The following is a 217963-nucleotide window of genomic DNA, read 5'->3' as shown; positions in this document are numbered from 1 at the left end:
GAAAATAAAAACAATTTAAAAACTCCTAAAGAGCGTTTGAATCTGATCTATCCATAAGATTTAATTGGGCATTTAACATCTTTCTCGTAATTATGCATGCCATACCTGCTAGGTAAATACTGTGCTGGGACTCAAAATAGGTTCCTGATCATTAGAAAGATTAGGGAAATCCTAGTAGTAGCCACAGGATTCTTTCTGTGTCAATCTTGGAGATTGACTAGTCCAGTGATTTCGAATGATGAGTCACAACCCATTGGTGGGTCATCTAATTTAGTGTGTCATGACTGGCATTTTTAAATGAAATACAGTAGAAAATACTGGCATGCTTGTTTCCTGAATTTTTTTTACTTCAGTATGCATACACTGGGTAGGAATATGAAATACATTTCTTGGTATGGATAACAATCCAAAAATTTAGAAGCCATAGTCTGGCCCACTCCACCTACTTAATGCAGAAATCTCCTGTACAGTATCCCCAGTAGTCAGCCATTAGTTTTTGTGAAAAAGCTCTTGGAATTGAGATGTCCCACCATGTGAACTAGACTTACTTCATCTTGGACAAATCAACCCTGATGACCACTCTGTGACCTGAAGCCCTCTTGAGCATATTCTCCACACATACATTCTTTCTTTTTGTTTAATCATGCTATACTCTCCGGAATCCAGGTTTATAAAAGCAGGTCTTACAGGAGGTGGGGTCTTGTAGCCACACAAGACATACTTCTGTCAGTAAATCTGTTAATAAACCATTTCTCATCAAGCTGGGCTTGTGGCCTTTTTCTTCAGTCTTAATGCTCCTTCAGACTTTAGAGGTCATTTGTCTATGCCTCCCTTTCACAGAACACCCACCTTCCCAATGGTAGCCAAAATTGTATGGAATTTACTCTGAAATGTATCCAAAATATTAGATGAATTTATGGATGGGTAGAGGAATGGGTAGATGGATAAATATGTGATAATACAAGTAAGTACAGCAAAATGTTAATAATAGAATCTAGGTGGTGAGTGTATAGGCATTCACTGTAAGATTCTTTCAATTTTGCTATATGTTTGAAAATTTTTCTAATAAAATGTGGGGAAGAACCCACATAGGAAGAAAGAAGAGAACCAAATAGGAAGAAAGTTATTACATTGAGCTGAAATTCAGCTTCTGGTAACTTTTAAGTATTGACCCTGTTTTCTTCTTTTCTCCCCTTGTCCTTTCCCAACCTTGTGCCTACAAACTGCAATAGAAATATCTAACCCCTGCTCTAATAGCACTTCAGATATTAAAAGATAGCTCTCATGCTCCATAACTCACCTAAGCTAACAACTGTCGATTCTTTCAGCCATTATTCACATGACATACCACTCTTCTGGATCTGGTCCAGTTGTCACTGTCCCTATTAAATAGTTGTACTCTTTCCCATCTCATGGTTATTCTCCTTGAGCAAAAATTTGGAAATAAGAGGAATTCTATATTTGCTCCCTGTCATTTCCATTGGTTAACATTATGTCTTGTCTCTCAGTCAATGGCACTGTATCTTTCAAAATTTTGTTCTATGAAGAAACTTTTAAAGAGCTCTTTTTGACTGACCTTACCATTTCCCCCAAACCTCAACTCATTCTGGATGATTCTCAAGCAGCTGTTTCGAATTGTGTCAACTTGTTTATAAAGTCCTCCAAAATTATTGATTGAAAGGAGAGATTCCAGTGAAGTCTCTGTTAATAACATGTTTTCTTTTCTTCTCACTATAATAGTCTGCACATGTAAAGTCTGGTTTTTATTTTTGTATGCCTCATAACTTGTAAGATTCAAAGCCATGGGATCACAAATTTCTTTGCTCTAAGTTTACTTAAATTTGCTTTCCTAAACTCTAAGTTGTCTCTACTATCCCCATGAACTCTAACATGCCATTTCTGGCTCAGAGGTCTCATTTACTCTCTTTTGTCTTCAACCTGCTAGTTTCAGAGGATGAATTAGTTAAGCCAAATTTAGTTCTTCTACTTCAGCTCTAGCTCCTCTGACTGTGCCCCAACCAATTGACCTGCTTCCCCAATTTCCCTCACTTCTGGTTTCTTTCTTCAGTCTATAGCCATGTTCAAATGTGCTCTCCTCCTATTAAAATCCTTCATCGCTTTTTACTTAAACAATTAAGACAGCCTCCCTAACTGGTCTCCCTGATTCCAGCCTTGCTCCATCTGTATTTGCCTTTGATTTCAACCAGAGTAGATTATAGTCATCCCCACTTATCCACAGGGAATACGTTCCAAGACCCACTCCTCCCACAGATACCTGAAACCACAGATAGTACTAAGTCTCATATATATTATGTTTTTTCCTATACATACATACCTATGATAAAGTCTCACTTATAAATTAGGCACAGTAAGAGATTAATAACAATAACTAATAATAAAATTGAACAATTATAACATACTGTAATAAAAGTTACGTGAATGTGGTCTCTCTCAACATAAAGTAGTGCACTCACCCTTCTCATAATGATGACAAATGAAATGACAAAATGCCTACGTGACAAGACGAAGTGAGGTGAATGACACAGGCATTGTGATGTAATATTAGGCCTATGCTCACCTTCTTCTGACAATATGTCAGAAGGAGAATCATCTGCTTCCCGACCTCAACTGACCGCTGGTAACCAAAACTGAAAATTGAAACTGCGGATAAAGGAGCACTACCATATACTATTATGCACTCTAACCACGTCACTCTAATACTTAAACATTTTAACGATACCTTCTGGGCGAATTCCTGGTTTCTTAGTGTGATCAGTTGGTTCCTTCCTTCCTTTCCCAGTACTCCCTGTCTTGCACTTCAAACTTTAATAGTATCAAACATTTTGCAGTTCTGTGCACTCAGGCTATGTCATGCTTCTGTGTCATTGATCCCTTTGTCCTGCTGCCTGAAACGATATCCTCCACCAGACCCTTCTTCCCTAAAATTCTATCCCCCAGATCCCTTCTCCCCTATTTACCATACACTACTCATTCCCCAACATTCTGTTCAGGTGTTAGAAAGTTTCCTGATCGGTGGGGGAGTTGGAGGCGCACCTGGGTGGCTCAGTCAATTAAGTATCTGACTTGATTTGATCTCACGTTTCTTGAGCTCGAGCCTTGTATTGGGCTCTGTGCTGGCAGTGCACTACTTGGGATTCTCTCTCTCTCCCTCTCTCTCCTCTCTCCCTTTCTGCCCCTCCTCCCACCCCGGTCTCAAAAATAACTAAATAAACATTAAAAGAAGAGAAAGTTTTCCTGGGTCCACCCAATCTGGGTTAGATGCTCTTCATACTTTCCTCAATGTTTTCGTGCATCCTTAATGACAGCATGATGTCTGGCATTCAATAAATGTTTGTTGAAATAAACTAAGCTGAACATGGGTTTTCTTCCATGATTCCCATCACTGTCACCTGAGGAACTAAATTCTTCCTCATAGCTTAGAGTTTAAGTAGAGAGAAGTGGTTTCCTTTATTACTTTACCAATTTCAAAATTATTAGCAAGGAAAGTTGAAAGTGATGAAGGCACCCTGCTGTCAGCAGATTGGGTGTCCCCCAGTCACCAGGCAGTAAGGATCTCCACCACTGCCATATCCTGTCTCTGTGCCAGTTTTCTGATCTGTGTGGGGAATGTGTCATTGCTTCCTCCATCTGACTACGCACTCTCTAGTGTATTCCCAGAACACAACCATATTTCTGTTCTTCTGTTTTTATCCTTACTCAAATAACTCCTCTCAAATGATTCTAGAATGGAAACTCCTAGAAAGCAGGGATGAGCTCCTGTATGTGAAGGACTACAAACCAGAGTTCCAGAGGCTGGAACTGGATCACTGGTTTGATGCTAGAATGTACTCTCACCTTAGCATACATACTGTGACGAGATGCATGTGCTAGGTTAAGTTTCAATTCTAATTGCCCAAACTGAGAATTCCATGCTCCGGAGGTGGTCAGGTACCAACATGGGAAAGACCACACTCCAGAAGCAAGTATCGCAAGGATGTCTGTTGTCACTATGTTGATCAACATCTCATGGTTTGCTAGCATAGTGAATGTCAGAGTTGGGTTTTTATTTCTGGCTCGTTCAAAGGTATGATAAATGTCAGAAATGGGATCTTTATGAAATTAGCAGTACTTAAGATATGTAGATGGACTAAAATATTTTAGAGATTCTTACCACTCTTGGATGAACAGACTGTAGAAATCCATGAAGCCTAAAGCTTGATCCATAAATTTTCTTATGTCTTCTATAAAAGTTATAGAATTCAACCTCAGGAATGGTGTTATACCTGCCTTAAGAGAACCTTTCTTGCAAGGAGATATGAGAGCATCTTTAAAGGGCAGAGAGTTGGGATCTCATCAACCTTATAGAGCAGGTTATAGGTACTATTTTGTTTAATAAATGTCTGCATGAACAAAGGAACTTGGTCTAAGACTGGCTTACATTATAATATCACATCCAGATTCTGGGAAAGTAATTAATCCTTATCCGCCTCAGCTTCTCTGGTGGCTACGGTTATCTAGGGAAAAGAACCTAAGAGTTACACATGATCAAATTAGTCGTTGTCAGTTAGCCATAGTGGCAGATACATTCTCTTTGTCCCTTAAAATGTTTTTAAAACCCTAAAAAAATTTAATGATAACAGTTTTTACCAAACAATTTGGCCTTCTGGCTTATGCTGGCACCTGACAATTGTGGGCCCACATTGACACACGGCAACCATGAGCTGGAGTGGAGCAGTAGCTGGCCCCTTTTGGGCTGGGCATGCCCTCCCCACGTCGCCATTGTCTCCACACTCTCACCTGTGTGGACATCAGATTACCTACCCGGACACTGGAAGCACTGGAGCTTATCCTCCTGTATAGCTCGTCATATTTCTAAGGCACTGCCTACCTCAAGTTTTGCATATAGATATTAATGTTGCTGAATAAAAAATTAAATAACCAGTACAAAATATGTTACACTGAAGAATTTAACATACATTTAATTGTGATTATGATCATATTTATGGCTTTAAGATTTTACTTTTAATCAATTCTAAAGATACGTTTGAAAGTTGGGAGATATACATATGTCTTATCTTATGAAGTGAGAAAGCATTTGGAGGATCCAAATATTTCAAGACCTGCAGTGTTCAACAATCCTGGGAATTCCATTTGTATCTATTTCACTGGCATTCTAAAATCTATCCAGGAGCTGGATACATAGACTCATTTTGCTCCAACAATAGCCTTTCATGCACTGTGTCAAGTCTTCATTCATTCAACTATTTCATGAGGCTACATTGTCATGTGCATGGTAAAATAATTTAAAAAAAAACTCTTGAACAACATTACCGGGACCCCCAAATTTAAATACATTCATGAGAATCTATTTTAAAATCACAGTTTGGGACAGTTTTCTTATGACTACCATGTGAACTATAACTACTGTGTGTAATTCTATCACCGCTATGGATAAAATGAAGATTTCTATTGAAAATATTGTGTTATAAGACTGTATGATTCCAGTTACTCAGAACTCTCTATCTACTTGTCTACACAGATGAGTTCTGCAGGAGTGAATTAAAGCAATATGCCAAATATTCTTTGTAGAATATATACATATTTATACTCATAATTCATACATATCTTTGTTCTAATTTTTCATCCTGTAAACTAATATTATTCTAAAACAATCTTTAAATTAGATTATTTGGCTGTTCCCATATGAATATTTTTCCATAAAAAGCTCTTATTAATAACTCAGACAAGTAAATCAGTTTTTAAAATACGATTTTTCAATGAGTACAGAAGGAAAAGTAGTCTGGGAAGTGTATAACTTATGAGGAAGTAAAAAAACAAAAAACAAAAAACAAAAAAACCCACACACAGCCTGATTCTTGAAACAGCAAAATAAATCCTTGCAATAACATGTTGCTGTCACCAGGTGTCACAATCAACCTGACATGAAGCTCAGAGCTCCTTAGCCAGTGGGGCCAGTCAAGGGCACCCTCAATGATGTTACAGTGTTTCCCAATAGGAAACCTCTGGTTAGCTCAAGAGATCTTGTGAAAACTTGCAAATCTTTTTAGATTCTCACAACAAAATTATTTTCATTAGGAAAAAAACCCACTTTCTAAACCTTGTCAGTACTAAACAAAATCTCTTTCAAGTCTATTTCCTCTCCTTCACATTCTATTTGTTCTTAGATCATAAACTAGTGTAGAAGAGCAGTCAGAGACATGAGCTCTTAAATCCCACATCGTATTGCTATTGCCCGTGTGGTCAGAGACAAAATGATTTAACCAGGATTAGTTACATAATTTGCAATGTCCAGTGCAAGATCAAAATGAGGCCCCCTTGTTTAAAAAAAGAATTACAAGATGGCGACAGCAGATGGTTAAACCAAGAGATGGGCAGTTGAAGAGGTCACATGCCCAAGAACCTGGCTCTTATGTAACTTCTCCAAGCTTCCACTTCTCCGTTTTCCTTGCGGTGAAATGAGGAAAATGATAGCACCTGCCTCAGAGATTCATTGTGAAGATTAAGTAGGAAGATGCACATAAAACATTTACTACAGTGCTTGGCACATAGTGAGCTCTCAACATATGGGAGCTGTTGTTTTTATGTCCTTCGTCGGACATACCATTCCTCCTTGCCAACCCATTTTACAATCTGCTTCCAGAGCTGTCTTCTTTAGCACAGTTCTAATTATGCCTCTGTCCTGTTTTTACAAAAACCAAATCCTTGCTGCCAACAGATTTAAATCCAAATTTCTCGGTCTAACCCTAATCCAGCTTTCCAGCTTCATTACCCATCACCTGTCTGGCTGGTCTCTCTCTGACCTTCCTGTGCCTTTGGTTACCCAACTTTAAAGAGCAGGTAATATATCTTTTTTAATTACTTAACTTTATTTTTTAGAGGAGTTTTAGGTTCACAGCAAAATTGAACAGGAAGTCCAGAGAATATATATATATACATATATATACATCCATCCCTTGTCTACACACACACACACACACACACACACACACATACACACACACACACAGTCTCTTCCTTATTGGCAGATAGCCTATACTGCAATGATACATTTGTTATAATTGATGAACATATATTAACACTCCATTGTCACCTAAAGTCCATAGTTTACATTATGGTTCACTTTTGGCGTTGTATATCCCATAGTTTTGGCCAAATTTATGACATGTATCCACCATTACAGTATCATACAGAGTAGTTTTACTGCCCTAAAAATCCTCTGTGCTCCACCTTTTCATCCCTGTTTCCTCCCAACCCCTGGCAACCACTGATCCTTTTGTCTCAATATTTTTTTCTTTTCCAGGATGTTATATAGTTGAAATCATAAAGCATGTAGACTTTTCAGATTGGCTTCTTTCACTTAGTAATAGGCAGTTAAGTTTCCTTCAAGTCTTTTCAGGTGCAATGTTTTAAAATAAAAATTTTTAATGTTAAGCATAAGTGCGATTTAACTACACAGAGCAGAATATTAAGATGATTTCGCTTTTTTGCTTTAAAATGTAAGTAGAATTTAATACAGATGTATCAACAACTATTGTGCTGGGACCTTTCTGTGGGATAATTTGCCCACATACATTAATTGTCAGAATTGCCATCCCAGAAATAGTATGTTTCTAAAGGCCCTCTGAATTTTAGGGACAAGCAGTATGGTTTAAACCACCTAATTTTTTTTTTAATTAAAGTATTCAGGTTTACCTCAAAAAAAAAAGTTTGTTGTGGCTTAAGTGCTGAATTTTTTACAAGTCCACTTTATAATCATTACCTTTTGGCATTCACCTCCAGATATGATGGCACAGCCAGCCCACACCTTCCTCCTTTATCTTTCTCCATTATCTTTCTCCTCTGGCCTTCTCACTACCAGACACAAGCCATGATTTACTTTTCATGTTTCTCTAAACGCTACAACGGAAACATTCTCTACCCATCACTGTGTTTCTAAGATCCATCTATTACCTTGGGCTTTAAAAAACTGGCATGGCTTAAGAGCCTGAAAGAGAAGGAAAAGGCATAGATATTTCAGGAAAGGAATAAAAGAATGATCAAAAGCAGGGACAAACTAATCATGTCACGCTGGGGTGTCGTGAGTGTGTTTTATTCTGCAAATGTAAGATATTATATGTCAGAAAGCTGGAAACATCATCATGTATCCATTATTTGTCTGGTTAGTTAGTTGACAGGACTGAGCATACTATGAGCTGGGCACAATTCTGTAACATTTTTCCACTATTCTAACCAGGGTCTCAAGGCTCATACAGTTTGGGAAGTCCTCTTTAGAAAGCACACATGCTCATAAATAATTTACAAAAACAAAATTGAATGGCCTCAGAAAGGGCTCATGCAAGTGTAGGGCTCTGAAAGTTTAGCTTCCCTGTGAATCCTTTCTTTAACCATTCAGAGACTGAAGTTAAGAAGTAGCCTTCAGGAAGTTTGATACTTCACCTGTCTCAGGTATCCAAGACTGCTTCTGGCCCATGATCTAAACTTCTCCTTAGAAAAACTGTTCATCTTTGTTGGATTGCCATTAGAGCAAAGAGCAAAGTTAAACAGCAATCTTTCACTTGCCTGCCCCACATTTCCATGCACTTTTTTATGCATCTTTATTCTATTCACTGCCTTCTTCTAGGCAGATTTTCTAACATTCTTTTCATCCACTAACCGTAACATGAAATTTTTGTATTCCTGAAAGATAGATTCAAATAAAGTATCATTTTCTCTCCCCCCCGCCCAACGCTTTCCCAGCAATTTATAAAATGATGAGTGTTTCTCATAGAACAATGTGTTCATTCATTTAGGGTAGGCTTTCCTGTGCGCAGCTATGCAAGGTACTCAGGATACTAAGACGCACCAGAAATAATTTCTTCCCTCAAAGAACTCTCATTCCAGTGTGGCAGAGAACTGATAAGTAAACAAATCACTGCAACAGTCCCTAACAGGCTGTAATAGAACTATTTACACCCATCATGGGAACCTAGCTTCAAGAACAAACCAGTAGCAACGTATAAAAGAAGTCTTGCAGGATAGATAGGATACAGCAGGTAGACAAGGAAGCAAAGGACTTTTAAGCCAGGGGCTCTTAACCAAGAAGTCTGTGGTTCAAATTCAGGGGGTTGAAGAATTTGTATAGGAAGATCATTACATCTTTATTTTCACTAACCTCCTCCCTTTGAAATTTAGAATTTCCTTCAATCATAAATACAGGCCACAAACTGAAGTAATATTAGCGATACTTGTAACTTGCCACTGATTGAAACATAGATGCAGTCAACTTGACATTGCAGTTGACTCATAGTCTCGAAATATTATTTACATGTATCATTACTTTGAAATTAGAGTAGGTTTTAGACCCCACCGTGAGACCTTCTTATTTCTTGCCTTAATAAACATACTATAACACAAACTTGTTTTTTTTGTATATTTGGATAATTTTACATGAATATAATTGGGTCTCTTTATAATAATATGTATGTTTCTGCATTTAAATATATTTTTCTGAGAAAGGCCCCATAGACTTCACTGGACTAAGGGATCCACCGCCAAAATAAGAATAAATAAATAAGGTTAAGAACCCACGTTCTCGGCAAAGGAAACAGAAGATGCTGCAAGTGTGAATGATGAGGCTTGTTCAAGAATTCTGTCACAAGTGCACTCTAGTTCTCTTCTCAACTCTAAATTCTTTCCACTTCCGTCCTCTTCCTCTCTTACTGACACTACCCTGGCTTGGGGCCCCTGTCCACCTGGCCCTTTTCCAATCCATTCCCCATACTTCCTCCAGAATGTTCTATATCAAATGCTATATGAAGGAAAAATTCTTCTTCTACCCTTCCAGATCTACTAGCTGGACTAAAATTTACTTGAGGAAGATGGACAGGAAAAAAAAAAAAAAAAACAGCCCTATTATGTGTGCATGGAAGCTCAGTAATGAAATTGAGGCCTAAGGAAATGACCAAACAGGTGGTATTTATGCTTTTTAGACAAAGAGACAATATATTCACGAGGAAGTGACAGAAAAAAGAAAACAGGGGTTTAGGAGTTTCAATTAGTAAGACTTCTAACTAGAGTTTGGGCTGAGGTTGTAGAGTAGCAAAAAAGTAACAAATTTTTTTTTTTTTTTTTTTTTTTGTAGTTTTCTTGGCTTCAAAGCTCCTATCTGGTGCTTTTACTTCTTAGTACAGGGAGGATGTGCTTTATATGGAAGATTTCTGCTTTGCGGGGGGGGGGGGGGGGGGGGGGGGGGGGCGTGGGGAGGGAGTTCCGTAGAGGAGGGGCTGAAGGTCCTTGCCCTGGTTGCCTCCTAAGTAACTTCAATCAAAATCATCAATGAGCTCTTGTGGTACGTCTTGGCTGGCCTGCATTGGCCCCTACAATATTAATATTGTGCCACTGCTATTCAAGTTGAAGGGGGTAAGGAGAGCCCAACCTGCTTGGCCTTTATCTTGTGTCTTCCTGCAGTCCCCAAGGCATCTCTGAGACATCTGGAAAACCCTGACCTGAAAGAGTGGCTTTCAACAGCATCTGTGGGTCATTTGCTGCCTTTCCATCTTCATCTCCTACCATGGGCTCTGCCCGGCAGCCTCACTGAGGCACTTTTCACTCTTCAAAAACGTCCTACCCTCTTTCATCTCTGGGGCTACAGGCAAGCTATTTCCTCTGCCTGGGACACTACTTCTCACTGCTCCCTTTTCCTGGCTAATTCTGACTTAATTTGTTAGGTGTCTTTTCTTCTGGGAAGTGCTCTCTACATCCCCAAGAACGGCCTAAGAACACTTCCTATGTGCTGCCCAAACATTCATTTTATCATTGAATGTTAATAGGCTTTTCACTGCTCTGTGTTTCACAAAATACTCTCTTCTCTGGTTGGCACTGAGCCTTTATTCACTGTTTAATTCCCCATATAGTGCCTGACAGGTAGTGGGCATTCGGAGGCTATTTACTGGTGAGATGAATAAATGAATGAAGCCAAAATTGTTGTTGCGGGGCCACCTGGGTGGCTCAGTCGGTTGAGCTTCTGACTTCGGCTCAGGTCATGATCTTGTGGTTCATGAGTTCGAGCCCCACATCTGGCTCCCTGCTGTCAGCCTGTCAGCACTGAGCCTGTCCACTTCAGATCCTCTGTCCCCCTCTGTCTGTCTCTCCCTCCTGCTTGCGCTCTCCCAAAAATGAGTAAATATTTTTTAAAAATTGTTGTGGGGGGTTTTATCAGGACAAGGCTTGAAACCAAGATAAGGAATTTGGATTTTATCCTCTGGACCAGGATTTTTCAAATTGTAAGTTATGATCTATTAGTAGATAATGAGGTCAATTTAGTGGTTTGCAATGCTTGTTTTTGTGTGAAATACATTTTTATAAAGAATACAGTAGCATAAAATAGAAGATATCACAGTGCATCACAAGTAGCAAGGGTAAATTTTTCTCATAAAACTTCTACTTCAGGTATATTATGCACATACATGCATATCCTATATAAGTATGTGTGCATTGTGCTGTGATGTAGAATTTCTTTCTTCCAGTGGGTCACCTCCGGAAGGTTCTAAAGCTGCCGCTGTAACCACAGAGATGTATTGAAGGGTCTCAATTAAGGGCGTGATATGATCAGAGTTGTGGTTTTAGAAGCTTCCTCAGACCACAACACCAAGGGTGTTTTGACAGAGATGCCTCTGGGGGCAGTGGGAACACCTGAAAAGCTACTACAGTCAACTGAAAAATGACAAGAAAGGTAGTGGGGGTGGGATGGGAAGGAGAAATAGTTACTGATTAGATGGAGAGTGTGTATGAGGGGGGCTGGGGTTTCAGTTATGGTTCATGCCAAGACAGCATACAAAATGGAGCTTGCCTGTGAAGAATCCTTGTGTAAATTTTTGGTAACATCTAAAGACATCTAGATTTTGAGAGCTAAGTCCAGACTGAAGACATTTTCTTAGGAAATCATTTATCACTTGTGTTAGTCTGGTCCTCCCAGAGGCAGATACCAAAAGAGTATGAAAGGATATCAAATTTGCAAAGGTTTTATTAGGAGAAATCCTTGCGATAGAAAATTGGGGAGGGGGCACAGGAAGGGGCCTGGAAAGCCATCAGTCAGCTATTGCAGCCTAAGGAAGGCATAGCAAGGAATGTTGAAGAATCCTCAAGCCAAAGTCGTCAATCAAGGGAGAGGGTGTCTCCTAGGATTAGGACTGCCTTAGAGTCTGGGCCACATTCATTCATTGGCCTTGGCCATGAGCAGCATGTGGGAAACGTGGATTTCAGAGTTCACCTTGGGCCCTTGGTCAACCACTTTCACTCACACCTAGAGGTCTGTGAGGGGTATTCTCTTGGTCACAACTACACTTTAGTGAGCACATACTATCGTTTAGTGCATACACATCAGTGTAAGTACAAGTCCAATTCTGTAAACTACCCTTCTCAATCAAGAAGCTCTGCAGGGCAGTCTATAACTTTGCCTCTCCTAGTGACGATTTCAGACCATTCCTCCTCCTTTTCAGATTTCTCTTGTTCCTGGCACTCATTTACTCATGTTTAGGAATTAACAGTTAATTCTGTTCATCACGAATTGCTCCTGCCTTTCTTTTTGTTGCCTACATATCATAATCTGAGACTCATTTAGAAAGCAGGATGTTGTTTTGTGAACTAATGCTTTCTCCTCTACTTCTTTTTGGGCAACTCTCTTCTGCTACTAATCTTTGCCCACTTATTCCTGGACTGAGTCAAATTCCCATCCTGTCCCTTTATATTTGGGCATAATCTTCTTATCTGGCTATGGAGTTGTGGGAAGAAGGGAAGATTAAGGAGAGACACAGCATGATGTTAAGAATCCCAGGCCAGGCGAAGCCCTAACCCCCAGCACCTGAGGATGTGACACACTATTTGGGGATTAAGTTAACATGAGTTCTTTAGGGTGGGCCTTAATCCACTACGACTGGTATCCTCATTAGTAGAGAATATTAGGACACAAACACACAGATGACATGTGAGGACACAATGAGAAGGAAGCCATGAGAGGTCTCAGATGGAACCAACCTCCTGACAAACAAACAAACAAACAAACAAAACAAAAAACCAGAATCTCAGCCCTACCACCAATTAGCTGTGTAACCGAAGGCAAATTATTTAAATTTTCCAAGCTTCATTCCTCTTACCTGTAAAATAGGGATAACTCTAGTGCTACCCCATAGGACTGCTGAAAGTAATAAGTGAGATATAGATACCATACATGTAACACGTAACACAGTGCCTGGCATATGGTAACCACTCAATAAAGATTAACTATAATAATAATTATTAATAATATCATTGCATTTACCTCCCTGCTATTAGATTCTCTCACCTGTTTTTCCTTTTTAATTTTTTAAGTAATCTCTGCACTCATCATGGGGCTCAAACTCACAACCTTGAGATCAAGAGTCACATGCTCTACCGGCTGAGCCAGCCAGCCTCCCCTCTCTCATGTGTTTTCATATCAATTTATTAATTAATTAAAGCTTTCCTAAAATGTTTCCTATTCACCAAATCTCACAGAGAACAGCTACCATTTTTTGGTCAACCAGTTAGGGCACTTTTATAGCCTGTGTAATTTGTTGTTGTTTTTTTTTCAATATATGAAATTTATTGTCAAATTGGTTTCCATACAGCACCCAGTGCTCATCCCAAAAGGTGCCCTCCTCAGTACACATCACCCACCCTCCCCTCCCTCCCACCCCCCATCCACCCTCAATTTGTTCTCAGTTTTTAAGAGTCTCTTATGCTTTTAGCCTGTGTAATTTGAAGATGGCAGAAAACTCAACCAAAATAGAAATGTATTATTTCTCACATTAGAAACCTAGAGGTAAATAACTAGGGCTGGGGAAATGGCTCCATGATGGCATCATTGTCGCAGGATACTTCTGTCTTCCCGCCCCACCATCTCTTGGGTCATAAGATGGATTTATAAGATGCTTCTTTGGCATAACATTCATATCCCAGGAGGGAAGAAGACAAGAAAATGAAAAGGATGCAGGCCAGAGACTTTTTCCTCTTAAAGGTTTACTACTTTATTTAGGAAGGCAAACCCAGCCCAGGGGCATCCATCTTATCTCTTAGGCCAAATGGTGTCAAATGGACACTCCCATCTGGAAGAGAGACTGGAATATCAAGTATTTTTAGGTGGGTACATTTCTCATCTCAGATATAATCAGGGTAATGTTTTAAAGAAGGACACATGGATATTGGGCTACATGACCATGTCTACTACATGACCTCACTTAATTCTACTTTTTTTAAAATGTTTATTTATTTTTGAAAGAGAGAGACAGAGCACCAGTGGGGGAAGGACAGAGAGAGAGGGAGACCCAGAATCTGAAGCAGGTCCCAGGCTTTGAGCTGTCAACACAGAGACTGACACGGAGCTAGAACCCACGAACCGTGAGATCATGACCCGAGCCAAAGTTGGACACTTAACTGACTCAGCCACCCAGGTGCCCTTTAATTCTACTTTTTAAAATGACAATCTGGGGCACCTGGCTAGCTCAGTCAGAGGAGCGTGTGACTCTTGATCTCAGAATAGTGAGTTTGAGCCCAACAATGGGGGCAGCGATTACTTAAAAATAAAATCTTAGGGTGTCTAGGTGTCTCAGGTCATGATCTCCTTGTTCGTGAGTTCGAGCACCACGTCAGGCTCTGTGCTGACAGCTCAGAGCCTGGAGCCTGTTTCTGATTCTGTATCTTCCTCTCTCTCTGCCCCTCCCCAGCTCAAACTGTATCTCTCTCTCTCTCTCTCTCTCTCTCTCTCAAAAATCAATAAACATTTAAAAAAATTTAAAACCTTTAAAAAAATAATACAACAAAATGACAACCTGTTTCAGATCTGATATAATGGGCATGAATCCAGAGTCCAATAATTTAGGTAATTGGTACATCATAGCCAATGTCAATTCAGTAGGAGGAAAATCAATTACACTAACTTTTGCTTTGAATTGCCTGGTCCTTTTAGTCAGAACAATCAGCCCACATTGATATGGATTGTTCTGGACATGAAATTATAGAAACTCCTGGATTAACTTCACTCATGTATATTACCCACAACTATCAAGGTAAGCAGTGTTTGAAGGTGGTTGCTTAAACATTTAAACCACTTTTATTATGTTATTACTACAGGGTATAAAATTATATTCTAAGTTCTGAGTACAGAAACCAACCTACACAGCCCATTGCTTATGTATTATCTACACTTCACTCACCTGTCTCAAATCCTTTTTCAGAAAATGGCAAATATGAATTAAAAAATCCAGGAATATGTAGTTCATACAAGTTAGTAAACAATACAAATGAGAAGTATTAATTTCATTTCATTTCTTCATACAATAATTATGTCCTCTCTTGCAAAATCCTCACTCATATGGAATAATTACATAATGTTCTCAGTTTACTATGGAAGGGCAATGCTTAACCTATGTGGTATGTAAATCTATCATGTGTTAGTTAGTTGCAGGATAGGCCTCGTCCAAACAATTTGAATGTTTCAGTAAATAAGGTATGGGTGTTGTCCTGACTAGCTATTTAGGCCATGAAAGGAAGAGAGAAGGAGTAATAGTAGATTAAGGTCCACCCAAGGAATAGAAAAAAAATGAAATTTATTAGTTTTATTCATTCAATTAGTAAGCTAATGATAAAATAATAATTAAAAACTCACATCAAAGCAACAACTTCTTTATTTTGTCATCAAATCATTTCATATTTACTAGTCCTATGTTAAACTAGATGTTAAATTCCTAAAAGATACTTTGGGTCCCACATAGCACTTAATGGTGCCCTGAACCATGCTTATTGATTGACTAAGGATGCATATATTAAAAATTCCAGGGTTAACTCCCAGGTTCCCAATTCTCTTTACAGACAAAATTAGTTTCTTGAATTAAGGCCATTAGCTTAAAGGTATAACTATAGGGGCACTTGGGTGGCTCAGTCAGTTAAGTCCAACCTTTAATTTCAACTCAAGTCATGATCTCATGGTTCGTGAGATCAAGCCCCGCATTGGGCTCTATGCTGACAGCATGGAGCCTGCTTGGGATTATCTCTCTCCCTCTCTCTCTGCCGCCCCCCCCCCCACTCAAAATAAATAAACTTAAAAAAAAGGTATAATTATAAAGTTGGGTGATCTTTTCAAGCAAACATAACAATACAAAATATGCTGTCCTTTCGCAAAGTTGAAACTCCAGAAGACAACTTACTTGTTGAACAATAATGAAATTTCTAAGAGCATCAACAAAACTCTTTTGCAATTGCCTTTAAACCTAGTTAAAGAAATGCACAAGGAAAACAATTCACATTACTTTATAAACATAGCTAATTTTTATACTCTCCCCCCAGAAAAAAAAAAAAAAAACAAGTAACTTATTTGGATCATCTACTTTATTAACTATTTTTGGCTTTAGATACCTCTACTCTATGTTAAAAAAAATTATCCTTGAAAAATAAATTTGCTGTCATTAAATGTACTGAAATAAACATGATGTATGATCATTCTATTACATTAAATCTCCATATCTAAATCATGTACTCAGGCTTTATTCATGTAGTGAGGATTGTCTATAATTAACTAATGAACCACTCTCTCTAGGCATTCTTAAATTTATTCTAGCATTAATATTCATAATATACCAATGAAGAGGATAATCTTCAGCAGGCGTCTCCTAGGACTCAAAGTCGGTTAATGGCAATGATGTTTGTAATAACAGCATCACCAGACACCGCAGAGGTTTGATTGAATGTAGAATAGATTGGAGCATAACAAAATTTTGTGACTATAAGCAAACATCTAGGTACAAACATATGTGCTGAATATGGATACATAATTAGCTCAAGGCAACATATTTGACATTAGATCGTGCAATGGAAATATTGGTCTACTTCTAGCGTTAAAAGCTTTCTTGATAAAATATAAAAGGCTTAAAGGCAATTGCAAAAGAGTTTTGTTGATGCTCTGAGTGATTACATTGTTGCTCAACAAGTGTGTGGCCTTCTGGAGTTTCAACTTTGAGGAGGGACAACATATTTTATATTCCATGTTTTAAGGATTATTAGCTTATGTATTTCTAAAACAGACCAGGTTTTAGCCGTGAACTACTTAGTTGTTTCCTACAGCTTGAGGCTGACTTCATGCAAGCGTGTGATAAAGGTGGCTCTGACCTTCTGGTTGACCTCTGGCTTCCGCTGCTTTTTCACTTTTGCCACTGTTGGTAGAGAGGGTTTTGGAAATCAGGGAGGCCAGAGCAGAGCCAGGATCTAGCTATAACTACCATCATGTCAGAATGCTGAATAAAGTCATAAGGCAGATAATCATTTTATCTGTGAAACTTGACGGTAAGCTGCATGAGGACAGGAACTATCTGGGTCCGACATGTCAGGCAGTCACCAAACCCCAAATTTTATCCTAGCGCATTTCTAGATGCAAGGGACTCATGGAGTCCTCAATTGTGAAGTGAATTGTGAAAATTCAAACTAAACAAGTGTTTACTACCATATTAATGAGCTAAAAATTTACTTGCTTTAATCTTGTGTAAAGAGAAAGTATACAGGGGCGCTTGGAGGGCTTAGTCAGTTGAGCATCCTCCTTCAGCTGAGGTCTTGATCTCAGGATTTGTGGATTCGAGCCCTGCTTCTGGCTTTGTGCTGACAGCACGGAACCTTTCCTGAATTCTGTCTCCCTTTCTCTCTGCCCCTCCCCCGGTTGTATGTGTGCTCTCCCTCTCTCTAAAAATAAACATTAAAAAAATTTTTTTTTAAAAAGATAGTGTGTATCTCTAATTTGACATAATATTCATCTTGTAATTCATTTACTGTATCCTTTGCATGTTTTAAAGGATCACTTTAATTTCCTCTTGTTGCCACAGGCCTATGGTCATTCCATTGTATAACAAAATGGGAAATTCAACGCTGGACAAATGGAATACCACAGGTTAATAATGGGACCCCAACTACTTGAATCCTGAGATTCAGAGTCAAACAGACTTTGTGTGGTGTCCAAGCCCTGCCACCTACTATGTATCCTACATAAGTTACTCACTTGCATTTAGCCTTAGTTTTTCTTCCTCCCAGAATAAGAATGGTGAATATAAATACCTGAAAAAAGTAGTTAGGAGGATTAAATAACATGTGTAAAAGGGACATAAGAGGTGATGATTATGATGATAGTTACACAACTTTGTGAGGTTGTTAAAATTCACACAAGTATACACAAAAAAACTATGAATTTTACTGAATGTCAAGGATACTTCAATAAATCTGACTTTAAAAAACAAAACAATAAAATTTGAAAATGCATGTAAAGTATTTAGCACAGTGTTTGACACTTAGGAAATGCATAGTAAATAATTTTTCTAGAGGGCTGTATCAAAATTATGAAAAAAATTTTCTTCCTTTGCCACAGAAATAAGTTCTCTCCATAGTTAACTAGATTCTTACATTTTGGTGTACTGATTTGGAGATCAAATCCAATATTCCCTATATTCCTTTTCTGCTCTCTAAATGTTGAAGGAAAGTACAAAAGGAACAGTGAAATTGAACAGTTGAGTATTTTCTGTTAACAAGGACCTTTTACATTCCCACAGAGGGCCCCTTCTATGGCATGCAGAGAAACATAAAAGAAATAGAGGTATTTCCACAACTTAAACACTTCATTCATTCATTCATTCCCAAAATATTTATTGAACACCTATTATGTGACAAACACTTGCTAAATTCTGGGAATACATTTGAGGTTAGAGGGAAACAATCTCTACCCTGTGAAACATTCTCATGGGAGAAGTGGACTGTAACCCAAGAAATACCCAAATAAATATTAAGTCACAGAAATAAGTGCAAATGGACACCTGACTTGGAAACATTCACACAAAAGAATAGCTGAAATTCGGTAGAGATGAGAGTAAACCAAGTTTTGTTTTTGTGGTGCCAGAGAGGTGACAGGAACATGAAAGATATAATCCTAGTGCTGGGGAACTTCCTTCTGGGAGGGATTCTCAATTTTGGATTCAAAACATGTGGTCTATGGACAGTTGGGAATATGTAATATGAACTTATATTAGATGACAGTATTATAATGATGTTATATTTTCTGAGTGTGGTAATTGTATCATGGTTATGTGGAAGATTATCCGTGTACTTAAGAGACACACGTTGAAGTATTTATGGGTGAAGTATCTTCATGTCAGCATACTATCTTCAAATAATTCAACGAAAATTTGCTGAATTAACACATGAGAGAGAGAGAGAAAATAAAAGTGGCAAATTTTGAACAATTGATGAGCCAGAGTGAAAAGTATATGGGGGTTCATTGTACTTTTCTCTCTCTCTCTTCCTCCCTTCCTCCTCCCCCCATGCCTCCATTTCCCACCTCTGCTCCTTTGTGCTATTTTTGTCCTAACTTTACTTTTAAGTATGTCATAAACTTCTCAGTACATTGCTATTATTTTTACTCTAGTCAGCTCTCTTGTACAAATTTTTAAATGAGAAAAAAATGTCTTTTGTAGTTACCCATATAGTTATCATTTCTAATATGCTTTCATTCTTTCATATAGATCTATGTTCTCTCTGATAATAACAGATCTACGTTCTGTCTGATAATCATTTTCCTTCAGCTGAAGAACTTCCTTTAATATTTTATTTATTTATTATTTTTAATATTTTTATTTTTTTATAGTGCAGGTCTACTGGTGATACATTCTCTCAGATTTTGTTTCTCTAAGTGTATCTTAATTTTTGTCTTCATTTTCAAAGAATATTTTCACTGGATAAAAAATCCTAGGTGAATCATTTCTTTTCTGCACTTAAATTTTATTTTAATGTTTATTTATTTTTGAGAGAGAGAGAGAGACAGAAACAGAGTGCAAGCAGGGGAAGGGCAGAGAGAGAGGGAGACACAGAATCTGAAGCAGGCTCCAGGCTCTGAGCTGTCAGCACAGAGCCCAATGCCGGGCTCGAACTCACCAACTGAGATCATGACCTGAGCCGAAGTTGGACACTCAACCAACTGAGCTATCCAGGCGCCCCTGTTTTTTCATTTTAGATATGACATTTTTTTTTCACCTTTAGACATTTCATTTGATTCTTTTCTCTATTTTTCCTTTCTTTCGTTATGTTCATGTTTTCCTTTAAATGCTTGGGAATATTTACAATAATGGTTTTAAGCTTTGTATATTATTTCCATCGTCTTTGTCATTTCTGGATGAGTTTCTACTGACTGAATTTTCCCCTGCTTATGAATCTTATTTACCTACCTCTTTATCTGTCTAGTAATTTTTACTGGATATAGAACATTGTAAACTGTATTTTGTTGAGTGCTAAGTTTTTTTTGTTTTACTGAAGTATAGTTGACATACAATATTATTTATGTTTCAGGTGTACAACATAGTGAGATGACAATTATATTACAAAATGCATCACGGTAAGTGTAGTTACTATCTCACTATGCACAATTATTACAATATTATTGTATTCCCTATGCTTTCCTTTCATCCCCATAACTTATTTATTTTATGACTGGAAGTTTGTGCCTGTTAATCCCTTTACCTACTTTGTCTATCCTCCTCACCCCTTTCCCTCTGGCAACCATCAGTTTGCTCTCTGTATTTATGAATTTGTTTCTGTTTTGGTTTTTTGTTTACTTGCTCATTTGTTCTGTTTTTTAAATTCTACATATAAGTGAAATCATCTTGTAGTTGTTTCTCTGAATTATTTCACTCAGCATAATACCTTCTAGGTCCAGCCAGGTTGTCATGAATGGCAAGATCTCATTCCTTTTTACGGCTAAGTAATATTCCAGTGTGTATACATACCACATATTCTTTATCCATTCAACTATTTATGGACACTTACCTGGTGTGAACTTGATCTCACCACCATGAGATCATGACCTGAGTCAAAATCAAGAATCAGATGCTTAACCAATTAACCCACCCAGGCGCCCCAAGTCAACACTACTACTAAGAGAATTATGTTCTATGGCTTTGTATTAAAATAAGGTATTTGGGCTCCATCATATGTTAAATTGACTCCTGTGGGCTAGGGTATGAAGTGGACCTCTAAATAAATCTGTTTCCATGAGGCAATGTATTCCAAATTTCAAATAACTGACTTACAAAGTACAGCTAATTTGTACGTTGGAGACTTCAAGAATATGACCTCACCTAAATAGTAGTTGAAGGGAACAGATTTTAATCTGCTAGTATCTGATTAGTTTTCTAATACCTATTGCTGCATAACAAACTACCTCAAAATTTAGTGACTTAATTGAACACTATCTTTCTAATATAGTACAAGTGTACTGTAAAAATGGTGGTGATATTAAGGCCAGTTTGAGGATTCCCAGTTCCACCTCTTTAAATGATTTTTAAGTAGATTTTAATCGGTCCAATTCAAGTAAACACTTTGTGACTGCTTTGGGCTGAGATGCATTTTCTTATTAAGTAGTTTGAATATAATTGAATCTTTATGTGAGAGCTCAGGATTTTCCACAGCTTCCATTCATTTTATATCTCTGACATTAAAATACAAATGGTGTTTGCAACTGAGTTGGCTCTTTATTGACCTTATGCCAGGTCACTATTTTTTTTTTTCTGCAACAAATATTTTTAGACAAACAACAACAACACCTAGTGGCTTAAAACAACCATTTGGTTAGCTCATGATTCTGCTGGGCAGTTCTGATCTGGGACAGCTTCCACTAATCTCTAATAGTCTCTTCCATGTGTCAATGACCAGTTGGTGATTTAAATGGGACTGGCTGATCCCAAATGGTCTCACTCACATTTGTGACAGGTGGCTCTCTGTTAGAAGGGAGTGATGGGGGTGACTTGGCCACGCATCTCTTATCATCTAGCAGGCTAATCTAGGCATGTTCATATAGCAGTAAGATTCCAAGAGAAGCAAGGAGGTAAGCCCAGTGTGCAAGATCTTTTCATGTACTCCTTGCATTACTTGTGCTAACGTTTCATTTACCAAAATAAGGCACAGCCAACCCAGATTTAAGGAGTGAGAAAAGAGACCCTGCTTCTTTATGGAAAGAGTGGAGAATTGTGGGCATTTTTACAATCTACCATAATGTCAACTTAAATTCAGATAGAAAGTGTAACAGAAGTCTAGAGAAAGAAAAAAATAATCGCTGTAGGTTAGAGGGAGTTGGCCTCTTGGAGCATGAGAGGAGATTAGAGATGGACCTCCAATTGCTGGATAGAGGGAGAGGAGTGTGAAGGGCATGATAAGATAGATAAGAGGACCCCACCTCTACCTATTCAGTAAAATCCTAAAGACAGAAACAACATGACCTTGCCAAAGGGATACACTCTGTGCCAGATATCCTCCTACGTCTTAATGTTAGTGTGAGTTAAATGTTAGCATTATTCAGAGTTTTTACCTTGTTCCTCCTTATTCTACACATTTGCCCTGGGTGATCTTATTCAATTTCATGGCATCAACTCCCACCTATTCAATGACACGTAGCTTCGACCTGTGACCTCCAGAACCATCTTTTTCAATGAGTTCTTAGAAATCTCTGCTCATATAGCCACCAAGCACTTCAGCCTTAATATGTTCAAAACCAAATTTATTTTCATGACCTACTCTTTCTCCTGTTTTACTGTTTTTTAGTTAATGGTTTCACCTCCGTCCGTTTACCTAACCTGGAAACCTAATTTCATAGTCATCCATGACTGCTTCTCCTTCTTTGTTCGTCACAATTCCTAGTGATTCCATCTCCTACATGTACCCTCCTCTCGATTCCCACCCGACTGCTTTGGCGTGGGCTCCTATCGCCCTCACCTGACTTCTTGTAGCAACTTCCTACCTGGTCTTCCTCAGTTAGTTTCACCCTGCTCCACTCCATTCAGGGTACACTTTATAAAACCCAAATTTGTTTATGTCACTCCTCGACTTAAAAATGTATCCTCAGTCCCTATTGCCTGAAAGCTAATTCCTTAAAAGCATATGGCTTAACGAGTGCTTAGCCATCTGGCCCCACCTAATTCCACCATCGTCATCTCCTGCCACTCTGCCCCACCCCATCCTCCTTCTCCCCAACCTCACTAAGCTTCTCACCACTCGCCACCAACAACGCACACCCTTTCACAATCCTGGGACTTGGCCCATGTTGTTTACTCTTCCTGGATTGCCGGCCCTTCCTTCTCCATCTGGTAAATTCTTATTCATCAGCACAGCTCATAAACCAGTCACCTCCTTGCTAATGACTTCCCTGAGCCATACAGAGTTAGTCACTTCTGTGTTCCCATAGCCTTTTGCCCTTTCCTCTGGCAGTGACCATCTTTCATGCTTTTTGGGGCCTAGACTGTGTTATGTGCTATGGGATGTGCTACGTTTGGCAAATTTTCAGCCACATGAATTTCATCTCTCTGAAGTAAAATCCAGAAAACTTTAATTTCCCTTGCAGCTAGGAAGCTGTTAAATGACCCAGACTCCCCCACATCAGATATGCCTTCATAAAACTCTTCTTTTAGAAACTCTTACTCCTTTTACAGTACATGTGTAAGTGGGGTGAGGGGGGGAGGCTGATCGTCTATCGAGAGTGACTGGAACAGGCCTTTGATTCTTGGGGTGATAGGAACAGCACTGCCTGTGTGAAGCTCCTTGTGCTGAGAGGGGAGAGCAGTGTTGCTAGACCGGCTCTCTGTGGTGGCTGGACATAGATGGGTTTCAGGGTCTGGCTCTCTGGCTCTGTGGGATATCCCGTGAGCCACCTAAATGCTGGGATAAATTAATTCGTCGCCCAAACAAGCCTAAGTAGATCTGTTTCTCAAGGACTGAAAAGCAGTGAAGCACTTTGGTTAGAACACTTAGCGTGTTTTATTGTGCAAGTTGTAATTTATTTAATCAAGTTGTATAGTATGAAGGTGCTTGCTTCCCTCATTAGATTCATCATGAGTACTGTATGTTATGCTTCTATGCATAGACCTGATTTCTTAATGATTCAACTAAAATTGTACATTGAGTGCCTACTCTGTGCCATGCACTGTGCTGGTCATTGCAGAGATTACAGTGAAAAAGACACACGGGATCTTTGCTTTTTCAAAGTGTACAGTCTAGGGGCGCCTGGGTGGCTCAGTCAGTTAAGCGTCCAATTCTTGATTTCAGCTCAAGTCATCTCACGGTTCATGAGTTCAAGCCTCTCATGGAGCCTGCTTGGGATTCTCTCGCTCTCCCTCTCTCTCTGCCCCTTCCCCCACTCTATCTCCTGGAGAAAAAAAAGAAAAGAAAACAACAAAGTGTACAATCTAAAAGATCTGTGCCTGAAACTTTCTAAGTATCCAATTAAGTTAGTGTACCAATTTATTTGAGTAATTATTTCAATTAATGAGCATTTATGTCCTGAAAATATAAAAATTAATGAGAAATGTCCTTAAGTTTCTCTCAGGCTACTATGAGACACAGATATATAAATAAATAATGTGCATGCATTGTGCACAGTGTGTTAACCAAAATATGTTCCAGATTTGGTAGAACAAATCTGGAACTGGTGGCTCAAAGGGGGAGTGGCTTGAAGAATGCTGTTTGGGGGAATCAGGAATAAAAGATGGAATCTCTGAACTTGAAAATATTTGAGCAAGTGTGCATGAGATTTCCTCTTTTTCCCTCTTCCCTTCTCCCCCTTTGCTTCCCTTTCCCTTTCTTCCTTCTTCCCTTCTCTTCCCCTTTCCTTGCTGTTCCCTTTGCCCTTTAAGTATCAATTCAAGGACCATTTTTATAATAAATCTTGGCAGACCACTCCTCTTCCTCCCTCCCAGACTCCCAGGCTGTGTTAGTAATGTTTCCAAACTCCCGTAACGCTTTGTACATTCCTCTGCTAATTCTCTTTCCTTTTGATGTATGTCATCTGTGTACCTGTCAGTCTCACTCACCTCATGCCAAGTCAGGGCTGGGCATTTAATCAGCATGAAATAAACTCAATAAATGTTTTTTGAGGAAACATAAATTTAAATTGCAATGAGAAACCACTACGCCCTCATCAGAATGGCCAAAATAAAAAGGATTGATAATATTAGGTGTTAATGAAAATGTGGAAAAACTGTAAATTTCAAACATTGCTGAAAGGAATATAAACTGACAACCTTTTTGGAAAATTACTTGGCAAACTTTAGTAATGTTGAGCATTAGCAAAAAAATTTACACATGTTCACATTTGTATACCCTGTAACACAGAGATTGAACTCTTAGGTATATATCCCCCCCAAAAGTGCTTATGTTATATCAGCTTTATTCATAATAGTCCCAAAAAACCTAAATGCCCAACCACAGATTGGATACATTAATTGTGGTCTATTCATATCACAGAAGAGTGCACAATATTTCTTATTCAAAATGAAAAACTACGTGCAACAATATGGATGATTCTAATAGACTAATACTGAGCAAAAGAAATTGGACACAAGAAAAGTACATATTGTGATGCCACTTACATGAACTTCCAGAAGAGGCAAAATTAACCTCTGGTGATGAAGCTTAGAATGATGGTTATCTTTTGCAGAAGTAAGACAGACACTAAGGCACTAGAAGGTGACAGAAGAGACTTCTGAAGTTTTGGAAATACTCTATATTTTTATAATGGCATATTTAAAAGCCACACACAGAAGGATTTTCTGAGACAAGGTTAACTGTCCTTCACTAAAACCATTTTACACCCCAACCACATAATATGTAAACATTTGAGCTATATACTTATGATCTGTGCATTTGCTTTACTGTATGTAGGTTGTTTCTGGATAAGAATGTATTTAAAACCTAAATAAAAATAAATGTTCCTTGAATGAATGAGTGAATGAATGAGTGAAGGAGTGAGTGAATGAGTTGGGTCCGTAAAGAGAAAAGAAGGTATTGAAGTATAAGAGGGACTGACTGGAACTGTATTTAATTTTTAAGCAGCAATGCTTGGTTCTTGAGCTCTTTATACTCTAATAATGCCCCCTAATAATTGCTCATGCGCTTCCTTTGCTTAAATATCAGTTCTTTGCTATTTAATCACAATTGTGAGGTTAAGAAAAGAAAAGCCATTAACAGTAAAGCAGATAATGACAACCTCATGGGACTGGCATTTAATTCACCGTGAGGGAGCCCTTTGGGAACTGGGGAATATACCCAATTCCCTTCTGTTTTTTATCCTTTTGCGATTTATGAGATGCAAATACAAATTAATTACTTAGACTCTTGAAGGGAGAGGAGAGGAGTTGGCACGCGTGTTTACAAAAAAAGAACGGAAGCCAGCCAACATGTGACATTGCCCAAGCCACCCAAAGGTCAGAGTGGAACAGTCCTAATTGCCGGGTGGCCCGGCCACGGGATGCGCCTCTCCCATCCTTCTTCAGGCGGGGCTCCTGGGTAAGCCACTCATCCCGCCAGCCTGACACAGGCCGCAAGTGGCCAACAATTCCGCAGGCGACGGATGGCCCATGTACCAGGGGCGCCGTCGAAATCCGACCCAGCTCTGGCTCCCAGCCCAGAGCCGGCGATGCCGTGTCAGGAGAGGTAGTTCCCAGGAGTCCAGCAGGTGTCGCTGCTCCACGGCTGCCGGGCGTCCCCAGGGTGGGAACCGGGGGCGTGTCGACTCCACCTGTGGCTCCTACCGCGCGCGCCGCACCTGGGTTCGCGCCGGGTGCCGCCCTCGCCGCGTGGGGGCGCTGTGCCGCGGCCGAGCAGTCGCCTGAGCCCGAAGGGCTCGGGTTGCCGGGCTGCTCGCGCGCTGCTCGGTCCTCGTCCTCTAACCCTCTGCCGTCCCCCGCACCGGCGACGAGGGGGCGGGGTCCGACGGCGCGCTGAGAAAGGCGGGAGAGCTGGCGCCCAGGTATGTTCTTCCACAAGGGCCGGGCGGCGGAGGAGGCGGACAAGAAGATGCCACTGTCGCCGCCACCTCAGGGCGACCACGCGGAGTCCGGTCCGTCCAGGACCCCCAAGAAGCACACCCCTTTCCATATCTGGCGCTCCAAGAAGAAGCAGCAGCCTCCGCCGTCGGACTGTGGGGTGTTCGTTCCACACCCGCCCCCGGCGCCTCTCTGCGAAGCCAGGTAAGCTCCTCTCCCGCGCCCTAGAGTCGCACGACCTTTCCCCCAAGCTACTCCGGGCTATGATGACCCATGACACGAGTCGTCTCCACCGGCAGCCGCGCTCTTCCCCACCCGGAGCGGGGGAAAGGCCCAGAGTCCGTTTCACCCGGCAGGGGTGTAACGGGGTCCAGAGGGGCACAGACGCGGCCTCTGCGGGGTCCTCGTGGCCTCCGGTTCCTCGAGGCTTCCGGCTCAGACCAAGCACCAGCGAGAGGAACTTGTGCCCACCCATGTACCTTTTGTTTTGACTGGCAAAGACTTTATGCAAGAAAAGACTTTATTAACCTGCTAAGAAGGGGTGCGGTAGTGAAGGATTATTGCCACCTGAGTGAATAGGAACCTTGATAATGGTGCCTTTATTAATAGTGAAGATCTCCACTCTTACAGACGTCCATTGGCCTCATAGGATCCGAAAGGAGGAGGAAGTGGCAGTGATATTATCCCCATTTTTATGAGTGGAGAACCTGAAACCAAAAGGTGAATGGCTTGTCCCCATTGGAATCAGTGTCAGAACTAGGCAGCACTAGGCAGCACCTAGTTATTTAAAATATAACTGCCACTATGCTCTTTAAATATTTATCAACACTTTGTATGATTACTGTTACACTATTTGAATTGATACATTCGTTGAACAATAATCTGTTTGAAGTACCAATATGTTTCTGTGGTTTGGGGGTATAAAATAGTTTTAATGAAGGACAGTTGGCAATATCCAGTAAATCCTGCTGTGCGTATTTTTTAAGTACACCCTTAGGAACTATGAGGGCCAGAATAAAATAGTGCAAAATTCGCATTTTAGATATATTTTCCTTTCATTTCTAAAAGAGTCTTAACTTTGCAATGTATTTTTATTGGCTTAGTAAAACTGTGTTGGGCGCCTTAACTAAGTGCTGGGATATAAAAAGCAATGAGAGTGATCTCTGTAATCAAAGGATTCTTAGTCTCTTGTGGAGACGACAAGTAAACAGTGGGATGAATCCTATGATAGATGTTAGCACAGAAGAGGGGACCCAGGAAGGCTTCCTGGAGGAGGAAGGCTGAATAGTTTAATCAGACAGAAAAGGGGAGGAGCCACGACTTCCAGGCTGAGGATGCACTATAAGCATCACCAACACTGGGAAGACCATGGCACTTGCTGAGAAGTCCAAGTGGTTCAGGATGTTCTGAGTATGTGTGAGGGAGGGGATGGGAGAGGAGTGCTGAGAGAGAAGGCATTTTATTTTTGCTCATATTTTTGTCATCCATGGTGACAATTCGTTGTCATAGGACATATTTTTCTTTATTCAAAGACTTCCTGTGCTCACTTACGAATTGAAATTTCTTTAGAAAAAATGTTACTTAATAACGATGTACCCATCATTGAAGTGTTTTTCCAATTACCTCCATAGATACTTCAAACATTTCCTTGATGGTTTTTTCCCTCTGACATGCTCCCATCATTTCCTGTCTATCAAAATGGAATCATACACAGCCATAGACAATATTTTCAAATGCAAATCCATTTTAGACTAAAACTTAAAATAGGAGCTTTTGCTTCTCTTCTCAAGTAGCTTGTATTTTCATTCAGTCTTGAAGCACTTTATTCTTTCCCTCAGAGCTGTGATGAACTTTGTACTAACAAATGTTCCCCAAACTAAACATACTGGTCTGTCTTTGGGATGTTTTCCTAGTTAGATCATCTCCATAAATATTGTATTTACTTCTGAGAGAGTGTACCTGTTTCTAGTCTAAGGCACACTTAGGTTTCTGGTCAGTCTTGGCCAGCGTGGCTCTCTTGAGGGGTCTGGACCACATCCATTTACTTCTGTCCAGGACTTGAGGTGGTAGAACTCAGCGAATCGTGCAGCGCTCACTGTGGCCTTTGTCTCTATATGGGGATGGGACAGTCAGGTGGCCGCGTGTTTTTGCTGGACATGTATGATTACTATTATGGGCTTTTAGAGCAAACAAGAATGAATTTGTATCCTGGCTGTGTGACTTTGTGCAAGTTGCTTCACCTTTCTGAGTCTCAGTTTCTTCATTCAGAAAATGGAAAAATAGTAATAGTGATTATGGAGAGCTGTTGTATCAGATGAGTTTATGTTTTATTTATTTATTTATTTTTTTTAAATTTTTTTTAACGTTTATTTATTTTTGAGACAGAGAGAGACAGAGCATGAACGGGGGAGGGGCAGAGAGAGAGGGAGACACAGAACCGGAAGCAGGCTCCAGGCTCTGAGCCATCAGCCCAGAGCCCGACGCGGGGCTCGAACCCGCGGACCGCGAGATCGTGACCTGAGCTGAAGTCGGACGCTTAACCGACTGAGCCACCCAGGCGCCCCCAGATGAGTTTATGTTTTAAATGTGAAACTCTTATCACACTTCTGGATACAAAGTAGAAACTCAGTAAATGTAAAATCATCATCGTCATCATCATCATCATTATAAATGCCAAGATCTTAGTGGAAGAAATAGAAAAAAATAAGATTCGGTGGGGGAAAAAAATGCTTCCCTTCCTGGAAGAGCTTACCACTCCAAAGAAGGTTTAAAGTCTATTGTGGTCAGATTTCTGTATTCTGCCAATATTTTCAGCTTTTAGTGTAGATGTTCTAAAAACCAATGATGGTCATTTTCTTTCATGTCAAATAATTTGAACATTGCTGCCTCTTTTCCTAAAATTCACCCTTTTTTTTCAGCTCGTTTTTGGTAAAACATGTTAATATGTTCTTTTTTTTTTAACGTTTATTTATTTTTGAGACAGAGAGAGACAGAGCATGAACGGGGGAGGGTCAGAGAGAGGAAGACACAGAATCTGAAACAGGCTTCAGGCTCCGAGCTGTCAGCACAGAGCCCAATGCCGGGCTCGAACTCACGGACCGTGAGATCATGACCTGAGCCGAAGTCGGCCGCTTAACGGACTGAGCCACCCAGGCGCCCCTGTTAATATGTTCTTTTTCATAGAAATAGAGCTGTTGCTCTCCTGCTCCTGGGCAGCCCATCCCCTGTCTAGTCCATTATTGTCTTGCCTTAAAAGGTCCAGTGGACAGGATATGGATAGGGTATGGCGACCTGTGGCAGGACTTACCTTAGCAGCCATTAGTGGCACGTGTTTATCAAGCTTGGAATTATACTCCATTTTTTAAACAGTTTGTTCAGCGTGTGGATTCTCTACCTGAGTTTAAATCCCTGTTCATCTACTTAGTGTAACAGCCATGTCATCCTGGGCAAGTTGTGCCTTGGTTTTGTCATCCATAAAAGGGGCATAATGAGAGTTGTTATAAAAATGAACAAGTTGATACATGTCAAGTGCTCAGAACAGTGAGTGGCACATCTTCAGCACTCAGTAAATGGAAGGTTGTTTCTCTTTTTTCTAACTACTATCTTGCCTATACTTCCTTGTCTGTAGTAATTTTATGTGTTTATTTTCTGCTATATGATGGAAATGGTGCTTCCTTCTATAATTTCCTTTATTTAGCTCTTAGCTAAAGGTCAATGCAGTGAAGTGAAAATGATTACCCTTAAACTAAATTGAACCCCAAACCTAGAAGCAAGCATTAATGCTGTCTGCCAAAGAGCCAAACTCAAGTGGTGGGGAGCCTCGTAATCCTCTGAAAATCTGCAGACCTCATTTCCTTTGGAGGAAAAATGCAGCCAGTGCCTGAGGGCAGAGCATCCTCACTGGGTGGGCACAGACCTACCTCCAAGTCAGGGTTTGCGGGCTCAAGTTTCTGGATAGTACACAGTCCCATTTTTCTGTACTTCAACGGACCTTTCCCTTCTCTGGAGAGAAAACAACTTATTTCCTGATATATCACTAGAATGTTGTGAGGATAAAGTAATGTTTGATTCCTTCAGAAAAGCAACAATTATTTAAAACATTATTTGAAAGCACTCTGGAACTGTAGAGTGTTAGTCTTCATGACTTAAAGTGGATTCCAGTTTTCAGTCTTTTATGGCTGGGTTGGTGTTTAGGACTCTAAACAGGTTTAATTATTTTCTAACATAAAGGACATGGCTAGTTTTGTTCGGTTTTATCCAATGTTATATCTAAACCGGTTAATACTGGGTTACTTTTCTTATTTAGCTTATGCCAAAGGCAAGAATTTGAAATTATAGGTTTTATTTCACCACTGATGAGCCGGGGATTTAAATTTGAGCTCCGTCATTTACTAGCTGTGAGCTTCTTGGGAAGTTACTTCCCTGGTCTAACTTCAGTGTCATGATCTGCAACCTGCCTCTGAGCATTGTTTTTGAGACTTAATATATTTTCAGCAACTGGAATGGCGCCTGGAAGAGAACAGATGCCCAATAAATAGTAGCTCTGAGGGGCGCCTGGGTGGCTCAGTCGATTGAGTATCCCACTGTTGATTTCGGCTCAGGTCATGATGCCAGGATTGTGGGATCGAGCCCTGTGTAGGGCTCCACACTCAGCATGGAGCCTGCTTGAGATTTTCTCTCCCTCTGCTCCTTTCCCCTGCCCCACTCTCTCTAAAAAATAAAAGTAATTTTTTTTTAAATATATATCTTAAAAATAGTAGCTCTGCAGTGGAAAAGGCAGAGACTGTGGTGTTGGACAGACTCTGTTTCAAGTCTGCCTCTGCCATTTGGATCCAAGTTTCCTGAAGCCTCAGCTTCCTCACCTGTGAAATGGAGATGCCAGCACTTCCCTTATGGGGCTTTCAGAGGATTAGATATCATACATGTAAAACAGGGCACAGGGCCTAGCCCAAGGCAGGTGCTGGACAAATGAAAGGTGGTAGAAGCTAGAGCGACAGGGGCCGTGACGGCTGTGATTCTTGTCTTCAGAGCAATGGAGGCAGCATTAACAGATCTGTTTTCACACTGTAAGTAGAGTCAAGCAACTTAAGAGGCCCAGGAGTTGTAACTAGGTCTGTCAAGCCCTGAAGTGCCTTTGGATATCTGGATGTGCCTGTTAGTCTATAAAAGAGTGGCCCTTTATGCATTCGGTGACTTAAAAGTCTTAATACCTCTGAGTGAGGAAGGAAAAGGTAAACTTTATACTTGAAGTTAGAGGAGTTTCTCCTGAAGTGATTTTGGCATCAGAGTTCAGTATAGACTAACTCTTTCCCCCTTCTCTTTGTTGTTGTAGTACTTTATCCATTTCTATACTTTCAGTCATGATCTTCTTAGTCCATATGTAAGTGATGTACATGCTCTTGGAGACCTTTAGAACTGCTGGGCTTGGGTTCACTTCCTTTTTCTTTTTTAGCTTTTAGTTATAAATCTTATTTGGAAGGACAAGACAGTAAATCACTGCTTTACTATTCGTCCATGATTAAAGCAATGCAGCAAACATACTAGATATTGAAATTCGTTTTCTAACTCCAAATATTCATTCAAAATGCCCATCTTACTATGAATATGAAAAACACATGTCTGTCTTAAAGTTGAGTTCACCTAAGGGGTCAGTGTGTTTCAGGGATGTCCATGAAGAAAAAATTGATCTATTTATTTAAAACAATGATTTCTGGTAAGACAATTTGAATCTTGAATTGCATGTATTTCTGTTTACCTTGAAATTTTTATCAAATAATGCTTAATCTCCATTTCATGTTGTACTTACTGTACAAAAGATTTACAGATTCTGTTCATGAAATCATTTTTCTAGGATTAATGACAGATTATTCTATGGCACAAATTCCCTTCTGCATCTTCTTTTTTTTTTTTTTAATCAAATGATAAGTTTTAAAATTTTTATTTATTTAGAGAAAGAGTGCAAGAGTGTGTGTGCACATGCTGGGAAGGGGCAGAGAGAGAGGTAGAGAGAGAATCCCCAGCAGGCTCCATGCTGTCAGCACAGAGCCTGACATGGGCTCAATCCCATGAACCGTGAGACCATGGCCTGAGCCTCGATCAAGAGTCTACCGCTTAACCAACTGAGCCACCCAGGTGCCCCTTTTTGTATCTTCTTATTGAAATGTTTACCAATCAAATTCTAGAGAAGTTTCTTATGACCAACAAACACTTACAGAGCACTTATTCTATATCAGGTACTGCGAAACAGAACAATGAAATCAGAAGTGGTCATAGTTCCTAAGAAACTTGCACACTAGTGGAGAATGGAGCATACAGATGAAAATGAATAAAGTAGCATATGGTGATGCATGAAGGGCAGAAATGGAAGATTTAGGGGCAAGTGGGTGGCTCAGTTGGTTGAGTGTCCAACTCGATTTCAGCTCAGGTCATGATCTCATAGTTTTGAGATTGAGCCCCATGTTGGGCTCTTTGCTGACAGCACAGAGCCTGCTTAGGATTCTCTCCCCCTCTCTCTCTGCCCCTTCCCAGCTTTCTCTCTCTGTCAAAAATAAGTTTTAAAATAAGATTTAATCAAATGTCCTGAGGTCAGAAGAAGGACCAGAAATTTGAAGAAGCAGAAATTTTTTTCTCTGATGAAGATGTTTTACTCATATTGAATAATTAATGACAATTTTTTCCCTCTGATATGAAGATCATCAGAGGCTCCAAATCTTCTTGAGGTTATAATCATCTTAAACTATACCCAGTGCTCATGGAAACTTTTATCTTCATAGTAGCATTTAAGACAAAGAGAATCATGTATTCCGGATTATGCTTAAATAATTTTCTCCAGTTCCTTAAAATATCTAGAGCCTGAGACTGTATTATTCAGCTCTTCTGTCATATTTTGACATCTAGGAAGAAAGATTGGGCTTGAAATGTGACATACTCATTTGAAACCTTGGCTGAAATTATAAGTAAACATGATGTTGACATTCTAAAATTATAGACTGGGGGCGCCTGGGTGGCACAGTCGGTTAAGCGTCCGACTTCAGCCAGGTCACGATCTCGCGGTCCGTGAGTTCGAGCCCCGCGTCAGGCTCTGGGCTGATGGCTCGGAGCCTGGAGCCTGTTTCCGATTCTGTGTCTCCCTCTCTCTCTGCCCCTCCCCCGTTCATGCTCTGTCTCTCTCTGTCCCAAAAATAAATAAAAAACGTTGAAAAAAAATTTTTTTAAATTATAGACTGAAAATAAGTGGTTCTTAACATTCTTTAGATAGACTTACAGATCCAAAGAGCTAACCTGGTGTCTACTCAATCTTTGTCAAGAGATTCTGGAGTCTCTTTCAAGGAGAGTCCAGCATTGCCTATTTTCTCAAAGCAGGTGTTCTTCCTTAAAACACACACACACACACACACACACACACACACACACACACACACTATCTTTATTTTCATACTAAATTGCCTGGCACATCCAACAGCTGTCTTTCCACATATTCACTTCAGAAAAATGAATTCTCAGCTTTTTCCGAAGATGGAATTGAAATGTGAATTCAATATCTTATCCCAAAGTAAGTTTTCAAGATAAAGTGTATATGAATGTCTGACACGTGTGGGGGGTGGTAAGAAAAGCCATTTGTAGCTCCCTTAGAATACAGCTGCATTGGGCTGACTCAAATGCCTCATCATAATACCTCCAAGGATTCAGATTTATGAAAGTCTTATTCTAGAGAATGAGTACTTGCTTAGTGCTGTCTTTATGGCACTGCACATCTCCTGGATGGGCCTGTTCAGTGGAAATGAAGCAATACCAGAGATGCTTCATAACAAGGGAACATTTTGACAAAGTGCCAGGAGACCCCAAGGATGTACAAGTGACTCAGAGAATCCAAAGTCCATTGTGGTGTCCCCAGCTCCTCTCACCAACAAGTTATAGACAAGACGAGTACAGGCTGAACCTGTAGCTAACTCAGAAAAATGAAACACAGAATTAACAAGTGCCTTTTGTTTTTTGCCTTCCCATAGATGGCAACTAAACAAGTAGAAGTAAGTTGCTGTTAAGCTTGGCAAAATATTCTGTGGTGAAGAAAGTGGGTGTTGGCTGTATTTAGTATTGTTGTGTGCCATTTCAAACCAGCAACCCTAACTGAATCTCATTTATTAGAAATTAGGGTTATGGCATTCTGAAGTTAGTATCAACAGCTTGTACAAGAGATTTGGCCAATAGTTATATAAAGACACCATACATAATACACCTTCTCATCTTTTTCAAATTAGTGAATGAGTGGCATAAGCTCCTGATAGTTCTTTGGATTCTCTAGTTGGATGTTCTTTAATCTTGTGACTGGAGTCAAGAGACAAAATAACATATGCCAAATAAAATAAGAAATGAGAGGGAGCATTTGGTTTATAATAACAACTTCAGACCATGTCTGTGAAAACATTGTCTTCCATCAAGATTTGGCTAAAAGATGCAGTTTATTTAACATACATGGTATATATTAGACCCTGTTCTAAGCGCTTTACAAATATGAACTCACTGCAATTAATTAATAACACCCCTGGGAGGTAGGTACTATTACTGTCCCCATTTTGAGGAAAAATGAGGCACACAAGGGTATGGTAATTTAGTCAGCATCACAGAGCTCATAAGATCTGGGGCTGGGATTCTTCACCTGGTGGTCTTGAGTCCTGAGGTTAATCACTGCAAATTGAAATCACTGTGGTTGATGCTGCCTCCTTTATATTCCCACAATGAGTATATTTAGGCCTTTGGTTTCACAAGAAGAAATCATAATATATATTGGAAATCAAGTTAATTTTGGTACTAGATAATTTTTATGTTAAGTAGTAGAGAGAGAAATATGTAAATTCATAGAAATATAAGTACATTAAAATCTTGGAAGAAAAAACAATTTTTAAGCTTATTTATTTATTTTGAGAGAGACAAAGATAGCACGAGCAGGGCAGGGGCAGAGAGAGAGAGGGAGAGAGAGAATCACAAGCAGACTCTGCACTGTCAGCACTGAGCCTGATGCAGGGCTTGAACTCATGAACTGTGAGATCATGACCTGAGCCAAAACCAAGAGTTGGATGCTTAACTGACTGAGCCACCCAGGTGCCCCAGAAAAAAAACAATTTTAAAGCAGAAATTTTAAAGTGTATGTAATACAAAAGTAATGTGTCTAGATCCTGCGTTTGGGGCTTCTGCCCAGCCTTTGTCAGGAAACAACATAACCAAGATGTAGGCCTAGTTTGTATACCCTCCTTCATCTCCCAAAGTCTTGGCACAAGCAGTACAAGGCAAGGCAGGCGACCCTCAAAATTTACAGTTGCTGCCCAGGCCAAGGGGGTATATCAGAATTCCTCAAGCTGAGCTGCAAGGAGCACTTCTAACTTTCAGGTCTCCAGAAGTCCTGCTGCTTGAATCCTTTGGTTTTACTTCCTGATTTATCACTGAGGGGTCCCTGACAACAAATTCAAGTTTTACCTTATCTTGGCTCTACACTTGAAGGGTTATAAACCATTAGGGGTATTTTATCCCACCTGAAGCTCATAATGGCTCTGTGCAGTAGGCCCATGCCCACATTTTAAACATGAGGAGACTGAAGTTCAAAACATGCAATGCTGGTGAAGGGGGTGGGCCTGAAACAGATTTTCTGATTTCTGGGCAGCTGTTGTTTTTGGTTCTCTTGGATTGTAGACTGTGCCTCCCTGTTCCTGGCCTGTAACCACCTTTGATAGGAGCCCAGCTGATTCATCTAACTTCGTGATGACTATTCCCCTGGAAATCTTCCCCTTGTTTCATAAGCCAACAACCATGAGATGGATTGCAAGATTGAGTTACGAGTTATTCAGCTGGTGTATATACACTATAGTGTGGTTATTGACATATCAATTACTTTCAGAGTTTCTGCTAGAATTAGTATTTCACCGACTACCAAAACACCCCACTAAAAAGAACTGAATTCCTGTTCTCACAAAAATATTTTTAACTTGCACAGCCATATTTTATAACAACAAAATGTCAATTTGAAATTATAGGGTCTATTCGTATTATACCCAAGCAAGGACTCCCTTAATGGGGCTTGAAGTAATGCTGGTACTATGACATGTAATATACTTTATTCATCATTTGTCATTTAAATGTTTTGATAATACCGGTAGATTTATAAATATCTTATGAAAGCATAGTTTGATTGTATTTGCATCTGCTATTTGAAAAAGACATAACAGTTGAAACAAACTGTTGACATTTGTGTTGAAATACAGTGCCTCCTTTATCTTGAATGCCATGTGCAAACCTAAGAACTGGTCCTTTTCAAGCCTGTGCAGTGGAGGCTCCCCAGGCATTGCCAGCCTTTCTTGGCTCTACAGCCTTGCAAATGTTGGCTTTCTTCCCCACTGTTTAGCTCCCAGGAACTAAGAGGTTGTTGTTGTCTGCACAACAAGAAAATGTAGTTGTTCCTAGGTGGGATTGCAGAACTAGTCTCTCCTAGTACTAACTACCCAAAACAATTTTGTCTGAAAGAGATTCACTCATTGGTCCTGAGTCCTTCACTGGAGCATACTTTAGATTGAAACAACAGCATTTGTATTCCTGTATGTGTCAGTAAACATGTTTAAACAAGCTAGCCTAAAACTAGATTTTGGATTTTTTTCAAGATAAAAATAAAGTATGACTGAATTTCTGGCACTTGCTCAAGTTTTGACTTTTACCAATTTGATTTTGTGATTGTCCTAATATCATCCTATAAGAAGTTTTAAGAACTTTGACCCAGAAATCTTAGTAGCCAGTACATTGCTGGCAGTGAATTGTACCCTTACTTGTTATTTCACTTCTATTAAAAGCTTTTTTTATACCCATAAGGGGACAACCAGCCCTAGATCTAGGTGATAACTGCTGAAGATGCATTGAGGCTTTGGGTCCTTCATCATCAAGCAGTTTCTTCCTACAGAGAAGCCCCTCAGGAATTTATGCATCAACTTCCTTGCTCACAAGGTTGCTTTCCTCAGTGTGTAATTATACCCTGTTTACATATCCATAAATGTACACAGCCAGCAGATGTTAAACAAGGAGGAACACCAATTTTTATCTTAATGTCACTCAATAATTGATCAACAGACAACAAAAGTAACAGCCAGTTGGGTTTGGGCGTGTTTCATTTTTTTGTGTGGGGGTGAAAAGGGGGTATGTTTTCTGAGGAAAATGGGTGTGGCATGGGGATATGGGCGAGGGGAATTCTTTTTAGTCACCTAATTTCTAACCTCTCCTGTGGGTTAAGTAAACACGAGAAAACCTTTTTCAAGAATAACTAAGACAAAGGAACTAATGAATTGAGTACCTATTATGTGACAGTTGCTTTCATATTCAGTGTATCTCATTTAACCTTCATAAAAGCTCTGCTAAGTAAGTCATTTTACCCCCCATATTTACAGTCGAGAAAATAGAATCTGACAGTGTCAGTAAGTGATAGAGAAGTATTTGAATCCAGGTCTTTCTAACTCCAAAGCTCATAATATTTTCACCAAACCATGAGAAAACTAAAGCTTTGAATGAGTAGTTGATAGAATGTGTGTATCTGTGTGTGGTAGGTAGTCAGTTGCAGAATGGAAGTATCCAACACAAATGTAATTATCCACTTGCTTTCAGAGCTATCATCCTTTCAAAAACCAAAATAGAATCATGCTCCTTAAAATGTCTCATTGTGAGAAGGGGAATATCTAAGAATGAAGAGTTCATATGTGTTGGGAAGTCAGTGGGGCACTCTTGTTTTCCTGGGAACCCTTGACTTGAGATAATTCTGCCAAAAATCAGTGACTCAGTCCTTGAAGTGTTAACTAAACTTGTTGCTCCTGATTTCCAAACTACTCTAAAAGCTGGAGTCTTACTGCCTGTTGCTGGCATGATTCACAGAGTATGTAAAAGAATCTAAGGTGAAAATGTTGAGGCTTCACTCTTCATAAAAGTTAATCACAGCTCTAAAAGAGGAAAGAAATTGCTGGTGACCCAAACTCCAAATTTATAGGAGATACTGTTGGCTTGAAAGACACAGCTCCAGAGAGTTTGATGTAAAAAGATTATGAAAATCCTTTAAATTATCTTTATAGGAAATAGTAAGTTTGTCTTTAGTGCCCATTTCTCTGAAAATAGAATTTTATTTTAACTTTTATATATTTGAGGAATTAAAAAAAATTATATTTAAGGGGTGCCTGGATGGCTCACTTGGTTAAGCGTCCGACTCTTGGTTTTGGCTCAGGTCAAGATCTCGCCATTTGTGGGATTGAGCCCCGAGTTGGGGACTGATAGCACAGAATCTGCTTGAGATTCTCTCTCCCTCCTCTTTGCCCCTCCCCTCCAAATAAACTTAAAAAATTATATTTAAGAAAGCTCATTAATTTCTATGAGTTTTATTAAATGCACAGAACTAATTCACAGTAGGTCATAGAAGAGAGTACATTTCTTTTTCCATTATGCTAGACTAAAAACATGCTCTGGCATAAATTACTTATAGTCATTAGTACTGCTCAATTTCTAGAGTACAATTGAAAATTTGCCACTTTATCTTAAACCACAGTTCTGCTTGTTGTAGACTTTCTCTAATATTAAAAACAATTATTCAGTGAGCATGTAATTGAAGCCTCAGGTTTGCTTCTTCCATTTGTGCTTCAGCCAACTGAGCAGATGTTACCTCTCTCAAAAGCAGTCTTGATGAATGGTTGTTAGTGACTGTGTCACACTCAGGAAGGTAAGTAAATGTGAGTGTCACCACATTTACAATAAACTGCACCGGTGTAACTCATTTATTTAAAAAAACACTCATGGACACCTGCTGTGTGGGAGGCTGGTGGTGCGTGGGCTGGCAAACCAGTTCAGGCTCTATCTCTGGGAAATGAGTTTCACTTTCCTGTCTTTTGGTGAAGCTGAAATATTCATCATTAAAATAATAGAAAAGTTTCCACACTTGCTGTTATTAATAAGGAAGAAAATATTCAAACAGGTACAAGAAAGAGGCTGAGAGATACAGTGGGTTAAACCTCCAAGGAGATGGAGAATTTATAATCCCTGAGAGCTCTCCACCCCATCACTGATCATGGAATTCCAAAGAACACCTGCTAACATTTGTGGTATGTGTGTATACTCACGATCCAGTTAAGGTATATAAAATCTCCAAATTGATGGTTATATTTATATTTGTATGCACACATGCATTCCAACACTGAAGTATTTTACTTATATAGGTGGTCCTCAGTTTACAACGAATGGTTCAGTTTATGATTTTTCTGACTTATGATTTCTCAGTTTTACGATGGTGTGAAAGTGATCTGCATTTAGTAGAAACTGTATATCAGATTTTGAATTTGGATCTTTTCTGGACTAGCAGTACAGGGTGTGATACTCTCTGGTGACCCCAGGCAGCTACAGCCTCCGGTCAGCCATGTGATCACAAGGGTAAACAGCCCATGTGCCTACAACCACTCTGCACCCATAGTCATTCTGGTTTTCACTCTCAGTACAGTATTCTATAAATTACATGACACATTCAATACTTTATTATGAAACAGGCTTTATGTTATTAGATGATTTTGCCTGTCAGTTAACGTAAGTGTTCTGAGCATGTTTAAGGTAGGCTAGGCTAAGCTATGATGTTTGGTAGATTAGGTTTATTAAATGCATTTCTGAGACACCTGAATGGCTCAGTCTGTTGAGTGTCAGACTCTTGATTTCAGCTCAGGTCATGATCCCAGGGTCATGAGAGAGAGCCCCGTGTTGGACTCCCTGCTGAGCATGAAGGGTGCTTAAGATTCTCTCTTTCTCCCTCTTCCCCTCTCCCCCACTACATGCTCTCTCTCTCTCTCTAACAATGACAACAAAAATGCAATTCTGACATATTTTCAACTTAAGATAGGCTTATTGAGATGTGACCCCATCATAAGGTGAGGAAGATCCGAATATGTATTCTGTGCTAGATTACCCACTTGTTAAATTAAGCATGTTTTTATAACATTAGCAAAGCAGGGATGAGAGAGAGAGGGAAAAAAAATCAGAATATGCCTGGAGATTAATGCTATTTCAAGGTATTTAAATTTTGTTTTAAGATTTAGAATTTATTTATTTTATTTAAGTTTATTTACTTATTTTGAGAGAGACAGAAAGAGCATGAGCTGGGGAGGTGGGGGGGGATCCCAAGCAGGCTCTGCAGAGTCGGCACAGAGCCAGATGTGGGACTTGAACCCATGAAGTTGTGAGGCCATGACCTGAGCTGAAATCAAGAGTTGGACGCTTAACCAACTGAGCCACTCAAGTGCCCCAGGTTGATGCCACTTTTATAGAGGTGGTCAGACCAGTGAACATTCTGAGGGATTGTTCTTTTATAATTGAGATTCTCATTTTATTGATAGATGTAGTTTACCGTTGTCTTAGCTATTTCGGCAGTTTACCATATAGTTGTAATAATCCATAATCTCACTATCTGTGAATAACACTATTAACATTCTGTTCTTTTTCTGTGTGTATTTTCATATAAGTTAGCACTAAAGATGACATCACAAAGGCAGCAATTTAGATGCCTTTTGTATCTGCTTTCTTTTTCTTTTTTAGATTTTTTTAATGTTTATTTATGTTTGAGAGAGAGACAGAGAGAGAGACAGAGAGAGACTGTGCAAGAGGAACAGAGAGAGAGAGGGAGACATAGAATCTGAAGCAGGCTCCAGGCTCTGAGCTGTCAGCACAGAGCCCGATGTGGGGCTCGAACACACGAAGCATAGGAAAATGACCTGGGCCAAAGTCAGCCGCCCAACTGACTCAGTCACCCAGGTACCCCCTGCTTTATTTTTCATTTAGTATTATATCATTAGCATTTTCTCACCTCATTAAAATATGTAAAATATTTTTTTTACTCATGCCCTGCTTGATGGACATTTGGGTTCTTCCTAATTTTTCACCATCATAAATAATACTTCAGTGAACAGCACTGTGGGCAACCTCAGTCTCTGGATATTTTCTATCTGCCCTTCCAGGTCCACTCTTCACCCTTCTCTGTGCTCCCGAGAACAGTATTTAGAGACTGCATGGGCGAAGCTCGCTTGCCCTCTGATTTCTAGTTTGGTTTAGGCAATGGGAGGCTCTAGAGGAGAGGACAGGAGCAGGAGTTTATGTGGAGCATGGTGGAGGTTTCAGTCTGACACTCAAGGCTACAGCCTCTGATGGGTGGACCTCTTCTACAGCTGCGATCTCACTAGTTTGCAGCACCTTCTCCCCGCCTAGCCTCCTCATTCAGGGGTGGTAGGCTTCCTGCTGTGGAGGGCCCTGGCTGCTCCACTATTCCTACTGATATCCCCTCACCTGCCCACATCTCGTAAACTGTCAGTTCTTTAAACATTTCTCAATCATCTCTGTTGTACGTGCCATCTGTTCCCTGCTGGGATTCTGGCTGACAGACATCATCTAAATCTAAGTGGTATGCTCTTTTTATTTCATTTTGTGCTTGAGTCTTTGTACTGCAGAAGGGTAAAAGACCACTCAGAGTTGGGCAGGGGCATTAAGTTATGTCAGGCCTGAGCTGGTCTTAGCAAAGAATGGGCATAGGTTGAATTAAAGTACTCTCATGGAGGTATCAACAAGTTGCCGTTGGAACAGAAAGAAGGGAGCAATAAACTCTTCCCCGCACCTTGCTGGACTCCTGTGCTTCATAGATAAGGATACCTCAGCTGCCACATGTTCCCAGTTTTGTTTCATTTAGATATTCTTGGTTCGATTGTTTCATTTCTTTTCATTGTGGCTAACCCCTAATGTTTTTCCTTCTGTTCTTGGCAGTTTGCATATTCATATATACATATATTCCTTCTTATATATTCCTTCTTTATCTATACGTTTGCTTACAACCTCTTCCTCATAGAATGCACACTCGGGATTTTGTGAGCTGAATGGATACTACCATGTTTTTGGCACTCCTCCATATGTGAATGATAACTTTCTCTTAATCTTTAAATGAAGAGTAAAAAGCATGTAGCAGTTAACTTCATTTGCGTTTGCTTCAATTCTAGATATCAAAGTCTATAATTTTCCAGAATAAATGACAAAGCGGTCAAAGCAATCAGGGGTTGGTTGTTAATATTTCACAGATTACTTAAATCGAATGATACTGTTTTTTACACTTACTGGGTCATCACTGACAGGATCCCTGACTGATAGAATATTGAGGCTTATCCAAGGACTCACTGGGCTGCTCAAAAGGCCCAGTCCTTGTTTTGTGTCATTTTAAAATAAATTTTATCTATTTTAGGAAATGTTCTTGTTGATCTGATAGGTTATATTTCAAGCTCTTAAAAATGTGAATTACTATGAGTATATTCTACTGCAAGTATAAGATGAGGATAATTCACTTAAAATTCAATATATAACATTCTCACCATTTGCCAATGACCATTGAGAGCAGAAAAGAAAAAAAAATGAAAACAAAAATCCACTGGTAAATAGAAATGAGAGGGCCTGGGTTTTAATCCTGGATTTGTCAGTTACAAATTAGGTGACTTGGGGCAAATTATCTAAGCTCTTTGTGCCTCATGGTACTTATGAACAAGATGGGGATGCTGCCAACCTGCCTGCCCCTCCCTCTAACCAAACTGTTGAGAGGCTCCTTTGAAACAATCTGAGTGACCAGTGAGAACTGTGAAGCCATGAGGTCGAGGGAGCTCCATCACCCCTTGACTCATCTCTGGCTCTCACCACTACTTTTCTGGAAGCCTTGTACATTCTTTTCTTTCTTCCTGTGGTCTTTTCAGAAGTGAGTGGATACCTGGCAATATTTGCTTTTCCCAGTCTTTTCTCCACCTTCATCTCCTCTCTGTGCATTCCTCCTTATCTCTGGAATTCTGGTTGACAGCTGGTCTGGGGCCCTCCCATCATGTCCCTGCACAAAGCAATGGGTTGAAAGAGGGGGGCTCTGTGGACCCTGTTGCTGCTGCTCTGCATGGCCCCCTCTTTCTCTGCTTTCTTCCCCACTTGCCTGAGTCTTCTACTACCTTTTATGTCTCTGGGAATTGTTTAGCTGGATGGACATGCCCATATTTCCTCCCCAGCCACTGCCACCAGGTTGCCTTTCTCTTACAGATGCAATTTATTGCACAGAGGAAGCTCATATGGGCTTCCCAGAGAATTCAGGGAGGTAGTCGGGTTTGATTGTCTCTGTTTTGCAGATTAAGTAATTGAGACATGAAGTTGTTTAATGAGAGTCAGGACTATATTCCAGGACTCTTGAATTTTAGCCAATCCTCTTTCCTTTATAACACCCACAAATATACCACCAGAATAGACAGAAATTGAAAAAAAAATCTTTTGTAGCTTTACTGATTTATTGCAATGTCCTTTATTCTTCTTCCCTTTTTTAAATTTAACACTCTATTATATGTTAATGGAGTAAAATGACATTGAAGTAGAAGAGGAAATTGAAAATATTTATTTGATTAGTAGAGTAAGATACTGATCTTTACATTCTAAAGATCACACTACTGGGGCACCTGGGTGGCTTAGTCAATTAAGCGTCCAACTCTTGATTTCAGCTCAGGTCATGAGCTCGTGGTTTCTGGGATAAAGTCCTGAGTCAGGTTCTGCACTGACCACACAGAGTCTGCTTGGACTTCTCTCTCTCTCTCTCTCTCTCTCTCTCTCTCTCTCTCTCTCTGCCTCTCCCCCATTTGCACAACATTACTATGACTATTAAAATTTTAATACATTTCTAAGAAAATTCTGTATCTAGAAAATAATGGATTTTTGTTAGTGACAAATGGCCGACTATTGAATTCTCAACTTTGACTCTTACCTATTTTATGTTCTTTTGAAAGACAGTTGTCTCTAGGGCATTTCAATATTTGGAGTTTGATAACCACAGACACTGTCCTGACTTGTGCGACTTTGGTGGAGCAAAACCCCAGCAATTGTTACCCCACGAGACACTTTTTCCATCAGAGCTATTCATGTTCAGGTCCTAACATGCACGCACCTTCCCTTTTATTTCTTTTAATTTTTTTAACATTTTATTTATTTTTGAGACAGAGAGAGACAGAGCATGAACGGGGGAGGGGCAGAGAGAGAGGGAGTCACAGCATCTGAAGCAGGCTCCAGGCTCTAAGCCATCAGCCCAGAGCCCGAGGCGGGGCTCGAACTCACGGACCGCGAGATCGTGACCTGAGCCGAAGTCGGACGCCCAACCGACTGAGCCACCCAGGCGCCCCCCCTTTTATTTCTTAAGTGGAAATTTGAGTAACGTTGAACACAATGTATTTAAGAAATTTAAATATTGAACAATTCAAAAATATCCCTAGGGTAATTTCCTTTTGGCCCTTGTGATTTGAAAAGGTCTCTGATTAAATTATCAAGAGATTCTGGTGCCCCAAAGCCAAGGCTTGGGCTTGGGGCAGGAACCCACAGTAGCTACAATCCAAGTTCCCTGAGGCATCAAAGCTTGGTGATGGGTCAGAGGGCTTGTTGGTGGTTTATTAGCACAGAGAGGGGAGTGTGAGTAGGTGATATAGCTATTCCTATCATAGCCCCATAACCTTTGGGACTTTTGTAGATGACTTCAGAAAAAAAAAAGATTGATAATAACAATTTGGGGAGAGAAGTAAACCAGAAATCTGAAGAACTGGATCTCTACTTACTAGCAATGTTAACCCAGTAAAATCACTTGACTTCCTTGGGGCTTAGATTCTTCAATTATAGTAGGAGGGGCGAGATTTGTTCTTGTCAAAGTCCACCGAATCACAAATTTGAGTTTATAACTTTTCCAGCAAAGTTGGTCAGGGTGTAAGTACAATAAATAGTGATGTCTAATGCATTTGGAAACTGAACTAGTTCTAATGTGAAGTAGTTGTTTCCACCCTTTTTACTGGGAATGTCTGTTGGTGAAACGTTAAAGCCATCAAAGTCATGAAGTAGGTTGGCAAAGTTAGGGTTTTTAAACTTCCCTCCCAGTAGAAACCTTGCACCACTTGGACAATTGCAAAAGAGAAAAGGAGAAAACTATAAAAGTTAGTTCACACATATAATGTGAAGACATAGACATATAAATGCTGTTTTGAGGACTTTTTTAAGATATATACATCTATGTCTTTATGTTCAATCATCGTTTTACTAATTCAGCATAGGATCATAAAATTTAAATTAAGATATGTGCACATACTATTTTGCAGCTTAGAAGGTCTTACTAATGAGGAAAATTTAGGGGAAAGCAAAGATTTAGAGAAAGATGTCTGGCTTCTAGAGTCATGATATATCTTTGATTTAATAAAAGAGCATATTGGTTTCTTTACCGGCTTGAAGCATAGTCTCTTCAGCCCTGAGCTTGTGGCCAAAATATCTAAATTCTGCTCCTGGTTCAGCCACTTTCTGATTGTGTTACCTTAGGTAAATCACTTCACCTCTTTGGAAGTGAATCATTTCCCTAAAATATGAAAAATGAACCAGTGAAAGGATGAAGTGATATTTATCAATGTCTTTCCAGATTTTATATTCTATTTGTCTAGAGATTCTAACTGGCTCCTGGGGAGGTTGAAGGGCATTAGCAAAGACAAATGTTATGTCCAACAGTTACATACCATCCAATCCTAAATTTTAAAAACCACATTCAGTGTGGGGCACCTGGCTAGCTCAGTTGGTAGAGTATGTAACTCTCGATCTTGAAGTTTTGAGTTCAAGCCCTATGTTGCTCACAGAGATTACTTTAAAAGAAATACATGCCCAGTGAAAGATTGTTTTAATGAGGATGATGACAGCCTACAAGATGGTGTCTTAGATGGGTTCTCCCAGAAGCAGAATCTATGACAAGGATTTAAGTACAGACGGAATTTAGGAAATACTCATAGGAAGTGAGGAAGTGAGAAGAAAAGATAAGCCAGCCTATAAAGGGGGAATTATCATGCCAGTTTCCACTGTGGTTAAATGGAGGTGAGTCCCATGGGAAATTCTGAATGTCATTGTAGAAGTTAGAGCTATGCCATCCGTTGGAGAGAGGAATAGGGGTATTGTATTAGAACTTTTAGTACTGCCAGTCATGGGTTGAGGGCTGCTCCTATAGGCACTGTTTCCCTGGTATTTCCTGCCTCCCACAGTATGGGCCCCTGCTGGCCAGGAAGCCCGCATGTGGTTGGAAGTTCAGCAGTCCCAGGCTACAATGTCCTGAGTGGATATGGACAGTTACAGTGCTCGTATAATCTGGTTACAGCGGTATAGCCAGAGCAGTACATCCAAACTACTGCACTGTGGGGACCAACTAAAGGTAGTTATGCATTCACACTTAGAAGGAAATACCACTAAGGGACACGGAAGCAGTACCCCAGGAAGCAATGAGCAGTCCTCAGCTGCAGCAACTTCCTGTCTATCTCTAAACACAATGGCATGTAGCAGCCAGGGAGGGGCAGGCTCCCGTGCCTATTAGCCTTAGCTCTGGGAGGCAAGCTATGGACGTTGCAAAAAGTCATGTTGACAGTACATGTGCAGTCAGTGGAGTCAAAATTGCAGGCTTAATTGCTGGCCACGTCTAGAGAGTAGCATCCATGAGGACTTCGTGTTTGTGATGCAAAGGGTGACACTCTATGAGGAACATGATTATATTTTGTAGAAACTCTTCTTTTTATAAAGAAAATTCTCTGATGTGTTGTAAAAGCATGTTAGTAGATACAGAATTTTCTATCAATTCCTCTGTAGGATCAGACTAGCTGTCAGTAACATCCTTGACAGATTTTGAAATGTCTGAGATTTGAAATAGAAAGTGGAAAATATGTGTTAGAAATATAACTTTGTTTAATATTTTTAAATAATTTAGACTTTATTATTAATATTTATGCCACAATTAAAAGCTAAGTGTTTAGAAATGGTTTCTGTACTACTGATATGCAGAAGCTAGCAGAAAACCTTTGATAATCTGTGCACTTGTGATTATTATTTTTTTAAAGATATTATTAACAATAATATAGGGGTGCCTGGGTGGCTCGGGCAGTTAAGCATCCAACTTCGGCTCAGGTCATGATCTCGTGGTTGGCGAGTTTGAGCCTTGCATCAGGCTCTGTGCTGACAGCTCAGAGCCTGGAGCCTGCTTCAGATTCTGTGTCTCCCTCTCTCTCTACCTCTCCCCCACTCATGCTCTGTCTCTCTCTCAAAAATAAACATTAAAAAAATAATAATATGACCTGGTGAATCATTGTCCTTGAATTAGCCATATTGCAAAAGAAAATTATAGTTAAGGCACAATGATTATATTGCTATTAAGTAACCCAGTTACTCTACAAAATTATTGATATCCAGGAAAGCTAATCAGAAATCCTGCAATCATTTTCTTTTGTCTCCATGTCCATGAAAGGTAGGTGGACTCTTTAGGTAGCTTTTTGGGGAAAGGATGTTGAAAATTCAACTTGACCTAATCATGGAATAAAAATTTTATGGGCCTTTAAAAGAAGAGGTCTATGGTTTCTCAAAATGTGTTGCTTAAATATCCAAATCAAAATCACCTGGAGAAAAAAACAGATTCCTTTCCCCACCTCCAGAAATGGAAATTTGGTAGGTTTTGAGTAGGGCCTAGGAGTTTGCATTTTAGTCAACCTCTTTTTAAAGTAATTAAAGTTTGAGAACCATGGCTCTAGCCCAGTGGAGATTAAGATACAGAAATCTCATGAGGATCTTCCCAAAAGCATCCAGATGTCTGGTGACAGATCTGGGCCAAACCCAGGTCTCCCAAGTTTTAAGTTCATTTCTTTACATTATGTTTATAATTTTTATAAATATTTGAATCTATATCCCAAACTTATATCTTGCATAAGTAATGATAAGTAATCACTTACTACAGTACCAAATATAGAAGATGTATAAAGTCTCAAACCTTTTATATATGTAAATATGTAAAATGTATGCAGACTAGCATAAGAATCTTTTTGCAAGGCTGGGCTTTATGTCCTAAAAACAAAACAAAACAAAACAAACAAAACCACACAACACAGCAAATGAAAAGTTCTGGTATGAATGGATTTCTAACAAGTCTCTGATATAAATGTATCATATAGTTTGTCATACATATTTTTTCTCTGATCACTTCTTCATTTCCACATCTATTGTTTCATATTTGGCAAGTTTGCCACAGATAAGTTCCTAAGTTCCTCCTGTAGTTCTTCATATTCAGTCTCCTACATGTTCCAACCAGTGAATACACTGCTTAGAGCCAAATAGTTGATGATTGTCTGAGCTGGTGAGTTTTCATGATTAGTACTTAGGACTAATGAAGCCATCCATGATTGTGGTTCTCATTTCTGTTTGTGGTCAGTCAATTTTGCACAAAGCAAAAAAGGTACTTCCTTGTTCATAAACAGCCCTTCTCACAAAGCAGGTTTTCCTGAAGACGTGCAGTATTGGCCATGAAGGAAGCAGGTGAGAGCCAGTGTGTTGCTCAGCTTAGCACACACATCACCTCTAAGAGGAGGCAACCTGCAGGGCACTCCCTGCGGATGGTGGGAGGTTAGTGTCACCTTTATTTAGGATGGGAAACCGCAGGAGTTTAAACTCTGACCCAGAACAAGTCTACAGAGATTCCTCGGTGACCCACTGGCCCTTCAGGAGTTGCCACAGGGCACCCAGGCCCTCTTTGGAAAAGGCAGTTGGGACAGGGTTGATTTTGACCTTGATTAAAGTAAAAATAGAACTTGGAAACAGTAGCTCTACTTTGTCTCCTCTCTTCCTTTCCCTTCTTATTCTTATAACTGTGTCTTAATCCAGCAAGGATTGCAGGGGGCTTTCCAGGGGACATAAAATATGCCAAAGTAGTATAGTGTGATTTGCAAATAGAGAAAACAACAAAGAAAAAATAAAGTTGGAACCCAAGTTAATAAGCGATAAGGCTAAACCTGCTGGTCGTAATGACTGTATCTCGAATCTGGCACTAACTTTTCTAATGCTCTCAGTAAAACAAGAAATGGTCTAAGTTACTCAGTTCAGTCTTTAAGATAAGCACAGACCCATCAGGAGGGTTACAACGCTTCTTTGCACTCACATCAGAATTTTCCCTCAGGCACCTTTATAAAGAGAATTCTATGATCTAAGGAATAATGTTTTGAGAATTTCTTAAAATAGACTAACAAATTTCTTGGGGGTGCTTTTTATAGCTCCTAATATTAACTTGGAATATAATTTAGTTAAGGCCGGTCTGCAGGGGGCCAATGTGATGCCATCTAGGAATTGATATGCAAGTTAATAAAATAGCAACATGAAGTTGTAGGGATTTAAAGAGTTGGTTGAACTTTCAAATTTTCCACAACAGTGAGATTAATTATCATTGGAATTGCAAAATGCCTTGAACTCTAGATGGAAAGAAACGTTTTGATGTAAATACCTAGGAGAGGTGAGGAAGGGAAAAGGCTGAGGAAGATAAACTCGTAACCTTTTTCTGGTGTACTGGAGAGATGGAAGAGGTCTCACTTTCATCTTGGGGCATGGAGCAAAGGTCTACGGTACCATCCCCTACAGTCACAGCTGACCCCTGCACCCTCCCTCCCCTCCTACCTGGCACTCATTACTAGCATCCTCTTTTACTCTGAATAGATCCTTGTTTGGACAACAAATTATAAGGTCACCCCACCATGAACCTGACCGTTCACTGTGACTGCTTTTTCTGAGTTTAAACTCAAGCCCCTGCTGCCATGTTGGTAGAGTGTTAAATTACATGCACTTCTTTCCTGCATATATTGAAAAACTTAAAAGTCTGAAAATCACTTTGTGGATATTCTTGATATCTCTGTCTTTGCACCTCCAAATATTTCTGGGTCCTGAACAATCTTGGGGCTAATGCAAGATCATTGTGTGTTTCTGCATTGCACTTAAAATGTGAAGAAAGGAGGAGAGATTTGATCCCTTTTCCCATCTGCCCCTTCCCTCCAGCCCAGCCTAGGACCTAAGTATTCTTCATGAATTGTTGGGAGATTATTTCATTGAATTACTTCCCTCTAATTCTGTTACTAGCAATTAGAGAGCAAAGGCTCTTATGGCTTAAAAATGTGTTGAATCTAGAATTTTATACATATTAAAAAGTTTCATTTTAAGCAGTATCCTCTTAAAAAGGGGGAACAATTCTACTTCATTTCTATAGTAGAATAGTCATTTCTGGCATCAACCATCAGTGTGCAGAGAAAAGTACCATCTGATATATGGTCATGTAAATTACACTTTTCACTTTGTAGTTCAGACTGGCAAATTTATTTCTCAAGTCACTTCTTTTTATGTATTCTCCTGACAATCAGAATAACATGCCACCACATAAGCAACAGTATTTGGGTTGTAGCCATCTTGTAAAAGTACTAGCTGTATACCACAGAGGTGGCTAGATAAGAGAAAAACCAGTGTTTTTGACAGTTCTAGCCATTTTGAAACAAACACAGAATTCCTTATCATGATAATTAGGAATAGTTAGTACTTCTAAACTTAACAAAAATTTTCTCTTCTGTTTATTTATTTTTGAGAGAGAGAGAGAGAAAGACAGAGTGCGAGTGGGGGAAAGACAGAGAACAGAGAGAGAGGGAGACACAGAATCCAAAGCTGGCTCCCAGCTCTCATCTGTCAGCACAGAGCCCAACACCGGGCTCGAGCTCTCGAACCACGAGATCATGACCTGAGGTGAAGTTGGACACTTCACCAACTGAGCCACCCAGGCGCTGTAGTGCATCTAAACTTTTAAAAAAGAGAATACCTAAGCAGAAAAGTAAACACTGGCATAAAACTGGTACCAATTTTATCAATTTCTAAATTGCCAGAGTTTAGTTGGAGTTTATGCTTACCTTTTATCCCCGGCTCAGTCCTGAGGTTACACTTGGAATTGAAATTCCTTTCCCCAAGTCTCCCTTCATAGTTGCATCTGTAACTTTGATAATTTTAAAAATCTCTCCCACTTTTTTAGGTAAAAATTTGCTTTTTGCTGTATGATTTATATTTGTTTGATTACTAGGGAAGTAGATATTGCCTATTGGCTATGTATTTGTGTTTCTTCCTTTGTCGAATGCCCCTTGCTCATTTTAATATTAGAGTGTTTGTGTTTTCTTATTGATTTGTTAGCACTCTGGAATGAAATTAAAGTGGGTAGAGGGTATTAATTGGCAATATGCTTTTTCTTAAGATAGTAAGTAGAACTACTTTTTTTTTTTTTTACAAAATCCAATTGTATATGCCTGATAAAAAATTTATCAACCGTAGTAATGTTCCAAATTTTGTCAAAGTTAATTTATTCTTTAAAAATATACTATGAAATAAAGTGATCAGTTGTTTCAAAATTCAAAGAATTCTGGTAAAACAGAGATCTCATTTTTTTTTAGTTTGTCTTCTTAAGTCATATTTCAGAACATAATAATTATTTACCTGTTTCAGAAGTGTGAGTTTTCTTTCTTGAGCAGGAATTTGAAGTAACTTACACAACGTATGTTAGCTGGATATTTTTGTCTGTGATAGAGACGGTTGAGTCTTTTCTGACATTTCCTTTTATGAATATGTACAACATAAAAGCATATTTTATCACTTTTATGTTTTTACATAATTTTCTAGTCTAATTGAGTCCTATAATGAGAGGTAAGTTTCTGTTGGATTGTGATATTTTGGCTTTTTTCAGCTGCTATAACTTGTCATTAATGACTATTTTATAATAGCTATGAAAATAATTTAGGTGCCTATTCTTTTGGCAGAGGATACATTTTTGAGCCAAACTTTGTATGTCTGCAGTTTATTTTAATTGAAAATAATCCCTAGGTCTAGGTAAATAGTTTAATTAATTTTATCCATAAAGGCAGTTATTGTTCAAGGACAAATAGCATTAAAATGAATCACCTGTAGGATGGACCTGTAAAGAAAACTGTGTTCTGCTCAGATCTACCAAAGAAAAAATGTTCTACTGTTTGGAAATGCTGGGTGTTGGAGACTTGTTAACAAAGCTGAAAATATTATGATATTATTTTAGGTTCTTTGGTGCTTCCTTATGAAATCACAGTGTCTAAAGCAGTGGCATGATATAATAGGTCTGATCTCTCCTCTCTCCTCCCTTACCTCCATTGCTCCTCTTTCACTTCCGTCTCCTCTTCCTTCCTTTCCTTTCTTTTTTCTTTTTTTTTTTTTTAATGTTTATTTACCTTTGAGAGAGAGAGAGAAGCAGAGACAGAGCTCAAGACACAGAATCCAAAGGAGGCTTCAGGCTCCAAGCTGTCAGCACAGAGCCCGACACAGGGCTTGAACCCACGTACCAGAAGATCATGACCTGAGCTGAAGTTGGATGCTTAACCGACTGAGCCACCCAAGTGCCCCCTTCCTTTCATTTCTAATTGTGGTATAGCTTACACAGAGCAAAGTGCAAAGATATTAATTGCACAACTCAATTAATTTTTATATATGTATATACCCATGTGACCACAACCCGGATAATACAGAATACCATCACTCCAGACAGCTTTCTTTTTTTTAAGGTTTTTTTTTTTAAGTTTATTTATTTATTTTTGAGAGAGAGAGACAGAGACAGAGACATAATCCAAAGCAGGCTCCAGGCTCTCAGCTGTGAGCACAGAGCCCGACATGGGACTCCAACTCACAAACCACGAGATCATGACCTGAGCCGAAGTTGGATGCTTAACACACTGAGCCACCCAGGCGCCCCCAGACAGCGTTCTTGTGCACTGTCCTTGCCCCCTCCATCATAAAAGTAACTACTCTTCTGACCTATGTTTATTATGGCTTAATTTTGCCATCTTTATCTTCAAATCATCAGAATCATATGGAATATATCTGGCTTCTTTCACACAGTATTGCATCTATGAGAGTTATCCATATTTTGCAAAATAGTTTATTGCTGTGTAATATTCTGTTATGCAACTGTGTCATAATTTATACATTCTATTGTAATTGGACCTTTGGATTGTTTCCGGTTTCATACTATTATGAATGAAGTTTTTATGAACATTCTTATATATGTCTTTGGGGAACACAAATATGTATTCATTTTTGTTGGGTATACACAGAATTTAAATTTCTGGGACATATGGCAAACATATGCTTCATTTAGTGGATACTTCCAAACTATTTTCCAGAGTGGCCATACCCATTTACACTCCTATCAGCAGTGTATTAGATTCCAGTTGCTCATCAGTCCTTCTAATTTTAGCCATTCTGGTGTGCACTGATGGTTGATGATGTATCTCATCATGGTTCATCTTTTTAAAATAAGTTTATTTATTTATTTTGAGAGAGAGAGAAAGATTGAGCAGGGAAGGGGCAGAGACAGAGTGGGACAGAGGATCCAAAGCAGGCTGTGTGCTGACAGCAGAGAGCCCGATACAGGGCTCGAACCCACAAATTGTGAGATCATGACCTGAGCCGAAGTCAGACTCTTAACCAACAGTCCCCCAGGCGCCCTGGTTTATCTTTCCCTAATGATGTTTATCTTTAACTAATGATGTTGAACACCTTTTCATAAACTTATTGACTATTTGATATCCTTTTTTGGTGAAGTGATTGTTTAAATATTTTACCTATTTTAGAAAAGAAACTTTCTTCTTTACAAATTATTGATTATACACATTAATATTTCTAAAATTATACCCTTTTGTAATATAAATGATACATATGCATAAAGAAAGCATGTGCAAAAATATGCCGTGGCTGTATATGCGCTTTCCCAGTTTATAGCTTCTCTACTCTCTGGATAGTGTCCCTTGATGGTGCTCATCACAGCAAGCACATTCCAGAATCCCCACCATCGGTTTCACTCTCCCCCTGCCTACCTCCCTGTATAACCAGCAGTTTGTTCTCAATAGTTAAGAGTCTGTTTTTTGGTTGTCTCTCTCATTTTTTCTTTTGCTCATTTGTTTTGTTTCTTAAATTCCACATATGAGTGAAATCATGTATTTGTCTTGGACTGACTTATTTCGCTTAGCATTATACTCTTTAGCTCTGTCCATGTTGTTGCACATGGCAAGATTTCATTCTTTTTTATGACTAATATCCCATTGTGTGTGTGTGTGTGTGTGTGTGTGTGTGTGTGTGTACTACATCTTCTTTATCTATTCATCAGTCAATGGACTTGGGCTGTTTCCATAATTTGGCTATTATAGATAATGCTGCTATAAACATAGGAGTACATGTATCCCTTTGAATTAGTATTTTTGTGTTCTTTGGGTAAATGCCTAGTAGTACAACTGCTGGATCCTACGGTAGTTCTATTTTTAACTTTTTGAGGAAACTCCATACTGTTTTCCAGAGTGGAGGCAAGAGTCTGCATTCCTGCCAACAGTGCAAGAGGGTTCCTTCCCCTTTCTCCACATCCTTGCCAACGCATGTTGTTTCCTGTGTTGTTGATTTTAGCCATTCTGACAGGGTAATAGCCTGTTTTTTTTTTTTAATTTAATTTAATTTAATTTTGTTTTGAGAGAGAGAAGGTGCAAGTGAGTGAGGGTGGAGACAGAGAGGGAGAGAGAGAATCCTATGAGGGGCAGAGAGAGAGAGAGCATGAGAGAGAGAGAAGAGGGGCTCACCTGAAATGAGGCTCGTGCTCACCCAAAGTAGGGCTCGTGTTCACCCGATGCAGGACTCAAACTCGTAAATGGTGAGATCATGACCTGAACCAAAGTCAGATGCTAAACAGACTGATCCACCCAGGTGCCCAATTGCCTGTTTTTTTTTAAATCTGTTTTAAGTTGCGCCTGGGTGGCTCAGTGGGTTAAGCATCTAACTTCGTCTCAGGTCATGATCTCACAGGTTTGTGGGTTTGAGCCCCTGTGCTGACAGCTCAGAGCCTGGAGCCTGCTTTAGATTCTGTGTCTCCCTCTTCTCTGCCCCTCCCCCACTTGTGCTTGTGGTCTCTCTCTCAAAAATAAACATTAAAAAAATTTTTTTTAAATCTGTTTTAAAAACACCTATGCAGAATAATTCTAGCCCTGCAAACTGATTAGGTGAGGTTACTATACTATTTTTGTCAAATGAATATTATAATTGTCATTCTTTTGTATGCTGAACATTAGTGGACAGTAGGTACCTCCTCCATTCATTTTCTTTACCATTGACTAGCTTGCTTATGTTTACTGCTAAGACTTCTGTAGTGCTATATAGTAATTTAATGACTGAATTTTTTGTTTAAACCACATTGACAATTTTTAGGTTTCAGAGTAGCAAAGTCTCTATACCAGAATCTGGTTTGTTCACAGGTATTGCTCTAGTTCTAGAATGTGCCAAAAGTTTCTAAATTGTAGACATTGGTCCAGCTCCTCAGAATTCTGAGAGGGAGACCAGCAGAGCTGTGGTCCTTTGTCTAGAAAGTAAGGCCTGGTGACACAGAATGATGCTGCCTGGGAAGTGCAGGAAGAAGTACTCTCTAAAGCCCCTTTAGTTAGGGCAGGTAGCACCCACCTGTGTGCACCTGTGCAGCCTCACTGTTAAGATACTGTCACACTACCACACCCCTGAGCAAGCAGATGCTGTCCAGAGCCCTCTGGGGGCTCCTTCTGCACCCCATTTCCTTGACCTTCCCTGCACTGGCACTGCAAGGGTCCCTGCAGCGCCTGAGCCCTGCAAGGATTGGCAGGGATTGCATGGTGCTGAATCCTTACCCGGGCTAAGTGTTTTCACTATCACCACTGCTCTCAGGCCTAAAGATTTATTGCTCTTTGTTGATTACCTCCTCATTCCATTTGTGTATAATAAAGCTGTACCTCCTTATGTTGCTGCTCCTTTTCCTCTTCCTTTTTGTCTTTTCCTGCCTGTAAGATATTTGATTACCGGGCACCTGGGTGGCTCAGTTGGTTGAGCGTCCAACTTCAGCTCAGGTCATGGTCTCCAGGTTCATGGGTTCAAGCCCCATGTCAGGTTCTGTGCTGACAGCTCAGAGCCTGAAGCCTGCTTTGGATTCTCTCTCTCTCTCTCTCTCTCTCTCTCTCTCTCTCTTTCTCTCTCTCTCTCTCTCTCTCAAAAATAAACACTAAAATTTTTTTTAAAAATTAAAAACAAGATATTTGATTACCGATCTATAGCACTTTTATCAGAAATTCAGTACAAGGGTATCTGGCCAATATTGGGTTGTAGAACTGCCTGCAATAGTCTCTAACACATACAAATTAAAATTCATCCAGGCCACAAAGCCTTAGGTACACTTGATTCAGCTTCTCTGACACTATATATTGTTGGCATCTCTGAACATAGCTTGTTAATAAGTGTCTCTCACATTGTTTAACCTTCTCCTTATCCTCTTACTGTCATGTTCTGCAGGTTCTGAAGGAGCGTTTTCCATTTTTTTCTACCTTTCTTACACATACAAAACAGTGTCTTACTCTCATGGGGTTTTGTTACCCATTAAGCATTTACTAAATATCATTGTTTTCTGTACCATGTCCATTTACATTTATCACAGGTAATTAAAAACATATTGGTAAACATTTTTTTCTTTTTTTTAAAAGTTTACTTATTTATTTTACAGAGGGAGAAAGGGAGAGAATTCCAAGCAGGCTCTCCACTGTCAGTGCAGAGCCCAATGTGGGGTTTGAATTCACGAACCACGACATTGTGACCTGAGCTGAAACCAAGAACCGGTCGCTTAAGCGACTGAGCCACCTAGGCTCTGCAACATTTTTTCTTTCAACATCCAAGCTTCCCCTATGTTTTTGTAAGATTATCTTAAAGTTGTTATTAAGGGATTTTTTTTTTAGAGGCTAAATCTAGGGAAACTGGACATCACGACACCTTGATTTTCATTCCTGACTTTGTTAAGCATTCTGTCTAGCAAAAATGAACAAAGTGATTATGAATTATTTCCAAAATATAAGCTTGTTTTTGAAAGCAAACCAGTTTCTAAACAAGTTAAGTTTGTTTCATGATAGGGCATTCAAGTTAAATGAACCATGTAATTTCTGCTTATGGATGTTACATTTAAAAGCAAGAATTGTTTAAAAAAAAAAACTTGGCAGGCTTTATCTTTCAAAGAAGAAAAAAACACAAAGAATATCTCCCAATTGGAAGTGCAATGCCTTAGGGAATTTATAGCAATCGTGTGTTAAATACACACAACAATAATTGATACTCATCATATTTTGACATGCTCCTTCTGAAAATATTTATACTCCAAAGGAAAAGTGCAGAAGCACTTGAGATCTGACTAAAACCTTAAATGTAGGTCAGTGTATACCTGATGATTTATAAAGAACAATTTAGGAAAAAAGAATTCCCTGTATCAACTTCTGAAAGAGTAAACCTAAAAAGTTTTATTTCCTTGAGCTGTTCTTGCTAGAGATGTGAAAAATTATTACTTATTACTATTATATTATTGTTTTAGGAGAGCTTTAAATATGGGATCTCCTTTGAAATTATGGATATGCTGTTAAGTTCCAAAGAGTGCTAATATACATCCATGTCTTTCTTTAAAATTCTTTTCTTGGGGTGCCTGGGTGGCTCAGTAGGTTAAGCATCTGACTTTGGCTCAGGTCATGATCTCACGGCTTGTGAGTTCGAGCCCCATGTCGGGTTCTGTGCTGACAGCTCAGAGCCTGGAGCCTGCTTCGGATTCTGTGTCTCCCTCTCTCTCTGGCCCTCCCCCACTCACACTCTGTCTCTGTCTCTCAAAAATAAATAAACATTAAAAATAAAATAAAATAAAATAAAATAAAATAAAATAAAATAAAATAAAATAAAATTCTTTTAGGAGTGTCTGGCTGGTTCATTTGGTTAGGCATCCAATTTTTTTATTTCGGCTCAAGTCATAATCCCAGGGTCAGGGGGTAGGGCCCCACATTGGGCTCTGCGCTGAGTGTGGAGCCTGCTTAAGATTCTCTCTCTCTCTCTCTCTCTCTCTCTCTCTCTCTCTCTTTTTCTCTCTCTCTTCCTCTCTATGCCCCTCTCCCCCACTCACACTCAATCTCTCTCTCCCCCTCTAAAATAAAAAAATTAGGAGTGCCTGGGTGACTCAGTTGGTTAAGCATCCACCTTTGGCTCAGGTCATGGTCTCCCGGCTTGTGAGTTCAAGCCCTGCATCAGGCTCTATGCTGACAGCTCAGAGCCTGGAGCCTGCTTCAGAGTCTGTGTCTCCCTCTCTCTCTGCCCTTACCCCACTCATGCTCTCTCTCTGTCTCAAAAATAAATAGAAACAAAAATTTTTTTTAAATTTCTTAATGAAATAAAATAATTAAAAATTTTTTCTTTTAAATTATTCATTATGCATTTCACACACAAAAAATAGTTTGTTAATTTTCCATATCTGTCTCCTTTTTTTTAAGAAAAAAATTAATAGAGAATTGTTTTTTTTTTTTTTTTTTTTTCTAACGTTTATTTATTTTTGAGACAGAGAGACAGAGCATGAACGGGGGAGGGTCAGAGAGAGGGAGACACAGAATCTGAAACAGGCTCCAGGCTCTGAGCTGTGAGCAAAGAGCCTGACGCAGGGCTCGAACTCACGGACCGCGAGATCATGACCTGAGCCGAAGTCGGCCGCTTAACCAACTGAGCCACCCAGGCACCCCAATACAGAATTGTTTTAAGAGTGCCCTCATCTAGTCCATTCCCTTTCCTCTCTTTCTAGCTGCTACTATTAAACTGAAATCATTGTGTATCCTTTCCACTCATGTTTTAATGTTTTTATTGCATGTGTATGTTCCCATAAATGATATATATTATTGTTTAAAAGTTTTTTAAGTTTACATAAATAGTATCATATTGCTTTTGTCCATCTTTTACAATCTGCTTTTTAAAATTCTTAATGTTATGGGTTTTGAGATTTATCTATGATGATATAAGCATGTCTAGTCTATTTAACTACTATAGAGATTTACATTTTATGCAAGCCATACTTTATTTATCCAATCCCTAATTGATAGATATACAGTTTTTTCTGTTTTTGTAATTTTTCACTATATGAAAATACTACTCTATTTGAGTGTGAACACTGAATGAATTCATAAATTCAGTGTGAAGTAAAGAACACATCACAATCCTTCCACATTTAAACATCAAGTAATTTTGGTATTATCATCTGTATGTGTTTGACTTGACCAATTTCTAGCAAAGGAGAATTCTACAATTTTGCCAGAATATCTAATTTCAGTTCCAGCATTTCAGAAAGGATTCATTTATCCTCTTTGACAACTTTAGCTCCAAAGTGAGGGAAAAAAGCACCTAAAATCTCTGAATGCCACTCGTTAGTGTGGGTCATTGGAGAGGTCAAGTTTAAGGGACTGCCTTTTGACCAAATGTGCAAACAGTGTGGCAGTGAGCACCCTTGTCTGTCTCTCCTTACAGTATAAAAGTTTCTCAAGGGTTTTTACCTAGAAGTAGACTTGCTAGGTAAAGAATATGTGAATTTTTAACCTTATTAGAAAGTATGAAATTCTTCTCCAATGTAAATTTATCAAAAGGTCCGAGTTCCCACCTTTTGCATCCTCACCAACATTTGGTATTATCCAACTCTTAAATTTTTGCCAACATGATGCATGAAAAATGTTATCAGAGTATAGTTGTTGGATTTTTATTTAAACTTTTTATGTGTGAATATTTTCAAATTTGTGGAAAAGTTGGAAAAATAGTACAAAGAACTTTCAGATACTCTTTATCCAGATCCATCAATTATTAACATTTTGCCTCATTTTTTAAAAAATTTTTTTTAACGTTTATTTATTTTTGAGACAGAGAGAGACATTGCCTCATTTTTTAAAAATGTTTATTTTTGAAACAGAGTGCAAGCGGGGGAGGGGTAGAGAGAGAGGGAGACACTGAATCTGCAGCGGGCTTCAGGCTCTGAGCTGTCAGCACAGAGCCCTACGTGGGACTTGAACTGATGAACTGTGAGATCATGACTTGAGCTGAAGTCGATGCTCAACCGGCTGAGCCACTAAGGGGCCCCTTGCCTCATTTTATTTATGTTTCTATATATACATATTTTTCTGAATCACTTCAGGTTAAGCTGTGTGCATTCTGCCCCCTTATACCTGAATATTTCAATGTGTATGTTCTATGAATAAAAACATCTCTTATATTATCCAAGTACAATGTCCACTTCAGGACAATTAATTGGACATACAATACTTTTATCTAATCTACCACCCACAATTTTGTCCATTGACTAATCATGTCCTTTATATCATTCTTCTCCCCAGTCCAGGATCCAATTCAAGACCATGTGTAGCATTTGATTGCTGCACGTCTTTAGTCTCCTTTCACTCAGTCTTTCTTTTGGAGAATACAATCCTCATGTTTTCATGGAATGTTCTTCATTTTGAATTTTATTTTTTTTTTTTAAATTTTTTTTTTCAACGTTTTTTATTTATTTTTGGGACAGAGAGAGACAGAGCATGAACGGGGGAGGGGCAGAGAGAGAGGGAGACACAGAATCGGAAACAGGCTCCAGGCTCCGAGCCATCAGCCCAGAGCCTGACGCGGGGCTCGAACTCACGGACCGGACCGCGAGATCGTGACCTGGCTGAAGTCGGACGCTTAACCGACTGCACCACCCAGGCGCCCCTCATTTTGAATTTTAATGTAGTTTAATCTACATGTTGTAACGTTGAAATCTTTTACTATGTGTATTAGTTATAGAAACATCCTCTTCTGTGAATTAATTATCCTTTGCCCATTTTTCTACTGAGTTGTCCTTATTAAGTTATTCCTATATTCTAACACTAATCCTTTACTTGTTATATGTACTGTAAATAGCTCCTCTCTATAGCATTTTTGTTGTTATTGTTTAACTTTTTTAAGTATTTTTTTGTTTAACTTTTTAGTGATTCCTTATGTAATGTAGAAGTTTGCAATTTTTTGTTAAAGTATAATTAACATACAGTGTTATATTAATTTCTGGGGTATAATATGATTCAACAATTCTATACATTGCTCAGTGTTCACTGAAATTTGCATTTTTTACCTTTAATTAATTAATTAATTAATTAATTTTTAAATTTACATCCAAGTTAGTTAGCATATAGTGCAACAATGATTTCAGGAGTAGATTGCTTAATGCCTCTTACCCATTTAGCTCATCTACCCTCCCACAACCCCTCCAACAACCCTCTGTTTCTTCTTCATATTTAAGAGTCTCTTACGTTTTGTCCACCTCCCTGTTTTTATATTATTTTTGTTTCCTTCCCTTATGTTCATCTATTTTGTCTCTTAAAGTCCTCATATGAGTGAAGTCATACGATATGTATCTTTCCCTGATGGACTAATTTCACTTAGCGTAATACCCTCCAGTTCCATCCATGTAGTTAAAAATGGCAAGACTTCATTCTTTTTGATTGCCGAGTAATACTCCCTCGTATATATACATACCACATCTTCTTTATCCATTCATCCATCAATGGACATTTGGGCTCTTTCCATACTTTGGCTATTGTTGATAGCGCTGCTATACACATTGGGGTGCATGTGCCCCTTTGAAACAGTACACTTGTATCCCTTGGACAAATACCTAGTTGTGCAATTGTTGGGTTGTAGGGTAGTTCTATTTTTAATTTTTTGAGGAACCTCCATACTGTTTTCCAGAGTGGCTGCACCAGTTTGCATTCCCACCAGCAGTGCAAAAGAGATCCTCTTTCTCTGCATCCTCGCCAACATCTGTTGTTGTCTGAGTTGTTCATGTTAGGCATTCTGACAGGTGTGAGGTGGTATCTCATTGTGGTTTTGATTTGTAGTTCCCTGATGGTGAGTGATGTTGAGCATGTTTTCATGTGTCTGTTAGCCATCTGGATGTCTTCTTTGGAGAAGTGTCTATTCATGTCTTTTGCCCATTTCTTCACTGGATTATTTGTTTTTTGGGTGTTGAGTTCGATAAGTTCTTTATAGATTTTGGATACTAATCCTTTATCTGATATGTCATTTGCAAATATCTTCTCCCAGTCTGTAGGTTGCCTTTTAGTTTTGCTGATTGTTTCCTTCATGGTGCAGAAGCTTTTTATCTTCATGAGGTCCCAATAGTTCATTTTTGCTTTTGTTTCCCTTGCTTCCAGAGATGTGTTGAGTAAGAAGTTGCTGTGGCTGAGGTCAAAGAGGTTTTTACCTGCTCTCTCCTCTAGGATTTTGATGGCTTCCTGTCTTACATTTAGGTCTTTCATCCATTTTGAGTTTATTTATGTGTATGAAGTTTACATTTTTAAATGTAATAACATTTATCAATATCTCCCTGTGAGATTTCTTTTTAGTCTTCCCCATATTGCCTGTGCTATTTGTGGCCTTTGGCTCTTCCAGTATAAATTTAGGGTAAGCCTTATAAGTTTATTGAAAAGATCTAATGGTATCTCTATTAGAAAGCAGTGGATTTATAGACTAATTTGGAGGAAAATTGACCTCTTTATGATGTGAATTATTCTTATCCATAATTATATCTCTTTATTGTTTTAGGCCTTGACTCATGTCCTTTAGGAAAGAGTATAATTTTATTCTTGAAGACCTTAACTATCTGTTCTTTAAATATCCTGGTACCTTTAGATTTTTTTTGTTGTTGTGAATAGGATTTACCTTTTTTTACATTCTCTAATTATAGTTTTTGGTATATAGAAGCACTACTGATTTTCTACATTGATCTTTACTATAGTGACCTTGATAGGTTCTCTTACTTTTAATAGTTTGTAGATTGCCTTGAATTCTCTTAGGTAATCATTTAATCTATGAATAAGGACAATTTTATTTCTTTCATTCTAATCTTTATACTACATTTCTTGTTTTTATCTTTTGCAGTAGCTAGAAACTCCAGTTCATTGATAAATAGGTAACAGTGATAGAAGGTATGATTGCTTTATTCTTAGCTTTAAAGAGTCTGTTCCTAACATTTCACTATTGTATCATGCTCACTGTGTGCTTTTTTGTGATATGTTTTTCCCGAGAAGAACTCCAACCTTACTGAGAATTACAAAAACCAATAAGACTCCAAAAGAGACAGACACATGCCAGCAGATTGTCTTGCCATAATGCTATAGATGCTAGAAGGAGATAATGGATCAGAGGAAGACAGTTTTTTATTCTCACCAGAGAAAACAGCATGGGCATAAGCATGGTAACAGTAGTTCTATTTACCCCAAGTCCCATGGTGTGATGTGATGGCCCAGTGTGCCACAGCTAGGGAATCCAAAGCTAGGGGCTCAGCACCTTTTATACCAAGCAATGAGCAAGGCAATCCTCCTTCCCTGTAGAGTGGTTACAGTGTAGTCATGTTATCATTGCATTTACCTATGTCATTGCCTATGTAGCTAGCTACAGAAATGGCTCAAGGACACGCTGGTTAAAGCCTTCAGGTTTGACACACTCACTCAGAAAGGGCGTGTAAGGATGTTTGGAACCCATGGCAGACTGCCTCTCCCAATAAGAATTTCTTTATTTGGTTTGCTAGAGGATTTTGACATGAATGGCTATTGAACTTTATCAAGATATTTTTCTGTGTATATTGAGGAAACCATACAGTTTTTCTCCTTCAATCTGTTACTCTCCTGTGTTATATTAATAGTATGTCTAATGTTAAACCAGGGTGGAATTCCTGGGATAAATTCTTCTTGGTGAAGATATATTTTTTACACATTGAACAATTCATTTTGCTACTATTTTATTTAGCATTTTTATAACTATGCCTATAATTGAGATTGGCCCATAGTTCTTTACTTTATAACCCATTTCTGCTTTGGATATCAAAGATATATGAGACTCATAAAGTTAATTGGTGAGCTTTCCTTCTTTCTCCATTTCTAAAACAGTTTATATTAGAGGGGATATAAAAGTTACCTGAAATTTTTATGAAGGTTAATGTAAAAATATCAGGGCCCAGTAACTTCTGAGTAATCTTTAGAATACTATTTAAATTTCCTTAACTTAGTAGGACTTTAATCAGGGTGTCTGTTTCATCTTGAGTCAGTTTTGAAACTTTATATATTTTTAGAAAAATTTCCATTCTCTTGAAATTTCCAAATGTATTGGTGTAATATCTTCATGGTTTAAAAAAACATCTCTGTTGCTGTAGGTAGGTTTTTGTCTTTATTCCTAATGTTTTTAGTTTTCTTTTTCCTCTCAATTATTTCTCTGTTTTTTACCTCATTAACTTCTGATCTATATAGTCATTTTCTTCTCATTTGTTTGGGTGTATGCTATTTTTTTTTTTTTTTTACTTCTTGAATGAATGCTTGGTTCATTGATTTTTGCTCTTCCATTTTTTCTCGACACACACACACACACACACACACACACACACAGACACACTCACACACACATATATATGTCAAAGCTATAAATTATCTTTAGCTGTATACCTTTAACTTGTTATATAGTATTTTTTATTGTTGTTCAGCTGTGTTTTACAATTTCAGTTGTGATATCTTCTGGGACCCATGAGTAATTTAGAGGTGAGATTATAAATTTTCAAAGGTATAACATTTTTTGTTTGTTTTCTTTAGGTAGTGATTTTGCTTTTGCCCTCCCTGCAGGAGGCTTTTCCATTCAAGAATAAGTTTTATATTAATTCCTCAGCTTATGATTATTGTATTACAATAATTAAATTACTGTAATTTCAGACCCCATATCTGTACCAAAGCCATCACAGGCTTTGGTATTTTGTTTTTCATAGGAGACTTTTGTCCCCATCCTGAGTCCTGGACACATGGCAAGCTTCCTTGTTACTTCCCTAGGCCACTGGAGACTGTTTTGGCTTCCGTTTTCATGGAGGAAGTATCCTATCTATGAATCCAGCTTTGTGACAGAGTCTCATTTCTAGCTCTCTGACTTGCATGGTCTCACAGCTATGTCTCTTGCCTCCTCAGAGTCATTAAAGCCCTAGTCTCCAGATATTAGAGCTTATTTCTGGACCTGCTATCCACTAGGATGCCAGGGTGCCATCTTGTGCACTTATTGGTTTTGGTTTGAATTCTTTCTTTGTTTCTGATGTCAAGACACTTCTTTTTCTTTCTTTTTCACTCTTTGAACTTTAATTAATTTTTAGCTCACATTTCTGAGTGTATAGTGAAAAGGTGTCAATCTTTGATTAGCCACCCCACATCCTTTCTAAACAGAATTTTGACCTCTGCTTCAGTGTGAACATTGAATAAAGTCCTAACTTAAGTGGAAAGCAAAGAGCACATCACAGTTCTTCCATATTTAAACATCAAGTTAGTTAAAGTATTATCATCTATGTGTATGACTTCACCAATTTATAGTAAAGGAGAATTCTATAACTTCTGTGGGAATATATAATTTCATTTCTAGCATTTCTACTGGAACATTTATTCTCTTTGACAACTTTAGCACCAGAGTTCGAAAAACCAGCACCTAAAATCTCTGATATGCAACTCTTAGCATGGGTAACTGGAAAGGTCAAGTTTAATGGCATTGCCTCTTGACCAAATGTGCAGATTGTGGATTTACTAATACCCTGTTCTGCCAGAAAAACAAGACCTCAGACAACCACCCACTATTTGAACACTGACATTTTTGATTGATTGCATCATGGTATGCAAAGACATCCACACTAAAGTTGCTGTGGTATTACATGAAGTCATAGTATTTAAAAGCTATGTTTTTCCAAATGACTTTTATCTTGATTCATTCTAATATGCATGTGATTATAGATTCAAGGAAGGCTTGGAATCATTGGTCCAGAAATTGCCTCAAATAAGACAAACATCAAGTTAGTTTCAGGAACTTTAAGCATTAGGTACTTTTAATGAGCTCAATTCAATTATGCAACATAATCCTTTTATAATATTCAACTTTAGGTCCTTCATCTCTGATAAAGAAGAGGGTGTGACCAAGGAACACAGAGTTCAGGAGTTAGGGCATTATGCCCAGACTGAGATGGTTTGGGGTCAGTGGAAGGCTACAGGCATTCCTGCCTCTATGAAATCAGTGGGGCATATTGCCACTAATTCCTTGACCACTGAGCAATAATCTCTATAACTGGAACATTTCTAACAAAGCATTAACTAGAGATAAATTGTAATAGTCACCTAGTCCCTGTATAATTCCAGGAAACCCTATGTTTCTTACCCTTTCTGTCATAAACATAGGAATTTGAGTTGCTATATCTCTGTGTCAGTCTCTGGAGCCTTTAGGTATCGACCATCTTTATATCAATTTATATGGCCCCACATTCCCTAGCATTTGGTATCATCAGAGGTATTCCTCTGGCAGTTTATCAATAAGTGCCAAAATACTAAGTCTCACTGAGCTATTCTACACAATTGTTTCTCATTTTTTTCTCCAGGAAGTTTTTTGTGTTTGTTTGTTTGTTTGTTTTAACATTTATTTATTTTTGAGAGACAGAGTATAAACAGGGGAGGTGCAGAGAGAAAAGGAGACAGAATCTAAAGCAGGCTCTGGGCTCTGAGCTGTCAGCACAGAGCCCAATGCGGGGCTCAAATCCATGAACCATGAGATCATAACCTGAGCCAAAGTCAGATGTTTAACCAACTGAGCCACTCAGGCCCCCCTCTCCAGGAAGTTTTGAAGTACAGTATGTAGATTGAGCCTTTGCCCATCCTCCCTACTTTTACAGGATGTCAGGCCTGTGTCAGGCATGTAAAACTGAGAGAACAGTGTAACAACAACCAATGAATTCAGAAAAGCCATTTCAGCAATTGATGGCAAAAATCTATTTCCGATCAAATATACTGAAATGTCTAAACATTCAAAAACTCTGTTGGGTGACTTTTTTCTGGCCTCTAAGCCATCCTGAACTCTTATTCACTCATTTTCCTATCCTACCTCTCAAATGCTGGAATGTTATGTCAGAATGCCACCTTTTTAATGAAATCTTTCTGGTTTCCTCCAGGCAAAACTGACCCTCTTTCTTCTTATTTCATATTTTCTGAATCCTTCTGTCACAAATCCTATAATGCTTGTTTGCATTTGTTTTCACACCTATTTCTCTCTGTAAGAGTATAAACGCCTCAAAGACTAGTGCCATCTTTCCCCTAGTGCCTAGCATGATATGTGGCACGGCACATAGGATGTGCCACAAAGATTTGTGCATATGGCACATAGGATATGCCATAAAGATTTACTAAGTGAATAAATAAAGAATAGGAGTTCATTTTTGTTTCTTACCTAGGTTCTATTATGAACTGTAATTCACCTTTATTTTCTTTTTAATTTTTTTAATGTTTATTTATTTTTGAGAGAGAGAGACAGAGAATGCACAGGGGAGGGGCAGAGAGAGAGAGGGAGACACAGAATCTGAAGCAGGCTCCAGGCTCTGAGCTGTCAGCACAGAGCCTGAAGTTGGTCTTGAACCCACGGACTGGGAGATCATGACCTGAGCCTAAGTCAGATGCTTAACCAACTGAGCCACCCGGAACCCCTGTAATTTACCTTTCATTAAACCTTCTCAGTGAGGAAGTTTGCCTAGAGAGGTAGTTTATTCTGCATAGTAGAAGCATCCAATAAGTATATATGAATACTTAAAAATCCCAACTCTATTCCAGATGGAGTCTCTGCCTTTAAAAAATAACCAAAGAAGCCTGATGAATCACCTTACCACTTCCTGTCAAAATCTCTTTGCCTCAGAAAAACCTTTTGGTCAGCATTTCGATAATATTGTTAAGTAGAAAATCCTGACATGATTTCAGTTTTTCACCCTTTTTCACCAAGTTACAATTTGTCACATGCTTTAGTTTGTCCTTCTAGTTTTCTAGACCAAAAAACAACTCATTGCTATCTTACAACTTGTTTGGTGCCCTTTTTGCATATCAATTTTTAAATAGCAATAACTTAAAAAGTTAAGTTCATGTCTTTGTTAGACAGTTTTGAACTTGCTGAGGGTACCCATTTGAATAACTTTTTGGATGTAAAATATAGACATGGTAAAATTTTTAAAGACCATCTGGGCCCAAGGAAGTAAGCTTTAAGTATTCTCTTACGGTTTAGAAGGAATTTTCTGTGTGATAAATTCAGCTTGGGTTTTCCAGATCTGTTCTTTAAGGTGCATTACTAATTAAATATGTACCTGTACAATACAACAGCAGACATTACCAGATCTTACTTAGGGCAATGCCCTTTTTCTTTTGTTTTTTATTTTAGTGTAACTGTACTTGTGTTTTCTCCATCTCTTACTTTATTGAGTCCTAGCAATGGATGGGGGAAATATTCCAGAATAAGAATAGAAACAGGTGCAGCAGGAGAAGATCACAAGCGAGGGCAGAATATTTTTAGGTAGTCATGGAAAGATTTGCCTTGGAATGGGAAGAAACTGACTTAGTAGAGCCCTTTCAAAGTAGTCTCTATAAATATGCAATAAATATATAACACAGAATAAACCCTGATAAGTGCCAGGCACTGTGCAAAGAATGAGAAGTGGAAATAGAAAAATGAATATGCCACAATTCCTGCCTCCATGGCCCACGTAATCTAGTGGGATAAGACAGGCCCTGACCAACTAGCTATAATGCCATGTGAAAATTACAATACCTTCAGTATTTATGAGGACACAGGGAGACATGATCAGTTTTTTGAGGGAAAGTCAAGGGTTTCACAAAGGAGTCATGCAAACGAAATCTCAAAGGGAAACAGATTTTACCAGATAAAGAAGAGTGAGGGGAAGACCATTTTAATCAAGGAAAACAATGCGACCAGAGTAAATGCATCGTGTTTTGGGAGCTACCTTTCTTGCTCGCTAGTTGAGATACGGGTCATTGTCTGCCTCTCTGTCAGTGCCTGCCTTTCCTCTTCCTAGCTCCTACATCGTTTAATGACTTTCCAGTCATAATTGAGTTTTCAGGTAAGGGGGTAAAGAGGTAAAAAGGATCATTTTTTTCTTTATATTAAATGTAAAACTGTGAAGATTCTCTTAACCTCTTTTCAACGTGCAGAGAATAGAGAGCTGGACTCATTTGTAACAAGTGACTCTTAAGTAAGAACTGGTGAATCCTTTGGATTTTACTTGTATTTTCTATGTGTTATTTACTATGAAGAGAGTTTAGTCTCCAGTTTGCTTCCCTTTAATGAGAAATTAGATTCTGAGGATTTTTCAGTCATATTTTCTATCATCAATGATATCATTATTCTCTTATCTTCTGAATAAGTCTTTGAAACTCAGGATCTTTCAGTGAATGATGGGGACATGCTAGGGAAGGTAACTCTGATGCCTTTGGTCTGGGGCCTGAGGAAGAAGTGATCGTTAGATCATTAGCTCTACAGTATGTGGGATGGCAGTGGGGGAAGGGGGTGAAGATTGTGAGCAGTGTGATGACCACGCCCACTGGTGGCAAGGAGCAGTGTCACTGAAGTCCTGGCATGTAAGCTCTGTGAGGGTGGGAAACTGCTCTTTACTCTCTGTTGTGCCTAGAACATTGTCTTACATGTGACAAAACTGTTAAAGGAGGAATAGAAAAGATCCCATTGTTGCTGGGGCGTAGAGAGCAGGGGATTGCATGGAATAAAGTGATTCTGAGAAATGTTAGGACCTGTAGTTCACGTTAAAGATAGTGGGCTTTGTCCCTGGCAGTGAGACACCATTAAAGGATTTTAAGCAAGGGGATAACGTGATGGTATTTGCTTTACTGTGTAGAGCGGTGTTTTCTAGCTCTTTGATCATGACTGACAGTGAGAAACATATTTCACATTGTAGCCTAATAAAAAACACATATACACACACGTGTATAAATAATTTTTTTTGAACAATGCTTAACTTTACCAAGTGTAATGCATTCCATTATTTTCTGTTCTGTTTGGTATTTTTAAACAGTAGTGGTCAAAATCAGTGTAACTCGTGGGTTATAAGTACAGTCTGAAAAAGAGTCCTATGGGGAATGGATACTCTAATGATGGATACTCTAATAATGTATGCATAAAATTACAGAAACAAACAACTTTAGGTGATCTAAGAAAGGCTAAGATATGCTAGCTTAAAAACAACATGCAAAACAGAAATCTAGAGAGAAGCTAGTTCCAGGGGAACTCATAACAGAGTGTCGAGTGTGGGAAGGATTTTGGGAGTTACAGATTCCCAGATGAAAAGCATCAAAGTAGAGTCAACTTGCTTAAGGGCACATGAGGTATTATTGGAAGAGGACTAAGTGACCGGATTTCTCCCACATCTGTGATCTCCCATGATTCCCTTCAGCCTCCCCATCAGTACTTTCCACAAGTGTGAGGCATGGAAGCTTGGTGATATTATCACCTGTTTATAAATATGGAAGCTGAAGCCTAAGGACGTTATATGACTTACCGCGAGGTTAGATGCCTGTTGGAAGGACAGCACAGGGCTGGACTCCAGGCCTCCTTATCTCTGGTCTGGCGATCTTTCCATCAAACCACTGTGTCGTACATACACAGGAAGAAGGAAGCCAGCTTATAAAGTGACAGGCAGTATTTTGACAGGTATACGTCTCGGTGCTGTAACTATAAGAGTTCTGCTGTTAATACTCTCTAATCAGTTTGGTATTAAAATTTTAAGTTGAGGGGTACCTGGGTGGCTGAGTCCATTAAGTATCTGACTCTTGGTTTCCGCTCAGGTCACGAACTCATGATTTGTAAGTTCAAGCCCTGCATCGGACTCTGCGCTGACAGCGTGGAGCCTGCTTGGGATTCTCTCTCTCTTCCCCTCCCCCGCTTGCTCTCTCTCTCAAAATAAATAAACTTTAAAAAATGTTAAATTGAGGTATATGAACTGCTTCTTCAGGAATGTAGGAGCATAATAATAGTTCATCTATTTCAGAAAAAGAATGATTACATCTGAATATCCAAATCCCAGTCACTTAATGTCTTCATTGGTATCTTGGCTCAAAGAGTGAGAAAGCAAATCAGGAAATGTATTCATCATAAAAATGCTTTTTGTAGAAACGAAAGCCCCTGGGAGGTTGATTTTAATCTTAAGAACCAGGAAGATGAAAGATAAAATGTGGTTAATAAGTAATATGTATCTATTTATAAATTAGAAAGCATTTGTGTATGTTGATGTGAAATAATAAAATCAGTTGGAAGTACATTTCTTTTACTATACACTGCTGTGTTTCTAGAGGAAATCAGCTTTTTGAACTGTCATGTGGCGCTTTGGGCCATAACAAAATGTTCAACTACTGTTGGTCTATGTTGACTGGGGAATTATTTCTGAAATGAGTTTGTCTGGAGCAGGGGTTGATTTCCATGGGAGTCTTATGTGTGCCCTGGCCTATGGAGGTGAACCCAAGAGGCAGCTTACCATTTGCCTACGGGTTTCATTAGGATTCAATATCTTTGATGTTAATGTCGTTTCCTCATGCAAAGCTTCTGCCACCACAGATCTGTATCTACACAGACTGAGGTTCTTTGGGAGTAAATTATTTTTGAATGATTTTTTTCACCCTAAGTTTTCTTCACATCTTGTCACCAGGCCTGCTGGTAGAATCTTCTAGTCCTTGTTTGCAGATAGGACAGTTTTCAGCACTCATACCTGGGTGGGAAGCCCAGCTTCACCTTCCCCACTGTGAGCACAGGACCCATCATGCCCATCCTGGTGCCGGCATTAAAGATTCAGTTGTAAGGAGACTATTTTGGCCCTAAATCTTTCCCTTTCCCCACACCAGGCAGCTTCACACTGCTTACGCTGATGGTTTGAGTTTCTTCTTCCTTTTTGGCACCTTCAAATTCTCTTTATGTTGAGTATAATTATGTATTTTAAGTAATTTATTCAGATTCTCTATGTATTTGGATGGGAGGAGAGTAGCTTCTTAATCATCTCAACTAAAGTCCTGTTACTTTAAAATTTGATTTTGTTAGGGAGAAAAAACTTATGTTACTAGATTACTGTTTTATCCCACAAATTGGTGGATTGTTGTAGGCCGTAACCAAAGTGTAAGGTGTCCTTTTTTGCTAGACTATCATGTCTACTGACAGGAACCCAGGAACTTATGTCCTGTTCTTATGATTAGGGATATCTGTCTTTGTTTACGTTGGCATAACGTAAGTTGGGAAATGTGAAAGCAAAGAAAATAAACAAACATTATTATCCCTTATTTTTACCTTCAACTCTGAACCTGATAAAGCTCCAGATTTCCGTGCTTCTTGTGTGTGGCAAAATTCTTCCCAGTGGACACATGAAGCCAGCAAAGCTAAAGAAGCTGCCTTATATCTGTCTGTCTAAGAGTGAATTGGACTTTTTGTGTCACTCATGACTTTTTCAGTTTCAAGTGCAGAAATCCAGCTCAAATTCTGAAACAAACAAACAAACAAACAAACAAACAAACAAAAAATGCAAACAGACAAAATAAAAAGCAAAAAAAGAACTTTATTAATTCACACACTTGAAAAGCCCAAGGCGGTCCTGGTCAGAAGAGTGGCTGGGTCCAGAGGCAAAGTCCTATCACCCTCACCTGTCTCTGTTGTCCTCTGTGAGGGCAACATTCTCAAGTAACTATGTTCCCACCCCCTGCCACAAAGTGGTCCCCCTTGACCTTCGACTTATATTACCTCCCAGCAAAAAGAGAACTCCTCTTTCCTACTTGTTCCAACAAAAGATTCAGGCTTCTATCTCGTTGGCCTAATTTGGGTTACACATCCATGCTTGTGAAGTCAGTCCGTCCTCATGGCCACAGCAGTCACGCCTGTGCCTAGGGCTAGTCCCAGCAGAGACTGTCAAAGTGGGGTAGGTGTGCCCCCAAGAGTAATCAATGTGCTGTAACTGAAAAAAAAAAAAAACAAACAAACAGATGAAATTTTGGGCCAGCAAAAATAAACAGATGCCACTATAGACTGAGAAGATCTTGTTCATGAAAAGAAAATGAATTTTTAAAGGATTTAACTTCATCAAAATTTGGCTTCACTCCATCACAAAAGCCCTGTCTTTAACCATTGTGAAAGTTCATACAGCACTGTAGGGTAAAAGAAGCCACATTCAGAGAGACCTTGGTGATGCTGTGCAGTCATAAGATTTATAGTCTGCTTTGGAGTTCATTGCAGAGAAAGAAAACTATATCAGAATCTCTGTCATATTGTATTAACTCCAGAGTTGCTGATATTTCTTCCAATTTTTAAAAGCAGATTTTGGAGACATTGGCAATGATCTCATTTCTTTTAGCATCTAACTGAATGAAATTATTGATATCTCTTAGCACAACCAGCTCCTGGTTTTCCTCTATGCTGTGTGTGTTCTTTCATCTGATGAAATTTGCTGAGTGAGCCCCTTTTGGATACTTCAAAGACTTACAGTGTCTTTGAAATAGTGAAATGTTACTTTTCTGTACAACACTTCAGATGGAAGTGAATCTTGACCTTCTGTACGCCCGTGGAACTCCTTGGATACTTAGCAACATATATGGTTTTTGCTCCTTTGTTGACGAAGAACCCCTGCAACCTCACTGGCTCCCTGACATCTGTCCTGGCATGGATTGCCTCCATGCGCCTGGCCAAAGAGAGGCATGTTGCTATTACTGTCTACTGTTCCAGAGCCAGAGTCAGAATTGTCTCCTCTTTGAGAAGGTTTTCCAAGAACTGAGAGCAGAATATAAGTCTTTCTCTACTACACAGAGGGCCACTGGTACTGAAAGTTGCTTGAAGTGCTTAATTGACTTTCTTCAAAGTTTCACTTTCTCTTGAGAGAGAGAGAAGGAAAGTCCGCTCTCAGAGCGGTTGACTGGGAGCAGTAAATCTTTAGTGTGGCTTAACTTGGTGTATATTTTTCGTTTATCAATCATGTGAACTTTGTTATTCAAAATCCTGCAGGCGGGCATCTGGGCGGCTTCGTTGGTTAAGTGTCAACTCATGATCTCACAGTTGAGTTTGTGAGACTGAGCCTCCCCCCAACCCCCTCACCTCCTGCTAACAGCATGGAGCCTGCTTGGGATTCTCTCTCTGCCCCTCTCCCCCAATTGCACACATCCTCCCCCCTGCCCCCCCCCCCCCGTCTCTCTCTCTCAAAATGAATAAATAAACTTAAAAAAAAAAAACAAAAAAAAACCCTGCAGGCAATGTTCAGGATGCTGCTGCTGGAGCAGAGACAGATGAGATTAGCCACCAGTTCCAAGCCGCTTCTCCAGAAGAAGAACTTGGAGGCATGCAACTGTATGTACTTTACAGGAATGGACATGGAGTTGAGGCAGGCTTTCACTTTTCTCTGCAGGCAGAGATCACCTTGAAACACTACTGAATTCTTGAAGGGTACTTTTCAACCAACGTGATTTAAAAATTGAACACCGATTTATAATCCCTTCCTTTCTGATAGAAGGAACATCAATGACACAGACCTTGCCGAAGATAGCCTCATCGAGTTGAAGACAACAGAAAGAATGCAAATGCATTTTGAATTTTGAATAAATCTTGATCTTTTCCCGTGTAAGTTTGCCTTTTATCTAGCAAAGTGAGAGATGAGAGCTCTGATTCTACCTCTTCCTCCAACCTGCATGAATAACCCAAGTTTTCTGCTGTGGTTACCATTAATATGCAAAGTCAAAATTGACAGAAGGTCTAAGACCATCTCATGATTTCAACTTCTTATTCAAGTTAAATAACATCAAGCTTCTCATTAATACATTTTAGATATAATTGTTTTCAGGAAATAGCCATTACTTTTTTGCATTAAAAAAAAAAAAAGATGACATTGGGACTCCCAGGTGGCTCAGTTGGTTAAGTGTCCAATTCTTGATTGCCACTCAGGTCACAATCTCACAGTTCATGGGATTTAGCCCCAAATTGGGCTCTGCACAGAGTGTAGAGACTGCTTGGGATTCTCTCCCTCTCTCTCTGCCCCTCCCTGACCCACACTTGTGCACATTCTCTCTCTCTCTCTCAAAAATAAACATTAAAAAAAAAATAGATGACATAATTCTGCATTTAAAAAGCTTTTAAAAAATCTGTTTATATAAAACTAATCTCCAGGGCTCTTTCCGCAGCTCTGCCCACAAGGTTGGGTTGGGGAGGGAGGGAGGGAGGGAGGGTTGAAGGAAGAGGGGCAAAAATCTTTCTATTTGGCTTTCAATTTGTCTTCTCTTGGCCTTTGTATATGGCAGGCATTCAGATGCTGGCTGTTTCTCTCTTGGGGTCCTTTTGTGGATTCCTTGGGGACCCTGAAAGGTATTTTGACTCTGCAACATTCCCTGATGTAGACAATGGTGTGGTTGCCCTCTTAGGATCCCCTTCTCTGAACTGTGCCCAGAATTTACCCCACAGCCTTTTATTGCCGAGTTCCCCTTCCCAGAATAGGCAGGCCTCCAATACCCCCTTCCTTGGCCTTGCTATTAGACGGACTCCAGACTCAGTTTTCAGAGTTCTCCCAGAAAGAAGCCAACAGTGCCCTCTGGGTCCATGTACATCCCCAAACTCCAGGGCATACTGGCCAGACCCTCCTAAGAATGCTTCTACCATAGACCCATGGTAGCTCCAGGGCCCAAATTCCATGGCGTGATGAACAGTTATCAGAGGAGGAAGTACTGTCTTTCCATCTTGCAAGACACTCCTAATTTCTATTTTTTAGTGTTCTTGGGGCATCCCTCACTTGGTTTGCTGCAGTAGGGGGAGAAACACTCTTCCCCCCATGAAGGACTAGAAGGACACCCAAGCATAAGCTTTACTTTGATGGCATCTTTAGTCTCTACTCAGATTTCTAGTCTTATTTTATTTTATTTTTTACTTGTTTAACATTTGTTCATTTCTGAGAGATAGAGAAAGACAGAGCGTGAGCAGGGGAGGAGCAGAGAGAGAGGGACACATGGAATCTGAGGCAGGCTCCAGGCTCTGAGCTGTCAGCACGGAGCCCCACCTGGGGCTCAAATGCATGAGCCACGAGATCATGACCTGAGCCGAAGTCGATGCTTAACCGACTGAGCCACCCAGGTGCCCCTCTAGTCTTGTTTTATGTAAGCCTGAGGTAGAAGACAGGGGTTGATAGACTGGTTCTGCCGTATCTTACTAAGCCTGACTCAGGTTCTTCTGATACCTTTCTGCAGAATGTGTTGCCTGCTGTTCTCAAATGTGGGACTTCAGCTGAAATTTTGAGAAAAGGAGGAAATTTATAAATATTTGAATAAATGAGTGTTTATCTCAGAGTGATTTAGAAAGGTAAACAACTCGGGCAACAAGGGGCACCTCAGTGGCTCAGTTGGTTAAGCGTCTGACTCTGGTTTGTGGCTCAGGTCATGATCTCTCTGTTCCTGTGTTAGAGCCCCGAGTCGGGTTCTGTGCTAATAGTGCTGACATTGCAGAGCCTGCTTGGGATTCTCTCTCTCTCCCTCTCTCTGCCCCTCCTGTGCTCTCTCTCTCTCTCTCTCTCAAAATAAATAAATAAGCTTTAAAGAAAAAGTCACTGGACTGAATCGATAGCTAGATAAGGCAGTGATAATACTATCAAGCATGGAGATTAGGTGCGTAAAACTAACATGATTCACTGCATTCCTGTTTTCAGGAGCTTCATTTAGAAAAGTGGTGTTGCAGTGGAAGGTAGGTAAAGAGTGGGTATTTTGAAAGGCCTTCAAAAGTGGGTGTGACTCACATACCTTAAAGTGCCTGTAGGTATGATCTATCATCAGGAAAATGCCCCAAGCTCTCTCTGGGGGGCCCTCAGAGCAAATCCTGGATCTCCCCCAAGGACATGACCTTTCCCGCATCCCTCTGGGATATTGGATGTCTGTTCTCTCTCAGTTCCCCTGCTCAATGGGGGAGGAAGTGTTTTCCTGCTCCTCTTCTTGATTTCCACACCATCATTCTGCCTGCCTCCTCAGCCCTGTGGAAGTATTTGTCTTTCTCTGTCTGACTTATTTCACTGAGTACAATGCCTTCAAGGTCTATCCATGTTGTTGCAAAAGACGGGAGTCCCTTTCTTTTTATGGTTGAATTACACACACACACACACACACACACACACACACACACACACGTGTTCAGGTTCAAATCCTATGTGTGTGTGTGTGTGTGTGTGTGTGTGTGTGTGTGTGCGTGGGTGAGTGGGTGAGTGTGGGTGGATGATATGTATATCACATTTTCTTTTTTCATTCATCTGGTGGATGCATACTTAGGTTGTTTCCTTGTCTTGGCTATTGTGAATAATGCTACAATGAAAACGGGGTGCAGCTATCTCTTGAAGACAGTGATTTTATTTTCTTCAATGGTACCCCAGAGTGGGATTGCTGTACACAATTCTACACCCAATTCCAATGTGGGGGGTTGGGGTGGTTCCCACATCAGCAAGCAATTCTCCAATACCAGCTGAATGTCCTATAATTCAACTCAGTTCTGACGCTATCTGCCTGAAGAAGGTGTCAGATTCCACAGGTTAAGGGCCGCATCCTACAAGACTGCTCCCACCCACCCCACTTCAGAGCCAGTCAGAAGCCAGAATGTTATTGTGTTTTTGGCCAACCAGCTATAGATTGGAGTTTTCAGTGACTTCCTCCTTGGGTTCAAATAATGTATTAGAGCAGCTCACAGAACTCAGAAAAACATTTATTTTTCAGAGATTTTGTTGTTTGTGTATCGAAACAACAGATTTTCATATGTTGACTTTGTATCCTGGAACTTTACTGAATTCATTTATTGGTTTTAGTAGTTTTTGATAGTCTTTAGGATTTTGTATATAAAGATATCATCTGCAAACCGACAGCTTTACTTCTTCCTTTCCAATTTGGACGACTTTTATTTCTTTTTCTTGCCTAATTGCTCCAGCTGGGACATCCAATGTTATGTTGGATAGGAGCAATGAAAGTAGACACCTTTGTCTTGTTCCTGATCTTGTCAGGGAAGCTCTCAACCTTTCACTGTTGAATGTGATGTTGGCTGTGAGTTTGTTATATATGACCATTATTATGTTGAGATATGTTCTTTTTATACCCAATTTGTCGAGAGTTTTTATCATGAAAGGATATTAAATTTTACCAAATGCCTTTTCTGCATTGAGATGATCGTATGACTTTTATCTTTCATTCTATTAGCGTGTGGTATCTTGTATTTATGTTAATTTGTGTATGTTGAACGATCCTTGCATCCCAGGGATAAATCTCACTTGATCATGATATATGATCCTTTTAAGGTTGCTGTTGAATTCAGTTTTTTAATATTTTGTTGACAGTTTTTACATCAATATTCATCAGGGATATTGGCCTGTAATTTTCTTTTTTTGAGAGACAGAGATTGGGCTCATGCGTGCACAAGCTGGGAAGGGGTGTTGGGGAGGGGCAGAGGAAGAGGGAGAGAGAGAGAATCGGAAGCAGGCTCCACACCCAGCTCGAAGCCTGATGCAGGGCTTGATCTCACAACCGTGAAATCATGACCAGAGCCAAAATCAAGAGTCAGATGTTTAACCGACTTAACCACCCAGGGTTAAAACCCTGTAATTTTCTTTCCTTGTAGTGTCCTTATCTGGCTTTGGTATTAGGGTAATGCTGGCTTTGTAAAGTAAGTTTGAGACTGTTCCCTCCTCTTCTATTTTTTGAAAGAGTTTGAGAAGGATTGGTGTTAATTCTTCTTTTAACGTTTGGTAGAATTCACCACTGAAACCATCTGGTCCTGGGCTTTTCTTTGTTGAGAGGTTTTTGATTACTATTTTAATCTTGTAGGAAATATAAGATAAACTAACAAAAGGACAGATGCACATACTGTGTATGAGAAATTTTCCTATATCCTCCCAGAATTATATAGCGTGAATCTGACCAAATCCCCTAGCCGTAATGCAAAAGGATGCTAAATTGCATGCAAAATACTTTGGTCACTTAAGACCAAAATATGGCTTTTATTTTTAGTTGTTATTACTGTGAGACACTCTCCTCTGTGAACCTAAAAGTATCTGAATAATGAAACTATTTTTCTATTAAAGGTGGAAGCTATTTAGTACATTAAGCAGTTAAATAACTTTCGAGTCAGGCTGGCTAGGTTCAAATCCCACCCTCACAACTTCCTAGCTGTGTAACTTTCAGCAAATTGCTTAAGCTCTTTGAGACTTAGTTTCCTCATCTGTATAAAATGCAGCAATAACACCTATCTCACAGGTGTGTTGTAAGGATTAAATGAGAAAATAGATGTAAAGCACTTAGCACAGTGTTTGGAATATAGCAATCACCTAATAAAAAGTATTCATTACTATTAAATTACAATTATCTTAAGTGCTTAGTACTACTGGGTTGCTTTTTTATTTGTCTTCCCCTAATGCTCCATTCATTTAAAATAAGATTAAAATTGTTTATACATATATATATATATAAACAATTTTTATTATATATTATTTTTTATATATAAATAACTTTATATATTTATATATTCTGTGACATATATTACTGTTTTTAAAAATCCTCCCTGAATCTTTCTATCCTTTCTAAAGTATATCTGTTCAAATTTCAAATTTCAGACTCCACCTAATAAATTCTTAGAAAAACTGAGTTTTCTGTGGATGATTTCTGTATGAAATGACAAACCATAACATTTTTTAAAAAATGATTTAAAAATATTTTTTCTTTGGGGCGCCTGGGTGGCTCAGTCGGTTGGGCGTCCGACTTCGGCTCAGGTCACGATCTCACGGTCCGTGGGTTCGAGCCCCGCGTCGGGCTCTGGGCTGATGGCTCAGAGCCTGGAGCCTGCTTCCGATTCTGTGTCTCCCTCTCTCTCTGCCCCTCCCCCGTTCATGCTCTGTCTCTCTCTGTCTCAAAAATAAATAAAAACATTAAAAAAAAATTTAAAAAAATCTGTTTAAAAATATTTTTTCTTTAACATTTATTTATTTTTGAGAAACAGAGACAAAGTGAAAGAGGGGAAGGGGCAGAGAGAGTGGAGGACACAGAATCCAAAGCAGGTTCCTGGCTATCAGCACAGAGCCTGATGTGGGGCTCGAACCCACAAACTGAGAGATCATGACCTGAGCCGAAGTCGGACACTTAACCGACTGAGCCACCCAGGTGCCCCTAAAAATAGATTTTAGCAGAAGGCTATGTGACTTTATCCTGTTTCGGTTATCAATCACTGCATACCAGCTATCCTGACCTAAACTAACAATCATTTTCTTTGTTCTGATGTTTGGAATTTGGACAGGGCGTGTGGGATCAGCTTGTGCCTGCTCTATGGGCTCTATGGGTCCCACTGAGGCTGGGACTTCTGAGGTGACTTCTTCAGTCACATGCCCGACAGCTCACTAAAACATCTGGGCGCTGGTGAGAACAGTTTTACTGGGGCCTATAGCCAGGAACTCAGTTCTTGCTGTTGATTATGCTCCAAGGTCCTACCCCACATCCCCTCCCCATGTGGCCTCTCCCCCAGGACAGCTGCACCTCTTATGAGGCAGCTCAAAAGGGGAAAAGAATTGCAAGCGTGCACGTGAGAAGCAGCATGCAGTATCCCGAGAAGGGCATTTGCTGGGGCCGCCTTTGGAGACCAGTTCCCTCAGCCTCCAATGAATATGTTCATCCAGCCTCCTGCCAGTTAGTCTCCTAATCTCGGCTTTGGAACAAACCTCTCTCTAAATAGTCTGCAACCTTCCACAGTGACACGTACACACATTCTTAGGTGAACATGTTAGTTTTTCATTTAATCCAGATACTTACTCCACACAGTCTTTCTAAACTGGAAACATACAGATTCCAAATCATCTTGGAAATTATATCTGAGACATCTCTGAAAGTTGTGGATTATAGGAGCACCTGGATGGCTCAGTCAGATGGGGAGATGGCTCAGATGGGGAGAGGATAACAGAAAACATCTTGGAGAACATTCTATTTGTCCTTGCCTACTGTTCTATTCCTTTAAAATAAGATTAAAAATATATACATATATGTGTGTGTGTGTGTGTGTGTGTGTGTGTGTGTGTGTATTTTTTCCTAATTAAAATTAAATAAATCAAAGAGATTTTCAGATTTAGGCCTATATATAAGATTGTGGGTGAATTTTTCCTGTCTTTAAATTTATCTAGGCCTGGGTAAACCTGAGCTTGTGTTATATTATAATTGTCTGATAATATATATTAGAGTTTTGGGAGTATTATTCCTCTTCAATGATGGTTATAAAAGTACAGAAAGAAGACATTCTGCCAAACAAGCTTGTAGGAATTTATAATCCAAACTAGGGGTCAGCAGATTTTGTCTGTAAAGGGCCAGATAGTAAATATTTTAGGAACCATCAACCATCCAGTCTCTGTTGCAGCTGTTTAGTTCTGCCCCTGTAGCACAAAAGCAGCCATAGGGACTTCTGTATTAGGGTCACTATGTGGTTATTCCAATAAAACTTTATTTACAAAAACAACTGGTGGGCCAGAGTTGGCCTGTAGGCCATAGCTTGCTAACCCTTGATCTAAAAGAAAACTATAGAATACTAAATCAGAAGCTTTTATCTAGAATCACAGTGAAAGATAAAAGGTTTACTTTTCTCTCCCAGTTTCATTTTATGGGTTTACTGATCTGTTCTATAAAACGTGTGTAGATAATAAAAAGGAGCCACAGGAAGTATAAAAAGATACAGAACACTGAAGAATGAAGCAGTGAATGGCATCAGGATACCCTTTGGATATTTACACCCTAGCCCCTGTTGAAGTGGAATAAGTGATTTTGAAATTATGCACAGTAGGAAACAAGATAAAATCATTCTCTTGTTAACTTCTGTACTCTCTCTGCCCCCATCCCAATCTAGCTACCACTCCTGCAAAATTACCTTTCAATGATTACTTTTTAATTCTCTGACGAACGTCAAAATAGATGTTGATTGCTTTAAACAGGGTGAAGTTCCCTGTTAGTATTTTTTTTCCCTGCAAATTTTTAAAACAAGTGATATCTTGGAAAATATCCAAGAAAAACTTTGTGCCCCTCATGAGATAATTGACAATAACATGAGGTGTTCCAAAATCTAGGTTGGGAATTATTGTCCTAAGGAATTGGGAAAAAGAAATTGAGACTGGCAGGTAAAATCTGTACATTAATATTTTATTTGATTATGTTAAAAGATCTGTTCCGTCATCTGGGTTTTACCTTCTGCTACTGCCATTCAAAATCCTTATTATTTAGACTTCCCCAAGGAGCCCATTGGGAGTTTTACAACTTTTGTTAATTTTTTTTCATTATAAGACAATATATAACAGTTGTGGAAAATACAGAAAAGAATGTACTCATAATTCAACTAGCCAGAAATGACCAATATTAAGATTTTAATGTATTTCCTTTCCATACGTTCTTGGATATTTAACATAGTTGATATACAATTTTTTATCCTACTTTTCAACTTGCCATTATATCACAAGCTTTACCCAATGATGTAGAGGATAAATGGCATTCTTATAATATGGATGTTCCATAACTTAGTAAATCCTTACCTGAATTAGTTGTTTGCACATTTTGTTGTCATAAATAGCACTGGCATACACATCTTTGTAAATAACTCATTGAAGACTTATTTGATTATTTCCTTATAAACATTTCCTAGAAGTAGAATCACAGGTTATAGATATATTTACATTTTTAAGTCTCTTGATAAGTACTAATAAATAGCTTACTGAAAGACTAAAGCAGTTGATATATCCCCCAGTAGTATGTAAAAGCATTGAGCATTATTAATTTAAAATTGTACCTTTTGGGGGCACCTGGGTGGCTCAGTCAGTTAAGCATCCAACTTCAGCTCAGGTGATGATCTCATGGCTTGTGGGTTCGAGCCCCGCATCAAGCTCAGTGCTGACAGCTCAGAGCCTGTAGCCTGCTTCAGATTCTGTGTCTCCCTCTCTCTCTGCCTCTCCCCAACTCATTCTGCCTCTCTCTCTCTCTCTCTCTCAAAACCAGATAAACATTTTAAAAAATTAAAATTGTGCCTTTTGTTACTTTAATTTGCATATTTTGGTTACTAGTGAGGTTGGGAAAATATATTCATTAACATTTTCTTCCTTTAAAATTTTTTTTTTTTTAACGTTTATTTATTTTTGGGACAGAGAGAGACAGAGCATGAATGGGGGAGGGGCAGAGAGAGAGAGGAAGACACAGAATCGGAAGCAGGCTCAAAGCTCTGAGACATCAGCCCAGAGCCTGACGCGGGGCTCGAACTCACGGACTGCGAGATCATGACCTGAGCCGAAGTCGGACGCTTAACCAACTGAGCCACCCAGGCGCCCCAACCTTTTCTTCCTTTAAAAATTATTTATTTTCCTTTCCCATTTTACTGGGTTTGCTAATATTTTTCTTATATGATTGTATGGTTTCTTTATCCAGTATGACCCTTATGCAATTGTTGGATGTTTTTGTTGAAAATATTTTCTTGGCTTGTTATTGCCTTTCATTTAAAAAAAAAAAAGTATGAAAAATTAAAATTTTTACTTAGTAACACTATTACCAGTATTTTTCTTTTTTATTTCTTCCATTGCTTTTAATCTTAAGAAGTTGTTTCTTAACCTATGTTATCTTCTAACATGCCATATTAGGCCTTCTAACTTCTTGGTGACTTGATGTTTTTACATTTAATTCTTTCAGCTACCTGGAATTAACTTTGATATAGAGTGTAACTTTGCCAGGATCTAGGCCAATGCATGGTATAGACACATACGGTCCTCTCTAACTCAGGGATTCCTCCTTAAGTCTCCTGTTGTTCTTGCCTTTACTTCAGGGTTTCTTCCTCCATGAAGCAGCATTTTTCATCTTAGGACTTTTGGTGTCATCTTAGGACTTTGGAGTGTTCTGTGTGGCAAAGTGCATGCATTCTTTTCATTTCTCTTTCTTTCCTCCACAAGGCTTAATAAATCACTCTACTCAGACCAGCCCAGTCCCATATGTCTTTACAGGAGGCTGGCACCTATTATGTTTCATTTAAAAGCTACTCAAAGGAGGGGTGCCTGGGTGGCTCAGTCGGTTAAGCCTCTGATTTCTGCTCAGGTCATGATCTCACGGCTCTTGAGTTCAAGCCCTACAGCAGGCTCTGTGCTGACAGCTTGGAGCCCAGAGCCTGCTTCAGGTTCTGTTGCCTACTCTCTCTGCTCCTCCTCCCCCCGCAAAATAAATAAACTTTAAAAAGAAATTTTAGGGGCGCCTGGGTGGCTCAGTTGGTTAAGCATCCGACTTCGGCTCAGGTCATGATCTCACGGTCCATGAGTTTGAGCCCTGTGTCGGGCTCTGTGCTGACAGTGCAGAGCCTGGAGCCTGCTTCAGATTCTGTGTCTCCCTCTCTCTCTGACCCTTCCCCATCCATGCTCTGTCTGTCTCTGTCTCAAAAATGAATAAACATTAAAAAAATTTTTTTTTAAGAAATTTTAAAAAATGAAATAAATAAAACTTACTCAAAGACTCAGTTCCCTAGAAATTTCTTCTCTGAGTTTTTATTGATGTCAGATATACCTGTTATTTCTTCTCTTTGCATTAAACACCCTCTCCCAAAAGCCTTGCTAAAAAACGCACATTCACCTCAGCAGAGTAGCGTACCGTATTAGTGTCCTGTGGCTGCCGTACCAAATTACCACCAAGTTGGTGGCTTGAAACAACACAAATGTATTCTCTCGCCGTTCTGGAGGCTTGAAGTCCATCCTTCCTCTGATGGCTCCAGGGAAGGTCTTTCCTTGCCTCTTCTGTGCTTCTAATTGCTGCCAGCAACCCTTGTGTTTGTTGGTTGGCAGCTACATCTCTCCAGGCCCTGCCTCTGCTGTCGCATAGCCCTCTTCCCTCTGTATCTGCGTGTGTCTGAGTCCTTGTGTCCAGATTTCTCTCTTTTAATAAGGACACCAGTCATTGGATTAGGGCCTACCACAATCCAGTACGACTTCACCTGAATTGAACTAATTACATCTGCAAAGACTCTATTTCAAATACGGTCACATTCTGAGGTTCTAGGGGCACAGGAATTTTCAGAGAACATTATTCATCCCAGTACAGATAGTAAGCGAATAGTTCTTTCCTGTTATTTAGCTTTATTAGATCACTTTTTCTGTTTAACAGTTGATATGGAACCACTAGAAAATCCTGGGATCTGTAGTGAGGAGGCAAAGGGAGAAACCAGCAGAGAGAGCCAAGGGAGGGGTGGCAAATGTCCGATCCTACCCCTTTGCCTATGGCTGGTCCTGTAACCAGGTAAATAGTAAATCCACACGTGTTTTGCTTTCACAGTAACTTGCTTGTGGTTGAAGTGGCGAATCCAAGTGTTTAGTTAGGTTGATCAATATCTTCTTTTTCTATTAGTAACACATAAACTACTGGATGGTTAAGTGAAAGGACAAAATGAGTAATCCATTAGAATGATTCAGGTAATGGTTTGATATCAAATCTTTTTGATTTTCAAAAAAACGTATTATATAAATTAATAGTAATTGCAATTATATGATTTTCTCATTTTTGAAGTCCAGTGAATGAGTTGTAACTGCTAAATTTTAGAGGGAGAGAATATACTTCATTTTGATTATTTCTGAAATATGGAGAAACCCTAAGATTCTATTATCTTAACGAGAAGAGAGGATGACAGATTGGGGAATTAATTTTGCTAATAACATCATTTTGATTCTCTTTAGTAAAATGCAATTGCAGAAGCTGGGAAAATGCCAATAGCCTTTTTCTTCCATTATAAATATGGCAAATAAAAATTTTAATGAAATTTATATATCTACTGTTTAATTTTATGAATTGCTCATTTTTGAGAAACGTGTGATATGTCCCACTATTATCTGGCTTATAAAACACAAGTTTAATTCCTTTTGGAAATATTGGCAATATTTAAAAATTTTTATTAAAAGCAGTATGAAGATATATTTAAGTGAAGAAAATGAATATAGTTGTTCTTTTTTTTCTGTTGGCTTGTGCCTGATATCCACAAGTACTGTGAAGGTTGCTACCTTCATCTTGAGGGCAGAAATAAAGATCTCCTGTGTACACACAGAGCTCATTCACTCCCAAGTCCTCATTCTACCTGATGAGATGACACTCCCTAATTTAAAATTCTATTAAACAGGGGCGCCTGGGTGGCTCAGTCAGTTGGGCAACCGACTTCGGATCAGGTCATGATCTCTCAGTCCGTGAGTTCGAGCCCCGCATCAGGCTCTGTGCTGACAGCTCAGAGCCTGGAGCCTGTTTCAGATTCTGTGTCTCCCTCTCTCTCTGACCCTCCCCCGTTCATGCTCTGTCTCTCTCTGTCTCAAAAATAAATAAACGTAAAAAAACTTTTTTTTTAAATTCTATTAAACAAAATAAATAGTTTCTTGGAGTAGACTGTGTTGTGGTTTAGTGACTCAGCTCTCTGTCAGTGCTAGAAGCCTGGATTCTGAATCAGACAGTGCCACATGAAAAAACTTGTTTTATATCATCCCTGATCAAAAAAAAAATCATTTATTTTTATACCCACTGAGTTCAGATTATAGGGATAGAAGACAATATGGTTTTTCACTCCTAAAAAGCCCCAAACTGAATTGAGGAAAAGATATATGTTCACCTAATATGAACACTTAACAAATAATGCTAGGTTGAACCTTATTTGACTGGTTTTGACCTATAAAAATGTTACTTCCTAACATTCAGCCTGAAAGTTCACAACCAGTTACTGTCACTCACCTGATTTTTGCATGTCCTTTAGTCCTTTATGTATTGAGAGCAGTTGTGCACAAAGGCCTGTCCGGCACCTCGGCACTCAGCCTAGGGAAGTGTGGGGCCAGTGTTGTTTCCCTTCGAGAACTCTGCATATTTTACATATGCTGTGCTGCCTCTTCTGCCTTCTCTTGTTTCTTTTCAGCTACATTACTTCCACATGTGGGAATTTCCTTTCCTCCTAAGCATATTATCCTCACCTTATTTGTAATACTTTCCTCTCTTCCTCTTTCTTTCCACTCTTAGCCAAAGAAAATCTCTCCCTTCTCCTTCACTTCCTTTCCTTCCTTTTTTTCTTTCTATTCTTTGTGTCACTTTCCATTCTGTTGTGAATCATGATCATGTAGTTGGTGGATGTAAGGCCCTAGAGCAAAAGCTAGTGATACATTTGTAGAGAAGAGAAAACCTTAAGTGTTGCTGTGAAACAACAGTAATCTAGATCTGGTAACAATAAAAGGCCTATAAAGTCACTTTATAATCTCTGAAAAATGATCTGACCATTATCTCTTCTTAATTGAATATGCTTTTTCTCAGTAATCCCTATTCCAAAAAGAAAATAATCTGTCGTTGAGAAAAAGAAATACTATTTCTAAGGCTGTTTTATTACTTTCTTGGTTTTGTTTTTGTTTTTTTGGGTTTGTTTTGTTTTATTTTTTTTGCTATAGTGTACTATTTTAGCCACATGAAATCAGGTTTTCATGTAGCTTATCCGGAAATCTTACCATCATTTATAATATTGTACTTACTGGATAAAAGGCAGTTACCTTAAAAAAAATTTTTGGAACACAGCTCTTTGGTTAGTTGGGATTTCCTTTAGTATAAAGTGGATACCTAAGGGGGAAAGAAACACAAGATTCATTACAATCAGTGGTATTGTGGAATAAATGAATTTTGAAATTAGACTTAATAGAATTTGATAGCCAGAGATTGCAAGGAAGTCAGGGGAAAGAATTAATAGGAAAACCAAGCAAAGAATAAATCATGAAGCAAGTTGTGCCTAAGGGAAGAGCAGACAAATCTCTCTGACCACAACTGAGGGAAGAAAGGGCTTGGAGTGGCAGTGGAGTACCCTTCGTGGGGAATTTGGAGTTTGTTGCTAGCATCTCTGTAAGGATTACTTTATCAAACTAGATGGAGAGTAGTGATGACCTCTTTTTGCCTCATACACTTTAGAGGATTTCAGTTCATGGGAGCCAAGAGTAGAAATATAAGTCTATTCTCAGATTCGGCTTGTCATTGTCTTCAGTCAGCAAATCTATATTCCTGATGTGTCTGTAATATGTTTTGCATTATTACTTCTTGTTAGAAATGATTTTTGGGGGGAGACGCAGAGAGAGAATATTGAGCAGGCCTCATGCCCAGTGTGGAGCCTGATGTAAGGCTCGAACTTACGAGTGTGAAATCAAGACCTGAGCCACCCAGATGCCCCAGCTTAACCTGCTGAGCCACCCAGATGCCCCAGAAATGATTTTTTAAGTTTACGTATTTATTTTGAGAGAGAGAGAGCGAGTAGGGGAGGTGCAGAGAGAGAAGGAGAGGAGAGAGAGTCCTAAGCAGGCTCTGCACCACCAGCACAGAGCCCAACATGGGGCTCCAACTCACGAACTATGAGATCATGACCTGAGCCAAAGTCAAAAGACAGATGCCTAACCAACTGAGCCACACAGGCACCCCAGAAATGATTTTTAGTTAGAGTTTTCTTTTGTAACATTAGCACGAGTTAAAGACACTGATTGAACTCATCATTAAATAAATGATGACAATTCTAGTCACTACCAAAGGACGGATTTAGGAGGCCCTTGAGCAACTTTGGTCTCTTATAGAGTTTACATGACTGGTGCAGATGGATGGGGGAAGCCAAAGATGTGATTCAGACAATTATGTACTAATTACCAATCATTTTGCATTAATCATTGAATAACTGCCAGGTATTTGGAAATTGAATAAATCAAACATGATGAAATTGACAGTTGAAATTGGAAACTAATGTAAAAACTAACATCCATAAGAATTATCTTGAAAAAGTGAAAGAAAAATAAAGAAAAAAAGAAAGAAAGAAAGGAAGGAAGGAAGAAACTCATTCTCATATTTTAAAATAATCTCTTTAGGGGCGTCTGGGTGGCTCAGTCGGTTGAGCGTCTGACTTCGGCTCAGGCCATGATCTCGCAGTCCGTGAGTTCGAGCCCTGCGTTGGGCTCTGTGCTGACAGCTCAGAGCCTGGAACCTGCTTTGGATTCTGTGTCTCCCTCTGTCTCTGCCCCTCCCCACTCATGCTTTGTCTCTCTCTCTCTGTCAAAAATAAACATTAAAAAATTTTTTTAATAAAATAATCTCTTTAGTTTCATATTATCATCAAAGGGCTTTTACTAGAAGCACCATATTGTGTGTGAGAATGTTTAATATGTCTCATAAGTAATATTCAAAGACTAAATCCTTACTTCTAGGTTTATAAGATGTATAGAACAGTGTATAGTAAGAATCTATTGAGTAGAGCCTTTAAATCTTGGAATTATGGCTGTGAGAACTTTGAGAGTACTTGATTTGTAGGAAAAGGAGATTATTTGTGAGTTCAGGAAATACAGTAAATGGTAAAAACTTTTGATACAAGGAACAATTACACAATTATTTTGAAACTTTTTGCTTCTAAAGTTGCTATAAAGTAATAATGCTTGTAGCAATGTAAGCATTATCAAAGCTCAAGCTTGGTAAAGATAATTTTCTCTGAGTGCCTGGAAGGACTAACAAAATCAGACAAGTTTGGTGCCAGGTTCTTTAGGGACCCTAGAGTTTCCTAGACTCTTACTAATCATAGTTGGCACCAGAGTCATTTTTAGACTATTGAGCTAGGTGGGGCGAAGGTAAATAAAGGAAGCAGATGATACATATAAAGGTGCTATAAAGTCAACTTCAAAGTGTGTGACATCACCATAGACTTCTGGAAAATAACAACAGATGGACCAGCCTAACTGCAACTATTGTGGTTAGGAAGAGGTGCTTTTGAACCAAAGCTTTATACAGACATTATTTGAAATAGTCACGACAGCACAGGCTCTGCAAGCAGCTGCTGTAGTTATGAGTCAAACCATCTTTGCAGAAGGGGCTTCATATTGACTCACCCAGTAAACCCTAGCTGAACATCTGTGATGTGACAGATGTGGTTATATGCCATGGCAGAAACAGAGAGAACCAGACACTTGAACTCCATGAGGAACTTACTCTCTGAGATAAAAGAACTTACTCTGTGAGAGAGGCATCGATGATTATAATGAAACTACAAGATAGCAAAGCTGCCTATAATGTAGGGTGTGTAAGGGAGCTATGTTTGGAAAGATGGACTGCATCCAGAAGATGGAAGAGCTTGAATATGGGGCTATTGTGAACATAGTGCTGACCCATCTAATAGTTTTGAAATAAGAGAATACATCGGAAAGATCAATCTATAGTATTAGAGCAGGTTAGGGGATACAGGAGAGAAGGTAGCAGAAGATAACTAGAAAACTTTCTAAATTGAAGAGATAATGAAGTTGGGGACTAGGATAATGAATGGTCAATTGAATGGACAAAGGTAGATGGCTGTCATTCTGGTGACGTGGAAGCAACACGTTTCATATATTTATACCCCACCACTTCCTCCTCCAAGGGATTTGTGGTAGTTTCTATCCAATTAGCGATGTAAGTAGGTGAGGATGAGAAAACTAAAGGAATAATAATGTGATAAGACCTGAGAGATCATTACTTTACAGAAGTGTACATTCATGAAGTTCTATATCATTACTAAAATTGACTCATGATCAGGTGCACAGTCTACATTGTCTGAAAGGCAGCAAGCAAGGAAAAGAAAAGGTATTTTGGCATTTAAGAATAAGAGAAATTTCTCCCTTCAGGCCCCATAGAGAAACTATTAAGTAGGATGTTGGCTAACACCCTTCTCAGCTTCCCTGCAGTGCATCCAACAGAGGCTCTTACGTGCTTGTGTCTTTAGTGTCTCTCAAAGCAAGTCAGGTGTGGTGACAAAGGGCCCCTTGACCAGTAATCAGAGATGGGGTGATGGGAGAGGAGAGCCCAGGGATGACTCCCCAGTGTTGCCTCTGATGATTTAGGGTTGTTTTTCTACACTTGTAACATATAATCATATTCTGCCAGGCTTCCTGCTCCTTGCCTTCCCCGTGGTAATATAATCACCACTAGCTTTGTTTTGTGTTGCAAAGGATAGCAATTTTAAAAACTCTCTCTTGCATTATTCATTTGTTATTTATAAGCTTAGGAAGGTCATTAGACAGTCTTTCTTTGGGGATTATATATGCCCTCAAAAGAAAAGCTACATTTGCTCTTCTCTGCCATTAGATTATAGGAACTCAGGTAGCCTTAGGAGGAAAATGCCAGCAATCAAGACAACTTCTTTCATATTTTAACAACTAAACTTGTCCAACTTGAATGTTATAAAGAGAAGTTGAAAAAAATACCATGATCTTCAGCTCCTCTAAATGAGAGCATGTGCAATCATGCATGAAACATGAGTCTCCTAATGAGCCTGAGCCCTTCCTTGAGACACAGACCTCAGTTCCTCAGTTCTCCTGGGGTTTGGGACAGTTGTTCCCCCAGGTTTTTTTGGTCCCCTGTCCTCTTGGCTCTTGCCCAGAATGAGATATTTCCTTCCTCTGGGAACATCAACAATAAAGCTAAACCTTGCTGAGCCCAGCCTGGTTCTGGGTGGCTTCATAGTTTATTAATCATGGAGAGTGATTCCAAATGACCAAAATGTACATATTATTAGTTCTGAGATAGCTTGGTTAAATTTCACATACCCTGTAGTATCCAAAGTCTAGATTTCACAAAATGAAATTATTATGGCAAAGGTCCCCAGCCTTTGTTGGAGAGATGATCTGCATTCCAGTCGTCAGATAGGAGGGGAACTTGGACATTCTGCCCCACACAGCATATTGGTAGATGGCCCCAAGCTTTCAAGCTGCCATTTAAAACATTGAGGGGCCCAGGGGGGTAAAGGCTGATTGGACTAAAATGTTACTTTTTATTAAAGAGAGAGAGAGAGAGAGAGAGAGAGAGAGAGAGAGAGAGAGAGAGAGAGAGAGAAGACTGCTCTTGTGCAACCAGTAGATGGCAGAGTTTCTGCATTAAAAGCTATTAACCATTTGCTGAGCTCAATACCTACATTAATGTTGGAGTATTCTTTGTATTGCTAACACTCTGAGGATGTTTTGGATTTTTAAAACTTGAATGAACATAGAAAATTGTATTTATTTCTCCATCCAGCTGGGGATTTTGTGATCATGAAACTCATCTGCAGAGAATTTGAGATTAGTCTCTGAACTGGGAGTCAAGTGGGTTATGTACTCCCATTTTTGCCATTCTTGTTTCTATATCATTACACAGTTGAGACTGATAAATATGCTAGCTCCAGCGTAACATCCATATGATACCCAGTGAGGTATTATGCAGGAAATGTTAACTGGCATTCATATGCATGATTAAAATAACTGGTACTTACTGAGCACCTAGTATGTGCCAGTACTAAGCTAATGAGCAGTAGCTAATTTTTATGAGCATTAGCTGATTTAATTCTCATGACAGTCTGGTTATTATGCCCATTTTGCAGATGAGGAAGCAGAGGCTTAGAGAAGTCAAGTAACTAGCCAAGGTCACATAACCAATTGCTAGCCTGGTATGACTTGAAATCTGAGTGTATGCCATAGCTATATTTCATCTCCTCTTCAGCTGAGAAAAATAGAAGTCTGCATACAGCATTGCTTCCGAAAGAAAAACCCATTCTGTAAATTTAAAACACTCTGTTTCCAAGGTAAATATATACGTTTGTCTGTTTGTTTTGAAGATAGGACAGATTTACATAGCCTTATGCTGACACTGTCATTTGTCTCTTTGTGAGCCTTGGCATAGAAGTCAGACTTCCGGTTCCATGCACATGGGTAATCAGCAGGCCCACTGTTCTGTCAGCCTCATGGTTTCTCAGAGCCATTGTCTCTTCAAATCTGCAATGCGGGACTGCACCGGGTAATCTTTAGGGCCTTTTCAAGTCTAGAATGATCTGGTGGTATGTGTCCATAATCTGAGTTGCTCAGGAAATGGTAGCTCTCTACCATTTAGCAATTGCAGCAAAAAAAAACCAAAACCAAAACAAAACAACAACAACAAAAAAACCCAAAAGCTACACATACTATTAGCTTGTTCATGAATTAAAAGTTTTCTCTCTTTGTTCATGGCCAGAAAACTTATGTAGCCATACAACCACAGCCTTGATTCAGAAGAATGATTCTAATATCTGGTGTTTTAAACTCTCATGAGGAAATAATTCAGTGCAGCTGGAAATCCCTTCAGTAACTTTGAAATCATGGCTCCAAGGCCTAGCAGAACACAGTAAGAATTCTTTGAGTAGACAATAGATGGCAGTACAGCATCAACTTATACCCTGTAGTTAAACCTAAACCTTTAGTTTTGTGTCACATTTTATTATTTTTCATGTACATTATCTTTGAAGCAAGAATTATTAGATAAAGAAACTCATTTAACTTGCTTTTTATTGGGATACATGTATTAAAATGCTTGAGCAACAACTTGATGGAGTAGACGAAATTAGGAAAACATGAAGCAGAGTTCTAGGAAGCAAATGAGACTTACACTTCATGGGCCACTCCCAAGGCTTCAGGAGAGGCCCTAATGTTATAAATTTTGAAAAAGTAAGATGCCTTGTTACCTTTCTCTTAAAGAGGGTCTCTCAAATTATATAAGCTTCAAGCCTCACAAAGCTTGGATTTGTCTGGAAATAGCCATGTGGTTTTTAACATAGGAAAGGGTAGACAGTCTTGCCATTATTAATTTTATACCAACTTAATCTCCAGGGAAAAGGGCACTCTGGTTTCTAAAACCAAGCCAAATAAAAAGGAAACAGAGAGAGTAACTGGATGAGCTGGCACGTATTCCACCTATTTATGAGTCTCAGTAAAATGAAAGACTTAACACTGAAACTCTTTAATTTCTGGCAACATATCTTAGCTAAAATAAGGAAAGTACAGATTATAATTAGCAAAGTAATAAATTATTTTCTGCTAAACCTCCAGACCGGTATGACAGTGTTTAGGGGATTTTATTTTATTTTGTCTTATTTTTTTTTTTTAACCCAAGAGATGTTGTCCTTAATAAGAGACCAGTAGTGACTATTCACAAAGAAAATTGTACTTCATTTACAAATCTTAAATTTCTCACCAAAGAGCCAAGCTTAGCCTTTCCTATGACTAGCCATAGCCTACTCAGGAGTTAAACTAAAATTTACCCTTTAGGAAAGAAAAAAAATAACCTTTCCGATTGACCTTTTGTGTTGCAAACACTTACTAAGGTTGGCTTTTAGGTTAGGGAGATTTATCTGCATCTAGCTCCGTATGCAACTATTATTTAGAATTAATAGCGCCCCTTTAATGAGCATCTTGTCTACCAGGTCTTAATATCCTTGAGGGCAGAATGTCACTTTGTTCATCTTATGCACTTTGACACGTGACACAAAGCAAAAGATGTACAAATGCTTGCTGAAAGAATGAATGCTAGATGCTGTTAAGAAGTTACCATAGGAGGGCACCTGTCAGTTAAGCATCAGACTTCAGCTCAGGTCGTGATCTCACAGTTTGTGGGTTCGAGCCCCGCATCAGGCTCTGTGCTGACCGCTCAGAGCCTAGAGCCTGCTTCGGATTCTGTGTCTCCCTTGCTCCCTGCCCCTCCCCCACTTGTGCGTGCCACACATGCTCTCTCTCTCAAAGCATAAATAAAAACATTAAAAAAAATAAAAATGAAAAAAGGTCTTAGGAACCTTCTGGCATGATTCTAAGTCTACTATTTCTGTGTACTATATCGTGAAGATTGGTTTCAGCAGACACACTTGTACAATAAATTTCCTATGAGTACAAGGTCTGTGTCTGACACTCTTGAGAGGAACTAGAAATGCTTGTGGGGTAGCCTGAGCATCTGGGGTTAGGTGAGAAGCTGTCCTGAAGTTGAGCTCTGCTTGTGAAGCCCTCCCAGCCCACACATCCTGTGGCCTTCTTTATCTCCCAACCAAGTCCTTTAGCCAAGTTTGAAATAATGGCACCTGTGATCAGGTGCACAGCCATACTGCCTGTATCTGGGTCAGGAGGAAAGAGAAGTCAGCCAATACATCCTCATCCTCCTCCCCTCAAAGGAAGGTTGGGGGTTATTGGCTGTGCTACAAACACTCAGCATTTCCTGTTTCAGAAATACAGGTGAAGCAACCACCTTCCCTGGACTATCTGTAATAGCCTCCCCTTCTTCCAGCGGTTGAGAAACTAGACCTACCTTCGATTTCTCCTGTGAATTATTAAAGCCTTGGATTTCCCTTCATTAGCATTCTTCATGCAAGGCCCTTATCCTGCTCCAGGATCTTTATCTAGTCTTAATAATACGGTTAAGAAATATATCAACCCTTGTATCACTTAGGATGCTCAATTGCAGATAATAGAGAGCACCTAACTCAAAATGGCTTAAACGATAGAGATTTTATTATGTACCATAACAAGAACTCTAGAGCCAGGACAGGTCTAAGATTGGTTAATTCAATTGCTCAGCAATATATTTGAAGACTCAAGCTCTTATATTTTTGTCCCGCTTTCTCCTCCATCTATTCTCCATAGGCTAATGCCACTCATGGTCCTAAAGTGGCTGTCACATTCATCATGTGCAGGCATGACACTGGTCTGCAGGGAAGAAGAGCTATTTTTTTCTGTAAACCTTCTTTTCAGAGAAAGACCTTCGACTGATTCTTTCAGCAGACTCCCTTACATCTCATTGGCCAGACTTGAACCAGATAAGTCAGGCAAAGTGCAATCTGTTTAGAGGGTCAGAGAGACATAAATCAATGGGGTAATATCAGCAACAGAGATATGTGTGGGTATATACCTAAAACAGTTACTGGTGAGGGGAATGGGACACCAGGATCAGACCAATCATATTTGACTACTGAGCCAGAAGCGGCTTTCTTTGAGGCACATGGAGGATGGATATCTGAACAAAATCAGGGTTATTAGCAAAGAAAAAGTACATGTGTGTGTGTTGGTGGGAGGTTGTCTGGGTGTTTGGATAAAGGAAATGGTTTGGGTAGGCAACCACCAGAGTTTTCCAGAACACTCTGCCTTCATTTGTTTCCATTTCTTTTAAGTCTAATAAAATCCTGGGAATGATTCCCTTTCCTTGGCATTGTCTAGATCCCTCTCCTAACGGATTCAGTTCCTACTTTCTTTCCAATGTTCAGGAAATTTAAAAATTTCTTGCTTTCTTTTCTTAAAAGCATTGATAGTAGAGCACCAAGAAATCATAAAGTGAAATTGGGTTGCTTTTATGCCTAAACCTGTCTATAACTACTATTTACCTACCATCTAGCTCTAAGTTGTTTCTGCATAGGGTTTACAAGAGTTCTGTTGGCCACATGGTGAAGTCATCAAGGTTTATTGCTGAATGTGTATGAGAGTACCAATTATCTACAATCTTGTGTAGGTTTTGAAGAATAATTCCTTATTTTGGCTAATTGGAAATGTAGAGAGAGAGATGTGCCTTTGGGTTTCTTGAGTTTCCAGAGTTCTTGATAGGTTATTGACATAACTATGTATTCATTCTTTCCAGAGCTTTGGAGGTAGTGGACAGAGGCCATGTGGCTCCAGAGTGCCAGAGAGTTGCATTGCACCGTGGAGAATCCCATTTCCTTCACATCACGAGTGAGGTGCCTGGTCCTTTACCTATGGAACCTGGAATGTTTAAAAAGGTAATGCTTCATTTCCAATATTTGGCTCCCACCAACAAACACTTCCATGAGTTAAAACATGGTAAAATAGGGGTGCCTGGGTGGCTCAGTTGGTTAAGCATCCAACTCTTGATTTTGGTTCAGATCATGAACTCACAGTTCATGAGACAGCCCTGCATCGGGCTTTGTGCTGAGAGCGTGGAGCCTACTTGGGATTCTCTCTCTCTCTTTTTCTCTCTGCCCCTCCCCTGTTCTCTGTCTCTCAGAATAAATAAACATTTTTTTTTTAATTTTTTTTTCAACGTTTTTTATTTATTTTTTTGGGACAGAGAGAGACAGAGCATGAACGGGGGAGGGGCAGAGAGAGAGGGAGACACAGAATCGGAAACAGGCTCCAGGCTCCGAGCCATCAGTCCAGAGCCTGACGTGGGGCTCGAACTCACAGACCGCGAGATCGTGACCTGGCTGAAGTCGGACGCTTAACCGACTGCGCCACCCAGGCGCCCCAATAAACATTTTTAAAAATGGTAAAATAGCCCCTGTCTGATTGAAAACCACATACTTAAAAGGAATATGAATTATAGAAAGGGCATTACATATCAAAGCACCATGATAATAAATAATGAGTCTCAAGGGATGAGCGTGCTCTGTGCTAGCTTCAGATGTCCTTCCTCATTGCCATAGGTCCCTTTCACCTGCTTTTTTTCTTTTTACACAGATTGATTTAACTCAAAGGTATACAAAGAAGTAGAACATCAATATTTGGAATTCCCATAAAAAGCATTTATTCTACTTCCTACTGCAACAATATTAGAGTTGTTATCATTAAATCAGCAATCACTTCTTAATATCTAAATGTTTGCACAGAAAGTTCTGACTCAATTGCATTGCCTTAGAAAAAGAGCTTTCCCCAAAGTGGGAGACAGAGAAGCATATGCATGTTAAACACATTCATTCACTCATAAAATTATATTACTCACGCACCTGTCTGCAGTAGGAAAGTTCAATAATGTCTTTACTCATAGTGTGAGAGCTGGTTTAGCTGCCATGCTTTGAAGGTTGGAAAGTACACTTCTTGTTACAACCTACTACTATGAGATCAGTGAGGGTTGCCATATTGTGTCATGAAAGAAACCCCCCCCCACACCAAAAAGAAATTTGCTTTAGTAATGTTATGTCCTAAAAATTAATAATTAGTGCAAGATGAAAAGTCTTAGAGATTGGGTGTACAACAATAAGAATATATATAACGCTACTGAACTGTGTACTTAAAATGATTAAAACAGTAAATGTTATTTTATGTGTATTTTACCACAGTTTGGAATAAAAAATTTAGGGGTGCCTGGGTGGCTCTGTTGGTTGAGTGTCCAACTCTTGGCTTCAGCTCAGGTCAGGATCTCACTGTTTGTGGGTTCAAGCCCTGTGTCGGCCTCCATGCTGACCATGTGGGCCTGCTTGGGATTGTCTCTCTCTCTCTGTCTCTCTTTCTCTGCTCCTCCCTTGTGTGCTCTCTATCTCCCTCTCAAAATAAATAAATAAACTTAAAAAATGTATTTAGAATGCAATTTTTTAATTACTTAGTAATGGAAAGCACTAAAAAAAGGGGGGAGGGACATAAGATTATTAGTTCTGAGGCGCCTGGGTGGCTCAGTCAGTTGAGCATCCAACTTCGGCTCAGGTCATGATCTCACAATTCGTGAGTTCGAGCCCTGCGTCGGGCTCTGTGCTGACAGCTCAGAGCCTGGAGCCTGCTTCAGATTCTGTGTCTTCTCTTTCTCTGCCCCTTCCCTGCTCATGCTCTGTCTCTCTCTGTCTCTCAAAAATGAATAAACGTTAAAAAAATAAAAAAAAATCAATCAGAGTACCAGAAATATAAAATTAATTTTGATAAAATGTTAAAATAAAAAATCAAATTTAAATTAAAAAATTAAAAAACCTAGTTCACATAATTTATACTTATATTCAAATTGGTTTTACATTTAGTTTTTCTTTATGAAAAATAGTGTATAACTGTAAACAAAACCTGATAAATCTAGTCACTAGGTCCTAGCTAGAGGACTAGAGCTAGCTAGAGTTTCAAGTTGTTTCCTACATTTGTCCTTTAATAACTTAAAATAAAAGTGGGGCGCCTGGGTGGCTCAGTCGGTTGAGCGTCTGACTTCGGCTCAGGTCGTGATCTCACAGTTTGTGAGTTTGAGCCCCACGTCGGGCTCTGTGCTGACAGCTTGGAACCTGGAGCCTGCTTTGGATTCTGTGTCTCCTCCTCTCTCTGCCCCTCCCCTGCTCATGCTCTGTCTCTCTGTCTCTCAATAATAAATAAATGTTAAAACAATTTTTTTTTAATAACTTAGAATAAAAGTAACTCTGTAGGTTTACTCAAGTCCAGGAAACAATTGGTGGCAGCATTCAGAGCTGGGGCACAAAACAAATCCTCCAAGAGGAATGGCCAAGGAGGGTATGTGGGGAGTGCCCTTCTCCCTTGGTTTGCAGCCCAACAGCAGTCCTGTCTGCTTCCCAGCACTGATATGCCATCTGGACATGGTTTCTCAAGCCTTGCTTGCTCTCCCAGGCTGCAGTCAAGGAGCTCTGAGTACTGGGCAGCCCTCACAGAGAGGCCCCAAGGCCAACCCAAGAGAGTTCAGTACTGCGACGGCAGGCAGGGGGTAGGAGACACATCGGCAGGGAGGCTTGCAGCCAGAAACAGGTGAACTAGGAACCCAGTGTAGGAGGGAACCAGAACAGATAGAAGAAGGGCAAGAAGCTGGAGAGGCAAGCAAGTGGCAGCAGACTGTCATTCTGGCTGTACTGTCTCCTAGCATCACCTGGGATGGAGTCAGCCAGGCACCACCTGTACTCTCCACTTGTACCACACCTTCCCCCTCAGAGATGGCCAAATACCCATAGTAGGAAGGACTGCCTCTGAGGTCTGCTTCTGGGTCTTTCTATTGTCTCTGTCTCTCTGCCCCTTTCCTTTCTTCTCCCCATCCACCATCCCTCTTTTCTTATTCTTTGCTCTTTCTGAGCTCTGGCTATCTTGATCTTTCTCATCTGCGTATTCTACCAGCCCCGGAGAAAGAGAAAAGCAGTGGAGCAGACTTTATTTTTCCTGCTAATGTGTTCTCAACTTTGTCTCTTGAGATCCTGGCTGAGAGGAGTAAGTGGACCATTCTCAAAAGGGCAAGACATCTCCCCACAGTGGCCTGGCGAGTATCATTGGGAAACGAAGTTAACTCAACTTGGATTCTGGGTAGTTTATACCTACTGTGAGTGCCTGTGTGCTAGGGCACTTCCCATGCTTTCCAAAGTACCCTTCTCTTAGTCTGCTCTGCAGTGAGCCTTGTTACTTCCTTCGAGGATCAGCAGATTTACTAGGCTGGTGCATCAGGACCACCCTCGGCATCTTTCCCAAGCAGAAAGCCATAAATTCTTGTTAAGATTCCTGGGTTGATCCAACCCTCTTGGTTATATCTATTTATTCAGATGAGTGTTTACATTTTTATTTGCACTAAAGTTAAGCAATTTTCCTTTCCCCACTCAACCAGAATTTATTCATTCTCTATATTTGTTCTGTACATTTTGTTATTGTATTTATTTATTTAAAATGCTATTAAAATTCCTAAGACATTCCTTAAAGCTGACAATGCTATATTGAATCCTTCAATTAAAATAAGAAGACATTTACTGTACCTGCTTATGTAAACAGAAATACGGATTTATAATTACAAGGATGGTATTGCCTCTCAAATGCATATATACATTAAGTAGGGGGAAAAGCGCAACAAAAATCAAGATAGAATGTTACCAGAATTTAAATCTGAGATGAGAAAAATCACCAGGGATTTTATATTTATTTGTACAAAACTATCTTTCCTTTAAATGGCTGCATAAAATCTTTAGTCCATTTCAAAGCAGAAGATATGTCTATGTAAAATGTTTATATTTCTAGCAGACCATTTTTTCATATTAGAGAAAAGCATAAGGAAGTGGCATCACTAAATGAAAACATATACACTACATGGAGGTATTTCTAGGACATGAAGGAACACCCTTTCTTAATGAAAATATTTCTTTAAAAAAGAATAGAACAAAAAGACTGAGCAATGCATTGTTTAATTAAAATCAGCCTCATCAGGGGCACCTGGGTGGCTCAGTCGGTTGAGCATCCGAATCTTGATTTCAGCTCAGGTCATGATCTCACGGCTCATAGGATCAAGGCCCACGAAGGGCTCTGTACTGACAGTACACAGAGCCTGCTTCTGATTCTCTCTCTCTCTCTCTCTGCCCCCCACCCCCGGCTCATGCTTACTCTCTCTCTCAAAATAAATAAATAAACTTAAAAAAATTTTTAAATCAGCATCTTCAAAGAAGGCAATTACCTTAATGAGAATTTCTATGATTTCTAGTATAAAAATTATTTGTCTTCAATTATAGTCACTTATTTTGATCTAGAAGATTGTATGTGACTATAGTGATTATGAGTAAAATTTTAATCATTCTAGAGCCTAGTTCAAACAAGCAAAATGGAATAAACAGGTATAGCAATTATTTGATTAATTCATGCAAAAAACTCTTTTGCTTTAACCATTTGGATTCTTTCATTCTTGGTGACCTGGATAAAGCCACTGTGCATACCATACTGTCCATAAGTATGTGTACACGTATATTTTTTAAAAGAAAAAATAAGCCCCTGCCCCCTTCCAAAATAAAAGGTAACTATGATCTATAGAGGAGAAAAAATTTTGCCACATCAGTGTTGTGCCTTCAGAAGTCACATATACAGATTTTGCTTCCTGTCAGTGTTTCTCTGCCCCACCATTCAGGAAATATCTGTGACTCTCTAATCTCACTCTTGAGATTGGGATGCTCTCAAGTCATTAAAACAGACAGGTGTCTGCTCTAGTCTCGACTATCTCAGAAATGGTTCTACCATAATCACTTTTGACAGCTTTTTTATTGCCTAATTCATCTTCTAATTAAAGGTGGAACAGGGGCCCCTGGGTGGCTCAGTCGGTTGAGCATCCGACTGCCGCTCAGGTCATGATCTCTCAGTCTGTGAGTTCGAGCCCCATGTCGGGCTCTGTGCTGACAGCTCAGAGCCTGGAGCCTGCTTCAGATTCTGTCTCCCTCTCTCTCTTTCCCTCCCCCACTCATGCTCTGTCTCTCTCTCTCTCTCTGTCAAAAATAAATAAACATTAATAAATTAAAAAAAAAATAAAGGTGGAACATTTTCCAGTTTCCAGCCTGGTTATTCTAGTTTAGTCAAGAAGTATAGCAGTCCAGTTCAACAAGCATTTATGGAGGTAGCAAAGAAGAAAAAAACATTTTCTAACACTTTCATTTTCCATGGTGGTTGCGCACTTGGAGAGGTGATGCCCCATTTCTCTGCCCACCCCATTATTTCTCCTTTCTCTCTCTCTCCAGCTGTTCCACATGGGTCCACTAATTTTTCTCTGGAAAAATTTCTCTGCTCAATCCTAGCCTTGCCTCATTTCTTAGACTAGACCAGGTTCAAAATATGAAGTACTTAAGAGGCTTCAGACTTATTCACTCCACCCCCACCATGCTCCATCCCAGGGAACATCATATTGTATCTTGTCCACTGTTGGGTTGGCCTAGGACACATTACATGAACATTGATCACTGGGCTCCCTCATTTTGTCTCAAGATGCCCAGGCTGCTAATCTTACCAAGGACTGTTCTAAAATCATTGTACAAAAAGTAGGACTTTCCAACTCCTGAAGTCTAACCTCCAACCCTCACCCTGAGACTGAGGTATTTACTAAGGTTAGACCTTCCCAATAGTGACTTTCTTAATAGACTTGTGAGTATCATTCATCCATTCCAATGCTACATTTCACCTTCCGATTGGCACTGCACCTCCAATCGCCTGTGCCATCTGGTGTTGTGATTAGAGACTGCTGAGCCCTTGGATCTTCCTTGTCCCAAATGTCTGCTTTCATCACCAGCCAGATCTCACCACTATTCCACCCCACCTCACCCAGGACCTGCCCTATCCACACAGGTAGGTCTACTACCCAACTTCAATCTCTCACCTTTCTCAGACCATCTGCATGGCAGGAGTCCCTCTGTGTTCTATCAGTACTGATCTAAAAGTCTGGATATACTGTTAGAAAAAAAAATAAAGATAGAGAACAATGTGTGTAGCATGTTACATTTTGTGCAAAAGGTAGAGGATTGGAATAAGTGTATTCGCTTGTAGATGCATTAGGAAACTATGGAAGGGTACATGGAAAACCAATAATTACCTGTGATGGGGTAGAGGACAATGAGCAGATAGGAGACACGGGCAGGAGAGAGACTTTTTGCTGTATACTTTTTTATATTTTGAATTTGAATGTGAAGATACTGCATATTCAGGAAACTTTCGAAGATGGAGGAATGAATAAATATGATTTAAGTTACAGTGTGATTAAAGTTCAGTTGAAATGGTTGAGGTATGCATGTGTACTTTTTTATGATTCTTCGATTTGCTGTAATCTGTACCAGTCCTGACGTTATCTGAGGGGGCCGCTACTATTCCCAAGCATGCATAGTGGGCCACTCTACTGCCTTTGCAAACATTCCTCCCCACGCCTGCAAAGTCTGTCCATGTTTTGTCTACTCATCCTTTAAGATCCTGCTCAAACAGCTCTTCCTTTGTGATGTCTGCCCCAGAAAAGTTGCTTATTTTCCTCTTTGTGCTGCCATTTACCTTGGACGTACTCCAAACTCAGCACTTACCATATTGATTTACAAGTCTCCTTCCTTACTGAACTAGGAGGCCCCAGGGTCAGACTGCATTCGTGTGGCTGGAACATTAGCTATACATTTTGCATGAATGAAACGCTGTATACTCACAGTAAAAAAAAAAAAAAAAGAAAGAAAGAAAAATAAAGAGAAAACAACGTTGTTGCAAATGTGCAGTGTTTCAGCTCTAGTACAAATTTCATTTTTATTTGGGCTTTTAAAAGTAGAGCAGGAAAGCTCACCAAATATATGTATGCATATATACATAAATAAGCCATGTGTGGGCAGCAGAAAGAGAATGTGGCTGTTTCGAGAGCACGCCTCCACCTTCTCTACATTTGTGCTGTGGAATTACAGAGATCAAGGTAGAGCTTGGTGGCATAGGGAGCACTTCTTTGTCTCTGAAAAAGCCTGGAATTATTGGGTGCAGCCAGAGCTGCCTTTGCTATATAGGTTTCACAGCTGGGGCATTATATAGCTTGGAGGATGTTGCTTTAATATCCTAGGTATAGCATTATAAACAGGATATGATATACTCGTTTTCCCACCAAAGCTAAATATCTGGATCTATAAGAAAAAGATTGATTTCCTATGTACAACCAGCCTTGGAAAAATCCAGTCTATCTGTATCAATCTGTGGTACCATGCATTTGAAGGTACTGTGGTCACTAGGATGTAGCAGGAAATGTGAGTGGCTTGTTTTTCTTTCCACTCTAAGTATATGTGTTGTCTTCCTTTGAGGTAATGACTGTGGGTGCTGTTATTTACATATGTATAAATAAACATATAAATATATATTAGCCGGTCCATTTCCTGTATTAATCCAAATTAGAAGGTTTTGACTGTGGCAGGGTTTTCAGGGTTTTTTTTTTAAAGCGTAATAATGCATTTATTATTTTTCTTCTATATATTATATTTGCTTGTCGCAAAAATTTCCAACTCTGAAACATACAAAATAAAGACTTAAATTCTCGCATCACCTTTGAAGATAACGAGTTTGGTGTGTATCTTTTCATAATTTTCTTATGCATTTATATAAACAGAGTTAGTCCATTTGTACTCTTCCTACCAAAAGGGATCATATGCTGCATATGGTTCTCTGACTTTTTTTTGTTTATCAATCTCTATGATCATCTTCCCAAGTCACTATAAATATGCCTCTTCTGAATCGCTACAGAGTATTTCATATATATAATATAATGAATGGGTGTAGTGTTCTATAGTTTACCAATCTCTATTTATGGACATTTAAGTTATTTACACTTTTTTTTTAAAGTAAACTCTACCCCCAATGTGGGGCTCAAACTCATGACCCTGAGATCAAGAGTTGCATGCTAGGGGTGCCTGGGTGGCTCAGTCGGTTAAGCGTCTGACTTTGGCTCAGGTCATGATCTCACGGTTCAGTTCGTGAGTTCAAGCCCCCTGTCAGGCTCTCTGTTGTCAGCACAGAGCCTGCTCCAAATCCTGGTTCCTCTCTCTCTCTGTCCCTCCCCTGCTCGTGCTCTCTCTCTCTCTCTGTCAAAAATCAATAAACATTAAAAGAAAAAAAGAGTTGCATGCTTTACCAACTAAGCCAGCCAGGTACCCCTATTTCCACTTTTTTTCTTCAATCAACAATGCTGTCTCTATGGGGGGGGGGGTTTGACAGTATTTCTGTGGGACAAATTCCCTAGAAACAGAATTACTGATTCGAAAACACACTTATTTTTAAATGTTATAGATACTGTAACATATAACTATGACTTGATAAAAGATTTTATCAACCCAAGCTCCCAACCAAAGTGAATGAATGTGCCTATTTTTCTACCACCCTGTAAATGTTATATATAGTCAATCTTTTTCTCTTGCCAGTCTGTTGTCATCGTTGTTTAGATTTGCAGTTCATAAGTTACATTACGTTAAGTTAAGCTCTTGTTTGTTGTTGTTTTTTGGCCACTTATATTCTTTCAGTGAATTGTCTTTTCATGTTCTTTGCTCATTTTTGTATTGGATTGTTTATCTTGCTGAAGATACCGTGATAAATTAATTATCATTGGTATTCATAATTGATAAAAACCGTGTTCTTGTATGAGACATTTTAATCTTTTTGTGTGCTTCTTCTTCTGTTTAAATAACTTTGTTCTGTTATCCAACTAGGGTTTAAGTTTGTTATATTTGTGGGGATGTAAATGGTGGGGGTTTTGCGTGGGAGGAGCTATTAAGTAGTGAAAACCCTGAATGCTTCTCTGCCATTACTGGAGAGAGGATATCAAGAGGGGGACTCCTGAATTGTTTTCTGGTCCTGCATGCAATGGAATTAAATGAAGGTCTCAGAAGAGTAATTGAAACGCTCTTTCCTCTCATTCATTCCTGTTCTGCTCCTGCATATCTTTCAGTCCCTTTCTTCAAATAAGTTTCTTGCACTTGCTATTAAAAATATTTACAACAATCTTAGACTCAAAGCATCAAACATTTAAACTGAAAACATTTAAATTAAAGTCCTTTGGGATTCTGTTTTCAACTCTAGTCAAGACAGATCCATTTCCTTCCAGAATCCTGGGTGGTGATCATCCTGACCAACATGCCTGGCTTGCTATAAGGAATCACTAATGATTGGAAAGCCTGGGGCATATACAAAGCTCTCTATAAGTAATAATTACTGTTATTGTTCTCTGACATCCTTAAATTTCAAACTGAATTCCTACAGCTAATGCAGTACAAGGGGAAATTAAAGCTCTTGTGACATCATACCCATAATAAAGAGGAGTCACTGGCCAGTGATGCTCATTTGTTTTCGTGAGGAGTTTGAGAGAGGATCATATCATCATTTTGGATGGAGAGGTGAAAAATCGGGGGTTTGTCACTTTGGAATTGATGAAGAGTTTTTCATGTCATAGTAGGTCAGAAATCCCTCACTGGGGATCCCTTCTTTTGTTGAGAACAAAGGCCTCTGGTTGCACTCTGACAGCAGTTGGGCCATAAGTTCTAGAGGTAGTTCTGGACTCCACTTCTCCACTCCACTTCTTATTCTCTCTTGAGAAAAATCTGAAGACTGGTCCCATCCAGAACCTCGATGGGGGCTCGAACCTGCTGTGGTTGTGGCTGTGGCAGGTGCAATGGGTGTGCTAATAATCGCAGCAGGAGCATTGAGTATCGGAATAGGTATCCTGACTCCCGGAATAGATGTGAAAATACCAGAAACAGGGACTATGACCGGGATCTTGAGGTAAGTCCTTGCTGAGGGAATCCTTCTGGGTCACTGACTTGTCCAATGTGTCTTTTATAATGTTTGAGAATGAGGTTGTGATTGTGAATCAGTATCTATTACTATCATGCAGGGCTAAGGCCATTCTAGTTTCATATATTTGCAGGTATCCTGGGTGCTATTTATTAACATATTCACTTAGATACCTTTTATTTTTTTCTGGGTGTCAAATGGTGATCTTGCAATTGGTTAGAGCTTAACCAGCAAAGTAAATGCCTGTGAAGGTAGCTCCTGCTGGGGACTGTTCTCTGAGACTTAGTTGTCTCTTCTCTAGGCTTTTCAGAACTTCAATGATGGGAAAGAACCAAGCTACTTTATTCTCTCTCAAAAGCTGCTTTGCTTTGGGCTGGGTTTCTTTGCAGTATGCCAAGTTCTTATTTGAATCGGATATTAATAAATCACATAAAGGTGCTTTAAGAAGTAGAATGATTAGCTTAAGATTCCAGATCAACAGCTCAGAATTGCCTTTTGTGTACCTGCTTTGACAGATGATGTTGCCATAAGATTGAGAGGTGAATCAAGGCCAACCCTGATGGTTACTTGTTATCCCCAGTCCCTGTTTCTAAAAGTCAGTGTGCTGTTTTAGTATTAAATCTGTTGTGTTACTTTGTAAAATGTGGGGTGGCCATCCCTACCAACCCGTGCTCACCTTTGATGCTTATTTATCCCTCTCTTGTTCACCTATGATATATATTTGTTTTGTTTTCACATGATGGCTTTGAAGCTTTTGGAATGGAATGTGCAGAATGTATATGTCAGACGAGTTTTGTAATGTGCTCTAAGAAAAGCATGCCCCGCACACTTCTAATCTATTGTTTTTCTCCAGGGTACTGATTACACTAAAACCCATAATTTAATGAAATAGGTATTAGATTTAAATATATATGTGTGTGTGTTTGTGTGAGATATATATATATATGAGAGAGGGAGAGAGAGAGACAGGTACATAGATAGATATGTTTGTGTGTTACACACATATACTTTTGAAGAATATTTAAATGCTGAAGTGACAGTCCAAAGTAGAGTAAAACAGGGGCACCTGGGTGTCTCATTTTGTTAACTGTCTGACTTCAACTCAGGTCATGATCTCGTAGTTCGTGAGTTCGAGCCCCATGTCGGGCTCTGTGCTGACAGCTCAGAGCCTGGAGCCTGCTTCATATTCTGTGTCTCCCTCTCTCTCTGCCCCTCCCCTGCTCACACACACACACACACACACACACACACACACATTCTCTCTCTCTCTCCCTCTCTCTCTCTCTCTCTCTCTCTCAAAAATAAATAAAAATTTAAAAAATAATAATAAAAAGAAAGTAGAGTAAAACATTTGAAGTTGGCAGTTTGCTGACCACATCACTCAGATGGACCCTCATAGCTGTTTCTTATTTCAAGACTAGAGGGAAGGGACTAGTATATTAATTATTCTGTGTTTATTCCCATGTCTGTTGATTTTACTGTTATTTCTTCTTTGCAAAGCTTTGGTATCTCTCTGCTATTGCACCTGATGACTTTCTCTTTTGGAAGCTTTAGTCAAAAACCATGTGTAGAAAGGTAAAAAATTCACTGTGCATAGATTTATGTCCTTTGATAATTACTAATCAGTAATGATCAGCTACCAGGGAATATTTTTAATGACTTCTAACCGGCATCATGGAAGAACGTAGGGAAAAACAAAGAGTTGTGAGTGGAGGACAAACAGATAATGCTACCTTATATGCTTAGAGTACTTAGGTACCATGTGATTCTGAGAGATCTCTGTGATTATGACAAATATGGCAAAAAAAAAAAAAAGGAATCTCTCCAAGGCAACTGGCATCATCATGTTGTATCATCGAACCTAATTGCCTGCTGACTTAGGATGAGGGTCTTAGAAACCTGAACATACAATTCACCATGATGGTCCAAATAAGAACCCTAAATAATGAGGACATTTTCACCATTTGATTTTGTTTTATTAGAATCTTAAAATGAAGAATGGCTAACTTAGAGAATGAGGGAAGTAGGGGCCGTTTTTGGCATTGATGCTAAAACTCATTTAAAGCATCCCCCTGTTCGTGGTGGTATCATTCAAACCAGCACAGGGGACTTTGCCCTGTGAGTTCTCTCATAACCTTTGCCTAAAATGACTAGACAGAATATCAGAATACTTCTAGGATATATTAACTTCTATGAGTTTAGCAACTAAGTGAAGTTCCACCAAAAGATACATGTTAATTCAAAATATTCAATTTTTTCCTGGTATTTTATAAAATGATAAATGTTATATGTTATAACAATGATAAATGCCTTTAAAAAACCCCTCTTTGATTTTCTGTTTTATTTTTTTTAAATGTTTATTTTTGAGAGAAAAAGAGAGAGACAGACAGACAGTGTGAGCAGGGGAGGGGCAGAGAGAGAAGGAGACACACACTCCAAAGCAAGCTCCGGGCTCTGAGCTGTCAGTACAGAGCCCAATGCAGGACTTGAACTCACAGACTGTGAGATCGTGACCTGAGCCAAACTTGGACACTTAACCAACTGAGCTACCCAGGTGCCCCTGATTTTTTATTTTAAAACTGTAATAGTCTGAACTGGCTCTGGTAATCTATTAAGTATCTGTGAATGTAAAAAATTATGCCTGATCAACATCCATCCATCTCTAAAACTGATTAAATAGTATCTTATTTGTGAAGTTTCCCTGAATTCTCAGCTGATGTTGTCTGACATCTCTCATGTCCTCATCGAATTTTGTAATATCCCAAGTAATTTTCAGAAACATATCTCCTCTTCACTAGCCCTCCTGGGCAGGGCATTCCCCTCTCATTTACACCTAATGCGGTGTCTGGCATATAAAAGACACTCAATACATGGAAATGCAATGACCAGGAAAGTGAATTAGACAGCCCTGAATGTAGCCAAAAGACCAGAGCTCTGACTCCAGCCCTTCTTTAGGCCAGCTGCATTAGCCTCGGTAGGTTATTATGCTTCCTGGGCACCAGCTTTTATATTTGTAAATTAGGTGATGGGTGCTGGATTAGATAGTGCTCTGCACAACCCTAGGGATCCTCTGAGGTGCCTCAGGGGGTACAACAGGGAGAAAGGATGGATGGAGAGGTAGATGGGAGATGAACTCAGGCTTGCAAGATTCATGCCATGTCCTCACTCAGGGAAGTTCCCTTATATCTGTTTTCTATATATGGCTGAATCTCTGTACAATTTCTTTTGAATAAAATGTTTTACCCCTGGAAAAATCATAACAATTTGACTAGATTACATATCATGTTCTTCCGCCTCTAGTATCTGTCATTTTATGTAACAATTTTATTAACTCATCTCATCATACTGCCTTTTATTTATTTTTTAAGTTTATTTATTTTGAGAGAGAAAGAGAGAGAGCATGCTCCCATGAGGGAGGGACAGAGAGAGAGGGAGAAAAAGAATCCCAAGCAGGTTCCATGCTGTCAGCACAGAGCCCAGTGCAAAACTCTATGTGGGGCACCATGTGGAGCTCAAACCAATGAACCGTGAGATCATGACCTGAGCAGAAACCAAGAGTCAAAAGCTTAACTGACTGAGCCACCCAAGTGGCCCTCATATTGCCTTTTAAAACAACTTTACATCACATTGATCTCATTAACTCCTTATTTATATGCTCCTTATTTATATGTCCCCCATACAGATCTTTTCTGCTCTGTATTTTACCTAGCCCAACTGTATCTTGTAGTTACTTTTTAAAACAGAATAAGCTGCTTGCCGATACTGTTGTTTTCTGTAGTTTATAGAATCACTCTTTTTTTAAGTTTTTTTTTTTTAATTTAAGTAACCTCTGTGCCCAACATGGGGCTCAAACTCATGACCCCAAATTCAAGAGTCACATGATCTTCCAACTGAGCCAGCTAGGTCCCTTGTACTTAAAATTTTTTTTAATGATATTTGAGATAGCAAATATTTTCAAGTTTGTGAGTAAATATTCACTGACTGTTACCCCAAGTACTAAATGGAACAGCTATTTTCACAGCATAATTAGTAATGAAAGAATTAGTAGGTAGATTACAGGAGGAAACAAGCACTAGAAGGTCAAAGTATACAAAATCAAGAAAGAGATTCAATACCCATGTACTCAGCATTCATTCAGAGCTCACTAAATTCCCTAGTACTTCTGCAATTTTAATGTTAACATTCTGCCAGTGGCTTAAGCTTTGTTCCTTATGTTTGATACATGTGCTATTTACTTATTCATTTCATGCTTGTTAATGAGGTACCTTGGGAGTTTCTCCTTACAGTGAAAATGGAAGGGAATGAAAAAGGAATTGTTGGGAGTGCCCAACTAACTCAGTCACAAACTGCCAACAACTTACCCTAAAACAAGCCTAAAAGGAATGACAAATTTTATTTAAGACAAAAAAATAAAATGCAGTATGTCAGTTACATTTGATATCAAGTTGTTCTATCTTACAATTAGGAAAGGCATCAGAATTAAGGTGGTAGTTGATCTCATAAGAAGATAAATCAAAGTACCATGTGTTTGGTTAGAATGGTACAGAAAGGAACCTTAGGAAGTAGAACTTTATTCAGGAATAAATGTGGAGTGGGGCCCAATCTTTTCCTTTTCAAAGTTTATTTATTTATTTATTTTGAGGAGGGGAGGGTGCAGAGAGAGAGAATCCCAAGTAGGCTCCACACTGTCATAGTGTGGAGTGACAGTGTGGAGCCCCATATGGGGCTTGAACTCACAAACTGTGAGATCATGACCTGAGCTAAAACCAAGAGTCAGACGCTTAACTGATGGAGCCACCCAGGTGCCCTGGGGCCAATCTTTAAATATAGACAGAGAAAGTGCTATAAGTTCTTGAGCAAAGAAGCATTCATGATGAATGAAATATTTCAGAGGTAGGGTCATTGATATTCCTGGTGCGATGGAAAGGTGGGGTTTAAGGATCACAGATGGAGACTAGAATCTCAGAAACTGCCCAAAAGACTGTTAAACCAGCATAGGCTTGTATTAAGATAGAGGCTGTTGAATGGGCTGAGGTCAAGAGATTTGATGACAGATAATATATAGGAGAAAAAGTGGATGGAACAAAAAGAATCTAAGGTTTTTAGTTTAGGAGGCTTTAAGAAATGATGTTTCTAGTAGAAAGTGAAATTCTTCAGAAAGGAAAACAGCTAGTAAGAAAAATGGATTGTTTCTTTTTAGAAAATGTTGACTTTGAAGTAGTAACTTGGAAACCAGTTAGAAAGTTTTAAAGTAACAGAAAAAACAGTATAGAGAAAATAGACCTGAGATAGTCTCAGAACAAATTAGAAACTCAAAACCTTCCACATTTTCTTCTAGTCTCTTTCTTTTCTTTTCTTTTCTTTTCTTTTCTTTTCTTTTCTTTTCTTTTCTTTCTTTCTTTCTTTCTTTCTTTCTTTCTTTCTTTCTTTCTTTCTTTCTTTCCTTATCCCTTCCTCCCTTCCTCCCTTCCCTCCTTCCTTCCGTCCTTCCTTCCTTCCTTCCTTCCTTCCTTTTGTATATTGATATCTAAACTCATTTGTCAGCAAAATCTGACCTAAACTCTTTTTTTTTTAAATTTATTTATTTATTTATTTATTTTTATTTTTTAATATATGAAATTTACTGTCAAATTGGTTTCCATGACCTAAACTCTTATGAGGCAATTCATTGTCTTTAATTATCCCACTTGGCGTGAATTGTCATACAGTTTTGCTGCACATATTAATGCATTATGGTATATATTTACTTTTCCAAAATCTGAAGATTTTTACTTTTAAAATATTTCTAGCCCCGATAGGGGCTTTGCATAAGGGACTGTGGACCTGTAGTAAGTTTAGAGACAGAATGCCAGTGAGGGACTTTACAGAATCCTACATAACTGGGAGTCATCTGTAAGTGTTGAATAAATGATGAGAGATTTAATGAATGTTTAAACTTAAAAAGGGGGTGGGGAAGGTGGTAGAGCCTGGGTGGCTCAGTTGGTTAAGTGTCCAACTTCAGCTCAGGTCATGATCTCAGGGTTTGTGAGTTCAAGCACCACATCAGGCTCTGTGCTGACAGCTCAGAGCCTGGAGCCTGCTTCAGATTCTGTGTCTCCCTCTTTCTCTGTCCCTCCCCTGCTCATGCTCTGTCTCTCTCGCTGTCTCTCTGTCTCTCTCTCTCTCTCCAAAATCAATAAACATCAAAAAAAATAAACTTAAAAAGAGAAACATAAAGTTTGCACAAAGAGAAACTAAAGGAGGGAAATCAAGAAATAGGTAAGTTGAAGCAGATAAAGGATTTGGCAAAAAGAAAGATATGGTTGAATCCATACAGTTCTTGAAGGTTATGGGAATAGAGCGGTGTGGGCACTGGGAACTGGAGAGGGAGGCTGATGTTTGTTTACAAGTTGGAGGAGAGGCAGAGACCAGAAAGGGGAATGTTGCAGACTCACAAAAGGATAGCAGCACAGAGGGCAGGACTGCCCATCAAGATAAGACAAACTAGGCAGTTTTAGAAGCAGAGAAAAGAACAAAGGAGAAGAGATAATACTAAAAATGCTTCAGAATGAGGCAATCATTTCAGAGGGGCAAACTGGTTGACAAGCAGATTTTCAGACAAGTGGAGGGGAGAAGCTTTGGAAGGGAGCGGAGACACATCTTCCCAAACTAAGGAAGTATCCGAATGTGAAATTGACACAAGAAAAAACTCACACTGAGGAGTTTTACTTTTTTTTGTAGAGAACAAAATAGTTACTACCTCCAGAAATGGGTCTGGGGAAAAAGTGATGATTGAGAAGAGGGTGGTTTGGGAGTGTGGGGAAGAGTTTGGAGTAGCCACTGACAAAGTGTGACAGGAAATCAACAGGGAAATGATGACTGTCAAAAGGGCCAGGATGACTTAAACATCATAACTCTACAGTCCACATGTGCATAAAGAAGTGTTTGGCCATGGCTCTTTTGCTGTTCAATGCAGTCTGAAATTTCCTAATCCACAAAAAAAAGAATATTTTGATTCTCCCAGCAGACTTATAGATGCATACAACATGATCCTTTGTCATTAGCTTTCCCAAATAACAAGCAAGTAGTAACTCTCGCAGGGCTGTCTAACATCATAACTGCAAGTCTCCTCACTGGTCCCCTGGATCCGTCTCCTGTACTCTAATACCTACAGATCTCTCCGTACAGAGCACCAGAGTCATCTAAAAGGCATGAATCAGATACTACTATGTCTTTGCTTGCAAATCTCCAATGACTTCCCATCACACTTGGAAGAGAGCTCTCCAGTGGTCAAGCGGGCTTACAGGCCTTTCGTGAACCGTCTCCTGCCCCTGAGTAACTTAAATTCACCCCCTTGTTGTGCTCCAGCCACACTGGAGCAGCTACTTGGCTTGCAGGACTCTATCTTGCCTTGAGATTTTTTCTTTTAAGTTTATTTATTTTGAGAGAGACACAGCGCGAGCTGGGGAGGGGCAGAGAGAGGGAGAGACAATCGCCAGCCGGCTCTGTGCTGACAGCTCAGAGCCTGATGTGGGGCTTGAATCCATGAAGCCTTGAGATCATGAGTTGAGCCAAAATCAGGAGTTGGACGTTTAACCAACTGAGCAGCCCAGGCGCCCCTTGCCTTGAGCTTTTGACTCTCCCTGCTTATTTGTCCTGGAACACACTTCCCCCTGTACTCACGGGACGGTTCCATCTTGTCCTTCATAACTTAGCTTAAATGTCATCTCTGAAGAAAAGACGTTCAGTTATGATCACCTCATCCTACATGAGTTATCTGCATAGTTCATATTACTATATTTTCCTGCTCCTCTCTTTGCTCATTTATTGTCTTTCTCCCTCACGATGTAAACAGAGATTTTTGTTTCTTGTTCACCACTGTATCCCCATTCCTAGCACAATGGCTGATATATACTAGGTGATCAATAAATGTTGAATGAATAAATAAATTTTTCTCTGTACCGTTTTCAACTTAATTTCCTTAGTTATTTTATTTCACAATGTCTGCTTAATGCTTAGTAGGTATTCTGCAGCTCAATTTCCTTAATTTGATTTGATTTATTAATTTTAATTTGACACAGTAAGTACAGCACATTGTGTCTCTTTCCTACAATTTGTAACTGTTGGGATTAATATCCCTGTGATGTTTCCTAGGCAGCTGAGTCCAAAACCTGTTTTGTTCCCTTGTTATACAGCCTTCTCATCCACTGCCCCAATTAATGGCATTAAAAGAAAAAAAAAAATAACCCAATCTTTCTTTATAGCTATTTCATGTACAGAAAGTCAATACTTTTGGTCAGGAACCAGTTTGGTAGCAAACAGCTTTGGCAACTCTGCCTCACAGCCCCCAGAGTCTACCCATGCGGGGGCAGCAAGCCCTCGCTTGTGCTGACAGGGGAGGACACAGCCCCTCTGTGGAGCATTTAGGCTGCCAGGCCACTCCTGGACTTCTCCTCGGTGACAGGGAGCTTCAGTCTGTCCATCAACAGCCTGGTAAACACAACTCTCTGTAACACACCCGGAGAAATTGAACTGATTGCTAGCCAGCCACAGGTAAGGAGTTAAATAAGAAATAGAAATAAAATAATTCTGCACTATTACAAAGATGAATCTAGGAGCAGAAAACCAAAAATCAAGGATATCGTCATGAAATGAAATAGGGTGGATCTACATAGACCACCTTTCTTAAAGTAATTGATGGCAGCTTTGCTGGGCTCTCACACAGTATAATTAACATGTGTCACTCCTAAAAGAACATATTACCTGCCTATACTATGAAGCCTCCTTCTATTTAGCACTGTGCAATCATTAATTAGCTCATGCACGAGTCCCTGAGTTGGTGTCATTATCTCTGCTTTGCAAACAAGGAAAAGCAAGGGTGTTGGTGCTTAGACTCCAAAGAGTGTGTTGCTGGGCTCAATAAAGAACCTTGGGGGACAACTGGGTGGCTCAGTTGGTTAAGCATCCAACTTCAGCTCAAGTCAGGATCTCGCAGTTTGCTGGTTTGAGCCTTGAGTTGGGGTCTGCACTGACAGCTCAGAGCCTGGAGCCTTCTTTGGATTCTGTATCTCCCTCTCTCTATGCCCCTCCCCCACTCATGCTCTGTCTCTCTCTCTCAAAAATAAATAAAACATTTAAAATTTTAAAATTTTTAAAATGTTTAAATTTTTAAAAAATTTTTAAAAAAAAAGAATCTTGTAATTCCTCGTTCTCAGACTGAACTTGGGTTTCTGCGTGGTGGAATCAATATGCTGTACTACTGAAGACAGCCAAATGGAAATGCCCCAAATACATGTTGTTCTTGCAGTATTTTGGTTCCATCATTGTGGTTTTTCACATGAAAGGACACTACTCTCTCCTGGCATGGTTGAAGGCTGGATGAGAGGGACTAGCAAGAAAGGGGGGGTATGGCATGGTGACGTGGAAGGAAAATGCATCATGTGATTTCTGGTCTTTAGAGAGAAGTTACCTGAATCTTTCCTTCTTAAGGAAGTCTATGAAGTCTGAAAGATTCATTGGTAGTCAGGGAGCAGGGCTAATCCTGCAACTTGGCCTCCCCTTCCTAAGTTTCTGGTAAATCCTATAAACAAAGAGCAGACAAATCTTGTCCTTAAAGGAAGTATCATCCTAACACCAGGAATGACAGAACATCAGTGTGTGGGTCTTCTTTGCAGGCATTTTATAGGTACCTGCCTTGTCTGCTGATAGGTAATGCTAGCCTGGTTTCTTTCTTGTTGTTGTTGTTTAATGTTTATTTGCTTATTCATTCTGAGAGAGAGAGAGAGAGAGAGCACAGGGGAGGGACAGAGAGATGGAGAGAGAGAATCCCAAGCAGACTCTGCACTATCAGCACGGAACTCAACTTGGGGTTCCATCCCATGAGCTGTGAGATCATGACCTGAGCTGAAATAAAGAGTTGGACACTTAACCAACTGAGCCACCCAGGTGGACCCTGGTTTCTGCTTTCATACTTCTACAGGATCATATCTATTTTAGTCTTCTGTAGAAATTATTCAAAGGAACCAAGAAGCTTTTGTGCACCAGATCAGTAAAGAAGTATGGGGTTAATTTCAGGAATATCACACCCCAACAAGAGTCATCTTGGGGAAGTGCTTGGCACAATCTCTTGAATGCAAATTATTATCCCAAGAAGTCTACAGCACTAATAGCCAGGTGACGTGTGGGGTATGTGGGGTGTCTCAGCAGGAAGTGAGGAGGCAGCCTCTGGGTGATTTCAGTTTTCCAAGCTTCTCCTCTTCCCAAAGCATGTTTTATCCCTAGAGTGCCCTGCTTATGCCAGGCACTAAAAATAGAAAGAGAGTCCTGTTGATTTGCAGACATTAGGCAAAAAGGATAGAAATACAAAATACATAATGGACAATAGAATAGATAAAAAGGAATCTTTCACCCCCTGTCTCTGATCTTTGGTCAAATTTAGGGAGAGAAGTTTAATAGTAAGTGTCAAAACATTTTTTTTTTAATTCAGTAAGCTTTGTGCCTAATGTGGGGCTTGAACTCACAACCCGAAGATCAAGAATCCCATGCTCTACTGACTGAGCCAGCCAGGCATCCCAAACATTTCTTTCAACAGATTGAGCTGACCAATAAAAAATTCACTGATTCAGGATATTTTAAAGCAAACATATTTACTCTGAACCTAGGCATATCGACATAGCTTAGCTTCTCTTTTGTAGGGGGAGAAAAATAGCATAGTACTCTATGAAAATTTTTGTGGACGTAAGCTGATACCTGCTTTACATTTTTAATCAGAAATGGAATTTGAAGAAAAAAATTCTTTCATGTAATATTTTCCTTCACTGAATTACTAGGGTAAGAATAGGTTTTGTTGAATTTCTGTTTAAGTTAAATCAGACTCTCATGAACACAAAATGTATGTTTTGTGAAAATATAAATTACTTAGATATTTTGGGGAACTGGATGTCTAGAGCTGAGTTGCAATAATAGGATGTCTGGATCCTTGGGGAATAAGTTGTTCTAGACAACTGACTATTATAGATAACTTAGTGTCTACCTTTGTAGGTTAGAAACTTAAAATTTTTTACTGCTTTGAATAAAAACTAAAGCTACATTTATTTTTGGTTTTTTTCTTAAACAGAATATACTAAACATTACTTAGACTTTTCTTGATAAAGAATGATTATTATAGGGGCGCCTGGGTGGCTCAGTCGGTTAAGTGTCTGACTTCGGCTCAGGTCATGATCTCGCGGTTTGTGAGTTCGAGCCCTGCATCGGGCTCTGTGCTGACAGCTTGGAGCCTGGAGCCTGCTTCAGATTCTGTGTCTCCCTCTCTCTCTGCCCCTCCCGTGCTCATGCTCTGTCTCTCTCTGTCTCAAAAATAAATAAACATTAAAAAAACTTTTTTAAAGAATGATTATGGATAACAGCTTTTTTATGGATATACAGTAATGTTCTCAGAACTTATTGAAGTGTATGTTCTATCTGCAATTGCAGTAAATTTTCATTTCTGTGTTATTTTAAATAGTTTTGTCTAGATGTTTCCTTCTTGTTATAATTTCTTTTGTCGCTGTGTACTTTAAAAAAAAAGTCCTTGGGGCGCCTGGGTGGCTCAGTCGGTTAAGCGTCCGACTTCAGCTCAGGTCATGATCTCGCGGTCTGTGGGTTCAAGCCCCGCGTCAGGCTCTGTGCTGACAACTCAGAGCCTGGAACCTGCTTCAGATTCTGTGTCTCCCTCTCTCTCTTCCCCTCCCCTGTTCATGCTCTGTCTCTCTCTGTCTAAAAAATAAACATTAAAAAAAATAAAAAAAATAAAATTAAATTTAAAAAAAGTCCTTTAAAATGTTTTAACTGTGAGGTGCCTTGTGGTTCAGTTGGTTAAGTGTCCAACTCTTGATTTCGGCTCAGGTCATGATCTCACAATTTGTGAGTTTGAGCTCCGCATTAGGCTCTGTCTGTGCTGACATCGTGGAGCCTACTTGGAATTCTCTCTCTTTCTCTCTCTCTCTCTCTCTCTCTCTCTCTCTCTCCCTCTCTCTGCCCCTCCCCTATTCTCACTCTCTCTCTCTCAAATAAATAAACATTTATTAAAAAATAAAATGCTCATAGTGTTTCAATTAGATATGTGTTTGGAAATTAACTAGCAATGCTCACAATGTTGTGTAAGGGAAGACTAAATGGGCTTGAAGTGAGGCCAAAAGTGCCTTCTCCAACGTTAACTGTTGTATTAATAAAAGTTTTTCTTGTTATATGAATTTAAAAACATATTCAAAAGTAGAGAGAATATCATAATGGATCACCACACCATTCCACTTCTATGTATACATCATCCAGTTTCAACATTTACCATTCTCTGGGCCACCTTGTTCCCTTTATACCTCCCCTACCATCCCACAACTGGATTAAAAGCCAATCCCAACATCAGTATGAATCCCAACATCATGTTTAGTTTAAAATAGATACAAATGGTTACATATAGAAATATTTAGATATATCTGTATATATACCGGTTAGTATACATATTTATTTCCTGCTCTGTCATCTCAGAGGGCCTAGAATCAATGATACCCCAGTAGTAACAAACACACCTAGAACCCAGATCTTGGTTTCTAATGCCATTCTCCAATAAAATGTACCAGGGCTCCTTAGAAAAATTGCTGATTGTACAACTGGAGCCCAAAATATACAAGATGAGCCTGGAGTGTCTTGTAGTGCCAGAATGTAAAAAGTGCCAAACACACACACACACACACACACACACACACACACACACACACACTGATAGAGATATGTGAAACGGACATAGGAGCCAGCTGAAAGAGCTCCCAGTAGCTCAAACTGGAACAATTTGAGCAAGAAAATAAATAAGTATTGTATCAGAACTCAAAGTATAGAGTAAATATTTTTGAGTCCACATTCAAGGGTATTGGATAGAAATAAATAATTGAATGAATGAATGAATGAATGAATAAATAAATAAATAAAGGAGAAGAGATGAATCTCCCATGCAGAAGACTGGTTTTATTCTCATGGTGTCACTTAACACTTTCCTCCATCCCTACTACTTCACAGTAAATAATAATTCAGTAATTAAAACTTGATTAGATTAATTTTGCAGAAATATTTCACAGGTGATGTTTTGTGTATACTATTGAATTATAGCACAGGTGATATTTCTTTTTCCATGATGTACAGATTGGTGTCATCAACCTGATCCATCTTTTGCAAAGCCTTTTGCCAAACAGCCATTAGCAGCCATTGATGACTATTGCCTAGATCTATTAATTCATTTCATCCACATTTATTGGCTGGGATTTTTCTTTCTTTTTTTTTTAATGTTTTTATTTATTTTTGAGACAGAGAGACAGCATGAGCGGGGGAGAGGCAGAGAGAGAGGGAGACACAGAATCTGAAGCAGGCTCCAGGCTCTGAGCTGTCAGCACAGAGCCCGACACAGGGCTTGAACTCACGGACTGTGAGATCATGACCTGAGCCGAAATCGGACACTTAACCGACTGAGCCACCCAGGTGCCCCTTGCTGGGATTTTTCTAAAACAACTTTCCCACATCAACTATTTTGTTATTCTGAGAAACAGTTCATAAGAAAGGCAGGATAGGGGCACCTGGGTGGCTCAGCCAGTTAAGTGTCTGACTTGGTTTCAGTGTAGGTCATGATCTCACTGTTCATGAGATCGAGACCTGCATTGGGGCTGACAGTGGGGAGCCTGCTTGAGATTCTGTTTCTTCCTCTCTTTCTGCCCCTCCCCTGTTCACTCTGTCTGTCTCTCTCTCAAAATAAATAAACTTAATTTAGAAAAGGCAGAATAAATGCTTGATTTTTCCTCTTTATTTACCAGTTTTCAGACAATGATTTGTTGCTTTTAGAAACTTCCAAATGTGGCCTGTTAGTTTTCTGCTGTCTGTGCTGTGATTTCAACTATATAGTAATTATTAAGGGAAAAGAAAAAGTTAAAAGCACTGACTTATTAGGCTTATAAGACACTGGTGGACTTTTTATCATTGAAAGTGTAGATTTGTAATATGGTTAAGCAAGTCAATTCCAGAAGAGGGAAGTAGCAGGAAGAGAATTCCATTTCCAGCAAGGGTGATTGTCACTGGCAGATTTAAAGCACAAGCAAGAGAGAAGAAAGAAAGAGAAAACCAGGTGATATATACAGCAGAAGTGAATAAAAGAGGAAAAAACAGAAAGGGGGAGGAGATGAACACTGGAGAGAATGTCCTTAGCAAATATTCTGTGCTCCAGTAATGCTTAATTGCTGACCTAGACAATCTCTGGTTTGCCATCTCTTTCTTGAATTCCTTATGTAATCTGAAAGCTAACTATAAATTAGCAGAATAAGATTGAACCCTCTTTCTTGACTTGTTCCCTTTACTTATCTAGTATATAAGATGATCTTTTGGACATATAATTTCAAAACACGTGTTGGTCTGTTGTAATCTTATGCACCAAGCAGGAAATAGACCTGTCCAAATAAACTGAGATAAACATGTATTTGCTTTTTCACTGAGGAATCCGATTCATGAGAAGTTTACACATGATTCTATCTTGATAAGAAGAGCTTAGAAAAGATACACAATGTGGTTTACATTTGCCAAACTACACCATGACTCAGAAACTAATTTGGAGGGTTGAAAAACACAGAAGAAACTATCTTGCTGCTCATTAAGTAATATATCTGTGGTAATTTTTTAAAAAGGATATGTTCATATATTATCAACTGTGGCTGTTATACCTTTGCCAATGAGTTTTAGTATAAACTATCTTGCTATTAAACTATTGGTATGTTACTAGGAATAATTAATACTGTATAGTAATATGCAGATTTTTATAATTGTACTGTGATTCTCTTTTTATGTGCTTTTACATTTAAGAAGATAAAACTTTAAAAATTTTTGACTGATTTTTTTAAGTCATGAGGGTTTTTACTTTTTATCTGGTATTTTGAATGAAGCTAAAAAATTCTGAATGATTTATGTTAAGAAGTAAAAAAAAAAAAGAGTAGATTTAGAATCTCCCCTTGGGCCTTTATTTTTTTTTTTAACATTTATTTATTTTTTGAGAGACAGAGAGAACCGAGTATGAGTTGGGGAGGGGCAGAGAGAGAGAGGGAGACACAGAATCAGAAGTAGGCTCCAGGCTCTGAGAGCCCAACGGGGTGGGGGAGGGGTTGAACTCACAAACAGTGAGATCATGACCTTAGCTGAAATTGGACGCTTAACTCATAGACCCACTGAGCCACCCTGGCGCCCCAAGAGGACCCTCTTTAAAAAGGACCTGTTCTTTGCTCTTTGCCTATCCTGGAGGGCAGGACCTGCTGCCAGGGTGTGTATTTCCAGGCCCAACAGGTGTCAGGGAGTATGTGCAGAGCTTGGATGTATGCGCTGTCCACTGGCAGACATGGGAGCCACTCATAGTGTAGAATGGAGACAGGGGAGGGAAGAGTAGGAGGCAAACCTGGGCTTCAGGTCATTTTGAAGGTGTATTTTTAAAGGCAAGAAATTAGAATATACTTTAACAGTTCATTAGCTTCACTTATAACTTTAAAACATTTAAATACAGAATTTATGACCTTCCATTTATATTCTTGTTCCCCTTTTGCCACCAATGTTAGGGCAAACTTGGGTAGGTTTTTAAAACACAAACAAAAAAGATTGAACTCCTCTGTTCTTATGTTCTTAATTCTGTTAACCTATTAAATGTTCGAACAGGTATCATTGAATTCATCCATGAATTATAGGTAAATGGCTCTACCTAAAGATATAGTCCATAGTTTTTAGGTTTTTAGAATAAGTATATAAAATCATCCCAAATGTTTTAAATTGCCAGCTTTTCAAGGAGAATATTGGGGGAGAAGGAAGAAAGTGGAAAAGGCAATTGACTATCAGCTATTGATATTTACTCAGATGTGTTTAAGGCATAGGGAAAATGTTTTTAGTCTGAAAATTGTTCCCTGATCTAAAGGAGCTTATAAACTGGATGGGAAGCAAGAGAAACGTACATGGAAAAATGAAAATAAAACAGAGCAGCAAATATGAAATCAGTGTTACCAGTAATAAATGCTTTCAGAGGATTTCAGGAAGCTTGGGTAGTCAGGGAGGCCTCCAGGCTGGGCCTTGCCTTGTGACTCAGAAGCGTATCGGTGCAGGTAGATGAGGTGATATCCTGGGTGGGAAAAGCCACGCAGGCAGAAGTACAGAGACGGGTAAGCACCATGTATGTTTGGGAAACAGGGACATACTAATTTGGTTAGAGTGGATGGCTTGTGTTGGTACACAAAGGCAGAGGGATTTGAAAGGTATATGGTGCTGTCTGTTTAGGGCTCTGAAAGTTTGGGCTTTAGCCTGAAGACAAAAGATAGTTGCTGAAGGTTTTTGACATACAGATAGTAAGATGAAATCTGTGATTTCAATAAACAAATTACTGGGTTCAGATGGACTGGCAGAGGGAGACAAGAGGCAGGCAGACCATAGAGGTCCTGGGCTCATGGACCCAAGAAGAGGACAAGGGTCTGGCATTTTGCAAAAAGACATGTTTTCTATCACAGAACTTAAAACATTTCCTTAGGGTTTTCAGATATATCACCAACAATTTCCACTGGGAATAAGTGATTGCTGATGAAATATAATGGAATAAACAAAATGAGTACCCATGTACATAGGATACTCACCACACTCATGTTTTATGTCCTTCTAGTGTTTTCACATGTTTACCTGTCTGCTTCTCTAAACGAAGAAAGGGCAAACACCACCTAACTTGTGTTCGAAGTAGATCAAGGATATTTCCAAAATTCAACCAGTGGAATATAATTATGCTAACCTTGTTTGTACAGAGCATAGGAAAGTGTCTTTAGCCCCAAGTAATGAGAACATGTTACTTTTTATATATAAAACTATCACATGGGGTGGGGCAAGCAGCCTGGTAAAGTGGAGAAAGACATTGGACCTTGGAAAGTCTGTGAGCTTGTTCTCATCATATTCCTTCCATGGAATGGCTCTAGCCCTGGGGCAATTCATTTATCCATCTTGGACAGCCTCACTTAAGGAGATTAAATTCTATAAACTCCAAGGCCCTTTCCAACTCTAATGTTCTATAATTATGTAAGTTACATCTAACACCAAAAGATTTTGTAAAATGAATTTCTTTTTTTTTTATGTTTACTTATGTATTTTTGAGGCAGAGACAATGTGAGTGGGGAAGGGGCAGAAAGAGAAGGAGGCAGAGAATCCCAGCAGACCTCGCACTGTCAGCACAGAGCCTGATGTGGGGCTTGAACTCATGAACTGTGAGATTCTGACCTGAGCGGAAACTAAGAGTTGGTCCCTTAATCAACTGAGCCACTCAGGTGCCCCTCATAAAATGAATTTCTAATGCACTTTGAGTTGGACTCTCTGTGGAGTTTCGTGATGGCTCTGACACCAACCAGTGACTCAGCTATGGATTTATCTATGATTAATTTTTGGGAAAGTTGAGGCGGAGATTTTTTTTTAAGTGCTGATTGTGTATCAAGGTTATCAGGTTTTTTATTATGTAAAATTATATCCCCCGCCCCCCACTGAATCACTATTAAAAGTGGGTTATCTTGTAGATGTAATTAAATGGATAATATTCCTTCTGTGAACTTTTCAGGGACTGCTCATGAGGGACATGAAGTGAGGGCAGTTCCCTATGTAGAACCACAAGCACCTTTGCAAAAGCTGACAGTGTGGTGAATTGATTAAAAGAGTACATTCTGGAGTCAGTTCAACTTGGGTTCAAATCCAAGCTCTGCCGCTTGTACCTGTATGATCTTGGGCAAGTTACTAGCTTTGTGGTTCAATTTACCCATCTGCCTCGTTGGGTTATGGGGATGAAGGGAGTGTGTTACATGTGAAGTACTTAAACACCACTCACCACAAGAAAATTTGGTGAAGTAGCAGTAGTGTTTTATATTTGGTTAAGTATTATTATAATTATGATTATTAGAGAAGACAATATTTTATTTTTTATTTTTCTTTTTTTAGCTGAAAACTTCTACTTTTTTTTTCTTACCATGGTAAGTGCCTCTTTAACCTCCATCACCTATTTTACCCATCCTCCCACCCACTTCTCTGGTAATCATCAGTTTGTTCTCTGTAGTTAAGAACCTATTTCTTGGTTTCTCTCTCTTTTTTCCTTTTGCTTGTTTCTTTTGTTTTTTAAATTCCATATATGAGTGAGATCATATGGTATTTGTCTTTATCTGACTGACTTATTTTGCTTAGCATTATACTCTCTAGCTCTATCCATGTTGTTGCAAATGGCAATATTTTATTCTTTTTTATGGCTAAATACTATTCCATTGTATATATGTTGATATACATGTATACACACACACACACACACACACACACACCACATCTTCTTTATCCATTCATCTATTGGTGGACACTTGGGCTGCTTCCATAATTTGGCTAATGTAAATAATGCTGATAGAAACATCAGGGTGAATGAATCCCTTTGAATTAGTGTTTTCATATTCTTTGGGTAAATAGTAGTGCAATTACTGGGTTGAAGGGTAGTTCTATTTTTAACTTTTTGAGGAACTTCCGTACTGTTTTCCACAGTGGCTGCACCAGTTTGTGTTCCCACCAACAGTGCAGGAGGGTTCCTTTATCTCCACATCCTCTCCATCACTTATTGTTTGTTATGTTTTTGATTTTAGCCATTCTTTTAAAAAATTTTTTGATGTTTACTTATTTTTTAGAGAGAGAGAGACAAAGCGCAAGCAGGGGAGGGGCAGAGAGAAAGGGAGACACAGAATTCGAAGCAGGTTCCAGGTTCTGGGCTGTCAGCACAGAGCCCAACATGGGGCTTGAACTCACAAACTGTGAGATCACGACCTGAGCTGAAGTCAGGTGCTTAACCAAGTGAGCCACACAGGCGCCCCTAATTTTAGCCATTCTGACAGGTGTGAGGTGGTAGCTCATTGTAGTTTTGACTTGCATTTCCCTGATGATGAGCGATGTTGAACATCTTTTCATGTGTCTGTTGGCGACCTATATGTCTTCTTTGGAGAAATGTCTGTTCATGTCTTCTGCCCATTTTTAAATTGGATTATTGGGGGGGGCGGTTATTGAGCTGTATCAGTTCTTTATATATTTTGGATACTAACCCTTTATCACATATGTCATTTGCAAATATCTTCTCCCATTCCATAAGTTGCCTTTTCATTTTGTCGATTGTTTCCTTTGCTGTGCAGAAGCTTTTTATTTTAATAAAGTCCCAATAGTTTATTTTTGCTTTTGTTTCTTTTGCCTCAGGAGACATATCTAGTAAGAAGTTGCTACAGCTGATGGATGTCAAACAGGTTACTGCCTATTTTCTCCTCTAGGATTTTGAAGGCTTCCTGTCTCACATTTAGGTCTTTCATCCATTTTTCATTCGTTTTTGCATATGGCGTAAGAAAGTAGTCCAGTTCTTACACAAGTCTAATACTTAATTATGAGAGCCATCAAAGCAGAGCTACCAAATCTCAGTGAGCTCAATGCCTGAGTAGTATTGAGTGGTACTACTGAGAAGTAGCCCAATTTATTTTTACCAAATGCCTGAGGCGTGAGGGTCAAATTATAAACAGGCCAAGGCATTGGCCATCCTGGGAATCACGTATAAGATCCATGTCCAACAGAAGAGCCCCAGAGAAATCCACAAAGTCTCCTGGAGAGAAAGAAGCAGCTGTAAATATATGCTTACTCCAGAGAACACCTTGAGCCTAAGTGCCCCTTTTTGCCCCTGAATCCCCACTCCTTCTGGGCCTAACCCACAAAGAATGAATAGTGTGAACTGGAATTGAAGAGAAAAAAGGCAAAATTGGGGAAAAGGAGGAATGGAACAGAAATGACTGTGTCTCTCCCCCACTGCAGGATGCCCACCTAAAACCCACCCAAGTGCTGGGCAAGGGGGAAAATAGTCACTGAAGTGCGATTTAGAGTCTTGGTTATTACTTTGCGCTACACATTTTCATCACTAAAATAAAGCCTTTTTACTTTCTAAGAGTGAATGATAAATTCAAGGGGTGAAAAAAAACCCCATAGAATGTGTTTAAAAGGAGAGTGATGACAAAGAATCAGATTGTTTTCTGCTCCCATATACTGAGCTCCACCAAAGTGTCACTAGGGTAAGAAACCTTCCTCAAAATATAGAAAGTTGCACTGAGTTGGGGGTCCAGCTGGAGAGGGTTAGCTGGACACGAGAAACACACAAATGATAGAAGAGGTGTTTCCTCGGTTATAAGGGGAGAAAGTATGAGATCCACCCAGAACAAAGTGAAATCTGTGCAACATGTTACAGCAACTGCTATGCTGCCTTCTTGCTTTCTGAAAACGGAAAGAAGAAAAGAATGTGCAATCACAGAATAGGTATGAAATACTGTGAAGGATATGCATGTTGGATTGGTGGAAATGATTTTCAATTCAACTCTATGCTCTTGATGTTAAAGCCCTTGAGAATTGTGTTCGTTCATTCATTCAAACAGTTACTGAGCATCAAGTATTACCTGGCAAGGTTTCTCTTGCCACGCGTTTATGTCTAATTAGAGGTGCATACCAATTAGGAAAAGTCTCCCTTAATGCTAAACTGGCAAAGGCATGGTCTCCTCAGCCACAAAGGGTTCAAAAATAAAGCTGTGGTCAGTGTTCAGAGTAGAAGGTATGCGAAGGTTATGTGGGTCCTGTAAAAATGGTAGGTTTGGGATAGAAAATACATTTGATGTAAGCATACTCCACATTGATTTGTGCTCTGCCAAAAGTTGAATGGCCCTTAGCAGACCCGAGAGAGGCACTACCCAGAGCTTCGGGCACTGTGTCACATGGCAATTACTTTTCGCATAAGATTTTACAATTCAGCGTGTGCATCAGTCTCTAGATTGTAGCTGTCATCAGCCTCAGCCCAAACCACAGTTTCACTGGCTTTATTTGTTTACAAACATGATTGGAATTAAGGTTTAGAAGGAGAGATAAGATAGATCTAATCTTCTAACATAAAAGAAAACATACACACACTCATTATTTTCTTTTTCATTTTTGTGCACCCTCATTATTGAGGAGCTCTTTCATGGTGTGCAGATCTAGCCTAGAAGGGCAGCATATAAAGGTTTATCTGAAATCTTCTAAACCTGCGGGAGGAGGAGGAGAGGAACCTATCGACACCCCTCAGCAGTTTGCCTCACACAGTGGACAGCCGCATCCCAGTGTAGGGACACAGGCCTAGCACTTGGGCCACTGACAGGCTCCTTGCCAGGGAGAATTGCTGTGCCCTCCTTTGCATAGGGACAGGAACTCTGTGAAGTTTCTCTTGCCCTAAGGGGAAGGAACCAGTGCCTTGGCACACCCTTTCCAAACGGTCCAGTGCCTGATCTGAATCAACTAAAGGGAGAATGAAAAGACCTTTTCACGGCTTGAATCCTTCAGATAGAAAAAAAACCCTTCACACCCACTTCTGATGAGCCCCATAAAAAATGGTTCCTTCTGAGCTGAGGAACAGAGAGAAACTGCCAGAAAACTTTGGCAGAAAACCATTCACCAATGGGGAAAGAGTCAAAGGAAAGAATGGGGCCACAAAAGACTCATTGTCCACATTTATCCCTCTTCTTTTCTTTTCTGGTTATTTGGTTGCAGCTCGGATCAACAGGGATGACTAAGAGTGAGATCTTTTGTAAGAGCATGAGAGCTTTGGATACAAGTAGTTCTGCCAGTAGCCTGGCTGCAAGCAACACGGTACACAGGGGCACCTTGTGGTACTGGGACCTTGGCATAGAGGGTGCTGTGGTGCAGTTAAGTGGAGAAGAATCCACGCTTTCACCTTTTGTTTTCTTTAGCATGTAAAAGTGGCACCGTGAGTCTCAATATCAAACGCAGTTCCAACCCCATTTATATCACTTAATAGATTTGCAAAACTGGCTGATTATTATAGCCTTGCTGAGCCTCAGTTTTCCCATTTATTAAACGGGACAATAATATTCACCTTTTAGGATGGTTGTGGGCATTAAGTATGATCAGGCGCCTCAGAAATTAAGAGAGGCCCAGATCACTTCCATTTTAAAAACTCCTGATACCTTAAAGCAACAACAACAAAAAGGAACAAATATCAAAAATAGTTATTAAAAATAGTATGTTCTAAATGTTTACTTTTAACAAATTAATATTCTTAGCATATCACAAATATAATTATGTAATTCGCAAGATAAGGACCTATACTAAAAAATGTCAGTTTGTATTTCGCAAGATGTAATTTTTGTATTTTTTTTTTAAGATGCAGTTTTATAGGGGCGCCTGGGTGGCGCGGTCGGTTAAGCGTCCAACTTCGGCTCAGGTCATGATCTCGCAGTCCATGAGTTCGAGCCCCACGTCGGGCTCTGTGTTTCAGATTCTGTGTCTCCCTCTCTCTCTGACCCTCCCCCGTTCATGCTCTGTCTCTCTCTGTCTCAAAAATAAATAAACGTTAAAAAAAAAATTTAAGATGCAGTTTTATAAAAGACAGAAATTCCTATCATTGTCTCAATGTACCTGAGTCTTTAGCATCGCATAGAAATGCAGTACAGGTTTGTATCTGAAGTCCCTCAGGAATGTGAGGCCTGGGCTGCATGCTCTCCTCTGGCTCCTGGTTGGAGGCCTCAGGCTTTGCTATAGGAGGTTCATAGGAGGCATGCATGGACCTTGATTCCCGTCCTCCCCTCTTTCCATTTCCCTTTCTACAGCAGCCACTAGAACAAGGGTGAAAAGGACTCACATGGGACTTTAATTGATTTGGTTTGGGCATTGTTCGAGCCCCACAACATTTCTTCTTGCAACTTCAGATTTTTATTATTTTCATTACTTTCCTTGAGATGGTGCAATAAGGAGACTAGAAATAGTCTCAGTTCGTGATTGTTCATCATCATTTTTAAAAAATTGAGAAATAATCACATACTATAAAATTCATTCTTTTAAAGTATACCATGGTTCCGTGCTTTTTAGTATATTTCCAAGCTATACGTTAGTATTTTCCAGAACATTTTCATCACTGCAAAAAGAAACTCCATAGTCTCTCCCCATACCCTCTTTCCCCCAGTCCCTAGTAACCATTAATCTACTTTCTGTCTCTCTGTGGATTTGCCCATTCTGGACATAAGATATAAATGGAATCATATACTGTATGTCTTGCTTCTTTCACTTTGCACAATGTTCTCAAGGTTCTACCATGTTGTGGCATGTATGAATGCTTCATTCCTTTCTGTTGCCAAATAATATTCCCTTATATGGATATGCCATATTTTATTTATCCATTTATCAGTTGATATACATTTGGGTTGTTTCCACTTTGGGGCTATTATGAATAGTGTTGCTATAAACATTGGTGTGCAAATTTTTCTGCGGATATGTGTTTTCAGTTCTCTTAGGTATATAACTAAGAGTGAAATTGTTGGGTCATATGTTCAATATTTTGAGAAACTACCAAACTGTTTTCCAGAGTGGCTGCAATTTTACAATCCCACCAATAATGTACTAGGGTTATAACGAATCCATATCTATACCAATACTTATTGTCATCATTTTGGTTATAGCCATTGTAATGGAGGGAAGTGACATCTCATTATGGTTTTGATATGTGTTTTCATAATGACAGACAATGTTCATTATCTTTTCACATGCTCATTTGCCATTTGTATATCCTCTTTGGATATACAAATGTCTATTCTATTGCTTTGCCCATTTTTAAATTGGGCTATTTGTATTTTATTGTTAAATTGTAAAAGTTCTGGGTACTAGATCCCTGTCAGGTATATGATTTTGCAAATATTTTCTCTTATTCTGTGGGAGTTACCTTTTCACTTTCTTGATAGTGTTTTTAGAAGCGCAAAAGTTTTTGATGAAGTCCAATTTATCTTTTTTTAAGTTTATTTATTTATTTTGAGAGAGAGCGCGACAGAGCACGCACGCACAAGTAGGGGAGGGGCGGTGGGGGGGGGAGAGAGAGAGAGAGAGAGAGAGAGAGAGAGAGAGAGAGAGAGAATCCCAAGCAGGCTCTGTGCTATCAGTGAAGAAGCTGACTTGGGCTTTGAACTCAAAAACCATGAGATCATGACCTGAGCCGAAATCAAGAGTCAAATGTTTAACCGACTGAGCCACCCAGGTACCCCCAATTTATCTTTTTTAAAATTTTTTGGTTGCTTGGAGTGAGGTAAGGGTCATCACCGCCCCTCTCTTTTTTTTTTCTTTAAAAAAAATTTTTTTTAACATTCATTTATTTTTGAGACAGAGAGAGACAGAGCATGAACGGGGGAGGGGCAGAGAGAGAGGGAGACACAGAATCGGAAGCAGGCTCCAGGCTCTGGGCCATCAGCCCAGAGCCTGATGCGGGGCTCGAACTCACGGACCGCGAGATCGCGACCTGGCTGAAGTCGGACGCTTAACCGACTGAGCCGCCCAGGCACCCCTTTTTTCTTTTTTGCTAGAAATACAGTCTGCAGCATGATGCCAAAGAAAACATAATTGCAGAACTGATGGCCAGGACTTAAATGAAGTACAAAGCTCGTAAGGGCTGAGGTTCTGATTAGGTTCAGTATGGCAGGCAAAGGTGGTGCAGGCCATAGGAAGGCCTGGCTAACCCTATGACCAAGGTAGGATTGCTCACCTCAGCCTAGAGTTATCAGGACAGTTGGGTATCAAAAGAAATATATATGGCTGTCGCAATGAGAGTGAGAGCTCAGCTTAGAAGAACTCTGTCACTCTGACAAATTAAAAAAAATTTTTTTTAGTTTATTTATTTACTTAGAGAGAGAAAGAGAGCAGGGGAGGGGCAGAGAGAGAGGGAGAGAAAGAGAATCCCAAACAGGCTTGACAGTGCAGAGCCAGACTTGGGGGTTGAAATAACGAACTGTGAGATCATGACCTGAGCCAAAATCAAGAGTCAGGCACTTAACCAACTGATCCACCCAGGAACCCCTGACAAACTAAATTTATGAAGAGAATAATTAGCAAACCTTACCAGCTGGTAATTCTATTCACCAGCCAGTAGAATTAAATCATGAATTGCCTGTCTACAATATACCATGCTGGTGTCCATTGTCATGAGGCTTCCAAACCTCCCTTGTCTAATCTCGTCTGCATCTCCTTAGGAAACTGCAAGAGGCAGAAACACAGCTTACTCTTGCTCCTACTGACTCCTTTGCCTTCCCCACTGGAAACCCTCCATTTGTCCCTCCAGGTCACTCTCCACCTTGCTCTGTGTCTGGCTTTGGCCTTCCGGCTTCCTGTTGTGTTCAATCAAAGGGAGTACTAGACCACTTTCTTATACCACGCACAAAAATAAATTCAAACTGGATGTAAAGATCTAAATATGAGACAGGAAACCATAAAAATCCTAGAGGAGAACCTCTTTGACATTAGCCATAGCAACTTCTTACTAGATATTTCTCCTGAGGCAAGGGAAGCAAAAGCAAAAACAAACTATTGGGACTCCATCAAGATAAAAAGTATCTATTTGAAGTACCTATTATGTATGTGAGGTGCCTATTATGAGCCAGCTCTTTAGGCACTAGGGGTTTTGGGTAAATGAGATCATAAAATCCCTGCTCTTGAGGAGTTTACACTCTGACAGGGAGACAGACAAATTGATATACATTATATCAATAGCTAGTGATAGGTGCTGGGGCGGGGAGTAAAACAGGCAAAGGGAATAGAAATGATGGCAAGGGGTGCTATTTTAGGTAGAATGTGTGGTCACAGAAAGCCTCTATGAAAAGACTTGAATTAATGAAGAATGCCTGTGTGGCTACCTGGGAGAAGGGCATTCTAGAAGAACAGCATGCACAAAGATTCTTTGTGCCAGATTGAGGAGTGGTAAAGAGACCATGGGGCTGGAGGGAAGCAAATGAAGCAGAGACTAGGCAGAGGCAGGCAGGGGCCAGATCATGCAGGAGCTTGGGGGCCATTGTAAGAGCATTCTCAATGTAATGGAAGCCACTGGAGGATTTTAAGGGCGGGGGGGGGGGGGGGGTGGTGGCAGGGAGGGGTGACATGATATGACATTTAAAAGGATCACCATTTGGTGTGACAGGGAGAAAGGGTCCCTAGGTAGTGCTGTCAGATGACAAAAATAATACAATTTAATAACAAGTTTTATGTCCTTTATTCAAGAGAAAGCAATCCATGCATTGGGGGAGTACAGTGCCTCACAAACACTGGAGCATTCTTCCCAAGAGATTTTGGGTAAGACTGAGTACTATAGAGCAAGTTATATAGAGAGGCAGCACAGAAACAAGGATAGGAAGGTGGGGAATTCCCTGTAAGGTTAACAGGTCCTATTTTCCAGGGTAAGGTTAGCTAACTGAAGATGAGTTGGAGGATTGTGATTGGTGCCTGTTAGCTTTCCTTAACAAGTGTTTCCTGTAAATGCAGGTAGACTTAGGTTTAGATTTGTGATGTGGATTGCCTCCATTTTGTGGGTCCCCATATATAAATTACCTTTGTTGGCAACTGGTCTCACCTTATCCCATGTGGACTCAACCACATCCCCTAATATGTTCCAGGAGGATGAGAAACTAATCTATATAATGAATGTGACATGGCATCTATGGCATGGGAGTGTATCAAGAGAGAAGGTGGCTAGATACCCCCAAGAGATAGCAAAAATTACATTGGGAATGGAAGTGGAGATTTAAAAAAAAAAAGGAAGTTGATAAGAGAAAGATAAGCAAGAAGGTTGTGAGAGAAGATGAGAGGGAACCAGAGAAACAGAGTAGTTCATGATAGAGTGTTGTGGAAGCTGGTATAGAGATAGGTAGTTAAGAACATGTGATTTGGAGACTAGCAGCCTTGGATTTGAAACTGGGCACTGTTGATTAGTTCCATGCCCTTGGATAGGTTATCCACCTTCTCTGAACTTGTTTCCTCAATGGAAAATGGAAACAATAACCTCTTCAGATTCAGTGAGATTATGTATATAATATGCTTAACAAATTGTATGGGGCATAGTTAACCTTATGGTCAAAGCTCTTAAAAATATAACACAAATATCTGCTATCTGGTGTCCCTTAAGACTTCTAGCCAGAGGAGGGCTCCTGTTCTTGAACATTCAGATAAAAAGATGGAGACAAATCCTATACATCCTTCCTGCCCATCTCCATCAATTCTGGCTCTGATCCTTCTCTGAATGACCACTCTCTCTTTCACCTCTCCTCCCATGGTTCCTTCTGCCACAAATCAGCCTATTCATGGAACCCAGACCCATTCTTTTTGATTTCCCCAAAGCATCATAATCTCATGCAGTTACATACAGCAAACTTTTACTGAGGGCTTGGCATAGTATGGCAAACAATTAAAAATCACATATTGGTCTCTGCTGTTGATAAAATTTCCTCAGCCATTCCACAAACTGGGAATGTTTCATTGGCCTTTTTTTCTTGAAGTATCAACCTCTCACTATTTCTAGAGGCCAGTCTTAGGTCCTCAAAATCCACCCCCCTCCCTTTTTTTTTTTTTCTCCATGAAGATCTGTACTTCCTACTCCGAGCCTATTTTTTGATATATAAATATTTTAAAATTTCTCTGTTAAACCAAGAGTTATCTTATTTTAGATATCTATCCACTAAAATGCACAGATTTTGAAATTATTCTCTTTTTTGCATAATCAAATCAAAGGAAACTCTTAGATGGAGGAGAGCAGAACAGATGTATGGATTGTGCCACCCCCCAACCCCCACTCCTTGAAGAAATGGAGACAGTTTTTTCTTACAAAGAGTGGAAATTTCCTTTCTATTAGTAAACAAAGCACCTGGGATGTCATAGGGGAAAATAGCCCTAGTGTTTACTGAATAGAATAAGCAGGAAGAAGGGAGATAACAGTATCAACAAGCAGAAGTGGCAGGAGAAAGCAAAGAGTCTCCCCTTATCCTCCTCTATACTGAGAAAGTAGCCCACTTTTCAACCCAGAAGGAGAGCCCAATACTTGCTGTCTTTGTTAACATACAAATTTGCTCTTCCTCTTGATCCCTTTGTCAGGGAGGAAGAAATTTTCCTCTGTCCAAGGTTCTTCTAGCTGGACAAAGAATGAAATATATGAGACAGATTAACAGGAGAAAGTCAAATTTAATTTTGTATGTACGAGGTATCCACACAGACATGAAAGTGCAAACATAGTCAGGCAAAAGGAGGTAAGTCTGTCCTTTCAAACTAAGAGAAGAGGGTAGGGGTCTGGGACTTCAAAGAGAAGGAATGCAATTCACGGGAAGATGAAAAAGAATAAATATTTGATAAATAAATGTTGCTGGGCCACACAGAAACAGTGGGACATAGAGATGGATTTTAACAAATGGACTTTGTCCCCCTTCCCCCACCCCCACTCTGTTCATATTATAATGTAGTTTTCTATGTGATTGCTCTCTTCCTGGATTAGGTCCTCTATCTAAAGAGTTCAAGAGATGTCAAAGTTTCTTCCTGAATCTTTTGGGCCTTGATTGTTTTCAGTTCAAAATAATCTACCTGCCATTGTAGCCTGTCTTGGGAGGCCCTGCTCTTGACCTCCACACCTTCATTGGCTACCTATTGACCACCAAATACGGTCCCAGGCAGCCCCTATGGGAACCCTATGTCTCAGCCAGAGTGTTCTATTGGCACTTCTCCAAATAGACATTAACACTTTTCCATCTCTGCTTTGCTCATGTTCTTCCTTTTGCCTGGGATGTTGTTCCACCACATTTCTACCTAACGAAACTATTCAAACCCTAGCTTGTGCTACCACTTTCATGAAGCCTTCCCTGATTGCTCTCTCCCTCCCCGTGGCTAACTCTTCATTGCTACAACTAATACAAATACATGCTGCTTTATTTTGTCCTCAGATAAGTGCCTCAGTTATGGCCCCCAGTGGATTGAAGTTCCTCAAATTCATGAATTAATCCTCACACTTTTTTCAAATCCATGGCACAATGTACCCCAGTGCTCAGTGCATGAAAAGTGGCCAATAAATATTTGTTGAATATTTAATTAGTTTTCTATTGGGTGGGTCAGTAGTCTAGACAAGGCTTAGCTGTGTTCTCTGCTCAGAGCCTGATAACCTACAATCAAGTTGTCAGCTGGGGCTGCAGTTTCATCCGCGGTTCAGGGTCTCCTTCCAAGGTTCTGTGGTTGTTGGAAGAATCCATTTCCTTGCAAATGTTAAGGCCATCAGGAGAGAGTCCTTGATGTTTCAAGGACTATGCTCTTTTATGCTCTATATGCTCTTTTAATGTTTATTTACTTTTAAGAGAGCGAGAGAGAGCACGAGTGGGGGAAGGGCAGAGAGAGAGGGAGACACAGAATCCAAGGCAGGCTCCAGGCTCTGAGCGTCAGCAAGGAGCCCAACATGGGGCTTGAACTCACAGACTGCGAGATCATGACCTGAGCTGAAGTCAGACACTTAACCGACTGAGCCACCCAGGTGCCCCTCTCTAAGCTCTTTTAAAGGGCTCACCTGATTGGGCCAACTAAATCAACTCTTAGGGAATTTAATTCCATCTGCAAAATCTCTTCTTTACTCCATAATATAGGTGACATCCTATGTGATGGAGTGACATCCATCATAGTCACAGGTCCCACCCACTACACTCAACGGGAAGGGATTACAGAGTGAGTGTACACCAGGGGTGGAAATTTGGGGAATTATCTTAGAATTCTTCCTATCACAAATATTTTTGGGGCAATGGTCTTAAAAGAGTATTTTTTATTTGATTGTGTCACAAGACACCAAATTGCTTCAAAATAGAAGAAAAAAACTTTAGTTACTATTTTAGATGGAAAGGTCTTTAAATAATGTCTGTGATAGAAGACAATTCCCCCATTGGTTTTTTGTTTGTTTGTTTGTTTGTTTGTGTTTATTTGGGTTTTTTTTGTACACTGTAAATAAAAACAATCATTTTAGTTTGGTTGTAGTTTATATTGTTCAGAGTTGGTTTCAGTTCGTGTTCAATCTGGAAACAAGAACACAAAATTATTCTATATAAGTGACAGAGCTGAGTTTGTTAATTAATAACTGGGCAAACAGATGAAATGTCTGCCTAAAAATTATATAGATCAAGGAACATGTAAAGAACTACAGAAAGAATATGTAAAGAACTAATAGACTAATTCCTCCAGCAAGGCACAAAAGTCAAGCACAGGTGAGTCCTTAATCTAATGAGCTCTATAGTGTGATTTTCCACTCAGAACCCTACTGAGTTTTCAAGTTCAAATATATCCACAAATTTGGGTTTCTTAATACAGCCAGGAGAATTCCTCATTTATCCTGGCATGAGATTTGGTGGGGGTGGGCATCAACCATAACATGACCATCTTTAAATCAGATTTTTGCCTGGCCTGAGGTTTGCTAAAGGAATAAGGACAGAAAGAAAAATCTATAGTTCAGTTTATGAGGGAAATATCTCCCCAGTGGGATTGTGATGGTCAAAATTTAGTGCAATTGATTGGGTAGATTAAACAAAGAGAATGGCAATTTAAGGACATGTTGGGGAGATCCTTCTGGTGGACTTACAATCAACTTGACATGAGACAGATTAACAGGAGAAAATCAAACTTAATAATGAATGTAACGAGGAATCCACAGACATGAAATTCCAAAGACAGTGAGACAATGACATGCTTATTTGAGCTAAGGAGAAGGGTAGGGTCTGAGGATACAAAGGGGAGAAAGAAGGTGAAAGGAGATGTTTGGAAAACAAGGTTGCCCTGTTATGCAGATAAGTTTCTTAGATAAAGGGGAATCTCTCTTAATAGTTCTCTTCCTTGTACAGGCTCTCCTTTCCAATATAAATTTAGGCAATTGACAACCAAGAAAAGACTTCTTCCTGCATCTTCTGGGTTTTGATTACTTTTACCTCAAATTAACGTTCATACCAAAGTGGCCCATCTTGGGGCAGCCTGCCCTTGGCCCCTACAGATGATTTTTTTGGGAAAAATTTTGAAGTTTAAATATTGAATTTTTGAACATTTGTTGGACCCTGTGAACACATGCTGTATATTTATTCATATGCATGCTGTCTATGACTAGTAGCTGAAATATGTTTATACAAATTTTTTCCAACATGATATGGAAGGGCAGGGCCAATGAATGTGGGAGGGAAGTCAGGCATTGGCAATTTTGCTTACTTTTGCACCAGGCCCTGCGTCTGTGCTCTGCAGAGACCCAGTCATAGTGTCAGGGGCAGAAATTTTTCACCCTATTCCTGCTTTTGTGCTCCAGAGTACAGATTCACACAGGCAGGGAAAGAATGAGCATGTGGGGAAAGTCCCCAAAGCTGGAATGACCCCTGGGGAATTTGGCTGAGGCAAGAAGAGGGAGAAGGTGTGCCAAATTCTCATACCTTTCCCCACACCCTTTGAAAAGTCCTGTTGCTAGGGCTGAGCACTGGGTCAGTTTTCAATTTGTGTTTTTAAAAAAATGTGTACTAATGAAATAGTACAATACCTTGAACAAGGCCAGAAAGTAAATAAAAGTGGCAGCTCTTCCTCTCATCTCTGTAGGATGTTAATCTCTCTGTATGATGTTAAAGACATCTCCTCTCGCAAGAGGATTTCATTGGTTTGTTTAAAAACAAAACTACAGGCTTGCTATTTTTATTTCATTCATTATGATAATCACAAAGCATAACTTTTTTCAAACAAAATGATGAAATACCCACAAGTCATGTCAGAGTAGTTATTACTTACGCTTACTAATGAACTTCTCACTACAAAGGTGGCTCTATGAGCCACTGTGCAGAGGCTGCAGGCACAGCACTGACTCCTGATCAAAAACTATAAAATGCTGATGGCGACTGAAGACAGATAAATGTGTCTTTTGTCTGTTTTACAGAGGGTAATAGCACTTATTGCCCTAGAATGGAGCTGGTGATGCCAGTTATAATCTGTCACTTATATTTTTCATACCAGTTGTGATCTAATATGTGATGGATTTCGGGTTCAGATAGAGTATAAACATTTAGCTTTGAGAATGAAAATGGGTTCTTGGTCCACTCTACCTGGTTTGTGGACATTTCCACTTGGAAATATTAATTGACCCCTAGCCCTGGCCCTCCAATGGAAGTCTCCAGTGTTCTAGGCCTCGAGACTGCATCATGGAGTTCTTTGGACTCATCTCTCACTTTCTACTTTTCCTTCAGTCCTTTCTTTTCTTCCCTCTGTTTCTATAATTGGTGGTCACTTCAGCCCCATAGCACATAGCACTGCTAACTCCAGGTCTCCATCAAGTTGGGCCCACCAAAGGCTGCCATGCTTATCCTTCTCCAGCACAGCTTTGGATCATGTCAACTCCTTGCTCAGAAACATGCAAAGATCTCCTATTTCCCACAACATCACACCTACACTTCCTGACTTGCCTTTCAAGGCCCTCCTCAAACTAAATTAATCTGACTTACTCAACTTTCAACTTACTTATTCCACTGACCATCAGTCATGCTCAGTCACTTCAGTGAGCCCCCTGTGCCCATTATCACCTCACTGCTTTTCTTCAGGTTATTCCCCTTGCCTAGAATGCCATTCCTCAACCCTTACCTCATTAAACTATGTCCTTCCTGCATTTTCTGGTACACCTCACTGATCTCTTCCTCTTTGAACTCTTAAAGCATTACAAATGTCTCTTCTATGCATTATAGCATTTAATTATATGCCTACCTTCCCATTGGTGGTTGTTTTATAGACAGGTCCACAAGCTTCTAGAAGTCAAAATAAGCCTTATATTCCCTAACCTTCACATAGTTGAGTATATGGTAGGTACTATATTGAAGATATTATTTCATAGTTTCTGTGTCCAGATTGAACCAGTAGAATAATTCTTATTTTCACAATATGGTGTCAAGTAAATGTATAGCTATAGTACCAGATAAATTATTTTAATATGAATGATTGCTACAGAGTTGATTAATATTGGATCTAAGGTTTTTTTCTGCTACCAGCCATAATATTTCTTTAGAAAGACAGAAAGGAAGAAAGAAAAAGCCCAAAGCTAGGATGCATGAATTTTAAGTATTATTCAAATACCACCCCTTCAATAAAACACTACTTTTTTATACATGGGCCATTCATAATGATAGTTATCATCATATGCCTGCTGCATCCTATACATACCTCTAAGCAATATTGCCTTGCATTGTCTTCAAACATCTGTCTTCCTTCTTTCCCTTTTCCCCAAACTGAGTTCCTTGATGACAGAGACTGTCTTTTAATTCCTGAATCTGCAGAAACTGACAAAGAGCTGGTAATCAATACATACTTGTTGAATGAATAAATGAATTATAAGAGCCCTGATGTAACCATGAGTGTGAGTTATGGTTGGCAAGTGATTATTAAGTTTTTTCGTAAACAAGCTTTTATATATATATATATATATATATATATATATATATATATATATATATAAAATTTGATTTTATTAAATGTTTATTTATTTTGAAAGACAGAGAACACACATGCATGAGTGGGGGAGAGGCAGAGAGAGGGAGAGAGAGAATCCCAAGCAGGCTCTGTGCTGTCAGTGCAAAGACCAATGGGGGGGGCTCAAACTCAGAAACCATGAAATCATGACCTGAGCTGAAATCAAGAGTTGCACGCTCAACTGACTGAGCCACCCAGGTGCCCTTGAACCTTTTTATATGTTTAAAAACATTTTAATGTTTATTTATTTTTGAGAGAGAGAAAAACAGAGTGCAAGCAGGAGAGAGGCAGAGAGAGAGGGAGACACAGAATCTGAAGTAGGCTCCAGGCTCTGAGCTGTCAACACTGAGCCTGATACCGGGCTTGAACCCATGAACCACAACATCATGACCTGAGCCAAAGTCGGACACTTAGCCAAAGTCGGTGACTGAGTCACCCAGGTGCCCCGAACCTTTTTATATTTTTAAGTGGTAATTTAAGATATATATTTTTTTAATTCTTAGGAGAACTTAACTCTCAATCATTCAAAATTTATCTTTTTTACATAGAAAATTATACAGGAAGTTACAGCTGAGTTTACACTAAGAGCTTGCCAAGCCTAGAGAAATTTGTAATATTTTAAAAATAGGTGTAGCATGCTCCCTTCGGCAGCACATATACTATATAATTAAGAATAGGTGTAGCTATCTACTTCTTTCAACTTTTCTTAAAAGTAGCATTCTTACTCAAAAACAAAAAAACAAATCATCTGATTTCAAAAATGGGCAAAGGACTTAAGTAGACATTTCTCCGTAGAAAATGTTTAAATGACCAACATATGAAAAGATGCTTGATAGCACTTGTCATTAGAGAAATGCAAATCAAAACCACAGAGAGATACCACCTCAGACATGTTAGGATGACCACTATAACACACATACACACACACACACACACACACACACACACACACACACACAAAATAAAAAGCTTTATTGAGGATGTGGATTTGTGCGCTGTTGGTGGGAATGTAAAATGGTGCAGCTGCTGTGGAAAATGAAAATTCCTAAAAAAATTAGAAATGTTAAATTAAAAAACTAAATCAAATTTTAAATTAAAAAAGCTAAATTAAAAATATGGTCCAGAAATCCCACTTCTGGGTGTATATATATCCAAGAGAATTGAAGACAGGATCTTGAAGACAGATTTGCACACTCATGTTCATTGCAGCATTATGCACAATAGTTAAGAGGTGGAAGCATTGCACATGTTCATTAATAGAAGAATGGATAAAAAATGCAGTATATACATATAATGGAGTATTATTCACCTTTAAAAAGAAGGAAATCTTGTCATATGCTCCAACATGGGCAAACCTTGAGGATGTTATGAGCTAAGTGCGATAAGCCAGTCATAAAATGACAAATACTGTAAGTTTCCACTTAAGGAGGTATCTAAAGTAGTCTAACTCTTAGAGACAGAAAGAATACTGGTTTCACAGGGCTACAGGGAGAAGGGAACTAGAGAGTTGTTGTTCAACAGGCATGGAGTTTTAATTTTTACAAGATGAAAAAGTTCTAGAGCTCTGTGGCACAACAATGTGAATACACTTAACACTACTGAACTGTACACTTAAAAATGGTTAAGATGGTAATTGTTATGTGCTTTTTTTTTTTAAAGTAGGCTAGCATGGGGGCGCCTGGGTGGCTCAGTCAGTTAAGCATCTGACTTTGGCTCAGGTCATGATCTTATGGCTCGTGAGTTTGAGCCCCGCGTCAGGCTCTGTGCTGACAGCTCAGAGCCTGAAACCTGCTTCGGATTCCGTGTCTCCCTCTCTCTCTGCCCCTTCCCTGTTCATGCTCTGTCTCTGTCTCTCTCAAAAATAAATAAACATTAAAAAATAAATAAATAAAATAGGCTAGTATGGAGCCCAATGTGGGGCTTGAACTCACTACCCTGAGATCAAGACCTGAGTTGAGATCAAGAGGTGAATGCTTAACCGACTGAACCACCCAAGCACCCCTACATTATGTGCTTTTAACCATAATTTAAAATATTAAAAAGAATAGCACCTCACACATGTACACACCATCATCAATATATGCTTGCACATTGACATAAGCCAGTAGATGCTTAATAAATGTTTCCAGTACTGATGGTCATGATGAAAAAAATAGGAGAGCATTTTTTGTCCTGATTTATAGCACCTTAATAATAAAGACTTCAGAGGTCTAATAACAGTGATCCATTGAAGAATGGAACTGGTTACCAAATACTGAAAACTTCTGATAAGACTTACACAAACTAGAAACTACTGGAGCAAATGTTATGGTAATTTATAATGATTGAATTATATGTATTGGTGGGTTTTAATAAAATGAACATGCTTTTTGCCTTTTCTATTACGTTGCATGCTTACGTTTTTTGTAATGCTACATGGTATGTGGCTTATGGGATGTAATTTATATCTTCTTAAAAAAGCATAAATAAATAAAACCTGGAATTAACCGAAGACATAACAAAAACTCAGCATTAGAGAAAACTGACCTTCTTCACCAGAGAAAGAAAACTAAGGGATCCTTTGTGCTCTATCCACTTCCTATCTCCTAAAGTCAGGTTTTCCATAGAACTTCCGGCATGCAGGGTAACTTTCCCTGAACTACCTACTACTTCCTCTGTTGTCTTTTCAGCAGTTTTGGTTCAGTGTCACACCCAAAAAAAGGCGCACCTCTTTAACCCTTTCAACTCTTAAATCAAACACACCCTTATTAGCTGTGCTTTTCACGTAAACAGTCAGCATCTGTCATTCAGTTCTGGCCCTGGGAGAGAGCAGCAGTGCCCGAAGGTGAGCTGGTGAGAGTTATCCAGGGTAGACTAGGAGGAGGAGGAGGACTAGACAAAGCTATTCCGAGAAGTAAGAAGATTGATATTGGCAATGCCCGCACAACAACATTTTACCTCCCGTACTCTCTTGGTGTTTCTATAGAAAGCAAAAAAGGAGCAACATCATGGTAAGAAACTAACCGAAATTTTGTTATCTTTTTATTGACTAAGACTTTGTTTTTAATTTGTATAGTAGTATTATTCACGATATAATTAACTTCACAATGGGTATATTGTCTAGAGCTGGCAAATTCTCTGGGCTCAAAAATCATAAAGCATTGTGAGTAGAAAGGATATAGTGGGAGACTATCTTAGAGGCTTTGTTAGAAGTAGAAATGAAAATGCCTAGTATGTGATCTGATGGCTCTGCCTTTTCCTAGGTTCTTGAAAATATCACAGGTCATCAGTGACAAAGCTACTCTCATTTCATCCTTTCTATCCCCTGAATTCAACACATCTCCTCACCCTGCACCCCTTTCCCAGATTTCAAAGGGAAACTGATGTCCAGCCCCTTGGAAGAAACTGTTTGGGAAACATTAGGCTGAGAGTAAGGACTCATTTTTATTTTTCTTCATGGCAGGAGATGGAAGAAGTCAATTATACATTCTTTTAAAATGTAGGTTATCTTTCAAATGTGTTCTCCAGTGGGCGTTGGCCGCTGCTCTTACTGGCCTGTCCCCATAACAAGTTATTATGTATTGCACATACTTTCCCCAAACGAGATTTTATTAGGACACAGAAATTTATGGGACAGACTCAGCTTCTTACAACCCTAATCACTCGAGCAATACTATGGCTTAAAATAAATTATGAGTAAAAAGCAATCTTGTAAATTTTTAAGAAAAAGAAGTTTATATAATGTCTATTAGACTTTGCTTCACTAGTTTGATCGTGGAGGCATAAATATAAAACCCCAAGTAAGTGTTGGACATTATTGCCATTTTATTTGTTAATATTTCATACTTTCCTTCATCTTTTGATATGTTAGACACAATAGCTTAATAACTACACTGACAAGTGTCTTTACATTAAAATATGAGCTCCTAATCCTCCTCTCTAAATCTTTAGAATAAATACCCATGTTTCATAAGAAATGCTTTTCAAAAATTTGCCAAATTAAAAAATTTAAACATCTTGGCTTAAGAGCAGTATGACTATGAACCTTCTAAAAATGTACTAAGCAGGGGCGCCTGGGTGGCGCAGTCGGTTAAGCGTCCGACTTCAGCCAGGTCACGATCTCACGGTCCGTGAGTTCGAGCCCCGCGTCGGGCTCTGGGCTGATGGCTCAGAGCCTGGAGCCTGTTTCCGATTCTGTGTCTCCCTCTCTCTCTGTCCCTCCCCCATTCATGCTCTGTCTCTCTCTGTCCCAAAAATAAAATAAACGTTGAAAAAAAAAATTAAAAAAAAATAAATAAATAAAAATGTACTAAGCAAATGAATTTAAACATAGCCAATGTACCTTGGTAAGTAAGCTTGGGTGGGATGGTGGAGAGCTTGGGGAAGAGGTATATTGGCCAGGCTGACGATCCTGAAGGTTGTTTCTCCCTTGGGTTTCTCTGATATGAGATAAAGGTAGATGGGAGACACTGCAGGTACTAATGGTGTCGTGGCTAATGAGACAACACTTAAATTCAGATGTTGATTCAAATGTTGAAATGGGCAGGAACCTGCTGCCTGTGTCTCCAGGCGTAATCAGGACTAGGGCAGTGCTCAACCTAGGTGCACAGACTTGTCCTCCTCAAGCCTGTACAGGAGTAGTGTTTGCAAAACACAATCCAAATGTGCAAGCCGAGGCAGAGAGAAGGTATCTGAGGCTCATGCTGCCTGCCAGGAACAGAGTGGTGAGAGGTGATGAAATGCTTTACTTTTCAAACCGAAAGGAGCAACAACCTTCTCACAGACTTCCCATTCCCAGCATGCACAGAGTCCCAATCCTCCAAAACCAAGTCTAGTAGAGGGAGTGGAGAATAAAAGCAGATTCTGTGGGAGTAGAAATCAGGGGGATCTCTCTGAGGCTAGAGAAGGAGTGGAAGGACCAGAAGATCCAGAGAGTGGAAAAAGATAGTAGACGCCAAATGAAAACCCATTATTTTATAGGCCCCAGTGAGTTAAAGTGTGAACTCCTCCCCAGTTTGGTACTTCTGATGCTGTTTTCTGGGCTCCCCTGGGGCTGCTCCACCCAGCCCTGACTCCTGGGTCTTCAAGGTCCACTTCCTGTTCTTCACCTGCTCCTCCTCCCCACCTTCCTTAGCAGCACGCTTTGCTTCCCAGCTCTTTCTCTGTCTAAAGTGACCTTCCTGGTTTCTCCCTGGTCTTGTTTAAGGGTGTGTGTGTGTGTGTGTGTGTGTGTGTGTGTGTGTGGTAGTCAAATGCAGCCAAAAGGAACAGAGCAGGAAACGGAAGGAGAGAAATAGTGCAGGCATTGTCAGTCATCTTCTGATCCCACCAGCTACATGTGACCTTGAGCAAATCACTTTCCACACCATGGTTTTTTCAAATTGAAAATGAGGATGACAATTACCACCTCACAAGACTGTTATGGCATGTGGCAGATTCTTAAGCAATCTTAAGAAATGTTAGCTGAAATAAGCCCCAAAGAATAAGTATATGAAACATGTTCAGTGCCATTAGCAAAGACATGCATATTTATCTAGTTATTGTAAAACACAGCATGTGTCAGAAAAATGTAGAAAGTACAAATGTAGAGTATAATGAATAATTATAAAACAAGCACCTGTAAAAGTAAGTGCAGGTCACGATGTAACCCATTGCTGCCTCATCTTAAGTCTCCCCTGGGTGTCTCTGGTCATACTCCCCACCCCACCACCAGGGCCAGTACTAAGTTGAGGGGAATGGGGCACTCACTTCAGAAGCAAAGTTTAAGGGCTGCCAAAAAACTCAACAGCCAAATAATATTTTAACATAATATTTTATTACAATATTTTGAAAAATAAAAGTTAATGCTGAGTCTGATGCAGGGCTTGAACTCACAGACTGTGAGATCATGACCTGAGCTGAAGTTGGATGCTTAGCTGACTGAGCCACCCAGGCACCCCAAAATATCAAAATTTTAAATACAGGACCTCTACCATAAGCAATAACCACTACCTTAACTGTTATAGCCATCACATCTCTTTCCTGTATACTTTTACCACCTATGACTATATCCCAAGACAATGCAAATCAGTTTTCCTCTTCTTGACTTTCATATACATGGAATCATGTACTGTGTTCTCATTTGTGTCTAGATTCTTTTGATCAACTTATATTTATAAAATTCATCCATTGGTTGTGTGCAACTAAAGTTGGCTCGTTTATATTGCTGTAGGCTATTCTATTGTATTAAGGTACCGCAGTTAACTTACTCATCTTACCGTCCGTGGGATCTGGGTCTGTTTTTTGTTGGGGGCTATTACAAGCAATGCTACTATCAACATTCTTTGCACTTGTTCTGGAACAATGTTCACAAGCTTCTGGACAACAGAAGTTCTCAAAGTAAAGTGTGAGGATCTTCGGGGGTCCCCGACATCTTCTAAGGAAGACTGTAATGTCAAAACTATTTTCATAACAATGCTGAGATGTCATTTGCCTTTCACTCTCATGCTCTCACAAGTCCACAGAGGAGATCCAGAGGCGACATGATGTGCAAGGATGTCTTGTTCTGCCAGCTAATAGAAGGTGTCCTGAGTATTGCTGGATTTCACTACTCAGTTTTAGTCTTTGTTTTGATTTTTTTTTCAACGTTTTTTATTTATTTTTGGGACAGAGAGAGACAGAGCATGAACGGGGGAGGGGCAGAGAGAGAGGGAGACACAGAATCGGAAACAGGCTCCAGGCTCCGAGCCATCAGCCCAGAGCCTGACGCGGGGCTCGAACTCACGGACCGCGAGATCATGACCTGGCTGAAGTCGGACGCTTAACCGACTGCGCCACCCAGGCGCCCCTGTTTTGATTTTTTTTTAAAGTTTATTTATTTGAGAGAGACAGAGACAGTGTGAGTGGGAGAGGGGCAGATAGGGAGAGAAGGGGAGGGGCAGACAGAGAGGGAAAGAGATAATCCCAACCAGGCTTCACACTATCAGCGCAGAGCCCAGTGTGGGGCTTGAACTCGTGAAACTGTTAGATCATAACCTGAGCCGAAATCAAGAGTCGGGTGTTTAACCTGCTGAGCCACCCAGGTGTCCCTTATCAGTATTGATAGATATAACCTACATAAACAAAGGCTCTTGGGGGCCTTAACTTTTAGGAGTGTCAAGGGGTTCGGAAACCAAAATTCTGAGAACTGCTACTCTAGAGTGTGCTAAGGAGAGGAATTGCTTGCTTGTTCACAGGACCTGTGTATCTTCAGTTCTATCAGATAATGCCACAGTGTTTTCCAAAGTAGTGGCACCAATTATATTCCAATCACCAGTGTAGAAGAGTTCCCATTGTTCCACAGCCTCTCTTATATTTGGATGTATCACTTTGTAATTATTTTCCAATCTGATGGGTGTGTAAATATGTCTCATTATGGTCTTTTCATTCCCTTGATTACTGAATAGGAACGTATCCTAGGTAATAATTAAGAATATGTGTAGAGATAAGCTACAGATATGCTTTCTGCAGCCTGCAATGCATTGAAAATAACATAAATGAACAACTGCAGGAATTGTAGTACATTAACATGATGGAATTGAATGTAACCATTAAAAATACTATTTTAGATGTATATTTATTGGCATGAATTCAGTGAAAAAAACAATATATGAAAAAGCTTTTTATCAAGTGATACTGTATAATGCCCTGAAAAAAGGCCAGGAAGAGGGGTGCCTGGGTAGCTCAGTCAGTTAAGCATCTGACTCTTGATTTGGACTCGGGTCATGATCTCACAGTTCTGTTTGTGAGTTTGAGCCCCACGTCGACTCTTTTGGGATTTCTCTCTTGTCGATTCTCTTGGGATGCTTGGGATTTATCTCTCTCCCTCTCTCTCTGCTTCTCCTCCACTCGTGCACACCATCTCTCTCTCTCAAAATAAGTAAATTAAACTTAAAAAAGAAGTGAATGAATTAAAAAAAAAGCCAGGAAAGGAAAATAATAATAATAGTATCTTGGGATGGGAAAATGAAAGCTAATTTATATTTTCTTCATTGTACTTGCTTGTATAGTCTGACTTTCAAATATGAATATGTATTTCTTTTTTTTTAATTTTATTTTCTAAGTTTCCCTCTTCCATCCATTTCTTCCCCAGAGATTATGCTAGATGTTTTACAAACATTTCAATTGATCCTCAAAAAAAATCCAGAGGATGGGTATTTCAGAACCTGGATTTTGGGAGGAATCATTTGAGAAGGGGACTGAAGCTAGAGACAGGGCTTTGCTCTTGTCTGAGGATTGCTTGCTGAGGACTTCAGGAATAACTCATTGCCCTCCAACTACTTATCATTCCACTACTCACTCTAGTCTGGCTCTCTCTGATTGATCGGTGGGTAAGTAAGGGATTTCTGGAAAATAAGGTTGATGCATTCGTTTGACAAATATTTATTGAGTGCCTATTGGTACCATGCATTGAGAAAGGATTGGGGACACAGTGGCAAACAAAACTACATTCTTGTACTCGTGCAGCTTATGTTCCATAAAGAAAGCAGATGATAAACTATACAAATAAACATGAAGTGAAGTTCAAGTAATGATAAGTGCTATGAAGAAAAAGAAAGGAGGATAAGGTTATAGAAAGTGAGGTTCAGTTTTTAAAAAAAATTTTTTTTAACGTTTATTTATTTTTGAGACAGAGAGAGACAGAGCATGAATGGGGGAGGGGCAGAGAGAGAGGGAGACACAGAATCGGAAGCAGGCTCCAGGCTCTGAGCCATCAGCCCAGAGCCTGACGCGGGGCTCGAATCCACGGACCGCGAGATCGTGACCTGAGCTGAAGTCGGACGCTTAACCGACTGAGCCACCCAGGTGCCCCGAAAGTGAGGTTCAGTTTTACATCGGGTGACCCAAAGCTGTCCACTCTACCTAGGTGTGTGTCTTCTTCTATACATTGTGATCTGGGGAGAAAAGTTTAAAAAAAAAAAAAAGGTGGGGGGAGTAGACTTCTGTTTGTTTTCTTTATTCTGGTCATAGCACAACGAAGATGAGCACTCATAAGCCATGAATGGTGTGCCCAGTTCTGGAGACACGCTAGCTCTTTTAGGAACTGCATCTGGTCTCTTTTCTCATCTCTGTCTCACCACCTGAGAACCATAAAGTGATCTCATTACTTACTTAGTTTCCATAATTTAAACTTGGGTCATGAAACATCAGCAAAATATCAATTATGCCAGCCACCACTGTCTTAGGGCACTTTGTGCTTTTCAAAGCATGTTCACATATATCATTTCATGTGAATTTCTCAGTAATCCTGTATGACAGAAGAGGAATTTTTTGAGAGGATAAATGATTCGATCCCTATATAGTAACTGAGTTCTTTTCATGAAAGCATGCATTCTGGTTCTTAACTTGGAATGTAATGCCCAGGAAGTCAATAATTCTCACTAGAAATTATGGAAAACTGAGAAATTTGGGGAGAAATGATTATTAACTGGAAAAACTGAGATTGTTCCATTTTCTAGAAATAACTCCAGTATTTTCTGCCATACTTTTAAATGTGGTTAAACTAATCTCAAGTCTCAAGGTCACTAGAAGTCTCATAGACAGCCTAGAGTCATAGTACTGTGTTGGAGAGGCTTCATTCTTCATAGACCTGGCACCTCCAAGTTCCTTCTTGCTTCCTGATCTCCCTCACCTTACAGTGGACTTGACTGTTAGCTGTGCCTGGTGGAGGGGGGCAGGCATGCTGTGTCAGACCTCTCCAGGGCTGTTTCCCCCTCTTCTCTCCAACTTATTCCCTGTACCCTCATCACATCATTCAGATATGGATGGGCTAACTGAAGGTTATTCCTTGGGATTTGAGTACTTAGATCCTGAGACTCAGTGATAGTTTTCTAGTGTTTAAAGTGCTTTTTTTTAAACTGAGGTAAAATCGGTATATATTGCATAACTTACAGGTGTACATTATAATTTGCTATTTGTATACACCACAAAGTGGCCACCACCGTATGTCTAGTTACTACACATCACCATACAGTTGTGACCCTTCACTCATTCGGCCCTCCCTCACCCCCTTCTCCTCTGGTAACCACCAATCTGTTCTCTGTATTAAAGTACTTATTCTTGATCTTTGACCTGAGCAATTGTGCAAGTCATTCTTGTTAGGCTGCATAAAGAACATGTTTGGGTTTTTTTGTTTGTTTGTTTGGTTGGTTGGTTGGTTCTGGGTCAATTAAAAAGGAACTAATTCGACTACTTCACAATGAGCATATTTCCATTTTCCAGTCTGGCTAAGCTTCTTTACTCCAATTAGGAACTGACTGATCGGTGGTTTGTGCTAATCAAGATATACATACAGTCCAAGAGATAGTAAGAAATACTGTACGATAAATTTCAAATTCTTCAGTCTCTTCTTAGTTACATGTTATGCATAGGAAAAAAATTCACCAAATTAGGATTAAATATCTCTACTACAAAGCAAATTAATTCAGCATTATCATTATCTTCGCATTTGAGAGAAAAAGAAAAACTTGATCAAATTTACACATAAAGAAATATTGTGAGTTATTTGTTACCCATGGTTGGGCACACAGTGTTAGTGAAGACCCCAGCCCAGGAACAGAGCACTTGGGTAGTTGAGGAAAATAATGAAGGCCTGTTGGCAAAGAGTGGGAAAGGTGTTAAGGAAAACAAGAGAAGTGAAAGAAGCTTAAGCTTCCGAGTTCTTTGCTCACTTGGCCTCTTCTAAAATCCTGTCCCTAAATCTGTAATCCAGAATTTGGGGTTTTCTTTCTTTCTTTCTTTCTTTCTTTCTTTCTTTCTTTCTTTCTTTCTTTCTTTCTTTCTTTTAATGTTCTATTTATTTTTGAGAGAGAGAGCATGAGCGTGAGCTCACACCCAAGCAGGGGAGGGGCAGAGAGAAAGGGAGACACAGAATCCAAAGCAGGCTCCAGGCTCTGAGCTGTCAGCACAGAGCCTGACACGGGGCTCGAACTCATGACATGAGATCATGACCTGAGCCAAAGTCGGACGCTTAAGCAACTGAGCCACCCAGGCACCCCTGGGGTTCTTTTTCTTAAAGAAATCTCTCAAAATTTTTCTGCCCCATAAAACCTGTTTTTACCTTAAGCAGAGGATAGTGAAGCACTCCCCTGCAGCACCAGTTGAGATCCTTCCCATCCTAGGCCTGAAGGGGCAAGACGAGGAAGCAGTCACTGACTGGGAACTGCAGAGAAGTATGGCTGCAGGGAAGGCTGCTGACAGAATCCATGGCCAAACCTGGCCACACCTGCCCAGAGCACAATAGGAGAGGGAGAGATGGGGAAAAGAAAAATACGTGACCTCACCCTGGTCCCTCCCCTTGATTTCCCATCACTGCCTTCCACTGGCTGGACCAAACCCAAGCCAAAGGGTAAAGGAGTTTCTTTTTTTTTTTTTTTAATTTTTTAACATTTATTTATTTTTGAGAGACAGAGCACGAGTGGGGGAGGGGCAGAGAGAGAGGGAGACACAGAATCTGAAGCAGGCTTCAGGCTCCGAGCTGTCAGCACAGAGCCTGATATGGGGCTTGAACCCATGAACTGTGAGACTATGACCTGAGTCCAAGTTGGATGCTTAACCCAGTGAGCCACTCAGGTGCCCCTAAAGGAGTCAGTTTCTATATTCTATTGTGGTCAAGGGTTTGGGGCACAGAGAGGGGTGAGGAAGGATGAGCACACAATATCCACTGTTTACAGAGTTCCCTGATTCTAAAAACAGCACTCCATAATAAGAGAGAGCTTATCAGCTGTTTACTGTTTCATGTCCTTTTTTGAATTGCAAAGCCTAGAACTAAGCACATCATACAGGTGTAACATACTGTATGCAGTCAGACATTCCTAAAAGTGGTATATACATCATATTCTAGTAAATAAAATCTTATTTTTCTAATGATATATTATAACCTCAAATGGGAAAAATTACTGAGCTAACTTTAGAAAGCCTGACTTGTGTCTTAAGAAAATTACTTAGGATCTTTGGATTGTGGTTTGCTTCTTTAAGGTAAGGAGAAAATTCTGGCACAAAGTGGACTCTCAATAACGGTTAGTGGAATGAATGAGTTAAATGATCCTAGAATTTAAACATTCCATGATTTTATCCTTCTTTCTGATTGATCGAATACCTGTAGTTTTAAACAATTAGGTTTTACTCTGCTTCTGTCAAACAGTGAATGCCCTAAGGTCAATTCTTAACTGGAACTGGGAATCTCCTTTTCAAAAGAAACTCTTCACTTCTTCATAAAACCCTCTGGAAGAATATAAAATGCTTTTGGAATAATGAACATTTAATTGTTTCATTAATGATGGCTTTCATGTTCAATAATGCCTCCGTTTCAGGACATTGTTACACTTGAAAGGTAGAAAAAAGCCATGCTGTCACTTCACTGACCCAGTGATAGATCTATGACTTTATACAACAGGATGTGGTCATTGTGTGACTCAAAGTGGCACAGTAGGAAAAGTAGAAAGTAGGGAAGTACATACCACTGGAAGTTGAATGGACAGAGAAGAGATATAAAACACACACACACACACACACACACACACACACACACACACAAGGAGAACAAGAATGAGCCATAGAGATAGGGTGGGCGGGCACTGGGAGTGCTGACAAATACTGGAAACTGTGCAGGGTGAGCAAGCATCCTCCCTGAGAGACAGGGGATCAGTGACAATGGAGACAGACTCTGAGGCCTAATGTAAAGTATTACGGGTTGCACTGTATGAAGTCGTACTGTAGATCAAAAGTGGTTGGATACAGTAATTTCACATGTCTTTTGGCAAAAGGCTTGCTTATTACTAAACCTGTCACAGTCTGTGGGTCATTTAGCACAAGCCTTAGCCTTCACTCATTATGACAGCCCTGGAAAAAATCATTGTAATAGCACAAATGGGATAACCTGGGTCCATAGTTCTGTCTCCAGAATCATTACGTAGTAGATTATATTTAGTATACTCTGAGGGAGGGAACTGTATAACACATAAAAGAAAAATATTTATTTAAAAGTTAAAATGAAAAGTTTCAGTGCTCAATAGGTCAAAGTTTATTTATGTGAACATTTCTTCTTTTACATTGTGTGTGTGTGTTTGGAGTGGGCCATATTTATTAGCACAAGGAATAGGGAAAAGAAAAACACAAAATGGGGAGATAGAGGAGAGTAGGTCATTTGAAATGCCTGTTGCAATCTAGGTCTGTACTATCAGGGACCCATATCTAGATCCTCCCTTTATGTAACTTCATCTGTCTGAGGTTCTGAGGCTCAGATGATATGTGCAGATATCACACACACACACACACACATGCGCGCACGCGCGTGCACACATATATGTATGTATGTTGCTCAGATATATGCACATATATCGTGGGAAAACATGATTTTCATTTTACTTCTAAAACTCTTTAGCATGAACATCCTGGAAGTTGTAAGAAAAGAGAGTAATATCTCCTCATTGAATATAATATCTCCCCATGAATATCTCCTCAGTAATATCTCCTCATGAAAGTCTTTCTTGCTTTTTGTGTGTTTCTCTTTCTTGCATCCTAACTCTACCTCAGATTGTCCCTCCAAATTTGACCGTTTCTCTGTTTTTTCACCTCCCTCCCCTTCCCCACCCTCCATCTTTGTTCTTTAGTTGTTCCACATCTTCAAAGTATTTCTTGCTTATGGGATGGAATTTTCTGATCCTTGCTTTTACTTTTAAAAGTTGAAGGGTGGGGCGCCTGACTGGCTCAGTCAGTGGAGCATGTGACTCTTAAACTCAGGGTTGTGAGCTCGAGCCTCACATTGGACACAGAGCCTACTTAAAAAAAAAAAAAAAAAGTTGAAGGGTTTTTAAAAGTTGAAGTAGCTTAAATCCCCATATATATTTTTTTTAATTTGAGAGAGAGAGAGGGAGCATGAGACGGGGAAGGGCAGAGAGAGAAAGAATCTTTTTTTTTTTTTTTTTTTTTTTCAACGTTTTTTATTTATTTTTGGGACAGAGAGAGACAGAGCACGAACGGGGGAGGGGCAGAGAGAGAGGGAGACACAGAATCGGAAACAGGCTCCAGGCTCCGAGCCATCAGCCCAGAGCCCGACGCGGGGCTCGAACTCACGGACCGCGAGATCGTGACCTGGCTGAAGTCGGACGCTCAACCGACTGCGCCACCCAGGCGCCCCGAGAAAGAATCTTAAACAGGTTCCATGCTCAATGCTCAGTGCGGAGCCTGACGCAGGGCTCATTCCCACAACCTGGGATCATGACCTGAGCCAAAATCAACCGTTGGACATTCAACTGACTGAGCCATCCAGGTGCCCCTTAAGTCCCTATATTTTTAAGCCTCACAACTGAAACTATTTTTTTAACCTATGCAGAAAAAAGTTCCTCACCAATGCAAACACATGTACACATGTGTTGAGAACTTAAGGTATTATCAAAGTAACATGTCATCCTATCATTTACAATACTGTCCATTAGACTCATTCCTCATTGTGGCTGAACTAAAGGAGCTACTTTAAGGCATATTTTCAGAAATCAAAGTGAGTGCTTAGGGAGTCACAAGTGTTCCAAAAAAGAGTTACTTTTCTACATCAGTGACCATGCTCTGGTAGGAGGCACAGGTGAGTACATGTAAAAGATCTTGATCTGCCTTCTCAAGTCAGATTTGGGCTGGCAGCCAGCAGTAAAGCTGAAGAAATGGAAGTTTGTGTGCCAGCAGCTACATCGCCCTGTGGAATCTTCACATGGGCAGAATAGAGCTGCAAATTGTTGACCACACTAAGTCTTGTGCAAAAAAGATTTCTATTCTGTTTTGGTTTTGTTTAGATCTAATAATGCTTCTACTTTATCTACAAGAATTTTGGTAACTCTGTTTCGGAAAGGAGAAGGAATGTTCCTAATTCTAGTAGCAGCAAATACATTATGTCCACCTCTAGCTATAAGTCCCTGTGCTAAGCCATGGGGATAAAGACGGGACATTTTTCCTGCTCTTAAGGGGCCTATATTCCACTGGGCAACAAAAAGGTGGGAAACATATGAAAGACTTATTTTTATTTTTATTTTTTTTTGTTGTATGTATTTTTTTTATTGAATGTTTCCTCTTTTTTTTTCAATATATGAAGTTTATTGTCAAATTGGTTTCCATACAACACCCAGTGCTCATCCCAAAAGGTGCCCTCCTCAATACCCATCCCCCACCCTCCCCTCCCTCCCATCCCCCATCAACCCTCAGTTTGTTCTCAGTTTTTAACAGTCTCTTATGCTTTGGCTCTCTCCCACTCTAACCTCTTTTTTTTTTTTTTTCCTTCCCTTCCCCCATGGGTTTCTGTTAAGTTTCTCAGGATCCACATAAGAGTGAAACCATATGGTATCTGTCTTTCTCTGTATGGCTTATTTCACTTAGCATCACACTCTCCAGTTCCATCCACGTTGCTACAAAAGGCCATATTTCATTCTTTCTCATTGCCACGTAGTATTCCATTGTGTATATAAACCACAACTTCTTTATCCATTCACAGTTGATGGACATTTAGGCTCTTTCCATAATTTGACTATTGTTGAGAGTGCTGCTATAAACATTGGGGTACAAGTACCCCTATGCATCAGTACTCCTGTATCCCTTGGGTAAATTCCTAGCAGTGCTATTGCTGGGTCATAGGGTAGGTCTATTTTTAATTTTCTGAGGAACCTCCACACTGCTGAAAGACTTATTTTTAAACAGTATGTTAGTTACATTTTCAAATAATATGCTCAACATATTGGGTGGGGCACCTGGATGGCTCAGTCAGTTAAGCATTCGACTTCAGCTCAGGTCACGATCTCACAGTTCGTGGGTTTGAGCCTTGCGTCGGGCTCAGTGCTGACAGCCTGGAGCCTGGAGCCTGCTTTGGATTCTGTGTCTCCCTCTCTCTCTGCTCCTCCCCTGCTCCCACTCTGTCTCTCTCAAAAATAAAATCAAAACATAAAAATAATAATAACAAAATATGCTCAACATATTTTTCTTCAAACTCCAAACATAATTTCAGGTAAAGTACTTACTTCTAAATTTAAAGCAGTGACTCAAATAGGCAATCAGGTGGCTGGTGAGGGGTGGGGGATAAGCACACTGTTTTGTTTGTATGTCCAGACATTTTGGTACGTTAACAATTTGTAGTATATTAACAATTTATCCTGTATTCCCTGGCCTTTTGTCCCCCACTAGTTGAGATTGCCAAGATCTCTGAAATTACAGGTAATAACACAGGGTGGCGTTACTAAGGAGCAGCTGCTGATAGCAGGCGCTGCCACACCAAGGCTGGGGATCACAAAACAGCCCTGCAGCCAGTGCTGCCTGGGCCTCTACTCACTGCTGGAGTATGGGCTTGTCCTAGATGCTTACACATGTCGCTAATGAGCCACATTTAACATTAGCCAACAGGAGCACTGTAAGACAAGCCTTAGCACACAACCCATGGGTCATCTCTGAGGTAGTCCTGTTGTGGACAGCTCTCGTCCTTATCAGGTGTGGTTTCCAAATGCAGGTTCTGTACAGTGAGGTGTGCACGCTGCCTTAAATAAGGTGTATAGGAGTGCACAAGAGAGAGCTAACCACCAAGGAGGTCTTGGGATTGCAGGGCTCTGCTGTAGTCTGTGAACACCCAGCCCAAGAACCCTCAGCAACCTGACCTTGCAGGGAGGAGAGCCTGGGGAGCAGCCGAGGAGAGCAGGATGAAAACTGATTGGCCCTCATGGCCTCTTTGCAAAACACCCCTCCCCAACAGATTATTATGGAGGTTGAGCGAGTAAGTGCTAGGTCCCATCCTACCTTTACTACTCCAGGTGCAGGCTCCTGTGTGAGAAGGTAACTATTCTCTGGACAATTCGAAGGCCATCTAGCTTTTCACCTTCCATCTGCCATGCTTATATTCTCCTCCATGAGGAAAGAAAAATCCCTGGCTGAAAAGAAATGTATGTCCTATTTTAAGAAGGGGTTTTTCTCAAAGATTTTCTCAAAGACTGTGAACTTTACTTAGGATGAACAGTTCATTCTGAACTCTGCTCAGTGCCTTGCATAGACATATGCTGGAGACACTCAGGGGCTTGGCTCCTGGAGCAAGGCTGCATTCTACTGTAAACAAGGATCTAGCTCTTGAAATGACTTGAGGCTCCTGTTGACCAAGAACTATGAAATGTGCTCCTGAGCCAGATGGATTGTTTCTCATGGGGAAGTTTAATTTGTAGTTGTCTTTTTTTTAAGTTTATTTATTTATTTTTGAGAGAGAAAGAGAAAGTGAGCAGGGGAAAATCAGAGGGAGAGGGAAAGAGAGAGAATCCCAAGCAGGCTCTGCACTGTCAGTACAGAGCCCAACTTGGGACTCAAACTCACAAACCATGAGATCATGACCTGAGCTGAAATCAAGAGTCAGATGCTTAACCAACTGAGCCACCCAGGTACCCCAGAAAGTTTTATTTTTAAACCATCTTTATTAAGATATAATTTATATATAAAAAATTGTACCCATTTTAAGTGTATCATTCCAGGAGTTTTGAAAGTTATGTACATATGTGTACCCATTAGCACATTTAAGATATAGAACATCACCATTACCCCCACAGTTCCTTTGTGTCTCTTTGTAGTCACATTGCACCCCTCCACCCCTTCCCTACCCTCCGGCAACTATTGATCTATTTTCTATGATTATATATTAGATTTGCATTGCCTAGAATAGTATATACATGGAACCATACAGTAGGTAATGTTTTGAGTCTGGCTTCTTTCACTGAGCATAACATTTTTAAGCTTTATCCGTGTCATTACACACTTCAGAAGTTCAGTCCTTTTTATTGTTGAGTAGTATTCTGGTATATGATGTACCACAATTTGTTTCTCCATTCACAGTTGATGGATATTTGTTTCCAGTTTTTGACAATTATGAATTAAACTTCTGTGAACCTTCATGTATAAACAAACAAAACTCTACAGTTCTAGGAAGTTCAATACACAAAACAACAGCCTGGCAGGTGATAAATTGGCTGCCCTTCTGAGGGGAAGAGGAGTCAAGTAGTTGTTGAGGCTGAGTTATAGAGAACAACCGGTTTTGTAAAAAAGCAGCTATAGCCAAAAAATGAAAAATGCCTGCGCTGGGCAGAGAGGACTGCTGATCAGGCATCTTTCAACTCCATGGGAAAGATGGATTACAACATGATTGGCAGGACAGAGTAATACATAAACCTAACGGTTTTCTTTTGAGACAGGCTAACAGTGAGCCCACAGACTCAAACCTTTTTTCCTGGGTACGTCTTTAGGATACATTTGAAGGTCTCTTCAGGCAACAGTGACAAAGCACTCCATCTCCAGAGTCAGAAAGACTACTGGCTGTGGACCTTTGGGCAGCGAAAAGTAACCTTGGTAAATGGGCATAAAAAGAGTACCTACCTCAAGGGCTGTTAGGAAGATTAGATGGGACTTTATGTAAATCTCCTTTTAAGTGTCTAGTGCCTAAGAAGGGCTTAGTAAGCATGAATTATGTTTAAAAATCATGTAATACTGGGGTGCCGCCTGGGTGCCTTAGCCCGTTGAACATCTGACTCTTGATTTCAGCTCAGGTCACAGTCCCAGGGTTGTGGAGTTGAGCCCCATGTGGTGCTTCATGCTGAGCGTGGAGCCTGCTTAAGATTCTTTCTCCCTTTCTCCTGCTCTCTCTCCCTCTCAAATAATTAATAAATAAATAAGTAAATAAATAAACACATAAATAAATAAAGGGGCGGGGCGCCTGGGTGGCTCAATTGGTTGAGAGTCTGACTCTTGATTTTGGCTCATGATCTCACCATTGAAGAGTTCGAGCCCCACACCGGGCTCTGTGCTGACAGCATGGAGCCTGCTTGGGATTCTCTCTCCCTCTCTCTGCCCCTCCCCGCTCGCACCAGCTCGCTCTCTCTCTCAAAAATAAAAATAAATAAATATCATGCAATTCTTTTGACTTGTAGTAAGAATCCAAATATATTCCTTAGGTAGCCGGGATGTTTATTTTCTTCTTAAATTACACAGTGAATCCTTCTTATATTATTTATATAACCATTGTAGGATTGAATTATTAATAAAAATCTGGTTAGATTTTAGAAGCGTATCAATTCAGTCACACAAGCTCCCAGTTGCTGCAACAAGGACCCATCTCCTCCTGCAGCAGCTAGCTCGTTCCAAAGCTCCCGCCAGGTGCTTCTCAAACCAAAGAACTGCTCAGGGCTGGTCAGTAAACGTGACTCATGAGCACTTCCTCAGGAGGTGTATGGCCTGCATTCAATCCCTTTCTCTGGGCTGACTCTACCTCGGGAGTGCCCTCTGCACCTCCGCGTCCTCTGAAACGGGTCTGGGTGGTGAAGCTGAAGGAGTACCCCCCTCGCCGCTCTTTGTCTCTTTGCTGTCGAGCTTTGCTTACCTCATTTCTACCGTGGGGTACCAGCACCTAACTAGGCTGTTGCAGAATTACATGTTACTCTGCCGCGGCTGTCTCAATACATACTTGTCGACCATGTTAATATCCATGGTTTATCTTGATGTCTTTCCTATTTCCTACCACTTCCAAAGTTCACTGGCAAAGGAAATGGAGCTGAAGAGGTATTCCGGAACCTCTCGGTAAACAGTCAATATTGTAAAAACTGCCCTGAATGTTCGCCTTGGTGGGTGGGGCTCAAGCTAAGCTCTTGGGTTTTTAAAGGAAGGGGTAATTCCTAAGTTCTTGTAGCCACACGTGTGGTCTTGGTTTCAGTGGGATCCTTACGCGGAGCACACCACCCTCCCCTACGAGCCAAGGCCGGTGCTAGCGTCCGGAGCTCCCTCCCTTTCCTAGGGAGGCCTCCTTCTCTTCCTGCCCGCCTGGTGCCCCACGGAACCCCTCTCCGCGTGGGGCAAACCCCACCGCGGCGCCTACTGGCAGGTTTCCTTTTATTGATTTGTCCCGAGCGCCCTCCCCTTCCAGCGCAGGCGCCAGGTGAGCGCCCTTTGGCTCCAAGGTATGTAAGAGGCTCCCGTGTTTTCGCTTCCCGGAACCCGCGGCGATTTTTGCGGGTGGCCCAGACCCCTTCCCACGGGTGGCTCGGCTTCCGGGACTCGCGTCTGAAGCCCTGGGCCGCAGTGAGGGCCTGGCCCCCGGCCGAGGTCCGCGCGGACAGAGCCAGGTGCGCTCCTGTCCGCCGGCGCTTCCCGGACCCAGACGGGAGGGTATGAGAAAGTGGTCGTCCTCCTTCCCCAGGTACACCCCGTATTTGCACTCTTAGGAACTTCCCGCGGGGGAAAGGCCTTTCGGGTGAGGGCCAGAGCGGCCCGATGGCTTTGGGGGGAGAGGGGGAAACCAGCAGGCGTTTGAATGCCCGCCTGTTTCTCCCATTGGAGGAGTGCAGGCCCGCCCCTCCGGGAACCTCAGGTGTGGCTATGGGCGGGCCCAGGTGCCAGAATCCTGGTTTTCCTAAGAGCTTTCATTTGCAGTTCTATTGAACCCAGGCGGCTTCCTTCTGTCCTAGAAAGGACTACTAGAGCTTTTTCCTGGTTTTCCTTCCTTACTACAAAAAGAAAGGAGGTGTTTCAAAAACAAAAAAAACACCCCCTTAAGATACTTTAGTGTCTTTACTGATGCCCTGTAGTCACGCATGTCAGTTTTGAAATTGCAGCTTTATTGAGGAAGGAGGTAAAAAGCAAAAGCTAGAGTCAATTGTTTATTTTGTGTAGGTGATTATTTGGATCTTACGAATTTTTCTCTAATTTTTTTTTAACGTTTATTTATTTTTGAGAAACAGAGTGTGAACGGGGGAGGGGCAGAGAGGGAGAGAGGGAGACACAGAATCTGAAGCAGCCTCAGGCTCTGAGCTGTAGCACAGAGCCTGACGCAGGGCTCGAACCCAGGAACTGTGAGATCATGACCTAAGCCGAAGTCGGATGCTAAAGGGACTGAGCCACCCAAGGGCCGCCCCCCGCCCCCAATTTTTATTTAAAACACAAGACCTAGTTGAAGAACATGTTATTCTAAGTAGTGCCAAACACATCATGGGGCTTAAGAAAAATTAAAAAAGTAAAATCTGGGTTTATTTTGTTGGAATAAATGTAACAAAAACATAACTTTTTAATTTTCAATCAGAGACTGGTCTGTTACCATTTTGGCTTGTAGTTCTGCTATGTACTTACTATTAAAGAGGGGAAAACCCAGATTTTTTATAGTTTTCTCTCCCCCAATCCCTTTTATTTTCCAGTCCAGAGCACAACCACCAGAAGAAAACAAAAGGAAGCCAGTTTTGGGGAAACTTGGCAATCTGTTCACGGCAGGAAGGAGAAGGACCAGCAGAAACGGGTTACAGAGTCCCACCAGCTCCAGGGCCAAATCAGTGCCTCCCAAAGATGTAGCCTCTTCCAACCCCCCAGAAAGAGAGAATGAGAAGAGTAAACCTCTGGGCAACCAACCAAAGCAAACTGACACGTGTGAGGAGGGTTCCCCGCAGGAGAAGCCCCAGGGGTCGGAGGAGCACCCGGAGACCTGTGTACAGGTGGACCCCCCTGACGCCAAGCTGTCACCTTGCACGAGCAGCCAGGCAGCGGCGGCGGCTGGGCAGCAGTGCCATGAATGTGATTCACTCCAATTAGAACCTCTGGAGGCAGAGGGAGAGTCTTTCCCAGGTGCCACCACCGCTGCCAAGCAGCTGCATTCCTCACCAGAGAATTCCTCCAGGCAAGAGAACGCAGAGACGCTGGCCCGCAGCCCGGCGGAGGACGCTTCACCGGGCACTGGCTTCCAGCAGGAGACAGCCCAGGGTGCGAAGAGTGTGCCGGGGTCGCCCACCAGGGAGAGTTCCGGGGCTGGACTAAGGGAGGCCACCGACACAGCCCCCCGTGTGTGTGCCGGGGCAGTCCCTGTGGGGCCCCAAGACACGCGCAGCCGCTCCCCCGAGGACGCGGCCGCTCCTCCAGGTGACCCACCGGCGGAGGGCGAGGGGAACCGCGCTGGCTCAGCGCAGGCAGACGGCAAAGCCGGGACCCAAGGACAACATTGCCGGCCTGGCGAGCGCACCCATCCCGCCACAGTGTTAACTTTGGACATCTACTTGAGCAAGACAGAAGTGGCACAGGTGGACGAGCCGGTGGCGATTACTCCGGGGGCAGAAGATTTCGGCGATTCCGACGACATGGAGAAGAGGCCCGGCGGCCGCAGGTCGGGCAGGCGGAGAAGGTCGCAGAAATCCACCGACTCCCCCGGGGCCGACACGGCGCCGCCCGACAGCGCGGGCAGGGACGACGCGGTGTTCGACTACGAGGTGGCGCCAAACGCGGCCACCGAGAACGGCTCCGCGGAAAAGAAAGTGAAATCTCCGCGGGCGGCCCCCGACGGGGGCGTTGCCTCTGCTGCGAGCGCGGAGTCCAAGCCCAGCCCCGGTTCCAGAGGGCAGCTCCGCGGGGAGTCGGAGCGCGGCAAGCAGCCGCCGCAGGCCTCGTCTCCCACCAAGAGGAGGGGCAAGAGCCGGGTCCCCGAGGCCGCGCCCACCTCGCCTGCAGGCGGCCCTCGGGCTCCCGCCAAGGAGTCCCCCCCCAAGAGGGCGCCGGCGCCCGACCCGGCCGCCAAGGGTGCCGCGGGGGACAACGGGGAGGAGGCGGCCCGTGTCATCCCCCGCGAGCTCACGGTCAAGAGCAGCTCGCTGCTGCCGGAGATCAAGCCCGAGCACAAGAGGGGCCTGCTCCCCAACCACTTCGACGGCCGGGGAGAAGCAAGTCGAAGCAAAGAGCTGGGCAGGTCGGCCGGTGGTTCTGACGCCGAGAGCTTGAAGCCCAGGAACCATTTCGGTGTGGGCAGGTCGACGGTGACCACTAAAGTGACCCTGTAAGTAGCGGCGGGTTGGGGCCTGGGGGAGCTGTGGGTCTCAGCTCACGTGCCGAGGGGCGTTTCCGGGGGCCTCGGGGTCTTTGCGTTTGTGGAAGAGCTCTCTCTCTGCACTGAACTTTCCCTTCTGTGTTGGAAAGAAGTGAAGGGCTAGTTAACGAAGTTTAAGATGGCACTTTGGGAGCCTCCTGGGTTGTTCATTAACTGTTTTGGTAGATTTAAGCTGAATGAATGTAAAAATCTCTTGAGGCTGGATGTTTACATAATTAACTGAAAGAAGACTGCTTGGCCTGACCGGAGCTAAATCTTTATTCAAAATGTACACCAGCATTCTTGGATAGGGCACTCTTGACGCCTATGCAGTGAATTTGAAAACATGGAGCAAACACTCTTATGTTCACTATGACCCAGGAGCTTTGACGTGGGTGAGTTTAAGATAATTCACATAACTTTTTCTGGAATTTAGTGCAGCTTGAAAGAAAAAAAAATTTTTTTTCTAAGTCCTCTAATTAGAATATTCGGGAGTTGAGAGACGTGTTTTTGCCCCCAGGTTGAAAAGTAATTCTTAGTTATTGAAATGGAGAAAGGACCAGGTTCTTACTGGGAGACTGTTAAAATGACACATGGGAAGGATCAAGCTCAACAACAGTTTGGCTACCTGCTGTTAAGTTCATTGATTTCCGCCCCCCCCCCCCCAAATATTTATTGAGTACCTTCTGTGCATGGTATGGTGCCAGGGACTATGGGGAAAAACTGATACTATGATTCAGTATATTGCCCTTGAGAAGTTTATGGCCCACTCTGGCAGGGCAAGACACAGATAAATATCTCTATGAGGTGATAGCTGTTGGAACTGCGAAGTGGGGTGCTGGCTGTAAAGGCTGGGGAGGTATAAAGCCCGAAGAAATCACTCTTGGCTTTCTGGAGATGGGCTTGTTGCGCCTTGATGCTAAATGTGGTTTGTATAGGTGGATGGGGTAGGGAGGGCTCTTTTTAGAACTCAAGATTCTCCCCTTGCCATACTCTCACTTCCTCACCTCCCAGTTCGCACCTGTGAAAAATAAACATCTAAACTCCTCAAGTTTTTCCTGCATTTACACATTTATTAAAAGAGCTTGTGTTTTCACAGCATTTTGATGCTTAAACCGAATGGGTTTCATTCTATTTGAACTGTTGGATACATAAGCTTTAGAGTAGGAGGTCTGTTTGGTAAACACTTGAGGGACAACCTGCTTAATGAGTAATTTGAGCTACCTCACCAGCTGCCACCCTGGAGACCTTTGATAAAGTCAGCTATTTATTCTGTAACGGCTGTGTCAGAGAAATAACCAGAGTGAATGATGCCAATTATTTGTAGAAGGCCAGTGTGACGGACATTCAGACCTCCTAAGGGTGAGCCTGAGAAGAGTTGCTGTATGTGTAGCTGTTTCTTACCCTTACTGGTCTTCCAATCAGAAAACACCAGTGGAAAAACCAGAAATGTTACACTGCTCAGGAGTAAACAAACCTGGGAAGCGATCTTATAATGAAACTCACAGATCTTATAATGAAACTCTTATAAAAGTGATGTTTACTGTACAAGAACTAAACCACATGTCTTTTTCTCCATGCAGATTATTTTCTACCTAAAACTTTCCCTTTGTCAGGCATTTGGCTTATTTGTGTTTTCCACAGGGCGTTGCACTTGGTGAATCGACAAACTATTGAAATGGGAAATTAATTCCTTCTAGTTTTTTTTTCTCTTTGATGGATTTTTTTCCAGTTTTTTTCCTCTGATTGTATTTCAAGAAGAGATGTTACTCAGATTATTTTTAAAAACAATTTGCATCTGAAGTGTTAAAATTATTTTATATTCCCTGAAAGATGACTATGCAGCAGCATGTTTCTTGATGCTTTTAGAAAATTTGCATCTTCAAGTCTCTACCAAGTGTGAAATGTTGTGATTCTTAACAGTGGTATGTTTAGAATATGGAGAATTTTCCTCTGCTAGCCACAGCTTTTAGACACCAGATTTTCCCCTCTCACGTTATAATAAAGGCATTACAACATGAATTACAGAAGCCTTCCTTTTAATCAGTTTGAGCTAGGTTAATTGTAGTGACTCGTGGTAGCAGAACTTAATAGCACAGAAAGTTTGGTTGTAAAATATATTTTGATCTTGGTGTAAATCTTTAATATGTAGATGTGTTTCCTGTCCTTAAGGTAGTTAGTTGTCTAACCTGCAGCATTTTCCATTTACAACACAAGATCTACTTTGATGTTTGTTCTTGAGCTGATTTGTGAGAATTTTTAAAATGTGTATTTCCTGGTATGTGAACATCCCTCACTAACTGGTGACATCTGTAAACTCTGCTTTTCTAATCCACTGGCTTTAGAATTTAATCTTCGAGGCAGTGCTTATAAGTTAATTTTCCTTTTCAATTTAAGATCTGGGCCCACCATGAGGGAGCCTGGCTATCTTATGGAGATAGATATAGGGGAAAGCAATGCCTAAAAGAATATATCAAATTTAGTATTTAAATAAAATTCCTAAAAATAAAGCCTAAATTCTTAATGCTGTATTTGGGAAGAACTTCTCAAGTCTTCTCTCTTTTTTTTTTTTTTTTTTTTTTGTAATGTTTATTTATTTATTTTTGAGAGGGGACGGGGGAGGGCAGAAAGAGAGGGAGACCGAGAATCCCAAGCAGGCTCCGCATTGTCAGCGGCTCAGAGCCTGACATGAGGTCATGACCTGAGCCAAAATCAAAAGTCAGATGCTTAACTGATTGAGCCACACAGGCGCCCCTCAGTCTTCTCATTTTGTCCCAAAGGATAAGGAATCTCTCCCAAAGTCCTACTGCCTGTTCCTTCAAAAGGCTCCTCCTTCCTGAAGGCCAGTGAATCCATGTGGAGGCACCATGAGATTTCAGTGCTTCTCTACTTTGTATTCCCATTATCAAGGTGGCCTCCAAAATATGATGGCTTAATTTTATAGATCTCGTGATAATTCATTAACTTCTTGAATATGTAAAGCTGGGAAGGACCAGATTTGGTCCCTGAGGTCTGAAGAAGCAGAAGAGTTGAGTGGTCAGGAGCATGGCATCTGAAACCAGAACACCTGGTTTCAAATTATGACCCTGTCACTCACTAGCTGTGTGACTTCTGGCAAAATACCTACCTTCTCTAGGCTTTAATTTCCTCGTCTTAAAAGAGAATGTATAAAATTGTACATTAGGCAAGCACAGTGTTTCTCAAGTTGTGTCAGTGATTGTTAGTGGTTAGTATCTCTTCGTTTTATAAACCACGAGACCCGTGGTTTAGACATTTTTTTGTTTTTAGCTTTGGAGTCCATTTTTCTAGGAAAGCTTATATAAAAGTGCTGTATGAAGCAGATAAGTAGAAATGATTTTGGTTGAAAGGAGTGAGGCTGGCCAGCAACCCCTTTCATCAGTCTCTATGGTCCCTACTGTAGCCATTGAAGAGAACTCCAAGAATTCCTTCAGCCATAACTTGGGGTGTGTGGGGTACAGGGAGGAACTCTGTTCTAAACTATCTAGTTGGTTTGTGCTTTGCAGATAGAGAAGGTAGCCAGTCCAGTGAGTTAACTTGACCAAGCTCACACAGATAATTAGTGTTATGAGCTAGGACCAGAGCTGGCTAATGTCATGCAGAGAACATGTTGTTTCTCAGAAAGAAGACAGTATGTACATTCAAAGATTTTTGATTTCCACGAGAGGGTAATTACAACCAAGAAAAGTAATAGTTTATAGAGCAAGGGGAAACTCCCTTTGCCCAAAAAATGATGACAAAACCAACAATTGAGTAATGAAAGTAAAGTATGGTACATCTATATGATGAAACTTTTATGTAGAGTTATAAAAAACTTCAAATTTTTAGTAACTTAAAAAGTGTTAAAAATATGAAATATAAGATTAATCTTTTTCTGAAAGATGAGATCTGAAGCTCTATGAACAGAATAATCCCAATTCTGTTAAAAAATATTTTTCTATACATACAGATTCTGAATTATACTAAAATGTTAACAGGGAGATTGAGTGGTAGGATTGTGAGTGATTTTTCATTTTTATATTTTCCAAACGTTCTGTAGTGAACACACTTATATAATCAGAATAAAGTTACATGAAAGAAGATGGAGGGAATAAAATATCCAAAGAGGTAAATAATAAATATTTTTATAATCTAGCTTTGTGAAATAATGTTTAAAAAGTTATGATGAAATGAAAATATTCAACTGATGTTTAAAATGATATGTAAAAATCATTTACATATTTAAAATAAGGGAGTACATTAAATATTTAAATTCATTCTAATGTTCTTCAGGCCATAAGATGTCTTCAGACTCTAGTGTTGAGCACTGTGCTCACATTACTAGGTACTTGATAAACTTGCTAACCTCCTACCTCCAGACTTTCTTAGTTAAATCATACAGAAGCAAAACATCTGTTAAAAATAGTTGATAGTGTGAGGCACCTGGGTGGCTCAGACAGTTAAGCCTCCGACTCTTGGTTTCGGTTCAGGTCGTGATCTCATGGTTCTTGAGTTCAAGCTCCACGTTGGGCTCTATGCTGACAGTGCAGAGCCTGCTTGGGATTCTCACTCTCCCTCTCTCTCTGCCCCTCCCCAACTCACACTGTCTCTGTCTCTCTCAAAAATAAACTTTAAAAAAGAATAAAAAGGGGAGCCTGGGTGGCTCAGTCGGTTAAGCGTCTGACTTCGGCTCAGGTCACGATCTCGCAGTCTGTGAGTTCCAGCCCCGCATCGGGCTCTGGGCTGATGGCTCAGAGCCTGGAGCCTGCTTCCGATTCTGTGTCTCCCTCTCTCTCTGCCCCTCCCCGTTCATGCTCTGTCTCTCTCTGTCTCAAAAATAAATAAAAACGTTAAAAAAAAAATTTAAAAAAAAAAAGAATAAAAGTAGTTGATAGAGTCTTTAGGATTGTTTAAAAATAGTCTCATGAGGTTAAAATAATAATAATAATAATAATAATAATAATAATAATAATAAAAGTCTCATGAGGGGCGGCTGGGTGGCTCAGTCGGTTAAGCGTCCGACTTCAGCTCAGGTCATGATCTCACGGTTTGTGAGTTCGAGGCCCGCATCGGCCTCTGTGCTGACAGCTCAGAACCTGGAGCCTGCTTCAGATTCTGTGTCTCTGTCTCTCTGCCCCTCCCCCACTCGTGCTCTATTTCTCTGTGTCTCAAAATTAAATAAGCATTAAAAAAAATAGTCTCATGAAAAAACAAATGTTCTATACCAGAAAGATGTTGGTTTTGGAATAAATTGGTATGTTCACTTTTTAAAACTAGGCCAATAACTTTATCTTCCTGCTTTATTTTTGCAGCCCTGCCAAGCCCAAACATGTGGAACTAAATCTTAAAACCCCTAAGAATCCTGACAGCTTGGGAAATGAGCATAATCCATTTAGCCAGCCAGTTCATAAAGGAAACACTGCCAACAAAATCTCCTTGTTTGAAAACAAACGGGCAAACAGTAGTCCAAGACATGCTGACATTCGAGGCACAAGGAACACTCCTGCCTCTAATAAAACATTTGTCGGGAGGGCGAAGCTGAACTTAGCCAAAAAAGCCAAGGAAATGGAGCAATCCGAAAAGAAAGTAATGCCAAGTAGTCACCAGAATGGTATGCGGGTGAAGGAAACCTCTGCAGAATCCAAAGTTACTGAAGAGGAGATTGTACCAGCAGCCGGGAGCCCCGGTGCAGGAGGATCAGAAGGCAAGCCCGCCGAGGGTCAAGCTCTTGGTTGTCCGCTTACCCAAGGTGATAGAGCAGATGTGCAAACAGATGCTGGCTGCCCTTCCGAAGCAGTGGTTACTGCTCTGATTCCTGTTAAGGACCACAAGCTCTTAGGAGAGGATGACTCAAAGCCTGCAGACAGCAAAAGACTTGTACTCAAAAATATGACTGATCCAGCAGAAGACATTCCCGCCCTTCTTGATACCAAAGAGTCCCCTCCAACAGCCGGACCAAAGCCCCAGGATACGTTTTCTGACTCACAGCCCCCAGCTGAGTCATCTAACGGGCTTTCTCTTTCACAGCCTGCACCCAAAGACACATGTGTTGAAGCTACCACGAGCAATTTTCCATGCACTGATCTAAAAGTGTCAGAAAACCATAATGGATGTGTTCTGTCACAAAAGAATGATGAGAACGTGCCCCCCTCCAAACTTGCAGGAGAAGGAGGAGAAGCAAGCCCTCCTTTGTCCACAGAGCACAGCCCGGGAGCCGTGGGCACTGAGGGTCCGTCCAAGGTCCTTGTCCAGGTCCGATCCTTCGTGCTCCCCGTGGAGAACACCCAGGATGTAGGCCCCCAGGTCCTCTCAGAGATCTCTGCAGTTAGAGAAGCACAGTTGCCAAGTTGCCACAACGATGAACTTGAAGTGGTTTCTGTTGCAAGCTGTGCTCCCCAGAAAGAGGAAGTTCTGGGCAACGAGAGCACATCACCCAAACACACTCACTGCAAAGAGGAACACGCAGCGAAATCTGGCCCACAAGTTATGCCGCCAGAACCAGAGAAAACTCTGCCTATCCAGGCTCAAAGTCAGGGCGACAGAAGAGCCCTGAAGACTGAATCCAGCCCCGTCAGCTCCTCTGGTGACCGAAATCCTTCAGAAGCTCCTCAAAGTCCACATCGTAATGTTGCGAATGGCCAGGACAGCCCTGCCAGTCTTTTGAACATTTCTGCTGGTAGCGATGATAGTGTATTTGATTCTTCTTCCGATATGGAAAAATTCACTGAAATTATCAAAAAGATGGACAGCACGGTCTGTGTGCCTCAGAAGAAAAAGAAGTCCAGGGTGCCAAACTCTCCTGCCCCTCACTTTGTCATGCCTCCTATTCACGAGGACAATTTGGAAAAGGTGTTAGATCCCAACGTGTTTACCTTTGGTTTGGGGAAGAAAAGGGAAAACCAGCCAGAAATGTCACCGGCCTTACAGCTGATGCAGAACCTTGACACAAAATCCAAACTGAGGTCCAAACGTACATCCACCGAGCAGAGTATTCTTTTCAAGTCCTTGTACACTCACACTAATGGGAAAGACGAACCTCTGCTGGCTCCAGAAACAAATGACAAAGAGAACAAAGAGATTACAAATGGGGGCGTTAAGAGATCTAGGCTAGAAAAAAGTGCACTCTTCTCAAGCATGTTATCTTCTTTACCACACGACAAAATCTTTTCTCCCTCTGTGACATCAGTCAGTACTATGACCACATCTTTCGGTGCTTCTCAGAACAGTTCTCTTTCTCGGTCTTTGCCGTTGCAGCCCGGGGCCGAGGGTGCCCCGCCCTGCGGTTCAGACAAAGAACAGCCAAACCTTCCAGCCAACAGCGTAAAGGTCTTCAACTTCAACACCACAAATCCGTCTCCTTTGGGTTTGAAAAGTCCAGGCTACATGGAGAAATACCTGCCAAAAGAGGAAGCCAACGAAGATCTGGGCTCACGAAGCAATCCACACTTGCCAGAAATGAAATTTTCTGAATTTTCTAAACTGAAGAACAGCGATGATCTGGAAAAAGCTAATCATGTCGAAAGTGTTCTTAAGTCAAACTTGCCAAACTATGGAAATAGCGACACAGACTTGATGGGTCTTTTCAAATCTGGCCGGTTTGACCCAAGCGTGTCTTTTTCTGCAATGTCATTATCAGATCCAACCGTAAGTAGCAACATATTACCATTTATTGGGGGTGTTTATGAAATGAGAGGAGAGAGAGATGACAAGCCATTCGTGTTCTTTCAAATGGGTATGCGTGTGAATGAGAGTTTGCTGTTCATTTATCACATTGAAAACCTACTATGTGTAGAAGAGACTGCTAGGGAGGAAGAAGGGTACTTAGATTCTGTCTTCAAGGTTTTAGTAGTGTAGCAGGAAAAATGAGCTACAAATGTTTTAAAGCTAATGAATTTATATGTTGTATTCTGAAAGGTATAGGTAAGGTACCTTGAGAGTTCAGAGACAGACCAGATGTTCTCTCTTACCTGGTTCTGCGTAAAAATGCTCCGTGTTGTACTTAGAATTTTGAATATTTGTAAAGCTGTTTCATTTATTGAAAAAAGCCCCCACCAAGAAATCTTCCTAATCCCTTCTGTTGCGATGTAAGATTCACTCTTTCTTCCCATAAGTAGCAATAGATGATTATCCCGTATAATCCAGGAACTAATTTCTCTTTATTTGGAAGTTTCATCAGGGAAACATTTTTTCCTACAAAGGTGTGGAAGCATAAAGGCTTTTGGTCTGCACTGAGTCTTTCCCTCAATGTGATAGAGAGGGCAGCAGAACAGGATTTTGAGGAACAATTATGATTTCTCCATCTTCCTTTACCTGATTTCCAGAAGTTGTTTTCTTTACTGAGTTTTTGGTGCGAATGTGCCTTTCTGTTACCTCACTTAATGCTCAAGTGGAGGGAAGACCATGAATGAGGAAGGCAGAATGTAAGTTCCAGAGGGCGGCTGTGCTAGCCCCAAAACTGGAGCGGACCTCTGTTCTGGCCGCCTCGCACAGCCAGTCAATTCCGATCCTGTGCCCCCTTCCTCATTTTACAGGGAGTACGGCACGTTTCTGTTTGCTGCGTGGCCTTTGGCTCAAGCCTGTCATAGAATATAATTTTGGAAGCTCTTTCAAAATGTACGGTTGGGTATCCTGTGGAAGTTCAGATCCCTCTTTTCAAAAATTTGCAAACTTTTTGGTCTCAGGACACTTTCCTATTTAAAAATTGTTGAGGACACCAAAGAGCTTTTGTCCATATGGGTTCTGCTTATTGGAATTTATTACATTAGAAATTAAATCCTGCCATTTGCAGCAACGTGGTGGAACTGGGAGGGTATTATGCTGAGTGAAATAAGTCGGAGAGAGACAGATATGTTTTCACTCATATATAGAAGTTGAGAAACTTAACAGAAGACCATGGGGGAAGGGAAGGGGAAGAAATAGTTTCAAACAGAGAGGGAGGCAAACCTTAAATACAGACTCTTAAATACACAGAACAACCTGAGGGTTGATGGGGGGTGGTGGTGCATAGGGGAGAGGGGAAAATGGGTGATGAGCATTGAAGAGGGCACTTGTTGGGATGAGCACTGGATGTTGTGTGTGGACGATGAATCACAGGAATCTACCCCCAAACCAGGAGCACACTGATTATACTGTATTTTAGCCAAATTGACGATAATATTAAAAAAAAAAAAAAGAAAAGAAATTAATACTAAGAAGAGTTTAAGTCATGAGAACACACAAGCACCTTCTATTAAGGCATCAGAGAAGTTATACCATCACATGTCCTGGACCATCTGGAAAATTCTACCATGCTCTTGTGAGAGAAAGAGACTGAAAAGGAAAATCCCCCCTTCTTAATAAGAAGTGTTCTCATAATATGAGAACACTTTTGACCTCAGTGACTTCCTGAAAGGTTTTTGGGGATCCTTCAAGGGCCCCGGGACCACGCTTTGAGAACCACTGCTGTAAACAAACAAAATTGAATCAGCACATAGCGCTCAGAAATCATAAGATTTTTGAGTGTTTCTCTCAAGCGCAAAATTTCCACTGGTCTACTTCCCATTCATTCCAGCCTTATTTTCTCTTTTTAATCATTCTTTGATCACTTCTCTTATCTGACAGCAGTCTGGTGAGTCTGACAACAGAATACACAGTTTCCCTCTGGAATCTCTTGAAAAATCATGCCAAATCAAGTAAAAAGGAGAAGCAGACGAAGTGCTTTATACTTTCTCTAGGTCTTTTTATGATTAAAAAATTTTATTTTTGGGGCGCCTGGGTGGCGCAGTCGGTTAAGCGTCCGACTTCAGCCAGGTCACGATCTCGCGGTCTGTGAGTTCGAGCCCCGCGTCAGGCTCTGGGCTGATGGCTCGGAGCCTGGAGCCTGTTTCCGATTCTGTGTCTCCCTCTCTCTCTGCCCCTTCCCCGTTCATGCTCTGTCTCTCTCTGTCCCAAAAATAAAAAAAAAAAAAAAAAAAAATTTATTTTTTGTTTTTCCGTAGGTCTTGGGCTTTGTTTATTCTATAACTATTCTGTCTTTATTGTCTTACCTGAATTTTGTTTTAAATTTCAGGCTTTGTCTTCAGCTTATCTACTTCTAATGTGTATATATAAATAAGTATATGCCATTTGGATTTCTAATAATGCTCTCCTGAGGCCTTCTTGTGGTCTTTGGCATGCTTTCCTGTGCCATGGTGCAAGAGTGATCAGATCAAAGGCAGTCCTTAAAATAAGCATCCTGGTCAGCATTGAAAGTAGTTCATGTTTTATAATATTTTTTCATGTGTAATTACTATTTTTATTATGCATTTCTGGTTTTACTGGTCTTGTCAGCTCGTCTTGAAAATGATTAATTTTAGAGTCATAAAAAATGTATTTTGTCCATCAAAAAGGGAGGATTCAGTATACTGTGTGTAATATACTTTGTGGTATATACCATAAACCCCCTTTTATGTAGACTAATACTTGTTATGTGATAAGATGTTACTGTGAAAAGACAGTATTTATAGATTCGGATAAGTAAGTATATAAACACTTAAAACTGATGCAGCTTCTTCTAGATACATAATTAATACTTTATAATTTCTCTTGAGATTATACAGAGATCATCTGAATTATAATTTCTTAGCTGAATTCTTATTCTGTGGACTGATATAAGGTCTGGCTCTTGGGCCCTGAATTTTCTAAATTGGTAGAAATATTCTACCTGTTTAAATGAGAAATTGAAATGGCACATTCAGTTAGAGGAGAAAAAGATCTCTTAATTTAATAGTGTAGACTCAAAGAGCACTTCAGTACAGCTTTGGCACAGATCAAGGTGCACTGCTTCAAAACTGATAAATTGTGAGGCAAAAATATGATCTTACTTAAAGGATCATGGGTGGAGAAACTCTGAAGACTTTTACACAAAGTTTAATTTCTTGTGTTTTTGTTCATCTGATTACAGACACTTAGAGGAAGTGTTCCTAATAAAATCAATCCCCGGCCTGGAAAGGTAAGACGATGTTCTGTTTCTAGCCTAGATTTTATTTTAGTCTGATAACGTCCAATCCTGTGCTGCCACTCTCCTTTTCTTATAGGTAGTGATCTACAGGGACCCAGATGTCTCTGAGGAGTGCATTGAAGTTTTCGGTGACATTGAGGATTGTACCTCTTGGAGCCTCTCTCCGGTGGTAATCGTCAAGGTCGTCAGAGGATGGTAAGAAGGGCACTTTGGGTTCCTGACTTAGAGGGTTTGTGTTTTACATTTTTAATTACCTTTTTGGTCTTCAGTACTCATTTAAAATTATGCCTTTAGCAATGTAAAGGGCAGAAAATACTAGTCTTAGTAGTAAAAGAAATTCATATGTAAGAAATTACGGTTTTTAAATATTTTTTATTTATTTTTTATTTTTACATTTATTTATTTTTGAGAGACAGAGAGAGACAGAGCACAAGCCAGGGAGAGGCAGAGAGAAAGGGAGACGCAGAATCCGAAGCAGGCTCCAGGCTCTGAGCTGTCAGCACAGAGCCCAATGGGGGGGCTTGAACTCACCAACTGTGAGATCATGACCTAAGCTGAAATTGGACGCTTAACTGACTGAGCCACCCAGGTGCCCCTAAGATATTACGGTTTTTAACCACGTTTCTGATTTATAGAGGTGATGCCTTATTTATGTACAGCTTTCTTTTCCCATATATCCTCATTTCACACTGCTGGGACTAATGCACATCAGAGTCCACACGAACACTTCTGGTTTATGAATTTTCAGAGACATTGGTAAGAACTTCAGTAGTCATGTGGGTATAATATTAAATATCCTATAAGAAAAGACATTTTGGATGACTAACCTAAAATTTATTTTTCAACTTTTCAGCAACAGGTGGTTTTGATTAAAGGAACTGGTGAAAAAATTATTTACCAGCTTGATGGCTTCTAGGAAATACACAGGAAGTTGAATTAAGAAAAGGCATTTTTAATAAATCACTTATCTGGCATAAATACTTATCTTTGGTACCTATCTATAAACTTTTTTGAAATGTGGTTGGGCTTTAGACAATTGTGGTCTAAAAAACTAGTTAGGGTTTTTGTTTGTTTTCTCTTTGATTAAATATGCAACATCTTTCCTGTTAGGTTTTAAATATTTTAATATTTTTCTATATATTTAACGCATTCATTACAAAACTACAATTAGCTGTTGTTCTTAAATTTGACGACTAAAAATACGGCTAAAGACAAATTTTCTAACAATGTTATTTTTAATATGCTAGTGCTTTTTTTTCCCCAACTTTTGTTGGCTTCTCTTTTAAAAGTATAAGCATCTAAGAGCAGCACTGTCCTATATTAAATGAGATTTTCCTTAGTGTTTGGATGTTTGTTGTTTGGAAGGGGAATTTTAAAATGCTTTCCATTAACATATATTACTTTATATCAATATACCCATTGATATGGCTCTAAAATATAAGTAAAAATCCCTCTAAGAGCAATATCTTCTACATGTATAAGGAGAAAAAAGCATTATAAGAAAAGTCCATTTATCTGATGTAGTACCATTTACAACTGTTCACTAACTGACAATTCTGTAGCACATTAGTGGCTCTACAATGTTCGTATCGACAGTCAAAAGTTCTTTTAGATCCTGATATGGTTTTTCGATTATCAGAGGCTTAATTATGCCCAATAAGTTTAGTTTTAGGGAGAGTTTATACATCTTAACTCCCGGAGAATTTCCACAAAATATATATAATAACTGGCTGCGGTGTATATTGTGAGAGAGAGAAGAGAAGGGGAGGAGAGGGAGACAAGAGCAGGGTGGATGGGGAGAGAGGCTATTAGCTAGAATATTTGAGTTATCAAAACCTCATCAAGTGTAGCTAATAGTTTTGCTGTGTTTTACTCTTAGTTGGATTTTGTATGAGAAACCAAATTTTGAAGGGCACTCCATTCCCTTAGAAGAAGGAGAATTGGAACTCTCTGGTCTCTGGTGTATAGAAGATACTTTGGAAGGAAACGAGGAGGCAGAGTCTGCTAAGCCTGTGGTGATTGGTTCACTCAGACATGTAGTCCAGGTAGGTTATGGGAAAACCAGAATCCACTGATTCAGCCAATATTTATCTATCTATCTATTTATTTATTTATTTTGTTTATTCATTTTTGAGACATAGACGTGAGTGGGGGAGGAGCAGAGAGAGAGGGAGACACAGAATCCAAAGCAGGCTCCAGGCTCTGAGCTGTCAGGACAGAGACCTAATCGGGGCTCAAACTCACGAATCATGAGGTCATGATCTCAGCTAAACCCACCTGAACCGGTTAACAGATGTTTAACCGACTCAGCAACCCAGGCGCCCCTGATTCAGCAAATATTTATTGAATGCCAAGGATGATACTTACTTTGAGAGAAAAATTCGCTTTATGACATAAGTGAATGGGAAAAACAGTTGATTGGTGCTCCATGGATATATTTTCCATACATTTGTACACTTGAAATGAATTAGAAAAGAAACATTCTAATTGATTAGTCTTTTTTTTTTCCATGATGAATTTGGAAGATTGATTTCTTAATCCTGTCCCCCATCCCCAAATGTATTTTACTTAATAACCTGATTTTGATGAATTCTATATGAATAAGTTTTTCTTTTACTTAGTGTTTTGGTTGCTGTGTGAGTTATTTTTTGTTATTATTTTTTAATGCTTATTTATTTTTGAGAGAGAGAAAGCGTGAGTGGGGGAGGAGCAGAGAGAGAGGGAGACACAGAATCCGAAGCAGGCTCCAGGCTCCGAGCTGTCAGCACAGAGCCCGATGTGGGGCTCGAACCCTCAAACCGTGAGATCATGACCTGAGCCGAAGTCAGATGCTTAACTGAGTGAGCGACCCAGGTGCCCCAGTTGCTGTGTGAGTTCTGATTACCTTGAGTGGCTTACAGGAATTTTATTTTGGAAAAATAAATAATCCCCAAATAATTCAGTTGATAGTTCAACTCTGGGATTTCATGTGGGTTTAAGAACAGTAGGTACTTAAAGTCACTTTAGGGACTGGGTAAAATGTCTTGGTTCCTTATCTGTTGATGAGGAAGTTGTATCTGTCTGTCTTTGTGGCAGTTGGAATTTGATGATTCTTTACCTTTAAAAATGTAGTTAATGGTATCTTCCAAGTGGAAAATTAAAACCCCATTTGTGTAACAGATGGGCATTAGGGTGCAGTAGGGAGATAAGGAATGTTACAAAATGAGAATGAGTAAGAATGAGTAACAGCTTTTGGCAGAGGGAAATATCACTTGTTTCTTAAATCAACATTTCTGAGTGACTTCAATGATCATTGGTATTCTAAGTGATTTATCTTTTAATAGTTTTAAGAATGTAATGTGATAAACCTTAAAACATTGAGGAACCCCATTTTAAAATGTGATAGACAGGGGCGCCTGGATGTCTCAGTCGGTTGAGCCGTCTGACTTCTGCTCAGGTCATGATCGCACAGTTTGTGAGTTCGAGCCCCACTATGTGCTGATAGCTCAGAGCCTGGAACCTGCTTCGGATTCTGCGTCTCCCTTTCTCTCTGCCCCTCCCCCGCTCACATTCTGTCTCTCTCAAAAATAAATATTCTTAAAAATTAAAAATCAAATGTTATAGTCATGGGATAATTAACCTGCCCTTTTTATTTATTGCTCAAATAATACTGGTAATAAAGCAATGTTTCAACCTATCACCCCAATCCCACCATCATGAGATATTTTCTCGTAATTATTCTAAATTCCCTGCTCCATCTTGGCCATATTCCATTTTCTGTAGTTATAATCATGATACAGGTACAGTGCTGTTTTCCTTTTTTTACTTAAAACTGTGGTTGGCAATCCTTTTTCTCTCTATATGTAATTTTCCTGAAGATCACACTCCCTTTGGTGACCTCTCTTAGTGAGGTGCAACGGTGTCAGAATCTGGTGGGTGAGGGTTCAGGTGCTCTCCAGAGCCGGAGGGTAAATAAAGGCAGTGAAGCATATTGGTAAAGAGGCGCCTCCTATCTTGCCTGGTAAGAGCCAACTTAATGCACTTAATGCTTTTCATGTTATGTATTATATGGTTTGAGGTTTCCATGAAATGATGTACCATCATTTATTTTACCTTTTTTTTGTGGGAATTGGTTGTTTTTAGTTTTTTACTATTTTAAACAATGCTGTATGAACATTTTTGTGCATTTAATCATTTATAAATTTCTGATTTATTTAATTAGGGTGAATTTTTCTGAATGGTGTCATGTTAAAGGGTAGGGACACTTATGACTCCTGATACGTTACGATTTTTTTTTTCAACGGATTGTGGTTGCTTAAACATGAACATAAGTCACTGCATAGTTAAGAGGGTCACCTTTTTAGTGCATTAAATTTGTTCCTTTTGGTTATGTTTAAAAGAGCCTCCCCTGAGCCAACCTAAGTGTCATTTCTTCTGTATCTCAGTTCACCTAGCTCAGCAAGATTAGAGTTCAATAAATGTTTGATTAGCACTTAGGCACTCAGCCAAGAGAGGCCTTTTGAAGTATGTTTGCTGGGCAGGACATGGAACAGTGACCACAGTCATAAATGTGTACCTTTGTTTTAACAACTTAGACCAAACCACCATCGTAGAGCTTTGATCATAGTCAAGGAGAGTTACCATAAGGGGTTTGTTCATAGGCACAAAACGGCAGTTGAGGAAGGCTCCAAATGCAGCCCCTCTATGGACTCTAGAGCCTCTGGAGTTGGATGGTCACTTCTGAGGAGAGCAACTAAAACTCCTGTCACCAAGGAAAGCTAAGCAGTGTTTTCAGTGAGGATGAGAGGAATAAATATGTTCCAGAACATTTATGGGGATCTTTGCTGAGGTATATGGCCAAAGCAACATGGCTGCCCCAAAAGACCACATATCATTAAGTCATGGGTGAAAACAGGGAAGGGATAAATGGCAGGTGCTCTGTGAAATGTATGTGTATATTTAAAGTTTATTTTAATTATTTAAAAAAAATAACGAACTTATTGTAGAGTTAAGTACATGCTGTAATTATTATCATATACGCGTACTTCTTTTTCTTCCTTCAGGATTACAGAGTTAGTCAGATTGACTTATTTACTGAACCAGAAGGGTTAGGACTCCTAAATTCCTACTTTGACGACACTGAAGAGATGCAGGGGTTCGGTATCATGCAGAAGACTTGTTCCATTAAAGTACACTGGGGCACGTGAGTATTTTATTTCAGATGCAATTTTAATGAAGCTTTTTTGTGAGTGTACTACTGGAAGGACTTAAGTTACTCTCTGATTTGTTGTCCTGTTAAGTGACGATCGACTAAAAGGGTTTTTTTTTTCCAGATGGCACATAAAATTCTGCTTCTTTTGTACCTATGTCACTATGGTTCAGCTCTCTTCTAAACAATAACGATTTCTTGGAGGAAGTGCAGGGGAGGAAAAAACTGCGTTTTTAATGTTGGGATTTCCTTATCACAGAGGAACCTGATTCATTCCGAGCTGTGTAACAGATTTTGCCTTCATGGTAATTCAAAGGAGGTAATTCAAAGCATGTGCTCCTGATACTTCAGGAGGCCCTCCAAGGCCAACACACATGGTACTTGACTTCCTTGAACATTTTCACACAATGCTGTCCAGAGCCCTTACGAGGTTGGTTTCACAAATTGCAGGAAACTGCAAGAGTGTTTTGAAGGAAGTGGGGAATATCTCAGATGGGGGGAATTAGGACAGAAAGTGCAGGCGGCAGTCCCGAGTATCGAGTGTCGTGGTCTCTGAAGTGGAGCAAACAGCCCAGGGCATGGGAAAGACATCCACTGAGATGCAAGAAAACACGCTGAAGCTTCTCTATATTTCTTTCATGCATTCATTTTTTGATGTTACTTTATTTTTGAGAGAGAGAAAGCAAGCAGGGGAGGGGTGGAGAGAGAAGGAGAGAGAGAATCCCAGGCAGGCTCTGCACTATTAGTGGACACGGGGCTCAAACCCACGATCTGTGAGCTCATGACCTGAGCCGAAATCAAGAGTCAGATGGTCAACCAGCCAAGCCACCCAGGTGCCCTCCATTTCATTTAAAATCTCCTCCTTTTAAGATTTTATTGTTATGTATGTTTTCTATTCATAATGTATTCAGTGATAACATATATAATTTATAAATATTCGTATATTCAGAGAAGGCTCAAAAGTTTTTGTCAATGGCATATGCAAAAAACAATACCTGTGTAACGGGTCAGATAGGAAATACTACAAGAAACACGAATCCGAGAAACAGCAGTAATGCTGTTTTAGAAGGATGGTCAGTTAAGATCTCTGGTGACATTTTAAGGAAGGGACGGAGTCAGCCCTTGGGATGTCTGAGAGGGGAGGCTCTGGGGGCGTGTCCCAGGCAGGAAGCCATTGTGAAACCCTGCTGGGTGTGTTTGGGGAACTACTTAGGGGGTCAAGGTGGCTAGAGACGAGTGAGCTAGGAGGACTGGGATGGGAGAGAGGCCTCATGTCCTGTCTGGTTTGGGGAGGGATTTTAGATTACTCCAAGTGACATGGTGATCATTTTGATCTAACTTGTTCTTTAGAAAGCTCACTCTAGCCACTATGTAGAAAATAAACTGTAAAAAGGCAAGAGTGGAGGGCACCTGGTGGCTCAGTCAGTTAAGCATCCGAACTCTTGATTTCAGCTCGGGTCACGATCTCAGGATCATGAGATGGAGTTCTGTCAGGCTTTGTGCTCAGTGCAGAGACTGCTTAAAATTCTTTCTCTCCCTCTGTCTCTGCCCCTACCCCTACCCCTCTCATGCATGCACGCTAGTGCTCTTTCTTCCTCTCTCTCTCTCTCTCTCTCTCTCTCTCTCTCTCAAATGAAAAAAAAGAAATAGAGACGAGTGGAAACAAAGAAACCAATTAGGAGGCAGTTGCAATTATATAGGCAAGAGGTTTTGGTGGCTTAGTGCTGGTGAGAAGTGGTCAGATTCTGGATACATTTTCATGGTAGAACTGTCAGCATTTACAGACAGATTGTATGTGGGGTGTGAGGGGCTGAGAAATATCTAGGCTTTGGGACGCCAGCATTTATTGGGATGGAGAAAACAGGAGTTCAGTTGTAAAGAGGTGAAGCTGGTCGTGCCAACTGTACATCCAAGTAAGAGGACAGGAAGGTGACTGGATACAGGGGACTGGGGTTCCAGAGGGAGGCTAGAGATAGAAATTCAAGAGTCCTCAGCACAGAGAAGGTGCTTCAGTCATGCACTGGATAGATCTCAAAGGGAGTAGAGAAGCCATCTGAGCCTTGGGCTTGTTTATATTTAGTGGTTGGGAAGAAAAGGAGGAAGCTAAACAAAAGAAAAGGTCTTCATCTTTGCCGCCTTTAATTTTTTTCCTACATCAAAGAGATCTGTAGATCTTTTTTCTCAAAGTATTAATGTGAAATTGAGAGCAACCACTTTCCTTAGAAAAGAATGAAATAGGCGTCTGCCATAATATTTTAATCTCTGTGTCTGGACGGTTTCATGACTCAGGCTTGGGCTCTGTTGAAGCATAATGAGCTACATCTAAGTAATGTCTCTTACTTCACAGTAAGTTTAACTTGTCTCACAGAGGGGGAGTCCCAAACCTGCCGTAGCATCCAGTTTATGATGGCTTGTGTGGGGACAGACCTCTTTTTTTTGGCTGTTCATTTCTATTGCCGTTAGGATAATAGAAAGCTACTTTGGATGTCAGTTCAAAGTTGGGGTCGTTGGACTTGGTTGGCTGGCTTTGGGAACAGGTCATTAGTACTTTTATAGATCTCCAGGGGGAGTCTTGATGGGTTGGGAGAATTCAACTGATAATAAGTACCTGAGCTCATTTTGCTTCTGTTGGTGCACTGGTCCCCTGAACTGACGTAAGAGAAGTGTTTCCTTAGATTCCGTTAGGAGATTTATCCCAGAACCTATTTACTGTGGGTTAAACTCTTCTACACCTACACAAAATAAGGGTTTTGCTTGCCAAATTCTTACCTGGAAAATTGAATAATTTCTAAAATCTTCTTTCAGATTCTGTTGAGTAGAATTTGTTTTTAAACCTTTGTTTTAATACCTGGCTAATGCTAGTACCCATCCTCCCAGAGGTGAGGGTATATCTTCTTGGCAGGGGGTAGATTTCTTTTGAGGGGGTATAGTTCTAATAAAGAATTTTGGAACTTTATCAGGAGCATAAAGAGCATGTATTCCACAATGCTCTTTGTTTCCTTGTTTAACTAAGGAAGACTGGCTTTAGTCATTTCCTCAAATTTAGGATTAATTTTTAGCATAACTGGCACTAAAATGCTGCTGTTCTGAACTCAAGAGACAGTTTTTAATGGCCAGATATTCTTTGATGAATTTTATTATGAAATATTTGCTATATACAGAAGAAGATATATATGTGTGAATTATGAAGCCTAGTAATAAGACCGATCCCTGTGTGCCTACCACCGACCTAGCATGGTGTCCACTCACCGTCCCCAGCCCTGGTCCCATCCGCCTGACTCCTCCATACATGTAACCTCGCTCTGGAATTTTGCGTTTTTCTCATACCCTCATTTTACAGTTTTACCCTATAGTATCAGTCCCTGCAGTATTTAGGTCTGCTGTCGTAGGAAATATGCCACAATCTGGTTTCGTCTCTGAGCGTTTCCTCAAATCATTTGACTTGTTGCTGTATTGCCTGAGTTTTCTGCATAGTAGGGGTTGGGTCTAGAGGTATGGTCACATGCGGATTGGAAAGGGTCCTTCACAAAGGTGGTGCCACATCTGCCTGTTACCTCACAAAAGGAGGCGGTGCTACCCAGCTTCCCATTAACGATGCTGAGTTTGTTTGTCTGGTTAGGTTGGTGCCTCCTACAACTCTCGACTGTAAAGGGACCTTTTTCCCTTTGAGAGCCATAGCTCACCCTCTTGAGAAAAATCTCAAATTCGGCACATTCATATTTAATCTTTTGAGTTTCCAGTTGGTTTCTGTAAATAGCCAACGTTCATATGTAGCCATGTCTGGAGATAAGACTTAGGATCTGGATGGAAATACTGTTTTTTGGCTTAAGGATGAGTGAACAAGCCAGTGCCTGGGTGGCTCAGTCGATTAAGCATCCAATTCTTGATTTCCGGTCAGGTCATGACCTCACAGTTCAGGGGATCAAGCCCTGTGTTGGGCTCCACGCTGAGCATGGAGCCTGCTTAAGATTTTCTCTCTCTCTCTCTCTCTCTCTCTCAAAATAAATAAACTTAAAAAAAAAAAAAAGGTGAGCAAGAGAAGACCAATTTTTTTAATTGTTAAAATTTTCTAATGTTTATTTATTTTTGAGAGAGACAGAGACAGTGTGAGCAGGGGAGGGGCAGAAAGAGAGGGGGACACAGACTCTGAAACAGGCTCCAGGCTGTGAGCTGTCAGCACAGAGCCCAACACGGAACTCAAACCCATGAACTGGGAGATCATGACCTGAGCCAAAGTTGGATGTTCAACCAGCTGAGCCACCCAGGTGCCCTGAGAAGACCTATTTTTCTTGTGTGGCTAAAGGGTATTTTTTTAAAGGGTATTTCTAAAAGAATAATTACATGTTTTTAATCAATATATACATAGTCATTGTAAACATACAAATGGATATTGTTGACATAATAACATTTATGGTTTTTTAAAAAGCTCCTACTTTATAGTTATACTGCTTGTTCATAATGTAGGTAAAAGCTCATTACCTAAGTACATGGGAAAACAAGAGTGCCTTTAGAAACTGAAATAACACTGACACTGCCTGAAGATAGTTTCCCCCTCTCCCGATGGCCTCATGAATAACATATCTTGTTGGAATAGAATTTAGGAAAAATGAATCATGCTCTGTGTATGAGTTTTCAGATTTCAGAGTCTGCCCAAAATTCATAAGTGTGGGTTTAAGTTTCTTAACAGGCCCTTCGTGCTCACTGAGGAAGTCTTTTCAAGTGTATCAGTTTGTGTTCAGTTTTTTTTTTTTTCTTACAAATTCCCCTTTACCCAAAATTACCTTCCTTCTATACATATTCTGTAACTAAATCACATGCTTCAAGAAAAGTGAAATGTTTAGTATCAGATGAATAAAACCCCTCACTCCAACTACAGAAGGAAAGGCTTTGTGATAGGGTACCGTGGTCAGCAGTATTTCAGGATCTCACCATCACTTGTTTGTGAGCCATCCATGGAGTTTACAGAAAATTCCACCATTCAGTCGGGAGGAGTCATTAGCCTAATAGCAACATTTCTGATGAACCACCATTATTTAGTTAGGGCGTGAAATCAGTGTGTGGTGTGCATGTGTGAGGTTTGAGCTCTAAAAAATATGTAATGCATCCTTACCTGTCATGCTTCAAATGTAGGGAGCTGTAAAGGACCCCAGTCTTAGCCTCTGCTTCCTAATGGGTTAGGGTCCTTGCAGTGCTAATTTTTTAAAAGATAAGCCTTTTTTCCTCTTAATTTTTTATTGATGTGTATGTAACAAGATTTGTACCAAAAAATGCACAATAAAAAGTGTATAACCTGAGTGAATTTTCAAACTATAAACATCATGTAGATCAAGAAATAGAACCAGTATTTGTGGATTTCTAGAACATACCCCCAGTATAACTACCATCCTGACTTCTAACAATGTGGATTAGTTTTCATCCCCACACATACACCACTCAGTCTGTCAACATGTGTGTGTGTGTGTATGTATGTATGTGTGTGTGTGTGTGTGTGTGTGTGTGTGTGTATTGACAGGTCTTCAGTAGGATTTTGATTGTAAATCCCTGTATGATTAGTGAGTCTAGAGAAGTTACTGATTTATCCAAGGGAATCTTTAACAAAACCCGTCATCTAAAATGTGCCTTGGGCCAGAAGAAAGCAAAGAGGGTGAATGAGGCCCATTTTGCTGGTAAAAGATTTTATTTGCAGCCATTTTTTTCCCTGTTATGGTGTTCTGGGGTACCTGGAATACCCCAGCTAGGACTCTTTTAGTGAGACTAATAAAGATTAGGAGAGGATAAGTGGTCACCAAGAGTTCTGTATTTGTGTATAAAGGGGGCGTATTAATAACTCTCTTAGGTAAAAGTCACTTCTCTACTATCTCATCTTCCCAGAACCTCCCAGGGACTAGGAAAGTGTTAAGACTGCACAGCCTTTAGGGGCAGTGCTAACAGGCATGGTTTTCTGGTTTCCTGGTTTCCTGGTTTCTAGCACATTAGGGGAGGGTGGGGCTGCTTCTTCCCTGACCGCAGCAGAAGTGACAGCTGACAAGCCTGATAAGAGGGTGTGGTATTGACAAGCCATAAAAATCAGATTCAAGAACTCAAAAAGCTTTTGGGCCTGGGAACAAGCAGGCTTACAGACCTTCAAAGCCCCCAGGGTACCACCGTGCACTGTCCTGGTCACAGTGATGATCCTGAGTCCTTGTAAAACACATGAATTACGTGCACTTTCTGGAATGAGAAAAATTGCTACCAAAAAATGACTAGGAGCCTGGCTTGGATCAGCCCTGCATCTGATACTTGCAGCTGTGTGGCCCTGGACAGTTTACTTCACCTCTTCTGTAAAATGGGGACAGGAGTGTTCCTTCGTCACGGCATTGTTGTGCGGATTGGATGATATTCCAGGTGGCATTTCTTGCAAGCTCTAGGTAGATGTTACCTGTTGTTAGTTTTGGGCACTGTGACAAATGAGTAGGTGGGACATCCGATTCTTTGGTTACAAATGAGACATTGCCTTTTATTTATTTATTTTTATTTTAAGTGTTTTATTTATTTTTTAGACAGAGAGAACGAGTGGGAGAGGGGTATAGAGAGAGAGGGAGACAGAATCCGAAGTAGGCTCCAGGCTCTGAGCTGTCAGCACACAGCCCGATGCGGGGCTCGAACCCACAAACCCTGAGATCATGCCCTGAGCTGAAGTCGGACACTCACCGGACTGAGCCACCCAGGCGCCCTGATCTAGATGTTGCCTTTTAAAACAAAGCTTCGGATTCCTATGTTGGGCCCCTCTAAATACATACAGTGTTACAAAATCACTACTTTTATTACTTGAAGTGATATAGATCTGCACTGAAGCAATTCATAATATAAATTAAAATAAGTGGACAAAACCACCAGGAGACCAGTAAAAGATCAAGGACAGGCGCATGTAACGGCATACTCCTCCTTGAATCTAACGTTGCTCTCATATCTGAATGGAACTGTACATGGTCCGGATATACATCGTCCTGTTCTTTTCCCTTCTTCTCGGTGGGGTCCTGTGTGCCACTGAAACAAATGACAAGTCCTCTCTTTTCCTCCTTGATACTTGCTTAGGTGGCTGATTTATGAAGACCCTGGATTTCAGGGTGTGCCTTTTATCCTGGAACCTGGCGAGTACCCCGACTTATCCTTCTGGGATACAGAAGAAGCATACATTGGATCCATGCGGCCTCTGAAAATGGTAAAAATCTAACAAAATGTTCTTGGAGTCCGTGATTTTTTTGTCAGCCTGACATTGATGGTTCACAGGCTGTGACTTTGAAGCAATAAACAGACTTTTAAAAACACAAATCTATAGTAGAGGGAACCTATTGCTCGATAGAAATAATAGGATAACCTGCTGGTCACTGTAGATGAAAAAAAATGTGGCTAAGCCCATGTTCTTTGCCTTCAAGGCATTCTCAGCCGTGCAGAGCCGTGGGTGTGTGTACAAGGCTTCAGCCCTGGGTAGGTTTCAGAAGTGAAGAAAATGTAGGATCAAACGTTTGTGGAAAAACAGGAAGGACAGATGAAGTCCAACTTGTGGGTGATGTGACAGAGAAGGGGGATAATTAGCACTTTGTGCTAAATCAAGTTGGCTCTTAACAACCAAGCAGGACGGTGTCCAATGGAGATGTCAGAGGATGCTCTGCGTGAGCCAGGGCGGAACTGGGGGAGGCCAGGGCATGTTGGGGACCACCCCCATTGTAGCCACCAGAGGCTAGGCTGGGTGGCAGCTTTGGGGGCCCTGGGGCTGGATGTCTGAACGTTGTCCTCCCAAGAATCTGCCTTAGAAAGGAGCCTGTGCTTCCTCCGGCCTCCCCCTGTATTTGTCTTGTTCTTTTGGTCTCTTCGGCTAGACTCTAAGCCTTGGGAGGATCCAGGCTGCACCTGTCTTGTCCCCACGCCGAGCACGGTGTGTGCTCATCGGCAGTAGGCACTCCCCAACTACCCATAGGAGTGAGGCTCTCGTTAAGAACAAGGTTTTGAAGCTGCAATTTGCAGCTGTCTTGAGTTAGTTTGAAACAAATTAGGAAGCCAATGAAGATCATTTTTATGTTAATTTTACCCCTCCTGCCGAAACCTGTGGTTTAATTACCTCATGTTTGTTGGTCTCCACGCAAAACTCATTTGAATTATAGATGCTTTTACATTATAAATGATTTGTTTGTAAAATTCACTTTCAAAGAACAAAGTTTAGTTTCGTGAAGATATGAAAGAATTGTCCCAGGCTTTGAAGGCTGTTTTAAATAATTTACAAAACTGTGAAGTTTATGGCATTAGAAAGAGATACTTTTGAAGAGGGTGCTTACGGTATTTCCCCCTCCCCCCTTATCCACAGGGGATACTTTCCAAGACCCCTGGTGGATGCCTGAAACCTTGGATAGTACCAGACCCTATATAAACTATGTCTTTTTCCTATGTATATATGATAAAGTTTAACTTGTAAATTATAATTTATATAATTTATACATATAATTTATAAATATAAATTATAATTTGTAAATTAGGCACAGTAACTAATTTAACTAATATTAACAGTAACTAATAATAAAGTAGAACAAGTATAATAATCTACTGCAACAAAGGTTATGTGAGTGTGGTCTCTCTCTCAAAATATCTTATTGTACTATGATCGCCCTTCTGGTGACAAGGCACAATGAGGCATTGCCTGTGTGATGAATGAGATGAAGTGAGATGAGTGACATAGGTGGCACTGTGACACAGTATGTCAGGAGGAGGATCATTGTCGTAGATCCTGGGTCTGGAGTTCTTTCTTGTACAGCAAGAAAGCAGAACGCAGGATTAAAAATGCAAGAGAGGCTAATGTTTGGGAGAAGACAAGAGCCCTGAGTGTGGGTCCTTACTCCGTTTTTATTAGGATCAGAAGGCTTACAAACATGGTGATGGACGTGCACAAAGAAACAATGAAATCGTGAACATTAACTCGTGGGCTGGAGGGAAAGGGGGTTTGAAGATATGCCGTGTTGGGGGTTTGGGTCAATACCAAACAAAATCCTGGCCGTGGTTGGGCAGAAGGTTGTTGACAGCACTGTGAGGCCCCACCTCTGTTTACCTAAACTGGCCTAAGGGACCAGAAAGACAGAACCTGCTACCTCAGGGTCAACAAGGCGCCTTTCTTTTGCTAATTAGCTCCTCTCAGGGCGACTTCACCCCACAGCAGTCTATAGCCCTATTTACCTGTTTACCTAATTTGGTCCTGCCTTCCTGTAAAGCAGCTTTCTGCTATTGTACTAAGTTAGGGGGCATTTCCACCCTGAATACCTAATCTTGTTTACCTCATCTTGGATGTTTTCATCCTGAGATTTCCTATTCCTATACCTTTGTCCTATACTGGGGGCTTTTGCCCCGTTTACCTAATCTTGTGTACTCAAACTTGGGTGTGTTCATCCTATGGCTTTCTAATTCTTTATGCCTTGTTAACCCATCAGTGCACGCTCAGGGAATTCCTAAGCTTATTCCCCACAGATCATCTGCTTCTAAAACCTCGATTGACAGCGGGTAACTGTGCAAAGTGAAAATGCAGATAACGAGGGACTATTTACTGCACTAGGTTCTTTAAGCTCTGGTTTGGTGATAAAATCAGCAACATTTCCTTAAAATTACAGTTCGTTTGGTGCATTTGAGCATCTTTCGCTGCACTTTCAAAAAAGCTGTCCTAGGGGCACCTGGGTGGTCAGTCGATTAAGTGTCTGACTTGGACTCAGGTCATGATCTCATGGTTTGTGAGTTCAAGCCATGCATTGGGCTCTGTACTGACAGTGCAGGATCCCTGCTTGGGATTCATTCATTCATATTCTGTCTCTCTGTCTCTCTGTCTCTCTTGCATTCTGTGCCCCTCCACCACTCTCTTTCAAAATATATAAAAACTTAAAAAATAAATGCAAAAAAAGCTGTTCTATATTCATGGAAAATATTCTCCTGACTTTCCCGCTGCTGATTTTAACCCCTACCCTGTTTGTTATTTCTGTGTAATACCTTTTCCTGTGGCTTATTTTTAGTGAGTTTTTGGTTACTTACAACAACTGTTTATTATAAAAGTATAACAACTCCCCTCAGACCCGTCCTTTGGGCTATTTTAAATTCTATCTGCAGTTCACCTAATTATTTCAAGAGGCCTGCAGAGCCTGTTGTGAACTTGTGTGAACTCAACAGTTTTGTAAGCCATGGGTTGCAAAATCAAACGCCTCCAGGGGCCAGGCAGCAACTAGACATGAGTGAGGGTGGCTGGGAGTTGAGCTGAGTTGAGTGGTAGAGACAGACAAACCAGGCTCAAGTCCTGGCTAGAGGAAAAGCCCAGTGGAGAATTAGTAAGTGCACAAGGTGAGGGTTGCTGCCTGTGAGAATTTGCGTCCAGACATGTCAGGTCTTAGGACTGCCTTTTTTTTTTTTTTTTTTTTTTTCATTTTCCAAGATTCTTGATCTTTATTTTATTTATTTTTTTAACTTTTTAAAAATGTTTTATTTATTTTCGAGAGAGAGACAGAGTGTAAGCGGGGGAGGGGCAGAGAGCGAGGGAGACACAGAATCCAAAGCAGGCTTCAGGCTCTGAACTGTTAGCACAGAGCCCAATGCAGGGCTTGAACCCACAAACTGAGATCATGACCTGAGCCGAAGTCAGATGCTCAACTGACTGAGCCACCCAGGTGCCCCGATCTTTTTTTGTTTGTTTGTTTGTTTGTTTATTTATTTTGAGAAAAGGGAGAGAATCCCAAGCGGGGGCCCAATCTCACAAACTGTGAGACCTTGACCTGAGCTGAAATCAGGAGTCAGATGCTTTAGCCAACCAAACCACCCAGGCGCCCCAGGACTGCTTTTTAAGAGAAATGAGAAATATCTATTTTTATGAGACATTTTCTGAATTACAAACAAACAAACACAGCTTATTAGTATAACAAAAACATAACCTAACTCACAAATTCAGCTTATAGACCACCTCTGCTCTACACTGTCTTCCTCATTCTTCATCTGCATGGTTGGTGACATCAGAACTGTCGCAACAAAAATTAAACCAGATGCACTCACACTGGGAGGTTCCATGGCTTACCATAAACTACCGTGGGTAATATATGGTAATCTATCAATGAAAAACCGGTTTTCTTACTGTATTATTTTTCTTTTCAGGGTGGACGTAAAGTCGAATTCCCTACAGATCCAAAGGTAAAAATATATGTATTTTACATTTTATTCCCATTCCATCTCTATGAAGGTGATGCTTGTGTGGTTTTACACATCCGCCTCCATAAACATAACCGCAGCTAAAGGAAGTTGTCCCAGCTTACATGCCATCCCTCAGCCTAGAGCACTTACACTGGCTAACAGTACGTGTAGCCATGGCTTAAAAGGTTGATTGTTGTGTTAAGTTTATAATTTGTGTTTGTGTTTACTAGTTGTGGGGCCTGCTGCAGCTTGCCAGTTACTCAGGAATAAACTTTGTTTTCAAGACAAGTTCTCCCCTTCTGCTACTCTAACATGCTCTTTCTGCTATTTCTACTTTGCACATTTATGACACATTTATATTTCTTGTTGTTTTTTTTTTCTAAGTAGCCTCCATGCCCACTGTGGGGCTTGAACTCATGATCTTGAGATCAGATGTCGCATGCTGTACAGACTGAGTCAGCCAGGCACCCCTGTTTCATTTTTAAAGCAACATGGGATCCTTGGTTCCTTAGTTTGGCCTAAGCGAAATTCTAAATATCAGTTCTAGACATTGAACAAAAACCAATTTTTTAAGCCAATTATTTATTAACTGTCTTTTGAACCTTGTCTTTGGGCTGCACCACATCAGGATAAAAATTTAGGGCTGTCTGGGTGGCTCAGTCAGTTAAATGTTTGACTTCAGCTCAGATCATGATCTCCTGGTTGATGAGTTCAAGTTCCACGTCGGCTCTGTGCTGACAGCTCAGAGACTGGAGCCTGCTTTGGATGCTATGTCTCCCTCTCTCTGCCAGTCCCCTGCTCATGCTCTGTCTCTCTCTTTCAAATATAAATAAACATTAAAAACATAGTTTTAAAATTACAAGATACTGTTATTTAGTTTAAAAAATATGATCAGAACATTTTGTGTTCTAGGGCTTAGTGATATTAAATGACTGAACGTTCAGTTTAGCTGTTGAAACCTTTAACCTTTATTATACTTACCGGTATATCTTCTATTGTAGGTAGTTATTTATGAAAAGCCTTTCTTTGAAGGAAAATGTATGGAACTAGAAACAGAGATGTGCAGGTTTATGGCGGAAGCAGGTGAAACAGAAGGAACAACCGATGACAGTTTGCCATTTATGTCAGTGGGGTCGATGAAGGTTCTGAGAGGAATGTAAGTAGATGGGAGTAACCTGAGGAGTTTCTTTTTTATCGTTTTAGTGAGTAATATACATGCTCCACCCCCAACCATTACAGATAGTGTGGTAGAGTGAACTTCAGACATGTTCTTCTCAGTCCACTCTGACCTGGAGTTGACACAGCAGATCAAGGTGGTGGTTTGGGGTCAGTCAGCTGAACGAGGCTGATAAATTGGCCCAGATTGATCAAATCTACATCTTATTAATATTATTCTCCAAACTGTTGAACTGTTAGTTTGCTTTCTATTTTTTATGATATTTTGCAGTTTATGTATCTTACATATTTCCTTTAGAAGTGTATACTTAAAAGTCTTGTACATAGCCAAAAATATATAATATTTTAATTATGCTTTGATGAAAGTTTAGCCAGTTTTTTTGCTGAAGTTCTTTGGAGTCTTCTTATTAAACACACACACACACACACACACTCCCTACACTCCTTTACAGAACATTGATGTATGTTTCTTAGGTTATTCTTTAGGAGGCCATTCTATTAGTCACTTAAATTTTAGAGGAGAATTCCAATTGTCATAATGCATGAGTCTATGTCTAGCTTCATAACTGTTAGTATTTGTGAATGAAACTGATATATACATGGGAAAAATTTCAACACTGACGAAGATTACTGCTCCTTCGTGTTTTTTCTCTTGCAGTTGGGTTGCTTATGAGAAGCCTGGATTTACAGGTCATCAGTATTTGCTCGAAGAAGGAGAGTACAAGGACTGGAAAGATTGGGGAGGTTACAATGGAGAACTTCAGTCATTACGACCTATATTAGGTGTAAGTTAAATAAAAGCTAATGGCTAATACTTGATCTTTTTTGAATATGAATGGCTAACCTTTGAATTTTGATTTTTTTTTCATAATAGGATTTTTCAAATGCTCACATGATCATGTACAGTGAAAAAAACTTTGGATCCAAAGGTTCCAGTATTGACGTATTAGGAATTGTTGCTAACTTAAAGGAGACCGGATATGGATTGAAGACCCAGTCTATTAATGTACTGAGTGGAGTGTAAGTGAAATAACCCAACCGGGGTTTTAACCATTTTTACTTTGCGTTGTATTAAACTAATAGCGTCTCTGACAGAGACAGAGCGTCTCTGACAGAGTAGGCACTCAGGAAATAAACATATCAACGACTGAACATTAAGTCAGTCATTTAATGTGTACTGCCACAATACTTTCATAACTGCTTTTTAACATCTTTCTCATATAATCTTTTTTTCATGTGTCATGTAACATTGCAGTAGACTTTTGGGTTTCAGGATAGAAATTCACCGGTCCACTTCTCTTCCATTCTGCATGGAAAGATTCCCTGGATTTCTTATGATGGGAATCAAATAAAAAATAATCTTAACACTAGAAACCTGAGGTTGGGATAAAGTCCCATTCGATTTTCCTACAGTCCTTGTAGGGGAGGAAAAATTTTATTCTACCCATCGAGATTCTTCTGTTAATTAAATTGACACAAGACAGATTAACAGGAGAAAAAAATCACCAAAATTTAATTACATGTTCAGGGAGGCCCAATAATGAAACAGAGGCCCAAAGAAATGACCGAGGCAGGTGAGTTTTAAATATTTTAGAAAGACAATACATTTGTGAGGAATTGGCAGGATAAAACTTGTTTGGGAGCTTTAATTAGTATGGAATTGTAAACAGAATTTGTCTAATGTAGTAAATTGATAAAAAGTAACAAGGTTTGTTTATAGAGTCTTCTCAGCTCTAAAGTCCCTATCTCGGGGCGCCTGGGTGGTGCAGTCGGTTAAGCGTCCGACTTCAGCCAGGTCACGATCTCGCGGTCCGTGAGTTTGAGCCCCGCGTCAGGCTCTGGGCTGATGGCTCGGAGCCTGGAGCCTGTTTCCGATTCTGTGTCTCCCTCTCTCTCTGCCCCTCCCCGGTTCATGCTCTGTCTCTCTCTGTCCCAAAAATAAATAAATAAATAAATAAATAAATAAATAAATAAATAAATAAATAAATAAATAAAAAAGTTGGAAAAAAAATAAAAAAATAAAGTCCCTATCTCTGGTGATGAAGGCATGTCTCTACCTCCTGGTACAGGGAGGACACCTTTCACATGGGAGATTTATTATTATTTATTATTTATTATCTCTGCTTTCAGGGAGACAGAGGGTCTGAGTGTCTTTATTGCACAGGCTTTACTTTGAAATAATACTGATTATGCCATTGTGGCAGATTTTAGGGTGGCCTGCCCTGAGCACCTATATCTACACCTGCACCGTTTCGTTTCTTCACTATTATTTTGACCTAAAAATAATTGTTTCAGCATACCTGGAGTTAGCAATTGAATGCTTTATTAACGTAAGCTTTTATTGAAAGATGGTCAGAAAAGACTCTTGGGGATGCATATGACTGCAAGCCAAACTAAATTGGTATAAGTGATAAAAATGGAATTTATTGGCCTACATAACTTAAAAGTCCTGGGAAAGGGGGTATGGGTGGCTTAGTCGGTTAAGCGTCTGACTCTTGATCTCGGCTTTTGTCATGGTCTCAGGATTGTGCGATGGAGCCCTGCATTGGGCTCAGAGTGGAGCATGGATCCTGCTTGGGATTCTCTCTCAATTTCTCTCTCTCTCTGCCCCTTCCCCACTTGTGTTCTTCCTCCTGCCCCGCTCCCCTTAAAATAAATAAACTTAAAAAAAAAAAAAAAGTCCTGGACAAGATTTTGCCTCATTCATGGCTGGATATAGGGTTTAGACACTGGCATTAGAACTTGCTCTCTGTCTCTTGACTAGGCTTTTTTTCTGTGCTGGCTTCATTTTAGGCAGACCACTTCCATCTGGTACATTAGCTACTTACTGTTCTTCCATCTCACTGTATCCAGTGGAAAGGACTTCTCTTTCCCACAAAAGCTCCAGGTTTCGGTTTGATTCTGTAGGCTTGGGACATGTGTACGTGCCTGAGCCAATCACTGTAGTCAAGGAGATGATCGTGCCTATGTTATATGCCCAACTCTGGAGTAGTGTAGGGTCAGTCCCATAGAAGCCACTTTTATATGATCAGGGTGAGTTGTTCCCCAGGAACATCAGAAATAATGAGGACAGATACTGGATGGACAAAACAGGTGTCTATTAAAATAAGTTATACAATTATTCTTATGATCCAGGTTGATATCAGTTATAGTTGGGTATAAGTGAGAGTATTCTTAAATAATCATATGAATTTATTTGACATTGGTTCTGTTGAAAAGGTTTGTTAGGTTTTTTGTTTTTAAATTTTATTTTAGAGCATATGCAAGCAGGTGTGAGGGGCAGAGAGAGAAAGAATCTTAAGCAGGCTCCACACTCTGCATGGAGCCCGATGCGAGGCTCAATCTCACGACCCTGTGATCATGACCTGAGCCCGAACCAAGAGTTGGACACTTGACCAACTGAGCCACCCAGGCACCCTGATGTTAGGTTTTTTTACGTCATGAGTAACCTAGGCTATTTGGATCATTCTAACCTCAACCCATTTGTATTTCATGGAGCCCTCCTGTAGTGTCCCTGGATATCTGAGATGTGTGTACAATGTAATATGCTTTACTGTTAGTCATGTTCACCAAATCCTTGTGTAGGTTGCTGCTTGTGGTGCCCTCTTGATAGGGTGACATCTGGGATTTCTGGGTCTTCCTTCTTAGCAGGAAGTGCCTTCTGTGTCCTGCTCTGGAACCCTAACATCTTACCATCTGCCATAGACCAAAGGTATTAGTACGGCAGTTCTCTGAGATAATGCTGTGGTTCTACAGTATTTTAGACTGCCTTTATTTAAAGCTAATTATTTAGAAGGAAAACAGTGACCAATTCAGTCTGGACAAATAGTTGTACATTTTGGTACTCACCAGGTGTGTTGGTTCCATTAGTCAGAGTCCAGTCATGCTTCCCAGCAGAGGAAGCAACAGGAAGCTGGCTAGAATTCTCTTTGGGCATTTATGTGCACGGTACTGTTAGCACAGGTAGAATTGTACCCAGAGCCAATCTTTTTTTTTTTTTTCTTTTTTTTAGCCCAGTCTTTGTTTGCTTGAAATTAGATTCCTTTATAAAATGTTGCTTTTATAAGTTTCTATTTTTAGTCATTTCTAGTTGTATTTCCTGGTTTAGTTGTTTTTTTTTTTTTTTTCCTTTTTTTTTTTTAATAGCAGTTGAGTTGTGGTCTTGGGGGAAGTTGAAGGGAGGTGTGTACACATCACCACTTCCTTTCAAATTCTGTGGTTGTGGAAGGGCTGTGTGTACCAGGGCCAGCTGCTTCCTCACAGGTCATTTAGTTGGTTATCTGACAAATATTTGTTGAGGTCTGTTATGTGCAAAGCATTATATTATGTCCTCACAGAGGTCACAGCATTTGTATAAAACAATCATTGCTACGAAAGACCTAGGGATTAAGGGCTCTGGGAGTCTACTGAGCAGAGAGAGATTAATTTCCAGTGCGGACACAGGGAAGACTTTGGCCGGAGAGGTAGCATTGCAGCTGAGCCTTGTGAGGCAGGTAGGCTGAGGTGTGCCAACATGAGGGAGGAAGACTAGCCTATTCGTTTGTAATAGTTTCAAAGAAAAATGATTGTAATGACTTTATTCTTATTAGTAAATAAGCATTTTAGTTTGGTTTTTTATTTCTCAGTATGGAACTCAAAAGCTTTTCAGAAAAACTTTTTTGAGATTCTTGTTCTGGAAGTGTCTTGCAGGAGGTTCACTCTCACATGGGTAATAAAGTCCTTGGGAGGTAAATTCATTTTTAGCTCAGAAACAGAGACCAGCCTTCAGGAAGGGATGCTCATGAATCCGACCGTTGAGGTTTTGGGAACTGCATTCCGTTTCTTACTGAAACAGAAGAAACTCCCTTTCACCGCCCTGCTGATCAGCGTCAGGTTCTACACTGTGCTCTTGTTCACATGGGGGCAACTGGGCTCGTTGTTTTGAAACTGAGAACAAAATGAAATATTTCTAGAGTCCACCTGAAAAAATTAAAACTGCTGTTGCTTTAAATTCTTTTTCCTTTTCTCTTCCATGGAAGGGCTGGTTTGCCCCACTGCCCCTACGTTCTGAGCAGGGATTCCACTTCCACGAGGCTGGGACCTGCACGTGCTTGCAGCAGCCCCCCTCCCCGCCACCCCACCAACCTCATAAACAGAGAAGCGTTGATTCATGTGTACAGAATCTGTTTAAACAAGGACAGTAAGGAATTTTCTTCGTAAGAGTCTCAAGTATAAGTTATAGATCTACCAGAGAATCTCAGACCTGAGTTTTAGGGTTGTTTCTTTTTTTTTTTTTTTTTTTTTTTTTTTTACGCTCATATGCATCAGTGATTCATCTGGGGCCGCATCTTGGAAGGAAAACAACACTACTGTCAATTCAAGTAACGTCTTAATAAGTGGTTGGTTTGTTTCAGCCTCAGTGAATTAGGCTTATGTGGTGTTGGGTGTTTGCTTACAAGTGATTTGTTTTAGTTTTATCGGGAAATAGAGCATTCACACTTGGTTAAAAAAAAAACAAACAAAAACGTGCTGGATAAACCTACTTTCAAGGTTCACTCGGTTGTTCTTCCCCACTATATTTGGTCTTTCCCCACTCACAGCCCTTTCCCTTCCAAACCTTGAGGTCAGTCAATCAAGCAAAAAGGCCTTTTAACCCTCTGTTCTTTAACTTGTTACAGAGCCTGCCAGAAATACTTTTTTTGTGATACGGCTATGACCTCTTTTTTCTTTCTTTTCTTTCTTTTTTTTTTTTAAGTCCTGGGTTTTGTGAAATAGATTTTTCTTGCCGTGCACCTACTCCTCCCCACATAGCAGAATTCCATGTTCTTGCTTGGCTTTTGCTTCTCTTCATGAGGCAAAGGCCGTGTGAGCAGAAGCCACACACTCAGGTTCCCAGGAGCCATAGAACCTCACATGATGTCAGCCCTGGGATCCTGGCCAAGCCCTCTACTTACAAATGAGAATACGAACTTTCACAAAGGTTAAGTGAGCCCTTCAAAGTTATCTGAAAGTTAATGTCCCGACCATAGCTGGAACTAGGTCTCCTAATTCCTGACCTCACCATGTTAAAGAACAGGTTTTAAAAATTGCTAATGAGGTTCTGAAATGGAGTAGTGTTTTCTGAAATATGATGGGACTGGCCTTCTAGCAGTTACTCTGTTCATTTGGGCAGAAGTGTGTGTACAGACATTAGCTGTCATAAGCTACGTAACACTGGAGATTTTTACAGTGTTCTTTTTTTCTCCTTGATTGCTGTTCATTTCCTAGTAACGACTGTATCTGAGTTTTTGTATAAAGTCAAGCCCTTTTGGTAGTAAAATCATAATCTGTCATAATTATGAAGCATGTGGACTATTTTAAGTCTGGTGTAATGGAAGAGTAAATGAAAGGAAACTTAACAGGGCCGGTGGCAGCTTGGGTCATGAAGTGAAGAGAGCGTGGGGGGAGCCCCAGGAGATTCCATCATGGACTCAGTCATCCCTGGCCACTAACTGATTGTGTCACCTTCCCGTTCAAAACAAACACCAATAAGTAATTACGTGTGATACTTTTCCTCCTCACACGCCTAGCGTCATTTAGTTTCTGGCATATGATAAATGGCCAGTCAAGGTTTGTTGAAAGAATCAGGGAATTAACTTTTCTGTGTCTTTAGGTTTTCCTTTCTGTAAAATGGGAAAACCAGTACCTCCCTAGATTAAATGTGGTCATAGATGTGAAAGCATTTTGGAAAGTTGTGAGTATGTATACAAGCACCTAGGTATTATTCCTTTCATCTGTGAGCAGATCAGTAGGGCAGTGAATTAACTCAAGAGGTGCAGAATTATCTGTTGAATATAATGGAATTGAAAAAATTCCCTTCAGAGACTATCTTTGGCTAGGAAGTAGCATCAATAAGTTGGTTTTGTTATCCTGGTTTAATTATCCTGAGTGTGGATCACTTGAAAGGTGACAAAAGAAAACCTCCCAAAAGAGATTTTAGTGTTTCTGAGCATCTGTTCAGTTTTGCTTACTACATAGTCATGTCACATTGGAAATCCTGTTCCAAATAAAATTTTACTTAGCTGTATTTTTTTAAAGCCTCTCTTCTGTTACCTTTTTCCACTATGCTTTATTGTGTGATAGAGACATAGTTTCTTGTACTCTTTCTGGAAAACTATTAATGTCAAAAATAAAAAGAACTCTCACTTGCTTTTTAAGAGAACTTTACAGATATTTCTTGGAAGTCCAAGTTGTTTCCTTAGAATAGGATTAGAGGGGCGCCAGGGTGGCTCAGTTGTTTGAGTGTCAGACTTTGGCTCAGGTCATGATCTCACAGTTCATGAGTTCAAGCCCTGCATCAGGCTCCACACTATCAGAGTGGAGCCTATCTGATAGTGTGGAGCCTGCTTGGGATTCCATCTCTCTCTCTCTCTGCCCCTCCCCTGCTTGCTCACGCTCTCAAAATAAATAAATAATCTTTAAAAAAATTATTTTTTATTTATTTTTTATTTTTTTAACTTTTTTTTTTGACGTTTATTTATTTTTGAGACAGAGAGAGACAGAGCATATGAACAGGGGAGGGTCAGAGAAAGAGGGAGACACAGAATCAGAAGCAGGCTCCAGGCTCTACGCTGTCAGCACAGAGCCCGATGGCGGGGCTTGAACCCACAAACTGTGAGATCGTGACCAGAGCCGAAGTCAGACACTCAACTGACTTGGCCACCCAGGCGCCCCAAGACATGAGCCATATTAATAAGAAAAGATAAGAGCAGAGTGGAACTGCCATATACCAAGAGTAAGCTTGGTGTGTGGAAGGGAGATTAAGACCAGTGAGATGACGGGCACAAGGGAGGAAAAAGCAAAAGAAGAATGGAAATGAGAGAGATAAGCAACAGCCAGATCAAGCAGAGCAGGGAGTATGGATTTTATTCTAAGAGTGACTGCAAATATTTAGAGTTTTTAACAGAAAATTACTTGTAGTTTCTCTCTTCAGCATTTCCATCTGTACATTCCACTACTATAGTACATGCTTCTATAATACATTTCTTCACTAACGTTACTTATCACTTATTTCCAACATGTCTTTTCTACTAAACTGTTAGCTCTTAAGAGCAGGGACTGTATTGATTTATCCACCTTCTTGTATGCCCAGTTCATAGTGCAGTGCATAATATATGGCAGTGCTAAGTAAATGATTACTGAATGAACAAATGGGTATTTTATTTGTTCATAAACCTCTACTCCTGGTTGTAACCTTTCTATTAAATTCTGGTCTCATACTTGCAAATGCTACTGGCATTTTCAATTAACTGTCCAATTTTTTTTTTCCTCAAGTTCAACTACAAACTCATTATTTCATTCCAACTTCTCCATATTTATTGGTTAATATCAACTTCTTTCTAGTTTCCTCAGAAATGTTAGAGTACTGGGGCACCTGGGTGGCTCAGTCTGTTTAGGGTCCAACTTCAGCTCAGGTCATGATCTCTCAGCTCGTGGGTTCGACCTTGTTTTGGGCTCTGTGCTGACAGCTCAGAGCCTGGAGTCCGCTTCAGATTCTGTGTCTCTGTCTCTCTCTGCCCCTCCCCTGCTCATGCTCTGTCTCCCTCTCTCTCTGAAAAACAAATAAACACTGAAAAAAATTAGAAATTTTAGAATACTTTGATTCTTCTGATATTGGGAATTTTCTTTACTTCATTGACTCTAGCACTGGTTCAGACTTTCATTATTTAACCTGGAACCATCCAACAGACTTTTATCTGGCTAGGACATTCTGACTTAAATTTCTTCTCTTTTCACATTGATACCACATATCTCTGCAAGATCATTGTCGCTGAAGTGTCATTTTATTCATAAGTTTGTTCATTGTTCTATTTATCAACCATTTTTCACACTAATGTGTGTTTGATATGTGGCATTTTCTTGTATAAATCCTTAATTAGTGCTCACATGAACTATATGAGATAGTATTTTTATCTCCATTTTATAGGTAAGGAAAATGAGATTTTGGTATGTCAGGCTACCTGCTTAAGGTTACTTTTTTTTTTTTTTTAAGTTTATTTATTTTGAATGAGAGAGAAGGAGAGAGCACAAGTGTGAAGGGGCAGAAAGAGAGCAAGAGAAAGAGAGGATCCCAAGCAGGCCCATGCTGACAGTGATGTGGAGCTCAAACTCACAAACTGTGAGATCATAACCTGAGCCAAAATCAACCGAGCCATCCAGGAGCCTCCAGGTTACTATTACACCAATAAGGAAATGGTAGGGCTGAGATTTGAACACAGGTCTATTTAGCTGGGAAAACTAAACTTTAGTTATTGCATTCATGAGTGGTATCTCAAGCTTAAATTCCTGCTTGTCTTTGGAGGTTATCCATGATACAGCCTACCAGTCTTACTGAACTTCTTATGACTGCTGAATTTGCATCCTGCATTTCACATTTCAAATGTTTTTCTAGTTATCTTCTGGGCATTGACCTTTTTACTTCAATTACATTATAAGCTCCTTAAGATCGGATACGATGTATTACTCTTACGTTTCTGTGAAGGTCTGCTAATGTGGTGTGCACAGGACATATTCTCAGTAAAAAAAACTGACAAATCTTTAGCACAGTCCTTGGCACATATGCATGCTTACTAAATGGTAACAATGATTATTATTTATTATTCCTGAAGAGCTGATACATTAAACTTAAGTTCTAAAAAGATAACTATAGAGAAGCCTGGGTGGCTCAGTCAGTTAAGTGTGTGACTCTTGATTTTGGCTCAGGTCATGATCTCACGGTTTGTGGCTTGGAGCCGCATACCGGGCTCTGAGCAGAGCCTGCTAGAGAGTCTCTCTGCCCCTCCCCCACTCACACTCTCAAATAAACATTAAAAATTTTTTTTGAAAAAGATACCATCGAATTCCGATCTCTGCCTCAATCCTAAGAAATTTTTGCTTACCTTCTTTATGATCTAAACAGTTTTCCATGCTAAGTTTGTTCATTTTAGTCCCATCCTACCCTTTCTATTAAGTGGCATCAACTACAATATAGATCTCACCATAACATCAACAAGCAGCAACATTCCATCAACTATTACTGCTCTTTTTGAGAGTGCTTTGAAGAAAAACAAGGAATAGTTGCAGTAATTTTTTTCAGATGATTGTTAACGCGCTTGCTATCTATCTATCTATCTATCTATCTATCTATCTATCTATCGATTTAACTTTAACAAAGTTTACTAGAAGTGTCTGTTCCAGACTTCTGGCTCAAGTTTCTTACTTACAGTGACTCGTGCAATCAGGTTAACTCCCTTGCTCTACAAGCCCTCCTTCGCATCTCACCTTGAAGTTGAATTGTCCCAGATGCAATAATTGGAACTTCCAGCCCCCTGACCCCAAGGTGCCCGGGGACGCAATCTAAAAAAATTTTTAAGAGCAGTTTAAAAGAAAAACTTTACAGATACTTCTCGGAAGTCCACGTTGTTTCCTTAGAATAGAATTAGAGGGGCACCTGGGTGGCTTAGGCCACCTGAGCCAGTGTCTGACTCTGGCTCAGGTCATGATCTTACCAGTTTGTGAGCTCGACCCCCACTCAGGGCTCTGCACTCTCTCTCCCTCTCTCTCTGTACCTCATGGGATTCTCTGTCTCTCTCTGCCCCCTTGCTCATTTGCACACTCTCTAAAAAATAAATAAGAATTCGAAAAAAATATCCCCATGGGAGCTTTCTCAGGGAATAGGATTTGACAAGTGAGAACACCAAAAAGTTCATGTAAAGATACTCTTACACCAAAAGGTTCGTGTAAAGATATTCTTTCACTTGTCACTTTGACTTGTCATACAGACAGATCTCCCAAAAGATTAATAGAGAATCAGAAAAATTATTAAGATTACTGATTATTAAAACAAATGAAAATTTCTGTATGATACATATTTACTTAAATGTGTTTGATAGTTTTATTATACATGTCAACTATCAACAAGTAGATGTTTGTGTTTCTTTAGATGGGTAGCCTATGAAAATCCTGACTTCACAGGAGAACAATATATACTGGATAAAGGTTTCTATACCAGTTTTGAGGACTGGGGAGGCAAAAATTGTAAGATCTCTTCTGTTCAACCCATATATTTGGTAAGGAATTCTACTTTTGTATGAGAATATTTAACTGAATTCTGGATTTCCTTAATGTGTACTTCGGGTTCATGTAATACTTAACAGTACAGAAACTATTCTGAGGTTATTTTTAACAGTAATTGCTAATGATCTAGAAGAAAAAAAAATGTTTTCAAGATATCTGCTCTACTCATTTCCTTCTCTCTTCCCCTTAAATTTTTTTAGGATTCTTTCACTGGCCCAAGGAGACGAAATCAGGTAATTTAAAAAATAATCTATTTTTTATAATTAGGGGCCTTCCATTGAAAAGCTGACCTTATGTGTAAAATGTCAGACATTTGGGATATTTTGTTAGTTTTACTTATTTTTATACCTCAAACCATAATTGTATTTCTAAGTTAGATTTAGGTTTACTTTATAAATGCTTGAGAGCATTGACTCATATCTAGATATTTCTTATAAGATGCTCTTCTCGGGGTGCCTGGGTGGCTCAGTTGGTTAGGCTCTTGATCTCAGCTCAGGTCTTGATCTCAGGGTCGTGAGTTCAAGCCCTGCATTAAGCTCCATTCTGGACATGGACATACATACATAAAATGTTCTTCTTATGTAAAGTTGAATTTAATATCATTACATAGAATCAATTTGCTTAATACGCTAAGATTAATATTCTCAAGCAATACATACAGTTATTGTGGTAAACAGTAAAATGAATTTTCATATTTGCTGTGTCTACATTAGACAAACATTTTATATGGTCTCTCTCTCAAGCCTTTGTATGCTGTCTGCATCAACTGAAGTGTTACATTTGTTATTTAGGCTTTTTAATGGAAGTGTTCAGAATTCAGACAGCCGTAATTACAGAGGCACAAACACCACTGTAGCCTCCTTTATTGGCATACACAAGATTCTAATAAGTCAGCAAGTATCTTCCATTGAGAGGGAGGAAAACTATATTTCTAAAATACAGTTTCTTGTAAATGTTAGAACTGATGAACAATTACTTTTGGCCACAATAAAGCTTTAAAATGCCTCACAGCTTGTTGCGACAGGGTGTTCTATAGAAAGCTGCCTCAACTGTCGGATTGTCCTTTGATGTCTTTGAATCAAATAATCATGAATGGTGTGGCCAGAGTATTTCTAATTGATCATTAATGTAGAAGTGGAAAATTAAAGGATTTATAAAATTCATAGCAGTTTATTAACAGGTCATGTTTGCATCATCTCAAAGGCTGAATGAGTTAATATGTTTAGGAAAATAAGCTTACATATTTGTTTACTTTTTCAAAGATTCAGTTGTTTTCAGAACCACAGTTTCAAGGTCGCAGTCTAGGTTTCGAAGAAACAACAAGTCAAATTGATGATTCGTTTTCTACCAAGTCTTGCAGAGTTTTAGGAGGCAGGTAAGTAAAACGGTGGACTGGCAGGGCCTAATCCCCGGGAGAGTAGAATGCACGAATCAGCAAATCTTTAGGGACATCCCTAGGTGTTTGGCACTATATGAAACCACCAACGGTACAAGACCATGTTAGTACTGAGGTGCACCTTGTAGCATCTGAGCACTGGGCAGAGGACATGGGATCACTTTGGATGGAGAAGTTGAAAATCACCATGTCACTGTGCAATGGGATTCAGACCAGGTTCTCTACTCTCTAGCCTGTCCTGTCACCATAACGGGACTCTAGATAATCCCTCAGGTGCCTCCCAAGGTGGATTTTTTTTTTTTTTTTACAGGTAGATAGGCATTCTTTAAAAAAAGGGTTTTTTTTTTTGTTTTTTTTTTTTTTTTAATTTTTTTTTTAATTTTTTTTTTTTTCCAACGTTCTTTATTTATTTTTGGGACAGAGAGAGACAGAGCATGAACGGGGGAGGGGCAGAGAGAGAGGGAGACACAGAATCGGAAACAGGCTCCAGGCTCCGAGCCATCAGCCCAGAGCCTGACGCGGGGCTCGAACTCACGGACCGCGAGATCGTGACCTGGCTGAAGTCGGACGCTTAACCGACTGCGCCACCCAGGCGCCCCTAAAAAAAGGTTTTTTATGTTTATTTTTGAGACAGCACGAGCAGGGGAGGGGCAGAGAGAGAGACGGAGACAGGCTCCAGGCTCTGAGCTGTCAGCACAGAGCCCGATGTGGGCCTCAAACTCACGGACTGTGAGATCATAACCTGAGCCGAAGTTGGACACTGAACCGACTGAGCCACCCAGGCGCCCCGGTAGATAGGCATTCTGCATGACAACAGTGTAATCATAAGAAGGGAAAGAAAGGCATGAGCCCAAAGTGCCGTGCTGAAAATAGTTTCATAAAAGCTTTACAGGGAGGGGAGAGCCCAAGGTCAGGGAAAGTTGGCTAGGAAACACTTGGAGCAAACTGTGCAGAAGGTGATGAGGAATCAAGTCTAATAATAATAATAGTAATAGTAATAGTGTCTTTAATCATACAGTTCTTTATGGTGTAAATAGCACCATCATATCGGTTAGCACTGCACAGTGGGAACAGCACTGGCTTTGCATTCAAGTGCACAGATTTACAGTAAAGATCTTGTTTATTAGCACACACCTCCGTCTCTGTCCTAGTTCCTCTTTATCCCCTGCCCTGCTTCACTTCTTACTACCAGACAGCTACTTTTGTTGTTGTGCATTTGTTGTCTGTCTCAGCTCACCAGAGTGTAGATTTTATGATAGCAGGGACTTCGTTTTGTCCTCTGTCCTATCCCCAGCAATGGAAAAGTACCTGATCTACAATTAGTCCTCAGTAAGCTTCCTTGGATTAAAATAACAAACAAAAAGCCCCACCTCTTCTAAGGAAGCATGGAAAATCACCATCTTACTAGTAATGCTGGGGCCCTGAGGGGCTAAATGACTTGTCTAAGTCACTATGGTAGTTTGACTCATGGCCCAGTACCGAGGCGCTGGAAATGAGGATAAAGGGAAGACGTTTGGGAAGGATGTTGGTAGACCCAAGGTGACTGATTAGCTGTGAAGGTTGAAGGATTATTCAGAGAAGACTCAAGGGCTAGAGGATGGTGGCACCCACGAGGGGAGCAAGGAGTACTACTGGAAGGTGCAGAGATAGAAACTGAAGATTTTGGGGAGAAAAATTTTGTTTACCAAATGCAAAATTAACAACTGACTTATGAATATTCATTTGCAATACAATGGAAAAAAATAAACAGGTCTAGATATTTTTGAAGACAGAACAGTTAGCCACCGGCATTGTGTTTTATATATAGCAGGCTACCTATTCTTGAATAGGAATATTCAAATTACATATTGTACACATCTATGTTTTTTTCCTGTCATAGCTGGGTTGCATATGATGGAGAAAATTTCTCTGGTAATCAGTACGTGTTGGAAGAAGGCCACTATCCTTGTGTCTCTGCGATGGGATGCCTGCCTGAAGCAGCTTTCAAGTCTCTTCGTTTTATAGATGTTGTAAGTATAAAAATGTCAGTGTGAATATGGCGTCACAGAGATGTGTGGTTCACGCAGCTGACAGAAACCAGCAGGGAGGCTTCCTCAGGACTTAAAGTCAGAGGCACAGAAAACAGTTGCAATAGAACGTTCCAGCCTATAACTTTTTGGTCTCTTTTTAGAGCTTTAACATAGAAGTTGACTTTCTTTGCTGTTTTCTCAGACTTCAGGTCAAGGGTGTTCAGTCAGTCGTGGTATAGTCATCAGGGGTTCGTTCAAGGCCCCTCTCCTGTCTTCCATTGCATACCTGATCCCTATTTTTATTCCTCTCTCCTTTACAGGTACCCGTTCTAGTGTGTTTGGGATACAGCTTAGATATTCTTATAAAATGTTTTTTATTTTACTTACTTTATCCTCACATGCACACGTATCCCCGTTGACCTGTGTGGGAATCCCTTCGAGATATATATTTAAAAAGTAGATTTGCAGGATTCCACGTGCATGAATATTCAGCTTCTCTAAGTAATGCCAGATTCCACTACTTGGGATCTTTGCTGGCAGAGCATGTGGATTCATTTTCTCCATCATTGCCATTACTGAATATTTTCTGACTTTTGTCAATTTGAAGAAATTGGGTAGAAAGTATTTTCTCATTGTGTTATGTTTCACCAGTATCTCCTGCATTAGTCATTTGGATTTTCTATTCGGTGAATAGTCCGTTTTTATATCCTTTGCCAAACTCTTTATAAAGTTTTCTGTATCTTTTGTTGTCACTGGGTTGCAGAAATTCTTCACAGTTTTTAAATCTATGGCTTTGTTGTCTTAGAAATTTGCAATCACGTCTTCTCCCAGTTTATCACATATGTGCTACTTCAGATTATGGTGCCCCTTTTTGCATAGAAACCTTTAATTTTTGATGTAGCTAAAGCAATATTCATACAATAAAACAGCAAGATAATGTTCCGATTGTTCAACTCTGGGTGTGTCTGTAGTTTTGGAAATATTTGTTAGTGTTTTTTTGTAGCTGATCTCTTATAAAAAGCTTAAAACATATGTCATCGGTGACTTCAGTTTTACAGGTAGAAAGAACATACATGAGATGGCTTTATCTCCTCCCTGCCTGTTCAAATAACTAAAATGTTGACCGTTTCTTTAGATGTGAAAATAGTATCAGTGAAACATGGTATGGTGTTTAAGATTCACTAACTTACAGTGAAATATCTAAAACTTTGGTATTTAACCACCTAGAATTCTAACAGCTATCTCCAAATATATTTTCAAAAAACAAAAAAACCAAACCCACTGCCGTTGCAGTTTCCAAATGCCTTCCTTCACCTAGTACTTGGTGGATATGCTCCTTCACCTAGTACTTGGTGGATATGCTCAGCCACTTGTGATACTTACGTCATTTCTTTCTAGTATATTTTATATAACCTAATTCCTACACTATACAAACCACCTCTACACACTAATCTGCTCTGTTTACTGGTCGGCAGAAATCTTTGTACGTGTCAGGGCACATCCACATCAATGAAGCAGTAAGTTACCACACCTTAACCACAAAACTTCAAGCAGGTAGGTAATTTTTGATGTATTATTTATGATCTTAGGATTATTATCATTAGAGCTTAGACTAGGGTCAGTTTCAAACTGTGATTTGAAAAACAAGCATAATCTGCTTTTTATTTTCTGAAAATGAATGGACTTCTGTGCCCTTGTCCTCTTTAAAATGACTGATGGCTTGAACATGCAGCTTCCACACTGGTTTTTTTCTCTCCTTTTAACAATTATTCCTATAGGAAAGTTTGGGAGCATGAGTATACAGAATCGTTGTCTTATTGACAAAACAACAACAACAAAAAAGACATTTGAAAATGCATACAAGGGGAAGTTTCTTTGATTAGGTAATTACCACTGTTACCACTAGACCCCAAAGACAGCCATAGTCCTCTGACCCTCACCATTTATGTCCATGGCTTTCCAGCCCCTCCTTTTCCCTAATAAACAATGGCAAAATTGAAAATAAATTTCATTACAAGTGTTGATTCAATACATATACCCATTCCTTTGTGCCTAGGATATGGTCCCCTCCATATCAGCTTTAAAACACTGTTAGCCATAACAGCTAAAACACATATCCATAACAGCTTTAAAACACTGTTATATTTACCCACCTTTCCATGTAGTAGAAAACTTCCTGCCTGTCCTCTCCTTAGCTTCGGAGTGCATGAACACCCAGACCTCCAGGGAAAGGCCAAGCCTGGCCAGAGCTTGTGATTTGTCCTTTAACAAGATATTTCCATGTAAGTTTGAATTATTATCAAAGATGAGTAATGGAACACTTGTTTTTGTTCCTATATAGGAATTTTCTGAACCAACAATTATTCTTTTTGAAAGAGAAGGCTTCAAAGGAAAAAAGATCGAACTTAATTCAGAAATAGTTAATCTCCGATCCCTAGGATTCAACACACAGATACGCTCTGTTCAGGTGATTGGTGGCATGTAAGTGAGTTACCTACTTGTTTATTCAATAAGATATTTGATTTTTAAAATTAGGTGTGATCAGAGTCACCTGGGTAGCTCAGTCGGTTAAGCGTCCGACTTCAGCTAAGGTCATGATCTCGTGGTTCACGGGGTTCGAGCCCCATGTCAGGCTCTGTGCTGACAGCTCTGAGCCTGGAGCCTGCTTCATAGATTCTGTCTCCCTCTCTCCCCATCCCTCCCCTGCTTGTGCTTTGTCTCTCTCTCTCAAAAATAAATAAAGCATTAAAAAAAAATTTTTTTAAGGGGTGTCTGGGTGGCTTGGTCGGTTAAGTGTCCAATTTCAGCTCAGGTTCATGGGTTCGAGCCCCATGTCAGGCTCTATACTGCAGCTCAGAGCCTGGAGCCTGCTTTGGATTGTGTCTCTCTCTCTCTCTGCCCCTCCCCCAGTCATGCTCTGTCTCCAAAATAAACATTAAAAAAATTGTTCAAAAAAAAATTTTAATTAGGTTTGATCACATTTCTTTCTGTCCTGTGCTACCTTAAACAAATTGAAATATAACCTCTTATCCTATTTTCTGTAAGGGTTAATAATTATGTACCTTCATAATATATTTTTCCTATTGAGAAAAGCCATGTGTCAGGAAGATTTCATCTTTTCATCCACATTTGTAATTTACTTAAGGTAAGGACTTTGTCTTTGGGTCCTCTCAAATTCCTAGAGGAATGCTTTGCAAACCAGTGCTCAGTAAACACATTAAGCACTTTTTTTTTTTTTTTAAGCAAGTAAGAAAGGAAGCTGATTTTTCTTCTCCCTTTGAAAGACCAAGTCCTTTGGTTTTAGAGTAAGGGTTTGGATTTTCTTTACCCAGAAATTGATAGCAGATGCTGTGTACAATGATTAAAGGCCGACATGGGAAGATTTTTCTCACGTTACAAGAATTTTGAAATTAAGATATAAAAGTGAGCAAGGACTACCAACATAATGTTTATAAGAAAGTAAATTTCTTTCCCTCATAAAAACAATAGGTATGGCCTCCCTGTATGCATCAGTGTTGGAAGGGCCAACAGTTATTTACAAAACAGTTGTAGATTATTACTGTGGTAGAATTATGGGTGATTTTTTTTCCCCAAATGGTTTTAATTATTTGTTTTTATGATAAAATGACTAAGACGATGACATTTTAAAGTTCCAGGACTAAAAGTAGAGAACATTCTTCCTTGATGTAATAGATCAGCCAGAGAAGAGGGTTGCTTGCATGCCGTGTGCCATGACCTTAACTTCTTCGGGGGTGGGCACTAGCATCTTCAGATGGAAGAGACCGGAGAATCTTCAGTTTTCTGGATTGAGGAAGATTACACCCATTTTATTTTTATTTTATTTTACATATATATATATATATATATATATATATATATATATATATATATTATTTTTTTTTTTTTTTTTTTTTTTTTTTTTTTTTTTTGAGAGAAAGCAAGAGCATGACTGGGGGCGGGGCAAGAGAGAAGAGAGAGTCTCAAACAGGCCCCATGCGGGACTTGATCCAACAACCTTAGGATCATGACACAAGCCGAAATCAAAAGTCGGATGCTCCACCAACCGAGCTCCCAGCACCCCATACCCATTTTAAACAAAGCTTTATTATTTTTACTTAACCTTATGTAATACTTATGTGCCACACACTAATAAGAACTTTACAAATAGTAACTATTTAAATATAAGATTATTACAACTGAAAAGGTTTTACAAAAACCTCATAGGAGGTACAGGGCAATCTTGCAAAAAGAACTGAATTTCATTGCCCTATTAGAGGAAAAACTTACCTATTTCTCTTCAAGATAGGATCCTGGATGGCTCAGTAGGTCAAGCATCTGACTTGGGCTCAGGTCATGATATCACAGTTCGTGAGTTCCAGCCCCGTGTCGGGCTCTGTGCTGACAGCTCAGAGCCTGGAGCCTGCTTTCGCTTCTGTGTCTCCCTCTCTCTCTCTGCCCTTCCCCACTCATGGTCTCTCTCTCTCTCAAAAATAAATATTAAAAAAAAAATGGATCTTTGTGGCATACTCATGTACCAAGAATTTGCTATTTGTCAATAAATAGGTGCTTTAAGTGTTTTAGAAAATAGTTTCTTTTTCTCTCCCAATGTATATTTAAAGTATAAAGCTCCGTGTAAAACTTGGAAGCACTATAAAAATATAATCAGAGGCAACTGTTAAAGGGATACTGCCACTTACTGTGGTTTTCCACTTTTTTTTCCCAGATGGGTTACTTATGAATATGGCAATTACAGGGGTCGGCAGTTCCTACTGTCACCAGCAGAAGTCCCAAATTGGTATGAATTCAGTGGCTGCCGCCAAATAGGTTCTCTACGACCTTTTGCTCAGGTACTTTATTCCTTTTCTAGACTTTGAGTACTCTTCTCTGCAATCTTTACCTTTTATCGTAAACATAATAATTCAACCTTTTAGTTTCGGTATAAAACTGAAGTATAACCTTGGTCTCTGCGCCCCCACTCCTTTAAATTTGGGCTCTGTTTCTGGTGCTGAAAGGTTGTGACGGCTTTCAGAAATGCTACCACATCCAACATCAAAACATGGCGGGTCCCACGCCCTGGGCTGTCCACAGGCAGGCTCCCTGCCCCCGGCATTTTGAAATTCTGACAGACTCTGCATTGAGAAGATCCTAAACCCTCTGAGACTCTTGCGGAGAGTAGTTATCCCTAATCCAACCTCACTTTGGTTTCTGCCTCTATTAATGCTTATTCTGTGCTTCTAACAGTACAACTTATAGATGACTATCGCTGGGGTCTCTGTCTTCCAGAAACGAATTTATTTCAGACTTCGAAACAAAGCAACAGGGTTATTCATGTCCACCAATGGAAACTTAGAGGATCTGAAGCTTCTCAGAATACAGGTCATGGAAGATGTTGGTGCTGATGATCAGATTTGGATTTACCAAGAAGGATGCATCAAATGCAGGGTGAGCTTAGACAAGTGTTTGTAATAGCATCTTTCTTCAAGTAGATGCTTCCTGGAGCACTTTCATAAATAAATTAGAAGGGTTTTCATGAAAGTATTTTTTAGCTGATAGAACCAATCAAGGAACTTAAAATGGGAGGTAAATCTAGCACTTATCCTAGATGGAGTATTTGTATTTATACTTGATTTTTATATAGTAATAAAAGGAAGTGTCTGGGTTATTCTCCCCTATTTCCTTGATCTTTTATAGTTTTTTTTCAATAAGCCCTAGCACTATGGCAAATCATTCTTGATTGGTTGATTTTGGAGGACCCCCGCAGACTAGGGTGAAGAGATAATGCCCTGTGTACAAGACAGTCCATTTCCTAATTATCACACCTTGTGAAGTAGATAATGGCCCATCTCCCTCTTGCATCACTCCTGCCATACTAGATGTTAAAAAGTTGAATGTAGTAAGACTTTATTAGAGAAGCTTATGCTTCTGTTGTAGATCCTCTTTAACTCCTTGATTTTATGGGCTTGACTGTTTGCTCCCAATTTTTTAACTCAGTGCCCCATGAGTCAGCAGAAGGACCACTTGTTAATTGAGTCTGTTGTGCTGGAGGGAGAATCATCCTTTCAGCAAGCGGAAGTCATATTTAGACAGGCACAGAAGAAATAGCCTGAGAAACAGAAGTAGCTGGAATTTAGAAGGCATTTTTAAAAAGCCAACTTCTGCTTTTGAATTATCTTAAACAATTCAAGAAAACTGCCTTTCAGCAGTTATTTCTAAGAAACATTTTAGTGATGTTATTTAACTTTGAGATAAATTATCCTAGATTACACTTTTAATCTCAATATATAGTTTTCATAAGCATTTTCTGTAGCAGTATGTGTTCATGTCAGATGAACATGATTGCCACACACTGTTTATATATAAAGGATAGATTCGTTTTTGAAAAGGACCCTTAAAATATTTGCGTGAAAACATACTTCACTGTATTTGTATTTTATTCTTTCTTTTTATAGTTGGATAACATGCCTTCTTAGAAATGTTTATTGGACATTTCTCATGAAGGAAAGAGAAGAGAATAACTGGGATTTCAGGTTTTAAAATGATAAAATGCCCTTTTTAGCCACTTCAGTGTTATAGCAGCCTTTCAAATTAGAAATGCAGTCACATTCCAGAAGGGTCAGGCTAAGCAGAGATGGTTAGGCCAGGGGAGATAGAGCCACAGACCCAGCCTCATATCATTGTCATTTCTGAACGGGAAAAATGTTCTAAGGTTTCCCTTACAAAGGGCAGAAATCTTGAACTTTCCGGCACTCGTGTCATCTGAAATGAGGGTATAAGTATTTGTTGTTTGATCCCAGTTCCTCTGGCGAAAATGTCTCATGTGGGGTAAATGAAACTACAACTAAGACAACTTTAAAAATCACTTTGAGCCAAGAACTGATCACGATCCTTGAATGTGTCTCACCTCTAAGCAGTCTTATCTGTCTGTAAGCAGATAGCAGAAGACTGCTGCCTGACAATCGTGGGGAGCCTCGTGACCTCGGGCTCCAAACTGGGCCTGGCCCTTGACCAGAATGTCGACAGTCAGTTCTGGAGCATGAAGTCGGATGGCAGAATCTACAGCAAGTTGAAACCAAATTTAGTTTTAGATGTCAAAGGTAAGAATCATTTATTTTCTCTGTTGTGTCTGTACTCAACTAAAGATCTAGTTTTTACTTTTGAAAATGAGCATAGTGAGAGATCCCATACTGTGCACCAGCCACTGTGCTGAATGCTGAACACTTTACTTACCTGAGCTCAGGGCATCTCTAGAGCAACCCTGCGAGCCCTGTGGTATGCCCTCCTGTCCCATTTTACAGTCCAAAAAGTGAGGGTCAGAGAGGTTAATCATCTCATACCCAGAAGTGCTTTGGTGGAATGCAGACCTAGGCTGACTTCAAACTATTTGTCTTTTTTTGTTTTGTTTTCTTGTAACAGTGTTAGATTAAAAATCACAAAAAGCCCTGATTCTGCGAGTAGAGTGGAGGATTCTCATGCACATGCACGTATCAACTTTACAAGATGGTTTCAAAATCAAAGAACTGTGACTAAATTGGAAACATTTTTTTGAAAAATATAGAATCATGTTTGTTATGAATGTGATCAGTTTTGTAATCTTTATGAGTTAGTCTCATCGAGCATTTTTTATTCTCTTAACGTGTATTTTTATTGGGTACCCAGTATGTGGCAGACTCTTTGCTAGATATGGGTACCAAAGTAGGGGAGAAAAATGCTTGGCTTCAGAGAGCGTACATTCTAGAAGCTCCATAGGATTTGTTTTCCCACTTGCTACAGTGGCAGTCAACAAGGAATAAGGATGCCTGGCTTCTAGTCTTGACAAGAAATGTGGGACTCTAGGAGCTTCCTCCGTAGGTCTTTGCTTTAAAGCTCCAAGGTCCCTTCCTAAAATGCAGTATAAATAAGTCCAGTGTCTCTTGAGTATGTTTGTGAACTCTCAGTATATCTACTTAAGGTAGCCAGATGCAGTAGTCACTTGCCTCGTTAAACTAAATTTAAATCTCTCAGAATATGGGAGAGTGGTGCCATCTTGTGGACATGAAGAAGTAGAACCGCACGGCCCACGTCCTGTGCAAGGGAGATACAAATACCTCTGGTACACGAATAGACTAGGATTTTCATTAGCTACAGCTGTGGAGCCATTTGTTACCTGCTAACATTGCCCTAAGACTTATCAGACCAAGCGTCTTTCTTGTAACCTATATCTCCTGATATCTGGGGAGGGAGTCGTTTGGTAGACAGCAAGTATTATTATTGGAAGAGGATTCCTCCTTGCTTTAAAAATATCGAAAGTCTGGTATGATCTCAGTTCTTCCTATGTCCTTTCTCAAGGAATGATTCTAATTAGGTAATGTACACAAAAAGAATGTTAAGATACCACAATCTTAATGAAACAAGACGACACTGTGATCTTCATACATCCCCAAATCTCAAAGGAATATATAGTATGTGTGTGTCTTAATGGAGACAGTGGGATTTGGTGGTGGTGGTAACTTCTTTTTCCCCACTACAAACTTACACATAAAGGCCCCAGGCACCTTGTTCTTGTATTCTGTGCAACACCTAGATGTGCAGAGGCTCTGGATATCGATGATATACTCCTCTTACAAGAGATCCAGAAGGTCTGAAAATTTAGACTGATATTTTGTAAATGCTAAAAAGAGTAAGAACATTTAATTCCTCTTGGCCTGAGGATGCAATAGATTTCAATACCAGTCATACTACCTCACATCTACATGAACAGATTTTTATTTCGATGGAGTCCATGGTGATAGGACCTTGCTGCAGAGACTTAACGCTAAAAAGGGATAAGGTATTTGAAGGTATTTATTCCACACTGGGGAAAAAAAAAAAATCAGACAACACTTTCATGTTAAAAAATGGCCTCTTCTTTCAATGGGGAAGTATCTAAATATCTAGTAGGCACCCTTGGAAAATATTCTTACATTCCGGTGAAAGGGAGTTTACGGAGACCATGCAAATTTTACAGTACTGAACACAGCATCTCAAGTGCTATGAATCTTCATACACCAAGTGAGTTCCCAGTGGTAGGAGTGTTGCCCTGTCCCTGTATCTGGCTGTTGGTCCCACTTCCCCTCATGAAGCCATTTTTCATTGTTCATGTAAAACCTGTTCCATCTGACAATTCCACTAGTTTCCAGCCTGCCTTTTTTCCTCACTGGTATCTCAAACCCATGATTCCACCATTGAATATATTTCACAATCTCTTTCTTCCTTTTCCCTTCTCTAGATTCTTCCATTCCACACATGCCCACACATACACCCCCGTTTCAGACATCTAAAGAGTAACTGTGGACTAGCTTTTAAGACTCAAGTAGGAGAAGGAGCTGTTGGTGCTCCTATGATGGGATTTTAACACACCCAACAGTAGATTCACCCTCTTTGCCCAGGGATGTGTTCCAGGGCTTTCCTCCCTGCTTTTTTTCCTAGAGACACCATTTCGTTTTATTATGTGCCTTTTCTTTCTTTCAGGGGGTACACAGTATGACCAAAATCACATCATCCTCAACACTGTCAGCAAAGAGAAGTTAACACAAGTCTGGGAAGCCATGGTCCTATAAACCTGAATAAAGAATGCAGGAGGAATATTTCTGGAGGTCTTCCAGCTACGTGTTAAAAAAAAAAAAAAAAAAAATGACTGGTAACAGACAAGCCAAGAGGAAAGTGGACTTGCTCCTTCTTCAGTAACTCTAAATCCACGCTTGAATGACACTGCCATGACCTGGACTATGTCTCATCTTTTCAAAAGACTATATAATGAGTTTTAAACCAATAATTTGTCCTTCTTTCATTTCCTTTCTGCAGCTGCTTAAAAAGGTTGCCTCAAGAGCAGCTTTTGGGTGTTTTTAGAAAATGTTATATCAAGACTCTGTACATTTTAAATTATTTCCAAAGATAGTGACAGGAGAGAACAGGAACAGACTTGAATATACTTTGTGGGCCTACAAATCTCTTACACTTCAAAGGGAAGGATAAGGGGCACCTGGATGGCTCTGTTGGTTGAGCATCCAACCTCAGCTCAGGACATGATCTCACGGTTCATGAGCTGGAACCCCGCATCGGGCTTGCTGCTGTCAGGACAGAGCCCACTTTGATACTTTGTCTCCCAGACTCCACTGCTCACACGCTGTCAAAAAAAAAAACAAAAAAACAAAAAAAAAATTCAAAAAAAGTAAAGGGAATGAAAAAAGCTCAAGTTTGTAAGGCAGAAGACTTTAGCATCTGAGAAGAAATACCAGGCCAATAATTTTGGTCCTACTGTTTTCTGTAATCAATTATGCTCTGTAGCAAAGTGGGGAAAGGCTTATATGACACTTTAAGGAACTAAGTAAACAAAATAGTATTTTCTTAGTACTAAAAGTTAATAAATTTATAAGATTTCTTGTCAGGTCTGCTAACATTAGCAGGATTTGGATTATTTTAACCCACTTGTGGGCTGGCCTAGAATGTCACAAATAAGTGGTGTTTAATGCTTTTCTTACAGATGCTACGGAACAGTGTTACCGTGACCCTAATTTACTAGCCTATCCTCTCATCTACGATTAGTTCTGAAGTAAATGTTATATAATCCTTCGCTAAACTCAGGTCTTTAGCCTAATTTCCTGCCTTCCTATCCCGCTGCATTGGCACAAGGCCTGCATGGAGTGCGGCCACTGCCTTCTGGTAGCGGTAAAAAGAGGTGGAAGGTTCAAGATGACGACCAGCAATTCTCTCCAGAACGTGAACGAAAGGAGGCCTTAAGCAATGCTGGTCAAATTTTAGAACTCTGAAAACCCTAAAATGCAGCATCTCAATGAAAAATGAAATAGTTTAACTGCTGACAATACACGGACCCATAAGTTCAAACAGTGTATTCTCGTTTGAACAAAACTGCTAAACATTCTTTGGATAGACTATTCCCCCTTTTGTCCATATTTCATTATCCTTGTTAATAATACTGGTGCTCTGGTCACAGGAAGAACAAATCTCATTTCCTTTTTATCTGTTCCAGTGTTTCCACTTCCTAACCATTGCTCCTCCCTGGAGGCTTGGATAGGCAGTTGTGGTCAGTAGCTTATCTTGGGTTTTAAAGGAACACCTGCACGTGTCCAACGGCTGCCAACAGGTCTTGTTCTTAGATCATGTGGAGTTCCGATTTTAGGCCTCTGTGTGGATCACTACAGTGTGCTGGAGTCATGTTGCAGTAGCCTGTTTTGAATTTATTTCGAATAAACTGGTTTCTGGTTAACTGTATTGAGGAGATGTGCGAGCGTCCTTGCAGTAGCCCTTCCAACGCTTCACCGGGGCAGATTAGACACAGATGACTGCGGGGGAGGAGGCAGTGCTGGAATAACGGCGGGGAAAAGTTGCTTTCCAGACTCCTTGGTGAAGAGAGAGGACATGAGGGTAAGTGAGGCCTTCCCTCCCCTCGCTATACCACCCCGGCGCCCTCAAGAAAAGTGCTGGGACTGTTCACACGGAAGTCAGAAGTGGCCGGTACTGACGAGAACACCACTTTCTTTCTCTTAAAATGTATTTGTGCCGGTGAGACCAGCAATTCCAGAGAAAAGCCCTCATCCAGGGTTACCAAATGAGTGTGTAATAGGCACAGACTGAGTATCAGGTTACTCAAGTCCATGTCCAAAGCTAAAAGCTTAGTATCTAAGGTGCAGGAGCGAGGAGGAATGCCACAGGAAATAAACACTTACCTTGAATGAAGGTCACAGACTAGAGATTCAAAAGCTGCAATGGGCTTACTGGCGAGATAACTAAGTACAGGCATTTAAGGTGAGAAACTGGAGAAGGGTTGCAATTTCCA

General features: G+C 40.1%; 1 protein-coding gene across 3 annotated transcripts; it reads left to right on the top strand.

Annotated features, from left to right (window-relative positions):
• Window positions 1-26818: 26818 nt before the first annotated feature.
• CRYBG1 (crystallin beta-gamma domain containing 1) lies at window positions 26819-217398 on the top strand. 3 transcript variants are annotated; one of them, XM_019442999.2, is made up of 22 exons: window positions 26819-27047; window positions 96884-97022; window positions 161508-163123; window positions 168463-170794; window positions 174072-174119; window positions 174205-174323; window positions 176008-176173; window positions 179171-179310; window positions 186391-186517; window positions 190462-190497; window positions 191499-191653; window positions 192332-192458; window positions 192548-192693; window positions 202613-202739; window positions 202947-202979; window positions 204009-204121; window positions 206022-206151; window positions 208493-208632; window positions 210875-210998; window positions 211435-211593; window positions 213083-213245; window positions 215638-217398. In XM_019442999.2, exons 1-22 carry the CDS (start codon window positions 26830-26832, stop codon window positions 215724-215726), a joined length of 6447 nt encoding a protein of 2148 aa, XP_019298544.2. In that variant the 5' UTR covers window positions 26819-26829; the 3' UTR covers window positions 215727-217398. The 3 variants fall into 3 exon arrangements, with proteins under 3 accessions (XP_019298544.2, XP_053760583.1, XP_053760584.1); XM_053904608.1 differs by lacking the exons at window positions 26819-27047; window positions 96884-97022 and adding an exon at window positions 106713-106953; XM_053904609.1 differs by lacking the exons at window positions 26819-27047; window positions 96884-97022 and adding an exon at window positions 143118-143324.
• Window positions 217399-217963: the final 565 nt, after the last annotated feature.

This window comes from Panthera pardus, unplaced genomic scaffold, assembly GCF_024362965.1.
Source record: "Panthera pardus isolate Hobbes unplaced genomic scaffold, ASM2436296v1 HiC_scaffold_17, whole genome shotgun sequence".
Lineage (NCBI taxonomy): Eukaryota > Metazoa > Chordata > Mammalia > Carnivora > Felidae > Panthera > Panthera pardus.
This window is presented reverse-complemented; position numbering and strand designations above follow the sequence as displayed.

Excerpts from the sequence above, each read along its gene's own strand:
- CRYBG1 (XM_019442999.2), top strand. The coding sequence starts at position 26,830 with ATGTTCTTCCACAAGGGCCGGGCGGCGGAGGAGGCGGACAAGAAGATG. Across the intron at positions 27,048-96,883 it reads GCGCCTCTCTGCGAAGCCAG|AGCTTTGGAGGTAGTGGACA; the intron begins GTAAGCTCCTCT and ends CATTCTTTCCAG. Across the intron at positions 176,174-179,170 it reads CACTCAGACATGTAGTCCAG|GATTACAGAGTTAGTCAGAT; the intron begins GTAGGTTATGGG and ends TTCTTCCTTCAG.